Source organism: Stenella coeruleoalba, assembly GCF_951394435.1.
Source record: "Stenella coeruleoalba genome assembly, chromosome: 14".
Lineage (NCBI taxonomy): Eukaryota > Metazoa > Chordata > Mammalia > Artiodactyla > Delphinidae > Stenella > Stenella coeruleoalba.
The window spans coordinates 73,411,029-73,654,821 of record NC_137160.1 but is presented as its reverse complement, the minus strand read 5'-3'; the positions used below and the strand labels follow the sequence as shown (position 1 = coordinate 73,654,821).

The 243,793-nt window shown below is 48.0% G+C and overlaps 6 protein-coding genes, 1 long non-coding RNA gene and 1 pseudogene across 11 annotated transcripts; 3 read left to right on the top strand and 5 right to left on the bottom strand.

Moving 5' to 3' along the window:
• Positions 1 to 314: 314 nt before the first annotated feature.
• Positions 315 to 96,223, top strand: BICDL1 (BICD family like cargo adaptor 1). 2 transcript variants are annotated; one of them, XM_079942680.1, is made up of 10 exons: positions 315 to 764; positions 7,657 to 7,872; positions 69,837 to 69,953; positions 72,926 to 73,072; positions 78,548 to 78,727; positions 79,312 to 79,530; positions 80,644 to 80,787; positions 86,507 to 86,637; positions 92,359 to 92,479; positions 95,334 to 96,223. In XM_079942680.1, the coding sequence occupies exons 1-10, from the start codon at positions 330 to 332 to the stop codon at positions 95,493 to 95,495; spliced, it is 1,872 nt and encodes a 623-aa protein (XP_079798806.1). In that variant the 5' UTR covers positions 315 to 329; the 3' UTR covers positions 95,496 to 96,223. The 2 variants fall into 2 exon arrangements, with proteins under 2 accessions (XP_079798806.1, XP_079798807.1); XM_079942681.1 differs by lacking the exon at positions 80,644 to 80,787.
• On the bottom strand, positions 45,032 to 45,787 carry LOC307197163 (small ribosomal subunit protein mS38-like; the record flags this gene model as incomplete). The annotated part of the gene is made up of 1 exon (XM_079942878.1): positions 45,032 to 45,787. The coding sequence occupies exon 1, from the start codon at positions 45,629 to 45,631 to the stop codon at positions 45,032 to 45,034; it is 600 nt and encodes a 199-aa protein (XP_079799004.1). The 5' UTR covers positions 45,632 to 45,787.
• A 1,118-nt stretch (positions 96,224 to 97,341) lies between the features above and the next one.
• Positions 97,342 to 114,956, bottom strand: RAB35 (RAB35, member RAS oncogene family). The gene is made up of 6 exons (XM_079942590.1): positions 114,751 to 114,956; positions 109,293 to 109,343; positions 105,961 to 106,084; positions 101,334 to 101,458; positions 101,121 to 101,245; positions 97,342 to 99,836 (listed from the first exon to the last, which is right to left on the bottom strand). The coding sequence occupies exons 1-6, from the start codon at positions 114,800 to 114,802 to the stop codon at positions 99,708 to 99,710; spliced, it is 606 nt and encodes a 201-aa protein (XP_079798716.1). The 5' UTR covers positions 114,803 to 114,956; the 3' UTR covers positions 97,342 to 99,707.
• A 3-nt stretch (positions 114,957 to 114,959) lies between these two features.
• On the top strand, positions 114,960 to 119,805 carry LOC307197033. Its single transcript, XR_013831305.1, has 3 exons — positions 114,960 to 115,783; positions 116,032 to 116,118; positions 119,460 to 119,805. It is a non-coding gene; the product is annotated as an uncharacterized lncRNA (long non-coding RNA).
• A 1,797-nt stretch (positions 119,806 to 121,602) lies between these two features.
• GCN1 (GCN1 activator of EIF2AK4) lies at positions 121,603 to 180,758 on the bottom strand. 2 transcript variants are annotated; one of them, XM_079942588.1, is made up of 58 exons: positions 180,722 to 180,758; positions 175,932 to 176,034; positions 172,517 to 172,580; positions 171,851 to 171,982; positions 171,255 to 171,363; positions 168,294 to 168,392; positions 168,069 to 168,203; positions 167,179 to 167,247; positions 166,941 to 167,049; positions 166,268 to 166,342; positions 165,887 to 166,015; positions 165,339 to 165,389; positions 164,961 to 165,059; positions 164,566 to 164,739; positions 162,706 to 162,858; positions 161,340 to 161,432; positions 159,175 to 159,250; positions 158,864 to 159,023; positions 157,649 to 157,838; positions 157,433 to 157,557; positions 156,491 to 156,669; positions 155,788 to 155,881; positions 154,496 to 154,609; positions 154,183 to 154,381; positions 152,832 to 152,987; positions 152,182 to 152,363; positions 150,848 to 150,928; positions 150,371 to 150,514; positions 149,307 to 149,434; positions 148,948 to 149,137; positions 148,685 to 148,755; positions 147,860 to 148,025; positions 147,314 to 147,508; positions 145,989 to 146,235; positions 145,449 to 145,570; positions 145,022 to 145,136; positions 143,738 to 143,917; positions 141,197 to 141,417; positions 139,704 to 139,772; positions 139,364 to 139,502; positions 139,079 to 139,275; positions 138,736 to 138,878; positions 137,333 to 137,450; positions 137,004 to 137,219; positions 135,805 to 135,969; positions 133,896 to 134,057; positions 133,519 to 133,611; positions 133,176 to 133,319; positions 132,807 to 133,076; positions 132,452 to 132,565; positions 131,753 to 131,983; positions 129,748 to 129,941; positions 129,500 to 129,614; positions 127,584 to 127,680; positions 127,067 to 127,215; positions 126,569 to 126,676; positions 125,136 to 125,354; positions 121,603 to 124,607 (listed from the first exon to the last, which is right to left on the bottom strand). In XM_079942588.1, the coding sequence occupies exons 1-58, from the start codon at positions 180,737 to 180,739 to the stop codon at positions 124,482 to 124,484; spliced, it is 8,016 nt and encodes a 2,671-aa protein (XP_079798714.1). In that variant the 5' UTR covers positions 180,740 to 180,758; the 3' UTR covers positions 121,603 to 124,481. The 2 variants fall into 2 exon arrangements, with proteins under 2 accessions (XP_079798714.1, XP_079798715.1); XM_079942589.1 differs by lacking the exon at positions 147,314 to 147,508.
• A 1,147-nt stretch (positions 180,759 to 181,905) lies between these two features.
• Positions 181,906 to 186,096, bottom strand: RPLP0 (ribosomal protein lateral stalk subunit P0). Its single transcript, XM_079943225.1, has 8 exons — positions 186,059 to 186,096; positions 185,701 to 185,802; positions 184,561 to 184,736; positions 184,361 to 184,448; positions 184,085 to 184,231; positions 183,805 to 183,990; positions 182,808 to 182,948; positions 181,906 to 182,141 (listed from the first exon to the last, which is right to left on the bottom strand). Exons 2-8 carry the CDS (start codon positions 185,752 to 185,754, stop codon positions 181,977 to 181,979), a joined length of 957 nt encoding a protein of 318 aa, XP_079799351.1. The 5' UTR covers positions 185,755 to 185,802; positions 186,059 to 186,096; the 3' UTR covers positions 181,906 to 181,976.
• A 2,223-nt stretch (positions 186,097 to 188,319) lies between these two features.
• PXN (paxillin) lies at positions 188,320 to 233,530 on the bottom strand. Of its 2 annotated transcripts, XM_079943084.1 has the most exons (15): positions 233,385 to 233,530; positions 200,723 to 200,949; positions 200,316 to 200,431; positions 199,780 to 199,916; positions 199,484 to 199,685; positions 198,513 to 198,648; positions 196,230 to 197,093; positions 194,778 to 195,053; positions 194,232 to 194,546; positions 193,490 to 193,591; positions 193,061 to 193,231; positions 192,766 to 192,939; positions 192,124 to 192,205; positions 191,835 to 191,983; positions 188,320 to 191,056 (listed from the first exon to the last, which is right to left on the bottom strand). In XM_079943084.1, exons 1-15 carry the CDS (start codon positions 233,395 to 233,397, stop codon positions 190,790 to 190,792), a joined length of 3,231 nt encoding a protein of 1,076 aa, XP_079799210.1. In that variant the 5' UTR covers positions 233,398 to 233,530; the 3' UTR covers positions 188,320 to 190,789. The 2 variants fall into 2 exon arrangements, with proteins under 2 accessions (XP_079799210.1, XP_079799211.1); XM_079943085.1 differs by lacking the exons at positions 193,490 to 193,591; positions 194,232 to 194,546; positions 194,778 to 195,053; positions 196,230 to 197,093.
• Positions 233,531 to 236,872: 3,342 nt separating this feature from the next.
• On the top strand, positions 236,873 to 237,763 carry LOC307197294 (small ribosomal subunit protein uS2B-like; annotated as a pseudogene). The gene has a single exon. The product of its transcript is annotated as a small ribosomal subunit protein uS2B-like (transcript).
• The last annotated feature ends 6,030 nt before the right edge of the window (positions 237,764 to 243,793 follow it).

Below are 243,793 nucleotides of genomic sequence, written 5' to 3'. Positions count from 1 at the left end.
GAAAAGCCGGCGGCGGCGTTCCTCCTCGCAACCGCCCCTCCCGCTTCGCCTCCCTTCAGTCTTCGCTTTCTCAGCCTTCCCTTTGCCACCCCGTCCTCCTCCCCAGCGCTCGCGGAGCAGCTGAGCCCGGGGGCGGGGGAAGGGGGCGCGTGCCGCCGGAGCGGGGGAGGGGCGGGGCGGCGCGCGCCGCGCCCAGGGCTCTCGGAGACCCGGGGAGCGCGTGCCGCGGCGTGAGGAGAGGCGCGGGGCGGTGCGACGGGGCCCCTCCCCCTTGCAGCCTGGCGCGCGCCGGCCGGGCCGCACCGCTGCGGGCTCCGCGCGCGCGGGCCATGTCCGCCTTTTGCCTGGGCTTGGCTGGCCGCGCTTCAGCACCCGCAGAGCCGGACAGCGCCTGCTGCATGGAGCTGCCCGCCGCGGCCGCGGACGCAGTCGGGAATCCAGCCGCAGCCGCCGCCGCCCTTGTCTCCTTCCCCGGGGGCCCCGGGGAGCTGGAACTGGCGTTAGAGGAGGAGCTGGCGCTGCTGGCGGCCGGGGAACGGCCGTCCGACCCCGGAGAGCATCCTCAGGCCGAGCCCGGGCCTCCAGCCGAGGGGGCCGAACTGCAGCCGCCGCCCGCCCAGGATCCCGAGCTGCTGTCGGTGATCCGGCAGAAGGAGAAGGATCTGGTCTTGGCGGCCCGACTGGGCAAGGCACTGCTCGAGAGGAACCAGGACATGAGCCGGCAGTACGAGCAGATGCACAAGGAGCTGACAGATAAGCTGGAGGTGAGGACGTCCCTCCTGGGATGGGTGGGAAGCGGGGGGTGGGGGGGAGCCCAGGCACCCGCCTGCCGGCCCTCGGTAGCTTCGGGAGCCACTCACCCACCCCACCCCATCCCACCTTTCTTGCTCATCCTCCCTCACAGAAAACCACCTGGAAGCGGGGTAGCATGGAGGGTTTTGGATTATCAGACGAGGGCATTCATTGAACCCACCTGGCTTTCCCACCCTACTCACAGCAAACGGGTCTATGCACGGCTCCAAACACTGTGGGCCGTTCTGTATACGTACTGTACACAGCATCTAAAATAGAGTTTACAGTATGACATTTATTTGTACAGCACTGAGGTGATGTCCACACACAGAGAAATTAGAAAGTCGTGAAGCATTTAAAATATGCTCCATGTTTTCAGAGAAGTAGTTAATCGCTAATCAGGGTGTTAGCCTAAAGCGTTTCAGCTTTGGAGTTAAGGCCTCCAGATGCCCTTGTCTTAACTTCCCGGCAGCTCAGAGTTGTGGGAAACAAGTGCCCCTAAAGGAGCTTTATATAGCCTTCAAATAGTTAAGGATTAGGAAGTATGGTTCCATTGCAGAAATCAGGTGAGCCTGCGCTCCGCATGTGACCACTGGTTGTGGATTTGATTTGGACCTCAGTATTTATATGTATTTAAACAGTACTTTTCTGTTTCTGTTCTGGGTCTCACACATGCAGTTGGTTCGCCAAATGCAACCTGTGAGAACCATACAACTTTAACTATTGTTATAAATACCCCTTAAAGTGTCTGTAAGATTTCTGCCACTTCTCTGGACCAAAGTCTTTTGCAGCTATGCCTGTTTGTTTTCTTGACCTTAACTAGAAAAGGGCCTTGAAAGTGGTACAGGTTGCCACCATTTATAAAAATTAGATTTTTTTTTTTAAAGTGGGGGTAGGGGAGGTGCATCATGGCAGTGGGGATGAGCTTATCCTTTTCTGCCTGTGCATTTACTGTTGTTACCCAGTTTGGTTGCAACCAGTTCTTTTTATTCTTAGAAGAGAAAAGTACAGCCGTGAATGAGGTCCATATCACTGCTGCGGGTCAGACAGTCAGAATGTAGATTCAGAAACTTTTCTATAATAAGAAGTGTATCTGTATTCCAACAACATATCAAAAGTAAATCAGGGAAGAAAAAAAGGAAACCACTGTAACCCTGTAGTTCAGTTGGCCTCTTAACTAGGTCTGCCAGTCGATGAACTCCTGAGATACCTCTCTGAAAAGTGGTTTGTGAAACCTATAGGTAGACTGCCAAAAAGCAGCCCAGTGAATTGAATTGTTTAATTTTCACTTGAAGTAGAGGTCTAGGAATAAAAGGGTGTCTTTTTTTTTTTTAAGAGATTTGATTACAGGCTCTATATACAAGTACTACCGCAGAGATTTATGCTTGTGATTTGAAATTCCTTCAGTGAGGGACTTGATTAAAGAGACAGCTAACTTGAAAGAAACATCATATCAGTCGGTTTGATTAGTGATAGATTTCAGGGTAATCCTGAGTGTGCAGTTATACACATCCTGGTTTCCATTTGGAACCTTTATACATGTCTTCAGCAAAGGAAAAAGATATTCAAATTCTGTAACAAGAAAGTTTCTATTGTAAAAGAATAAATTACATTTGACTTTTTGCTGTTGACTTGATAGACAGTAATAAAATAGTTTAAAACCCTTATTAAACTTTAAAAAAATCTTCACTCCTCTCAGGTCAGCATATGAACTCTAGTGTTAAAAGTTTATTTTTAATTTCTGGAAGTTGGTTGCACAACAGTATGAATGTACTTAGCACTACTAAACCAACAGTACACTTAAAAATGGTTAATATGGTAAATTCTATGTTATGTATGCCTTACCACAATTTGAAAAATAACTTTTAAAAAGTGAAATATTGATCACTAATCAATATTAATGAGTGATGAAGGGGTTCAGTTGTACAGTTTCTTCTAGGTATATCTGAAAATTATCATTAAAAGTTTTTGTTGTTTTTTAAAAAGTACACTTAAAATTATCAAGGTATTGTCGTTAGTTTCTTGTTAATTCTTTTAGTATTAATATGAGAGTGACAAATCTCATTATAACGGGACTATTTCATTTGATACCTGCAAGTGAGTTTTCCCTTGCAAATTACACCTGTAAGTATATTTTTTAAGCAGCTTAGATTTTAGAATGTCTGCTTGAACAAATTCTTTCTAAAGTTTAATACAACCACTCTGCTAGATTTTCAATTAAATTCAACATTTAGGAGTAGAGAACCAGCCATTACTTTAAAAAACATTTGTAATTTTCTACAAACTATCAGACAGTGGAGTCAAACACATTTTCTCACGGGTTAGTTTGAAAGATAAACACGAGAGGACTCTGAGAGAATGTTGGTTTGACTATTAAATAATGAGACTGGTTTTGTTTTTGTCCCATCTGCTTACTTACTACTTCAAAATTGGCACCTTTCTAATTTCAGAACCAAGTCATTTTCAAGATCTTTTCTACTTATTCATTAGCTATTATTGAATACCTCTCCAGTTCTGTGCGCCAAACCCAAGATTGTGTTTTGTCATTTAAAACGTAAAGTACTTGATCTTACACTGCTCTCTCATTAAAGGCACACTCTTTAAAGTCTTTAAAGGTTAACATAGAAGTTTTTTAGTTAGGCATCTCTTAAAGATGAATGAAGATTCAATTTAATTTGAGAGATTGTAAGGTTTTGGTCATTTTTTTTCCACCCTTAAATTGACTATCCTGTATTTTATTCATTCCCTGAAATAGATTTTCACATGCTTAATTTTTTAATATAAATTTATTTGTTTATTTTTGGCTGCATCCTTTATTTCGTTGCCGCGCTCATGCTTTCTCTAGTTGCAGTGAGTGGGGGCTACTCTTCATTGTGGTGCGCAGGCTTCTCATTGCAGTGGCTTCTCTTGTTGCAGAGCACGAGCTAGTTGTGGCTCGCCGGCTCTAGAGCACAGGCTCAGTAGTTGTGGCGCACGGGCTTCGTTGCTCCGTGGCATGTGGGATCCTCCTGGACCAGGGGTCGAACCCATGTTGCCTGCATTGGCAGGTGGATTCTTAACCACTGCGCCACCAGGGAAGCCCCTCATATGCTTAATTTTTCTTTTTAATGCCTTTAGATATTTTATTTCTTCTGCATCTACAGTTAGCCCTTTTGCTTTTAAAACATATCCAGCCAGGTCCTTAGTAGTTTCTTTTTTTTCCCCCAGAATATGAACTAAGTAACTTGGGTTTATACACTTTTTTCTTCAGAGATTAAATTGTTGTTTAGTTTTTTAAAAATATGTTTTTACGGCTTCCCTGGTGGCGCAGTGGTTGAGAGTCTGCCTGCAGATGCAGGGGACACGGGTTCGTGCCCTGGTCCAGGAAGATCCCACATGCCGCGGAGCGGCTGGGCCTGTGAGCCATGGCCGCTGAGCCTGTGCGTCCGGAGCCTGTGCTCCGCAACACGAGAGGCCACAACAGTGAGAAGCCCGCATACGGCAAAAAAATATATATATATATATATATATATATATGTTTTTAAAGTCCAGGATTCCCTTTTTTTCCCATTCTAGCTGAGAGTGAATTATCTCTTACTGCAGAGGTAATCTTTTTCCTCAATTACATTTTCTTCCCCCTTCCCTAGGCCAATTCTAATGATTCTAGCACTGTTTTCTTTTTTAAGAAGCAAAACAAGTAAGGGGAAAATGATCCATAATTGGGTAGTACATTTAGATAAGCAAACGCAGGGGTCCTTATTTGCATTCAGTGCTTGGTCCACTTAAAAAATAGTATTTTTCTTTGTATTTTTTAAGAACCATATCCTGGACCTGGGAGAATAGCACTGCTTTTTTGGTTCTTTGCAGAAATCCATTTCTGTAACAACCAATTTTAGGTGGGCTAATGATATTAACTTTTGTTTTTTCAGCGTTTTAAATAAACTGTTTTTTAGAATGGTTTTAGATTTACAGAAATATTGGAAAGATGGTACAGCAGAGAGTTTCCATATGCCCTGCCCCCAGTTTCTCTATTATTAACATCTTACATTAGCATGGTATACTTGCCATAATTAATGAACCAATACTAATACATTATTGTTAGCTAATATCCTTAGTTTATTCAGATTTCTTTAGCCTTTGCCAAATGTCTTTTTCTGTTCCAGGATACCACCTTGCATTTAGTTTGTGTATCTTCTTAGTCTCCTCTTTCCTGTAACACTTTTAGACTTTCCTTGTTTTTGATGACCTTGATAGTTTTGACATTAACTTTTTTTTATTGAGGTATAATTGACATACATCATTATATTAGTTTCAGCTGTAGATATTACCTTTTAAAATACCATATAACCCCAAGAAGCAGGGAATAGCATGGGCAGAGCCTGACCTCCACACTTGCTGATACTCTGCCTAGAGTTTACTGGTTAATTTAGCACCTAATTGAAAGTATAATTCTAGAAGAAACCTTTCTTTTCTCAGAGTAGACAAAAGGCTAAATTCTGTATGTTCATTAATAGGAAAGTCTTGATTTTTTTAATTAAAGTATTGGGAAACCTGAATTAGGAAGTTTGTCACTTGTGCAAAGAAATGTAAGGACAAAATAGACTGATCAGCACCACCTGTCCTCATCCCTGCCCCACCCCCCTCAAGTGGATTAGATTGTTTTAGTTGCTTGCTTGGGCTGTTCACTAACAGCTGTTTGCTGAATATTTTTAAGTCTCTCTGTTCTTTTAGAACACAAACCTAATTTATCTGGCCTCTCAGTACCACTGTGATTACTGAGTTCTTGCTGTTTCCTTCTGCTCAATCTTTTCCATTTTGGAAAAACTCAGTAAAACCAAGTATCACAGTTTTAGGCTGGTAATTACCATTTACTTCTGCATTTCATCTTTCTGAAATTTGTATAGTGACTAAAACATTCTCATTTTTGGAAGTTTAGCAAAGTGAGGGAAGCGTAGAGCAGAAAATTTTCATGCTGAGGAGTACAAGTCCCTCTCTTGTCATTCCTTTTCCCCTGTGCTCAAAACTGAGGCTGAATAAAGTATAACTATAATGTGACTTTTTCAGCAAATATACCAGAGTGGCTATATCAAAATTAATTATTCCCTTGAAGTGGTCAACTTTGTAGGCTATATACACTTATTTCAGTGAAAACTGCCTTTTCTGATGTTCTCAGAATTTTAATTTTTCTGACTGCTCTGTCATGGTAAATTTGCATCTTTTGGGGGTAAATTAGACTTTCCGAAACATTTACAAGTCACTCAGAGAAAATTAGGGGAATAAAATGGCAAGATGAAATGAGATAATCTCTTTTTAGGCACATCTCAGATGTGAAGTAATGGGACTGATACTCTTGTATAACTATGCACTGGCCCTTAAAGCTTTCCAAAAGAGGCATTCCAAAAAACATTCGAAAGATGAGAACTTGGGTAGAATAAGAGTGTAGGTTCCCAAGGTGAAAAGATGTTTGAGTGCTCTGAAGGTGACGATTCAAATGCTCATCTTAGCTTTTTGAGACAATCTCAGTGCTTGATATCAACCTTCAGTGCATCAGAATTTCCAGTAGAACCTAGATAGTTAGATAGATAGATAGATGCCTGCCTAGGCCTCATCTCATTCTTAACTGAATCACATCTTTGGAATTAGTATTTAGGTGGATATATTTTGAAAAATTATACCAGAGATTTTCTGACAGCAACAAAAGTTGAGGACCATTGCTTTACATTTCATATATTCCCTGAGGTATAGCTTGGCTTTTTTGTACATACTAGGCTTTTTAAGTAGGAGAACATACTTTCCTCTGAAAAGACAAATTTGTATTTATCTCACAGAAATAAAAAGATGTTCTTATTTCCTTCAATCCAAAAGAGTTCTTTTCTGTCGAGCTGCTACTTCAAACCATCTGTACTTTTCCTGCATACCATTTGTCACGGTGTACAATTTAATACTTTTATCAACCTCTCCCACTAGAATGGAAACTCCATAAAGGTAAGGACCATTATGTCAGTGGCTAGCCTATAACAGGCACTCAAGAATGAATGAAAAGATCAGAAATAAATATGCAAGGCTAATAAGTCATGATTTAATAAAGTGGGCCTAAATCTGAACTTGCCTTAATGATTTTGAAATACAGTGCTATATATAGCAGGAAATATTGAGTTGTGATTTAGAGCATTAAACAAAGTCAAGTGACTAAGACACAAATCCCAGCTCTCCCTTGAGCTTGTTATTGAATTTCTTACCTTCTGCTGCTTCATTTGTAAGAAAAGGTGATTAATCTGAAGCATCTCTGGAGTTCTTTCTAGCTCTGAAAATTCTGTGGTTCTAAGTGCCTGCTATTATGCCAGGCATAACAGATGACAGCAAAAGAAATTTTCTTAACGACTCATTTTAAGTTGTTTAAATGTATATTTCACCAATTAACGGATGATTTACTAAATTTCAAGTGAGTTCCTAAGTCTAGAACCCCCATTCCTAAGGATAAGAGTAAACATTAAGTATTATCAGTAGGAATGGCATTCTGTTTGTGAAATCAGCCTTCCCTGCTCTGGAAGAAGGGAATATTTTTGCAGCTGTGTAATGGGCAACTTCTCCTATGTGGCGGAGTGTTTTGTTGTGCTGACTGACTAGGAAAAAGAAAAGTTAGAAGAGTGTGAAAAGAGAAAAAGGATGTGGATTTTTTTTTTTAATATTTATTCATTTATTTGGCTGCACCAGGTCTTCGGTGCCGTATGTGGGATCTTAGTTGCGGCATGTGGGGTGTTGTTGCCTGACCAGGGACTGAACCTGGGCCCCCTGCATTGGGAACGCAGAGTCTTAGCCACTGGACCACCAGGGAAGTCCCTGGAAATTTTAATGGTTTTAAAATCCTCTTCATTTTTCACCCAGCACTTAGAGCAAGAGAAACACGAACTAAGAAGACGATTTGAGAACCGAGAAGGGGAGTGGGAAGGGCGTGTGTCCGAGCTGGAGAGTGATGTGAAACAGCTTCAGGATGAGTTGGAGAGGCAGCAGGTTCATCTACGGGAAGCAGATCGAGAAAAAACACGGGCTGTCCAGGAATTATCAGAACAGAACCAAAGGTTATTGGATCAACTCAGCAGGGTGAGTCACAAGTTAAGAATTTATGGTATAAAATACTAAAAGTTGAAACAGAGTTTCTGTGTAATGTCAACCATATATAAGGTAAGAGTAGTTCTGATTTTTGTTGCCTTTGGTATTGATATCAACAAATGAAGTATTTTTCACCTATAAGAATTTCAGCTGTGGTGAACTAGGTGTCAGGAGCAAAGACCCTTGCCTGTCATTAGTCAGCTGTGGGACTTTGGCAGTCACTTAACTTGGGAGTTTTCTCATTTTTAAAATGTAAGAGTTTGCTTAGTGATTCGATGTTCCTTATATCTCTACAAGTCTGTGATTCTTTTACCTAGCGAAAGTCTGTCACTGGTAAAATTATGTTAATGCATTTAGTTCAAATGTTAAATGGTGCCACCTTTAAATTGAAAAGCTTAGGGAAATTTTCTAGAGCAAATGATTTTCATTGGTACTACATTTGCGAATGTACACTCCTTCTTATTCTTTAAATATGAAGGGAGGTATGTGTATCTGTATATAAAGTTTGTTCTCTTTATTTCCACATTAAGTAAAGGTTCTTTATTTGTACCTTTATAGGCTGGTGTCATGGATGTATTAATTAACCGAAGTCAAGGTTGTAGAATCATTGCAAAGAAGGAGTTTGAGGGCTGAGTAGGTGGAAATCTAATTTAAATACAGAACATACTTTTTAACAAATGCAGGAATGTTGTTTATGCCCTGGTCTCTAAAGCCACCTACTTTTGAAAATTAAGAGCTAGATTTACTATCATACCTCAAACCTTCTTACAAGTTGAAAATAAAACGAGTTCAGTTACCAGAGGAAAAAGAACTACTCTGATAAAATCCCTAAGCACAAACGTTCACAGGAGAGCACTGCCCTTGTCTGCATGGTTAGTGTTTGATGCTTAAGTCTCTGGGAAAGGCTTAGCTAGGGCAGCATGTGAAGTTATTTTACTAGTTTTTGTCATAGTTGCTTCCCATGCGAACCCTGAGACTGGTCAAAACCTTCATGCCTCACAGGGAAGTGTAAAGTAAATGCTACCACTAGAGAAACGGAGAGGAAGAAGGAGAGGTATGGAAGGAGTGAGTGGAACGGGGTATCTTGAGGGAGATTGGGGGGGGCAGGGGAGAGACAGAAGGAGAGAGATGCCTAATAACTTGGAAAATAGCTAGTTGCAGGAGCTATCAGAACGTGAAGGTGAGAATTCAGGTGGTAGGTGGAGCTGAAGATCTTGCCTGCAGGTTTCTCATCTAGGGAATCAAATCACCATTTGACTGGCTGGAAGGGAAGAGCTGGACAAGTTCTTCAAGAAGACATTATAGGGCCAGCTCAGTAGCCCTTCTGACTCAGTTCTAAAACCTTTTTTAGCAACCGGGAAGGGAATCTGTATCCTTGTAAGATTTTATAGGTTTTTTGGGGGGTTTTAAAATAAATTTATTTATTTTTGGCTGCGTTGGGTCTTCATTGCTGCACGCGGACTTTTCTCTAGTTGCAGCAAGCGGGGGCTACTTGGCGAGTGGGGGCTACTCTTGGTTGCGGTGCGCGGGCTTCTCATTGCGGTGGCTTCTCTTGTGGAGCACGGGCTTCAGTAGTGTGGCTCGCAGGCTCTAGAGTGCAGCCTCAGTAGTTGTGGCTCACGGGCTTAGTTGCTCCGCGGCATGTGGGATCTTCCCAGACCAGGGCTCGAACCTATGTCCCCTGCATTGGGAGGCGGATTCTTAGCCACTGCGCCACCAGGGAACTCCAAGATTTTATATGTTTTTGAGGCTTTATTCATTATTCATGAAAGATTAACCAAATAGGCCTGGCCAGATTGATTTATTTGTTAAAAAAAAATTCATAATTATTCTGAACTAGTGTTTCTTAATGGTGACTTACGAAAGGAATACAACAAACCAGAACAATTTAAGAGGAAATTATTTCTTGGGAGCTAAGTTCATGTTACAAAATAACGTGAGCAGAAGCTGACTCAACTCTGCTTTCTGATCTGGTGAAAGATAGGTGGCCAGAGAAAGCAAATATTAATATGACATAGCGAGAGCACTGAGCTTGGAATGTTGAATCTTGACTCTGCTTCTCATTAACTGGGTGACCTTGTTTGTGCTTCCCTTTCCTTATTTTTATTTTTTATTAAAAAAAAATTATTTGGCTGCACCAGGTCTTAGTTGCAGCATGTGGGATCTTTAGTTGCGGCACGCGGGATCTTTAGTTGTGGCATGCGAATTCTTAGTTGTGGCATGCGAATTCTTAGTTGCGGCATGTGGGATCTAGTTCCCTGACCAGGGATCAAACCTGGGCCCCCTGCACTGGGAGCGTGGAGTCTTAGCCACTGGACCACCAGGGAAGTCCCCCTTTCCTTATACTTATTTTTTTTAATTATTTTTTTAAATTTATTTTTGGCTGCGTTGGGTCTTCATTGCTGCGCACAGGCTTCCTCTAGTTGCGGTGAGTGGGGGCTACTCTTCGTTGCAGTGCAAGGGCTTCTTATTGCGGTGGCTTCTCTTGTTGTGGAGGCAGGGTGAGCCCCCTTCCCCACCAGGGAAGCCCCCTTTCTTTATCCTTAAAATGGAGGTTGGGGGGCTTCCCTGGTGGCGCAGTGGTTGAGAATCCGCCTGCCAATGCAGGGGACGCAGGTTCGTGCCCCGTTCCGGGAGGGTCCCACATGCCGCAGAGCGGCTGGGCCCGTGAGCCATGGCCGCTGAGCCTGTGTGTCCAGAGCCTGTGCTCCGCAACGGGAGAGGCCACAACAGTGAGAGGCCCGCGTACCACAAAAAAAAAAAAAAAAAAAAAGAATGTTGGGGACTTCCCTGGTGGCGCAGTGGTTAAGAATCCACCTGCCAATGCAGGGGACACAGGTTTGAGCGCTGGTCCGGGAAGATCCCACATGCCGTGGAGCAACTAAGCCCATGTGCCACAGCTATCAAGCCTGTGCTCTAGAGCCTGCACAGCAAAAAAGACCCAATGCAGCCAAAAATAAATAAATAATATAAATAAAATTTAAAAATAAATAAATAGAATGGAGGTAAAAATTTGTACCTCATGCAAGTACTGTTGAAATGAAAATGAGGTAATGTGTTTATGTTAAGCAGAATATGAAGTTAATATGTTTCCGTGTTGATGGTTATTTTACTAAGGGAGTATCTTTATAGTTGAGGTTCCTCTGCCTAATTTCTCTGTAGAAAATACTGATAAGCTGTTCCCAAAGGAATATAGGAGGATAACATTTCCACTAGATCTAGATTCTTGTTATCCTCTCTGGCCTTGAATGTAGGCCCTTGGTGAGTTTTGCGGCTTTTTTTCCCTTTCTCTTTTTAAGCAGGCCAAGCCCCTTGGGTTTCCATCAGCAGCCAGTTTAGATTGCATTTTATTATCATTTTATTAACTGGGTATTCAGGAACTAGAGGAACTGGGTACTTTGAAGTGAATTAAGATTCTCCTAGGACAAGTTAACAACCAGCAAAAGTAGTAGAAGGCCATGCTTTTCTAACAATGTATATAATGTGTTTTTATAAGCATGAAATGTATAATATCTAAAATGTAGTATATTTCTGTGATGCTTTTGTCCAAAGTATTTTTTATTGAAGTATAGTTGATTTATTTGTCCAAAGTATTTTTAAATGTATTTCTTTGCTGCCATGTTTTTTTGTTTTTGTTTTTAAATAACTGCTTTATCGAGATAGAATTCATGTACCATAACATTTACTTTTTAAAAGTGTACATCACCACTATCTAAGTATACAATAGAACATTTCACACCCCCCAAAAAAGGAAGCCTGTACCCATTAGCAGTCACTCCTCATTCCACCTAACACCCTATCTGACACCCTGACCCCCGGCAACCACTAATCTACTTTTTGTCTCTATGGATTTGTCTGTTCTGGACATTTCATATAAATAGAATCATACATATGTGACTTTTTGTGACTGACTTCTTTCCCTTAGCATAATGTTTTCAGGGTTCATCCACATTGTAGCATATATCAATACTTCATTTTTATGGTTGAAGAATATTCCATTGTATGGATATAACACATTTTGTTTATTGATTCATTAATTGATGGACATTTGGGTTGTTTCCACTTTTTGGCTTTTATGAATAAAACTGCCATACACATTCATGTTCAAGTGTTTGTGTGATCAGCGTTCTTTTCAGCTCTAAATTAGGATGCTGTGAGCATATGTATCCCATAAGCTTCTGGATCCTCATTATGATGAAGGAAGGGATGGGTACTGTTGTAATTTTATAGCTGAGAAAACTTGAGGGACAGAAAGATATGTGACTTAATTAAGGCTCCTCCGGTTCAAGACTGATGAAGGTTCCTGTGCCTCAATTTCAAATTTCTGAGGCAGCAATTAAGGTCACAGACTTTGGAGCCCAGACAGCCCTGGGACCAGACACCATCTCTGCTATTTACTAGCTGAGTGAGTTTGGGAAAGTTTTTCCACTTTTTAAAATCGTAGTTTCCTCCTCTGTATAATGGAAACAATTACACTATTACTATTGTCTGATGCTGTTAGGAGGACTAAATGAGTTAATGTTTGTAAAGCTCTAACCACAATGTCTAGCATACAGTGAGTGCTCAATAAATGGTAGCCATCATAATTATCATGTCCTCCTCATGTAGATGAGATTTCTGCATCTTGTCCAATGTTTATTCTCTAATTTGAGAGAGTGGAAGAATCTGAAATGTCCCCAGCACATATTGGCATGTAAAAATATTTTGTTTAGTAGTCAAATCTCTACTCAAAAATACTTGTGTAAAATTGACCCTCCTAGGAGTTGAGTCAGGTTTATTCTATAGCACCTAGAACCAACACTGCTGCATATATCCTGGGGATACCCTTATCCCAGTTCATTTGCTCATTTGGACAAAATGCCCTCTAAATTCTCTTCTAGCTCCTAAATTTCTGTGAGACTCATTTTTGTAAACCTCAGGTTGACATATCTGGAGAGAGTATAATTCACTTTTTAAGTTAGAAAGTCATACTATGATAGCGTTGACAGTGGGGATGTAGGACATGTTAAACACTTATCCTCCGAACTATATCAAAAGTAGAAAGAATACAGTGGGCCTTACTTTCAAGAGGAAAGGTGAGATATGGGCCATGCTTGTTGCCTAAGAAGAAGGAGATATAAATGCTTAACATGGAGGTTTTTTGAGAATCCTTCTGATACATAAATATAACAGCGTTTTTAGCAGAAACTTCCAGAGCCTGCAGATGATTTTCTCCCCAACAGCAGCAGCTAAGATATCAGAGTTCTGATCGGTATTAGAGTCCTGAAGTGGTTATTCACTAATTTAAGCTACTACAGTTTGTAACACAGTTTAGGCACTATAGAAAGTTCTGTTTATATCCTTCACCTATTATTGGTGTGTAAGAGTTTTTTTTTTTACACATTCTTGATGGTATTATATTTTCATTTTGTTTATGGACTCTTTTACCAAACAGAGGTGTGTTCTTTTAGTGAAGTCAAATTTATTAATCATTTCCTTTATGATTTGACTTTTATGTTTTGCTTAAGCCTGTCCTCCAGGTCATGACGATATTTTCCTGTATTAATTATAAAAATTTAAGACTTGTTTTTTACATTTAGATCTTTAATCTGTCTAGAATTTAGTTTTTACTATGATATGACATAGGAGTCCAGCTGTGTTTTCTGTGTGATTTATTGTCTCAGCACTGTCTATATCCCCATGAATTTCTAATGCTGTGTGGATTTTTTAATAAAAAATCGTAACATTTAGTCTTGACTGAAGAGCCAAGGTAACTTAAAATAAAAAATTTAGAGGGTTATATAAAACTGTATTATTTTGCTAGGGCTGTTGTAGCAAAGTACCACAGACTGAATGGCTTAAACAACAGGAAATTATTGTCTCACAGTTCTGGGGGCTGGAGGTTCAAAATCAAGGTGTTGTAAATATTGTTTCCTTTTGAGGGCTATGAGGGAAGGATCCACTCCAGGTTGCTCTCCTTGCCTTGTAATAGATGGCCGTCTTCCCCCTGTGTCTCCTCCCTCCTTGTATATCTGTCTCTGTTTCCAGATTTCTTCTCCTTATAAGAACACCAGTCATACTGGATTAGGGCCCAGCCTAATGACCTGTTTGTTTTTAAATTTTTAATTACATAGTTGTATAGTTGATTTACAATGTTGTGTTAGTTTCTTGTGTATAGCAAAGTGATTCAGTTATATATGCATATTCTTTTCATATTCTCTTTCATTATGGTTTATTATAGGATATTAAGTATAGTTCACTACGCTATGCAGTAGGACCTTGTTGTTTATCTATTTTATATACAGTAGTCTGCATCTGCTAATCCTAAACTCCTAATTTATCCCTCCCCCACCCCCCCCTTCCTCTTTGGTAACCGTTAGTTTGTTTCCATGTCTGTGAGTCTGTTTCTGTTTCATAAATAATTTCATTTGTCTCATATTTTAGATTTCACATATAAGTTATATAATATGGTCTTTCTCTTTCTGACTTCACTTAGTATGATAATCTCTAGGTTCATCCACGTTGCTACAAATGGCGTTATTTCATTCTTTTTTATGGCTGAGTAGTATTCCATCATGTATATACACCACATCTATTTTTTTTAATTGAAGTATAGTTGATTTACAACGTTGCTACAAATGGCGTTACTTCATTCTTTTTTTTTTTTTTTTTTTTTTTGGCAGTACGTGGGCCTCTCACTGTTGTGGCCTCTCCCGTTGCGGAGCACAGGCTCCGAACGCGCAGGCCCAGCAGCCATGGCTCACAGGCCTAGCCGCTCCGCGGCATGTGGGATCTTCCTGGACCGGGGCACAAACCCGTGTCCCCTGCATCAGCAGGCAGATCCTCAACCACTGCACCACCAGGGAAGCCCTATTTCATTCTTTTTTATGGCTGAGTAGTATTCCATCGTGTATATACACCACATCTATTTTTTTAAATTGAAGTATAGTTGATTTACAATTTTGTGTTAATTTCTGCTGTACAGCAAAGTGATTCAGTTATACATATATATACATTCTTTTTTTATATTCTTTTCCATTATGGTTTATCATAAGATATTGAATATAGTTCCCTGTGCTATACAGTAGGACCTTGTTGTTTATCCATTCTATGTATAAAAGCTTAACATTTGCTAACTCCAACCTCCCACTCCATCCCTTCCCCAACCCCATCCCTCTTGGCAGCCACCAATCTGTTCTCTATGTCCGTGATTCTGTTTCTTTTTCATAGATAGGTTCATTTGTGTCATATTTTAGATTCCATGTGTAAGTGATATCATATGGTGTTTGTCTTTCTGACTTACTTCACTTAGTATGATAATCTCTAGTTGCATCCATGTTGCTGCAAATGGCATTATTTTGTTCTTTTTTATGGCCAAGTAGTATTTCCTTGTATATATGTACCACATCTTCTTTATCCATTCATCTGTCAATGAACATTTAGGTTGTTACCATGTCTTGGCTATTGTGAACAGTGCTGCTATGAACAGAGGGGTGCATGTATCTTTTTGAATTATAGTTTTGTCTGGATATAGGCCCAGGAGTGGGATTGTTGGATCATATGGTAACTCTGTTTTTGGTTTTCTGAAGAATCTCCGTACTGTTTTCCACAGTGGCTGCACCAAATTACATTCCCACCAACAATGTAGGAGGGTTTCCCTTTTCTCCATACCCTCTCCAGCATTTGTTATTTGTAGGCTTTTTTGTCGTTATTTGTAGACTTTTTAATGATAACCATTCTGACTGGTGTGAGGTGGTACCTCATTGTAGTTTTGATGTGCATTTCTGTAATAATTAGGAATGTTGAGCATCTTTTCATGTGCCTATTGGCCATCTGTATATCTTCTTTGGAGAAGTGTCTATTTAGGTCCTCTGCCAGTTTTTCGATTGGGTTTTTTTGTTGTTGAATTGTATGAGCAGTTTGTATATTTTGGAAATTAAGCCCTTGTAATGACCTCTTTTTAATATGATTACCTCTGAAAAGGCTCTATCTACAAGTAAGGTCACATTCTGAGGTATTGAGGTTTGGAGTTCAACATATGAATTTCAACCCATAACAACCATTTTGGGGTGCTTTTTTGCCAACAGGTTCAACTCTTGGATCTTAGTACTGTCTGTGTTGGGGGTGTTCACAGTGGTGCCACTTTCTGTTTTTTTTGTGTGTGTGTGGCTGTGTTGGGTCTTCGTTGCTGCGTGTGGACTTTCTCTAGTTGTGGCAAGCAGGGGCTACTCTTCGTTGCGGTGCAAGGGCTTCTCATTGCGGTGGCTTCTCTTGTTGCGCAGCACGCGGCTTCAGTAGTTGCAGCACATGGGCTCAGTAGTTGTGACGTGCAGGCTCAGTAGTTGTGGCTCGCGGGACCTAGAGCGCAGGCTCAGTAGTTGTGGCGCACGGGCTTAGTTGCTCCACGGCATGTGGGATCTTCCCAGACCAGGGATCGACCCTGTGTCCCCTGCATTGGCAGGCGGATTCTTAACCACTGTGCCACCAGGGAAGTTCCTGGTGCCACTTTCTTTGTGGGTTGCATACACTCAATAACATATTTACTCACCAAAGATGATTATGCCTGTGACCATACAGCTAAGGTCTACCATGACCAATCCAATGGGGAGAGATTTAGAACCTTTAATTTTATTATTTGAAAAAGTCCCAGATTCACCTCCCTCCTACTTTTCCTCTCATGACTAACTGGCATTCAGATCTTCTGTGTAGACTAATGAAACCTTTATTATTATTTTTTTTTAGATTTTTTTTTTTTTCCTGGCCACACTGTGTAGCCTGTGGGATTCTAGTTCCCTGACCAGGGATTGAACCCATGCCCCCTGCATTGGAAGTGCAGCGTCTTAACCACTGGACTGCCAGGGAAGTCCCTAGATCTTCTTTAATTCAACATTTGGCAAATACTTAATTGAGCAAGGCACAGGGGATATAGTGGGAAACACAAGACTTCTGTTGTGTGAAGCTAGTAGGAAGAAAGATTTAAATAACTAAACAAATCCACAAGATAATTATAGATTGTAATAGGTACTATAAAGGGTGATGTGATGGCAAATGACCAGAAAGAAGAGCGTGACTTTAGAAAGGATAGGTAGGGAAGGCTTCTCTGAGGAGGTAACATTTGAGATGAGACCTGCAGGTTGAGGAATCAGCCATAGAAGAGTCAGGGGAACAGGGTTCTTTGATGGATCCTGTTAGATTGTACACTCTCTGAGTATAGAGATCACATCTGTATTGTTTATCGTTATAAACAGGCAACTAGTAGAGTGGGCATTCAATAAAAGATTGTTGGTTGTTATTTTTTTTCTTGACTAGGGTACCTAATAAAGAAATTAGAACTCTGTTTTTCTGAAGATTACACTACCCCTCCATGCACTCCATAGAAGAGCACTCTAGACTGTTTCAGACTCACTGTTATGCCACATGTGTGCTATGTGAAAACCAGTGGTCAAAGGAACCATGCATGTCAGCGCTGTGACGGGCAGGTTGTAGATAATGGTGACCCAGTTGCCTAGAAATCTAGTGTTGTCTTCATAGATACTCCTTCTGTAATTGTATGAAACCCCAAACTTCCATGAATTGAGACGAGTGACTATGGAATGGACAGAGCTTTTTTTGTGTATTGATGTAAAACCTGCAAGTACTTTGGCATTGTGCTGTGTCTCTCCGGTGGTCTGTAGATTGGTCAGTTACCGAGTGACTGACCCTGTAGTCCTCTGACCTTGCTGGTGGAGAGGGAAATGAGCAGCATTTTCGCTTTTACCAAAAAGTTCTCTTGGGGAGTTCCATGGTGGCGTAGTGGTTAGGGTTCTGGGCTTTCACTGCTGCAGACCAGGTTCAATCCCTGGTCAGGGACCTGAGATCCTGCAAGCTGTGCGGTGCAGCCAAAAAAAAAAAATAGTTTTCTTGTCTCATGGGATGGTTGGCCATTATTTGGGTATCATTATGGCTTTCCCTCCTTTGCTGGGTGCATATAATCTGGACAAAACTGTCTCCAACTGTCTGTCATCTTTTCTTAGAACCCCAAATTGTCCAAAGTATAAAGAAGGAGGCAGTCAGAGGTTTTCTTTGGAAAGCTGTATAGTGAGTGCTCTTGAACAGAGCCTCATTGAGGATGTATAGTTGCTCAGTGTACAGCCCTGGATGTAAACCTCTTGAGAATTCACCTTAAAGACCATTTTTCCCCTTCTTATTATTGTTTTAGTACTGTGCTATATTCTTTTACTTTTTATTTTCCCAGGGCCTTCCCTATGAGTTCCTTCCCCCTTCATTGCAGCTCTACAAGTGTCTCTAACAAACCTCTGCCTGGTTCCTTACATCCAGAATTGTGGTCATATGCCTAGTCACTATGGCTTTGGGTTACTATCTAATTGTGCCAATAGGAGAAGCAATATTTGGGGCAATATGCAAGAAGGACTGTTCCAAAGGCTGCGTGAAGCCAAAAGAAGGTTGTTACTGTAGAATCAGAGATAGGGAAGGAGATAAAAAGAATTCAACAGGAAGTTAGGCCTAGGTCCAAGGCCAGGAGAAACCAAAGCCTGCATTTTTAAACTTGAAGGGCTTAGGCCAAGAAATACCTGGAGGAATAGTCTGAAGATTGGTGATGGAGAAGTTGAAATGAAGGAACAAAGATTCACTTGCAGCTCAGGTGAAACCAGGCAGTTTGAAATCTATGTCTCTGAAAGCCTGGCACTCAGTAGGGTATTCTTTTTGTGAAACTTGGTTTTTCTGTCTAGGAGAGGGGTGGCTTCTTAAGAAGCTGAGCCTTATTGAATATCCCTTAGTAGATATTCAGGAATTTCAATTTTGCCTCCGCCTTAAATTTCCACTTACAGGTTTTTAAATTAAGAAAATATGTGTATACATTGTTTTTTCCAACGGCAAAAAGAATGCATGTTCATGGTAAAATGAAATTCAGACAATACAGAAATGTTTGATGTAAACAGTGAAAATTCTTGATTCTCCATCAAAGAAAGTGCTAATGACAGTTTGGTGTTAATTCTTTTGTATTTTTACATACACACACACACACACTCACGTGCATTATTTTTCTATTTATTTTTGCTTTTTTTCTCAAATAGAATGGTTTTGTTCATTTTTTTTTACTCAGTAGATCTTACTTTTTTTTATATTTTTAATGTTTGAATATAGTATTGCTTGTACATATGGATGTACCATAATTAGTGTAACCATTTCCTATTGAAGAGCATGTGCACTGGTTACAGTATTTTACTGTTACAAACACTGTTGCAGTGAACATCCTTGTTCATATATCTTTGCACTCATATTATCATTTGTCTATGATGGGTTCCTAGAAGTGGGATGTCTAGGTCAAAAGATACGTACATTTAAGATTTTAATAGATATTACCATATTGCCCACCAAAAATGTTTCAGTAGTCTGTACTCACCCTACCATTTATCTTTGTTAAGGCTGAAGAACCTATCATTCTGCGTGCATATGTAGTAAAACTATAAAGAAAACCGAGGTGTTTTTCATCACAAAATTCGGGATACTGGTTCCCTGAGGAGTGAGGTGGGGAGGAGGAGTGGGGCAGGGAGGAGCAGTGGAAGAGGATGCTTGTCATCATGGAATGGTGCTAGGGGAGGAGGCTTCTGGTATGTTCTACTTCTTGACCTTGGTGATAATTACATGGGTGTTTATTTTACAATTATTTGTTAAACAGTACATATGTGTTTTATGTATTTGTCTTTATATGTGTTATATTTTGCAATAAAAAGAAAAAACCAGGCTAAAATGTGAAGTGTTGACAAACTATGGCCCACAGACCAAATTTAGCTGCTGCCTATTTTTGTAAATAAAGTTTTATTGGAATGCAGCCACACCCATTTATTTTCATACTGTCTGTGGCTGCTTTCATGCTACGATGGCAGAGTTGAGAAGTTGTGACAGAGACTGTATGGCCCTTTAAGAACAAAGTTTGCCAACCTCTGCTCTATGTAATTGAGCTAGAATAAATTAAAAGTTAGATGGAGAGGAGCTTCCCTGGTGGCACAGTGGTTAAGAACCTGCCTGCCAACGCAGGGGACATGGGTTTGAGCCCTGGTCCAGGAAGATCCCACATGCTGTGGAGCAACTAAGCCCGTGTGCCACAACTACTGAGCCTGCACTCTAGAGCCCGTGAGCCACAACTACTGAGCCTGTGCACCTAGAGCCTGTGCTCCACAAGAGAAGCCACCACAAGAAGAAGCCCGCGCACCACAACGAAGAGTAGCCCCCACTCGCGGCAACTAGGGAAGGCCCACGTGCAGCAACAAAGACCCAATGCAACCAAAAATAAATTAAAAAAATAAAGTTAGATGGAGATATCCAATTATGCTATAATTTTTTTTTTTTTTTTTTTTGGTACGCGGGCCTCTCACTGCTGTGACCTCTCCCGTTGCGGAGCACAGGCTCCGGACGCGCAGGCTCCGGACGCGCAGGCTCAGCGGCCATGGCTCACGGGCCCAGCCGCTCCGCGGCATGTGGGATCTTCCCGGACCAGGGCACGAACCCGTGTCCCCTGAATCGGCAAGCGGACTCTCAACCACTGCGCCACCAGGGAAGCCCCTATAATTTATTTTTAATCAGAAAAAATACTCTAGGCAATTGTGTATTTATAATCATAATAGTTGCAATTATACCCTATAATTTGATAAATAAAAACTAAAACATCATATAAAAAAAGAAAAAATCACTTACTCATTTAACCAATATTAATAATGTGCATCTACTATGTATGATGGTACTCTACTGGGTAACAGAGATAATTCAGTGAAGAATATACAGGTCTGTATCCCCAGGGTGAGCACCAGTTGCCTCCTGCCTCTCCAGGAGACTCTTCCGTATCAGGGTTCAATGTGTGGACCAGAACCCAGTGTGTAGATCCAACATTCTCTGATGTTGAAAGAGAATTTGGTACAAGGCAGCTCTAACTCACTTTCACCCTAACTGAGTTAATTATTAAAGTTGATTCAGCTTTAAAAAACAAAAAAAAGGAAAGTACATAAAAACTGCAAATTAGGGCTTCCCTGGTGGCGCAGTGGTTGAGAGTCCGCCTGCTGATGCAGGGGACATGCGTTCGTGCCCCGGTCTGGGAAGATCCCATGTGCCGTGGAGCGGCTAGGCCCGTGAGCCGTGGCCGCTGAACCTGCCCGTCTGGAGCCTGTGCTCCGCAACGGGAGAGGCCACAACAGTGAGAGGCCCGTATACCGCAAAAAAAAAAAAAAAAAAAAACCTGCAAATCAGGTAGTGATAACTAGCTAGGAGTAAAATAAAGCCAGGTAAGGGGGAGAAAGTGGTGGCTGTGGGGACAGTTCAATTTTTGATAGAGTTGTCAGGAAAGAATCTTTGAAGAGGTGAAGTTTGAGGAGACACCTGATAGAAGAGCATTCCAAACAAAGAGAACAGCCTGTAAAAGCCTAGGAATGAATGGAAAGCAGGCTGATGTGACCAGGGTGCAGTCAGCTTAGGAAGAGTGTAGGAGGTGAGGTCAAAGGGAAGTAGTCAGTGGTCAGATGATGTAGGGCCTTTCCCGCCATGATACAGATTTGGGGTTTTATTTAGTGTGCTTCAAAGCCAGTGATGGGTTTTTGGCAGGGGAGCATCATGACCTGATTGTAACTGTTTTTAAAAGATTACTCTAGGGCTTCCCTGGTGGCACAGTGGTTGAGAGTCTGCCTGCCGATGCAGGGGACACGGGTTCGTGCCCCGGTCCGGGAAGATCCCACATGCCGTGGAGCAACTAAGCCCGTGCACCACAACCACTGAGCCTGCGCTCTAGAGCCCGTGAGCCACAACTACTGAGCCTATGTGCTACAACTACTGAAGCCCACGTGCCTAGAGCCTGTGCTCCGCGACAAGAGAAGCCACCTCAATGAGAAGCCCACACACCGCAATGAAGAGCAGCCCCTGCTTACTGCAACTAGAGAAAGCCCATGCGCAGCAACGAAGACCCAAGGCAGATTACTCTAGCTATCGCAGGAGAATGGATTATAGGGGCCAGGGGTGCAAGCATAGAGGTCAGGGAAGAAGCCACTCACCAGTGGAGATTTGGCAGTAGCTTTGATAATAGAGGTGGTGAGAAGGGTTCGATGGGTTGTATGTTTTGAAGGTATAATAGAACCAACCAGGACTTTTTTTTTTTTTTTTTGCGGTATGCGGGCCTCTCACTGTTGTGGCCTCTCCCGTTGTGGAGCACAGGCTCCGGACGCGCAGGCTCAGCGGCCATGGCTCACGGGCCTAGCCGCTCCGCAGCATGTGGGATCTTCCCGGACCGGGGCACGAACCTGTGTCCCCTGCATCGGCAGGTAGACTCTCAACCACTGCGCCACCAGGGAAGCCCAACCAGGACTTTTTAATGGAATGGATGGATGTGAGAAAGGGAATTAAGGAAAGAATAATAATAAATGACTCCTAGATTTTTGTCTTGAGCTACTGAAGGAATGGTGGCATCATTAACTTGAGAGACCAAAGACTAGAGGAGAGGGGTAGGTTGGCATCTAAAATCGAATAATTATTTTTGGACTAAGTTTGAGCTACCCTTTAAACATCCATGTTAGTTTCACATAAGTAGAACAATGAGAATTCTGTTGTATTGAGGTGAAATATTGAGTTAAATTTCCCACAGCCATATGAGCTCTCTCAGTGCCTGAGACTCTGTTTTACCATCTTCTGTTTGTTGTCAGCAGGAATTTATTCAGAGTGACTGAAGCTGTATTCAGATGAATACGCACTCCCCCAACCCCGACTTATACCCTCTGTGACCTGCCCTCCTTCTCATTTGTCCCCCACACTCTCAGCTCCTAGAAGAGCCCCTCTTCTGAGCTGGTGTCTGTGGGATGACATGAGTAGGAGGACATTGGTGCAAACAGGTGCTTTATTTCCTGCCTGTTCAGAGCTGTATTCCTCAGTCTGCCTCTAATGTCTTATCCACACACAAAGAAGATAGGATGCATACTGGCTGGAGCTAATCTTCCCTGAAAAGCTAATTTTCCCCTGAAGAGTAAACAGATCCCTGTTCTTTAAACAGCTCATTTGGGATTAGCAGCCTTGCATCCATATACTTCTTGAAGCAAATTTCTCCCAGATTTCTTTCTCAAAGTTAAAGGCTTTAAAATCATGACCATTAGTGTCATGGTTGCTCTGCCTGGTGACACACAACCATCCTTGTTTCTAGAACACTTTACAGTGAACAACAACAGCTGTTCATCAAAAGTAGTTTTAATTGCTGAATGGGCTTTTGTTGCTTTTGGGGGCATGGGGCTGTATTTTACTTCTTAAAGTCTGTTTCATTTTCAGGTGTTGTGTTGTAGAAAAAAGACATGGCAGTTTTTAGTCAGCTTATCCTTGAAAGAAGTTTTGAAGGCAAAATTATTTCCCAACCAAATAACAGTAATTTAAATTTCCAAAAGGACACATGGGACCTCCTCTAGTCTCATTACCACTGGAACTGGTAGTAATTATTCTTTATTTGACAGATGAGAAAACTGAGCATCAGAAGTTTAGTGACATTTGCTCAAGGCTTTGCACTTGTTACGGGTTTCAGGATTGGTTTTTGTACCTTTTCAAGGAGGGGTAGTCAGAAACAAAAACCTCCTCACATGTATTTCCATCTTATTGGCTTTCTTTTTAGTTCATATTTGCTGGATGTTATTGTGTTGGATGCCCCTTAACTTCAGAGTCACTGAGTAAAATGCATCCAAAGGCTTGGGGTCCACTTTTAGCAGCTTCTGTTATTATCACAGGTGTGCTGCAAGGATTGAGAAGGATTTGTTGAGAGGCTCACTTCAGCTAGAAGAGAAAACGGGTTTTTGCATATAGGAGCTCTCCTCTGTGAAGACAACATTTTCAGCTTTTTCCAGATTGGTACTAATGCTAATTAGTAGGTTAAACACATTAGGGTGGTAATTGCTTGTTCTTCAGCATATGGGTGTTTTTTTGGTAGATTCATGTCTTGATTATTTGAACCTGCTCTTCATTATTTTCCCAGAGAGGGAGCCATTCCTGATTCAGGAGTTTTCAAGTTGGTTCTGTTAGTTACAACTATATCATGTTCTGATTATCTTTTTCAAAATAGGAGAGCCTAAGGTTCTGGGATATTAAGTCTAAATTTGGGGGTTTGCAAGACCCAAGAGTCAGATAAATCACTTTGGGAGTAGATCTTCTCTCTTTTTAAAAAATATTTATTTGGCTGTGTCAGGTCTTAGTTGCAGCACATGGGATCTTTTGTTGCGGCGCGCAGGCTTCTGTAGTCGCGGGGCTTGGGCTCAGTAGTTGGAGTGCGTGGGCTTAGTTGCCGCGTGGCATGTGGGATCTTAGTTCCCCAACCAGGGATCGAACCTGCGTCCCCTGCATTGGAAGGTGGATTCTTAACCACTGGACCACCTGGGAAATCCTGGGAGTAGATCTTCTTAATGCTGCTAGATTTGACTTAATACATTGGCAGTCAGCTTTTTTTTTTTTTGACATTCAAATCTGGATTCCCTTGGTCTCTGTAGACAGCTTAGTGTATTGTGTTGGAGTGATGAAAAGAGTTAATTGAGCTGCCCCTGCCTGGTGTGAGATGAGGCCTCTATTTGGTACCAGGCAAATGAATTGCAGGTGGTAGTAAGGTTGGAGTTTACTGGCAAAAAAAAAAAAAATTGGCTGCAAATTATGTACTCTTTTGTTACTTGCTGTGACCCATAGTTCTGGTCCCTAAATATTGTTACCTTGAAAAATAAAGTATGTGTATTCAGTGAGTAAATTAATCAGCAGAAAAGCAGGTAGTGTTTCGACTCTGATAGCATCTTCCCCATTGCTCTTCATTTGAGTCCAGGACAATGATCCAATGCTATAATATAATTTTTAGAACTGAAAAAGAGCTTTTGGTCTAGCTGGACCAGACTAGAAAATGTTTGTAAAATGTTTTCTTTTCAGAGGTTCTACAAATTTGATTGCATTTTTAAAATTTTGTCACTTTGAAGAACTATTACCAGAATACGTATAATGTGCTCTCTTGAGATGAATGTCACATTAAACAGGTAAAAGACCGTTGGTACCTCAGGTTGTGCTGCCAGCTTACCTTGCCTTTGTGCCCTCTCCGTTAAGTAAACGGTATTATACTGTTGTAAGATGAGCAGTGTAAAAACTGGTGGCATTTGTAACTACTTCACTGGGTGAATTTAAAAATTTATTTCAGTACTTTAAAATCAAAGCTAAATCCACAAATTCATCGATATTGAGTAGAGCTACCACTATCATCCTTATCCTCCAATTTCAAATTGTTTTTTTTTAAATTAATTTATTTTTGGCTGTGTTGGGTCTTCGTTGCTGTGCGCAGGCTTTCTCAACTTGCGGCGAGCGGGGGCTACTCTTCGTTGTGGTGTGGGAGCTTCTCATTGCGGTGCCTTCTCATTGCAGAGCACAGGCTCTAGGCGCGCAGGCTTCAGTAGTTGTGGCTTGCAGGCTCAGTAGTTGTGGCCCATGGGCTTAGTTGCTCCGTGGCATGTGGGATCTTCCCGGACCAGAGCTCAAACCTGTGTCCCCTGCATTGGCAAGAGTATTCTTAACCACTGCACCACAAGGGAAGCCCTTCAGATTGTTTTTAAAAGACCTAATTATTTTTAATGAGCTTATAAATCGTAGACAGTTAAATTTATAACACATTTAATATTAATAAAAGGTAACCTTTATCTGTATCTGTTTATTGAGCCTTCTGATAAGATTATATATGGGAAAGCATATGGAGTGGGAAAAACCTCACCCCATATAACTTGGAAAGCCATTAGTTTAGGTCAGTGGTTCTCAAACTATGGTTTGAGGAGCCGTAGGTCTCCAAGAAGTGCCTCAGAATAGTTTCAAGGAAGGAAGAGCTGAAAGGGACATTTAGCTGGTGGATTCCTGTCCCCTTCCCCATTTCCATTTCAACCTGAGCATTTTTATGTTTCTTATATTGAAGTTCTGCTTAATTTTTATTTGGAAAAAATGGTTTTTCAGCTGTGTATTAAAACATGATTTGTAAATCACTAATCCATTAACAAATAGTTAAGAAAGCTGAGGCCCAGGGAAGTTAAGTGACTTGCCAGATCTGCAGTCCTAGTCCTTTGCTACTTCCAGTGGGGCTCTGACTGACAAATAAAAGAAGGCTCTCGTTGGGAGTAAATAATATACTGATTATTTGCAATAAAAAAATTATTATGATTATTTTTCACAAAAAAACCAAGGGAGTAGTGTTCACTATTTGCAGAGGGATAACCCTAGTTATAGTTTTATTAAATAACACTGAAGTTTCTGTAACAGATAATTCCCCAAATCTCAGTAGCTTAACTGGGAAGTTAAAAACTGGTATTCCAGATTGGTGGGTGGTTCTCATTTCAGGCAGTGATTCAGTAACCCAGCCATTTCCTTCCGTCTTGTGACTATGCCACCTTCAACAGGTGGCTTCCAAGGTCATAGAAGGAGGGAAAGAGCCTGGAACTTTTCTGGGGACCATGCCTGGAAATTGTGCACGTAGCTTCCACTTATTCACTGGTCACAATTCAGTCTCAGGGCTGCACTCAGTTACCAGAGAGGCTGGGAAGTGTAGGCCAGCTTTGTGCCCAGGGAGAAGTGGATGGGTGAACAGCTAGCCAGTCTTAGCCATAATGCCGTCAGTAGAAAGAACCCTGGACTTTCATTTTCTGTGCTTCAGTTTTCTAAGGAGTTGGAGTGGCTGATTACTAAGATTCTACCAGTTCTAAGTAGGATGGCAGATGTAGTTGTAACAGTACCACATGCACCATTTTGTTCCAAATAGAGAAGCTGTTGGTCTTTTTGTACTCAGGTGGTATCTCTAGAAATTGGGTAAATTCCTTTGAAGCTGTAACCTGATCCAGAATTTCCAAAAAAAAAAAAAGATCTGTTTTTCAGATTGCCCTGGGGTAGTATAGACACATTCATTTTTATATTAGGTAGGATAACACTAACTGCTGTAACAGATTAACCCTTAGATCTCAGTGGCTTTTGTTTCTCATTTCCGTAAAGTCCAAATAGTGTTCCTCTTTAGACATGAAGAAAAAAAATGGCATCCTGTTTTAATGGAAAGAATTGGCCTGGAAAGCGGAAGACCTCAGTTCTAGCCCATGCTCTGTCACTAACTTTCTGAACTTAAATAAATCCTCACTCTGGGTCTCAGTTTGTGTCAGTAAAACAAGGGGATTGAATTAGATGGTTCTTTCACTCTCTAAATGTCCACATATATATAGATATTTATGTGATCTCTATTAAAAAGAAAATTCTTAAGGGAAACATTCTCCCGTTATGTGGTATATTGGGAGTCTGGTTGTTTTGTAATGCTGCCTTCTTTACATATAGAACATACCCATCCTTCTCTGAGACCAGGGATGGTTTCTCATCTCACCAAAATTCATTGCCCCTGTATGAGAGACAGAGAGAGGTTGAGATGATTGGTGCCACTACAAAATTTATTTTCCATTCTGGTCATGACATACAAGGTACTTTCCCTGAACACAACTGATGATGTAGGCAGCGAGGAGGTGTGTACATGCTTTTCCTGTTTAAAATTATGCAGCATAGTATTAAGCTTTTACAAACCTGAGATTCCCAACTCTCTATGAGTAAGTCAGATTTTCCATATTACCCTAATTTTACTAGTCACATTCAGTGCTGTATGTCTAGCATTTGCAGAACTGGAAGAATTCCCCCTACGCACACCTGTCGTCATCAGTTGCTAGGTTACATCTTTTTACATGGTCCCAGTCTGGTGATGTTTCTATGGATACCAGTTATTCCTTCTCCTATGACACTGCTGTGGTCAGGGTCAGAGTACAGGCAAGACATAACCATGATGTCAGAGATGTTTTAGCATATGGCTTTCCATCTATATTAATGATAAGACCTAAGTAATAGATGTCAATTCCATGTTTTCTAATATTATATAAATTAAGGAAATGAGGTATTAACTGAACCTTGGATATACTTCATCACTTATCATCTTTATTCCATAATTATTTCACAGAAATAAACCTAACAAGTTATGAACTGTGAATAGGAGACCTGCTATACTGTGTCCAGCTCATGCACCACACAGACAGCATCTTTCCTTCTGTAGGGAGGGCTACCCAGGGAATATAAGCATTATCTTTGACCTTGTCCTTAAAGGTTAGGGACACTTGAGGATGCTCTTTGTCAAACTCAGTTTATCTAAATGATAAAGCCTGAGGTCTATATTTTATTGCCATTTAGTATCACACATAATGATGTTTGTTTTCCTCCTGAGTTTTAGACAATATGAAGGCAGGGACTGTGTCTTTAACTGGTTTTTATCCCAGCAATGCTTGGTATTATCCAGAAAAGGCTTATTGATCTGAAGACTGAAAGAGTAGTTAATTACCAATTTGACTTTAGATTTCTAGCATAAAGTTTTAAGATGGTGAGAACCCCTTCATATTACAATTTTGAGGGTCAAGCTTAACCCATGTTACTTAGCTTTTATTTTCTGACTCTTTTATCTCACACTTGAGGAAACAACTAGGCCCTTAAGAGGATGTGACTCATCTAAGGTCACAGAGCAAGAAAAGCTGTGTTTTATGCAAATGTGTGTTGTAAAAAGTCTGAAAAAAACAGAGTTTAAACTCTTTGCAAGGGGCTTCCCTGGTGGTGCAGTGGTTAAGAATCCGCCTGCCAATACAGGGGACACGGGTCCGAGCCCTGGTCCGGGAAGATCCCACATGCCGCAGAGCAACTAAGCCCGTGCGCCACAACTACTGAGCCTGCACTCTAGAGCCTGGGGGCCACAACTCCTGAAGCCCGTGTGCCTAGAGCCCGTGCTCCACAACAAGAGAAGTCCCTTTCCCCACCTATTTTAATCTCTCCTACTGACTACCAAGAGCACTTTAGTACTTTTCTTTTGTCATTTATGTTCTGTTATCTGTTAACGGTTAATTCATGTCCTTGATTCTGTTGAGTCAAGGGCTGTGCAGTCAGGGCACCTCCCACAGGGGGCTGAACACCTTGTTTGAAATAGAGTGAGTATAAGACAACATTCACGGGCTTCCCTGGTGGCGCAGTGGTTAAGAATCTGCCTGCCAATGCAGGGGACACGGGTTCAAGCCCTGGTCTGGGAAGATCCCACATGCCACGGAGCAACTAAGCCCATGCACCACAACTACTGAGCCTGTGCTCTAGAGCCCATGAGCCACAACTACTGAGTTCACGTGCCACAACTACTGAAGCCTGTGCACCTAGAGCCCATGCTCCACAACAAAGCAAAGCCACTGCAATGAGAAGCCTGCGCACCGCAACAGAGAGGAGCCCCCGCTGGCCACAACTAGAGAAAGCCTGCATGCAGCAACGAAGACCCAACGCAGCCATAAATAAAATAAATTTTTTTTAAAAAGATGACATTCACAAGTCAAATAGGCATATATTACTTAGTTCCATGGTTCAAGTGTATAGCAAATATAACTGTTTACTAAAAAATTTTACCCAGAGGATTTATATTTTACTTCCTTTAATGCACGCTCCCAGTTGCTGAATTCCTTCACTATTGTCTATATCACTGGTTCCCAGTCTTTCAGTATGCTGACCCTCCTCTTAAAAATCTAATCCAGTGACCTTCTACAATATATATATATATATATATATATATATATATTTTTTTTTTTTTTTTTTTTTTTTTTTTTTGCGGTACGTGGGCCTCTCACTGTTGTGGCCTCTCCCGCTGCGGAGCACAGGCTCCGGATGCGCAGGCTCAAGCGGACATGGCTTACGGGCCTAGCCGCTCCACGGCATGTGGGATCTTCCTGGACCGGGGCACGAACCCGTGTCCTCTGCATCGGCAGGCGAACTCTCAACCACTGCATCACCAGGGAAGCCCTACAATATTTTTGAACAGCCTTATTGAGGTATAATTTATATTTTATAAAATCCACCCATTGTAAGTGTACAATTGTTATTTTTAGCAGATTTATAGAATTGTGCCACCATCACTGTGATCCAGTTTTAGAACATTTCTGTACCCCTACCCCTGCAAAAGTTCTTCTGTGACCTTTTGCAGTCAGTTTCCACCCCCTGCCCCCTCTCTCACCCTTAACCCCATGCAAACGCTGATCTGCTTTTGATCTGTATTGATTTACCTTTCCTGGATATTTTGTATAAGTACAATCAGAAAACAGGTAGTTTTTTGTGTGTCTGGCTTCTTCAGCATAGTGTTTGTGAGGTTCATTTACATTGTAGCATATATCAGTAGTTCCTTTTTATTTCTGAATAGTATTCCCTTGCATGGATATAGTGTATTTTGTTTATCAGCTCACGGGTCAATAGACATTTGATTTGTTTATAGTTTTCAACTGCTATGAATAGTGCTGCTATGATCATGCATTTGATTCATGTACAAGTCTGTGTGTGGACGTTCGTTTAATTTCTCTTGAGTGGAATTGCTGTCTGGTATGTCTCTGTGTTACTTTTTAAGTAACTGCCAAACTGCTTTTCAAAGAGGCTTTATCATTTTATATTACCACCATCGATGTCTGAGAGTTCGTTTCAACACAAGAGGACCCCTTTTTAATATTAAAAAAAAATTGTATACTCTCACTTGATAGTAGATTTCATTTTAGTATCTGCAGGTTGATAAAAAAGAATAAAAAAGACATTAGGGAATTAGTAATACTTCTAGAAGGATTTATAGCCTGTAATCACAACAGCATTTAATGACATCATATATTTAGTCTACAGGCAGTGCTTTGTGTGCACTCTTTTAGCAGCAATTCAGGGTCCCCCAAGGATCCATGGTTGGGAGCTACTGGTCCAGATGACTTGTTTAGAAATAAATATAAGCTATCTTTTTATCCATCTTCTATAAAATAGAGACCTATCTGATAAAGTTGTTTAGAAACTAAAGCATTTGGCCCATAATAGGTGCTCAATTAGTGACAGCTATTACTACTAGGGATCAGTGTGACTTGACTATAGAGTGTAGGCTTTGGAGCCATACAGGTGAGAATTCTAACTTTCCTGAACCAGGCTAAAATAATAGCAGTCTCTCCTTTAGTCAAACTGCCTTGGAATGGAGACTGTATGGATTCTTGGAAACACTGCTTTTCATACTAGTTCCTTGCTAACTTCAAAATGCTGTTTGTATCTATCCATTTCATTTGGTCTCATCGTTTTCGGATTGGAACCTTCTTTTCCTCCCCACCCTTAATTTATCAGAGTCACTTAGCAAGTATTATTCCTGTATTCTAAAGCTAATTCTCATCCCTGATTACACCTAAGAATCACCTAGGTAGCTTTTTTTTTTTTTTTTTTTTGTGGTATGCGGGCCTCTCCCGTTGCGGAGCACAGGCTCCGGACGTGCAGGCTCAGCAGCCATGGCTCACGGGCCTAGCCACTCTGCGGCATGTGGCATCTTCCTGGACTGGGGCATGAACCCGTATCCCCTGCATCAGCAGGCGGACTCTCAGCCACTGCGCCACCAGGGAAGCCCACACCTGGGTAGCTTTTGCACTGAATACTGATTCCTGGGTCCCACCCCCAGAGATTCTCATTTCACTGCTCTGGGATGTGACCTGCACATCAGGTTTTTTTTTTTTTTAAAAGCAGGTGACTATAATGTGTGACCAAGGATGAGAATTACTATTCTAATGTGAAACCAGGATTAGTGACAGCCATTCTTGCCTACTTCAGTATCAGGAGTCAGAGTTACAAATATCTTAATTCCTTCATTAATAGAGGCATTAAGCAAAACAGAGTCTCTGGGATAGCCTGTTAGCATGACACCAAGCCGCAGGAGGAACCTCTCAGGTTCCACTTAAGTGGCCTAGTCAGTGTCTGAAAGGAGGTTGTGTGGAATGAAAGCAAGAACTTTAAGCCATGCTGAAGTAAGGGCATGTTTCATCCATCATCACTCCTTCTAGGAGGCAATGTGACATAGTGAGATGGATTCAGGTTTTGGCACTAGATGAATCTGGATTTATTTTGGTTCTGTTGATTACTAGCTGTGTTGATTGAGTTCAGAGTTTGCAACTACACATTTTTCTCATGTGGAAAAAAATAGAGATTATTAAAAACACAACCAGAGTCATACTATACACCTTACAGGGTTGTTAGCATTGTAGACTATATATAAAGTTCTTAGCGTACTTGCTGGCTTAGTAAATAGCAGTTGTATGTATACTACTACTCATGCTAAAGACTGTCTTTGACTTGTTTGTATCTCCGGTGCCATTCACAGTGCCCTAATGCTCAGAAGGTTATAAAATGTGATATAGAAAACAAAATTTGATTTTTTAAAATCAATCTGACTGTTCTCCTAGGTAAATAATTAATAGAGATGTGACACTATAAAATTAGTGCTTAGCAAGTGAATGTTGCTACACAGTATTGTAATGGCAGTATCCCTTCATTTTTGTTTAATGAGATTCATGGTCAAAGTCATGCAGTGTCATACAACTTAGGGACAGGAATAGTGGCACCTCAGTATTTAGCAAGAGATGCTTTAATAGTTAACAGCAGGTGTGATATAAACAAGAGAATGGGTATGAGGGACAGCTATGAAAAATAATCAGGCAAGAAGTCAATATCAGATAAATCAGAGTCAAAAAGCTTAGGACAGATAGATAAGTATAAATCAGAACATGTAAGACAAGTTTCATCATGGTTTTTTTTTTTTCCTAGCTGTGTCTGCAGAGGGCCTAGAAGCAGTGATATACTGGTAGTAATGAGTACCCCTAATGCACAGATTTCACTTCCTAAATATCATTGCCCACTAAAAGGAACCAGCGCTCCTTGGAGAAAAGAGTCATTCCAAGTCTGGAGTAAGAACTTAACAGGGTGAGCCTGAGACATCATTTTGTGCTAGAAGCAGGAAAGCTTTCAAAATCTAATGGAATAATTATATGTGTACTTCAAGTGAAAACAAGCTAATGGAGTTGTGTCAAAGGACACAGAAGGTAGTCTGAAAGGACCCCCACTGGCTAAAGTTGGGACAGTTGGAGCATTAGGCAGAATAATGGCTGCAGTTGATTTATACACATAAATATATAAAAATCCATGAGTCTATGATAAATCTCAGAAAAGAGAAGCTTCCCCCACCCCACAGTTTAAAAATTAATATCAACTCCTTACTCTAAACACCAGTGAAAGGACATAATTGACCATTTTTCTAGTAGCAACTGTTTTTTTTGTTTGTTTGTTTGTTTTTCTCTTGCGGTACGCGGGCCTCTCACTGTTGTGGCCTCTCCCATTGTGGAGCACAGGCTCGGGACGTGCAGGCTCAGCGGCCATGACTCACGGGCCCAGCCTCTCCTTAGCATGTGGGATCTTCCCGGACCGGGGCACGAACCTGTGTCCCCTGCATCGGCAGGGGGACTCTCAACCACTGCACCACCAGGGAAGCCCAGTAGCAACTGTTTTAACGTAACCAAATAACTCTAGGTAATGAGGGTATGTTCTTTTTTATGTAAGAATACCAGCTAATATTTGTAGAAGTAATGGTATAATTAGGAATCACCATTTCAGCTCCTAATAAAATACCTGATTCAGGCAAAAACCATCTACAGATGATAAAAATTATTAGGTGAGAGGCAGATGGAGAATTGGAAATATAACCCCACAGATTATTTGGTTATTTCAAGGGGAAAAACACAACTTTACAATAGAGGGATTACCTTAACCTAGTGGTCTATCTTGACATCACAGAAAGTGGAATAACCAGGCATTATGTGCTTCTTGTTGGGGTGCAGCTTGAGGTAAACAGCATCACCTGTGAAGGGTTTTGTAAAAATTGTTTAACCTGAATCTGTTCAAGGCTTTTAGATTGACTTTCAGTTTACAGAAAATGCAGAGGTTAGAGCAGGAACAAACTATGGCGCTTAGGCCAAAATCCAGCCTGTAGCCCTTGAGCTAAGAATGGTTTTTACATTTTTAAAGGATTGTTAGAATAAGACAAATAAACCAAGAAACAAAAAAGAATATGTGACAGAGATAGTATGTGGCCCACAAAGCCTAAAATATTTATTTTCTGGACTTTTAAGGAAAATTTGCCAACCCTATTTTAGAGGAACAAGTCTAATTGCTACAACGAAGCAATTAGACAAATCTGGAAAGTGGGCATCCCATAGGAAAACTGGCTGGGTCTATTCAATGTCATAGAAAACGAAAAGATAGGGGTGGGAATTTATTCAAGATTAGAAGAGACTTACAAATGTAGAAAACAAACTTATGGTTACCAGGGGATAAGGGGGTAGAGGGATAAATTGGGAGATTGGGATTGACATATACACACTACTATATATAAAATAGATAACTAGGGGCTTCCCTGGTGGCGCAGTGGTTGAGAGTCCCCCTGCTGATGCGGGGGACGTGGGTTTGTGCCCCAGTCTGGGAGGATCCCACATGCCGTGGAGCGGCTAGGCCCGTGAGCCATGGCCACTGGGCCTGCGCGTCCGGAGCCTGTGCTCCGCAACAGGAGAGGCCACAGCAGTGGGAGGCCCGCGTACTGCACACACACAAAAAAAAGATAACTAATAAGAACCTACTGTACAGCACAGGGAACTCTACTTACTACTCTGTAATGGCCTGTATGGGAAAAGAATCTAAAAAAAGGATATATGTATATCTGATTCACTTTGCTGTACACCTGAAACTAACACAACATTGTAAATCAACTATACCCCAATAAAAATTAAAAATAAAATAAAATAGCATGAGAAAAAAACAAATAAGATTAAAAGACTTGAGAATTAATATTGTTAAAATGACCATACTGCCCAAAGCAATCTACAGATTTATTGCAATTCCTATCAAAATACCCATGACATTTTTCACAGAACTAGAGCAAATAATCCTAAAATTCATTTGAAACCACAGAAGACCCTGAGTTGCCAAAGCAATCTTGGGAAAGAAGAGCAAAGCTGGAGGTATCACCCTCCAAGACTTTAGACTATACTACAAAGCTACAATAATCAAAATGGCCTGGTACTGGCAAAAACAACAAAACAAACCAGACACATAGATAAGTGGAACAGAATAGAGAGCTCAGGAATAAACCCAGGCACCTATGGTCAATTAATCTACAGCAGAGCAGGCAAGAATATACAATGAGGGAAAGATAGACTCTTCAATAAGTGGTGCTGGGAAAACTGGTCAGCTACATGTAAAACAGTGAAATTAGAACATTTTCTCACACCATATTAAAAAAAAAATGGATAAGACCTAAATGTAAGACCTGGAGCCTTAAAACTCCTGGAAGAGAACATAGGCAAAACATCCTTTGACATAAATTGTAACAATATATTTTGAGATCTGTCTGGTAAGGCAAAAGAAACAAAAGCAAAAATAAACAAAGGGACCTAATTAAACTTAAAAGCTTCTGCGCAGCAAAGGAAACCATTGACAGTCTACTGAATGGGAGAAAATGTTTGCAAACAATATTACTGATAAGGGGTTAATATCCAAAATATATAAACAGTCATACAACTCAGTATCAAAAAAAAAAAAACCTCACAGAGAACCCAATCAAAAAATGGGCAGAACACCTGAATAGACATTTTTCTAAAGAACACGTACAGATGGCGAATAGGCACATGAGAAGATACTCAACATTGCTAATTATTAGAGAAATGCAAATCAAAACAACAATGAGATATCACTTCACACCTGTCAGAATGGCTATCATCAAAAAGTCTACAAATAACATGGGACTGAGTGAACTGATGAGGATGATTATAATTTTTGTGACTTTGTTTGAATAAAAAAAAAATCCCACGAGAACTCAGAGGCAAAAAATATACAAATGAATTTTCACTGCAAAGTAAAGGAGCTGTTACAGTGGAGGATTACTGGACTGAATGTCAATATTATGACATAGTATGAGTGTGTTTTGTGTTTGGTAATTGCAATCATTGTTGCTTTTGTTGTGGTCATCCATTTACAATGCTTGGTGTCAGTCTATCTCTTGTAAAAAAAAAAAAAAGTCTACAAATAACAAATGTCGGCGGGGATGTGGAGAAAAGGGAATCCTCATACACTGTTGGTGGAAATGTAAATTGGTGCATCCACTATGGAAAGCAGTATGGAAATTCCTCAGAAAACTGAAATTAGAACTATCATATGATCTAGCAGTTCCACTCGTGGGTACATATTCAGAAAAAAATGAAAACATTAATTCAAAAAGATACATGGACTCCAATGTTTACAGCAGCACTATTTACAATATCCAAGACATGGGAACGGCCCAAGCGCCCATCAACAGACAATTGGCTTAAGAAGATGTGGTGTACACACACACACACACACACACACACACACACACACACACACACTGGAATACTACTCAGCCATAAAAAAGAGTGAAATTCTGCCATTTGTAGCAATGTGGATGGACCTAGAGAATATTATACTTAGTGAAATAAGTCAGACAAAGACAAATACTGTATGATATCATTATATGTGGATTCTAAAAAAATAAAACAAGTGAATGTAAATAGCAAAACAGAAACAGACTCCCAGATATAGAAGGCAAACTAAACTAGTGGTTACCACTGGGGAGAGGGAAGAGGGGAGGGGCAAGATATAGGGGTATGGAATTAAAAGATATAAACTACTGTGTATAAAATAGATAAGCAACAAGGATATATTGTATAGCCCAGTGAATTATAGCCATTATCTTGTAATAACTTTTTTTTATTTATTTATTTTTGGCTGTGTTGGGTCTTCGTTTCTGTGTGAGGGCTTTCTCTAGTTGTGGTAAGTGGGGGCCACTCTTCATCACGGTGCGTGGGCCTTTCACTGTCGCAGCCTCTCTTGTTGCGGGGCACAGGCTGCAGACGTGCAGGCTCAGTAGTTGTGGCTCATGGGCCAGTTGCTCCGTGGCATGTGGGATCTTCCCAGGCCAGGGCTCGAACCCGTGTTCCCTGCATCGGCAGGCAGATTCTCAACCACTGCGCCACCACGGAAGCCCTATCTTGTAATAACTTTTAATGGAGTATAATCTATAAAAATCATTGAATCACCTGAAAGTAATATAATGTTGTAAGTCAACTATACTTCAATAAAAAGTATATAAAAGTATATTGGGAACTTCTCCTTCCAGACAAGCTGGAATAATAGGAACCAGATTACCTTCCTACCTAAGGAAAACAAAAAAAAAAACTATATGAAACAATAGTTTTCAGGACACTGGGCATCAAACAATGAAGGATAGTGATCCCTGAGGGACGGCAAACAAAAGAGATGAGCCTTACAATTGTCCCATCCTGCCTTGAGTTTCCAGGCTCTGACATCAGGAGCAGGAACTGAGCAGAGCCCAGTAGATTCCCTGAGTTAACATGGAGCTGTGAGTCTAGGGAGACCAGTGCAGCAACAGTTCATAGGACAGAGTATCAGAAAGAAAAGACAGATGGAGAGAACCAGAGATCTGCGAAGTTCTTTCTTGAATACTCAGCAGAGACTGATTAGCACAAGACATGAGCAAACTAGTCAAGACTGGGAATTTGAAGAAATTAGAAGCAGTGTTGCCCAGTGCTCACACAGTGATGGCAACAGGTACTGTTACCACCAGCTAGAGAGGAAAATTTCATAATTCATTAGACATTCAGTAGAGTACTCAGGAAGGTCTTGCCTTTGTAGTAGGGAATAATTAGCTCTAGACTGAGCACTGCTCTGGACCTGCCTAACAAATCTTAAAAGCAAGATTCAAAAGGATCAAACCATGTCCAAGTAACTTAACTGTTTCCCAGAACAAAGCTCAAAAAGAATTATAGGAATAACAAAGAGGCAAGAAGACATGATCCATAAAGAGGAAAATCAATCCATTGAAACTGACCCAAAGCTGACACAGATATTAGAATTAGCAGAGAAGAACATTAAGAGAGTGATTATAACTTGTACTCTGTATGTTCAGAAGTTGAGTAGAGACACAGAATATATAAAATAGATCCAAATAGAACTTCTAGGAATGAAAACTACAATGTCTGAGATGAAAAGTACACTGACAAGATTCATTGCAGATTAGACATTGCAGAGGAAAAGATTAGGGAATTTGAAGGCATAGCAATAGAAATTCTCCACGATGAAACACAAAAAGGAAAAGAAAAGAGCATCAGTTAGCTGCAGGACAACTTCAAGTGGCCTAATACAAGTGTAATTGGATTCCCCAAAGAGAGGGAAGTACAGAAATAATATCTGAAGAAATTGCTGAAAATTACCCAAACTTGATGGAAAGTATAAACCCACAGATCTGAGAAGTTCAAGGAACACCAGACAAAGAAACATGAAGAAAACTACACTGTCAGTTAACAATTTACTGCCTTTCAGCGCCAGATGCACCCTCAGTACACACTCTGAGATAAACAAAGGAATTCTTTAAAGTTAGCGTGATGTTAAGCTTTCTTAATACAGGGCTCTGGTGCTAGAGGGACACTGTAGGAGAAAGAAGCTCTCCTGCTGTTTCTGGTGCCGGTTGGGGGTCAGAGGTGTCAGTGTGAGGACATCTGGTGTAGCCTTCCACAACATGGTCTTTTTGCAATGTTTGCACCCTTGTCCTTTCTTCAGCTCTTTGAACATATAAACTAGAACCTCCATGTGACCCTGTGCTCTGAAGGCTTCCTTCCCCCATCAACACTCAGACTCTCTCCTGCATGTCATTGGTTGCCAGTTACCTGCTCCCCACCTGCACTCCACAGTATAGCTTATTGTTTGCCTGGGAACTCCAGACCACCTCTGACCTGGTCAAACTAGCAGACTTCTCTGCTATCCAGTGGGGCTATACCATACCTCCTCCCAATGAGGTCTGAACCCTTCCACATCTGTCCTTTATGGATATTCTCATTCAGCTATAGTGTACCATATAGGGTTTCCTTATTTCTTTTAGTTACTCTTTTATCATGGTTAATAACCCTTTATATTAAATTCCCTCTTTTTTTTTTTACATCTTTATTGGAGTATAATTGCTTTACAATGGTGTGTTAGTTTCTGCTTTATAACAAAGTGAATCAGCTATACTTATACATATATCCTCATAGGTCTTCCCTCTTGCGTCTCCCTCCCTCCCACTCTCCCTATCCCACCACTCTAGGTGGTGGCAAAGCACTGAACTGATCTCCCTGTGCTATGCGGCTGCTTCCCACTAGCTATCTATTTTACATTTGGTAGTGTTTATATGTTCATATATATACACTACCACTCTCTCACTTTGTCCCAACTTACCATTCCCCCTCCCCATGTCCTCAAGTCCATTCTGTAGTAGGTCTGCATCTTTATTCCCGTCCTGCCCCTAGGTTCTTCATGACCTTTTTTTTTTTAGATTCCATATATATGTGTTAGCATATGGTATTTGTTTTTCTCTTTCTGACTTACTTCACTCTGTATGACAGACTCTAGGTCCATCCACCTCACTACAAATAACTCAATTTCGTTTCTTTTTATGGCTGAGTAATATTCCATTGTATGTATGTGCCACATCTTCTTTATCCATTCATCTTAAATGTCCCCTCTTAATCTACTATGTGATTTCTTTCTCCTGGTTGGACCCAACTGCTACATGCACTAAGGCACACAATAATCAAATTGCTTAAAACTGGTGATAGAGGGAAAATCTTAAAAGCAACCAGAGAAAAAGACACAGTACGTAAAGAGGAACAAAGAAATGAATGACATCATATTTCTCATCAAAAATAATGTAAGAGGGAATATAATGGAGCACATCTTTAAAGAACTGAAAAGAAATCTTTCAATCTAGAATTCTACACACAGTGAAAATATATTTTGTAAGTTAAGGTGAAAGACATTTTCAGATATACAAAATAATTTATCAGCAGATTTACACTGTAAAAAAAATGCTAAAAGAAGTTTTTCAGGCAAAAGGGAAAATGATACCAGGTGGAAATCTGGATCTACACGGAAGAACGGAGAGAGCTAGAAATGGTAATTATATGTAAATACAGTTTTTTTCTTATTATAGAAATGTCTTTAAATCATAATTGACTATTTAAACAAAAATGATAACAGTGTATTATGGGGTTTATAACATTTGTAAAAATAAAATGCATTACAACAATAGCCTAAAGGTCAGAAGGGGAGAAATGGAAGTATGCTATTATAAAATTATTATACTATATGTGAAGTGGAAGGATAACACTTAATGGTAGACTGTGGTAAGTTAAAATGAATATCATATACCCTAAAGCAATCACTAAAATAATAAAACAAAGAATTATAGCTAATAAGCCAACAAACAAGATAAAATGGAATCATAAAAATATTTCATTAATTTTTTAAAGGCAGAAAGAGAGGAAAAATAGAAGAACATACAGTACAAATAGAAAACAAATAGGAGGTGATAGACTCAAACCTAAACTTATCAATAGGTCACATTAAATGTAAATGGTTAAAACATCAGCAGTTAAAAAGCAGAATCTGTCTGATTGGATAAAAAAGTAAGGCACTAATAGGTTAAAAATAAAAGGATGGAAAAATTATACCATACTATTGCTAGTCAAAAGAAAGCTGAAGTGGCTACATTATTTAATATCAAATAATGTAATAAAATAAAGTACATTCCAGAGCAAAGAATATTACCAGCAATAGAGAAGCCCATTTCATAATGGTGAAGAGGTCACTCAAGAGAACATAACAGTCCTAAATGTTTATGCCTTTAATAACAGAGTTTCAAAATACATGAAGCAAAAAGTGATAGGACTGAAAGCAAAAATAGACAAATTCACAATTCAATTTATCTCTCTCAATTACTGATAGAACAAGTAAACAGAAAATAAGGATATAGGAGACTTGAACCAACTATCAACCAGGTCTGATTAGACCTAGACTTGATAGAATACTCCATCTAACAATAGCAGGATGTACATTATTTTCAAGTACACATCTTACCAAGATAGACCATATTATGGGCCGTAAAAGTCTAAATAAATTAAAAATAAGTGAGGTTTATCCTAGGAATTTAGGGTTGATTTAACCTTCAAATATTAATTAATATAATTCACCTATTAACATACTAAAAGAGAAAGACCATATGATTATCTCAGACACAAAGCATTTGACCAAATCCAACATCCATTCCTGATGAAAACTCTCAGCAGGCTAGGAATCAAAGAGAACTTTTTGATAAGGGTCATTTACAAAAAACCTACAGGTAATGTACTTAAATAGCAAAAGACTCCTGAGGTTAGGAACAAGGCAAGGATGTCTGCTCTCTCCACTTCACTTTTTTTTTTTTAATTGAGGTATAATTGACACATAACATTATATTAGTTTCAGTTGTACAACATAATAACTTGATACTTGTATATATTGTAAAATGATAGCCACAGTAAATCTGGTTAACATCTGTGACCATACATAGTTAGAAAATTTTTTCCTTATAAAAACTTTTATTAGCTATAGTCAACATGCTGTATATTACATCCCCATGACTTATTTTATAACTGGAAATTTGTACCTTTTGACCTCCACCTGTTTCACCCACCCTTGCCTCTGGCAACTACCAATCTGTTCTCTGTATCTGTGAGCTTGGGTATATTTTTGGTTTTGGTTTTGCTTTTTTTAGATTCCACATATAAGTGAGATCATATGGTATTTGTCTTTCTTTGACTTATTTCACTTAGCAGATTCCCTCTACGTCTATACATGTTGTTGCAGATGGCAAGACTTCATTATTTTTATGGCTGAATAATATCCCATTGTATATATGTACACCATATTTTCTTTATCTGCTTATTCATCAGTGGACACTTAGGTCGTTTCCATATCTTGGCTGTTGTAAATATGCTGCAGTGAACATGGAAGTGCTTACATCTTTTCGAGTGTCTTTTTTTTTTTAATTTATTTATTTTTGGCCGCATTGGGTCTTTGTTGCTGCATGCGGGCTTTCTCTAGTTGGGGCGAGCGGGAGCTACTCTTCGTTGTAGTGCACAGGCTTCTCATTGCAGTGGCTTGTCTTGTTGTGGAGCATGGGCTCTAGGGTGCGCAGGCTCTAGTTGTGGCTTGTGGGCTCTAGAGTGCAGGCTCAGTAGTTGTGGCGCACGGGCTTAGTTGCTCCGTGGCATGTGGGATCTTCCCGGACCAGGGATTGAACCCGTGTCCCCTGCATTGGCAGGAGAGTTCTTAACCACTACACCACCAGGGAAGTCCCATGAGTTCTTTTTTGCCTCTGCTGCTTCCCACAGCACCTGAGTGATCCACAGTCTGGACATAACAAATTCCAGTTTGTCTCTAGGTGTCCTATTTCCCAGAGGTTCAAAAACTTTAGACTTGAACAGATTTCAGATTTCTCAGATAGAATATGCTTCCAGATACGAACTTAGAATCTACTCTGTTTAAATTTTTCTAGTTTTGGTTTTCACAAATTCAGCAAACATTTATTGAGAACTGACTACCAGCTACAGGCAAGGCATCAAGTTATCCATCACTTTATCTTATTTTCTGATGCATTTCAAAGGAAGTTGGAGACATCAGTATACTTTACTCCTTAATACTTTAGGATGTATACCATTAACTAGAGTTCAGCGTTTGTTTACAGTTTCTTTTGTATTTGTGTCTGTAACTTTGTGTGCCAGGCACATGATAGGTGCTTATCAAACGTCTAGTGAATATATGAATGACTGAGTCAGATCAAAACACAAAAAGAAAGAAGACTGGAGTGTGTGCATTCATGAAAGTGGTAGAACCCTATGCAGTTTGCAAAGGGCATTTTGTATCTGCTGCCTTGACAGTCTCAAAATAAAATTCCTTCCACCATACTTTCCCTTCAATCCATTACATGTATACGAAGGCCCACACATACCTGTGTTAGAATATTCCTTCCTCAGAGGCAAAACATTCCATTCTCAGAAGCCAGGAAGAGGGAATCTTTTAGGAAAATGAGGACAGAATAAATCGATGCTCCTCTTCCTGGTGTGGCTCTGGGGTCACGCTGGGCATGAGCCATGACAAAAACGAGGAACAGCTGATTAGGGTTTAAAGGGAGGTTTGTTTGCTTGCTTGCTTATTTGGGGGGGCTTTTGGTCTCAGTATCTCATGGCCTAGCCAGGCTGTCCTCCATGTAGACCTGTCACTTTTAGGCGGACGGATGGGTTAAAGAATGGGCAGTTTCTGCTTATCCAAATTCTGCCCATTTTTCCAGGACCAGCTGGCAGTTCAGCTCCTTCGTGAAGACTTCCCTCACCATTCTAGCAGTGATTGCTTCATTTTCTGAGCTCATTATCACTGACTTAGCACTTACTATTCATTGCCTTGGAGATTTTGTTTTAACTTATTTTTTTATTGAGGTATAATTGATTTACAATATTACATTAGTTTTAAGTGTACACATAGTGATTCAAAATTTTTTAGATTATATTCCATTGAAAGTTATTATAAAATATTGGCTGTATTTCCTTGCTGTATAATATATCCTTATAGCTTATTTATTTATTTAACATAATTTTATTGATTGATTTATTTATTTTTGGCTGCGTTGGGTCTTTGTTGCTGCGCTCGGGCTTTCTCTAGTTGTGAGTGGGGGCTAGTCTTCGTTTCAGCGCGCGGGCTTCTCATTGTGGTGGCTTCTCTTGTTGCGGAGCACGGGCTCTAGGCGTGTGGGCTTTAGTAGTTGCGGCTCGTGGGCTCAGTAGTTGTGGCTCACGGGCTCTAGAGTGCAGGCTCAGTAGCTGTGGCGCACGGGCTTAGTTGCTCCACAGCATGTGGGATCATCCTGGACCAGGGCTCGAACCCGTGTCCCCTGCATTGGCAGGCGGATTCTTAACCACTGTGCCACCAGGGAAGGCCCGCTTATTTATTTTTTACATAGTAGATTGTACCTCTTTATCCCCTACCCCTAATCTGCCCCTCCCCCTTCCCTCTTCCCACTGGTAACCGCTAGTTTGTTCTCTATATCTGTGAGTCTGTTTCTGTTCTGTTATATTCATTAGTTTGTTTTATTTTTTTAATTCCATGTATAAGTGATAACATACAGTATCTGTCTTTCTCTGACTTTATTTCACTAAGCATAATACCCTCCAGGTTCATCTATGTTGTTGAAAATGGCAAAAGTTCATTTTTCTTTAATGGCTGAATAGTATTCCCGTGTGTGTGTGTGTGTGTGTGTGTGTGTGTGTGTGTATCACATCTTATTTTAAAAATTTTTTTAAAATTTTATTGGAGTGTAGTTGATTTACAATGGTGTGTTAATTTCAGATGTACAGAAAAATGGTTCAGTTATACATATACAGGAAAATAATCTGAAAAAGAATGAATATAGGTTATTACAGAATATTTAGTAGAGTTCCCTGTGCTATACATTACGTCCTTGTTGGTTATCTATTTTATATATAGTAGTGTGTGTATGTTAATCCCAAGCTCCTAATTTATCCCTCCCTCCCACGTTTCCCCTTTGGTAACCATGAGTTTGTTTTTGAAATCTGTGAGTCTGTTTCTGTTCTGTAAATAAGTTCATTTATATCATTTTTTAAAAATTAGATTCCACATATGAGTGATATCATATGATATTTGACTTTCTATGTCTGACTTACTTCACTTAGTATGATAATCTCTGGGTCCATCCATGTTGCTGCAAATGGCATTATTTTGTTCTTTTTTATGGCTGAGTAATATTCTATTGTATATATGTACCACATCTTTTTTATCCATTCCTCTGTTGATGGATATTTAGGTTGCATTCATGTCTTGGATATTGTAAATAGTGCTGTAGTAAACATTGGGGTGAATGTATCTTTTCAAATTATGATTTTGTCCAGATATATGCCCAGGAGTGGGATTGCTGGATCATATGGTAGTTCTATTTTTAGTTTTTTAAGGAACTTCCATACTGTTCTCCATAGTGGTTGTACCATTTTACATTCCCACCAGCAGTGTAGGAGGGTTCCCTTTTTTCCACACCCTCTCCAGCATTTATTGTTTGTAGAGTTTTTGATGATGGCCATTCTGACCAGTGTAAGGGGATACCTCATTGTAGTTTTGATTTGCATTTCTCGGATAATTAGTGATGTTGAGCATCTTTTCATGTGCCTTTTGGCCATCTGTGTGTCTTCTTTGGAGAAATGTCTATTTAGATCTTCTGCCCATTTTTTGATTGGGTTGTTTTGTTTGTTTTTTTGTTTGTTTTTTTGATGGCTAAGTTCTCCAAATATTTATTACAGTGGGTCATCAGCAGTAACAGGGCTGGGGGAGGGACACACGAGACTCATTTGCCCTTCAGGTAGAGCTTGGGGGTCTGCCAGCCTGCGGGGGCTTCCTTCAGGCCCGCCTTCCGCCAGATGTACCTCAGGTCTCTCTCGAACCTCACCTGCTTCCGTTTCAGGCGTCCCTCCCTGACTTTCTGCCGCAGGAACCAGGTCCTCTTGACCAGCTTGCGGTACTTGTGATGATTCATCTTCTGCCGGCAGATCCTGAGCACGTTTTTGGACTGTATCTGGGGTGCGTCCCAGACCTCCTTACCCCCCTGCTCGACCCCTTCCCCCACCTGGCTGGGCGGACACTCATAGACTTGGGCTGGAGACGCAGTCCCTGGGGCCCCAGCATCCAGTCTGGGCAGGAGGTAGCGAACGGTCAGCCAGCTCGCCAGGGGGCTGATAGACATCTTCCTGGGGACCAGCATCTCCTCAAGCTCCATGTGGACCCGCCTGTCAGGGAGGGAGGCAACCCCACTTGGGTCTATTGGTTGCATGCTGTAGCGAGGCCTGCAGGCATGCCTGCCCAACACCTCGCAGACAGACCAAGGCCCACTACAACCTGCCCGGGGAATAGCCCTGAGCAGCTGGGAAGTCAGGCGCACCATGAACATGGTCTGTGTTTGGCGGCAGCCCTAGGCACTCAGCGGAGCGCGCAGGTGGTGTCGACGCTCGGGTCTTAGGCCCCGAGCCCCAGCCAGCGGCGGTCGCCTCCGCCGTCCCTGGAGCCCGCACACCGCGGCCTCACGCCGGCTCTTCCCAGACGCAACCGGGAGACTCAGCTGACCATTCCACCGCGCTCGGGTTGTTTGTTTTTTTGACATAGAGTTGCATGAGCTGTTTGTATGTTTTGGAGATTAATCCCTTGTCAGTCACTTTGCAAATAATACCCTCCAGGTTCATCTGTGTTGTTGCAAATGGTGAAATTACATTCTTTTTTATGACTAATATTCCTGTTTGTGTGTGTGTGTGTGTGTGTGTGTGTGTCACATCTTCTTTATACATTCATCTGTTGATGGACAGAATGGTACTTGCTGACACCAGTGTCCACATGGTAGAGCAAGCTCCCAAAAATGGCTGCCACCAGTGTCTTTGTCCCTAGGGTGAGCTCCAGTTGCCTCCTGCTTCTTGGGGAGACTCTACAAGATCAGCAAGTGTGTCTGACCCAGGCTCCTTTCAAATTACTGCTTCTGCCCTGGGTCCTGGAGCAGGTGGGATTTTGTGTGCACCCTTTAAAAGTGGAGTCTCTATTTTCACTGCAGTAATTTTTCATTATCCTAATTTCAAGCTCATATTCACATTTTCCCAATTGACCTTCAAAGATGTACTTTACTCTTGGTTTGCAAACCAGAATCCAATCCAGGACTATGCATTATGTTTGTTGCATTATATCTGGTCCCTGAAGTATTATTTATTGTAGTACAATTCCTCTTTTTCATTGACATGTTGAAGAAGCTGGGCCAGTTGACCTGTAGAAAGTTCCAGCTTCTGTATTTGTCTGGCTGCTTCCTCATAGTGACATTTAGCTCATTCTTCTATTCCCTGGCATTTCCTATTAACTGGAGGTTATATATTAAAGCTTACTGGATTCAAATCAAACATTTTTGGCTAGAAGATGTACATTTATGATGATAATGTGAGATCCTCCATTATTCAGTTGTGTTTTCTCGCTTTTGACAAGACATGTAATCTGTGGTGTTTTCAGGCATTGATTTTGAAGGATTCTGCTTTCAGCACCACCAAATACTGGAACATAATTTCTCATCCTTTGTGGTCATTGAACGTTTTGATAAAAATAGCATATCACCAACTAAATTTTCGCACGTAACTTTCCTATGATTCCTATGGTCATATGGTTTTGGTTCATATAATTTAGTATTCATATATTGGAAAATGAAACAGTATTAGTTTTAGACTAACATAAATTATATTTTATCTGTAAAAATGAGATTAAGAAGATTTCAAATGGATAAGATTACCTGACAAACCAAGAATTGTGTTTTAATGAGTACAGGTTTGGGAACATGCGAAGTACAATCAAGGCATGACTGGACTTATTTTTAACTAAAATTATGATACTAAAGTTAACTAAACACAGAGGGGTTTGAGAGCTGCAGCCTGGTGGTGGGTCTCCTTCCCTGGAGTGGGAGTGCTGGGCTTGAACAGAAGTTTCTGGGCCATTGGTCCCTGGAGAGACCATAGCATGTGATTTTATGACTCTGATTGGCATATAAGATCATCCAGGAGACTCCCAAACTGGAATTTGGCTTCATATGCCAATTTCTTTGAAGGGATGCAGGGATCAGCAAACTTTTTATTTGTTATCTCACCATTGCTGGTGGGCAGGAGTCAGCCTGGCTTAACTGAGCCCCTATGCTCTAGGTCTTACAAGCACCTCCACAGGCACACCCCCTCCTTCCAGAGGAACCACTCTCCAGACTTTTATGGTAATCAATCCTTTCCTTTGTGGCTGGCAGGGGCTACTCTTCGTTGCGGTGTGCGGCCTTCTCATTGCGGTGGCTTCTCTTGTTGCGGAGCATGGGCTCTAGGCACGCAGGCTTCAGTAGTTGCAGCATATAGGCTCAGTAGTTGTGGCGCAGGCTCTAGAGTGCAAGCTCAGTAGTTGTGGCACACGGGCTTAGTTGCTCCGCAGCATGTGGGATCTTCCCAGACTAGGGCTTGAACCCATGTCCCCTGCATTGGTAGGTGGATTCTTAACTGCTGCAACACCAGTGAAGTCCCTTCTCTGATTATTCTTCAAGATAGATTCCTAGCAGTAAAATAAATGGGTCAGAAAGTGTAACCATGGAAGATAATTTCAGGACTTCTGTGGATTTACTCCATAATCAGAAGGATAGCCTTTATTCTAGTTTAATTCTTCTACAGTGTAAACTAGCTACACTTTGTTTAGTGTGGCAGCAAACTATAGAATCAGTAAGCAATTTCCTTGTATTGGATCATCAGACTCGTTTTCTTCCTCAGATTCATCTGGAAATGTATTTCTTTTCCTTTTTTTTTCTTTCTAATGTATCCCTCCCTCCCCCCTCCTCCACTTCCCCTTTGGTAACCATAAATTTGTTTTCTATGTCTGTGAGTCTGTTTTTGGTTTTTTTTGTTTTTGTTTTTTGGCTGCATTGGGTCTTAGTTGTGGCAGGTGAGACCTTCGTTGAGGCATACAGGATCTTTCATTGCAGCGCACAGGCTCTTTATGGTGTGCGGGCTTCTCTCTAGTTGTGGCATGCAGGTTTTCTCTTTCTAGTTGTGGTACACAGGCTCCAGAATGAGTGGGCTCTGTAGTTTGCGGCACACGGGCTCTATAGTTGAGGCGTTCAGGCTTAGTTGCCCTGCGGCATGTGGGATCTTAGTTCCCCAACCCGGGATCAAACCCATGTCCCCTGCATTGGGAGGCGGATTCTTTACCACTGGACCACCAGGGAGGTCCCTGTTTTTGTTTTATAAATAATTTCATTTGAACTGTTCTTTAGATTCAACGTATAAGTGATGTCATATAATATTTGTCTTTCTCTGTCTGACTTTTTTCACTTAGTATGATAAACTCTAGGTCCATCTGGAAATGTACTTCTTTCATGCTTCCTAATACCCATTCATTTGGGTTTATGTAGTAATTATGGCTGATTGGCGGGAAAGCTTAGAGCTTTTGATTCTCATTGTATAGAAATAGCAATTATCCATGATCAAATGTATAAATAAAGACATTGATTCAGTATGCTTTGAGGATTCACTTTCCAGAACTTAAGTTCTATCAATTGAATGTTTTAATATGCTTGCTTCTATGTTGTTGCTTTCACTTTAGCAGATGTAAAATGCGTGTGTTCATTTACCTGTTTCATGTCCTTCCTTGAAAGCAGGGCTGCGTCCTAGTCAGTGCCTAGCATCTTTCCTTGCCTGTGGTGGATGTTCAATAACTGTGTGTTGGAATAGTATTGGATTACCATGTTATTTGGAATTGTTGCTTTTTGCTCTTCCTCTTAATATGTTAGGTCTATTAATGAATGATCATTTTGATTTTTACAGCACCTTCTCCTCTACCTAGGAGCTCTGAGGTGGCAGGTTGTTTGGATTCTTTTTGGTTTGGAATAATTATTCTGACATTTAAATGAGCCTCTGTCTGAAAGTGCGGAAATTTTCATTTCTATCTTTTTAAGCTTCCTTGCTCCCGAGAAGTTTCAGGTTTATAAGACTGCAGTTAATTAATCTCCACCATCGCATCCCAGATAAGACGGGAGGTGACAGAAAGGAAGCAGAAACAAGTTTAAATAGAATAGTGCTTAGCAGTGAGATAGCGCTTTATACTTGAAAGCCTTCGCAGACATTAACTAATCAATTTTCCAACACATTGGAGAAGTCGGAAATGGGTTTTCATTATGTACTTAATTGCTGAGAAAGTGAGATATGCTTTTAATCTCTTAACTCTTCCTGAGAAGTGGACATTCACTTGGAACAACTTACTTTTTTTTTTTAAGTTTAGGTGTGTTTATTTATTTTTTAATTTATTTATTTTGATTATTTTTGGCTGCGTTGGGTCTTCGTTGCTGTGCACAGGCTTTCTCTAGTTGTGGCAAGCTGGAGCTTCTCTTCGTTGTGGTGCGCGGGCTTCTCATTGCAGTGGCTTCTCTTGTTGCGGACCACAGGCTCTAGAGTGCGCGGGCTTCAGTAGTTGTGGCTCACGGGCTCTAGAGTGCAGACTCAGTAGTTGTGGCACACGGGCTTAGTTGCTCTGCGGCATGTGGGATCTTCCCGGACCAGGGCTCGAACCCGTGTCCCCTGCATTGGCAGGCGGATTCTTAACCATTGCGCCACCAGGGAAGCCCCTCTGTTTTTCTTAATCTGAATTTTTAAAAAGAGACTCATCCTTTGACCTTCCATTTTTCTCAGGAGACAACTGAGTCAACTTCAAGGCTTATGGGTTTCGTCTTCACGAAGTCAACACACTAGGCAGTTTGCAGAAGCAGTAAGCTCCTCTTGCTCCCTCACCATTTTGGAGAAACAAGAAGATAGAACAGATGCCAACTCAGAACACAAAGTAACGTCTAATTGCCCCTGAAAGGTGGTTTGGCTGTGGGTAGAGTTAGTTTGTCCCACGTGTTTGAAGGTCTGAGGAAACCGAGGCCAGATTGCTTACATGAATTGCTTATGTTCACCCAGTTAGGAATGGAGTGCCGTGACAGGTGATCCCTGTCCCAATACTTTTTGGTTCTTAACCTTTTTTCCATCAAGACACATGTTTAATTTGCCCAGAGAGCTAGCTCTAACTATAATACAATACCTTTTCTCTTCTAGTCAAGAAAATATAGTGAGTGAACATTTTGAATTTGTGACTATTGAAATTTTCTGAAGAAATGAAATATTTACTTCATTACTCTGTTAGTAATAACAAATGACTTGCAACATATCTCACAACTGATCATGACCAAACAGTATGTTCATAGTTAGAGCTTTATATAATATCTTTTAATTAATATTTTTTTCAAAATAGTAAATGGACATCATTAGAAGTCTTTCAGTATGTTTGATTTCTTAAAACAAAAACAAACAAACAAAAGTCCTAGGAGTCTTTGCCTCCCCACTTGCTTATACCAAGCATAGTTCTTATTTTTTTCACTGTTGGTTTTCTTTAAGTCATTTTTTGTCAACTGATTGCCTGTTGTGAGCCAAGCCCTTTCTGAATCCTGGAGAAGTGGCAAGAGGTGAGCCACCCTTTCCTTGAGGAGCCTATAGTCAAACGCTAGTGATTGTTTTGAGGAAATAACTTGTTATACTGGGAAAGTAACTTAACCTCTCCAAAGTTCAGTTTCCTCATCTAAATAGTGTGTTACTAATACCTGCCTAACAGGTATCATTATGAGGACTTCAGGAAATAATTCACGTGACAGCACTTAGCACTGGTACCTGGTGCAGGATAGGCACTCAGGGATTGTTCATTCAGTTTGCATCTGGGGAACCATGTAAGATGCTATCATTAGATAATTAAATTATGATATGATGGCCATTTTAAAAATATGAATTGAGAGACAGAAGCAAGAACTGAGAGCTAGGGTTTATTAGGCTCTGTGGAGGATGTAGGGTTTAAAGAGGATCAGAACTTAGATGATGAAGTATAGGTATTATCAGGGTGAGGAATGGATTGGCTCTGATTTGGAGGAAGAGTTTGGGCTCCCCTACTTAAGTCTCACCAGCTTTAATCCCCACAGAGTATCTGTATTGCTTCCCCAGTGATGTCACAGAAAGTAATTCTGCACCCAGTGGTAAAACCCTATGGAGCCAAACCTTGTTAGCATTATTGCTATTTCCATGGCAACCATCAGATGATATATAATCTTAGTAAGGCAAGTTGTGAGAAGTATTTTCATCAACAAATGCCCAAATTTACTTGTAGGATGTCCCATAGGAGATCACCCAGCCACTTAGCTGCTGTCTCCAAAATCTAAACCCTGTTCTTCCACATTTCCATGTTTGAACATTTAGTGGGAAATTTTTTTTTTTTTTTTTGCGGTACGCGGGCCTCTCACTGTTGTGGCCTCTCCCGCTGCAGAGCACAGGCTCTGGACGCACAGGCTCAGTGGCCATGGCTCACGGGCCCAGCCGCTCCGCAGTATGTGGGATCTTCCCGGACCGGGGCATGAACCCGTGTCCCCTGCATCGGCAGGCGGACTCTCAACCACTGTGCCACCAGGGCAGCCCCTGTGGGAGACATTTTTAAGAAAAAAATCTTGCCATGGATTTTTTCCATAAGGGAATATCATTATGCTTGAATTCTGTTCGAATAGTTTTTGCAAAATGGACATAACCAATAAGGTAGATCTGAGGGGGAGAAAAGGCTTTTATATCCCAGTTATAGATATTTTTGTAACTATTGATAGAGTTTTGTGACTGCTGGTAAGTAATTAGGTACAAAGGTAAAACTGGCTTGACTCATCTTCTGTCAGTTTTACTCAAATGAAAGATTTAAAAATAAAATTCTTAATGTTTAAAAATAAAATTTTCCTACTGAAAACTGAACTCATCCTGTAATATGGGGTATTTTATAGAATTTGTTTTGTTCTCTGTGACATTTTAGGAGTATGTTATAGACAACTGTAAGTTGAAAATGAATGAATATATACACGTTTTCCCTGTATTCAACAAATTTGTCTACTATGTGCCTGGCACAGTTCTGAGTATTGGGGTTACGGTGACAAACGAAATAAAGGCCCTGCCCTTGCCCTTTTGGAACTGACGTCAGGGGCAGAAAGAGAAGCAATAACTCAATTAACAAGCTAAGTATCATGTGTGATAAGTGCTCTAGATTAAAATTAAACAGGGGGGTACTAGAGATTGACACATGTAGGGGTCAGGTGAACAAAGAAGGCCTCTCTGATGAGATGACATTTGGGAAGAGACACGAGTGAGTGAGGGAACAGGCCTTGTGAATATCTAAGGGAAGAGCGTTCCAGGCAGCGGGATAGCAAATGCACGGATGGTGATGAAGAGTATGCTCGACAGGGCTGAGGACAGCAGGGAGGCCAGGATGAGTGGAACAGAGAGAACACAGTGGATAAAAGAGCAGATCAGAGATGAGGGCGGGTGAGGGCAGGAATCTTTTAGAGTCTTATAAGCCATGCTAAGGACTTTGTTATATTTTATTCTGAGTAAGATGGAAAATCTCTACATTGTTTTGAGCAGTGACATGATATGACTTGGGTTTTTAAAGAATTGCTCTGCTGTTTGGAGAGTAGACTCTAGGAGGACACGCAAGGCTGGAAGCAGGGGGAGACCACTTAGGTGATGACTTACTGCAGTCAGTAGTCTAGGTGAACGATGATACTGGCCAGACCTAGGGTTTAAAAGTGGGGACAGAGAGTAGCGGTAGGATGATGGATATTTCTTTTGCTTCATAAATACTCATAATGCTTATGCCAAGCACTGTTTTAACAGCTTTATAAACATCAACTCATTCATGCTCATAACAACCCTCTGAGGTAAATTTCAAAGGTACAGCCCACAGGATTTGTAGATGGATTGGATGTGGTGGGTAGAAGGGGGAAAAAAAGGAATCTGTGATAATTCCTTTGTGTGGGCCTAAAACTTCTAAGAATGGAGTTGCCATCTCCTGAGAAAGGGAAGATGCAGGTAAAGCGTGTTGGGGTGGAGGGCCCTAGAATGAGGAGTTCGGTTTTCATATACATTGAGTTTGAGATGCACATCAGCTATCCAACTGGATGTGTTGAGTAGGCAGTTAGATAGAGGAGCCTGAAGTTAGGGAAGAGGTCAGGGCTGGAGATAAATTACAAAAGCTGTCTGAAAGCATTCAGGAAGAAGTGCCCACTGGAGGTCTGGTTGTTGCTGGTAAACCTAACCAGAGGTAGGTGTGAGGAGCCTTTTCCTGTGGGTGTGGTTGTAGAGTGGCATTTTCATTGGCTTTCAGATCAGACCAGCATTTGAATACTAGCTCTATCATTTACTGATTAAGTGACCTCAACTATGTGACTTAATCTCATTTAGCTGCACTTTCTTCATCCTTAAAACAGGTTAACAGGACATATCCTATAGCATTGTTAAGATAAAATGAAATAATGTGTTACCTAGAGCAGTGCTTGGAAATGGAAAGTGCTTAATAAATATTCATTATCTTTCTTTTCCTCAGATTTAGTTTGTTGCATTCAACCCAAACTAAAAGAACATGGGTTTCTCTTCAGGATAAAATACATGTGAATTTAAATATTTATTTATTTAGCTGCATCGGGTCTTAGTTGCGGCATGCGGGATCTTTCGTTGCAGCACGCAGGCTTCTCTCTAGTTGTGGCATGTGGGTTCCAGAGCGTGTGGGCTCAGTAGTTGTGGCATGAGGTCTCTCTGGTTGTGATGCATGGGCTCTAGAGTGTGGGCTTAGTTGCCCCGCGGTGGCATGTGGGATCTTTAGTTCCCTGACCAGGGATTGAACCCACATCCCCTGCATTGAAAGGCGGATTCTTAACCACTGGGCCACCAGGGAAGTCCCAAATAAATCTGAATTTAAAGCCTACTTCCATATATATACTTCCGGGGGTGCCTACTTAATGACAAGCTCCAAAAAGGATTTCATTCAAATCTATTTCCTATCAATCAGTAATGACCTTATAAAAGAAAGACTTCTGTGAGGTTTATAGAAGGCACAGGGGAAGAAGTTGTGGGTTCTGAGTATTAAAAGATTCCACATGCAAAAGCAGAGTGAAGGTATATGTAGAAGCACCAATCAGCAAATCAGCAGATCAGTCATAGGTAATTTACATCAAAGCAGTAAGTAAATCCGCCTGAGTCCTGGTGATGACCTATAGGAGGAAACAGTGCCCTTTCCTGGGGATGGGCTATTTAAATCAAAGGGAATTATCTCATTAATTACCTGATGATCCTGCTGGAAATTTGCTAAAGGGACACTCCTGTGGTTTAGCTTAATCCCACTTCTGTTTTCTCCAGTTTTAGCTTGACTATCTCAAAAAGTACTCACTTAAGGTGTTCAGATTTTATCTCATACAGTAAACATTTGAGCACCTACTATGTGCTGTATACGTTTTTAAGCAAACAAAGATTAATATGAGTTCCAGTTTCCTGTTCTTAAGTCATTCACAGTGTAAGAGAGAAAACACACATGTAAACAAATAAACAGAACAGACTGTGTAGTAAACAAATAAACAGAATAGAGTATGTAATACTCAAAATAGAGTATTATTACAGGACTGCAAATAATGTAGTCATTTTACCCTAGGAGATTATAAAAGCGATACAGGTGTCACCTCTGAACTGGGCCATTAAGGTTAAGAATTTATCAGGTGAAAATTTTCAGGGAAAGGTATTCCAAGAAGGGAGCACACCATAAGCAAAATCACAGAGGCTTGTACAGGGAAAAAAGAAAAAAGCATAATTTGATTAATAGTTTTGTTTTTATGGTGGTGGGAAGAAGAAAGTGACCACCAGTTTGGAAAGCAAATTTTCCTAAACCCTTTCCCACCTCCAAACAGGAATATTTGAACATTCCAACCTTTAAGGTCTAGATGAGTCCCCTGGTGAGCCATATGACCAAAAGAAATAAAAAACATTAATAATACTAGAATTTTCTTTCTTTATTAGGATTAGCTGTGACAGTTATTTTCTAAGGGAATCCTGAGTGTGTCCCTAGGACAACACCATTTGTTTTCTTGTGAAGGACTCCTAAGTGTCTACTTACCCCAGCCCATTCCCATCACTGACCTAAATTAAAATTTAAGTAGAATGTCATTCAAAGTATCTATCTTCCCCCTCAGCCTTCCTGTTTATTATGAAAAGGTTCTCAGTTTCTTTTCCAAGTATCTCCCTGTAATCTTTTGAAAGCATAAACATTTCGAATTCTGAGAAGTTTGCAGTGCTTATGGTATTTTCAACCCTGAGGGAACAGGGAGGCCTGTTCCAAGATAGACATGTTCTTGCAGACAATGCAGTTCCTCAGTTTAGCTGGATAGTAATTCTTTTAGCTTGGCTACCTTTCCATATCCACTCCCCTTTTTTTACCCCTGAGACCTTTCAAGGTTTCTCTATGGTCACCACACCACATCCATGGATAAAAGAGACTGCCTAGATTCTCCGCAACACGGCCTCAGTGAGGGCTGTCATTCTCTCCAATCAATCTCTATGCCAAATTTTGTTAGGCTTTTTAAGATCTGTCCTCTTTTGTATTTAATCTTTTAGACTTTCTGGGCCAATGACTTGAACATCAGGTCTTCAATTCAGTTGATCTTTGAGGGTATTAGAGCTATAATAGTGATGCAGACAATAGTAGCAACAGAACAGCTCGCACATGCAGTACTTACTGTGCACCAGGCACTCTACTCAGCACTTTACATAGATTAATTTATCTCATCCTCACAATGACCTTTTGAGGCAGCTACCACTTTATCCTCATTTTACAAGTGAGGAAACTAAGGCACAAAGAGTGCTGCAGTTTTGCCTGAGGTTACACAATGCAGTAACTGGTAGAGAAGAAAGACCGTGTTCTTTTCAGAGCCTGAATTTGGAAGACAGTTTTCCCACAAGAGTTGAGTTTTATTCATCTCTGTATCCTCAATTAAAAGCATAGAAAGCAAGTGTTTTATCCATGTTGGAGTTAGTGCAAAGTGCCAGACCATCGAGTGAACACAGTATTGTGTCATTTTGGTTTAAAAAAGAAAAAAATACTACATGAATCAAAAGTTTTGATTATGAATACAGTATATTGGCAATATCTAGGGCCTGTTTTATTATATGAGTCCTCATAGAACATTTAAAAATAAAAATTTAAAAATCTGTTCTGACTTCTTCTGAAATATATATTTTTTAACTAGCAGTAGGGATCTGACATTGAATAATGGCTCTCGTCCAGAAACAAAAGTGGATTAACATTTCTCCTTTTTTTCTTTTTCAATTAAGGTCTTTGATGCTGAGGGATTACGTTTGTGATAATGATGAAAAGGATGATAATAAAACCGTTATTGTGCTCTAATTTTAAAGTTCTTTCAAATAAAACAAAATTAGACATGGCCCCTATCTGGTGGGCGTACACTTTCTAAATGTCATAGAGCAGCTTTCCACATATCTCATATAAGCAGGCATTCCCTCCCATGAGTAATAAACATTGTTAGTGGCATCGGGCTTTCCTTATTCTAGGGGATGAGTTTTTGGCATCCCTGAAAATCATCCAATATGTGACTGTTTTTGTCTAAAAGAAAAATAATGGTATTGAAATGGAAAGAAACTGAAAATAGTAGTCAAGCGCCAACTAGCTGTGTGATCTTAGGCAGGACCTTACTTTCGCTCACTCAAATCATATCAAAGGCCTCACTTTGTTGACCCATGCCTCAGTTTCATCAGCCACCAAATTAGTGGTTAGAGCCAGATAGTCTCGGAGGTTTCAACTTTCAAATTGCATGTTTTCCTTTGAGCAAATGTCAGTATTCTATTTGGAGTTTTCACTTTATCATAAATAATAGTAATAGCTATAACATATTACATATTTAGTCAGTGCTAAACATTTTATCTACATTATTGTTACCAGAGAGGGACCCCTTCAAGGGCCCAAGAGGGGCTCTTGTCTAACACTCAGAAATGAATTGTCCGAGGAGCCATACGTGCTGATGAAGCAAAAGACTTTATTGAAAAGCGGCGCTCAAGCGGAGAGCAGCAGCAGGGTGAGGAACCCAGGAGAACTGCTCTGCATCGTCGTGGCTCGAAGTCTCGGGTTTTGTGGAGATGGGGGTTAATTTCCGGGTTGTCTGTGCCCGGTCGTTTTGCTCATGCCCATGTTTGGTCTGACTCAGGGCTTTTCCTGGTGGCATGCACATCTCTCAGTCAATATGGATTCCAGCGTGAGTGTTTCTGGGAGGTTGGCAGGATATATTATGGGCTGGCATCTCCTCCCTCTTTTCGGCCCCTCCTCATTCTTCTGGTTGGCGGCAGTTTGTCAGTTCCTTGTTCCCTATTGGGACCTTCTCTTGTGAGACAACTTATGCAAGCAGTTATTTTCATGCCTGGCCGGGGCAGATGGTTCCGGTCCACGGTTCCCTAACATTATTTCATTTTAACGCTGGCATAACTGTTAAGGTAGATCTTTTAATCACCATTTTTCGATGAGGAAACTGAGGTATAGTGATTGTATAGTTTTCTCAAGATCACACAGCTGTATTCTTTGTTGTTCCTTCTCTTAAGACATCTACGATATTTTGTCTTGAGCTATTTGTGCATTTCTCTTACTACCTGTCAGTATGTACAAATATTTATTCTGTACCTTATATTGGCTTCTTCACGAGTGTTCATCTCATTCCCCATCAGCTACTTGAGGATGGAGATTGTGTCTTGTATTTTTTATATACCTCATAGGGACATGAAGCTATAAGTTTTAGAACTTTAAAAGTTTAAAAGTAATAATAATAACTTCTCTTCCTCCTCAATCTTTCTAAGCTTATGCTGAGGTTTGTTGTGATTGTTGTATCACTCTCCCAAGCCTCATTATTACTAAAATTTCTGATCTTTATTTGATGTTAATTTTTTTTTTTTTTTTTTTTTGCGGTACGCGGGCCTCTCAATGTTGTGGCCTCTCCCGTTGCAGAGCACAGGCTCCAGACGCTCAGGCCCAGCGGCCATGGCTCACGGGCCCAGCCGCCCCGTGGCACGCGGGATCCTCCCGGACCGGGGCACGAACCCGCGTCCCCTGCATCGGCAGGCGGACTCCCAACCACTGAGCCACCAGGGAAGCCCTACCTATTTTTAAATAAAATAACTTTATTTTCTCTAATTATTAAGATAATACACACTACAATAGAATATTCAAAATTTATGACAAATTTTTTTCCGAAATGAACATCACTAGGAATCTCATCCTCTAGAGATAATCACTGATAGCATTTTGATGAACAGCCTTCCAGGCCTTCTATGCATGTGTGCACTTAAATAAACATATACACATAATCTTAGGTAAATAGGATCAAATATGCTGGGGTTTTTTTCACTTTATATTACATTGTTGAAATCTTTCCATATTAATGCAAGTAATCAGTGCGTGGGTGATTCAGTGGTAGAGTTCTCACCTGTCATATTAGTGCAGGTAGATGTATATAGCATTCCATTGCACTGATACATCCAATCTGCTAACAGTGAACACTTGGGTTGCCTCCAGTCTTTTACTATTGCAAACAATTATGCAGTGAACATCCTTCTACATAAATCTTGGGTACAAAGTGAGTTTCATCTGTCTGCATCACATATCTGAACTAAGATAGTATTAATTAGTAAAGTAGTACAGCAGATGTCCATAGCCACACCATTATCATGTAACAGCATAAACTTACAAGAACCCAGTAACCCAACATGGATTAGACGGGCAAATGTCTACCTGTAACAGGCATGGAACTTCGGGTTGTTCAGAAAAACATAACCCCATTAAGCTAAAATAAAATGAAAAGCTTGATCAATATGAAACTTATCTTCATTTTGTTAAAATCTTAAATTTTTCACTTGAAAGAATTGTTAGGTGTTTGTTTCTGTGTTTACTTTGGCTTGGTAGTAAAGTAGTACTTTGCAAAGTCTAGAGAGGATACTCTGTATTCTAAAGTGAAAAATAGAACTTGATAGGAAAACAGACTTTCTGATAAAACATAAACCATTCATTCTCCAAATATGTTTTAAGCACCAGTGATGTACTAAATGTGGATACTAGGGCTCAAAGTCTAGCAGGAGAGAGATTAAAATAGTTAATCTAGTTGAAACCCAAGATGAGAGACCAGGAAAAGAAAATGTTTTTCTTTGAATATTTGCAAACATCAGTACTCTACTTACTATGTCTCAGGTTTGGTTTTGTTTTCTCATTCTCTAACCTTTCTCTATCAACTGCATTGCTATTAAAATTTTAAGTCCCTGTTTTTTGTGATTTGGTTTTCCATTCTTTTCAGTCATTCTCCCTAAATTGGTATCTCATTTGTTTACCTTTCAGTTACTTGTTATGTGACCCTTATGCATCCCTTCTGGGCCTCAGTTTCCTTATCTGTGCAATGAGGGAGTTCAAATAACTGGTTTGTTTTTTCTAGTAAGTTCCAGCTCTGACATTTTTAGAACCTAAAGTAGAGACCAGATCTGTCTTCCTCACTATCGTATCCCTAGTTCATAGCATAAATCTGGCCACACAGTAAAAGCTTAATAAACTTTTGTTAACATTTTGACTTAAATTTGGGGGTCTGTGTGTCTACTCTAGTTCTTTGGAGATTTTTACTTTTGTTTTTTTCATCCTATAGTAGCTATACTACTATACATTTAGACTTGATTCTTTTAATTGCTCAAGGGCAGTTTCTGTCAGCCATGAAAGATATTTAGTTCAGTTCAGTTCAGACATTTTTTGCATACTTATCATATGCCAGGCATTGTGCTATCCACTGGGAATACAAAAATGAATTAGACTCAGTCACCCCTCACCTTAAAAAGCATAAAATGTGGTGAGGGAGAAGGAATGCAAATGGATAACTGTAATAAAATGTAATATGTGCTCTGCTAGAGGTGTGTGTCCATGGTGCTATGTGAACTCAAAGGATTGTTTTTTATTGCTAGACATCTTGTGTCATTTTCAGTCTGGTCAGTTGTATTTTATATTTTCCTGTTCCACAGAGATATTTTTAATCATGTCTTTTATTTATCTAAACATAATCACAGTTGTCTTACAATCTATATCTGATAATTCTAGTATCTGAAGTCATTATGAATGTTTCTGTTGTTGTTTGTGGTGATTCTTGCTCATGAGTATTTGTTTCTATGGGTATTTTTGGTTTTGTTTTACTATAATCTGCTTTTTTTTTTTTTTTTGCGGTACGCGGGCCTCTCACTGTTGTGGCCTGTCCCGTTGCGGACCACAGGCTCTGGACGCGCAGGCTCAGCGGCCATGGCTCACAGGCCTAGCCACTCCGTGGCACGTGGGATCTTCCCAGACCGGGGCACGAACCCGTGTCCCCTGCATCGGCAGGCGGACTCTCAACCACTGCACCACCAGGGAAGCCCAATCTGCTTATTTTTATTAGAAAATTATTTATGGAAATTATTTGATCTTTGGATGAAGTTACCATCCTTCAGAGATGACTTGTTTTCTCCTGCCAAGTGTCTAGTGGCACTACCAATGTGGTATTTTTTTTTTTTTTAATAATGTTAGCCTTATAAGGAAGTTACGGAAAAAAATAGAGATTCTCATATACCCTTCTTCTATTTTCCCCTAATACTAACATCTTACATAACCATAGTACAGTTATCAAAACCAGTAAATTAACATTGAGGCAATATTAACTAATCTACATACCTACTGGAATTTTGCCAATTTTCCCACCAGCATCCTTTTTTTGGCCCAGGTTTCAGCTCAACCTCCCATATTGTATTTAGCTGTCATGTTTATTTTGTCTCCTGCAATCTCTGACAGTTCTTCAGTGTTGGTTTGTTTTTCCTGAAGTTGGTACTTTTGAAGAGTAATGATGAATTGTTTTATAGAAGGTCCCTCAATTTGGGTTTGTCTAGTGTTTTGTCATGATTAAATTAGGTTATGCAATTTTGCAGCAATAGCACAGAAATGCAGTTGTGCCCTTTTCAGTGTTTCATATTGAGGACATGAGGTGTTGATATATATATTTTTTTACTGGTGATATTAACTTCTACCACTCGGCTAAGGTAGTATCTGCCAGGCTTCTCCACTGAGAAGTTACTCTTTTCCTCTTTGTAATTAATAAGTCTTACAGGGAGATATAAATATCCTGTTTCTTGTCAGACTTTTGCCCACCAGTTATTAGCATTCATCCTCTAGCTCTTTTTTTGTGTATTTACTCATTTATTTATTTGGCTGAGCCGGGTCTCTGTTGCAGCATGCGAACTCTTAGTTGCGGCATGTGAGATCTAGTTTCCTGACTAGGGATTGAACCTGGGCCCCCAGCATTGGGAGCATGGAGTCTTAGCCACTGAACCACCAGGGAAGTCCCCATCCTCTAGCTCTTGCCTGGAACAGTTATTATTGTGATGCTTGCCTAATGGTGATTTTCTGTCTCTAGTGGTCCTTCTACATTTATTAATTGGAATTCTTCTGTAAGAAAGAGCTGCCTCTCTTCCTTTATTAATTAATTTATCCAATTATTTACTTATCATTGTGGACTCATGAATATTTATCTTATTCTACACATTATAATCCATTGCTGTCATTATTTGTTTTATTGATCATATGGTCCCAGCCTTAGGCATTGGGAGCTCCTTCGAGTTGACTCCTATGTCCATTCAGTGTACCTCCATCATTTTTTGAGCACTTCCTTTCTTTCTGGCATCACAAGATGTTCCAGGCTCATGTTGTATTTTTCCTTCCCCAACGCTGGAACAAGCCATTTCTCCAAGGAGCTTTAGTTCATTTATTAGAGATTGGTATATAGAAACCAATGAGAGCAGTAGAATGTCATTACTTTTAGGCCCTCTCAGAAGACAGAATTAGGAAATAAGTGTGGAAATGCTAACACATTCATAAACAGATATCTATAATCCTTTCTCAGTCTCTCCATTTATATATGTATTAAAAACCGTAAGTTCATTCTGATGTCTCCAGTTCTAATCCAGTACCACAGAGTTCATGTTAGCCTTCCCTCTTTCTTTATTTGTTACTTTTTGTTTCCACAAGAGAATCCAGTTCTCATTATCCATGGTACATTTACTTATTTGTTCAATTCTATTAAACACATACAGTAATGTTAGAATTGCTAAACCATACATCTGTGAGAAACAAGTTTATTAACTACAGTTCAGTAGCTCTGTAGAGTTCTTTTTTCCCTGAACCTTACAGTATACAGTCAAAAGACTGTTTTCCAAAGCTATTTAAGTAAGTTATTTTCTTCTTGGCCCCCTACAGTTGTGGTTATGCTATTTATTTGTGGTGTAGTTAGGCTTATTTGTTACTGTTTGTGTTCCATTGGTTGGTTGTAATAATTTGCATATGTGAAATATTAATATGACTCCGTTACTATCTTGTCAGCTCTTTGATGCTTTTAAGAAATCTTTTCCACTTTATCCAGTATTTTTAGCTGTTTTCAGTAGGAAGGTCAGTCCAAACAACCTATCCCACTGTATTACCAGAAATGAAACCTCCTCTTTGGAAAGGTATTGGTGAAAATCTTACTATCTTTATATATTAAGTAAAATATAAATACAAAACAAACTTAACTTCTGAGTTTTATTTTTGAAAGGCTTTGGGAGGGATTGGCATACTAAAGCCTAGTGAGAACAAAAGGCTATCATACATTTTTGCATTTACTTACCATCTAGTAGATGGCTATTGCTTTTATTACTATAAATAATCAAGATAGCATATTACATGATAAGCCTCCTTTTTACTATCAGTAGGCTCATGGCACCTATTACCAAATTTGAAAGTTTTTAACTATAAGACCTTGAAAGTAAGAAAATACAGACTTCAGGTTAATTGGATTTTCCAGTTAAGCAAAGGCTAATCATAAACCCATTTTCGGTTCAAATTGGTGTAGATTTTCCATTCTAAAGTATAATCATCTACTTTTCTGACTCAGTTTTTCCATTCTACTGGAAAACTTAGGTTTTCTATTCCACTTCTACTAGTAGTAAAGTTCTGCTACCACCACCAGGGTGACACGTATTCATTATAATTGCAAAATATGGGGAAATCCCAGATGCCTAACAATAAGGGAGTGGTAAAGGAAATCATAACATATCTACTTGATGGAATATTATGCAGTCACTTAAAGTGACAATTAAGAAGTGTAATAATAAATAACATGGAAATGTTTCTGAAACCAGGCTAAATGAAAAATGAAAAAATCTATATGAGTAATATGATCATGGGTAATTGTACATACACACGTAGAAAGATTGGGGGAAAATCAACAAAATGTATTTTCAAAACAAACCCATATTCTGGGGTTCTGTTACAGAAACTGAAAATTGAAAAATAGGGACTTCCCTGGCAGTCCAGTGATTAGGACTATGTGCTTCCATTGCAGGGGGTGCGGGAGGTTCGATCCCTGGTCGGGCAGCTAAGATCCTGTGTGCCGCGTGCTGCGACCCAAAAAGAAACAAAAAACAAAAAGGATAACCTACGAACTGGGAGAAAATATTTGCAAATTATGCAACTAACAGGGCTTAATTTCCAAGATATACAAACAGCTCATACAGCTCAATATCAAAAAAAAAAAAAAAAAGCAAACAACCTAATCAAAAAATGGGCGGAAGACCTAAATAAACATTTCTCCAAGAAGACATACAAATGGGCAACAGGCACTTGAAAATATGTGCAACATCACTAATTATTAGAGAAATGCAAATCAAAACTATAATGAAGTACCACCAAACACCAATCAGAATGGCCATCATCAAAATGTCTACAAATAGTAAATGCTGGAGAGGGTGTGGAGAAAAGGGAACCCTCCTATACTGATGGTGGGAATGTAAATTGGGACAGCCACTATGGAGAACAATATGGAGCTTCCATAAAAAACTAAAAATAGAGTTATCATATGATCCAGCAATCCCACTCCTGGACTTATATTCGGAAAAGATGAAAACTCTAATTCAAAAAGATACATGCACCCCAGTGTTCAAAGCAGCACTATTTACAATAGCCAAGTCATAGAAGCAACCCTAAATGTCCATCAACAGCTGAATGGATAAAGAAGGTGTGCAATACACAAACACACACACACACACACACACACACATAAATGGAATATTACTCAACCATAAAAATGAATGGAATATTGTCATTTGCAGCAACATGGATGGACCTAGAGATTATCTTACTAAGTGAAGTCAGAGGAAAACAAATACTATATGATATCACTTATATGTGCAATCTAAAGAAATAATACAAATGAACTTATTTACAAAAATAGAAACAAATTCACAGACATAGAAAACAAACTTATGGGATTAATAGATTATATTAATCTCTATTATATATAATCTCTATTATATATAAAATAAACAAGGACATACTGCATAGCACAGGAAACTATATTCAATATCTTGTAATAACCTGTAGTGGAAAAGAATCTGAAAAAGCGTGTGTGTGTGTGTGTGTATAACTGAATCTCTTTGCTATACAACTGAATAACACATACTGTAAATCAATCATACTTCAATTAAAAAATAAAAATAAAATGGTAGATCTCTCCTACTATAATTTCTAAGTTAATTGGCTCATTTTTTTTCTTTTCACAAATAAGTTAAATGGATGCTCATGTGTAACTAATGCAACTTCCTTGCCTCCATTTAACAAGAAAGTATATAATTGGTACTCCTCTGGTGGCGCAGTGGTTAAGAATCTGCCTGCCAATGCAGGGGACACAGGTTCGATCCCTGCTCCGGGAAGATCCCACGTGCCACGTAGCAAATAAGCTTATGCACCACAACTGCTGAAGCCCACGTGCTCCCGCATCTACTGAGCCCGTGTGCTGCAACTAATGAGCCCACATGCTGCAACTACTGAAGCCCACGCACCTAGAGCCCGTGCTCTGTAGCAAGAGAAGCCAACGCAATGAGAAGCCCGCGCACCACAACGAAGAGTAGCCCCCGCTTGCTGCAACTGGAGAAAGCCCACACACAGCAATGAAGACCCAAAGCAGCCAAAAATAAAAATTTAAAAAAAAGTTTAAAAAAGTATATAGTTAACAGTTCTACTTTGGCCAGTTTAAACAAATTTAAAATGTTACAGTTTAGTGAAATATTCTTATATTGCTAATCATGTCAATTGGAAAAGTAATCATGGAACAGCTCTGCTCAGTGGAGAGAAAGTTATCTGGCCTAGATGGTACTTGACCAAATCAAGCATATCGGGCAGAAGGAACACACTGTCAGTTTTTTTTTGCCAATTTGAGGATTAATTAAGTAATAAATAATTACCTGAGCACTCAGATTATAAAAGTAGTTCATTTCAGATAGTTCAAGAAATGTATGTGTTAAACTTTTCAGCATTCTTTAACAGAACTAGAGTTATTTCTTGAATGTCTTGTTTTCTTTATTCAATCTTTATGCAATGAAAGTAAAAGAGATGTTTTTGAGAACATTAGAAATAAGTATCTAAAGATTAAAACATTTCATAATACCCAGTGGTGGCAAGGTATTAGGAAGCAGGCATATTTGCACTCTGTCAGTAGGGGTACAGTAAATTGATCCAACATTTTTGGAGGACAGTTTGGCAGTTCCTATAAAAATGAATATGCATTCCTTTTATCTAGTAATTCCACTTATAGGAATTTATTCACTTATAGGGTATTCTCCTACAAGTACAAAGATTGATTAGCAAGGATATTTTTTGAAAGCACTGTTTATAATAGCAAACAATTGAAATACTCTATAAATGCTCATAAGCAAGGACTAGTTAAATAAATTATGGTATATTCATATAACTAAATGCCAGACAACTGTTAAAAAGAATAAGGTAGATTTACATATTGACATAGAAAGATGTTAAAACACTATATGTATTTTTAAAGCCAAAATTTTAGTAATGTTTTAGATAGATAGATAGATATGAATAGAAAATTTCTACAAAGACTCACAAGAAGTATCTCTAATATGGATGATATTAGATATATCACTGGAGAGTGGTACTACTAATTAGGAATAAGTGAGGACTTAAACTTTCATTTCAATCCTTCAGTTCGTCTTAATTTTTTTTCTCTAAACATTTGTTGCTCTTTCTTTTTTTCTAATATTTATTTATTTAGGCTGCGCCACGTCTTAGTTGCAGCATGTGGACTTCTTCTTAGTTGCGGACTGGGCTCTTAGTTGCGGCATGCAAACTCTTTAGTTGTGGCATGCATGTGGGATCTAGTTCCCCGACCAGGGATCGAACCCAGGCCCCCTGCACTGGCAGCGTGGAGTCTTAGCCACTGGACCACCAGGGAAGTCACCTGTTACTCTTATTATTAAAAAAATTTAAGAGTTTAAGAATAAAAGAATATCTGAGCTAAAAGCATACCATCTTTTCTTATATTCACCTATGATTATAGATGTCATTCTCTGCCACAGTTTTGCCACAGCTGTTACTGGCTGCTTAATCAGGTACAGTAGTCAAAACTCATCATTTTGAGAAGTAAACTGTAAGTCCCATGCCTGTCATTTTCTGCTTTCAAAATGAATTATCCTAATATAACCCCACGACCACCAAAAAAGGTCCCAGGGCCATGACTAGCTGCCCTAAACCTAGAAGGAGAAAGTTTTTTATCTCCAAGAGAGGTATGGCTCCTGGATATTAAATAGCTTATCTTTGCAAGGCCACCAGGAGAACAGAACTGAAAGGTATGGCTGCCGAATATTTCTGTATTTCCCTGTATTTTTTATCTTGACCTTCATGATGTTGGCCAAGTCACCAAACAGGCTGTTCTCAGTGGACTTATGCATATGACAGCTCCTTATAATATACACATGGTGTTCTCAGTACTTGAGTTTTTTTAAAAAGCAAACAACTGATCCTAGTTGCCCTAAACTTGTAGCAGTGCGATATTTCTTTCCTTCCTTTATTTCCCTACACTTCAGTGATTAGACTCAATCCCACAAAGCCCTGAATTACAAATAGGGAAATGGGCATACCTTCCAACCTGCCTTTTTTGTGTTACAGTGTAAAGGACGAATATGTCTATAAATTGGGAAAGTGAGACTCCAAGAGGTTAAATGACTCATATAACTCATACCCATATCTATGGTAGGACAGGAACTCTTAACCCTGACCATCTGACCCTTAACTTGTTTTTCCTTTCATCATACATCCCTCCTCTCAGGAGCAGGGCAGATCTCTTCAGAAAGACCACTGTTATTCTGGCTTACTCTCCTACTGGAAGAACTTCAAAGAAGCTCTGAAATCCACTATGGAACTAAAATTGGCTTTGTAACCTTTCTGATACTTTGTTCAGAAAGCATTTAGAACATTAGAGTTATGTCAAACTTCAGAGATTATTATTTAATTTATGTGCAGAAATAGCTAATATTCATTCTGGTAGTCAGGTCTAAGTATCTGAGCCAGTTTCCATCTCTGAAAAAGAAGAAAATAATATACTTTGGAAGGTGCATTAGCTCCTTACAGATGGTACTTATATGTCTGATTGATCCGTTCCCCTCCATCACCATCACAGACAAATGACTGGCCACCTGACTGGAGGTGGCCATGGTGTGGTGGGAGAGCACAGAACCAGGAGGCTGAAGACCAGGGCAGTGCCACTCCTCTCAGCCTCCACCTCCTTGTCTGCAAAATGAGGCCATCAATTCCTGCTTCTTAGGGCTATTGGAGATTCATATGAGAGCTGTAGGTTAGAAGTCTTTGTGAACAGTATATCCTTGGGCACATCTGAGGAGTCAGACAATTAAAGGAAACATTGTAACATAGTGGTTAGGAGCTGAGACTTTGGTGTCATGCTTCCTGGAGGGAAGAGACAAATTTTATTTCTAGGAAGATCACTTTGAGAGGAGACTGTCTACAGGAGCATTTCTGATACCACCTGGGCTAGATTTGTAGCCCTCAGTGCATCTCTGTGGTTGTCTCATGATTCATGTCAAGGCAGTGATGCTCAGAATGAGGTCAGCTGCCTGAATTACCCAGTGCTTTGTAATCTGAACATATTTGAAACCCTGATAGTCAACTGAATTCAGTATAGGCAATCGAACTGCAGCATTTATAAGAGGAAATTTTCCTTATGGGCCCTAAATTCTATTTGAAGAAATTTCAAGAGTCAAATAAAATTGCTTAGTATTAAAAAAAAGAGAAGAAGAAGAAAAGAAAGAAAACAAGCCTTTCTAAATTGGACTCATGAAGTTAGTTTCAATAGTGAGTGATAGAAATAGGAAAAACTATTTCAAGATACTGTGTAAAAAGGCAGTGTTGCAGTCCTAATTTCGGAGTAAGACAGCCCAAAGTTTACCATTCTGATGCTGTCATTCACTAAAATGTGGGGCAAGTTCCCTCACTTCCCTGAGCCTGTTGCCTTGGAAGTGAATTGAGGGTGACAGGCCCTACTTTGGTTGTGACAATTGAGGTAAAGCATTTAGCACAGTTCTTGCACATAGTGAAGTACTCAGTAAATAATACTAATTTTATTTTTAGGCAAGGATGACTAATGTGTTTCTAAGTGATTAAGAAACAAGCTGGTAGTGTCTAAAATTAAATTTAGAATAAGGAAGAAAAAGAGATGGTTTAATTTTCTTTTGTTGTATGTTTTGTAATTGTTTAAAAATCAGCAGTATAGGTTGATTCTTGTGGCGCTGTAGTCTGGGGCAGGGGGCACGTTTGTTGAATCTATGGAACCAAAAAAAGATGGACAATTGGTTATACAGCACTTGAAGATAAAAGGAACTGTTGAACCTATAACCATTACTGTAAGAGCCTCATTGAACAGCTAGCCTACCATTTCAACATTATTACCATCCCACCTCCTCTGAAAGCCTTTCCCAACCATTTCTGCACACCGTGATCTTTCCTGAGAATGCATAAAGCTTACTGACCCTATTTGGCCTCAGAAAAGCACTGAGGCAGTTACTTAACCTGTCCTGTGGCTCTCCTCCACAGGGCAGGGTTCAGGGCTTTCCTCAGTGGGGGCTTGGCTGGGCCCTCCGGAGGATGACTGAGTTCATATCTTTCCAAGGGTGCATTCTTTCAAAGTACTCTCCTGCATATTCAAGAGAAGGTGCTGACGCACCAAATGGTATTTGGTGTTTGCTGTGTTTCAGCATTAGAGAATAAATGGATTAGGGTGGGAAACGAGCACCTCAGCCAGCACTCCCCAGAGAATCGAAAGTTCCTTGAGGAATGAACAGAAAAGATCTTAACAGACATGACAGGGTATTTTAAATAGTACCCATGTTGACTGGAAGTAAGAAATACAGACAGAGATGATTTGCCTGGGCCCCACTAAGGAAATGCATGGGAGAAATAAAGGAATTTCTAAGGTATTAGGTATATTGGTCTTATTCTTCCATGTAAAATACTGAGAATGTCTCAGTTTAGATGTTTGCTGAGCTTCTGCTGTGTGCAGAATCATAATGATGATAACTAACATTTGAGAACTTACAATTTTCTAGGCCTGTTTCCTCTGATCAGCAAAGTGGTCTTAGACCTAGACAGAGTCATTCATGGTGGAGGTAGGGATAGGGGTTAGTCTTGTTTGGGTGTGAGGGAACAAAGGGACCAGGGATGGGAGACCAGTTTCTCATCATGTACTTGTAGAATAGAGTTGCAAAGAGATGCTTGAGAAATGAAAGGTAAATCAGTCCTCTTTTGTACAACCTCTAAATCAGCTCTATGGTCTCTTCTGCTTACAGGCATCAGAAGTTGAGAGACAGCTATCTATGCAAGTCCATGCCCTCAGAGAAGACTTTCGGGAGAAAAACTCATCAACCAACCAGCACATCATCCGACTCGAAAGCCTTCAGGCCGAGGTGAGCCTCCCCGTGCAGCAGTGCTTGGATGGAAGTGCTTTTCTCATTGGAGGTGCCGTGCCAGGTCTTTTAGACAAGGAGCCCTCTGAACAAAAACCTGCTCTATCTAAAATCTCTAGGGAGACATATCTGTGAGAAACTAAATGGGGAACACTTGACCATGTTCCTCCAGGTAGCCTGTTGTCTAGAAAAATAAGGTTGCTCAGAGTTACTGCTGAGTGTGCTGAAATTATGAATGCCCTACTTTTTACTGAATATGTTGATCCCTCAAAGAACATCCATGCCAATCCTAAATAGAAGATTGGAAAGGAAATCCTCCCTTCCTCCATTCCATTTGGGTCCAGTTCAGTCCATCTTAATAGGGCCTATTATTCTCACTTATAAACTGAGAGTAATAGAAGTGTCTACTTCATAGGGTTGTTGTGAGGACCTGATGAGTTAATACGTGGAAAGCACTGTGTGTGGTGTTTGGAAGAAAGTAATGTTATTGAAAGTATATGAGAGGGCAGGCAGGGTCTATGGCCTGAGAGGGCCAGAGGGGGAAAAAATGTAGCACTCAGGGGACAATATTTTGAGAATCCAGTTGTGGGGAGGAGAGGGGAGGAGTCCTATCACCAGTCCAAATGGGGGCTGTCTCCTGAGGAGGCTTCCACCTAATCTGCTCCCAGGACCCCTCAGCCAAGTGTCCAAACAGTAGCCCTTTGGCTGAGTCACACTTTGAGGGACGGTCTAGCGCCACATGATCGTGCACCCCTGAAGGAACCAGCCAGCGTGGTCAGGCCCAAGAGGCCCAGACGGCTGCTCTCCTGCTTCATAAATGACATGAAGATGTTTTTCCTAAAGTCTGTCCATATCTTCTCTTTTCTCCTGGCTCTCCCTTCCTTCTTCCCTTCCCTTGGAATTCCTACTGGTATTGAGCAGCAGGTTCTTGAAGTAAGTAGTTTGTGCTGGTGGGTTTGGCATGCCTGTCTGTGACGGTCTGTGTGCATGATGTGCTGTTCTACCACCTCTGCCGAAGTCTGACTCCATCGAGTTGCCTGTTTTCCTTTCCCCACCGCCCCCAATTCACTGTTTCTAGACCCTCATGACACAGGGTCTTTCCCAGGAATATTTATGGCCAGATTTGGTCCCAGGTTTCAGGGTGTGTAGGATGGGGTGAGGGAGTTGGCTGCCTAATGCCAATTCCTTGCTTCATCCAGTAACACTGCTACTTTTAAAAGCCAAGCTATGAAATTGTTTATTTCAAATAAGTTACTTCACATAGAGCTGAATTGCTAAGTTTTTTTAAGGGGTGGGGCTGTGTATCAGAACCATATTTACCTCATGACTTCACTAAGTGGAACTTGGGAAACAAAGGTGATCCATGGGAAGGAAAATGTAAAGGTCAGAGGGTATTTAAATGAAAACCAACTAGAGTAAGAATTCCCTTCATGTGGGTAACGCTGCTTCAGTGTGGGGAATAGTGGACCCATTCACAAAAGGGCCTGCTCCTTTCGGTCCCTTACCCAGGTGCACACTTGAGAGACAGTGTTTCTTTGTTTGGCCAGATACCTGATCCCTCTGGACAAAGGCCACATACTTCATTTCCCCAGGACAGCATCCTATCTGATAGGTGGGTGGCCAGGGAAGATCTGTGCCCTATGAACAGAATTCAGAGAGTGAGAACAGCCAAAAAGCAGGGGGAAGGTAAAGATTTCAGAGGACTTGGGACAAGTTAGACATTCATTTCCAAATCTCCCCTGGAAACAGTCTGAGGTTGGTCCTTTTAGTGAATTGTTGTCATGCTAGACTAGAGAGTGTGGAGAACATCTTAAACACAACAGGAGACTATTCACAAGAAACTGGTTGAGAGATCATTCTAGCAGAAAACTGATAAATGGGAGGAGCTGGGGGACCTGCAGGACTCCGAAAGTTCCCAAGGCCACTAGCAATTGAAGGGATTTGGGAAGGCTTCACATAGCCCCTGAGCAGGGCAGTGTTCTTGGGCTGAAGCATCGCTGGCCTTGGGGAGTGCTGGGCGGCTTCTTACCCAGCATCTCTTTCCTCTTTTCCTCTGCTTTCTCAGTGAAACGGAAGAGACAAGACAGGCCTTTCTAAAAGAAGGTCTGTATCTTTCTTGAGACTAGCTAGATACTCAGTGTACAAACATATCAACCTGTTTAATAAAAAGAGAAAAATTGCTTCTATTCACAAACTTCTTGCTCAAGCAAAAGATACTTTAAGTAAAATCAGTTATTTACTTGTGTGCATGTCATGTTCCTTCCCAGGACACGGGCTGATGCAGGCACTGCTCTGTTTTCTGTATCCTTCTGGCTCCCCCATTAACCCGGGGTCTGGACCATGACTCAAGAGCCAGACCTGCCAGCAGTGGGGGAAGGACAAAGGAGAGACATAGAATATGAGAATACAGCAGCTCCAGAGACTGTCTTGGGCATTTTCTTGTGCTCAGGACTTGAGAAAGAAGAATGGTCCCACAGATTAGGTTCCACTGCCCCATAAACTGTGGGGTTGAAGTAAAGTTGTAGGCAGGGGACTTCCCTGGTGGTCCGGCGGTTAAGACTCCGCGCTTCCACTGCAGGGGGCACGGGTTTGATCCCTGATCAGGGAACTAAGATCCCACATGCCGTGCGGCAGGGCCAAAAAAAAGTTATAGGCAGCAAGGTGGGGCCCTCCTCTGTCTTATCTGTGGAATTTCCAGAGAGCACTAACCTTCCTTGCCTCTGCCTGGCACCCCACATTCCAGCTTCCCCAAAGTTCAACTCCTACCCCTTCCCAGACAGGTTTCCAAAGGGGAGGGGTTTTCTCCTCAGCTTAAGAGTTCACAGCTGTTCCTTCAGAGGTAGAGGCACCAGGCCCCTGCGCAGAGCACTTGGAGAGACACCTGCCTTCATGTTCCGGGGCTGGTCCCTCCCTCCCTACTCATCAGCCCGGGTGTAACTCCACACCACCCTTGTGGCTCTCCACCCTTTCAGATCAAGATGCTGTCGGATCGGAAACGGGAGCTGGAGCACCGTCTCAGTGCCACCTTAGAGGAGAATGACCTGCTCCAAGGGACTGTGGAGGAGCTACAGGACCGGGTGCTGATCCTGGAGAGGCAGGGCCATGACAAAGACCTCCAGGTACTGGGGCAGAGAAGCAGTCATGTAGGACCAGGGTCAGATCAAAGGAGTGCTTAGCTGCCCAGCCAAAGGGAAAGGCTGGGAGGCCAGTGCCACCACCGGGGTCAGGAGTGGGTAAAGCTGAGAGGTCTCTCCTTGGGCCCGGTTATGGTTCTCCTCAGGCTCTGCTAACTGGGCTGGTCTTTCTCTGCCGAGAACAAGCACATTGCTACCACAGGTCATCCTTCCAATTTGTTCTGAGCCACTGGCCCCAGGAGCAGTTTCACTGAGTTCTTTCTGGGCTGTTAACATGACTAGAACACCAGGAGTGCTGTCCTGCCTCCTGGGGTTTGTGAAACCTGCCGGAGATTTCAGAGGGATCCTGTGACTCTGTGCTTGGCTCACAGTGCTCTCTGCTGCTGCTTCCCCAGGCTGATGCATTTAGTTGGCTGGCACTGAACAGAAACCAAGAAGCTGCCCACTGAACACAGCAAGACTTATATCCTGATTCTGCCAGTTGTTAACAAAGGCACAGGCTGACCCCTCTATGAGCCTAATTAGCCTCTTCTTTCTTCCTAAAGGAAATTGCTTCATGGCTATATTTGTACTTATTTGGGAACTGCCACCAGGCCTCAGCTGAATCCCAAAGCTCACACTTGACAGGAAACAACCCCCTAAACAAAACGATAATCACTCAGCCTCCCCAGAAATAGAGTGTAGCATCTGCTGCCGAGAAAGCTTTGCTGTGCTAGCCTAGGACCACTGGGGCCAGTGGCTAAGAATGCGCTGCTTCCCCTTGGGCGTCCTCTGAGTGTGCCAGGGAGCGGAGTAGATTGCAATGGTGCCATTCGTGTGGAAGTGGTCAGCCAAGTATACTCAAGTGCCAGGTGTGTCCCCACCCAAAGACCAGGCCTCAGAAGGCCCCACTGGGCTCAGCAGTTGGCTGTTGAGGAAAGCCCTCGGTTGGGGAGACCTCTTAGGCTAAGGTCACTTGACACCATCAGTTAAATGACCATCTGAGTAATTAACCTCTTTTAGGGCAAATTAACAGTTTTTCTCTCTCCATGCTTTTATACCTTCAGCTCAGAACTTTGTATGAGTGGGGCCTCAGTAAATGTTGAACAGAAAATGATGCTGACTAAAGCCTCACAGCAGTTTTCAAAATGGGAAGGAGTTTGTTCATATTTTAAGGTTGACGACGATAATAGCATGAACATCTGTATGCCGCTTTACAGAGAACAGAGTGGTTTTGCATATATTCTAAAACTGAGGCTTAGAAAGATGAATCCTTTATCCTAAGAAGTGCAGTAAGTCCTTGGTAGAATCCAGAAGAGGACCCTCCTACCTGCTTTACCTGGTGCTCAATGATAGCTTCCAGTGTATCACTTGCCTCTGGAAGTCAGTGTTTCAGCATTTATTACCCCATCAGGCACTCTCCTGAGGGTTGCTGAGGTAGAGTATGGAGAGGAGAAGGAAAAGAAGTACAGAAAAATGGGAAAATGGCCCTGCCTAAAACAAACTTCTAGTTCAGCATGAATTCACAAATGAGAAGTCCTTATTTCATATCAAGAATGGGAGACCTGGAGATGGGGAAGAGCCAGGACCAGTGTGGACCATGTGGTGCCTGGCTGGCACAGTGGGCTGTATGTTCTCTAGCAGCCAGAGTCCCCAGTCACACCATGTTCACATCCTCACCATCTGCACACTCGCTGTCTTCCAATTGGGCTTCTTCAAGAGTAAGAGTTAGTGCAGGGCCTACATCAAGTCAGGGAGTTCCCACCTTGATTTGGAAAATCTGCATTTATGGGCTGAAGTCTCATCTTTCCGAACTATTTGTAATTTTTTTCCTTTTATTCATATAAAAATCTCCTTAAGGTGTTGCTAATTAGTTCTATGGATGAAATGGCCTGTACTGATACAGAAATAAAAATTTCAGCTCACTCAGGGAGTAGGTGAATGGTCCTAAATCAGACTTGTAAAATGTAGAGCTAGTGGCCTTGGAATGTATCTAATCCCATGATTTTAATCCTTTTCCTCAGACAAGGGATGAGAAGAAGGCTGAGCAGGCAGGGCAACAGGGCTGCCACAGGCAGAGTAGCCCCCTTTAATCTGGTTTACTGTGTAACTGGGGTTCTACTGTCAAACACAGATTTTTAAACCACTGATCAAATCCAACTCTGATTTTTTTTTTTCAGGCTGAGCAGGGATAAAAATTATTACTTATTGAGCACCCAGTAAATTTAAAAATCAGGCATTTTGCTGAACTCTTAATACCCAGTAAAGGATTTGTCCCTCTGAGGGCAACTTAACTGCCCTATTTCATACCAAGCTGAGCATCTTATAAATGTGTGCAGGGGCCTTGTCCCACTCAGTGGGTGGCTTTCATCAGCAGAGAATACAGGCCCTGCTTACTGTAGGGACCCAGGAAGCAAATGAACTGGAGTCTAGACCTCGCCCTGAGTCTGGGTGTGTACCATTAGGGAAATCACTTAGCATCACACCATCTCAGTTCCTGCAACGTAAAACGGAGAGAGTGCCCCCACTTCTGCCAGCTTTAAGGGCATGAGTATTGAACTTAGTATACTCTCCAATCACAAGACATTTGGTGTCTTCCTTGTTCATACATATAAATACATTTGGTTTCATCTTTGTTTTATAAAGGGTGATATTTCTTATGTTAGAGGGTTCTTATATTTAATAGACTCTTCCTTGCTTTGGTTTGGTTTTTCTGAATTTGGATCAATTATTGACCAGAGAGGGCAGACCTGTCCTGGTCTTTGTTCTTTTGCTGTTATAATTAATTAAGCACCTTTGAGTGTGCATGAGTAATTGAACTAATGTTGTCCAGTGACTAAGAACTTGTACTTGTCTGTGCTGAACGTCTCCTGCTGAGATGTATGTGGAGTTGTCTAGAAAATAATTGCAAAGCATTTTGTCAATTTAGTAAATGCCGTTTGTAATTGTGCCAAATGCTTCCTAGGCATATCTTAAAAAAAAAAACCAAAGCCTAATTTCTTCTTTCTGAGTTTCCTCAAAACCAAGGCTGGAGGAGTTCCCACTGGACCAGCAGGTATTGCTGATCCACTGGAACCATGCAGAGCAGGCTTGCCAATTCCTTTTTCATTCTCCAAGCAGCCAGGCTCCAAACTCTTCCTAGTTAAGGCACATCCAGACCACTGGTGCCATTAGCAAATGTTCTCTGATACTGGACCAGCAGAAGAGAGGCTCCCAGGGCACCAAAATGATTGGCTGCGGGCTCTGCAAGGCAGCTTGCCCCATTCATGAGAACCACAGAGCTCTGAGTTGCCCACTGCCCCTACGTCTCTGCATCTCTACAGGAGCCATAAGCCCACCTGGATGACAGTCTGGAAAAGACAATACAGTGTTCACTCTTTTTAATGAACAGGGATGACCCAGAAATGCCATTTTATAAAAGGATAAAATAATTAAATTTAAATCCCCAGAAGTTCTTCTCCCATCCTCACCCCCAAAAATATATTTTAAAAGGAGGGTGGGCAGTCCACAAATACAAGAGTAGGAAACATTGCTCCTGTGCACGTGTAGTATATGGACATGTGCATAGCAGTTAGCAAACAGATTGATTCTGCAATTAGGGTCTGTTGTGCTAAAAGTAAGTGTAGTGATGGAGTATATTAGTAAGAGTGTGGCATTTAGCAGCCACAGTAGGGTCTCCCCTTACATTCAGCAGTAACAACCTCACCAGGTAGCAGTGCCCTGTTTGGACTCCACAGGGAAGGAGCCACAGAGAATGTAGAGAAGGGTGAAGTAGTGGCAACAAAAGAGAGGGAAGGAGCCCTGGCCCGTAGGTCGTGATGCCTGCGTTGCTGTCCCCTCTCTACCACTGGTGTCGCTCTCCTCCTCTGAGCTTCTAATGCTATGTAAGGCCCCTCCCAGGCCTAGGGCCTTATCTGTAAACCATGAGGTATGACACAAAGTAGGGAGAGACTGCTTTTCCCATGGGTTTGGGAACTCTTGGTATTACTGCCCAGATGTTATTCCAGATCCCACCCCTAGCTCCTTTCCAAACAACCCTTTTCCTCTTAATTTTTTCATTAAAGTACAACATGCATATAGTAAAGCATACAGATCATAAGTGGATAGCCCATTGAAGTTTTATATATACCTGTGTGAACACCATCCACATCAAGACATAGCCCATTATCAGCACCCACAAGTCTTCCTCCTGCCCCCTCCCAGTCAATACGCTAACACTTCCTCAAAAGCAAACTTCTATTCTGACTTTCATCTCTTTTATCTCAATGAAGTTTTGGAACTTTTTATAAATAGAATCATACATTATATATTGTTTTGTGTCTGGTTTTTGCTGAACATCATGTCTAAGAAATTCATCCATGTTGTGGCATATAGTAGCAGTATGTTCTTTTTTTCACTGCTGTGTAGTATTCCAGCATGTGACTATATCCATTCTATCTTTATTGGTGTTCAGATTGTTTCCCATCTGTGGCTTTTATGAATAATGCTGCTGTGAACATCCTGTTTGTCTTTCATCTGCATTTTCAGTCATTTATTACTGGGTTTGCACCTAAGAGTGGAACAGCTGGATCATAGGATAGAACAGCTGGATCATAGAATAGTAGGACAGATCTGCATTTCACTCATTAGAAACTGCCGAACAGTTTTCCACAGTGGTGGTTCATCTTCCATTTCCACCAGAAATGAGAGTCCCAGTTATTTTACATCCTCATCAGAGCTTGATATTATTATTCTGTTACTATTATTTATTTTAGCCATTCTGGTGAGAGTCTAATGGTGCCTTACTTTGTATGCCTGTATGTTTGCGTGTTGAACATTTTATTCTGGAGAATTTCAGATGAACTCAAAAACAGAATAAGACAGTGACATCCCACGTAACCCATTGTCCAGCTCTACAAATCGTCCATTCCTGGCCAGTCCCGCCCTATCTTCATTACATCCATTTGCTCCCCTCTCATTTTGAAGTAAATCCCAGAATTTTTATAATTTCATCTGTAAATAAAGAATACCTCTAAATAAGAACATAAAAAAATATAACCACAGGACTAGTATACCTAGAAACTTCAGCAATATTTCCTTTAATATCATCAAATATCTAGTCAGTGTTCAAATTTTCAGTTGTCTTATAAATGTCATTGTTTTTCACATTTTTCATTTGAATCAAGATACAAATTAAAATATGCCCACATGTGGCAGTTGGCTGATATGTTTCTTAAGTCTCTTAATCTATAGTTTCCCCCTTTATCTTTCTTTTTTTTTTTTTGAAATTTATTTGTTGAAGAAACTGAGCTATTTGTCCTATAGAATTTCCCAAATCTGGATTTTGCTGACTGCCTCCCCTTAACATAGTCTAGCCAGTTCTTCCCTCCTCTGTATTTTTCTGTAAACTGGTAGCAGGATCTAAAAGCATGACTGGGTTCAGGGTCAGTTTTTCTGTTTGGGTTCAGCCCGCCTCACCACCGTTTGCTGTCTCTCTGAAAGCTGCATCAGAGCCAGCTGGAGCTCCAGGAGGTACGGCTCTCCTACCGACAGCTGCAGGTGAAGGTGGAGGAGCTCACTGAGGAGAGGAGTCTGCAGAGCTCTGCAGCCACCAGCACGTCCCTCCTGTCTGAAATAGAGCAGAGCATGGAGGCCGAGGAGCTGGAGCAGGAGAGAGAGCAGGTGCTGGCATCGCCACCGCTGTGGCACGTGAGGTTGCCCAGGGATCCTGGGGCAGACCCTGGCCTTTGAGAGCCCGTCGGCCATCCCTGTCACCCCGTGCCTGCTGTTTAGTTTCAGCCTGGCAGGGGCCCGTGGTCTGCACTTGTGCAAGCCCCTAGGCCTGCTGGCTGGAGCTGTCACGAAGCAGTGCCTCTTAGGAAATGCTTGTTGACTAATATCAGCCGCATACCTCTTGTATTGACAGGGTTTTAGAACATTCGTGATCCATCCAATTAGCTTCTTTTCATTCTACTCATAACCACTCATTCCCCCAATCATGCGCTGACTTCCACCAAAGTAACAGACTGTATAAAGGTGTGCTTTACGTGCAAATGGGAGGGGCTTGAGGACAGGGAAAATAAGAATTGGGACTCTGTATAGGTGTACTGGGCCCAGAATAAGTATCAGTATTTATTGGGACAGGTGATTAAAAAAAAAAAAAAACTTTCCCTATAACTAGTATCTTGGATTCATACACTAGAAGAAGATGGCTGGTGGCAGTCTTCTCTAGAATCCATAATCAGGAATAATTCTTTGTGGGGCAGCTGAGACTGCAGCTCTGGGAAGCCTACTGCCAGGTTCGCTATCTCTGCTCACACCTTCGAGGAAATGACAGCGCTGACTCGGCCGTCTCCACGGACTCCTCAATGGACGAGTCTTCAGAAACGTCGTCTGCCAAGGATGTACCCGCAGGCAGCTTGCGCACTGCTCTCAGCGAGCTCAAGAGACTGATACAGAGCATTGTGGATGGCATGGAGCCCACGGTAAGAGGCCAAGCTGAGAGCTCCTTGCTCCACAGAACCTGGCTGGTGGGAGGTTGAAACCAAATGCAGAGGGTGAGGTTAACCCTAGAACTGGAACCTTATAACGTCTGCAAGAATTTCTTCTGAGCCCTCGTCTGAGAGCACTGAACACTGGGGAGCAGGCAGAGGGCCCGATGCTGGGGATGGAAGACTCCAGAGTCCCTGCAGGCACAGGATGCAGAGGAGGCCTCCCTCCATGCAGTTACGTGCAGGCCATGGGGACCTCGAGTGTGAGGGCTTTCCTGGGAGGCCTTTGACTGTAGAAATTTGCATCCCGGTAAAAACTGCAAGTTACTTTTCTGTAGTCCCTTGGTCCTGGTGGTGGAGTTAGCTGTGAACAGGCAAACTTAAAAGATCTGAAGCTTCTCTGCTCGAAGGCTAGAAGTGAGCACGGAAAGTTGGGATGATCAACAACAAGGGCCTTTTAGAATTCCAGATGTGGCTCCTCTTGTGGAGGAGAGGAACATTCCCACAGGCTTCCCAGGCACACGGGCATTTCTTCCAGCTTCATGTCAGATTTCTGCCAGACTTACTCTCCATTCACCACCCCAGCTCTCGGGTTGTTGTTTTTCTTCAGGTTTCCTCCTCCTACAGAATGGTTGCATCTCTCTACCCATATGAGGTGAAGTAAGGTGAAAGGGTGGTTGTCCTTACCTGAACATGCTGTGTTGATTTGTGGAACGTACTGTAGTGTGGAGGCCGGGTCAGTGTGGGAAAGGGAGCTGTCAGAGTGAGGTGTGCTGTTGGCTCCACACAATTTCCCTTCCCCGAAACCTGAAACAAAATAAATGTCTAGTTGTTGTTTGCACGTTGAAATTGAGCAAGAGAATCTCTCTCCTCTAACCCTCTATTTCTTCCCTCCTCTGCCTCTCTTTTTCTCCTCTCTCTCCCTCTCCTCCTCATCCCCCCACTATCTTGTGTTTCCCCAAACCGAACCATCTCTCTGCTCCCCTCCCCATTGCTCCCCTTTCCTCTTTCTCTCTCCCTTCTGCATCTCTCCCACTAACCATCTCTCCACTCCCCTCCACTCTCACCACCTCTCTGGTTGGCCGGCTCTCTCTCTCTTGCTGTCAGAGCTCCCGGAGAATTGATGATGACTCCTTAGAAGAACAGATAAGGCAGACCAGTGAGGATTCGAGAGCCCTAAGGGAACTCATGGAGGGAGAGAGGGGTAAACTGAGGCAAAGCCTAGAAGAGCTGCAGCGGCTCCACAGTCAGGTGAGCACCCCCATCCTCACCCCAGCGCAGGATGTGCACGTGTCCCCAGCTCCCTCAGGACCCCTGTGAGTTTCCCTCTCCCACGTCTCTTTGAGAAGCAGCTCTCCTCTGACAGATCTCAGGGGCGGTGACCTAAAGTTGAGGTGAACTGGGTGTCTTCAAGAAAAGAAGCCTGGGACTTCCCTGGTGGTCCAGTGGTTAAGACTCCGCACTCCCATTGCAGGGGGCCCGGGTTCGATCCCTGGTCAGGGAACTAAGATCCCACATGCTGCGTGGCCACGGAGAAGACAGTCCTCTGGTTTAGGCCAAAGTGAAATTGTCAGGGATAAGAATAGCTTGACCCTCCATTTCCTCCAGCGACACACTGCCCTCTGCAGAGCCCAAATAATTGGGTGGATTCTGACAGTTTAAAGTGCCATAGCTCCCAGGACGCTTATTGATGGTTTTCCAGCAGCTTCTGAGCAGGGAAGTTTGCAAACCGAGGAACAATTGATCTTTGCAGGCCTGTTCTCCCTTTGTAAGTGCCGTCACCTCTGCCAGCCTGTTTTTCAGCTTTAGAGGCACTTACTGCTGCTCTCAGTGTTCCTCTCCTGTTTGATCATGATCTCATCTCTTAAGAACACTGGAGAAGGACATCTATATTCTGATCTGAAAAGTTTTAAAGGGCTTAGGAGCAGCCCCACCCAAAAAGGAGCTTCTAAAATCTGTCCTAGGAGATAAATAAACGCTCTTCCCTTTGACTGGGGTCACGTGTGGAGGTTCTGTCCCACTTGTGGGGGACACCAGACAGGTACCATTTTAAATCCTACCCCCTTCTTTCCTTGTCCAAAGCTAGTCATCCCTTCCTGCTACAGGAAGAGATTGCTGAGAGATGGAATTTAAGCCTGGCTTTCACTTCAGTCAGTATTTCTTAAATTTAAAGGAACTTACAGAAATAAACTCCTGCCTTTTTTTGGTTGTACCTATTAGACTTTCTAGTATTATTCTCTTGGAAGATATTGCACCCCCAGCCATTACTGCTTTCTTCTTCTTGTGAATGACCAGATAAGGAGGACAGGAAGATGCTCCTGAAAGCTGTATTTTGTTCCAGGCCAACCCCTGGGAAGTAGGGTTGGGCAGCCAAAGACATTCTTGTGCCTAAAACCTAAGACCCTCAGGTGGTCGTTCGTTTGGCTGGGGCGGGGTGGGGGAGTGTCACACCTTCCAAACTCGAAGAATAAAGTGCAAGAGAAAGCAGATATAAGAGTTCTTCGGATTAATAAAAGTCGCTTTGTTGCTTCTCTGAATTAGAAAACTGGAAACCCAAGAGGGCATTATTGGGTTCAGAAGCATTAGCAAGGTGGAGGTTGCTGAGAGTCTGCTATGGAACTATTTAGGAGACCATCTCTACCAGGGAATTTTCCTTAAAAGTTCAACTGATAACTGGTTTAGGTCAATTCCTGTGGATTCCCTTTCAAAAAACCTCATCAAGCAGATGGTTACGCTTGGTCCCAAATAGGATATAGAATTGGGCCTCTGCCAGGGGTCATCTCTTCCTTAGTCAAAGCTGCAAACCTCTTACCCAAGCCGTCCCTTGGGAGTAACATTGACCTCCCAGGGCAGTGGATGGGATGCGGGTTGAATTACCAGGACAGTGGAAATGGCAGCCATCATGGCGGGCAGAGGTGCCTAGTGCAGTTAGCTCAGCGCAAGCCTGTGCTGCCCGAGACCTCGAGAGGCGCTGGGTGGATGTGACAAGGCCTCTGCACTCCAGGGCCTCTCGCTATCATGAGGGGAGTCAGGCCAATTTTGTACCCTTTGGGGAGCAGGGCCCAGACAAGGTGGCGTGTGATGGAGGTTCCAGCAAACGGATCCTAGACCATGGTCTGACCTCGCCCATGATCCAGCCTCCACTCCCACTGCTTTCTTTTCTCTCCTGGAAACTAGGCCAGAGGTAAAAGGTATGGGGCCTGGAAGGTGAAGTGCCTGCAGTACTCCACCCCTCAGAGGCCTAACCAAATTTTAAAATAAAAGAGAGCCCAGGTTTAATTTAATTGATAATTACTTGTTCGAGGCAGAAACCCATAGCCAGACCTGAAGACTTGCCTCCTGCCCTCGTGATGGCCGTGGAGAGCTCCCTGCCCACCCATTCAGCCTTTTCTCCCCCATCCCTGCAGCTCTCCAGTGAGCGCTGCCCGTGGGGTCTGGAGCTGCTGCCGGGAGCCAGGGAGGACCTGCAGAGCAATATGAAAAGTAGTTATTCTTGGCTCCTCGCCAATTCCCAGGCCTATAAGCCAGGTCGTGGGAGGCACAGTAAGAAACACAGTCCCCAACCCGGTCACTTGGCTCCTTTATGCTTGACTGAAGCACATGCCAGTTACTGCAGGGACATGAAAACTCTGGGGAGTGTGTGCTGGGAGCAGTTGAGGCCCTTACTAATGAGATCTCGGTGACCCCTCCTCTAAAATCTCAGCAGGTTCTCTCTCCTCCATCCTCCTAGCCACTGTCCCATTTCAGACCTTCATTCTTTCACACCCTGCCTTTGGTCCTCACTTCCCAGCTGATTGCCTTCCCCCAGCCCAGTCACCCTTCCATATGATATGGATCCATCTTTCTGAAGCACAACTTGAACATGGGACACCGCTTGCACGTTCTAGATTGACTTCCCATCATCGAGTAATGGGAAGCCTCCAGCCCTCTTGGCACCACGGTCTGGCTGCATCCAGCCATCCAGCCTCCATTCCTGTTGTTTCCATCTCACCTCCTTAGCTTTAGCAGAACTGAATGTAGGCTACAGATGGGCGTGGCACAGGCTGCCCTTGTGTTCCCACATCTGGGTCTTTTCTTCTGCTCTCTCTGCCTGGAAGACTCTCCCCCATCACCTGCACATACAGCCCAGCCCTATCCTTCAAGTTCCTGATCAGGTTTCACTTCCTCCTCAAAACTCTCTTGCTTCCCTTCCTCAGGGAGCCCCCTGGCCCTGCCTTGTCATGGTTACGCTCACTCCCATCTCATCCTCCCAGTCCAGCCTTAGACCCCCCGCAAGAACAAGCTCAAGGTCTGACGTACTTTTGTCTTCTCCTAAAGCGTCTAGTGCAGCACCTTTCTTAGAGCAGGCATGCAAATGATTGTCAGCCCTGGATATATGACTTCAGGATGTTTCCTTTGATGCTATTCAATCTCGAGGACACCCACCTTAATGGGGAAAAGTGGATTTAGGGGTGGCTGTAACGTAAGTCAGCAGATAAACAAACCCAGTGGGTCCTCATGACAGCGGGAAGGTCTATATGGGGGGAGGAGGGGGAGGCACTTACACCCTGAGCGGGGCCCTTGATGTTATTTATTTTGTTTGATCCTCACAACAACTTGATGGTGGGGAATAGTTCTTTTTTTTTTTTTTTTTTTTTGCAGTACGCGGGCCTCTGACTGTTGTGGCCTCTCCCATTGCGGAGCACAGGCTCCGGACGCGCAGGCTCAGCGGCCATGGCTTACGGGCCTAGCCTCTCTGTGGCATGTGGGATCTTCCCGGACCGGGGCACGAACCCGTGTCCCCTGCATCGGCAGGCGGACTCAACCACTGCGCCACCAGGGAACCCCAGAATAGTTCTTTTTATTCCTGCTTTTTATGGAACTTATGTGCAGCTCAGAGAGGATAAGTCCTTTGTCACTCCTAAGCTGGCAGTCTCTACCTTGATCAGGTTTTCCAGGCCAAAGCAAAAAGTTCTTGTGGAGTTTTGTCTGGAGCACATGAAATGTTGGCATTTCCTGCCTAGCATGTAGTTCTATCTGTCACTCACTCAGCTGGCAGAACACCTGGCTGTCCCACAGCTGGCCTGAGGCCACATCAGGGCTCATTTGGTCTGAGGAGGGCTGGCTGTTTCTGCCAGGTGCTTTCTGGGTCTTGAGTTCTGGCCTACCAGGCTGCGGAACCTGCTAAGAATACGGTGAGGCTGGGCTTCTCACCTGTTGCCTCATCTGCCTCAAGGCTCATTGCACCTGCATGCCCTGGCCTGTGCAGTTGCCCAGCCTGTTCTTCCCTAAGGCTTCTCACCCAGCTCACTGGAGCTGTCCCTGCCATGAAAGCACAGAGCACCAGGTACATTCCCTACCACGCACCTGAGAGTACAAAATCCATTGCCCATAGCGACAACAAATTGTCCTGTATACCTCTTCATTATTGGGTGTCCTCTGATTTGCTCCTCAGTGGCTGCTACCCCAGGAGCTGGCAACTGTGTTGCCTCAGCTTGGGGGGGTCCAGAGTACCTCCAGGGAAACTTGCTCTTCAGCCTTAGTCCTGGGGCCTTTGCTCAGCTTCATTGTCTAAAGGTGATTAGACCTGGGCCTTGAAGAGCAGAGGAGTGTACAGAAGGTGATGTCTGTCCCCTTGTGGGAGGGAAAGACCTGTATGGATGGATCTCCCCTTGGAAAGATGTAAAAGTATGTGTAATATTTAATAAGAGGGCATGGTCAGGCATCCTGACTCTAGTCTGATCCTATCAACTGAGACGAAGGGCTCCCCGCCTTCCATTCATTCAACAAATATTTATTGAAAGCTCTACCAGGCAGGGTTTCTGGTTGCAGACAACTGAAACTCGCTCTGCTTAACTTAAGCAGAAAGAGAATATATTGGAATTAAATCTGAAATCTTACAGAATCAACAGGAAGGCTGAGAACTGAGCTCCAAAACAGGAAGCCATGGGGAGTGGGGCAACAAATCCATTTGTTGTCCATGTACTAACTTCCTAGTGGCCGATGGCTTTGCTGTACCCTCAAGAGCTGCAGCCCCAGGTGGGGGACCAAGGCACCTAGGAAAGGATGTCTCTTCTTTTGGCTTCCTTAGTGGGAGGGCATGCTCTGCCTCCTACCAAGGTCCATGCAGCCAGGAATGCCCCAGATAGGAAGGGATTTTGGATGCTGACTAGCCCAAAAATGACAACTGTCTACTGCACAAGCATTTGGGATTAAGCATTGTATGCACTCAGGCTCTGAGACACACAGATAGATAGGGCACACTTCTCGCATGGCAGAGCTCAAGGTATTCAAGGGGTTACTCTGTACAGTGGGTGGGTTAAGCTGTGGTCACTGAGGGAGCCCCTAGGAGGGGCATCTCACCACCAAAGGTTGACTGCCAGTGAATGGGCTCTAGTGCCATTCACTGAGGCATGGACGGCAGAAAAAGTAACAGGCTTGAAGTGAAAGGTGATGACATCATTTTTCTGTCTAAATTCCATGTAGCTTTGACCTGGGGAGCTGAAGGAAGAAGGTGAAAGAGCCAGGCTGCGTCAAGTGCTGTCCCAGAAATGGGAGCCAGGTTCCAGGCTTTGGGACCAGCCAGGGGCCTGTGAAACACAGGGCAGTGTTCCATGTTGAGTGGAAGATGGCTAGAAACAAAACTTGAGTCCCTACCCCCAAAAATGTGTTTCAGTGCCCTGATGCGTGTGTGGCCTTCACGCATTAGGTCCCTGAGAGTGCCTTGAAATGAAGGAGGTGCTGTGCTCTGTACAACAGGGATCTGGCCCCAGGGCTGCAGTCCAGGGCTGAGCTCTTCCCTGGCCACTGAGCTCCAGCCTAGCATGAAGCCTCCTCTCTCCTGGAGCAGGAGGCAGCAGGAAGTCACCAGCCTGCCCTGCACATAGGCCCTGAGCCTGCCTGGCCCTTGTTCTTTCCTCCCTCTTGGAGGGAAACACCCCAGGCCGGCAGCAGTGGTATCATCACGTTTATCCCCTTCGTCTCTCATTAGGTGACACTGCTAAGTGTGGAGATGACTGCATTGAAGGAGGAGAGAGACCGACTCAGAATGACATCTGAGGACAAGGAACCAAAGGAGCAGCTTCAGAAGGCCATCAGGGACCGGGATGAGGCCATCGCAAAGTGAGTGGGCACCACTTGTTTAACTGAAAGTAACATGAGTATGTGCTCAATTTTAAAAGTTAAATCATACAGAAGAATACAAAACTGAAAGCGAGAGTTTCCCCGCTACCCGCCCTCACTCCTAATCCCATTCTTCTTCACAGACACTACTGGTAAAAGTCAGGTATGCATTTTTTGCAGCTTTTTTCCCTATGCATATACAGGTGTACAATATAGTTTTTGCAGATTTCTTTAAAAACATCAGTAAGATGTTGCTCCACATGTCTTGTGTTTTTGTTTCCACTTATATCTTAGAGAGCTTTCCAATATCATTATATACCTCAACTTTTTAATTTTTAGGTTTTTTGGTTGTTTTTGTTTGTTTTATTTATCATTATAGACATCTTCAAGCATACACAGAAGTGAAAAATGTAAGATGAATTCCGACCTATGTACCTCTGAGTTTCAACACTAACCAGCATATGGCCAGTGTTGTTTCATCTATAGCCACCCACTTCTTCCACCTCCCCTCTGGACCACGTTAAGGCAGATCACAAGACATTGTGTCATCTCACCCATAAACACTTTCACATAAATCTCTATCAGAAAAAGATTCTTTTTGTAAAACACACACCAGAATTATCATACGTAAAAAAGCTTAAAACAATTTCTTAATATCATCTAGTATCCAGTGTTCAAATTTCCCCAGTTGTCCCATAAATGTATTTTTAAAAAAATATTTATTTGGCTGTGCCGGGTCTTAGTTGTGGCACTAGTGATCTTCGTTGCCATGTGCAGGATCTTTAGTTGCGGCATGTGGGATCTTTAGTTGCAGCATGTGGAATCTAGTTCCCTGACCAGGGATCAAATCCAGGCCCCCTGCATTGGGAACGTGGAGTCTTAGCCACTGGACCACCAGGGAAGTCCCATAAATGTCTTTTTATAATTGATAAGTATCAGACTCCAAAGTCCACATACTCTGTTTACTTGTTATGTCTCAAAACACTTCCCCTTCCGTCTTTTTTTTTTCCAATTTGCATTTATTGAAGAAACTGGATCTTTTATCTCATAGTTTTTCTGCATTCTAAGTTCGATTGCATCCCCAGAGTGTCATTTAACATTTTTCTCTGTCCTTTATATTTGTAGTAAACTGGGTCATTTTTTTTTTAACATTGTAATTTCACTGTTTCTTTTTGTTTTTAATTATTTATTTTTGGCTGTGGTGGGTCTTCATTGCTGTACGTGGGCTTTCTCTAGTTGCGGTGAGCGGGGGCTGCTCTTTGTTGCAGTGCACGGGCTTCTCATTGCAGTGGCTTCTCTTATTGCAGAGCACAGGCTCTAGGCACGTGGGCTTCAGTAGTTGTGGCACGCGGGCTCAGTAGTTGTGGCTCTCGAGCTCTAGAGCGCAGACTCAGTAGTTGTAGCGCACGGGCTTAGTTGCTCCATGGTACGTGGGATCTTCCCAGACCAGGGCTCGAACCCGTGTCCCCTGCATTGGCAGGCGGATTCTTAACCACTGCGCCACCAGGGAAGTCCCTGGGTCATTTTTAAATAATGTTTTGGGCTTTCTCCGGCAGAGAAGAAATGCATAAATGCATTCTTTTACATTCAAAATATGTGGCGGTACATAGGCAAAAAACATTTACATATTCCCCATTCCCCTGAAAATTATTTATCACACACTCAATCTGCCGTATACGCTGAGTGTGAGGAGGTAAAAGGCACTAAAAATGCGCCTGCTTTGGGGGCTTTACAACACATTAATAACAACATTTGTGCATCACTTTACTACTTACAAAACACTTCATCCTTTCATCATCCCAGCCACAGCAAGAAGTAAAATTTTTAATCCCAGTTTTACAGATGAGGAAGTTTCCCGGGATCACAGCCAGTGCTGATCACTGGCCTCCACCTCAGGTCTCTGACTCCTGTTCCACATCCTTTCCCCTTACCTCAAGGCTGCTTGTCAGGAAGCTAAAATGAATTTATTTAAAACAATTTGTAAATAGATACTATTTGCCTTTTTAAAAAGTAATATGACACATTTTAATTTCTGACTTTAAAATTCACACCTTCCCACTTTTCACTTCCATATACAATTGTCCCCTCCCCTCCCTTCTGTTCTCTTTAATCATTTCCATCATCTCCGTTTCATAGTTTTACCTTTGGGTCCCCTTGTCTATCTGGTCAGAATCTCGTATCAGGTTGTCTTTCAATTTCCAGTTCATTTTGGAATTATCCTTAGTGAGGCTCACAAACCTGTGTTATCTTTGCCATTCCTGGTGGATTTAGTTACTGAATACTTGAATAGCAGTGTGATACTTTGGAGTGAGACCGTACTTTTATGAATAACAAAGGATGAGATTGTGCCAAACAATTAGGGAATAAAATGGTAAAATTAGGGTACTAATTGTCGAAGCCCAACGGGAATAAGAAGCAGAATAAGTTAGAAGTAGAGTCTAGTTGGTCACCTTCTCTCAGCTAGACAAGCGGAGGAGAGCTGACCATCAAGCTCTGACCATACTCTGTCATCAGCATGGGAGGTGGGAGATACAGCCAGAGAAAGTTCCAGGATGCAGGAGAGCAGAGAAAACAGTTGTCCAGTCCCCTCCCTTAAAATAAGTGCACCTAGGTCTGACACTTGGGTGACAGAGGAAATCACCAAATCTACCTTGAAATGCATGTCCTTTCCTGCTGCCAAAGAAGGCCCAGTTAACCTCCTGGGGTCTGACTGAACAGATTTGCACACTCTTCTCCCTGAGTAGGGAGAATTCTGGAGTGAAGCCCCTGTCCTTCCTGGACCCTGTAAAACAGGGCTGGCCCTTAGGGAGGTAGATCACTCCAGGATAGTTCTTTTTCTGTCCCTTAGAAATGAAATTCTGGGTATACAAAAATTCAGACAAGAGACCTAAGGAATCATTCAATGTGGGGGAATCACATATATGTATAGGACCATTAAGAATTTTACAAGATTCTTTCATATACCTCATCTCTGATCCTGGCTGTGCTTTAGCATCATCTGGGGAAGTCTCCCCCTGCCAGAGCCCTCTCCAGAACAATTCAGTCTGAATCTCTGAGTTTGGGGCAACTTCTTAAAAGCGTCCCCTTACGCCCACCCCATTATTCTAATGTGCAGACAGGGGTGAGAACCCCCCAAGAAAAATAACTTCCCTCTCTTCACTGGACAGCAACAACCTTAAGGTGTTCCTTATCCTATATAATAGGTGAGTTTCAGCTAAGTTAAGTAACAATTTTATCTCCTTGCAGGTGAAAGGTCCTCAGTGAAAAAAATCCAGGGCTAGCAGTCTGCCTTACAAAAACAAAAAGGAGTCAGTTGCTAGTGGTTTCATTTAAATAAGGAATTCTTCTAGCCCTTTGAAATATTCCTTTTTAAAACTGATTTAGGGACTTCCTTGGTGGTCCAGTGGGTAAGACTCCGTGCTCCCAATGCAGGGGGCCCGGGTTGGATCCCTGGTCGTGGGAACTAGATCCTGCATGCATGCTGCAACTAAGAGCCTGCATGACGTAACTGTGCTCCCAATGCAGGGGGCCCGGGTTGGATCCCTGGTCGTGGGAACTAGATCCTGCATGCATGCTGCAACTAAGAGCCTGCATGACGTAACTGGGACGCGGTGAAATAAAAATGTTTTTTAAAAAAACATTAATGTATTGATCAGGGAGTTCTGCAGCATTGCTTTCCTTGTCTGGGGTTTCCCATGAACGAGAAGCACCAAGATTCCCTGGTGAGCAAACGTTCCGGAGGGTGCAGTCCAAGGCTGTGACACCTAGGTCTGCAAGGTGGGCCCAGCTCGGGGGGCTTTCAGGAAGGAAGGGGACCCCTCGGTGCGTGGCGGGCCGCAGCTGCTGCTGGACCTCTGCCCCTCTGCCAGCAGCATTACTCAGCACATTCTGGGGTCTTCAGGCTGTTCGTGGCGACACCTGCCGGGAGACGCCTGTAAGCTCAAGAGGCTGCCCTGCCGCGGGGCGCTAGGGGTTTGCGTTGACGTTCCAGGACCGTGGGGTTGGCCAGCCGGGCGTCCATGACAACCCGCGCCTTGCAAGGATTTCCGCAGTTTGCGGCCAGCCAATGGCAGCGGGCGTGACGGGAGCAGCGTGCGGCATTTGAGATGCCGGAGCTGATTGGACAGGCTCGGCTCCTGTCCCTGCAGCTGCAGTGCGGGTGGGCGGTCCTGGTGTGAGAGGTCTGGAGCGGCTTCTCTAGGAAGAGTGGGCGGGGAGCCGTTCTGGGGACCTTGGAGTGTCGGGGGAAGTGACCGATTGCTCGGTGGACTTGAGGCCAGAGACGAAGTGCTGGTCGCGCGGTGGCCCGAGCAGGTTAACCCAACTGCTCTGGCTTCCGGCCGCGCTTAGCTTTGATGTGAGCTGGGCAGCTTCTGCGGTGGGTCCTCTCAAGGCCATGCACATTGGTCGCTGGTCCTGTGCGACGAGGAGTTTTGTTAGTTTTGCCCTTTTGAATGTGAAAGGTAACGGTTGATGGGCTTCCCTGGTGGCACAGTCGTTAAGAATCCGCCTGCCAATGCAGGGGCCACGGGTTCGAGCCCTGGTCTGGGAAGATCCCACATTGCGGAGCAACTAAGCCCATGCGCCACAACTACTGAGCCTGCGCTCTAGAGCCCATGAGCCGCAACTACTGAGCCCGTTCACCTAGAGCCGGTGCTCTGCAACAACAGAGCGAAGCTCGCGCTCCACAACGAAGAGGAGCCCCCACTCGCCGCAACTAGAGAAAGCCCGCACACAGCAACAAAGACCCGACGCAGCCAAATAAATAAATTTATTTAAAAAAAAAAAAAGGTAACGGTTGATGAAGATAAGGGCTAAATAATGCTCATTTTGGCAGCTGGGCAACCAGTGCCACCTAGCAGAAGCTGCCCAGCTAGTCTCTTGCATTTTTTATTCCCATTCCCTGCCTCCCCAAAAATTGTCCTTTGCGTGGAACAACCATGATTTAGGAATGTTGGGAAAGGTGAACAAAATAATATGTAAAACATGAAAATGTGAAAATACAAAATGCAAAAGTGTGGGAGCAATTACCCATCAGTGATCCTCACCCAGAGATAACCAAGTAGACATTTTTGTGTATGACCTTCAAATACAGGCAATTTTTCTTTTACAAAGCTTGTATCATATGTGACCTTGTTTCTTTTTTTTTTCTCCGCTCAGCATGCATCAGGAGTATTGCCCCACTGTCAGTAAATATTCAATGTCGTGGTTATTACTGGTGACTGTATTCCATCATATAATTTACCCTAACTGTTGGCTACAACAATTAGCTAAGCTGTGATGATCACCGTGTGGCTGCCTTTGCGCACACCCTTAAAGGGGGGATTGCTAGTGAGAAGGAGAGCACTAGGAGGTTAAGTCCAACTTCCAAGGGCACTGGCCTTTTGGGGGAAAATTAGCAGTTCCTTAGTGCTGTGAGGCCTTTGATCTCTGGGTTCTAGTCCTGATTTAAGTGTCATTCTTTTTTAATCACTTCTTGTTTGAGATGGGATGACAGATTATTCCTTCACCTACAGGTTGGTTATGAAAACTGAGAAAATGTATATGAAAGCATATTGCAAAACTTTCCAACCCTCCACAAGTAACATCATAGTTACTGTTTGTTGTGAGTTTGGGGTCAGAGGCTGTTTCCTCATCCTGAGGACTCCAGGTGCCCCAGGCAAAGAACCTGATGCCTCTGGCACAAGGTGTCCGCGCTCACCCTGGCTTGTCTGTTTTCAGGAAGAACGCTGTGGAGCTGGAACTCGCCAAGTGCAAGATGGACATGATGTCTCTGAACAGCCAGCTACTGGATGCCATTCAGCAGAAACTGAACCTCTCGCAGCAGCTTGAGGCTTGGCAGGTAAGGGAGAGTCTCTGAACCCAGGCTGAGAGCTTGTTACTGGAGGGTCCCATGCGTGTGGGGTGAGCAGTAATCCCAGTCTTCACCTGATGAAATTCAGGGCTCGCGGTCCCCCAGCCCCTGGGGAAGAATGCCTAAAGGAAGATGCTCTCGAGAGCAAGGAACCCCAGGCTGTGCCGACCTCTAGGCTTGGAACAGGGGCCTCCTTCAGCTAGTTGTCCTGGCTTTGTTTAAATTAGCTAGAAAGAAACGGCTGTTAACGTGGAGGGCCCAGGAAGCCCTGTATGACTGACTGAAAATTCACAACTGGATGTTTGTAGTTCAGCCATCCTTGGGTTGCCAGCAGCTGATGCTCTTCCCTTTCTCAAAGGCCAGCTTCCTTTTTTCCAAAGAGCACTGTCCTGGCACAGGTCTGGGGAAAATGAGTCAGTGTGTCCGTCTCTAGGGCCACAGTTGTCAGAGTCCACTCAGCCAACGTGGCTGCCCACTGGGCCAGGGTCATACTTGCTTTTTGTTAATGAGGTTAGGGTAGTACAACTTCAGAATGTGGGTGTAACCATTCTTGTTTCTCCCGAAGAAATCCTAACCAGATAGATGAAAAGTCCCCTTGGGCTTTCCCAGGCAAGCCCCACATGGAGGGCAGGTTAGAAGTGACTGTCCCTCCAGGGCCCTGCCGGGCTGGCCGCAGGAGCACTGGCTTCCCCCCTAGAGAGCTGCTCCCTGGCTCCCTGCCTCCTGCCCCAAAGCCAGCTGCTGTTTCCTGGCTCACCGCCCCTGTTCTTCTCTCTTTTCTCTCGGCTACAGTTTGCTTCCTCAGGGCTTTTTACTATCTGGCTCCTTTGGTTTCTGATCTAGTGGCCTTTCTCAGTTCCCGTATCAACAGCTTTAGTTGTACACCCCTCCTGCCTTTGAGGTGAGATTGAGCCCTCATCCCCCCACCCTCTTCCCTGCCACCATCGCAGTCCCGCCCCTGCCGCCTCCCTTGTGGTCCACCGTGTTGTGTGTCGGTGCCGGCGTCATCTCCGTACAGCGTGCCATGCCATCGATCGAGCCCTGGCCTCCCTCCTCCTTCCACTGTCACATCCGGTGAGCGCGGCAGCAGGTGGCCCAGTACTGACAGGCTGACCCGTCTGGCCCTGGTTTCTTGGTTCCACCTCCTCATAAATGGGTTGTTTTATAGAAGTAACGGCCGGCATGGAATTATGAGCAGCTCATGCATGTGTGTGTACGAAGTTTTGAACTGATATATTTCACGGAATTATCTTGATAAATCTTAAAGTATAAAAAAAATGCAGTTTGCAATGTACCAGAGAACACTTAACAACATAGATTTTTATGGAGCACTTCCCAAGTACAGGGCACTGTGCTGAGGATTTGACACGACACGGGGACCTTCAAAGTAGGGACTATATCTCATTTTTGTGAGGAGGAGGAGGAGAGGTGTAGGTAGGAAGTTGAATATGAAGAGGGGAGGAAGGCAGGAGAGCAGGACGTGAGCGAGGGGTCCACACCCGCCGCCACCTGGTGACCTGGTCAGGACAGTCCCTTTGTTTCACACTGAAACTTGCAAAGACATTTGAGTGACTGGTGAGAGCTTAGGTGAGTGTGTAGGAGTGGTGGACAAGCTGGTCAAGCTGGGAGTGGGGCCCAGCCAGCCCACTTCCTGTGCTCACCAAGTGAGCAGCTGCTCTGGGCCGCTGAGGTCATCTTCCCCGACCTCAGGAAACGCCCAGCCCGAAAGCAGGCCTCACAGTCCTGTGCACGAACAGACACGAGCAGCTGATTCACTCCAGCATTCGGCCCAAGGCTCGGTCTTTTCACCAGGACATCCCAGAGCCCATCGGGTTCAGGGTGAAGGAATCAGGCAGATGCTTGTGTTTCCGGCTGATGTTACTAGACAGGGCTGCTTTTGATTCTAAACCGATAGTTTTCATGTGTTAGTGGTGGAACGCCTTTATCAAATGGAATCTTGCACAGACTCAGAATCTAGCAAGTAGAATGGAGAGTGGAGCTGCTCCGTCCGTTAGCCACTCCGTGGCGTAAAAGCTGATGTTCCGTAAGGCGAAGTCAGGGAGAAGGGGGAGTTTTCTATGCAACTTTAACACACCGGAGGGGAAAGGTGCTACCCCATTGAAGAAGCCAAGGAAGTGGGCGTAAGTTGGAGCAAGACAAGCCCCGAAGATGGTGATGGCCCCTGGCCTCTGCCAGTGGGGGCCGAGCGCGTGGTTGGTGGTCAGCGAGGACGGCACCAGGGAGCCTGTGACCTCACACGTGGGCCTGCCAGGAGTGCATGGGCATCAGCAGTTCAGGCTGGTAATAATTTGAAGGGGATGAAGGGGCAGGAAAAGCCCCCTGTGGCCAGGATGTTAGGCTGGAGAGCTGGCAAGCTGAGGCCACCCCAGGGTTTGGTGGGGGGTGGGTACCAAGTGAGAGGTGCCCACCCAGACCCAAGGGGACACAGGAAGCAGGACAGAGAGGGCCGGTCACAGGCAAGGCTGAGCACTGGTGTGGGCTGGCAGGCTGGGTGGAGAGGCAGACAGGCAAGTATCAGCTGCGGCCATCCTCTGGGCCCACAGAGACACACCTGGTCTGCGGGGTCAGCCGAGGGAGTAATACTAGTGAGAAGCCAGCCCAAGCCCTGAGGAGACTGGAGGTGCCGCGTGGCTACTGTTGTGTCCCCGCACTGCATCCACACTTGCTGCTTGCTTGGTCGCATCGGGGCAGCCGTGGCTGCAGCCGCTCACTCATCTCATCCCTCATCCTCATCTCTCGTGCTTCCTACATTTGCCACCTCCCCGCCCACCCGCAGCGCCGGGTCAGAGCTGCTCAGCCCCCTCCGCTCTGCCCTCTGCAGGATGACATGCACAGGGTCATTGACCGACAGCTGATGGACACGCACCTGAAGGAACAGAGCCGGCCTGCTGCTGCCCTCTCCAGGGCCCACGGCTCGGGGCGTGGCGATGAGCCCAGCACCGCTGAAGGCAAACGGCTCTTCTCATTCTTCAGGAAAATTTAAACTGGGAGGAGTCAGGCCAGCAAGGATGGGTGCACTGGAGGCGACTGAAAAGGGGGCATGTGAGCAGTGCACCATGTGTGCACACCAGACCCCACCCCCAGGCCAGGCTCAGCAGCCGCGCTGCCCACCCACACAGGGGCCAAGTCGTCCAGGAGGGCCCACTTGGCCTCAGAAGGCTGCTCTCAACAGAGGGATGGGCAGGAGCCTTGTCCCCACTGCCTGGCCACACCCAGCCTGGGCTTCCCTGGGATCCGCTGCTGTTGAGCAGGGCTCGGACTGCCTCCAGAGTGGCCCCTTGGTTGGGCTTTGCTGCTCAGACCTGATGGATCACAACCCACCCCGCCTACCCCTCAATGACTCCCGTGCCCAACCCCAAGCACCGTTGCCCTTCTGCTTTGGAATACGGGGAACGGAAGAAATGGAGGCCCTTTCTGCATGCCTCAGGAGGCCCTGGCTGCCCCCAGCTGGTCTGAGCCATGGGGGCCTAGTCCTGCAGGGCACCAGGCCCCAGCCTGAACCCCACCCTCCAGCAACGCCTGGCCCAGGGAGGAAGCGGCCCCTCACCCGCGTGCATGCACCTCTGCTGGAGCACCTACGGGCCAGGAGCCCCAGCCTGTGGGGCCTGACGGCTAGGGCTACGCTCGCACTCGGCCACAGCGGGCCCTGCCGGGGCTTGGCTGAGGCCACCCCGAGCCTAAGAGGGAGAAGGGCCTGCCCCAGCCCCTGCCACTGCTGCCCTCCCTCCCCCACCCCCTCCAGTGCAGGCTTTCCTCCTCAACAGGGCCCGCTGGAGGCTTAGCCCTCAGCCCTCTCCCCTTCCTGGCGCCAGGGCTGAGAGGGGTCTGCTCCTCCCACAGGCCCCTGGCACCCCTTACCTAGTACAAGTTCTTGGCTCGGCCAAGCAAGTCCAGGCCACAGAATGGCTCCAGAGGGGTCTGTGGTCAGCCATTCCACCTCAAGGGCAGTGTTGGCACCACGGGGTGGACGCCTCCACATGCTGCCCACCAGGCCCACAGAAGGACCAACCCGGCGACCCGACTCCTGATCCTTCCTCAGCGACCACTTCACCTTCTCTGCTGAGGCCCTGACTCAGAGGCGCCCGGACTGAGCCAGCCCGCAAGCCGCTTTACAAAGGCTCGTCTCCCTCACAAGGGAAAAGCACAGCAGGGATGAGTGGAAAGAATGTACCTATAGATATGTACATACCACAGTGCTGTAATTTTGTATGTAGCAATCATGTAAATACATGTATGGATTTTATAATATACATATTATATATGAATCTATAAAGGCATATTTTTAGAAAAACAGCACACCACTGCTTCTTTTGAAAATAGTCTCAAGAATAAAATGAATTTCTACAGAGCTTCTCGCCTCAGTCACTGGGTACCTAGAGGGGGTGTTTGGGCAGAATGCAGCTTTACGTTTTCGAACCGCTGGCTGGCTGGCTGTGAAAAGGCAGTGATAGTGAGTCACCCATGCACCTGGGAGGTCACCTCATACGTTGGTGCAAAATCAGTGGATTCAGCCAGGAAAAGGCACCTCCCCTGGAGAGTGGAGGCAGCCCATCAGTGACAGTTGTTTTGTGAGCAGTGACCCAAGGCACCATGTCTACGCCCACCCTGGCCCCGGGCTCCCTGCCAGCGCCGCAGCTGCCCAGCTACAGGCAGGCCCTGCCAGCACCGCTTACCAAGCCGTGAGCAGATCCAACAGCTTGGCAGAAACTCTGAGGCAGAAAGAAATCACTGTAGGCAAAGCTTCCGCTGCATCCTTCTGGGCACACGGAGAATAAACATGGCATTTCCCCTGGCATCTTACCACATGTGCTCCCGGCCAGAGGGGAAGCTCAACCTGGACCCACCTTTCATGGAGAAAACAAACTTGGCTTCTGAAAGCATCCCTGAGCCTTGATGGGCACCTGTGCAGGACTCAGACCAGAACAAACAAGAGCTGGACACAATGGGTGGGAAGCAGCCAGGCCCACCCAGAGCACAGCTGGAGGAGAGGAAACAGACCCTGGAAGAAAATCTGGCAGCTTGAACCTTTATTTTTAGTATTTTTTTAAAAAGCATAATTAGAAACTTTCAATACAGAAATAATCCTAGCAAACCATTTAAAAGTTTTGTTGTTCAACAGGAATTTCACATCAGGTCCACCAGGATGCCGGTCCAGCCCTGAATTCCCCCTCCCCCACCCCCCATTCATGTGTGTGACACTCAGCGGGACAGGCACACTGTCATCACCAAATCACCCCACCACCTGGGTCTGGATGTCCAGTTGCCAGAAGCCACGGTGGCTTCTAGCCTGGGCTGGAAACTTCCAGGACCCCCTCCTCTTGCCGCTTGAATTTGCAAGCACTGCCACACCAGTGTCACCTCAGAGCCGAGCTGTGGCCCACCCAGGAGGCCTGAGCTCTCCACACCCTCCACGGGACCTGTGGTCACCAGGACGGTCCTGAGGATGGAGACCATGCTGTGGCTCTCAGCACCCCAACCAGACAGGGCTACCTGCTGTCACCCCCACAGCACCGCCTTCCCAGGCCCAGCGCTCCCACCTCATCCTGTGGCTCCAAAGTGAAGGCCTGTCACACAGAACTATGGGCTTTTGGCAGTTTGGGGAAGTGGAGAGACAGGACACAAGAAACCCCCAGTTTTTTACTGATTGAAAACCCATCAACAGTGACATGGAAAATGTGCAGTGAGATCTGTGATGTGATTGTCCAATCAGGGCTTGGCCTGGAAATCACCTAGGAAAAGAAATCTCGTAAAACACATCATGGTGTTGAAATAAATTATTCCCAGGTTACGTGATCCTTTTAGAGGAAAGGTGAATGAAGCGTCTCGAGGGGGTGGCGGTGACAGTCATCAAGTGCAGACGACCCTGGTTTCTCCTCCAGGGCACCACGGTGGGTCAGAGCTGGCTCCCAGCCCCAGCGGCCATTCCTTCCCATTCACTAAGAAATCCTCATGCTACCTTTGTACTAAAACAGTCCTGTCAGTGATCCAAGGCTACCTGCGTGCAGCTCAGAGACATTGTCCCCACAGCCCAGCGGCCCCTGGCACCCACTCCCCACACTCAAAGGTGCCTGGGGCTGCATCGGAGACCCACGACTCAGCGGGAGGCCCTGGGCCGACAGAGACCGGGGTGGAAGGCCCCTCCTTTCCCACCAGCAAACCACCGGGAAGGCAGAGCCGCTCAGCCAAGAGCCCGGCTCCATGATGACAGGAAGCCATTCAGTTTTTCTAAAAACACTGGACCCAAAGTTGGGCGGCCACAACTTTTGATGCTGTGCCAACCAAACCTCAGTAAGAGAAAAAGAGTATGAGGAACTTAATTCATTTGATTTGGCTTCATTTTTCTTTATCTGTTAAAATGATGCTCCTTAGTCCCCCTGCAAGCCCATCCCTGCACAAACACACCCCTACCTTTCTGTTGGAACCAAAACAGGTTGGTATATAAATTAGAAGCCACGGCTCCCTTGGGTTTGTAGCTCAGAGGCATCTGGAAGGCAGGACAAGAAATCCGTTGGCCAAAGGGCAGGAGTGACTCCTTCTGTGGAAATGAAGGGCCAGGCCTCTGATGGGAACCCCAGGCCCACTTCAAGGCCAGGTTTCCTCAGCTGCCAGAATGGTTACAGGATGGGATGGAGAGGGGAGGGAGCTGGGCCGGCAGAGGCCCTGAACAGGGGTGAGCCCCTACATGCCAGGGACAGACACCGACAGCCTGCAGGAGAGAACGAGTCACGTGGAGCCCACTTCACCAGCCCAGGTTGGCAAAAGGTATGTCTAGCATGTAATCCTGTCCCCTCAGGAAGCTGCTGGCAGTAAGTTGGGGTTGGGTGGGGAGGGGGTGTCGCAGCAGGCTGGCATTAGGGAGGCAAGAGCCAGAGCAGGACAAGGGTGATGCGCTGGTTAAAGCAATATACATTATGTACAAACTCCGGTTAATCAGTCCGCTTGGCTGGCAGCGTCCTCGCCGGGCCCAGGCGCCTTGGCCGGGGGGCAGGGGCGCCAGAAGGGAAGGGCAGGCTGTCCAACACCTTCTTGGCACTCGATGGGGGAGGGGAGGAAGTGCCGATGGCGCCTCCCGGTACAAAAACGTGGAGAGAATTCTTTAAATAACGGCACGAAACAGTGTCCCCCAGGAGAGGAGCCCCCTGGCCTGGGGCAGGGGGAGTGGCCGCAGTGCAGTCTCTGCAGTGGGCTGGGGGCATTAGCAGCAGCGTTTCTTTCGTTTACTGTTCTTCGTGAGCTTCACCACATCGTTCTGTTGTTGCTGCTGCTGTTTCGCTAAGTTGTCTTTCTTTGCTCGGAGGACCAGCTCTGTGATGCAGTTGAACATCTGTGAGGGTGAAGGAGGCAGGGCAGGCCTCAGACCAGCGTGGAGGCCCCATCACAGCGTGGCCAACTCCCTGCCTCCCCAGGCCCAGCTTTCTAGTTCTACAGGTGAGTTTTTTTTGTATGTGTATCTTCAAACCCTATCTAGAAGGAGGTGGTGAATTATAAAGGTCAAAGAGGAACAACATCAAAGACCTTTGAGCTACGTCTCAGGGAAGGGGTTTTCCAGTCTTTCTCTTAAAGGAGAAAGAACTCCTTTCCTTCAGTTGGACTCCAGACAACACAGATAAAGGTGCCCCTGCGATGGACCAGAAGCACCCAGAGCCTGCCCGCTCCACGCTACCTCCCTGCACACCCTGCCTAGAACCTTCCCCGGACCACCCCACAGCTCTCCTCCACTTCTGGGAAAGGTAGCAAGTATGTGACATAATTTGCTTCACTCATTCCCGCAACCCGGGAGGCAGAGGCTCTCACCCCACCCCAATCTACACAAGCAACAGTGAAGCGTGGAGAGGACTCAGGGCCCCGCCACAGGCCCCTAAGTGGAAAAGCCCACACTGTGACCCTAGCCTGACGCAGGTGCCCGGGGTCCCTGCAATCAGGCAGCCCGAGCCCAGGATGCAGTGGGATCTGGCGCCCCTGGGCTCCACACCCCACAGGCAGGACCCTCCTGAAGCCATGAGGGCAGCCAGCCTGGGCTTGTGGCAAAAGGTCCTGCTTTTCTCCAAAGACTCACAAGCGCTTTCCAGCAGCTGCAGCATTAAGTGACAGGAGGCTGCGCCGGTCTAGAGGCCCAGCCAGTCTGAGGGGATGTGCCTCCCCAGATGCCTTTGGGGGCTCGCCCGGACACCCACCCAAGCAAGCTCTGGAGGCCACAGGAAAGCTAGCTGGTCTCTACAGGAGGCCAAGGCCCCAAGGAAAGCCAGAGAGCAGGAAGAGGTGACAGTGGGGAGGGACGGGGAGGCAGAGGACTGAGTGGACACTGTGCACGGCTGTGGTGTGGAGCACGTCATAGTTTGACTCAGCTTCTCACGAGCTGGAACCTGTTTCCCATTTGAAACATGGGACTAATTTACCTCAGAGGACTGGTGAGATATGAGGTGGCACCTGTAAAGAGCCTAGCACAAGGCCTGGCACACACAGGAGGCACTCATTCAACGGCCGTTAGTGTGATGTTTTCTGTCGGCCACCTGGATGCCCCGGGCAGGCCAGGGTGGGGCAAGGAGGCCATGGTGGTGGAGCAGAGCTGGGCCGTGCTCACCCCCTGCCCCTCCGGCGCAGGCCTCACCTCTTCCACGTTGACATTCTCCTTGGCGCTGGTCTCAAACAACTGGATCCCCATCTGCCCGGCGAATTTGTAGGCGTCTTCTGTCTCCACCACCTTCCGCTCAGGGTCGTCATTCTTATTCCCCACTTCAAGGCAAAGCAGGGTCAGCCCAGCCCCGTGGGAACGCCCTGCCACCCTCCATCCCACTGTCTACCCTGCTGGGTCCAGCCTCACCTAGTATCCGGCACACGTCATCACAGTTCTGGTTGATTTCGTGAAGCCACCGCTTGACGTTGACAAAGGATTCGGCGCTGGTGACGTCATAGACCACGATCACCCCGTGAGTCCCCCGATAATATCTGTAGGGCCAGGGTCTGCGTCAGAGCTTCAGCCTAAACAAGAGTAGCCCCTTCGCAGGACCCGCCTGCCCGCATCCAGACAGCGGCTGGGAAACGGCGAGGGGGCGAGTGCTTTCCCCCAGCACGCCTGGTGTCTCCTCTCCCTCCGGCCTCGGCTGGACATCCAGAGCCCAGCCAGCAGGTAGGCCGCCGGCAGCACTGCTGCTCATGCTGCTCCCCAGGCACGGTAAATGGGGAGCGCTCGGCCCTGCGGTGGCCAACCAAATCGTTCAGAGGCTGCCAACAGCTTGAAACTTCTTTGAAGTTGTTTTATTTTTAAAATTCAGGCGATGTTTGCATTTGACATCATATTACCACTGTCCTCTTTTTAACATTCAAAACTTTTTTCTGTCCTCAAATCTGTCATAGTAAAATGCCATTCCAAGAACACGCACCACTTGTGAAGCCTGCCAAGGTCTGTTCTCACTCCCCTGGGGGCAGGTGGGCACCTCCCCTCCTGCCACTCCAGGCTCATCCAGGCCGGGGGGCAGGTAGGGCATGGAAATGACCTGGGCATCAGGACGCATCCAAAAGCACAGACCCCGGCGCCTACGGTCAGCTGGAAGGTCTGCAAGGCAGGAGGATGTGAACATTCCTCTCCAGACGCCACATCCCCCTTCACTCACATGGTTCAGGAGGACAGATGGAGGACATCAACCCTGGAAGGAAGAGGAGGACAGAGCCTCACACTTCTCCAGAGAGCCTTCACTGACCCAGTGGCCAGGTGACACCCCTTACCCTGACACGTCACATCACCCAGCGCTGCAGAGATTCTCACTCACCAGGGGTTTCTGAGAACAATGAGGGTAAGAACCACTGCCTGCAACAGGCCGTGCTCACGGGTAGACGGGGACTCCCCCCCGACCCAGCCCATAGCGCCTCTGCCCTCCCGGGGCTCATCAGGGCCCCAAGCCCGTAGGAAAGCAGCCCCTCCCAGGTGGCGGTTCTGAGGCACCACAGGCTGCACGAGGATGGGGCCGGCCAGGCTGGCAGGTGCAGCTGTGCTCTCACCTGCCTGCCCGTCAGCACTCTGGCTGACCCCTCACAGTCGAGGCCCGATCACAGGACACAGGTCAGAAGAGCTCCATCTATGAAAGGCTGTGGGGCCCTGGGAAGGTTACTGCATGCACCTCATGGCACCTCGGTTTCCTCAACTGTAAAATGGGGGTACTAGGACTCTTGGGGTGGTTGTGAGGACTAAGGAGATAATACATATTTCCACAAGGGCCAGCTCTTTATTATCACTATTACTATTCCTTCAGTGACAATCTGGGCCCCCGACACAGATGGAAGAAAACCAAGGGACAGCATGGCAGGCAGCAGCAATAGCAGCTTCCCCAGGCCGGCCACCAAGGCAGTGAGAAAAGCCCAGCCTCTCTCACGACCCTGGCTCTCCACCCTCAGACACCCGCTGACATCCCCCAGGAGCTTCATCTGCCCGCAGCTCTGCCTTCCTGGGGACACAGCGCCCTGCCCTGGGGAGCCCGAACAATCAAGCCATCCAGGCCCTGCCCCTCCCTGCCCCCTAGAGCACCAGGTCATCACCTGGGTCCACCTGGTGGACACCCACCTGAGCAGGTGCAGGAGAGCATGCCGGGAACCAGTGAGGACAGATGATTGTCCCCCTCCAACAAAGGACATGCGAGCAGTGGACTGTGTTTCCAGACCCTCCTTTGCTGAAGACAGTTGAAGATGCCAAGAAATACCTACAGCCGCGGCCCCAGCACAAGCCCCCACTGCTTCCCGGGACCCTCCGCCTTCTCTGGGACCCAGGCAAGGGGGTGTCACCCGAGAGAACCAGTCCGGAGCTCAGAGCTCGGGCGAGGAGGGCACCGGTGTGCTGGGCTTCCACCTCCTCCTCCATCAGTCATCACGTCCACGCGCCACAACTTGGCTCTATGCCAGCACAGCGCCGGTGCTTCACACCCACGACCTTACTGATCTTTGCCACACCTGGTACAAGACAGGAGGGTCACCACGTCACCAGTGAGGATGTAAGGCTGAGTGGAGTGAACTGCTGCAAGCCACAGCCTGGGTCTGAGCCCAGGGCCAGGTACGGAAGGGGCTTCCCTGCCTCCGCCTCGCCCTCTGCCCTCAGCACCCCACCCCAGCCCGTGCCCCCAGCCACAGCTCAGGGTCAGTGAACCCCAGCCACCAGGAGGCAAGAAACAGTGAGGGGGACAACAGGGTGTTCTCAGCAGGCTAACAGGATGCAATTTTAGTTTCTCTTTTAATGCCCTGAATCAGAAAAGGCCACGTTATTGCCCCCTGATTGCCCCAATCCTTGGAAGAGAACAAACTCCTGAAACAAACTCCAGACTCCTTCCCTCAGCCCGCAGGCAGGCCGACTGGCGTGCGGCACTCCCCCTTCCCGTGCAAACCCAGATTGCCTGCAGGCAGCGGAGTTCTCCCCCAGAGGATGAGTGAGGCAGTTCACCCTCTTCCCGATGCCCTGGAAGGAGCTGACCTCAGGATGGCCGGCCGGGCAGGGCCGTGCTTCTCTGCTGAAAGGGCTCAGGCTCCCCCGCCCCACTGCCCTGCCTGGAGCATTTCTTGTGGCCACAGGCCCAGTATCCTCAGATGCCCTGAATTCCCTGACTGGTTTTAACCCACAGGAGGCACCAGAGCATCTGCCGTCTGCCTCAGCCCCGGCCCCAGTCCCGTGGCGGTGGAGGGCCAGCAGAGAGCAGAGCTGTGGACCAGTTAAAGGCAAGAGCTTCGGCATCAGCCAGACCCTCAGTTCAACTCCTAACCAAGCAAGCTAGGTTACTTCACCCTCTCTGGGCCTCAGTTTTCTTGTCTGTAAACTGGAGATAATCACAGGACTTTTTATCAGGATTAAATGAAATGAAGCAGGTAAGGTCCTTGGCGACAGTCCCAGCCCAGAGTAAGGATATCTGGGGGTCAGTGCCCGTTCCTCCCGACCCCGACAAGAGGTCTTGGTCTTATTCAGGCCTAGATGCTTGGGCTGCCCAAAGCTCATGATGTCTGTCCTACCCCAAGGACCCCCTGACCCCAGCTGCCCTCCTTAGCTGAGGCCTCATTGGCAGCTACCAAGACACAAGGGGGCTCAGGCAGCTCATCGGGAAGTAGTTGCAGAGACCTGCCTTGGGCAGCCCCCAGGACTGGGGACCCCCGGGGTCTCAGGGAGTCACAGATCCTGGCTCGTGTGCTCACCACAGGGCTGGCCCAGTGACAGAAGGCCGCCCCCGGCCTGCTCAGGCTCTGGCCCCTTGAAGCCCCTTGACCAGGGCCACCCATCCACCCAGCTGGCACCCCTGGACACCCCGACACTCCCAGCCACCACCGTGGGGGCTCTTCGACCCTCACACTTCCCACCCCTCAGATCCTGAGCCACCTCTTAGATGGGTGGCCAGCCGGGGGTCTGCCCCATTTTCACCCTGCCGGGAGGAGACGACACTCCCTCGTGCCTTCCCAAGAGCCCCACTCACACAGGCTCTGCTGGGGGAGGCAAAGGAGAGGCCGATGGAAGAAGCGACTACTCCAGGCCAGGCGCTGGCTCCTGCTCTGCACACACCCCAGTGTGGAGCGCAGGCGCTGCCCATCACAGGGAGCAGGACCCCCTCGGAAGCTCCCTCGTTTGTAAAACAGGGATGATGAGAGTACCAGCTGCAGGGAGCTCAATGGCATCATCCATGTTCACACGTGGATGTCCCCAAGCACACTGGACTTGGCATTAAAGCAAATCCCAAAGACAAGCCCCCTGGGAAACTGAAGCATAGGGTTTAGGCAACTTGCCCAAGGTCACACAGCAGAGCAAAAATGTAAATTCCCAAGTGTCTGCCTTCATAGCCCTGCTCTTTCCTGGAACCTGTTCCATTAACCAACAGCCACTCCACAGGACCCCTGCTGTCTGGCGCTCCAGCTAGGTTTTCCTCCTGTTTACAGCTAAGAATTACAAAGGTACTGCAGCAGCAAAGGAGGACAGCCCTCAGCATGAGCTGGGTTCCCAGTAGACAGCTTTGGGGAGGAGGGGCCACCCAACGGCCTCCTACCTACCAGTGCTCCTTCCAGGCCTCCCAGCAGAGGGAAGCCCCCTCTCGGAAGTCAGGGTGGTGACGGGAGCCTGCACAGCTGACCTCACGACCCCGCCTGTCACAGCTGACACCTAACAAGAGCACTGTCATTGCCTAAGTGTTTCACCACCTGGCAAAGCCAACATCACCACTGCTACCCCATTTTAAAGACAAAGGAACCACAGGCCAGAGGGTCAGCGGACTGGCGCACGCTGTCCCACCACGCCCCCTCCTCTTCTTGCAGCCTCAGGAAGAGGAAGGACCCCACTTGACGCCACCCACTGCAGCCGGCAAGGAGCTCACCTCCCAACAGTCGCGGGGGCCCGCCCCAGTGGCATTTCTATCGTGACCCGGCACTAGTGGCTCAACTGTGTCTGAATGTCGGTGGCAAGGGGTCTGAGCAGGAGCGGGGCTGGCCTGACTCACGTGGAGGTGATGGTGCGGAAGCGCTCCTGCCCGGCCGTGTCCCAGATCTGCAGCTTCACTTTCTCCCCGTTGATCTCCACAGTCCGAATCTTAAAATCCACTCCGATCGTGGTGATGTAACTGCCTGCACACACACAGATGTTAGCAGGGCCCACAGGCCGCCCTGGTCAGACCACGCCCTAAATGGCACAGGTGACCCTGGGCTCCACTGTCCCGCCCCGCTCACTCCAAGTGCCTGGAGGACACAGCCCTGAACAAAAAAGACAAAGTCCGAGCCCCAAGGTGAGGGCAACAGACAGGATACAATGAAACAGTGATAAAGAAGACAATTTCAAGAGCAACGAGTGCCACAGAGAAAATAAAACAGGGGACGTGACTGGGGGGAGGGGACATGCCCCTCTACTAGAGTGGCCGTGGCATGGACGCATTCACTGTGGCCTGGGAACGGTGGGAGCCTATGATGCATTCCGGGCTTCTCTTTTCTAGTCCAAACATTTTAAATGACCCACAAAATTAACTTCCTGAAACATAAGTCATATGCACACTACTATATGTAAAATATATATATCTATATACAAATAAAACAGATCACTAATAAGAACCTATTATATATATATAACAGGAAACTACTCTGTAATACTCTGTATGGGAAAAGAATCCAAAAAAGAGTGGATATATGTATTTGTATAACTGATTCACTTTGCTGTACAGCAGAAAATAACACAACAGTGTAAATCAGCTATACTCCAATAAAAACTAGAAAAATAAAACTAAGTCCCACCCTGCAATTTGAAAAACACTGCTCCAGGCAGAGGAGATGGCAGCAAACGTAGCAGTGGTGTGTGGGGGGGTGGGGGGTAGTGGCCTGAGGTCAAGCACACGGAGGGAGGCAGGTTCGGGGTGGAGGTGAGCAAGGCCAGATCTTGGCCTTTGTGCCATTTTCAAGAGCTTGGACTTTCTCTTTTGTGTGTGACAGGGAGGCACTGAAGGGTTTAATCCAAGCATGAGAGCTGCATTGTAAATAGCTCTCTTGGGGCATCTGTGTGAAAGATGGAGTTAAAGAGAATTTTTGGCAACAGAATAGTCCTGTCCAGGCTTACAAAGGCCGAATGCTAGAAGAGCCCATGTTCTCACTCCATTTGGAGCTGACAGTGTGACCCGGTGCCGCAGACAAGACACACACACAACTGACTCTATCAAGTGTGTAGAGTGGATAGGAAAGGTCAAAGTTCAAAGTGGGGTGGAGATCAAGGAAGGCTCTCGGGCGCAAGTCACATTTAGACCTGGCTTGAAAGAATAGGTATGATTTCAAAGGCTGAGATTAGCTGGGGGAAAGACATCCCACCCAGAAGAAAAGAACTGAGGCAGCACAGAGGACAAGGCGGCATCTGGCTCTCTGCGGGGACTGGATTACACCAAGGAGAGCAGCCCAGCACCTAGTGCTGTGGGCACCTGATACACAGCTGATGGCTGAATAAGTGAGCGAGCTAGTGAAAACACAGAAAAGCATGAACAGACAGCATGAGGTAGGAAGCTGGAAAGGTGAACTGAAGATAGATTATGAAGGCCAGTGGTTTTCAACAGAGGATTGTTGAGTCACCCCCCAGAAGACACTTGGAAATGTCTGGAGACATTTTCGGCTGTCACAACTGGGAGGGGGAAGGGTGCTGGCATCTAGTGGGTGGAGCCCAGGGATGCTGCTCAGCATCCTTCAATGCACAGGACAGTCGCCACAGCAAAGAGCTACAGGGCCCAGAGCATCAGTGGTGCTACAGTGGAGAAACCTTGCTGTGAACTCTGCTCACTTGAGAGGACCGCTGAGGTTTTTAAACAGAGGAAACCCTGCCAGAGACATGCATTAGCAAGATAAACTCAGCAGTCTGGTACGGGATGGGCAGGAGCTGCTGTAATGCTTCGGGCTAGAATCAACAGCAGTCTGAACTGGTAGTAGAAATGGAAAGGAGGAGAGAGGTTGCAAAAGAGAACCGTCCAAGAGTTGAGAGCTGACAGGAGGGGGAGTCAGAAGGACATAAGGAGGAAGAGGAATGTTTTCCAGCACAGTGAGAAGTGCCCACTAGTCACCATTCTCGAACAGGAGACAACGACAAACCCCTGGTGTTTACTGAGAGATTACTTAGTCCTGGGGAATCCTCGCAGTAACCCTACGTGGGAGGGATGGGGATTGGTCCCACTTTTAAAGATGAGCTGAGACTCAGTCACACTCACGGTCACATAGAGAAGACAACTCTTTCCAATGTCATGCCACCAGGGGTGTGCAGGGCCACTGTGAGGAGAAACCCACCTCTCCCTTCCTCAAGAGAGAGGCATCCACCACGTAATCACTTCCTAAGTGAAGCTCGCCCCTCAATTGCATCACGGGAATTCCCAGAGGTAGTCACACATCAGTCCTCGATCAGAGAGGCCAAGACAGCCCAAAGCCTCTGCACGGAACCTGATGTGCTCGACCAATGAAAATGTGCCCCACTTCACCAGTGATCAGGGAAACACAAGACTGAACGAGCAGCACTTTTTGCCTATCAGCTGAGCAAAAATGAACACCACTAAGACCTAGTACCTACCAGCATTGACAAGGGGCTCTTTAGACCCCTTCAACTTAGTACAGTTTCTGTGAAAGGCGAACTGGCAGTACCTGTGAAAACTTTAAAAGCACATACCCCCTGACCTAGTAACTCCACTTTCATGCAAGAATAAACACACAGTGTGTCCCAAGAAATACAGCACCACTTAAAATAGAGGCAACTAGAAAGCATGCACGCATCAAGAACACTGTTACGAACAATGTGCATCCCTGAACAGCCCAGGAAGCTGCACAGCCATTCAAAAGTACCACAGGTCTGCATGTAGACGTGCAAGGATGATCCTTGATATGCCGAGGGGAAGGCAAGTGACCGGCCCACAGCGTGTGGAGTCGAGTGAGAGACACATCACACTGAGCAGAGGCTACCAGGGTACCCAGGACGGGGGTGGGGCAGGGGGTGGGGAGCAGTGCTCCTTTTTCACTGTATTGAGCCTTCCTGTTTGACACTTTATACAGGCATGTCCTAACTTGTCTTTTTCTTTCTTTTTTAAATGTTAGGACACAAAAAAGACCCTGAGTAGAAAAAGGATGGGCCTGCAGGAGGATTTTTTTGAACAAGATAGATGAAGACCGACCACAGAGACTTCTAACCTACGCCCCCTCCTCCTCCTCCCCTGTCTGGCAATCAGAATGAGGAACTTTTCTGACGTTAGGCAGAGGCCAGGGTGTTCTGGCGCCAGGGGAAGGGATGTTAAAACCAAAACACCCGGCAGCATCCCAGCGGCACACTCACCTGAGAAAGTGTTGTCTGCAAAACGTAACAGTAAACTGCTCTTGCCGACACCTGCAGGGGAGAAAGCAGGAAATGAGAGGAGGCCCGGGTCCCCACTCCAACCCCTACCCCTCTTCAGGGAGATGGTCCCGAGTCCTAACTCTTCAGAGGCAGAGCAGCACCCATCTTCCTCCCCAACCAGCCTGCACCAGAACACCTCTCCCCTTGGATCTCTGACCTCTTCCTCCATCTCAGTGTAAGACACGAGCTGGGCCCGTGTGAGGGCCAGGCCCAGCAACCCCAAGGAAGAGACCCAACGACGGACACGAAGCAGGGGAAGGCCGACCAAGGGATACTGGCCCCAAGGTGTGTCTAGAATGCAGTCCCTGGAAAATGCACATCACATGTGGAGCTTCGGTTTGGTGAGAGACAAGGGGCTGCATGGCTGCAAAGCACCCTGGAGATCCTCAGGGCTATTCTGCACATGAAGAAAGTGAGGCGCAGACAACTTGAACCGACTGTCGGCCACCTTCACCCCGGCTGATGCCACGGGTGGCTACATGGGCGGCGAGGGGGGCGCCCGCCTGACACCCCTCAGCTCAGGGGTGCTCAGGGTGCTCAGACCATTTCACTTCCCACAGTCTCTCCTGTTCCAAGAACAGGCAGAACCGTCATAGGGGTGGCTTCCCTTCACTTCAACACACGGCAGCTTTAGCCTCCAAGTGCACCTGTCCTGTGCCCTGTGTCCTCCTGTCTCCGCCCTTGCCCTCCCCCCAAGCCAGCTGGGTCAACCGAGCACAGAAGGAAAGCACTAGCACATGCAGGGCACTGCGTGTGGCTGGCACTCGGATGTTCCTGCAAGTCCAGCTGCATCTATTAAGATGAGGTATCAGAGGCTCCAAGAAGCTACACGGCTTGTCTAGGGGCCTCGGCAGGGGCGTGGAGCTGGATCTGAATCCAGGGCTGTCCACCCTGGAGCTCCACAGCTCTTGCCAATACATGCTGCTTGGGAGGTCTTCTTGCATCTGCTTCGGGAAGTGGAACAAAAAAACCCATAGTGGCTCCTGTGTCCCATGCCTGTCAGAGTCTTAGCAGCAGTGCTATCAAAGCTAGACAAGAGAAGATCTTAACCCAGGGTCTCAGACCCCAGGCCTACGCCCCCAGCTAAGAGCGAACTTTGAGTGTGTGTGCCTGGCTGTGGGGAAGAACCCGTGCGCTCACCAGATACTCAGAGGGAGCTGCCGTTGCCCCATTCCCAGCTGACCCAGGCGTCCTCTCTGGGCAGTCCTCTCTGACGATCTCCTCTGGGGACCTCTCCAAGTGGGTGAGTCGCCCAGCGATGCCCAGAAGAACTTGTCTCATGGAGTGAACCGGAGTCTGACCATCCTGAAGACAGGCTGGGCGCAGCTCTGAGCAGACAGGTGCCGCAGCCCTGGTCCCCGCCGCTCAGCCACAGCCTGCCGCGCTGGGGCCACTTCCTCTGCAAGGCTTCCTGCCCAGCCTGAGGAGAGCCCCAGTCCTGGGCTAGTCCCTCACGGCGCTCTGACCAGCGCCAACATCCCATCGGCCCTGCCGGCTCCTTGCTTCCTCCTGGAGCCTCCTGGCCCGCTTACTCAGCAAAAACCTTGTGTCTGAGCCACTGGGCCATGAGTTCCTCTAGGAAGGAGGTCTCGCTCCACTTGCCCTGCACGTTCACGGGGCTGGAAGCTGGGCCCAGCACTCAGTAGGGGCCAACAAAACACTGTTTAGTGAATTTATGACTAAGCCAATGCCAATCACAGACAGCCATGCTACCCAACGCTACAGCTGCAGCAGTAAAAGGAGCCCAAGCAGAGGTGGTCAAACTTTCGGGGGGCGGCAGCATCCTTTTTTTAAGTTAAATGGTATCTGACTCACATACGTCTAAGGGCGGGGGGTACTCTCTGCGTGAAGCAGCAGCGTCCCCCCAGCTTGGCCTCTCCGGGTGCTCTTCATTCACCCCAAGTTCATCTGCAGAGCTGCTCAAAACCACTACAGTCACCACGTCAATGGCTTCTTCAGGCCAGCACCCACCTCTGGCCTTGCTCTCCCCCCTGAAAGGAAGGGAAACCCATGCAGAGAAACACCGTTTCCTAAATACCCCTGAAGAAGCCACCTTAGGAACACACGCTGCTACCATCCACCCTGCAGCACCCGCCCAGGGGAGGAAGTGACGGGTACCAATCTGCCTTCACCACAGCCGAAGTCAGCAGCTTTCCAAGGGCCATGTCCAGCACGCACCCCGACAGGCCAGCCCCATCACCCTCAACCCTGCAGAGAGCACAGGCCCTGGCCCTTGATGCCTCTTGGTAGCAGGGAGACAGATTCTCTCTGCAAAAACCTTACCCCCCACTCTCAGTCACCACTGCTCTCCCTGCATCAAACTCCTTCTTGCCCCTGCCTTCTGCCTCTTGCCCTACACAGATGCTCTGGTCCTCAAAATGCCTCCATAGAAGCCCCCACCCTTGGCTGTGCTCCTCCCTTGCGCTCTAGTTCCCTCATCCCTCTTTGCTTCGGTTCTAGACTGTTGGAAACTCTTAGACCTTTGAGTAACGTGTTCTCAGGTTTAATCCTGGCTCAGGAACTAATTCCCTGTATAGGATCAGACAGGTCACACACACACCGCACCCCCGAGCCTCAGTTCACTCATCTGTGAGGTCGAAAGCTTCAATTAGACCTTCAACAGCCACTGCGGCCTCCAGGTTCTAAGGATGAGTCTGGCTGGCCCCATGGATCGGACGAAATGCTGTTACAAATCAGAGCCAATGTCAGAAGAGCATAAGAGAGAGTATACAATCTTAGGCACAAACAAGAGCTGCAAAAGCTGAGGGGTTGTATTCCAGAAGCGTGTACAATGTGGCAGAGTGGGAAGAAGAGCTCTAGATTTATACAGAAAGAAACTTACACTCATTGAGGGCCTACTGTGTGCCAGGCCCCACACCAGCTGCTCACAAAGCGTCATGTGCATTAACTCCTGGCTTTGCCTCTGAAGAGCTGTGTGACTTGGGGCAAGACAGTCAGCTACCCTGAGCCTTAGTTTCCTTATTTGACAAACCACACAGGCAACGTGTAAGGATCAAATGAGAGAGTGTCTATAAAATCGTTTGAAAAACCTTAAGGAAGCATCACATAAGGAGCCAGGTTCAGGGGAGGGCGTGATGTTAGTCTCCTTGCTCAGTTGCCAAAGCTTAGTTTGAACTTCCATGGCTACCATCTCCCAGCCTCATAAGCATCGGGCTTTGAGTATCAGCTCACTGTCAGGAGAAATTAAACTGTAAAACATCCATCTCCTCTACACAACGTAGTCCTATACGCTCGGACTGAACAAGGAACCAGGTCACATAAATCTTGACCCAGCGAGTCTTCTCCCACACCTAACTTCTGAGTGAAAAATCAATACACCATGCAAAATGTACAGTGAGAAAGGGGCCAAAACCATCCCCTGGGTTTCACCAGGGAGAAAAGCCAATAGGGTGCATCTTCTGGCTAAGCTTATGCTTTTCATTTTTGTATATCAATACACAGGCCCCAGATGTCTTGCAGAGGGATAGGGACCTTGACCATGGTAGCCTGACTTTAACTCCAAAAGGAGAGAAATCACCCTGGTGCCAGCCCCTCAGAACCAAGGTGAGGGCTGAAATCAAAACCTGAAAGGCATAAGCCTCAGGACCCCGTGAAATGCCCGAGGCCATCTCCAAGAGCGAGGCTACATAGCTTGTCTGGTTTTCTTTCATTCAAACCACAAGGAATCCATCCTCCACCTTTCTAACTCCTCCCCCAGCCACAGCTACTCTTCATCTCCCTAGTTAGCCCTAACTTTTCTCCCTTCCACCAGCAGCCTCAGAAGCCTCAGCCACCCTTCACCTGATCCAAACCACCAGCCACGTCCCAACCCGGCTCCACGGTGAGACCACGACCCACCCACCTTCCTGGTCCAGCTATGACACCGTCACAGCACTCCCACATCAGGGTCTGACAACCCCTTTGATTTGGTCCCCTTTTCTTAACAATCCATGGGTTCCACCACCAACCTGGCCCCTGCCTCCAGTAACATGACACCGCTGCCAACACTCAACTCAGGTCTGGTCTATAAGTCTGGCATGTTCCCAAGCCTCCCTCCCCATCATAAAATCCCAGCAACTCAGCTATGCTCCCATAAACCTCCTGGGGCCTGCCTCCCTGACCCCTTGGTCACCCCATAAACCTGCTTACCTGCCACACTCCAAACACTTCTAAAACCCTCCACCCTGGGACTTCCCTGGTGGTCCAGTGGGTAAGACTCCGCGCTCCCAATGCAGGGGGCCAGGGTTCGATCCCTGGTCGGGGAACTAGAGCCCACACACATGCCACAACTAAGAGTTCCCATGCTGCAACTAAGGAGCCCACCTGCCGCAACTAAGAATTGGCACAGACTAAATAAGTAAATAAATGTTAAAAAAAAAAAACTTCCACTCTTTCTCAGAAACCAGCCTATCTTTTCTTAAGACACTTGATATTCATTCATTCATTCAATAAGTATACATTAGGCATCTACTGAGTGTGAGGCACTGCACTAGGCACTGGAGAGGGAGCTAGGAACTCTACAGGAGTGTATAAATGGTCAAAGCACTTTTGTAATGTTGGCCAACCCACCTCCAACACCCGTCTAGCAGCAGACAGTATGTAACAGCAAACACACACTGAGCACTCACTATGTGCCCGGATCTGTTTTGAACACTGTGTGTGCATTATCTCATTGAATACTCAATCAGCCCAGTGAGGTAGATCCTATTACTATTCCATTTTACAGATGAGGAAATGGAACCATACAGAGGTAATAATGCAGCAGGAATGTACCAGGCCCTGCACAAAGTGCTTTACCTGTCTTACCTCATTTAAACCTCACAGGAATCCCATGAGGCAGGTTCTGGGAATATGCCCATTTTACAGAGGAAGAAACCGAGGCTTACAAAGGCTACTGATAACACATCAACAGCTAACATCTAACTGGAGCTCACTTTCTGCCAGGTCGAGTACTAAGCACTTTTCCAGCTGTATCTCATCCAATACTCACACCACCCACCGAGGCAAGTCCCCACTTCTCAGATGAGGGAACTGAGGCTCGGAAAGGCGAAACAACTCGCCCAAGGTCAGAGTGAGGAAGCTGGTAGCCCCAGGACTAGAACCCAGGTCTCTCCAACTCCAGAGATCGCGCGACTTGACCAAGGTCATACGTGAGGCAGGGACCGGCGCGGCGAGTGGACCGGGCGCCCAGCCCCAAGCCTCGCGCACCCTGCTCCGCAGCCCGGCACCCCAGCCTCACCTCGGCGCGGCCCGGAGCCTCTCCGCGCGCCCCTGGGGCCGCCGGCCGCCCCGCCCGCCCCGCGCGGGCCGGCACCTCCCCGACTGCCTGTCCTCCCCGAGGCTCCTGCGGGCCGCGCCCGGCAGGGCCCACGCCGCCTCCGGCCGCTGCGGCCCTTACCGCTGTCGCCGATAATGAGCAGCTTGAAGAGGTGGTCGTAGTCCCGGGCCATGGCGGGCGGGGGAGGCGAGCGCTAGCGGGCGCGGTCGGTGCTGGCCTCGCGATCCGCAGCTCCCTCCGGGGTGCTCCGGCAGCGGCGGATCCACTTCCCGAACAAACAGCCGGAACTGACAGAAACACCTCCCTCCGCTCCCCCTCCTCCTCCTCCTCTTCAGCAGCCGCCGCCGCTGCCACCACCTCCCTCCTTCCCGCCCCGCCCCGCCACTGCGCAGGCGCAGCGCCTGGCACCGCCTCTGCGCAGCCGCGGTCGCGGCCAGCCGCGCCCTCTCCGCGCTCACGCACTGCGCATGCGCTCTGGAAGGGTCTCGCGGGCGCTGACTGGTCTTCCCTGCGTCCCGTCTGTGAACGCCGCCGCCGCCAGCCCTCCGCGCCCCCCTGCCCGGAAGTCTCGGAGAGCGGAGCTGCGGTCGAAACCTAACTGTAAGAAGCCGAGAGTGCCGGAGAAGCCGGGCCGTGGTCCGGGACGGACTCGCTTCTTCATCTTCAAGACTCGCAAGCGCTGCGGAGAGAGAAAGACTGGCAGGCAGTGGCCGGCGGGGCGGCTCTTAGGCCGAGCTCCCGGTTTCTCGGGACTGGGGACTCGGACACTTCGCTCCCTTCTGTCTGGACGCTGCCTCCGGGGTGCTGGCACCGGGCCCTCCACCGTGTCCCGGGGCTGTGGACAGGACGCCTAGGCGGCTGGAGGCTGCGGAGTTTTACAGGACAGGAGCCGGGACGTAGTGTGTTAGGAGTGTGGCCTTTGACGTCAGCGCTGGGGCGAAGTCACATCCCAGCCCTGTGACCTCTTGAAGCCTAAGTTGCCCCGTTGGTAAAGCTGGGTGGGTGGTTCCAGATTCAGCGTCTCTTCCAGCTTGACACAGAACTTGGGAGATGAATGACCCGGCGTGTAAGATGCACCCCTGGGATCGACAGCAGCAGCTCCCGCGGCTTCAGTTGCACACCATCTACAGATAATACTTCTCCAGATCGCGTGGTAGGAAGACCTGGGCCGCAGAGGTTAAGCGGTATTCGGTTTATCATCAGCCCTAGGGTTTTTTTTTTTCCCGTTTTAGAGTAAGTTCCTGCACTAAAAGTAGGACGCGCCTACCGCCATCCTCATTTGTAGAAGGGAAAAAAATTGTTACTTATAAGTTCTGTACAGCCCTGTCCCTTTCTAGTCAAGTACCTGTTGGATATTTCTACTTGTTTTCTCAAACTTCTTTTTATCTTGACTTTATACAGAATACTGCTTGTGGAGTTTTTTTAAATGTACAGAAGATTACCAAAAAGCACAAGTTACTGTTTTTCCCTCAGACCCACTCCTCACAGGTAACCCCTGTTAATAAGTTTCTTGGATACCTTAAAATGCTTAACAAATATTTTCTGAATGCATAAATGTCCTTCAATGAATTTTCTTTGCCTGTGCAATCACATGTGTATGTAAGTTGCCTTTTCTCTTTAACAACATACTTAAACCTTCTGTCATTTCACAGCAGCGGGGTACTGGCACTCCATCATATGGTGGTATTTAACCACTCTGCTGTTGATAGGCATTCATGTTTATAATTTCTTGTTATTATAAACAGTGTTGCAGGGAAGATCCTTGAACAGCACATGGAGTGTCTGACTCAAACTTTGAGTTGTTTTTCCAGGAGCTGAGAATCAGCCTGGTGATGACAAAAGAACATGGACTTGGGATCCAAAAGTACTAGCTGGGAGGGGAACTATTCATATGATCACTGAAAAAAATGCTTCTTGGTCTGGGAAAGGTTAGTGGGATCGCCTTTGATCCAACAGTTTTAGGAAATATAAGGGAAGAAAGAAGCCTCAGAGTATTCCCCAGGCAAGCACATCCTCCCCTGACCAGCCAGTGAGGCAGGTCACTCTAGATCATCTTCTCAACCTGCTCTGGAATCAGAGACTTTGGTTCAGATGCTTTAGAATCCTGGCTCCATCTCTTAAAAGCTTCGAGATTTGGAAAAGTCACATCACAATGTCTCAGAGCCCCAGTTTCCTCAGAATAGTTGTAAAGATTAGAGATATGTTTGCAAATTACCTGGCTCATATAGGCATGTGATAAACAGTAACTAATGCTGTTAAACCAAGGTCATTTTCCACTGACTCATTCATGCTTTCGGCCATTTCCTGTTGCAGACTCAAGCACACATGCCCAAGGCAGCCTCCTGATATCAGGACTGTAGGATACTTTGAAGAAGTAGAACAGAATTGGCCATTATCCAGACTCCTGACTTGCCTGCCTTCTGGAAAGCAATAGGCATTAATTCCTTCATTTATTCAAGTAGCCATTTAATGAGTACTCACTATTTATTATGTGCCACAGACTATAGGGTAGAGCTTTTCCATTCCAGGAGCTTTCAGTCTCATTAGAGATAAGACACACTCATGAGAAATAAAATATACAAGACAATGCAAGAGAGGAAATAGCTGTCAAGCAGTCTAGACTTCAGAGGAGAGCTATCACTTTCAGCTAGAATGATGGGGAAAGGATTTCATCATAAAGATTTCATGATGGAATTGGAATTTAGAGAGCTGTGAATGGCGGGTGTATTTAGATAGCTGCTGTCACAGCCGTAAGGATCATCTATTTTAGCTTTGAGGGAGAATCCCCTGCAGGCCAGGATGTGTGCCTGGCTCCCAAAAATGAAACTGTGAGCACATTTTTCTCTAGAAACATTGTTTTAAATTATCTAAACTACAATTCAATGACTGGAGCTATGTTATGGTAGCTAGATTATAAAGTCTATATTTAGAAATAGACATAAACTTTTGTGATCTGAGGTAAGTAGCAGTTATGTGCCACTGATGGGAAACTTTGTTCCACTGTTCTGAACAGCCAGCTTACAGATGAGCTTTGCAGTACCACCTGTTCATACATTAGAAACTACAATAGGGAAGCATTGAAAGTTCTTGAGCAGAGGAGCAATATCAAAATCTCTGGGGAAAGTTATCTGGTGCAAGCATGCAGGACGGATTTCAGCTGCAGAGCTATAAAGGTTACTGCCGAAGCCCAGGTGTGAGGTAACAGAAGGAAGGGACAGATGCAAAAGATAGTATGCAAACGATATCTACCAAATTAGTGTTTTTTAAAAAATCACATAGGGAATTCCTTGGTGGTCCAGTGGTTAGGACTCTGCACTTCCACTGCAGGGGCCCGGGTTTGATCCCTGGTCAGGGAACTAAGATCCCACAAGCCACGTGGCACAGCCAAAAAAAAAATAATAAGATAAAAATCACAAAATTTACCTGACAACTGGATTCCTTTGCTAATTCAGTAAGTATTGTGTGCCTACTAGGTGCCAGGCACTGAAGATGTAACAGGAACAAAACAAAGCCCCACCCTTGGGGAGCTTATGGTACAATTGGGGAAGATGAGTCAACGTACATTTGAGGGCTCACTGTGTGCCAGGCACTGATGGAGGAGCTGGAGATGTAGCAGTAAATAAAGCTTTAAAATCCCTGCTTCTGTGGAGCTTACATTCTGAGAATGCAAATATGTGTTAAAAGGAAAAACCAAGGAGTAAGGGGGACAGGAGTGTACACAGGTTTACAGAACAGAAAGTGATGCCGTGGAGGGGTGGGTATATACTGTTCATTCAATAAGTTTGGTTGTGAATGAAAAGAGAAATGGAGTGGCTGGTGAGAACAGTGGGGTGAATAAAGTATTTTTCAGGATAGCGTAGGTAGAGGATTGGCAGCCAGTGAACAGTAAGGACTGAGCAGTAAGGGTAGAAGGAAGATGGGTTAAGAGCACTTTAAAAAGCTCAACTGGCAAAGAGGAGCGTAAAGAAGTGTGGTGTCAGAGGCTGAGGGTAAAGGAGAGGGACCCTCATGCCTGAGGTGCCTCAGGGTAGCAGTAGGAGAGATGAGGGCCAGTGTGGCGGAGGCCTGGAGGGAACCTGTGAAATCCACAATTCAGACTGGTCAGCAATGGATTCTAAAGTTGCTGAAATAGGTATCGAAGGAGGAAGCATATGCTGCGATCATGTAATGGGGGAATTCGGTGTAAACAAGAATTGAGAGGGCAGGTACGCTGAATGTCGGACTTCAAATGAGTGGGATGGGGCACCGTCCAACATGCCGGTCCAAGAGGGAAGGACTAAAGGGAACCATCTGGTCTCTCCCTTGATGGGACTGGGAATTGGCCCTTTACCCCCTCACCTGCATGCCTGAGGCCATATCAAGAGACTTGGCAATCGCTTTGCCCTGCGCTTCGGCAGCCCCCTCAAATCAAGTGACCATGAAGTTCCTTGACTGCAGGATGATCCTTGACCATCCTGATATCCGCTGGGGACTAGCACATGGTAGGCACTTGGTTTCTGTTCAGTTAAAGTGAAGCCACACACAGAATTTAAAGAGTTAGAAGGAACATCAGAAATAATCCAGTTTAAAAAAAAGAATCTGGTTGAACTCTCTTGGAATTTGCTTTCTGTGAGGAGTGGGCCAAATTTGGGGTCTGTCACGTTATCAGGGTCAAACCCCCTCCCACTAAACCCTTCAGTAGGATTTTTCTCCCATCTTCGAGATTACGGTTTTCAAAGTATGGGCTGGGGACACCAGGACTCCCTATGACCCTTTCAAAGGATCTGTGAAGTTGAAACATTTTCACAATACTGAGATGTCATTTGCCTTTTCCACTCATTCCTTACAAGTGTACAGTGGAGTTTTCCAGCGCCTGCATGATATGTGACATTGCAGCAGACTGAATGCAGAAGGAGACATGAGAATCCAGAAGTGAAGAGGCTTGCAAAAATGCAGAGCAATGCCACTCTCCTCATTAAAATGGCTTTTGGGAGATGCAAGAGGGAAGACATATGGGAACATATGTATATGTATAACTGATTCACTTTGTTATAAAGCAGAAACTGACACACCATTGTAAAGCAATTATACTCTAATAAAGATGTTAAAAAAAAAAAGACCCAACACAGCCAAAATAAATTTTAAAAATTTTAAATATAAATAAATAAAATGGCTTGTTTTGGAAAAAATATCTGTTATGGTTATTTATGCTAATATGTAATGGATTTATTCTTTTTAAACGAATTAATAAAGCTTTTATAGTTGACCAGTTTTGCTGTCTAAGATGGTAAGTATCAGTAGGCAAATTACATATAAGCCAGAGCTCTTTGGGTCCTCTATCATCTTTCACAGTGTGAAGGAGTCTTGAAGCAAAATGTTTGAGCAACTCTGGGTTAGATACTGCTGCACCCAGCTTCCCACCTCCCTTTTCCATGGGAACCAAAATGGTAAGAAAGATCTAACGTAGCTTATGACCAGGCTGCCATCTCAACCAGAGAGCTCAGAGCAGCATCACAAAGTGACCGGTGTTTCCATGCAGACACACTCAGGAGTCTCACCCAGAAATCCCACTGAGCTAATAATCCTTGGACCAGTTTTTCTAGTTTCCTAAGCTTTGTTAATATCAACACTACCCTTCCACCAGGGAGGCCTGCAGGGAACCCTCCTAGCAGCTGAGAACCACCCAGTGAAATAACTGCGCTCCACCTCTTCTGAAAGGTGAAACCTAGTCACTCCAGAGAGCCACACGCCAAGAACTTGACTGTTTCCTTTGTTAAATTCACCTTCCAAAAGTATTTTTATAGTATGGCCCTGGGACGTGGTGACCAGAGTTATCAAGAAATGTGGGTTTTTTCCAGTTCTGCAGCCAACTGGCCACACAACCTCAGAGACGCTCCTTTCCTTCCATACCTCAACTGTACTCATAAAACAGGGACAGGCTCCTGGCCTCTCCTGTCGGAAGCACTGCTCCAGCAATGACAGGGGAGTGCTTTCCAGCCCAGGCACAGTGAAGCCCCAACCATGTGCTTACACACCTCTTTTTCAGTGTTTTAGATATTCAAATGCAGTAATCACTCTGCAAGAAAAATCTGATTTTAAGTTAATAGCTTTTCAAACTTCAGGCTCAAAACATTAACATCTGTAAATTCTGGGTCCAGCAATTACCCCCTGGATAAGAGCACTGCACTTGCGACGCACCTTAAATGGTACTAGGTGCCCACTGTTCAGTCCATTTTTGTCAGTATACCTCACTTTAATCACATCTTCCACATATGCAGCACCTCCCGCGTGCCCAGCCATGTATGGAGGGCATTACCTCATTCACTCCAGACAAGCCTGTGAGGCTTGTCACTGTACTGTCACTGTACAGATGAGGACATGGGCTCAGAGAGGTTAGGGGACATGCTCTGGCTTAATATGTAGTGGTCATGGTTTAAACCTGACTTCCAAGTCTGTGCAGCTCCACTAGGGCGCTCTGTACTAGACTTTTTTTTTTTTTTTTTTACTTATTTTTGGCTGCGTTGGGTCTTCGTCGCTGCATGCTGTCTTTCTCTAGTTGGGGCAAGCAGGCTCCAGAGCGCAGGCTCAGTAGTTGTGGCGCACAGGCTTAGGTGCTCCGCGTCATGGGGGATCTTCCCGGACCAGGGCTCGAACCTGTGTCCCCTGCACTGGCAGGCGGGTTCTTAACCACTGCGCCACCAGGGAAGTCCCTGTACTAGACTTCTAAAGCAATAGCTGCGTTTCCTTAAAAATATTTTAGAACCTAGATCTTTAAGTTAGGCTGGCTCCTGTTTTTCTTATTGTTCTTATTTAGAAAGAATAAGAACATGTAGCAGTTAAAGACCAGTCTGCACAGAACTGTACTCAGAAGAAAAACATTCCCAACTGTCTGTCTTGTTTTGAGATCAGCTCTCAGTAAAATAACGTCCCCAAATCCCTGCCAATAAAATAGTGTTGACCCTGCAGGTCCCTTGCCCTTCTCCCAAGCCCTCCGGCATCACAGCAGTGGGACCAAGGGAACTCACCTTTGGTTCCTAGAAGGGACATGAACCATGTCACACTCCCCAACATTTTAAAATAGTCTTGACGCCCATGATTCCAGAGGCTCCTAGAGTTAAGGGTTGAGAATGCTGTTTAGTTGTCCCTGGATTAGCTAAAGGCACACCATTTTGTCACTGCCTTTCAAACACATGGCAGAGAAAGATGGGAGTCCCCTCTCTAGAGGATCATGGAAGTCTTAGAAATGTCTTTTCTAAAGACAGCAAGGGTCCTGTACGTGGGGTTAGGTATGGCTCAGCCCACAGAGCTGCCGGGGGAGGCCTGGGGTGGCTCAGGCCCCGGGCCAGTCACCTGGAGCCGCCTCAGCACTTTACCTCATGTGCTGCAGGATGTGAGAGGCCTCCAGGCCCCGGCCTAAAGAGTGGCAGGTGCTTGTGCCCAACTAGCCAGTTCAGTAGGAATAAGAGAAAGGCTAAGGATATGCATGACTCTGGGGACAGACCGCCACTTATTAGCCTTGTGACTTCTCTGTGCCTCAATTTCCTCCTCAGGAAAACAATAAGAGAAACTACTCCGTAGGTTGAGTGGATTAAGTGAAAAAAATGCCAAATGTCATCTAATTACTATTAACCCCCAAAAGATAACTTTAAGACATATGGAGAGCTTCCACTCCAAATTCCTCATTATACAGATGAGAAAATTGGCCTAGAAACGTTGGGTGACTCGTCCAAGGCTAAACCAACCACCAGGGCAAATAGCTTTGGTCTCTGCAGCTAAGCTCCATTTCCTCCAGGATGTTCCTTCAGTCTGGGCAGCTGTTTTCAGGACTGCTATGACTCTGGCCTGATGGGGTGCCCTTTGCCTGCTCCATCATCATGGCTGTGACAGCCCTTCACAGCTCGTTTCCTGGGAGCTCACACCCTCCTTCCAGACTCAGGAAATACAATTCAGTATGTTCGGGGAGCCTCTGAGTCATCTCCGTCTGTAAATCAACCTTTATCCGTCTATCCTGAACAGAGAGATCTCATCCTCCTCCAGTTTCTGGAACTGGAACTGGTGTTTTTCCTTTGGATTTTGCTTACTGAGTCTCTTCCACCTCTAAGTACATCAGGCTCCCCTCCCAACTTCAGACTGGGGACTGAACACCAGAGGTAGACATAAGCCTCTAACATTCTAGAGGAAACACTGAAGACTTACCTCAGGGGCTTAAAAGAGGTCTCCCAGCCCACACCCCCTCACATAGGAACTTCATCTGCCTCCCCACAGCTAACTGGCAGAGGTGACTGCATATGCAGACGGCTTGCTGGACATATGCCCCAGGCAGCTGGGAGGATGCTGATGACCATCTGAATCCCAGAAGCAGAGAACAGTTACCATGGCTACCAAGAGCTGTAACTATTGGCTGCCTTGGCTATGGGGATCAGCTCAGCTGACCTCTCAAGGTCCCTTCCAGCCCTGGGATTCTACATTTACAGTGAGCCTGATGAGACCGTGTCTGCTGCAAGAAAATAGGAAGTCCTGTGACATATACGGCTCAGGCATACAAAGCAATTATCTCAGAGGTCACCTTGTCTTATTCATCAGAAGTGCTGAGTCACAAGGCTACTTTCTATCTCTGCTGCATCATTAATAAGCAAAGCCTTGCTTTTTTTGGTATAGCACTTCAGGCCCTTTATAAAGTGAGTCTGCGACCACCATGTTCAATTTTTCTTCCTTTTACAGCTCTGACCAGAAATTTTGATAGAAGTTTGTCCCATATCGTGACCAGGGAAACAGCCCAGAAACACTTGCGTCTCTGGGCCCGGAGGAGCGTGCTCCATCAGACAGGACGTTTGGATCACGAGCCTTCCAAGAACTAGGAGGAAGGAAGTCATTCATAAAGGAGGCAGATGCTGAACTGCAACTTTGGTTTCCTCTGGCAATTCTGATTACAGGAATGTGGTTTGTTCTTATTCCACAGAGGGGAAGAGTTTCTCTTTAAAACTTGACTCCCAGAAGCTCCCTACCGGTCTGAGTCAGGACAGAGCAGGGAGGTGGCTAATTCGACCCCTGTAACCTCCACAGCAGGTGAGAACACAGGCCTGGCTGCACCCCCCTTGATACCCGACCTCAGGACAGAGAAGTCTGTAGATATCTACAAGACTTCCAAGAGCAGGAGAGAGATGCCCAGAAATCAGACTGCTGACTGTGCTTATGAAAACAGCTGCAAGTCTTGCCTTGTTCCTGACGCAGGAAGCTTCATGTTTAGTGGATGTTTGGAGATTTTTTAAAATCTGCTTATCAAGATTAAATCAAAGCCTTTATTAAACATCCCTCCTTCAAACCACCTGCATTTAAACCTATACCCCTCTCCTGACTTGCGAACTGCTAGGGCTATGTGTGTGTCATTGTCACCTGGAGGGTCAGATCCAGTTGGGCTACACAATGCTGAAAAGCCACACCAAGGCACACCACACTGGACACACCTCCACGGTTCTGTGCCCCTCAGGATCTAGGCAAAGGTTGGCAGCACTGGCCCTGGGACCAGAGCTCAAGCACAGGAGACCAGGAAGCTGAAGTCTGAGCCTCCTTGTTCCAGACCTACATGCAGAACGGACAAGCAGCTCTTGGTTACCACTGGGTGAGGCTCACCAATGTGCTTTTCCTTCTCGTCTCCAAAGAAAAGGGTGAGAGATGGAGGAGGCAATTTTCAGTTGTGTGTGGGTTTGATTTAAGGCTTTGGCTGTGGTCTGCTGATAATATTAAAATACTTTCTGGGAACGCCATCTCCTAAGCTCCCCATCAGAACAAACGTATTTCCAAAAATGAAAACATTGAACAAAGAGGTGGAGCTGAAATGCTGATGCAGAGCCCAGTGGACAGGCCCAGGTCTGTCAGGTCAGGATGGTGTCGTCCACCTGCTCCGTGGAGTCGGCCTGGCTGGCCAGCTTCTTCAGAGACCTTCGGTTGCATTCATTCAGCACCTCCAAGCTGGTCACGTCCAGGATCTTGCAGAGGGACTGGGGGGAAGATGGAAACAAGGAGACGAAGTCAGAAAATATGGCTTCAGATTTCTCCAATCAAAGACAAAAATGAATGTTAACCCAGGACTAGAACCACTGAGGTGGAATCTGGCAAAATAAGGGAATCAGATGGATCCAGGGAAAGCCAAGACAACCACTCATCACGCCTTTCACGTGGTGAGGTATTGTTCAGTGCTTTAAAGGTTGCTCAGCGGGCAGGGGACTGAGTGACAGGACTCTGGGCCTCAATGGGCAGCACTGTGGGATCTGTTGTAGGGCTGTGTGCCACGTGAAAGTCTATTTGAAGAAGGGACTCTGCTGCTGAAAGACGTCTGAACACCTCAGGAGTAGAGGAGTGTGTTTTTAGGCACCAGACCCGTCACTCGACTACAATCTGCCTGTCAACACTCATGCATACGGATGGGGTGGCAGTGAAGAGTGATGCTTAAACACTGTCATGCAGAAGGCCTGCAAGGCCAGTGCCCACAGACGCCCAGGGGAGGCACGCCAGTCCCAGATTCCCACCTGAAACACCTCTTCTCCCTGCCTCATCTTGAGGAGGTTGACGATTGCCTGGTCGCTGTAGGCCCTGACGACGGTGTTTTTATCCTTGGTGTTGTCAAGAAGAGCCTTCAGGATGGGCTTGATGGCCTGGGGGTCCAGGGCAGGCAGTGGGTCCCTGTTTGCCCACCAGATCATCTTCTCAGCCACCAGCCTGATGTCACTGGATGGGTTCTGCAAACACTATGAATAGGAGCGCAAGGCTTTCAGCCAGGCACATCCAGTCTGTTTCTCAAAGCAGCCCAGACTCTGCCCTGACACTCTCTTCATCGTGGAAACTGACCCCACTGCTCCCCTCCGATGCCATCCCCACTGTGGGAGGGTAACAACCAGGTGTGATTCGGACCCTATTCTCTTCCACTTCATCTCATGCCAGTCTCTCCTTTGCTCACCACTCTCGGCCCACGTGGGCGTTCAGCTTCTGCAAACACACCATGCTGCTTCCTGCCTCGGGCCTCTGCACTGGCTGGTCCCACTGCCTGGGACGTGCTTGGCCCAGATCCTCGTTTGGTTGGTTCCTTCTCATCCTTCAGGGCTCAGCTCAAACGTCAGCCTTTAGAGGTCTCCCCGACAGCCCCATCTAAATCAGAGCCTTCCCACAGGCTTTTTGTGTACCTCCACCTCCAGAGATCCTGTCTGCCCTGTTCACCTCTACACCTTCAGGGTCTAGCCCGGCTGGGCACACAGCAGGTCATCAGTAATAAACGCTGATAAAAGCTGCATGCAGGGTGATGCCATCATACAGGCTCAATCTAATCAGGGCCCTGTAAACTCTCCACTGTGGGTGCCTGCAGGGTGGTGCAGTCAGCCTTGGGAACCTCACTACTCAGAGCGAGGTCAGCGCACCAGCAGCACTGACATTGCCTGGGAGCTGGTTACAAAGGCAGGGTCTCAGGCTCGGCCGCATCTCTTAGCATGCAGACTCTGGTTCTGTCTTGTGTGCACACAACCGTTTGAGAAGTGTGCTCTATTACACAGGGGCTGGGGCCTCGCCATCAGGCTCCCCAGCTTTCCTCCTTGGGTCTCACAGCCACCACAACAGCCACCACGACAGCCATACTAGTAAGTGTCATGCCTGCTAAAGGCAGGCAGGGAAGAGGAGGTTTATTAAGATTTGAACCCAGGTCTGCCCCAAAGTTTGCAAAATTGGTGTGCCTAGAAAGAATGCCTAAAATGGAGGTTCTTAGCGTGATTTGGGGTCATAGGTCTATTTGACATCCTGACAAAAAGTTGGGCACTCCTCCAGAGAAAAGCTCACACACGACTCTTTTGCATTCCAGCCCTATGGGCTCAGAGATGCCGCAGGCTATCCATGGAGAGCTCCTAGAATACAGAGGACACAGCTCTAGTGTTTTTTGGTCACGGGTCCTTCTCACAAGCCTGGCTGCCCTGCTCACCTTAATGAACAGGCTGGAGAGTTTGGCTGGCAGCTGTCCTCCTCCTGTCTCGATGTGATGCTTCATCAGGAAGCCCATGCCCCGGACCCCGCTCACAGCAATGGGGATCTGTGGAGAGAGGAGAGAGCTAGATGGGGTGGCCTCCGGCTCCGTCCCCGGGGCAGCAGGGCCAGGCACCAGCCCTTCCCCAGGACTTTCCAGGGACCCTGCCTCTTCCCCACCAGTCCCCACCCCCCGGCAGCTCTCATGGAGAGGGTCTGCCGTGGCTGTGAGGCAGATGAACCAAACCCGAGTCACTAGTTCCCAGGTCAGGAATCAGAGACCTTCTGACCTAGAAGGGACCTCTAGATGCTCCAACCCAAACTCCTCACTGTTCAGATGATGAAACTGGGGCCCAGAGAGATCAAGTACTAGTCCAAGGGCACAGTAAGTTACTGGCAAAGGTAAAATTTGAACCCAGGTCTCTGAGCACCAAGTCTGGCTGCCCCAAAGCCTTACCCTGTCTGCCATGGCATTGCTGAGGATCATGTCCTGAACTTCACTGCTGTATCTGCCTGCACAGAGTCTGCTGGGAGCCACATTCACAGCCACGGAGAGAGCCAGGCTCCGCCCGTGCCGAACCATCCAGTCGATGCCAGACACGTCCGCTGGGTGCAAGGACACACTGGGGTCAACCTGTACCTCACAGCATGGCCCACCACCCACGAAGCCCACCTCGCCAACCTGAGACTCATGTGGCAGCTCAGAGCCTGGCAGAAACCCCAGTCCACGCTGCACACAGGCCTCCCTGCCCCGAGTGGATGTCAAGCAGCCATCCCTCACAAACTGCTCCAGACTGTGGCTTGTGTTCTTGGAGCCGAAACACTCGGGGCTGCAGAACCCCCAGAAACTCCATTTTGTTTTAACAGCTGAATTTCCAAGGAGAGGGTGGTCCCACTGTCAGAAGACCCTCTGAGGGGAAGGGGAGACAGAGAGGCCCTGAAAAGAAAGCCCCCCGTGGACACAAGAGGCCTACCCAGCAAGTACTGCTGAAGAACAGTGTTGAGCTCCTCTTCCGTCAGAAAGGCACACAGTTCCCCCAGGCACCCAGCTGAGGAGATGCGAGTGTTGTCCTGACGGAGCAGAGAAGGCAGTGAATGGGGATGCAAGCCCACACGGGCTCCGCGGGAACAACATTGGAAGGAAGGCGGACCCTAAGTCCAGTCCTCCCTCCAGGCACTCCACGCTCCCACCGCCAGAGCGGGACTGCCACTCACTGCAGCTGCCACTTGGTGCCGTGTTAAAAATTACACACCCAGCACTTAATTTTAGAAAACTCCAGCCTGTGTGCATACATTAATCATCATCGTAATAGCAAGAATAACTATATTTACATAGCACCTTTCTTCTTACAAGCCTGAATGCTTCATATTTATTATCTCAGTTACTATCAACAGCCCTGTGAGGCGGGGAGGGGCGCGAGCTCCCGCCCACAGTGCCCAGGAAAGGCGGTCAGAGAACCACTTGGAGCTCCACCCCCAACCCCACACCCACCACCGAACCGCTCATGTGGCCGCCTATGTCCAGAGAGACTCCCTGCTGCCCCGACATTACTCAGGTTTGTCCCGGGAAGTTAAACTGAAGAGCTGATCAACCCAAGGCAATAGGTAAAGGCCGAGTGTTTTGTGTCAAAACCAAAGCCACGTACATAACAAGCCCTGCTGCTCTCCCTGCCAGCTAACTACGGGACACCACACAGTGGATTCAGGTTATGTGCTACAGTATTAGGAAGTGCCAACTTGGCGTGCCTCCCCCAAAACAAAACAAACAACCAGAGCCTCAAGGGCCCATGGGGAGGCATCAGCTGGGCTGGCACTCTGGATTGCCACCTTCGATCCAGCGCAAGTTCTGAGCGAGAGGGTGGTTGGCCAGCACCTTGGGCCTCTGAGCTCCCTGCCCAGGTGCCAAGCAAGGCTAAAGCTGGCTCTCTCTGACACGACAGCCACTCTCTCCACTCTGGATCTATTTTAAGCTCCATTGTGGTGAAATGCAAATTGGTTTACATACTAACTTTTGCTTGCACTGTGCATGGCCCTATAAAAACCGTGACAGACTGTGACCAAAAGAAGGTGGAGTCTCCCATCTGTACCCCAGAGAAGGCTAGAGGGCCGTGATAGTCGGCCCCATGCATGGGCAGACGACGGGGTGTAGCTCCATGTGAACCCAGGGGCCTCTCTCCAGAGATCAGCCCCACAGTGTACATCTGGCCACGCAGCAGAGGGCTGTCAGAGGGCAAAGAGAAAATTCTTCTCAGAGGCTCAAGCCCTCCTGGGCCCGCTACAGCACTGGGCTGTCAAGGGGTACTTCACAAATGCTTCTAGACGGGGTCAGGAAGGGCTACAGTAACGGCATCAGAACAGAACCAGGAGTCACGCGGCTCAGGTGCTGGTTTTGACTCTACCACTTGCTAGGGTGCAGCCCCAAGTGAGTCTCACCCTCTCAAACAGTGCTAAGCCCTCCCACCTGGACAGACACCAGACAGTTTCCTGAGGGCTGTGCCCATGCTTCATTTACCTCTGGGCTAGGCCCTTCAGCTCAGCAAATGTTTTCTAAACCAATAAACGAAACTCTTCACTTTACAACTGGGGAAATGAGGGGCAGAGAGGGAAAATGACTTGTTTAAGACTAGAGGACAAATGAATGAGAGACCTGGGACTTTAAAAACCTTACTTTCCTTATCTATACAACACATCATCGATATCAATATTGATATCAAGACGCGCCTTGTCTCCCTCACTACCAGAGGCGTGGTAAACCACAGAGTGATACGAATATCGGGAGTGATTATCACTACTGACCAAGTTCTTCTAACACAAAGCAGAGATGCTAACCAAAGGAAAGAGAAGGGAAACCAGCCGAGCCCCCCAGCCCCACGTCCACCTGCCACTGTACCTCGTCATGTCCCAGCGTGCTCAGCAGGAGTGAGACGATGCTTTTCCGGATAACCACGTCCACTTTGGCCCCTGCTCCCTGAATCACAAACCTCAGGGCCTGAAGCATGGTGTCCCTACAGAACCAGTACACCCAACTTAAAACCTGGCTCTGCTTCACCTATGCTCCCGCCGCACAGGCAGGGCCCGGGCTGCTTCAGGAGCTGCCCGGCCTCCCCACGGCCACAGCTCTCCCCACCAGGGCCTTACCTGACACCCGGGTCCTCCATGACCCGGATTCCGTTCAGCAACTCTGTGAAGAGAGGATCCACCTTGATATGGATGGAGATGAGCTTCCCTAGTGCATCAGCAGCCTTCAGGCGCACGCCCCGGTTAGAGTCCTGCAGGGCTTTGGTGAAAGTGGTCTGCAGCTGGGGCAGGAAGGGCTTCAGGGCAATCCCAACCTGTTTGAGAGACCCACACCCAAAAGCACAGCTGAGGTGGAGTCCAGGGCCACAGTGCACTATAGGCACAAAAACAAATGATCACAAACCACCATAAGCTGCCCTGGCTCCCACACATAGGCCAGGAATAGATGTCCCGTTAAGGCAGGGGCGCCCAGCACAGAGAGGTCACACTCAGTCTCCTCTTCCGTTTTCAGCATCCTGCGCTGCACTGGGAGGATGACACCACCAGCACCACCACCACTACCACCACTACCATCCCCCCACCAGCGCCACCAGCAGCACCACCACCAGCAGCACCAGCACCAGCACCACCACCACCACCAGCACCACCAGCAGCACCAGCACCACCACCACCACCAAGGGAGCCGTGGACTTGGCTTAGTGAAGCCCTGTCCACGTGGACAAGTGACTCGAAACCCTTGTCTCCAAATACACTAGAGCAGGCTGGGAGACGCTGTCAGTACCATGGAAGAACATTTTAGTGCAAAGACAGGGAAATGGACCAGGTGTGTAAGGGCAGGTACCATCTACTGAGCATTTAACATTCAGCCTTCAGAACAATCCTATGAAACAGCCTCAGAAGGTCATCCTTGTACACATGTGCGCCCCCTCATTAACAATCCATTCTAATCCCCGACCACACATAGAAAAACAGGCACATTTGTGACAAAATACAGATGAGTCCAAGATGAAAGATTTACTTATTGCTAAATGGGAAAATCAAAGTAGCTGTTTGGAGGTTCAATGCCAATTAAAGTTTGGAGATACTGGGGTCGGGGTTTTGCAGGCAGCTGGGAGGCAGACCACAGAGTGAAGCTGGCAAACCTGCGGCGGGAACCACCTGCCTATGGGTGGCACCTGGCTTGTGGCCTAAGGGACAAATTCCAGGAGGGAAGGGCTCCATTTGTATACAGAGTTTAAAAAAACAAAACAAAACACAGAAAAGAACAGCACAGAATGTAAAGATGATACTTAATTTAAAAGAAAAAAAAAAAGACTCAATTTCCTACAGAATGAGGCTGATGCCCACGATCCCATTTTTTATCTGGGAAGATGCTCCCCACACTTTTCTCCCAAAAGGAAAAAGCTACAAATCTTAAGCTTTTGTTCCCAAACCTCAAGTAAGAAATTTTTTTTTTTTTAACAACAACAAATCCTGGCTGTTTATGCTTTTTTAAATCCAAAGGGCTTAATTATTACACTATAAAACATCAGAAACAGTTAATGTGTTCAATCTTTGCTTCTGACACTTTGGGCAAAAACTGAAGTTAACTGCAGTTGATCTCAGATTTCCTTTTCATTCTCTCCTCAGATTCTTTTCACCTCATTTATGAGGTGGTCATAAAGAAGGGAAATGTTTTTGAACAAGGTTTTAATTGTATTTACATGGCCCTGGATTTTGTCCTTTGACCCATTTATAAATAATAGCAATTAACATGCACTGGTGTGTCGAGTGCTTAGAATGTGTCAGGCCTCGTGCCTGATGTTATTTTATCTGAGCCCTGTGTCACACCGCCCTTCGAGAGGCAAGCAGTCTTAGTACTCTCAAAACACAGGTGAGGAAACAGGCTCAGAGGCTGCGTAACTTTCCCAAGGTCATTCTGGCCATACAGCTACCAAGTGGCGGACCTGGAATTGACCATGTGCAGTGCGTCTTGACTCCAAAGTCTTAACTCCCTCTGCTCTGCCGATTCCCCAAGATAAGCTGTCACCCCGCCTCTACGGGACACCGCGTGCCAGCATCCTACACACAAATCCATTCTTTAAGGCCTGAATGGACTGAGAGTGTGAACTCATCAGTCACTCACCTTGGCCAGCAAAAGGCTGAGTGTCTCAAGCAGAGCCGCCTTCACGTTCCAGCTGAACCGGTCCCCCAGGATGCGAATCAGAGGGCCAGTGATGCTGACCACGGAGGGTCTCAGGGCGTCCGCTGAGGTCAGGCGGATCACCAGGCCTAAAGCTTTGGCTGCTTCCTCTTTCTGTTCTGGGCTGCCAGTCAGGACGCCCTCCCGCAACACTGGAAGGATGGAGGTTACTCCCTGACAAGAGAACCACACCTGAGAGTCAAATCTCAAAGGTTCTGGGCCCAGGTGTCTCCCACCCGAAGCAAGGAGCTCCTGTTAGCCAATCTCTCCTCAACTCCATGAGAGATCGATTCAGGCCGCCAGGGTCGCAGCCTGAGATGGTGCTGGCTGGGGAACAGTCTTGACAGTGACAAGAAGAGCAGAGTCCCAGCAGGCCTACCACACAGGGTACCTGCACTGCTGTCACTCACTCACTCTGTCTGAGGTGGCTTCCACCACTTAAACCGAAGATGATGAACGCTGTCCCCAAGGGGTCACCACAGGGAAGAAGCACGCTGCCTGTGAAGGTGCAGAATGGCACCTAGAGCAAGCACTAAGCCAGATTAACACACGGGCTGCTCCAGCGGCCCGACCTCCTGGGACCCAAGGGGAAGGCGGAGGAAGACCGCATGCCTGCCGCACCCTGCACGGGCCCTGGCTTACCTTCTTTGGAAGGCAGAACCCTGGCACGTGTTCGCCTTTGCTCTCATTCCCTATGAGCCGGATTTCTTTGTGTAGTTCCTCAATTAGTGCCAGCTGGTTGCCAGCATCCAGTTTCTGTGGGAAGCCGGGAAAAAGCAGAGAGGATGTCAGAGTTCTAGGTAAAACCCTCTCAAGGCTGTTTCAAAATAATATAGCAGGTGGAAAGGTGTGGGTGGGAGTATAGATAAGACTGCCCACGAATCGACAGATGCTGAAGCTAGGTGACAGGTACATGGGGTGCCTTAGGAGTCTAGTCTTATAAGCGCCTGGAATTGTCCACAACCAGAAGCTGGCTGTGGGGTCCACAGCTCCTCACCTTGGTGATGGCATTCAGGGCATCCCAGCTCTCCTCCAGAACCACAGGGCTGGAGTCGTTGAAGAGGCGGATCAGGCCTGAGACCAGGCTCCGCAGGTGGCTAGTGTAGTCCACCTTTGAGCGGGAACAATAGATGTTGAGGATGATGGCAGCAGCCTGCCTCATGCCCACTTCAGGGCTGCGGGTGGCTTCCAACAGATCCTCGATGATGATCCGGTGCCCGGTGTCATCTTCTACCGAGAGGATCACAGCCTGACAGTTGGCCATCTCCTAAAACCACAGGGGATGCCTCGGCTGAGCACAGCTCCTCCAGGACAGGACAGGATGGGGCAGGGTTAGAGAGCCTGCAGGAGTGACTGTGACACTCACCAGCTGCTCAGCTGGAGTCCCCAGCTTCTCCTTCAGGGCCAACATGACCGCCGGGAGGATCACGCCAAGATGACGGGTCAGGGCGTCGCCTGCCACAGACGAAAGGAAAGCCAGCACCCGGGTATTGACAGGTGGGGTCGTCAGCTGCGGAATGATTAACAGCAACTCAATGGGTGCTGCCCTGTGCTGGCCGCGGCGCTAAGCTCTGGGAGATCCCATCCCACTACAAGAGTCACCAGCCTCTCCCAGCATCTGAGTTCAGAGTTGGCCTTCACGCAGGCCCGGGGAACAGTGATGTGGCTGTGGCTTCTGGGCCAGAGGGTTGCCACGTGTTGGGACTTACCTTGGGCACGAGGTAGGGCAACACCACACGGCTCTTGATGGCCATCACTTGCTTCAGACCATCCAAGGCAAATTCTGACACCTCCTCATCATCCTGCAGAGGGGCAATGGGGGCAATGTTCAGAAGCCGGCTCTTGTCTCCACCTCCACTGTCTTGGACCGGCCGGCGCCAACGTCCTTCTCCAGTCTCCTCCCCTCCTCCCTCTGCACCCACATGGACTGACTGTCAAAGGAGAAACACAGAGCCAAATCCCATCCTGTGCACCCACTCCCTCTGGGGCCCACACTGCGGCTGCCTTGGCAGAATCAGCCCCCCGCGTGTTGCCTCTACAGAGATGGTAAAAGCCCGATTGGTAGGTGTGGGGCAGAGCCACTCACCAGCTGCTTCAGTAAAAACGGGAGGATGTCCTCCAGAGCCTGGTGGCCGATGGTGGAGTGCAGCTGCTCAAAGGTCTTGGCCGCCGCCTCTCTGACCTCCTCCAGCGGATCACACAAGGCCTTCCTTGCCGTGGGCACAAGGGACTCGGAGAAATACAGCACCTGCAACGGTACAGGTGTACTGAACCCGACGTGGCAGAGGGAGAGGAAATCAGCAGGGGGGCGGTGAGGACCTCTGGCCCAGCCAGGCCACCGCTGCTCCCTGGGCTTGACTTTTTTTTTTTTTTAACTTAGATGGTTTCTGTGGAAATGCACAAGTATGAAAAAGCAGAGAGGCTGTGTAATCTACTCCCAAGGAGCCTTCACCAGACTTAATAATTAATAGCCTGATTTTTTCCGGCAAGTTCTCCAAATACTCTGGTCTCCTACAGGAACTTCAAACTCGTTCTCATGTCAAGGACCCTAGTGATGTGGCCTCCACTCCCCAGACTCTTTTGCTCATCTTCATAGGAAACTCCGAGTCCTTCTTCAAGTCTCAACTCAAATACTTGCTCCCTGGGACTTCCCTGGTGGCACAGTGGTTAAGAATCCACCTGCCAATGCAGGGGACACGGGTTTGAGCCCTGGTCCAGGAAGATCCCACATGCTGCAGAGCAGCTAAGCCCACGTGCCACAACTACTGAGCCTGCGCTCTAGAGCCCGCGAGCCACAACTGCTGAGCCAGCGTGCCACAACTACTGAAGCCCGCATGCCTAGAGCCTGTGCTCCACAACAAGAGAAGCTTCTTACTGCAGTGAGAAGCCTGCGCACCGCAACGAAGAGTAGCCCCCACTCGACGCAGCTAGAGAAAGCCCTGGCGCAGCAACAAAGACCCAGCACAACCATAAATAAATAAATAAATAAAAATAAAATAAAAATTGAAATTGAAAAAACCTTGCTTCCTTATGAAGTCTTTGCGTCTGCAACGGGGCCAATGACAGCTCTGTTTCCTCTGCAACCAATTCCACCAAAGCAACGCCCCCTATGAATCTAAGGACTGAATATGAATATGGCCACCAGCAAGGCCTCAGCCTTTGGGGCACTGACTATTTAATGAATCACAGCTCTTTTGGTGACAGAATTTACCTTTATTCTTTGAAAAATGCAAATATAAAACCCCAAATGTAATACGTATACTGATACACACAGGAGGAGAAGAATCCTGTAAATCAGACGAGGCTTTTCAGGCTGAGCAATTGGCTACGTGCTCGAATTTCTGACCCGCCACCCATTCATTGCTTTGGTGCTTTCATCCCAATCGAGAGCTCTATGCCTACTCTCAACCTACTCCCCACGTTGGGGAGGATCAATGTTTGGAGGATCAATTACCGTAGAAAAGTAGGGTCAGTGAAAAGGACTCCAACCCTCTTGAATGTAGCTGCTATGGAAACAGTCTCATTGCTGGAGACAATGCGTTTCCACCCACTGGGTACTCACTCTCATCTACTCCGCTCCCTCTGAGAACGAGCACACCCTCCTGCTCTCTGCCGCCCTCCACCACTCACACACGTGCACCTCCTTTCTCCGCTAAGTGCACCAAACGTGTTAACTGAACTGATGTAGTGACACAAAAGGATTACTCTTGGAGCAACCTCAGGAGTGGTGAGGGAAAGACTATCTCCAATCTCCAAAAGCTACTCCAGGCCTCTAAATCGCTTAGGTCTTATAGCCTGTAAAACTGATGGGAAAGCTGAGAGGGAAATTCCAATGCACTGCGGCCCTGCCGGCACCCCGCTGCCAGCAATGCCCTCTGGAGCGAGGTTCGCATGTCCCTGAGGGTGAAGTGTCGCTAGTGGTGCAGTTTGTCCTGTAACCTCCCTGGCCCTCTGAGTCAGGTGCAGGACCCGCAGGGCCCTGCGGAGATACTCACGGCGTCCCGGCTGGTGGACTTCATGATCTCGCTCAGCCCAATGCACACTCCCTGCCTCTCGTCACTCTTCCGAGACCTCAGGCCTTCCTCAAGGATAGGGATGATCTCAGGTAGGATTTTCTCCCCTAACTTCCGGACGAGATCTCCCAGTGTCCTGGCTGCAATCTGTCGGCAGAGCTCAAGTCAGGACATCGACTCCCTGCAAACCCCAGGGCACCCCATGCACAACTCCAGAATGAGGGCCCTGGAACCTCCCAGACTTTATCCAAGCCAGACTTAACTTTCCCAAACGCTCTTACCCCTGGAGAGCCCCCACGGTGCTTGCAAAACATGACAAAATAAAATGATCTCTCTGCGTCACACACACCTACACAACCTAAAGCAAAAGCTGGCACCTTATATACGACCAAGAAACTCATCATGTGCTGCCCAGTCAAGGGCCGATTTCCCTGGATCAAAAACTGGGGCCTAGAAGTCACTTAACCCTCATGCTCTTGCCCAGGAAAGCGGACCCTGAATTTGGGATAAACACTTTAAGGAAAAAAACTCATCTCCTCTGAGGCCTCATGCAAACCCTTCTTCAGAGCCAAATACACATCTGCTTGCCAGGGATGGGGGTTGGGGGTGGGCCAAAGAGGACTGGCAGGAGCGATCATCAGCCCTGGTGGGCCTCTCCTCCAGCTGCACCGGCCTTCGTTCAGCCCCTGCTGTTGGCCGCATTCCTGCCCACCTCATGGCTTGTGCACATCCCATCCTGGTATCTCAAGCACTAGTCCCTTGGTCTGGAACAGTCTTTCATCACCTCCCCACCCATTAATGCTCACTCATCGTTCATCTTCAAGCATCACTTCTTCTGAGAAGGCTTCCCTGACCCCCAGCTGGTTGACCTGTTATAAGCATTAGCAGTGCCACATAGCACTTGCCATAGTTGCATTTTCCATCTGTTTTTGTGATTATTTGATTAACATTCATCTCCTCTACCAGACTGTAGCTCCACGAGGCTGCCTTTCTTCTCCACTATCTCCCCAGGTCTTGGGCCGCTGCTTAGCACATAGTAGATGATAAATATTTGTTGAATAACTAAGTAAATAAATAAATGCTCCCGTGTTAGATAGGGGACCCTAGGGACTCTCCCATCCTCTGCAGGCATCAGAGGCATCAGGGGCTACTTGGTCAGAAGCAAGGCCTGCGAAACTTACCGTTCTCTTATCTGCACACGTGCTGGCCAGGAAACCCAACAGGAGCCCAAAGAGGGTGGGCAGGATCTCACGCAAGGTGCGGGGGGTATTGGAGACCACAATCTTCCAGACGTGCAGGGATGCTTGCCGCACAACCAGCTGGGTGTCAGAGCGGCCCATGTACAGGCCTGCTAACACCCGGTTCCGCCGATCTACCCCCAGGGCAGTGATGATTGCCTGCAACAGTGGAAAGAAGCAGAGAACACGAGGTGGTGAAGCCTCCACAGTGTGAGTGCCAGGGAGTCTCCCTACCATCAGCAGAGGGAGGAAAATCAAAATAAGGCACACACCTTGTTGGACTGGGCAGTTCCGAAGTTATCATCTTCAGAGGCAGTTTCTGTGGTCATCTTCCCTGTGACTCCTGAGATGTGGAACAGGAGATCCCCAAGGAGCTGAACAGAGCTGAACCTGAGGAGGCCAAGAACAGAGTCACACAGTCACAGGAGGCTGTCTCAGTGCACAACCAAGCCACTGGACAGAAAAGAGAATAGAAGGAAATGTACCCAAAACACTCATGGCGGTTCTCTTAGAACAGGAGAGGTCACAGACGATACTCATTTCTTTATAGTCTCCCACATATGTTCCTTCCAAGTTATCTACTAATGAACATTACTTTAATAATAAAAAAGGACATTTTTTAAAAGCAGATACAAAAATTTCTATAATAAAGTTATTAAAAAGACAGAAGAGAGCACAGAGGGAAGTATTAACAAGAAACCAGGAATGTGGATCATCAGAACTACAGACATAAGGAGAGGCCTAGAAGGATAAACTTTTGTTTCTCTTCAAATTAAATTAGATTTATTGTTGTTGTTTTTTTGGCGGTACGCGGGCCTCTCACTGCTGTGGCCTCTCCCGTTGCGGAGCACAGGCTCCGGACGCGCAGGCTCAGCGGCCATGGCTCACGGGCCCAGCCACCCCGCGGCATGTGGGATCTTCCTGGACCGGGGCACGAACCCATGTCCTCTGCATTGGCAGGCGGACTCTCAACCACTACGCCACCAGGGAAGCCCAGATTTATTGTTTTTAATGATTACAGAAATACCATATTGAAATTGAAAATTCAAACAATACAAAAAAAATATAAAGAGAGTGTAAACAATCACCCAGACTCCCAGCACCCAGGCAACCACTCTGACACTCCAGTGACACCCTTGTACACATCACCCTCCCACACACACCATGTGTGAAGTGGGCCTGCACCACATACACCGGGCCATGGCCCGCACCTTTCCATCAACAATAGGTCGAGGAGCTTTCTGTGTCAGCTGACATAGTCCTTATGCCATTCTTTGTAATGGCCAAATCAAAGTTCATGGTGTGGATGTGCGATGACTTTTGTAAACCTACCTTCAGTTTTTCAAATGATAAACAATACCGCAACAAACATCCTTCTAAATACATCTTTAAGCACTTGACTAAATATGTCCTTGCAATAAAATCCTAGAAGTAGAATTTTCAGATTAAAAAGCATTTGCATTTAAAATTTTGACACAAACTGAAGGACTGAATAGAGAAAACTTTTTAGAAGAGAATTAGAATTGAAGACACTGCTATGGGATACTGGAGTTACAAAATGGTTAAAAGTGAGGGTCTGGAAAAATTGAGAGTTTTTCGCAGCATTTTGCTTTTCATTTCTCAGTTCCCCAAACACAGAACTATGGCCACTGGCTCTTTCCGCCTGAGTTCTCACCTTATTCTCCAGAGGTCGTCAAAGAGGCCTTGCTCCAGCTGGGGCAGCAGCAGGGCTATGGCCGTCTCGGCGTACATGGAGATGACCCGCTGGCCCGCACGCAGAGCGGTATCACGCACAAACTCGTTCTCATCAGCAAGAGCCTGTGCACACAGAGGGTGGGTCAGCCAGAACTGCCTCCCCCTAGGCACCCAAACCTAAGAGGAAATGGGACTCCCTGAAGAGCAGGATGAGGACTCCTGCCACCCAGCCCCAATTGGCGGGGAGCCCTAGCTCTCTGGGAGAGCGCATGTGTCCTGCCCTCCTCAGTAATTCTATCCTCAGCATTTTCGCTGGTGCCTACTTTGAGGATACAGGGGATGATGGGTCCCACATAAGGAGTGAACTTGTCCCCGAAGGTGATGGGCAGGTAGTTGAACATCATGATATAGCCATCTCGGACGTGGGGTGCAATGTCCACTTTGCTGGCTGTAGCCACAATTTCTGGCATCAGCTTCTCCAACTTCTCCACCCCCAAGCCAGCCATGACCTCGGCCAACCCTGCAAGAAAAGGACAGAATGAGCCCATCAGATCTAAGGGTTCCCAGAGGGCACTGCCGGTCTGGCCCCTGGGCCCGCCCTGCCTCACCCTGCGCAGCGCCTGAGCGATCCACAGAGCTCTGCTCATAGGTCAGTGTCTCCATCAGCCACGGCAGCAAGTCCTCAAAGCATGACTCCCCCATGCCCTTCACCATGGCTCCAAGAGCCTTTGCAGACACCGTCCGCACCTGTCAGGTAACCAAGAGCAGGGATGGTGAGGAGATGTGGCTCAAGACCAGGTGACCATGCAGGAGCAAGGCGGGGTGCCCTAGGGTCTCCTTCCCTTTACCAGACAGACGCAAATGCAGCTTATAGGGAATTCTTAGGAGTCAATTTTCTGGGACTGGGCTAAAATAACGAGCTCCTGCCCCCTCTCCTCCCAGACTCACCTCAGGTACAGGATCCAAAAGAGAAGCTTTCAGACCAGGCGTCACGCTTGGCAGGTAAGGAGCCAAGTCCTGCAATAACAGAAGAGGTGGCTCAGGGGAGGCCCAATTCCGGCTTTCTCCAGCCCTGCTTCATGGTGGACCCTGACCACACCATTCTGTTGGCTAGGAGCGCTCACAGGGGTGCTTGTCACTGGCAAAGAACCCCCATCACTCCCACTGGTTCCTTGAAGGCCCATGTGATTGCTCAGGGAAACCTACAAGGGACCCCAGGCCCACCCTCAAGAGGTCGAGTGAGCCCCCAGATGCAGTTCAATGCTCTTCCTCCTCCTGGGACCAAGGGCTGCCCAGACTCAGGAATCTAGGAAATTCTTTTGGCACTCCTTTCAGAATTGCATTATCATCTTTTCACTCTCTTCACCTTAAAAGGTTTATGTCTCTTGATACGGCATTCAGCTTTCAGAAACAGTTTTAAATATAGAAAATGCCTTATGTTCACTGCAGCATCATTTAAAATAGCAAAAAACCTTGGACACTGTATGACCAACAATAGAATTATATAAGTTATGATATATAAACTCGTTGGAATATTACATAACTATTAAAAACTCAGTTTTATGAATAACTTGCTATAACTTAGAAATACATTTATGTTTGGAAATATCTTTTTTTTTTGCGGTACGCGGGCCTCTCACTGTTGTGGCCTCTCCCATTGCGGAGCACAGGCTCCGGATGCGCAGGCTCAGCGGCCATGGTTCACGGGCCCACCCGCTCCGCGGCATGTGGGATCTTCCCGGACCGGGGCACGAACCCGTGTCCCCTGCATCGGCAGGCGGACTCTCAACCACTGCGCCACCAGGGAAGCCCGGAAATATCATTTTTTTACATGTAATTTAAAAACATTAACAATAATTATTTTAGCTTTTGGAGGGCTATGGATAAAATTTTTTGGTTTTCCAACTATCCCAAATTTCCTAGGATTGACTAACTTTCCCACTTTATCTCTTGTGCCCATAGCCTCAGCAAGCAAAGCAGATCTGTGGTAGTGAGATCACACATCCAAGCCCCTAGGAGCAAGTAAACAAACAAAGTCAATCTCCCAAACTAGGCTAATTTCCTCTGAGAGGCTTACAGAAGCAAATGCTTTCAACAAGAAAACACCGCAAGCAGTCAAAGCAGCAGCCGGTTTCCCAACACTCCTGAAAGGTCGTCAAAGGCAAGGCTGGACCTTTCCTCCCTGTCAATCTATAAAAGGAGCCCAGTGGGACAGGCCTCACCTGGGGTCTGAGCTAGTAAGGACTTGTATCGCTATGTTCTGGAAGATGCCCAGAGAGCCTAGATTTCTACCCTCCACCCCCAAATGGTCCATTTCTCCCCACAAATATAATCAGGGGCCAAATGCTCATAGCTCTCCTGTGTCTACTGTCAGTAGGGACTCTGTGCCCTAAACCAGCATCCATTAGTCTGTCCTGTACGAGCCCCAGATAGGCTGATACCTTCTGGTCTGTCAGGGAGTACATGTTGCCAATGATCTGGGCTGCCATCTTCCGTGTGTCCGTGGAACGGTCCTGGAAGGCTCTCTGGACAATGGGCATGATGAGGGCCAGGGACGGGGCATCAATGAAGTGGACAAACTTGGTATCCAGCAAGGTCTGCAAGCACTTCTGGGTCTTCCGAGAGGGGTCCGTCAGGGCATCCAGCAGGACTGGGGCAATGGCTGCATGTCCAAACAAGAGAGAGGCTGCTTTGTACAAGTCTATGGTGTGGCAAATCTGCTGGATCCCCAGCACTAGAGGGAGCCAAAAGAGAAGGGAGTCCAAGGTCACCCCTCCCTAGAGCCCCGCGAATCGCCAACTGAGGAAGCCAGCCTGTCTGCAAAGAGCAACTCTATTCTTGCTCCCCAAGAGGAAGCGGTGTGGGGACAGCAGCCATCACCCCTTTGCACTGCACAGTTGTGGTCTGGTGGGGCACCTGTGGGCTAGCTTCAATGGCACTGAGCTGCAGCCTCAGTGCTGGGCCTCCGTGGGAGAGCTACTTGGACAACATGGATCTTATTATTCTGGAAGCAGCAACCCAAAGTGGTCTTGCGAAAAAACTGTTTGGAGACACCAAAGGCCCCTGAACCAGTGGTGGGAGTGAAGCACACAATACTCAGAGCAGCTAAGCCCAGGTACAACAAGCTCTCAAAAGTTCAGCACCATCAGCCCAGCAGAAGGAATTCCAAGAGGAATACCTGGCTTATCTTTTCCACAAACCCAGGGAATTCAACAACTACAAAGACACATGCTGGTCAAGACTTTTAAGGGAATTCCCTGGCAGTCCAGTGGTTAGGACTTGGTGCTTTCACTGCCAGGACCCATGTTCAATCCCTGGTCAGGCGACTAAGATCACGCAAGCCAAGCACGCAGACCAAAAAAAACAACAACAGAAAACAACAACAACAAAAAACTAATAACTCAGTTAAAAAATGGGCAAAGGATTTGAACAGACAGTTTTCCAAAGAAGATATGCAAATGAAAAATAAGCACATGAAAACATGTTCCACATCATTAGTCATTAGGGAAATGCAAATCAAAACCACAATGAAATGCCACTTCACACCCACGAGGATGACTGTAACCAAAAAGACAGACAATAACAGAGGTGGCAACTGGAACTCGCATACACTGCTGCCGGGAATGTCAAATGGTACAGCTGCGTGGGGTAACAGTCTAGCACTTCCTCAAAAAGGTAAACAGTTACCACATGACCCAGCGATTCCATTCCTAGGTATCTAACCAAGAGAACTGAAATCATGCCTACAGGGAAAAAAAAAAAAACCTTGGATACAGACGTTCATAGCAATATTAACAGCCAAAAAGTGGAAACGACCCAAACATCTACCAATTGATGAATGGATAAACAAAATGTGGTATACTCATTCATTGGAATACATTATTGGGCCATAAAAGGAAAGAAGTACTGATACATGCTACAGTGTGGATGAACCTTGAAAACATAATGCTAAATGCAAGAAGCTAGACATAAAAGGCCACACACTGTATGATGCCATTTACGTGAAGTGTCCAGAATAGGCAAACTCAGAGACAGAAAATAGATTAGTGGTTGTCAGAGGCTAGAGGTAGGAGGGGAAATGAGGAGTGAATGCTAATGGGTGGGTGTGGGGTTCCTTTCTGAGATGATGAAAATGCCCCGGAACTAAACAGCAGTGATACTTACATAATTTTGTGAAAATGCTAAAAACCACTAAGTTGTACATTTTTGAGAAGTGAATTTTACATTATACAAACTAGTCAATTAAAAAAAAAAAAAGGCCCCAGGCTGGATTCTGAAAATGAAGGCATTCATTTGATAGAGATGAGACTATTCTGGGCCTGAGAAATCCCCAGGGGTGTTGGACATTGTAAACAACAACAAAATCCACATCTACCTATTCATCCCTTAAAAAACAAAAACAAAAACCCATCATTTTCTGAATGAAAACAAGTCTGGAAATAGGCTGAAAGGCACTGAATGGGTACCGATGTTCTATGCTGAAGCTTAAAAATTAACAAGTACAGTACTGGTCAAGGTAGCTGGCTGGGGTTTGTTTCTAGAAATCAATCTTTCCCTAATTACTCAAGAAATAACCACAGTAAAAAGTAAGCTCCCTAACCCCTCTATCACAGGCCTCCTGGAATGAGAGAGAATAGAAAAGTTCCCCAAAACCTAACACTTTGGATGATGCAGATGTGGTCCAGAGCTTGTCATTTATCTGTTGACCTCAAGGCTCCCTTAGAGTCAAGCTATTTCTGGGCCAACAACTCAGTTTCCCTACCTGAGCAGTCAATGACTGCTCCAGACCAACAGGAAAACAGACCACTTCCAAACTACTTTCCACTTATTATCGTAGGAAAAGGGCTCCCCCAAATTTAGAGGTTACCTCAATGTGAACATATCTGTCCTCAGAGGGCCTAAGCTGAATGGGTGCATGTTCCCTGCAGTGTCCAGGGATAGGAGGAGGAACCGGGGCCAGTGCCCTCGTGGGAGAGGCGTACCCAGGATCTCCGGGTTCCTGATGACGGAGCCAATTTGCCTGAGCGCCTGCTGTCCGGCCTTCTGCACTTTGACGTGGGAGTCGGTGAGCACCTCTGTGAGCTTGGGCACGATGTTGGGTAGGCAGGACGACAGCTGCTTAGGAGCACAGTACGCCATCGCCCCAAGCAATTCCACCGACCCTGCAGACGGCAGACACACGCCCAGCATGAAATCACTGAGCACAGGTTGGCAAGTCGCCTGGGCTGGCTGCCCGGGCAAGGGACACACGGCCTGCTCCTCTGCAGACTGCTCCAGCAGTCCCGGGAAGAGGGCACAGGGCCGGGCTCCAGCCAAGCGAGCAAAATGCTCCTGAGGCCTGCTGAGCCTGGGCAAGAGGCTGGGCAGTATTGGGGAGAGTGGCCAGACCTGGCTTAGAGCTGACAGTGATCCAAGGTCAATTCACTGAATTTCTCTGGCCTCAGTCTCCTCATCCACAAATGAGGAGACTGATTAAGATTGTGATTTTTCAAGATGTAGGGGGAAGCCTGAAGGACTGAGGAGGAAGCCCCGATGCTGACCCTCCCCAAACCTGAGCAACTCTGTTTTACAAATTAGGATTCCAAACAAGATTACATTTTTTAAAAAGGGGTTTCGGGACTTCCCTGGTGGCGCAGTGGTTAAGAATCTGCCTGCCAACGCAGGGGACACAGGTTCAACCCCTGGTCCGGGAAGGTCCCACATGCCGCAGAGCAACTAAGCCCGCCCCGTGTGCCATGACTACTGAGCCTGCGCTCTAGAGCCCGCGCGCCACAACTACTGAGCCCGCGTGCCACAACTACTGAAGCCCACGCACCTAGAGCCCGTGCTCCACAACAAGAGAAGCCACTGCGTGAGAAGCCCACGCACTGCAATGAAGAATAGCCCCCGCTTGCCGCAACTAGAGAAAGCCCACGCGCAGCAACAAAGACCCAACACCACCAAAAATAAAATAAAAATTGATTCATTAAAAAAAAAAAAAAAAAGGCGGTTTAATGGGGTGGGGAGAAAGGCTTTAAAATCACAGACCTAGCCACAGACAAGCCTTAAAGCTCTGCGATTTCCTGACTTAGGTCTGTGGCTCCTGTGAGAGGCCTGTTCTTTGCAAGAAAGCAACAAACTAATAAAGGAATGAGCTGCCTAACCAGAGTCTTGGCCTCATCCCTGGGCTGGGGAGCACACACAGCACAAGAGCTGTGGCTCTGGACCCCTGTAAGGGCAGTTTTCAGAACAGGAAGTTGAGGGAGGGAGGGAGGGAGTGGCCTTACCGGCTTTGGTCCTCCAGGATTCCTCCTCCAGGGCAGCCAATAAGGAGGGGAGCACCAGCTTCACCCCATGAGCACTCAGGTTGCTCATCACAGCCTTGGCACAGTCATCTGCAGCCTCAAGGGAGGAGAAAAGATGTTCAGGGGCCTCCTCGGCTACGCAAGGGTCAAGGCCTGATGCTGGACCGAGGGTTCTCCTGGTGACCAATGCTCACTGGGGGGGTCTACTGCGTCAGACCCTGTGCCCAGGCCCGCAGAGACAGCTGAGCAGGAGAAACATGGTTTCTCACCTCACAGGGCTTCAGTACTTCACTGGGAACCAGAGGAGTCCGTACCAGTAACCAGTGTCCAAGATGCGGGCAGAGGGCTTGCCAGCAGCAGGGGCCTCGAACCACTGCCAGCCATTCCCAAGTGCAGCCTCAGGACTTACCTCACGCACGTACTGGTTCCCATCCCCGAAGCACAGCAGCAGATGGGGCAGCACATGAACCACATACGGCTCGAAGAGCTTCCCCAGCATGGTGCAGAGCATCTCGAAGGCAAAGAGCGCTCCTGGGGGAGAAGGCAGGACGGCTGGGAACAGGATGTCCTCTCGGGGCAGCCACAGGACAAGCTCCCCACCACCTCCTCATCCTCTGGAAACACTCAGGGCAGCTGTGGGACTAAAGTGGCTGCCCCGTGAGGGAGCAGCCCCTCTGCCTCCCCTGAGCAGAAAGGAGGTGAGAACAGGGAGCACTAACAGCTAGAATGGCAAGTCTCTCTCAGCTGAGGGTGTTGCTGAGTTAGAAAAAAGGGAAGTCCGGGCCGCATCAGCAAGGATGGGATGGAATGGCTCACAGACAGCTGCCCCCCCTGCAGCACACACACAAACGCCAGCCTTCAGCAGGGGAGGAAAAGCCAGATTCCCTCCTCTGGCAGCCATGGGGACTGACCTCCCACGCTGGGCTGCACCGAGCTTGGAGACACTCACCCTCTCGGCGGCGGAAGTTCTTCTTGTCCTGGATGGCATCAGTCAGCGCAGCCATCATCTCCTGCTGCTTCAGCGACAGGATGCCCAGGCCCTTTACCAGGCCCGCCAGCCCGTAAGCAGCCCCTTTGCGCTCAGCGTACTTGTCTGACTCCAGCAGCTGCTGCATCAGCCTCTGGATCATCCCTCCAGCGTCCTCCTTGATGGCGGGGACGAGGGGCGGCAAGCAGCTGGCCACGGATTCCTGGACCTGGGGGAGGGGCCCACCACGTCAGTGCTGCAGCTCAACCACAGCCAGGCCCTGGCAGCCGATGCAGTCTTCTGCAGCACCTCACCCCTAGACGTCCCCCAGCCCCATCTCAGCCACCGCCTGTCAGACCACACAGAGCATCGGAAAGGCAGATGGTGGTACAAGCTCATGCCTGACCCGCATTCCGTCAGGGTGCACGCTACATCTGTTAGCCAGGAGAGCATCAGCCATTACGGTGCTATTTCTGGTCTGAAGAGAGAACCTAGGCCTGGGCAGGTGGGGTAAAACCTCAGGAAGATTAAACCCGCTCACAGAGGAAGATCCAGAGAGAAACATGCTACTGTGCCTCCTTAAAAACAACCCAAGTCTCTCAGTTTTCAAATTTGTCAGTCAGGGAAATGGGGCTGGGCCTTACAGGGCCAGGTCCAAATCAAGCAGTCCCAAAAGATGCTGTCAATCGTCTTCCAGCCACAGCTCATGAAGCCCGACCAGGGCAGCGAGGCAGTCTGCAGCCAGGGGCCTGGGCAGGAAGCTTGGGAGGCCAGGTACTCTGACAGACTATTTGACCACAATTCAGTAAACCTGTGGTTTTCAACTGTGCCTTTGAGGAGGACACTCTGGATTGTCCGAAATGCAAATAACAGAAAATACATGTAAATGTGTTTTTTAAATAAGAGAAAAAAAAAAATCCTTTGCACTGTGGCTTGGAGGCTGCATCACAAGGCCCCCAAAACATATAACTAACGCAGGGAGAGGATCAGGAAAAGGCTAACACAACAAGAACGATTCATTTTTTTTTTTAAACCTCTGTATCCCCAGGGACAGGTTTACTCTAAATGCAAAAAATGACTCTTAGAAAATGAGTAGAAAAAAATGAAAACATCTAAGAGGTCTACTAGAACAAAGTAACAAACTAACTCCCCCTCCAGAGGTGAGTATTCCTGACTATAAACCAGGCTGTCCCGAGACGAGATGACTCCTCGCAGAGAACTGGGCCTTCTGCACCCTGATACCCAACTCTGTCCCTAGCGTCCCACTGCCCACCCACAGTTGGGGCCCCAGGCCAGGGGGCAGGTACCTGTTGGGAGGGGGTGGAGAGAGCGGCGATGAGCTTGGCGACAATAGGCTTTACTTTGGGGTCGCTCTTTTCCAGGTGCTTTGCTAGAGAGCCCATCAGGACCACCACGCTCTGCCGCACAGCGTCATAGCTGGCATCATTGGGTGCGTTCTTCAGGAACTCCTCAAACACCGGCAGCAGCGAGTTGACGTTCTCCTGGAAAGCCAAGAGCTCCTGGAGCCTCACATCAGCCCATAGGCTGTGCCTGGGGATGACGGTCTCTGCCCCAGGACCAAGCCCAAGTCTGGCTCTGGGACAGGCATCCTAACAAGCTAGCCAGCAGTGCCAGCGGGTTTCCCAGTCTTCTGGCAGGACTGCAGCAGACTTACAAGAATTTAACACCCTTTTGGGGGGGTCTTTATGACTCAAAAGAAATACAAATGGAATTTTCCACAGGGGCTAGTGCCCTGCCAGGATTTCGAGCACTCAGCATCCCTGTGGCACCACTGCTCAGCCCACCTTGGCCCAGCCTTCTCCCCACCTCCTCAGCTAGCTGAAATCTTTTACCTTCCCATGCGTGTTGAGCGTCTCAAGGGCTGCATCTAACATGCACTTCCGGACATCTGGGTTTCGGTCGTTGAGGGCATCAGGGACAAAAAATTGAAAGAGTGGCTTCACCTGAGAACTGTCCAAACACTGGGAGAGCTTGTTCAGGGCCAAAGCCAAGCCACACCTAGGAAAGAAGGGGGAGCATGTCAGGGGGGCAAGGGCAAGCCAGAGGCCTCCTCCCCTGCTGGTGGCACCTATCCCAGTATGTCACTAGGAGAGTGAGCCTGCCAACAGCAAACACTGCTTCAGGGGCAGAGCACAACACAGAGCCCAATGCCCTGTGCTTACCCACTGCTGTGCCCACTGGTGTGGCAACGGCCCACTTGTAAAACAGAGAGCTCCTATCTGTCCAGAGTTTACCTCCTACAGGGTGACCTTGGGGAGGGGACCAGCTCTGCCTCTGTTTCCCCATGTGTGAGTGCATCGCCTACCCCTCTCCCTCCAGGGGAGGAGGAAAGGGAGGTGAAGGAACCAGATGTGAAGGCATTCAGAAGTGGACATACTCTACAAAGGCTAAGTACTATTATTCTTTCAGCTACAGCAGTAAGGAGGGGCCTAGGGACCTCTACAGAAACAGAGTCCCTCGGAGGAAAGGAGAAACATGTCGTCTAGCTAGCCAGGAAGAGCCAGAACTTGAACTCAGGTCTCTGACTCAGAGGGAGGTCTTGCTGTTTCCCTCCGCTGATCCATTATCCCATGCTGCCTCTTCACAGCACCCAGCCCAGCCAACCTGCCACACCTCAGAAAGCACTGAGTGGTACAAGGCTGAAGCAACTGTTATACCTGGCTTCCCACTGATCTGGAGGAGATTCTGAGATAACTCGTCCCAAAGCATCCAGCACCGGGGGCGGCCGCTGCAACAGACAGGTTGATCAATGCACTGCAGTGCTCTCTCCAATAAAGCCAATGACCCAGGTGAGACGGGAGATTAGGCACAAGCCACCCTGAGCCACAGTATGGCTCCTGTTTGGAGCAGGTGGGAGGTTGAAAATGGTCCAACCCACCCTTACACACCCAGACTGCATCGCGGTGCACAGACGACTCACATAGAGCTTCTCCTGGTAAATCTCCATAAGCCTGCCCATAACCTCCGCCGCCTGCCGCTGGTAACGCGCCACTGCTTGGGAGAGGGCTTCAGCCCCGGCCTGCCTCACAGCTGCCTCGTGATAGATGACGTCGTCGATGAGCAAGGAGCAGAGGTCTGGCTGCAGATCTAGGCCCATGGTTGACCAGAGCCTGTAGCAGACCAAAGGCGGAGCTGGTCAGACAAGGATCTGCAGCACAGGCCCTGCCAAACCCGACCACCCGACCCTTTTTCCCTCTGTAGGCTGAGCACGCTGGGTCCAGTTATTTCATGAGGGGAAAGAGAACAGAGCAGGAAAACCAGCCTTCCGACGGCTCTCACCTCTCTGCCAGCTTCCGGATCTCCTCCTCCTTGTCAAACTTGACCACCCAGAGCCTCCGCAGAAGGTTCAGGCCATTCTTCTCATCAGTATCAGGCGCTGGCAATACCATGTGGAGTTCCAACAGCCCCTGAGAGGGGGTGGGACCACACCGTGTAAGGCATGACCTTTGGGAAGAGCCTCTGACCTGTCCCCCACCACCCTGCCTCCCGCTAGGGCTGAACCGTCCAAGACGTAGCCACTAGCCGCACGTGGGTCTCCACAGTGAAATCATTTAAAACGAACTCTAACTTTTTCAGCTGCACCAGCCACATTTCAAGTGCTCAACAGCCATATGCTGGCTGGTGGCTACCACACTGGACAGCACAGATGTATATTTCCAGCCCTGCAGAACATTGCACTGGACAGCACTGGTTAGGGAATGCCATGAGTCAGTTCAGCTCATTAGCTGCTCTTCAAAGAGCTTTTCTTTCATGAAATGATGGCATATAGCGGTAGAATCTTTTCTAACATAAAATTTAAAAATTTAACTCTAAACACGCAAGTCAGACAAAACCTCAGAAAAAGGACATTCCCTTTGTTTTAGGAACTATCTGCCACATTGCCATTGTTTTTCAAATTTTTACCAAGGACCAGTGCAAACTCTGTCACAGAGCAATAGCAGGAGCCTGCAGTCTGGCATCTGGGAATCAATGTCTCATACTCCAAGGGGATCCTTTAGCTTTGGGTCCCAAAGCACCAAGAGAAAGCAAGTATAAGGTAGTAGGTTGAAGAAATGAACCAATCCTGTGAGTTATATCTGTCTATAAAAGTACCAAGATCCACATTCCGTTTTAGAAATTAGGTGAAGTCTTCCGAGGTGAAGAAAAAAATAGGCAGTGATACATGACAACTGCTTAGCTGTTCCAATTCCTAGAATGACCCCAAACCACACTCTGTGACCTCTTCTCTTTGCCTCCAGGACACGCTGGTGCATATGTGCGGCATCTCCCATCAGGGCAGCTCGAACAGGGACGCTGAGGGACAAGGGATGCCAAGGTAGCCCCAAGAGGGAGTGGGCACGCACCCGGAGCGCAGTGTCCCGCACACTAGCACAGGGGGACAGCAAGGCGCAGAGCAGCACGTCCACCTCCTCCTGCTCTGCAAAGGCACAGCCATCCTCGCCACTGCTGCTGGCACACAGGGTGGTCAGGGCGTCTGAAGCCAGAACCTGAGGAAGACATCCATCCGCTGGGCTCAGTTCCCCAATTTTTTTTTCCTACTATGGGGCCAGGCAGGGGAGCCAGGTGATGGGCTGAGGAGCCCAGGGAGGAATCTGAACTGAGAACACCCACCCCACAGCCGTACTAGGGCTCAGACCCCAGCGCCAGGCCAAGGCCAGTGGCAGGACCCAAGCAAAACCCCTCACCAGCTGAGAACAGTCAGGCTGGCTCTCAAAAGCAGCCCTTCTGCCCAAGGCCAGAACTGAGGGCTGAGAGAACTAGAACCTGAGGTTGGGGTCATGAACTGAGTCACAGCAAAAGTCAACTGGGAACCAGATCACCTGCAGTTGGGGAGAGCCTGTGCCGATCACCCAAGTCAGAAGGCGCAGCATGGCCACACGAGGCAGCAACTCTGGGCCATTCTAAGAGAGAACAGAAGGTAAGTCAGGGTGAAGCTCCAGGGAAGGTATGTAACCAAGTCCGGTGGCACATGAAGCAGCACCCTCTCACCCACAGGGGAACATTCTGGGTCATACTGCTGACTCCACTGTAGAAACCCTGTCAGGTTTACAACTCAATCCACAGGAGCCAACCCCAGTCAACCAGATCTTCAGGGACTAAAAATAAATAAACTCTTAACCTTGGTTGAAACTCACAGAATATGAAATACAGGTGGCCCATAAACATATGAAGAGATACTGAACTTTACAAGTACAGTAAAAAAATGTGAAATAAAACATTACACCATTCTTTCACCCATCGTTGGCAAGATTACCACTACGTGAGGTTGTATTAGGACTGGAGAAAAGAAAACACTCAGTGAGGGTATAGCTCAGAACATGTCACAGAACCTAACAATTCCATGCCCAAGAATCTGTCCTATAGAAATGTTCACACAGTGTGCAAGGGACATAAATGTACAAGGGGGCACACCACAGCGATGTTCAAAATATGGAAACGTTAGAAACAACCTAAAAATATCAATCAACAAGTAAAAAGTTAACTAAACCATGGTGAACCCACAGCATAGAACCCCACGCAGCCTGTGAAATTAGATCCATGTGACGTGGATCACATGGATCCGGACACCGGAGGAGACCCACAGAATATCGTCCCATGAAAGAAGGAGTGCAATCCATTTTTGCTTTACTGTGTTTGTGGGTATGAGTTTTGAATGTGCTTAAAAAAAAAAAAGTCCACAAGGGTATAGGCCAAACTGTTAGCAACAGTTACCTCTAGGGAGTGGCATTTCTCTTTTTGCTTCTGTACTGTTGGAATTTTACACATGCATTACTTTGGCAAATTTTTAGAACATAATCTATTAAAAAGAAAACTCCTCAATGAATGAGCTCCAGTCTCACAATCATAAGCAAGTCAAAGGGAGACAGAGTGATCAGAACTATCTTCTGAGTTAGAAACAAAACAATAAATTAATACAAAATCCTTCAACTTCTTTGGGTCAGAAACTATCAGACACAAGAGACCCATAAGCTTCTGTGAGGTCTTGACAACCACACTGAATAGAACATTTGGGTTCTCCTCACCAGTGGTTGCTGCTATAGGTATATGTATATGCTGCACGACCCCCCCCCCAGAATTGTTCATGGGAAGCGTCAGAAGCCCCTGCCTCCCCAACGCCCTCAAACCGAGAGGGAGCCGAGCTCCCCGGGCCAACCTCGTCCACACGCCCTGGCGGGCTGCTGGGTGAGGCCCTCAGCTGGGCGTGGACGGTGAGGATCTGAAGAATCTGGGCCACGCGCTCCTCCTCCTCCTTGCTGTGGTGGGGCATCTCGGTCAGCACCATCTTCAGAAACGGGAAGACTAAGGAGAAGGCTGGCGCGGACAGGGGCGCGGCGTCTGTGAGAGCAAGAAGCAGATGGATCCTGTAGGTTGGGCAGGATCCCGAGCACGGCTGCCTCAGTGTCCATCCTCAGGGCAAGTGGGTGGGGGGAAGGCTGGAGGCCCTGACACCCTGAAGCATGTGGCATGACAAGAGGGATGACAGGCAGTAGCCCAGTTCTAAAGCCAATCCTGCTCCTACCCCAGACACTGCCCAGTTCCACAATGTGAGAGTTAAAACAGACAAGTAGCTTCCAATGGCAAGAACTAAACCCTCAGTGGGGGTCACAGTGATTCAGAATACCAGGGACCAGACTCAAAAATCGTCCATCCCCCCTTTTTCAGATGAGGAAATTAAGGCCAGGGAGGGAAGAGACTCACTGGAGGCTACAGCCTCAGGAAGCCCCGGGGTACGGAGCGCCATAGCTCGTGCAATCCCTGCACGGTTCACACTGCCTCGTGCCCTTTGTCCGTCCTGTCCCTTACCTGGTTCTCCCTTGCCTGCCCTGCTGGTGATGGTGTGACTGTGCAGCAGGGTCACCGCCCTCTTCACGGCCACCGACAGCTCTTCCTGGCACCATGACTTATCCAGGGCACATTCTGGCTTCAGCAGGCGCAGAGTCACGTGGCTCACCAAAGTTCCTGTGTCCAAGAGAAGGGACCCAGCAGGGGATGACCCTCGCAAAGACACAGAATCTGGCCCAGGTGCAAACCAGGGACCCAGGGCAGAGATGCCATGTCCCTCTGACTTAATAGTAATCAATTCTGCTCTGCCTAAGTATCCTCAACCTAATTTCTCATTTCATCTCCAGGACAGTGCCAAAGGGTAGGCAGGCCGGCAAGGAGATACCCTTCTGACACTAAGGAATTAAAAGTGCGCTGAGAGGAGGCATAAGCCACCCAAGGGTCATTCAGTTGGGAGTTATTCAGCTCTATCCATGTGGTCCTCCCACCTTCCATGCAACAGCACAGCCAGCCAGGTAATACTTCTGGCAGGTTCTATGTGTACTGCCTGACTCCAGCCTCACCCTGAAGGGAACATACCCCTCAGGCTCAAGGTATGTTCATCCTCAAGGTCATTAAACAACCCATAAAGCGAGGCCTCCACAATTCCCAGCCACCCCACTTGGTCTTTGTTTCTCCACAGCCAACAGAAAGCTAAAGGCCACAGAGACCTCTGGTCATCCACATGTGGCTGCTCAGGAGCTCTGGGCTACAGACAGGCCACGTGGCACCAAACCATCCCACTGCCACTGAATTTCAAACTGCTACAGGGCTTCCCTGGTGGCACAGTGGTTAAAAATCCTCCTGCCAATGCAGGGGACAGGGGTTCGAGCCCTGGTCTAGGGAGATCCCACATGCTGCGGAGCAAATAAGCCCATGCGCCACAACTACTGAAGCCCGCGCGTCTGAAGCCCTTGCTCTGCAACAAGAGAAAACACTACAATGAGAAGCCTGAGCACCGCAAAGAACAGTAGACCCCACTTGCCACAACTAGAGAAAGCCCACGCACAGCAACGAAGACCCAACGCAGCCAAAAATAAATAAATAAATAAAATAAATTTATTAAAAAAAAAACACTGCTACAGAAAGATCACCGACTAGCATCTAAAAGTTGGCCCTCAGAATGAAGACTCAGCAGACATAAAATGGGAGAGAGGAGGCGGCACTGTGTGCTCCCAAGGATACGCTGCTTGAGATACCTGAGGCTGTATCCATAGGAAAACAAGTCAGTAGCCTAGGTCACTGCGTGCCTCCCCACGAGCACTCGGGGGCATCTCTGTCCACCCCCATCCTGCCCCGGGGTCATGCCCACAGCCAGCCAACGAGGACTAACCCAAAGTCTTGAGCCTAGGGGTCATGACACAGGCAGCTAAGGACAGGAAAGGGTTCTTGATCCTGGGAGCAGCGAGGGGAGATTTCAACAAGGGCAGGAAAGAGTCGACCAGGACAGGGATGTACTGGGTCAGGCCGGACGGGTTCTTGGCCAGGATGGTGTCCAGCAGTCCTAGCGCCGCCTCCAGCTCATTGTCCAGCTGTAAGCAGAGTCACCCCAGAAGGCCAGTCAGCGGGGCCCTGCCCCAGGACAGCGAGGAGCAGGCGACCCAGCACTCTCGTGGCACAGGCGTGTGGTGGCAGCGACTGCTTACCTCCTGCAGCCGCCTCCGGATCTGCGCCTCCTTGTCCAGCTGGGCCTGCAGCATCTCCTTCTGTTTGCTGGTCAGCTGCACCTCCTCTTTTATGCCTTTCTTCTTCTTTATCTCCTGAAGGGAACAAGCAAAGCAAATCCATCTCCAGGGAAAGGAACTCCCTCCCTCCCACCAAGCAGGGCACGCTCAGCTCCCCAGTCAGCACCAGGACAGCTCTATGTCTGTGACCTGGCCCCCCAACCTGCCATGTGGCCTCCCCTACTCCCACAAGTCCACAGCCACCTGGTATCTACAGAACAGAGAGAGCAGTAGAGAGGGGATTTCTTGCTGGATTCTCTACTAACAAACACAAGAAGGGCCTTTATACGTTAGAGAAAAGAAAAGTCCCTCCAGGTGCTGAAAAGGGTATTCTGGTAGCCATGCAGCTTCAGCCTCCCCTCCTGCCAGCCCGCCCTACAGACACTCTCTTCCAGTATAAGCTAAGGTCCTGCAAAGACCGAGAGCACTCATTCATTTGATAAGTCTTTACTTAGCACCTACATGGTGCCAGGCACTGTTCTAGATGCTGGGGAGACCGTGAGAAGAAGACCAAGTCTCTATCCTCACAGAGCTGACAATCTAGTGGGTGCAGGTAGACCACGAACAGGGAAACAGATACATAAACAAGGTGACTTCAGATCATGACCAATGTTATGAAAGGAATAAATATGATGCATAGCAAATGAGAAAAGGCGCGGGGTCTACTCTGGATAGGGCGGGCAGAGGGGTCACCTCTCCGCGAAGGGGATATGTGGGCAGAGACGTGAAAGACAAGAAGAACCCAGCCTTGTAAAGACTGAGGGAGGACAAAAAACAAAAAACAAAAAACCGAGGGAGGAGCAAACAAAGGCTCTGAGACAGGAAAGAGCCCTGTGTGCTTTGCTCCTGTCAGAACCAGTTCTGTCACTGCCGAATAGAGCAATAAACCACGATGCCCCAGCGGCTACACTGTGCCAGGCCCTATGCCTACTATCAAGAGGACAGATAGGTCCCGGCCTTCCAGGAGCTGCGGGGACAGGCATGGAATCAAGCAACACCACTTAGCAGAGGAAATACATGAACTACTGCCAGCAGAGAGAAAAATTTGTTTTCCTTGAGTTGGGCGTAGAGAAAGCTACCTGAGAAAGGGCAGATAAAGAGTGTGGCAGTAGGACCCAGGATCAGTGGGGAGGTCGGAGGAGTGTGCCATGGGTCAGGATGACCCAAGAGACCCGCCTGAGGCCACCCCGTGTGTGAGGCCTCCACGTACCCACCTCCTTCAGCTCCAGCTCGATGATCTGCTCCTTGAAGGAGTAAGCTTTGTTCTCTCGCTTCATGTTGGCCTTTTTTATGCTGTCCTGCTGGGCACTGAAACACCAGAGCAGGTGATCAGCCAGGTTCAAAACAGCCACCAGGCCCTTCAGCCTCCCACCAGCCATAAAACCCCAGCTAGTTTTTAAGTCATATGCACCAGGAAAGTGCTGGATACTCTACATGCTCTTGTATCCCAGGCCTAAGTACTGTGCCTAGAACACAGCAAGCACTCCTCCAATCAACAGATAGATTGTTTCATTTACTCCTCACAAGACCCTACAAAGGACACATAGTCTCCATCTGACAGGCACTTCTCTGGTGGTCCAGTGGTTAAGAATCCACCTTCCAATGCAGGGGACACAAATTCAATCCCTGGTTGGGGAACTAAGATCTCACATGCCACGGGGCAACTGAGCCCAAGCACTACAACTACTGAGCCCGCGCGCTCTAGAGCCCACGTGCCACAGCTAGAGAGAAGCCCGTGCGAGGCAACCAAGAGGGCGCGTGCTGCAGGGAAAGATCCCGCATGCTGCCACGAAAGATCCCGCGTGCTGCAACTAAGACCCGACGCAGCCAAATAAATTAATTAATTAAAAAAAAAAGGAAAGAGAAAAAAAAGAAAACTAAGGCTTGGGGCTATTGAGCCCATGAGTGGGGGCTCACCTCTGGATGATGGATTTGTCGTACAGCTCCCCGGCAGGGGTCTGCATAATAGCAAACTCCTCCCGTGTCACCTGGCACAGCGCTGGGTTCTGCACGGAAGCGGTGATGGTGCTGATGAGCTGAGGGAGGACCCGGTCTGGGGACAGGATGGAGAGGGAGCCCATGGCATTCATGGAAGACTGCCAGACAAACACAGACATGGTCAGTGAGCGCCACAGCTGGCACTGGAGAGGGGTCCTGCCAGGCCTAAATGCCCCAGGCAATGGCTCCCCTTCTTCTTGCCACTGCCTGCTCTTTCTGAGCACTGCCTACTGGAGTGGACAAGCATAGTGTGTGTCTGCCTTCTCAGCGAGCTGTACCTACCCGGTACTAGCACCCTGATTTGGGGGACACATTCCTCTCCCAATCTCATCTCCGTGGTTCAGGTGGAGCTGACCCCACCCTCTCCAGAGGTGGGCACGTGACCCAGACCAGGATGGGCCTCAGGATAAGCACAAGACCCAAGTCAGGTCAAGCAGGGCAGTAAGACCCCATGCCAGCTGAAATGACTGGAAAACGCAAGCTTTTCCCACTGGAGCTGATGGGGGACAAGAAGCCTGGAATAGCTATCCTGCTACTAAAAAGGGGAGACTGAGAATGGAGCCCATACCGTGGAAAGCAGAGATGGGACACAGATGGATGAGACAGAGAGATGGACAGAGAGCAAGAGATACACCACCTACAAGGTCCTGAAGACACCTGAGTCCCTGTCCAGTCACATCCTGGGTCTTACCAGTTAGATGAGGGAACAAGCAAGTTCCCTATTGTGCTCAAACTAGTTTGCACTTTCTGCCACATGAAACCCAAGGGTTCAACCCATTTTTCATCACACCTTCACCTGTTTCTCTGAATCTCCCGTCTGGACTCTGACCTGAGACCAAAACCAGCTCACATGCCAATTACCTGGTTCAGGGGGCTCTGTGTGGTGATCCTGGGAATGATCTGATCCAGGTGCCTAGTAATGAAGGCTTCCGGATCGATCTTCATCCTGGCAAGAAGTGCTGGCCACAGGCCAGATTGCACAGCGACTGAAGGGAAGGGGAGCTCTTTGAGGCCTTCTGCCCGGCCTGCTCCTACAACACAGTCCCCGCCCCTCCAATACCCGCCCCAGGCACGCACCTAAGGACGGGTGGTGGGAGATGATCAGCATCTCCTGGGCCAGCTGCTCTGTGTTGGTGACATCACCTTCCAGCCCTGGCACCCCAGAGATGATGCACAGAGCCTCCTGCAGGACCCGCGGAGGCACGTAGGCCTTGCCCGCCTCAGTCACCTCCCCAGCATCGGTCACAAGAGCCTCTAAGGGCAGCACCTGTGGGGAGACAACACATGAGCCCCACTGCTCAGAGCCCCGTGCAGGCCTGGCACACAGGAGATGAAGATGCCAGGGAGGCAGCTGCCTCTCATTCATGTTGTTCTCTGGGCTCCCTGCTGGTGTGGATACTGACACCCAGTGCCCGGCACTGGGACCCACAGGTTATGAGATGGGCCTGGAAGGAAGCACCTAAAACAGCCCACAGGGGGAAAGAAGGCAACAGACACTGGTCCAGGGGACCTACCCTGAGACTGCAAGTCTGTCACTGGCCCACATCCCTCAAGCAGGCTTAGGGAAGGAGGGAAGCAGTGAAACAGGGCACAAAGAGCACTGAAACTAGGAGCCGGGTCTTGCGGGTCAACTCCCAGTTCTGCCACCCACTGGCTGGGGGACCCTGAGCAAGTCATTTCAGCTACCGGAACCCTGGACAACTCATACAAAATAAGCATAGTAAGCCTGTCAGCCTTTTAAAGGCATTGTGAAAAACTGAAAGGGACAATGGGTAGAAAACACTTTAAAAATTATAAAGTGCTTTAAAAATGAAGTGTTTTTTGGGCTTCCCTAGTGGTGCAGTGGTTGAGAGTCCGCTTGCCGATGCAGGGGACGCGGGCTCGTGCCCCGGTCCAGGAGGATCCCACATGACGCGGAGCGGCTGGGCCCGTGAGCCACGGCCGCTGGGCCTGCGCGTCCGGAGCCTGTGCTCCACAACGGGAGAGGCCACAGCAGTGAGAGGTCCGCATACCGCAAGAAAAAAAAAAAAAAGAAGCGTTTTTCCATTACTCAAGAATAAAAAGGTTGAGCTACATGTCATAAAACATGGGAAGAAAGAAAAGCATCTGAAAAGGAAAAGGAATTATATGAAACAAGGTGTTACCCAAACTCCAGGGCAGAAGATTCTGGCATCACACAGAGTCTGAGTGAGTGAGAACAGCCCAGGAGCAGTCTAGTTAAAATCCCACAGCATAAGCAGGGTCAGCTAAGGGGGTCTGAGAGCCCCAGTTCTGCAGCCCAGATGCCCTGACCTTGTGAGAACTGAGGACAGTCTTCAGCTCCTCCAGGAGTCCATAGGCCAGCTTGAAGCCCCCGAGAGCAGAGAGCAGCTTCCGAACCGTCTGCTGGGCCTGCCTGCGCACGTGCCAGGTGCGGCTCAGGAGCACCGCCACCAGAGCCCGGTGGTACTGCCTGCAGCAGAGGGACAGGGCGTCCTGGGGTAAGGCCAGGTGTGGGGGTCTCCACAGCCAGCCTTCCACCCCTCACACACCGCCACGTCTCAGGCTCCTGTCAGGGTTTGTGTCATTTGGCCAAAGGGGAAAAGTAAACAAGCCCCACGTACTGAACTTTGTTGCCTGTGAGTCTGTGCGGATGGTCAAGGAAGAGTCTCTCTGTCAGATGCAGCACGGTACAGAGGGCTGGCGGGGGGGACAGAAACAGCACAAGTGTTTTTAAAATAGAGAACACATCCAGAAAGAACTGGGAAGAGCTGGAAAATGAACACCAAAATGTAAAGGGAAAGTTACAGTTCACTAGAATTTTTTTTAAGTTTTTATTTTATATTGGAGTATAGCTGATTAACAATGTTGTGTTAGTTTCAGGTGTACAGCAAAGTGATTCAGTTATACATATACATGTATCTAATGAATTTTCTTTTTTGCTAACTACACACGTGTATTCTTTTTTTAACATCTTTATTGGAGTATAATTTCTTTACAATGGTGCACTAGTTTCTGCTTTATAACAAAGTGAATCAGCTGTACATATATATATATCCCCGTATCTCCTCCCTCTTGTGTCTCCTCCCATACTCCCTATCCCACTGCTCTAGGTGGTCACAAAGCACCAAGCTGATCTCCCTGTGCTATGCGGCTGCCTCCCACTAGCTATCTATTTTTTACATTTGGTAGTGTATATTAAGTCCATGCCACTCTCTCACTTTGTCCCAGCTTACCCTTCCCCCTCCCCACTTCCTCAAGTCCATTCTCTACATCTGCGCCTTTATTCTTGTCCTGCCCCTAGGTTCTTCAGAACCTTTTTTTTTTTTTTTTTACATTCCATATATATGTGTTAGCATACGGTATTTGTTTTTCTCTGCCTGACTTACTTTACTCCGTATGACAGACTCTAGGTCCATCTACCTCACTGCAAATAACTCAATTTCGTTTCTGGTTATGGCTGAGTAACATTCCATCGTATATAATGTGCCACATCTTCTTTATCCATTCATCTGTCGATGGACACTTAGGTTGCTTCCATGTCCTGGCTATTGTAAACAGAGCTGCAATGAACATTGTGGTACATGACTCTTTTTTTTTTTTTTTTTTTTTTTTTTTTTTTTTACATGACTCTTTTTGAATTATGGTTTTCTCAGGGTATATGCCCAGTAGTGGGATTGCTGGGTCGTGTGGTAGTTCTATCTTTAGTTTTTTAAGCAACCTCCATATTGTTCTCCATAGGCACACGTGTATTTTGGAACAAGCAAAAGTATATTCAATGTCCTGTGATAAACCATAACAGAATATGAAAAAGAATGTATATATACGTGTAACTGAATCACTTTGCTGTACAGTAGAAATTAACACATTGTAAATCCAACTATACTTCAATAAAATAATTTTTTTTTTTAATTACTATGCAGTTCTAAAAAAGAATGAGAGTGCTCATTATATACTGACGTGAAATTATTTCCAAATCTAGACAGCACAATGCATACAGTAGGAATATTAACACTTGTGTAAAAAAGGCAGAGAACTGATACATAAGGTTATTTATTGGTATAAATATAAAATATCAAAGATACACAAGAAGCTGATAAAATTGGTTCTCCATGGCCAGGGACACTGTGTGGCTAGAGATCAAAGCAAGGGTATAACTTTCAGTGTAGACTCTCTTGGGTCTTTTTTTTTTTTTGTATTATGTGAATATATCTCCTATTCAAAAATTAGCGAAACATTTTTTAAACATCAGGAAGTGACTAACAGTTGTAGCTCATTAAGAGAATGTTGTGATTTGTCAGTAAAAAGGCTTTTCCAATCACCAATTAGCGGCAGATACTTCTAAGGCAACCTAGAATTTTAAACATACATTTAAAGATCAACTGTTCCTTCTCTGCCAAGATAGAAACCAGTAGTTCTTCTATCTCCTGGTGTGGGTGGAGCCAGCCACACTTCGCCAGAGCTTCTCAGCTGCCTCTCAGTGCACGAAAACCTCTACGACAGCACCAATTACCCAGTCAACTATAATTACACCTAATATCACAGCTCCACAACTATTAGAGTGCTGTCTCCACAAATCTCCCACTTCCCTCCCATTTCCCTAGCCTTCCACATCCCACAGGAGTACATTCATTCCCACAAAAGCTGAGCTGTTGGCCAGATCACTCTGCTCCAGGTTTTTGCTGAGCTGTCTGGTCAAAACAACAGGCAGTCAGAGAAGGATCCTCTCTGAAGACCCACCAGAGACTCAGCCCCAAACTCGACTTCAACTAAGGGGGTAGTGACTCACCATCCTCTGAAGCCATGAGCAGGAATTTGTCAGAAGTGAAAACCTGCTTCTTCTCATCCAAAATTAGCTGCCAGAAACTGCTCAGTTTGGCCTCTGCAAGAAACAAAAGGTCACTCTACCACACAGCCCCCCACATGCCAGGGCTAGTCCCCGCCATGCTGAAGCTGCGGGGGCTGGCTTTGCTGACAGACTCTCCGCTGTTGCAGCAGGCAGGAGTTCTCCCTCAGCGGGGGCGGGTCACTCCCAGGCTCACTGTCCTCCGGTTCCGAGAACTAACCGGTTCTTCTGGTGGCATTGCCTATATGAAAAGCTTTGGTGGTTCTCTGCAGCCCACAGGAGCCCAGATGAGCTGCTTCCCACCTGGAATTCCCACCTGTTCCAGGTGCCAGGCTGAACTACTTGAGGTCCACATGTGGTGCTTTCCCCGCCCTTCCCTCATTTGAACTCACGCTGGGCCAGCTAGTGAAAACCCTTCTAGCCCTCAGGGCCCTAGTTCAAATGCTCCCTCCTTCATGAAGCTTTTCCTGACACCCAACCCCTAAACTAAAAGAAATCCCTCCTTCAAAACTGCTCTTATGCCACATTTTGCCTTAAACAACAGATAACTTTTGCATATCCTCTCTCCCAGTAGAGTAAAGCAGCTTAAAATTTGCTGAAACAGGGTCATGTTCTGCCTCCCCGCCACAGAAGTAGCCCAGTGCCTTGGTATATAGTCAGATGGCACACAATAATATATATGAAAAGAGCTGAACTCCATTTCTAACCACAGGAATAAGTTCAGCTATGTCCCCATGCAGAGTAGGATGTAGACTAAATAAGCACAGAATACCGTGTAGCCACAAAAAAAGGAAAGCTCTTTTTGTTGTACTGATTTTGGAATCTTTTCCAAGATGTGTTCAGTACGCAATATGGCATGTATAGTATGTCACCCAGCATGTTTCGGCAATTACACATTCATCATCTCTAGACACGAAACTGGATAATACTATCCAAGGAGGGAAACTTAGTGGCTGGAAGACAGGATGGCTAAGGGGAAGCTTTTAATGTTATACCCTATAAATGTATAACCAATTAAAAACAACGTCCCACTTATCATCTGCAGGGATGAGCCTCAGCGTTGCACTGTGCAGCGGGAGTGCAGCCAGGGGACTCTGTCACTGTCCTCCTTTGCCATGTTGCTCCAATGCTCCAGGACAGGGGCTTGTAGATAAAATTCATCCCTGCAGGTGACAAGTGGCCCTACGACTGCCCAGTGTGGTAAGTGGCCAAGCTAATCCTGTAAAATCCTAAATATCAAGGCACTCCTCCCAAGGACTCTGAAAGAGGCCCTTGTCTGCTAGCATCCTGGACATCTCTGGACTCTTACCAGCCTGTGAGTCAGCCATCGAAAGCTTTGAGAGCAGCAAGGCAGCAGCGACCCCTTCGGTGACTACGGGAACCTGAGTGCTTTGGGAGGCTGCCTTCTCCACTGCCTGGATGAGCAAGGGCAACAAGTCCAGGGCCTGCAACAGTGTGTCACCTGTGGAGATAGGACCAGCACCTTACAGAACACCCCAATCGCAAGGAGGCAAGATTACTTGAGAAAGGAGTTATTCACCCATGTCTGAATGGTTAACACCCTTCAGTTACCTTTCAAATATCTCAAATAAGTGGAAGTAAAATCTAGGACTTAAATCAAACTCTACAACCATAAAGCCAGAGCTAGAAGGGTCCTTACTAGTCCAATAGTCCAGGTATTCACTTGATGGATAAGGAAACAGACCAAGAGAGGTGAAGTGAGTTGCCCAAGGCCACACAGCTGGTTGAGGGAGAGCCAGGGCAAACCTCAAGTTGACTAATTTCTCTCTGGGGCTCTTCTCCCACACCAGACAACCTCCAGACCCAAATCCCAAAACCAGAACCAATCTGCTGACCCATGAACTAAACTCTGTTCAAATAAAAAAAAAGTAGAGGGCTTCCCTGGTGGCACAGTGGTTGAGAGTCCGCCTGCCGATGCAGGGGGCATGGATTCGTGCCCCGGTCCGGGAAGATCCCACATGCGGCGGAGCGGCTGGGCTCGTGAGCCATGACCACTGAGCCTGAGCGTCTGGAGACTGTGCTCCGCACGGGAGAGGCCACAACAGTGAGAGGCCTGTGCACCGCGCAAAAAAAAAAAAAAAAAAAGTAGAAACCTACTAAAACTATAGCTAAACCCACGTATGTGTGTGTATGTATGTATGTATGTATAATTTATTTAGGCTGCACGGGGTCTTCATTGCAGTGCACAGGCTTAGTTGCAGTATGTGGGATCTTAGTTCCTCGACCAGGGATCAAATCCGGGCCCCCTGCATTGGGAGCATGGCGTCTTAACCACTGAACCACCAGGGAAGTCCCAACCCACGTTTTCTTAATTACTAAATTGGTATATAGAGTATTTCACAGTGAAACAAGTATTTCATTTGGATGATGCCATGGATTTGAATCCAAGAAATGTATATTTTAAAGGTTTATTTTATGATTGTTTTTAAAGTATTAAGCAGAAGCAGCTCAAGCTAAAGAGACTAGGTTAAACCAAGACTTGGCTATTTAGAACTCAATCTAAAATCAAGTTCAATCAGTGCAGCAAAACTGCAAACTGATACACAAGTACAGACACTGTACAGAAGGGGGTCACCTCTCTAGGGGCAGCTCTGAAGTCTCCTAAACATTTTTTTAAACCCAGTCATCATAAGTTTAAACTTTAAGTGAAATATGAGCCCATCTCAGAGGTGGACATCAATATTAGAGATTTTTACTTTGGGGATCAAGCTCCTACAGATTTGAAGTTTCCCCTTGCTGTGCTTGGGAAGGAGGTAGATGCTCAGGCCCAAATGACAGGTTTGTTAGCACTGAAGCGAGGGCAGTTGTTGTTTCTAATAGGTCCAGTGTAAAGATTATATAATTTACACCTTATAAATCAGTCTTATCAGAATCATTTCTCCATGATTTCAGAAAACAGAGTGACAGGTTCTGGTTGTGGCTCCTCTCTGAATAAAGCTTTGTATTCTGAAGGTCTGATAAGGAGGAGAAGCCAGAAACTGTTGTGAAGACTGGGCTCTGATTCTAGGCTTTATGGATGACTAAGCTAGATGCTCCCAGTGGCTCAGGAGGAAATGATGCAAAAAAAGCTGGACCGAAAGGGAAAGCCTGGAACGGTGATGACGCCCTGAAGATCACCTCGATCACCTCTGTGAGGGAAGCATCTCACCTCGGAAGCAGACCAACATGCACTGCAGATAGGCGTGCCTCACTGCAGAGGTGGAGGTTTTAAGGCTGAAGGCTTTCTTGAACCATTCAGTGAGCTTCTTGGGCACTTCTGTGCAGAACCGGTTACACCAGAGAGCCAGGACAGAGGTGGCGTGCACCAAGGTGCCTTCGTGAACTAGGGCAAGAAGCAGAAGTCCAGTCAGCCCTATGTCTTAGACCCACATCACATCACTGCCAGTTGCATGCGAAAGCAAGTAGGAGTAAAGGGAGAGGAAGCAGTGATGCTTCAGGGAGAGGAAGCAGGGCCCTCAGAAGGGGTTCATGGCAGGCTCCAACTGTGAAAACCGGGGGTCAAGGATGGGTCCAGGCTGCACCCTCACCATGGTGCACAATTACCTTCTTGCTGGAGGAAGGGGATGAACAGCTCAGCCACGGTCCCACTCAGGACTTGACTGGAAGGCCCGGCCACCACGTGATGACTGACACTCCCGATCCCTGGAAGGCAGGGGATTCCCTGCTCAGCCCCTCATCAGCACAAAACTGCCAACACACCAGTCCTCCTGTCACTGCCCACCTCCCCAGCAGCCATGCCTCTCCTCTGGCCATGACTGACCCCCCACTCAATCCCCCATCAGACGTCCTGCCTTTTACGGAAGCCAGACTGGGATGTCCAAAACTGTCAGAGGTGTCAAGATCCGACGGACTCACCTTCCCTAACAGTTACGTTACACTACTACTACTACACTTCCTACTACCCGTAGAGAAATTCTGTACCTGAGAGGACGCTCATCTTCTGGGCTACAATAGTTAGTTTTCCTTCCGAGCCTGAGAGGAGAGATAGCAAAGATTCAAAATTCACATCTGCCACATTTCCCAAGGGGGTGAATAAGGTAGTCATGTGTGTGACATCAAGATACAGTTTCTGATTCCAGAAGCAGCCTTTCTATCATGTAGCTGGGCTTAACATCACATGTACTGGCTTTTTTTTTTTCTAACTAAAGAAATAAATAATATGTTCTTGCAGAAAATGTGACAAATAGAAAAAATATAAAAGCAACATCTAAAAATCACCCAGGTTCCCACTACCTAAAATATTATTAACATTTTGGTGTATTTCCCTCTATTTTTTCCCCCTATGCAAACGATAATGCCTATGCTTAAAACTGAGATCACCCCCATCCACACTGATCTGCACATGCTTCTTTCTGTTCATTCTTGACACAAGCAAACTCAGAGCACCAAGCCCCCAACAGGTCCCGGTGCCCAAGGAATGCCAGAGGCCACACCTTGGCCATCCGCATGCCCGGGAAGGACTTGCCCACCTCCGAGGATAGCAAACAGGTGCCTGGCCAGGGCTTCCATCGCCGAGGAGTCACTGCACTGGCGGACCAGGTTCTGCAGCGCCAGCACGGCTTCATCCATCAGGCGGGGGCTGTTGGACTTCAGCTGGCCTGGACACGGAGAGCCGCAACTCAGAAGCTGCTGAGAGCTGGGTAGCCAGGCTCTCATCTTTGTCTTCCCTGCTCCCAACTCTTCAATCCTGGCTCTGTGTTCCCATTATAAAGGATCTCAGGAAAGAAACTACACAACTGTAGTTTATTTCTAAACTGAGCTGTCTCCTACCCCTTTTTGTACAATAGGGATAAGTACAACCGAAGCCCAAGGTGCCATTCCAGGGGCTGGAGAGGGGTTGGGACACTCACCAGCCAGTCCTTTCACGATGTCCAGGGCATAATGGCTGAGATCGAGAGTCACTGATGCCAACAGACTGGAGATAGCTGAGGGGGACAGAAAGCACGCATCATGCTGGCCTCCAGGGGAAATGCCCGTTTCTGCCTGACTCCCCAGCCAGTGCTCAGGCCTGCTGTGTAGACACATAGGACATGACCACTCTTCATCTCTGTATGGTCACATGGTGGTCACACCTTTGTCCCACAGCTCTGCTGTAAAGCTGTATACTGCCCCATCCCAATCAGCAAAAAACTGCCCCTCCGACATTCCACCCACACCTCTTACCAAGATAAAAAGAGACAGAGACTCAACTCTCATATCCTATGGTTTCAAGTGCCACCTCCACACCAAGGTCAAACTGTCTAGAGCAGAGGTTCTTAACCTGGTTTCCGGAAGGTTCTTAGACCTCTAAAAATGTATGCAGTATTTTAAGTGGGTATACTTTTGTGCATTCTTCCAGCAAGAGGGCCCATTACTTTCAACATACTCTCAAAAGGGTCCCTGATCTCTCTCCCAAGGGCCCAATGAGGTAAACAGTGAATACATCTCCCCCCGCCCCAAGCACTTCCTGCTGCCAAGTAGTGGGGACCCGGCTTATCAGGCAACTTCATCTCCCTCCCACCATCCTGTTTGGCAGGAACCTACTTTCAAGAACATTCTCTGGACTCCTCAGTAAGGACTTCTGTATGGTGGGCAATATCAGATCCTTAAACTCCGAGTGGGACATGTATCGGAGCAGAGGGGCACAGTTATCCTACAAAGAGAAAGGGGTCAGGCACCCAGCCTTCGTGGGAACAGACCAAGAATAAAGGATGGTTCTGAATCACAGAATTTAAAATGGGATTTAGCTTGCCCAGGTGAGTAAGGGCCACCTCACACTCACCAACAGATACTTCTGAGGCTTTACTTTGCTCATCAAGATGTTCTTCACATAAAAATCCAGCAGGGCACTCTAGGGAATACAGAGACCTGGTTAGACCCTGACGTTCTGAGATCCCTCTTGTGGGACTGCTTCTAAAAAATACCAATCAGTGCCCCAAATGTCATGGTGTCAAGCATGAAGATCCCAGTGATCACTCCATTCCCCATCTAAAAGCCTTCCACAGCTTTCCATGGCTCCTAGGAGCAAGTCCAAGTCCTTGGCATGGCTCACAGGCCTACCTGCTACCCTCTTTCACCCAGACACCCACGTGCCCCTCCAACCGCACTTTGCCTCCTCTACATTCCTGCCCACATGCTGCTTTCTCTGCCCAAAATGCCCTTCCTCCCCTCTTGACCTTGTTAACGCCTATTCACCCTTTAAGGTCCTTCATCAGAGATGTGTTCCCTGACCCACAGCCTAAGACAAGTCCCAACCAGAGTATCACAGCCTCTTGCGCTTTTCCTTTGCAGCATGTCTCACAGAGATAATGAGATGACGATTATGTCTAACGGCAGCCTCCTCAGATTCAGTCCCGCCCGGGAAGGGATCACAGCTCCCTCACGCACTGCTGCATACCCAACACCTGGCACAGAGCTTGGCACAAGGCAGATGCTCAGTGTGGGTGAATAAATGACTGCATGAACAGGCAAATCATCATCCCGTTAACTATGGCAGGATCCATCCCAAGCCACAACTGGAGGGGAAACTTTCCAGCTCCTCAAAGTTCATATATCACCATGAAAGGCCGGGGTCTCAGGTGAGAAAACCAACAAACTCCAGATAAGGCCAGCAGCTGGGGGCCACCAGGGCAAAACAAGCTCCCCCTCCTTCCCTCCAGAGAGTCCACTTGCCTTGTGCCGATTGACCACGTCCATCTCCTTGTGTCTCGTGCAGAACTGCACCAGCAGCCCCAGCATAGCTGCATAGTTCTGGTTGGGTTCTAGGCTGAGAATGGCTGACAAGTATTGTTCCACCAGTCCCGGGTTCTGAAGAGGAACGGGTAAAGCAGGTGTATCAGACGGCAGTGGAGGTGGTAAGGAAGAAGAAATGACCGCCACCCTGCTGCCTCCTGTCACCTCTTTCCATAGTTTGGTGAGCTTCTTCACAGCACCATCCACGGCGTGCTTGTGGGAGCCGCCTAGCACCTCCAGCAGGAGCAGGCACTGCACCTCTACCTGCAGGGACAGGGAGGCTCAGGTCCGGACGTAAAATGGGAGCGGAGATCCCATGGCCCTCATAGCCTGCCCAAGACCTTCGTCAGGCCCGCCAGAACCTGAGGTCATCTCCGCCAGGCCTCTCCCACTCAATTCCAGCCAGATCCTCTTCCCTCCACCCCCTGCCCCCCGCCACTTAACCCTGTCCCGGATTTACATCTGTTCACTCAAGCACTTCTTAATAAGTATTTGTTGAGCACCTACTATGAGTCAGACAATGAAAACACCTGGAGAATAAGACAGACACGGTCCTTGCTTTCATGCACCTCATAGTCCAGAGGGAGAAAAAGATACTAAACAAATAAACACACAAATGAATACATAATTCCAGGAAGGTTAAGTGCCATGTGGGAAAAGGATAAGCATTCTGTTTCATATATTTCTTCATCTGCCTTGACTATTCCTTCATTAATTCTACAAGCAATGAACGCTGATGAAGTGGCAGGCACTATGCTAGGCACTGTGGATACAGAAGTGAACACTGATATGCTGATCCTGCCTGCAGGGGGGCCCACTATCCAACCCAGAGTGAAGCACCTAATAGGTGCTCAATTAAAAAGCCTCACAGGGCTTCCCTGGTGGCGCAGTGGTTGAGAGTCCGCCTGCCGATGCAGGGGACACAGGTCCGTGCCCTGGTCCGGGAAGATCCTACATGCCGCGGAGCGGCTGGGCCCGTGAGCCATGGCCGCTGAGCCTGCACATCCGGAGCCTGTTCCCCGCAACGGGAGAGGCCACAACAGTGAGAGGCCCGAGTACCGCAAAAAAAAAAAAAAAAAAAAAAGCGTCACAGAGACTGTATGTGCCACGAACACCCAAGGTCACTGGTGAGCAGTGGACTGCCACCCTGAGAAAAAAGGCATGCTTAAGAAGTCTGCCAAATTCCATTTGCATGTGTACAAAATGGCAGATGTACAAAGTTATTCATGGCAACAATTTTTTATAACAAAAGACTATAACAACATAAGTGGTCATAAACAGGGAACTAGTTATATCTAAACCGTGGTACATCCACTCAAAGGATTAGTAAATAGTCATAAAGAATGAGAAACTCTATATAATACTCTGGAACAAATCTAAATCCAGTTAAGGAAAAAAACACAAGGCGAAAGAAAAAAGTTTGTATGTATGCTACCACTTGTATAAAAAGGTCTATTTAGTCATATACACAGAGAATACCTCTACTACATAAGAAACTAGTAATAGAGGGGGACCGAGATGGCTAGGGAAGGGGTGGGAAGGAAACTGGTATATCATTCTACACCTGTTGAATACTGAACCTTTTTTAAAAAATTATTATTAAAATAGCTTTTTAAGCTTGCTGATATCACATTCAGAACTATATTGCTGTTCTTTCTTCCTGGAACGTTCTAACCCATAATCTGGGCATGGTTTTTTCTTTCATATCCTTCAGGTCCCTGCTCAAATGGTACCTCCTCCAAAGGCCTTCCTCCCACCATCACCGTCCACCCACTCTCTCTAGCCTCCTGCCTGCTTTTCTGCTGCACGACTCCACACCTTGTCATTTATATGTGGACCTGTTTGTGTCCACCCTCTCCCCACAACTGAAAGCTATGAGAAAGTAAGGTCCTCTCACCTGTCCCCTGTTTCAGCCTCAGCTCCTCGAACAGCACCTGACACGCAGGGGGCCCTCAACAAATACTTAAGGGACTGAATGAACTACTCCTATGTGTATAGTCAACATCAGCAATGAGCAAAGGAAAAACCCAGATTCAAGACACAGAAACCACCACCACGGTTTCAAGCTCCTGATGCATCCTGTCCCATAAACACAACTCCGGGGTTGACCCCTCCCCCTCACTAACCCACACTGACTTACCTTGGATAACGGTTATAAGAATTCATTGGAGACATGCTAGTGAGGGAGCCCATGATAAACCATCTTACAAGAAGGCCTTTTGGTAACAATGGAACCCACACTCTGAAGGTGGTTTTCCAGCATATCCACTACCTGTGAGGTTTCAGTGTTCTTATCCTTCCATCAACTGCTGATGGTCAATCTATGGTCATCCCCAGAAGTATGCTGGATAAGCTCCCAGGGATGAGGCCTCAATAAGTCTTACAAGCTGGCTGTGTCAGGCAGAGGCGCTCACTCCTCATTTACCTGCACAGCCCTCTGTAAGTTTCTACAGCCCTTTCACACCTCTTCTGAGCCCATCTTCATGGCAACTCTTTGAGGCGGATGGGTGAGTGGTACTTTTCCCCATTTTTGCAGCAATGGGAAATGGGCTCCGAAATTAGGTATCTGGCCAAATCTCATGGCCAAGAGTCAAATCCATACCAAGATCCTCAGACTCCTTTTTTGTTAAACCGTAAGACCATCCCTCTTGCCCTCCACTAAGCATATCTAGACATTCAAAAGAATCTCCCAACCTGGCCTATTGGGCCATCTCTGGTTAGCAGACATGCTGAAAGGCAAGATAGGGAATGTGGAAGGAGCAGGCACAGAACGGGAGGAAAGAATTGGTATTTTCTGGGTTACTTGTTTTCTGCCTATCTTCCCCATTCTGGCCTGTCACGTCTTTCTCACATGCCATGAAGGCAGGGACCACGTTTCTCTTGCTCATCACTGTATTCCCAGGGCCTAGCACCATGCCTGACCCAGGAAAGCTCAAAGATATTTGATAAATAGACGAATGTTATTATGCTGCACTCATGCCCATCCACCAAAGTCACACACCTCAGGGTAACTCAAAGTGCCTGGTCACCCAGCACTAAGAGCACTGGCCAGGGAAGGTGCTTAAACATGTCCCAACTCTGTGCAAAGAGCTGACCGGCACGACTGCAAAGACCCGGGGAACCTACCAGTTTGCTCCAGATGTCTCCTTGCCGCTTGGCTCTCGAGGGAAAGACAATGCGCACCAGTAGGCAGGTCCAGGACAGGGCCAGCAAGGCAGCCGAGCCACTGCTCTTACTGAAAGGGGAGGGGAGGGGAGGGGAGGGATGAGGTCAGAGCAGCAGCCTCCATCTTGAGGACGAATGCTCACCGCAAGGCCTTGCCTGCTATGCAAGACCCTCCACTGACCTAACTGGAACTGGAAACTTGTTCCCCACAAATCATCTGTGACAACTCAGGACAAGGAGTGCCAAACTCCCACCTCTTAGCACTCACAACTATAAATCAAAAGGATGGTTTCCTCCATTCAGTGCCTAGTGGGCATTTGGTTTCTCCTTAAAATGGCCTTACTTCCACTGGTTTCCCAACCCTGTTCCTCAGGAAAGTGGTTTCTCCGCTGGGCCTGACATCTTGGCTTCTCCGTCCATACAGAAGGCAGACTGCCGGCACCCCTCAGAGTTTCAAAGGGGAAAGGGGCAGGCATGTTCACGCCTGCTCACCTGCACCGGCTTCTCACGAGTAGGACTCCACCAACCCCCAGTGGGCCACCACCTTTACCTCTTACCTGGGGACACCTGCTTTGGAGCCAATGCCTGAAGACTGCAGAGAGTGCAGAAGGTTCCTAGCAGTGGCTTCTGGCTGGGCCTCAGCCAACTGCTGGATTGCTGCCTGCAGAGCCCTGCGTGAGGCTGCATCTCTAGGAGGAGGAAAGAAGGGGAAGGTGAACATGTGGACTCGAGGCAGGGGTGGGGGGCTTAGGCCAAGCCTGGTCTTTCTCAGGAAAATTAGACTGCACTGTATTCCAGTGGGTCATAGATGATGGGATTAGGAAGTAACTGGATAAATCTACCTCATCTGAGAGTTCTGGAAGCATCTAATAAGGGCAAATGAGCCTTAAGGCTGTAAGCACAACATCTACCTTTAGGGAACACTTACTATAGGCCTCAAACTAGGCCAAGTGCTTTTACACACATGACCGGTGCCAGCATAGAGACTGAGCACTCAACGTGGCAAGCAACGTTCCAAGAACTTGACTCTTACTGACAACCACCTATGAGGTAGGTAAAAGCAACATCCCTGTTCTGCAGATGAGGAAACTGAGGCACAGAGAGGTTCAGTAACTTGTGCAGGACCCAGGCAGTCTGGCTCCAAAGCCTGGGCTCTAACCACTACCCTATACCACATTTCTGCACAAACTGCTCTGGACACTGGGCCTTTGATCGGGACTCACCTGTATCGATGCAGAGTCAAGCAGAATAATTTGCAGAGGCCTTTCACTGCTCCCTCTGGCAGATCTAAAACCAAAGATTACACAGGGGTTAATAAAATAAAATCTACTCAATAAAATCTACTTCCTGGGCATCTGCTCGAGCCAGGCATTCTGCTGACATGACCTCTGCCCACTGGACACTCCCCGGGCGTTTGAGATAGAATTCCCAACAGGAAAAAGTAATGACAAAATAGGACTCTAAAGAAACATCTAGCACGGGAAGGCTCTCGGACAAACATCTGTTAAATGAATGAAACTAAGGCAAGACAAGTGCCCTCGAAATTTAACATGCTTTCGAGTGGAGGTGCTAGAGTACAGGAAATGTTCTGCTTCTTGATCCGGGTGCTGGTTACACGGCTGTGTTTAGTTTGTGATAATTCAGCGACCTGTTCACTTATGATATGTGTACTTTTCTTTATGTACGTTCTAATAATTGGTTTTAAAACATAGGACAAAACTTAAGTACTATGAGGGATCAGAAAAGAGAAGAACACCTATAACAGAGAGGTTTCTGAAGATTTTAAGGACACAGAAGCTTGGCCTAACAGATGAGTAGGCTGTGGACAAACGGAAAGAGGGGCCTGCATGCAGAGTGGTGTTAACAACATGAGCAGAAGTGCACAGGATAAGAAGGCACAATGCCTGTGCAGGGCGCGTGAGGAGGAGGAGGAATAACAACACCCGACACTTAACCAGTGCTCATGAGGCACCAGGCCCTGCTCTAAGCATTTTATATACATTAACTCAATTCCTGTAAGGTGGGTACTGCAATTGAGCTCATTTTTAAGATGAAGAAACCAAGGCATGGAAAACCAAGCACGCCAGCTGAGTGAAAGAGAAACTAGTGAAACAATAGTGCTCAATAACGGAGAGCCAACCTGTGACAGGTTCTGCATGCCAGACTGAAGCCCGCAGACAAAGAGGGGAGGGTCTGACGGGGGAAATGTACGCTGAGTGTCAGACTGACCAGCGTGGGAGGCACCGAGAGCAGGAGGCCCACAAAGGGCTTGCACAGGGCCTCACATTTCAGGCACCCGAACGATGGGGGCATGGGGAATGAAGGAGGGGCAGGCACCCAGCTCCCCCAGGGTCCTGAGCCTGGTATTGGTCCATCTGATTTGAGGCTACCTCAGTAACGGAGGAAAAGAGTGACTGGAGCCGGGAACAGGTTGTGGCTAAGAGAACAGTGGTAATAACAGCTAACAGACACTGGGCGTTGACCATAGCCAGGCACCGAGTCAAGCACCGTCCCCATGTGTTCTCATTCACTCCTCACTCCCAGGAGACAGGCTCACAGGTTAAGTAACCTGAACCGGGTCCCACAGCCTGTAAGTGGCAGAGCCATGGCTAGAACGCAGAGCCCTTCACCTCTGACTCTGCACTAGACGCCTGTGACTGGAAAGAACAGGCACAGCAGACACCGCCTCAGAGTCTCAGGCTTCAAGTACAGTGAGGCAGAACTGCGGAGAGCATCAGAGGCCTCAGGGCCAGACTGGGCTGAGCCAGGCCGACCATCCGCATCGACAGCTCTGAGGAAGACTTCAACTCCTCGCCCTGGCAGAAAACACCTTGCACCACTGCACCACCTCTGATGAACTCTCCTGGTGACCTGCTTGCTACCCTAACAAAAGGAGAGGCCAGAAGAGTTACCACTATGCAATGACTCCTCCTTAGACTCAAAATCAGGAAATTGAGAATTAACAATTTCATATGGGAGGTTAACTTCCCCAATCAACTTGTATATCAAAGACTACTAAACATTTTACAAACGTAATTCACCCTGAATTGTAGAATTTCAGGGTGACTGAAGAGTAGAATCACCCTGAAAAGGCCCTGAGTAGTTCATAAACTTCACCCACACATGTCGAACTCCTTACTCCACAAAATGGGGAAAAGTGTAGTATTCAGCTGTTACTTAGCATGCAGTCAGCCATTATGGTTCAGGGAGTCCAGCTAGCATCTATCACATGGCAGCCTTTTCTAACTAGAACTCTGTTCAGAAGTGACCAGAAAGACTTTTGAAGGTGCCATAACACTCATATGCTAAAGTTCTGATCCACAGGAGAATCTCTCAGAAGCTCACAAACAGCAATTTACTTAATTTACACACTACTTTAACAAGCTTGGGTATGTAACCAGGCAACAGTAGATCAGAAGCAGCGAATGAGAATGGGGGTGAGAGGGTGGTAGGAAGTAGGCTTTTTCCTAACAACAAGTGAAAGCTGACAGAAACGGAGACCCAATTCTATACCGCCATGGTTCTCAAACTGCAGCAAACACAGGAATCACCTGCGGCTTGTTAAAACACAGACTCTGGGTTCCACCTGCAGGGTTTTGGGGAATCTGAGTCTCTGGGGTGGAGCTGAGAATTTGTATCTCAAACAAGTTTTGAGATGATGCTGATACTGCTGGTCTAGGGACCACATTCTGAGAACCAATGCTGTATAGTAAAAACACACCAAAAGGAAACTCAAAACTAATGAGCATTTATTGGTTGAAGGCACACTAGTCTTATACATGCCCCATAATTTGCAGCAAGAGCCCTCGGGTTATGGTACAGAATCAGGGTAACTACATGTGCTCAGCATTTCCCAAAATGTGGTGCCCAGACCCTGAACAGGTTTTTGGCAAAAATGAGGTTCAAGGAAACACTGGATTAAAATGTGACATCTGGGCTTCCCTGGCGGCGCAGTGGTTAAGAATCCACCTGCCAGTGCAGGGGACAAGGGTTCGAGCCCTGGTTTGGGAAGATCCCACATGCTGTGGAGCAACTACTGAGCCTGCGCTCTAGAGCCCGCTAGCCACAACTACTGAAGACTGTGCGCCTAGAGCCCGCGCTGCGTGACAAAAGATGCCACCGCAATGAGAAGCCCACGCACCGCAACGAAAAGTAGCCCCTACTAGCCGCAACTAGAGAAAGCCCACGCGCGGCAACGATGACCCAACACAGCCAAAAATAAATAAAATAAATTAAAAAATAAAAGAAATAAAATGTGACATCTCACAAACTTACATGATCTTGGAATCCTTTACTAGCCAATCACTTGATACCATCTTGCTTGTTTTCACGGAACACTGACTGGGAAAAATGGTGCCCCCGGTCATAAAGAAAATGTTTTTCCATCCAATAAATCACTTAAGAAAGACTGCTGGTATCTTTTAGAACTATTTCCAATCAAAATGGTTAAAACTGGTAAAAAGGTTTGGCGCCTAGAAGGATAAACTCTCCACCAACCCAACTGCTTCAGTGCAGATTATAACAAGCAAATACTGACAGTGAAGACAGAAGTTGCTGTGAGGGGAAAAGAAGGCCATGGTTCTAAGCAGAGAACCCCATTTAGTTTGAAATGAAATCAATGAAATGAAAAAAAAATACCTTTTCCAGCAATACATTTCCCCAGCTCACTGAGGATCTCTCTCCGTTCCTTCACACTGGCTGTTGTCACCTTCCCTGCAAAACGCTTTAGTGTCTCAGAAACCTGTGAAGACCAAGCCCACAGAGAAAAATTTCAGCAGTCAAACTACAAAACATTGCCCGGGCAGGGGGGGCGGAAACAGAGAGAGCGAGCAAGCTGTGGGAGGTGCAGAACTCAGTGAAGCTCTCTCTAACCAAAGGTTTCTCAACCTCCACACTCCTGACTTTGGGGGCTGCCTTTATACATCGTAGGATTTTGAGCAGCGTTTCTGGCCTCTACCCAATGGACACCAGTAGCAGCACCCCATCCTCCCACCACAGCTGCGGCAACCCCAACTGTTTCCAGACATTGTCAAACATCTCCTGGGGGACACAATCACCCCCAGTTGAGTGAGATGTACTGCTTTTAACCCAACCAGTCAGCCACTCAGTATACCTCATTTAAACGTCGACAAAAAGAGGCAAGGTCAAAGGCAAAGACCTCAGGACAGAAAATATCCCTTCCAAACTATGCAAAATCTAGGAAGGGCCTACTAAATGCCAGGTATGTTCCCTTTATATTATCTCTTGTAAACCTCCCATAAGAAGGAGTATCCTGGCAACTCATAAACACAGTTGGCTAGCAGGTAAAAGGTCAAGAAATTGAATCCCAGCTCTGCCTCCTACCAGCTGTGGAAACTCAGTCAAATTATGTCATTTCCTTGATCCTCTGATTCCCCATCTATACAGGCAACAGCACCTACCTCATGACTGTTAAACAGAGACTAAATGAGACAGTGTATGTAGAGCATTTACCTCTCATCCTGAGCACAAAATCAGCTACTACTACCAGCAAGCCTTCCAGACAGGCACCATATCCCCATTTCACAGGTGATGAAGAAACCAACTCCCAGAGAGGAAGCCACTGCTCAGACTGGACCTGTGGGCCACAGCACCTGCATTTCCGAAACTAAACCTGAAACCAACAGGTCTAAAAACTGATGCTAACAAGTCCTTAGCTTTCAACCACCATCCATGTTACCACAACTGCATCCCCTGCACAGGAACATAAGCATAAGACCTAGAAAGAGGGGCAGTTTGCAAATATTCCTGAAAATCTGGCTCCTGAACAATATTCTACAGGCTACAAAGCAGGCAGGTTGTAGATACATGAGCAGTTGAGCAGGGCATAATAAGACCCAAGTGGGTAACACCCGCCCTCTTTTTCTTTTGAGGGTATTTCACGGACAGGCCTTATTAGTAGAATAAGACTCAAGGGTGCATGGAGAGAAAAAGTAATACTGAGTTCTTCTTACAGATAAATCCCTGCTATAATTCTATTAGCAATGAATAAAATCATGTCCAAAACTGTCTTCTACACAAATTATTTGTTTTAATATTGTCTCTTGTTTTTATAGTCATTCATGTATATAATTAAAGAGTCAAAAAGTTCTGGGAGGTTTGCTCTAAAAATCAGTCGCATGCCCTCACACACAAGGACAATCTCTTTCACCAATATTGGCTGATTATTTCGGTAGTTATCACCATATCTCTAAATAATTTGCTTGTGCTGCTACTTCTGCCTTTCTACCAAAGACCTCTCTCCCTCTTCAACCCCACCAGAGACCCTCCCCATATCCCTGACACAATTCCTTTGTTTCATAATATGGGTTAGCCCAGTAATTCAGTGTTTACATTATATGCAAATGGTATTCAATTTCCATTTAATAAACTGTTTACTCTCTTGCACAGCTTTTTTAAAATTAACCCTGGAGTTAAATAAAGGCTCCCAATGCCCATTCCCTCCTCACCTCAGTTTGCCTTGTTTTATCTGTTCTAATTAATAATTCAATCTCAAACTTTCTGCCACTTGTCTAAATCTCAATACATTTAGGCAGACCAGGTATTCTACCAAATTCCATTTTCCTGAAGAAGCCTCTCCCAGTGCTTTCCTACCTGCCCCAATTTGGTGGGTGATCTCCTACAGCTGGGACTCTATCACCCTGAAAATGTACTCTTTCTTGTGTTTGGGTAAAGTACATCCTCCATCTCGTGAAGTCCTTGCAAGTTTGAAAATGTTTTGGCCTCCTACCTGAAGTTTGTCTGGGTACAGAATTCTAGGTTGAAGTTTTCCTAGAATACTGAAGACCTTTCTTCACTGAGTTCTAGCTTTCATTACTGCTGGGAAACCCAACGCCATTCTGGTTCTTGATCCTTTGTCTGAGACCTGATTTTCCCCCCTGGAAGTTTCTAAGATCTTCTTTTTGTGTCCAAGGTTCTAAAATTTCACATTAATGTGCTTTGTTGTGAGTCTGTTTTCATCCATTGTACTGAGCATTTTTGATCTGAAAACACATGCTTCCGTTCGCAGAAAGTATGTTGAATTATTTTGTTGATGATTTCCGTGGATACTGGACCTCCCACACTTTTGTGTGGTCCTGTTTTACACAGAACAAGTTTTCTCCAGAGAGAAAACTTTCAGGCTTTTACCAAGATGGAGAAAGGAAGCTGGGGCTCTGACTGCATCTGAAAAGGGCTTTCAACCAATCCTCCTAACTTAGCCCCTCCCCACTCACCCTCACTTCCAGAGGTTAGCTGATACCACCAATTCCCAGCTGTCAGAGATTCTGCAACGTAAATCAGGTTGATTCTCAGCTTTCTTAACTTGGCTTAGGATTCATTTCCCTTGGGTCTGCTGAACCCTTTACCACTTATCACTTTCTAGCTTCCAAAAGTTTGCTGCTATTGTCTGCTCCCCATTCTTCCAATTCTCTTTTTTTTTCCCAACTCTTTACTAGTTTTAGTGACGCTGGAGGAGACAGCAAAAATAGATGCATATATATAATCCACCCTTTACCTAAAATTCTCACATAGCTGTTTTTCCATGCTAATATTAAATTCCTGGCTATAGTTTCTCCCCCAAAGATGAAAGAGCCTTTCAGGTTCAAGGCTCTTCTTTTTCTTAATCAGAAAATGAATGTTACCCACTTGGGATCCTGTCAGAATAAAACTGAGGAAGATCCTCCAGAGAAGTCATTTGCTGGTGAGATCAGATGCAAAGAGCTTAAATGTTCACAGGTTTCTCTCTAGAGGAGCACCGTCCAGTAGAACTTTCTGTGTTGATGGAAATGTTCTTTTGCACTGTACAATGCAGTAGTCACCAGCCACATATGGCTACCGGTGCACTGAAATGTGGCTAGTGCAACCGAATAACTAAATTTTTAATTTCATTTAATTTTAGCTAACTTAAGTAGCCGCTTGCCTATTAATAGCTACCATAGTGAACAACACAGCACTGGAGAGATTTTTTTTTTTGCATTTGAGTTTTAATGTTACACAGTCAGCGTGTATTCTCCCAACCCTTTTCAAAATACCCAGGAGACTATGCTTTTCTTTCCAGGATTCACTATAACAAACTTGGAACAAATTACCAGCCCCTGGGACTTCCCTGGTGGTCCAGTGAGTAAGACTACGCTCCCAATGCAGGGGGCCCGGGTTCGTTCCCTGGTCGGGAACTAGGTCCCCACATGCGAGCCTCAACTAAGAAGTCCATATGCCGAAACTAAAACCCTGCGCCGCCTAAATAAATAAATATTTAAAAAAAAACTACCAGCCCCTCCCTTGCACAGGAAACTCGCAATTCGCATCTTTTTTTTGTTTTGTTTTGTTTGCGGTACGCGAGCCTCTCACCGTCACGGCCCCTCCCGCTGCGGAGCACAGGCTCCGGACGCGCAGGCTCAGCGGCCATGGCTCACGGGCCCAGCCGCTCCGCGGCATGTAAGATCTTCCCGGACCGGGGCACGAACCCGTGTCCCCTGCATCGGCAAGCAGATTCGCAACCACTGTGCCACCAGGGAAGCCCAATTCGCATCTTTTGAATGCTCAGGTTGAGGAGCCACTCTCTGGCCTCAGGGCCTCCCTATCAAAATCAATTAATCTCCTCACCCTGATACCCAAGTAAGCCATGCTGTCCTTTAGAGACCCATTTCCTTTTCCCATAATATTGTCTTTTCACCCTAAAACACGGCTAAAAGGAGGATGGGGTGGAGGAAAAAGGTCTTCCCCAGCTCCTCCCTTAACTATGAGGCACTTCACAGGTAATAACACTCAAGGTGACAAGACTCTTCCTGAATTGTGACAGTTCTTTTATCTAACGCTGCACCTAATAACAACCATCAACATGGAGTCCTACTTTCTTTCACTGACTCCTCACAACAACCCTACACGACAGGTACTAGTTTAGCCCCATTTTATGTATGAAAAGACTGAGAATTGGCAGGGTTAAGAAACTTGCCCAGCGTCTCAGAGAAACTGAAACTGACCAAGACTCCAACTCAGATCTGTATGAATCCAAAGAATATGCTATAAATCCCTGCACATAGTAGGTGCTTGAGAAATATTTGCTGAACACAAAGTTTAAGAGGGAGTTGGCGTTGGCCGGGGCTCACTGCTGGAGGGCTTCGGAGAAATGGAGCAGAGACTCCTTGAAAGAGGAACTTCGGCAACTCCGGAACCGGGGAGGGCCCGACGGGTTCCAGTCGCCGAGGCCGGAGTCCCTGATTCCTCGAGCCCGCGGCCGGTCCGCACCACCCGGGCCGGGAGCCGGGACGAAGCCGGGTCCGGGAGGGACCGGCCCAAAGCGGCCCCCGGACCGCGCCCTCCGCAGCCGCCGGCCCCCGGCCCCCTACGCCAGCGGCACTAGCGGTCCTGCCCGACCGCCGCCGTCCGCGCCCCGTCGCTGGCCGCGCTGGCCTCGCAGCCGCCCGCCTCACCTGCGTGTCCGCCGCCATCCTGCCGGCGCTGACTCCGGAACCGCTTCCGGAGCGCTTCCGGGTCACAGCGCGGGCCCACACCGCAGAGCGAGGCCGGGATAGTGTTGGGGCCCGGGGCCTGGCGCCCCCGGGCGGGATGGCGGCCGCGGCAGCCTGGGCTTCGAGGCGGGAAACTGGACTGGGTACCGGGGTGAGCGCCGGGGACTATCAAGGCCTCCTCCCCAGGGCCTTTCTCAGCCCGGCCTCGTGGGAGACGGGGGTCCCTGAGGGTTTGTAACGCGTCGCGACCGCCCTGCAGACATCGACCCACGAGTGCGCAGGTCCGGCCCAGACACCCCCGTGTGAGCCTCTCCTGCGTGAAGACCATTTTACAGAAGTGTGTCCTAGATGCTTCCTAGAGGAGTTCCCTTGATAACAGGAACTGAGCTCGCTAAAAGGCAGGCAGCCAACTCGTGTCTTATCCTATTAAGAGTTTGTACCCCAGCGGTGGACAATGTGAGGGTTTAAAAACAGGGGTATACCTGGCAGTCAGGGGAGGACTCTGGAGCTGAGAGAAAAGCCTGCCCGGGGACAGCTCCTTAAGACAAGGTCACAGGGTGGGAGGCTGCAGGTAGTGGGCCTCATGGTCCAGAGTTGCTTAAGTTTTATTCAGCATGCAGACCTGCCAACTCTGTGACTAGTTCAAATACGGTCTGCACAGCTCAGTTGTCGTCCCTGTTAGCAACGGCTTTCAAAACTTTTGAGTCCTGGTTACAACTAGCACATTACTGGGTGACCCAGTGCAAATCGATAAGTGAAACCTAAGATTCACAACACCTACAGCATCAGCTGTTCTATCTCCTTAAATAACGGCCACCACTAAACTCATCATTAATCACATCACCACCCAGTTTGAAAAACTCTGGCAGCACTCATCCAGTGCTTATCTCAATATGACACCTACTCAAAGTATCTTGGAGTGACCCAGGATAGTGGCCTGATGGTCATGGAATCAATTCCATTTAATAAGAATTCAGTTAAAGCTGGGTCCACAAAAAGTACAGGATGCTAGGAGAGCAGTCCTTCACTTACAAAGAGGACACCAAATGTCAACTCCAAATAAAGCTCTATGATTTTACCATGGCTTCAGTTTCTAGCACACAGAACTATAACCTCAAAATGCACAAAATGAAAAATCCAGAGACTTGTAAGAGAAGTAAGCCTTTATTTCCTTGTTTCACAAATAAAGCCGGCTGAGTTGGCTGCTTTTTGGTGATTAGTCAAAGAGACCAAATCCCATGTCCTCATCCGACTCCTCCGACTCTTCCTTTGCTTCAACCTTGGCTGGGGCTGCGGCAGCAGCAGCAGGAGCAGCAGTGCTGGCAGCTGCCACAGGGGCAGCAGCCACAAATGCAGATGGATCAGCCAAGAAGGCCTTGACCTAAAGCAAGGGGAAAAGTTCATGGTCAAATAGTCCGTCTACACCCCCTACTACCCACAACCCTTCAGCCTCTGCAGAGCTCAAAAGTTTTAAGGACCAATTTCCGTATCAGTGAAATCTTATTCTCGAAGTGACCAGACAGGACAGCTTGGGTATAGCCTGGTGATCTTAGGCCCAGCTCTTACCTGTTAACTAAGCCCCCTTTAAGTCTCTTGTAATTTCTAAAGTCGCGAACACGCCTCCCCTGCCTCCCAACCTCAAGTATACAGTTGGCCCTCTGTATCCAGAGGTTTCACATTCACAGATTGAACCAACTGCTGATCAAAAAAAGGAAAAAATTTCCGAAAAGCAAAACCTGAATTTTCTGCACGGGGGCAGTTATTTACATTGTATTTACAACCATTTACATAGCATTCACATTGTATTAGGTATTGTAAGTAACCTAGAAATATTATTTAACATAACACCATTTTATACAAGGGACTTGAGCACCCATGGATTTGGTGTCCGTGGGGAGCCCTGGAACGAGTCCCCCTAGGGTTTCTATACTCTTAAAAATGTATCTGCTACATAAAACACTATTATAAAAACACTAACGGGCAGCTATTTATCCTCCTGCTAATAACTGTCAGGTCTGCTGTGGTCCTGGTGGATTTTTTTTTATACCTTTTCAGCAAGTGGGAAGGTGTAATCAGTCTCCACAGACAAAGCCAGGACCCGCTTGTACCCACTGATGATAGAATGGGGTACAGATGCAACAGTTGGGTAACCAATCTGCAGACATATGCTGGCAACATTGCGGACACCCTGTGGAAGGAAGGAAAAAAAAAGAAGAAAAAAATCACACTTCAGGTGTGATGTCTTTGCTGTTGAGTCCAAGCAAAGCCCGACAGCAAACAAGACTTGCTAGATTAGTATATTAGTCTCACGCAGGACAATTCACCTCACACCAAATGCTTCTGGCAGGGAAATTCAGACCCAATAATTTATAAATGCTTCTTGCTGTTATTCTCAACATGGGCGTTCCCTATACCATGATGGTGGCATTTACGTCAAAACCCACCATCTCGTGAAAATATAAACTATTAACATAACCATTGCATTCCAAGAGAGAAAAACATTAAATTAGTTCCAGATGTGAATTTCATTCACTAGTGAGATTTCCAAAAGTAACTGGAGTTAAGAGTATGTATAATTGCAATGTTCCGTTCATCCAATAAAAAAGGAATTATATCTCCTACCACCTTATTTGTTAACTAGAGGATATATTAGTGGCAAAAACTAAGCAATAACAGTCCCTGAAAGAGTCCATCTTCCCAAGACAGGGTACTTGGCAACACTGATGTATTAACTATCTCATCTTCTCATTCCTCTTTTGACTCACTGACACTACTCAAAATCTCACATCTTACTGCACACCCTAGAATAACAGCCCTTACCATGTGCCCAGCACTGTTCTAAGGCTTTACATTCATAAATTCATTAGATCCTTCAACAATCTTATATTGTTATTGCCATTTACAGACAAGGAAACTGAGGTACAGATTAAACAACCGTCCCTGGTTATTACACTGCTAGTCAGCTGCATGGCCAGGATTCAGTCTGAAGCTAGACACGCTCTCAACTATTAATGCAAGAAGAGCCTGGAATGGACAGCGTGTACCTCCAGGAAGCGAGAATGCAGAGTTTCCTCTGTGATGTCAAGTACTTCAGGGTTATAGATGCTGCCACTGTCAAACACCTGCTGGATGACCAGCCCAAAGGAGAAGGGGGAGATATTCAGCATGTTCAGCAACGTGGCTTCACTGGCTCCCACTTTGTCTCCAGTCTTAATCAGCTGCACATCACTCTGAAGAACAAGGGAGCTGGCAGTTAACACCTGGACATCCAGCAGGTTGGCAGCAACCGAGCCTGGCTAGCACTGGCAAGCCAGGTCCACTCACCAGGATTTCGATGGTGCCCCTGGAGATTTTAGTGGTGATGCCTAAAGCCTGGAAGAAGGAGGTCTTCTCAGGCCCCAGACCAGTGTTCTGGGCAGGCACAGTGACTTCGCATGGGGCTATGGCACCAGCACGGGCGGCAGCTGGCACCTGAACAAAAAAATGAGAAACAGTGAGAAGTCTTCTCTCCACAGACACAACCTGAGAACGGTCAGTTTTGTTGCTTTTAAGGAGCCAAAATTAATAAGGTCTCTCCAACCAACCTGATTCTCCCCTTACCTTATTGGCCAGCAGCATGTCCCTGATCTCAGTGAGGTCCTCCTTGGTGAACACAAAGCCCACGTTCCCCCGGATGTGAGGCAACAGTCTGCAAAGAGAAGTTTATGGGAGACAGTCACTTTTCAGTACCGTTCTTCTCCAGGAAAAGGGAGGAGGACACTGAGAAGGGCGGATAAAGATGCCCAGGAGGATGAACTGACTTCTCCAAAGCTGGGTTGTTTTCCAGATGCCCTCGGATGGCCTTGCGCATCATTGTATTTTTGCCCATCAGTACCACGGCCTTCCCTCGGAGAGACATGCGGATCTGCTGCATCTGCTTGGAGCCCACATTGTCTGCTCCCACAATGAAGCATTTCGGATAATCATCCAGAAGTTGCTACAGAAACAAGCCACAAACAAGCAACGTTTCACAGGACAAAAGAGGGAAGAGATTAATAGAAACCAAATCCCACAATAACTGCTTTCCATCTCACTCCCTTTCTTCTATGCTTTTGAAATGTCTCAAAGACTGGGACAATTCCTTTTACTGCCAGCTGCCCGAGTTAAAACGCTACATTTTCAAAGATTTGCTTGCTGAGTATGAATGGTAAAAATTATGTTTCTACATTCAATCAAAAAATTTTGCGTGTAACTTTCATTTTTAATTTTTCCCAACCATGAAGCATGTTTGTTTCACCAAATCAGCTGCATTAATACAAAAAAAATACTTTTCCAAGTAAGATTAGATTTAAATTATTCAAAATACAACATAAAGCAAATACAGTAAAATATTGCTTATAGGACCTAAGTTGCGGGTATATGATTTTACAATTCTTTTAAGTTTTTTGTGAGTCTGAAACCCTGAATGAATGGGGAAGAATACAATGGACTAAACTCTACAATGCATCCTAATGCCTGAAGAGCAGCATGGTTAGCATTTCTAGGCAGGGGAAGACCCAACTCAAGGCCATCCAAGAGAAAGCATTCACTTAAAGTTTAGTTTCTTGACTAATAGGACCTGAATATGCAACAACTTGACTTTATAATGAGTCACTCATTGCCTCACACCTTCCCAAACAAGGAGGCAGGGGAGTAAAAGTACGATGAGCGCTGTTTGGAAGCCGACAGACCTGGGCGTTAATGCTGTTACCCTAGGAGCCACTTAACGTGCCTGAGCCTATTTACCTGCAACAAAGGGAGGAGAAAGGGCGCGCATCTCGGGAAACTGGGAAGATTAAATGAGATTTGCCTAAAACGACCTAATGTGGTAGTAGGCACTCAGCACATGGCTGCTGATTGTCTCCGTTAGTGCCCGGGGCCGAAGCAGCACGGTGGGCGGCTGGGACCCACCCCGCACTTACGATGATCTTAAGGAAGTAATTGGACTTCCAGGTCGCCCTGTCTTCCCTGGGCATCACTGCGGTGCGTCAGGGATTGCCACGCAGGGTTTAAAGACGATGTCACTGAAGAGAAAAAGGGAGCTCAAGACACCCCGACACAAGTCCCCAAGACATGGCGGGCTCCAAGCCCAAGGCACATGTGGAGCAGACCACGCGCGGGCGCCCGCCGCCCCGGCCCGGCCCGGCCCGGGGCTGCATTTGCCGCCGCCGCGGCCCAGACCAAACAGGCCCAGACCCTGCAGTCCCGAAGCGTCCCTCCCCAAAGAACCGCATCCTCCCCGCCGCCAGTCCCGGGCGAGACTGCAGGTCACGAACGAACCTCACTCCAGGACGCCTGACGAGAGAAAGGCCTCGCGCCGGCTTGCATATTTTATAGGTGAACGAAGCAGCCAATTAGAAGCTGCGGACAGCGCCCCCATCTATTGGCTGGGGTCAACGTCTGTCTGGAGGAGCCGGATTGATACAGACAACCATTGGATGATATCGGTGCCATTCCATCCAACAGGAAGCTTCCTTTAAACGAGGTAGTTAAAGGAGGGCACTGCTGTGTGTTGGAGGACCTTTCTCAGAGTTGCTTCCCTCTGCTGGGCTGGAGCCGCTCTCGTGTAGGCGCTAGAGTTTGCGAGCTGAGTCCACGTTTCTTCCGGTCAAGTCGCAACTAAAGAGTATGACGTGGAGCTGAGAAATAATTGCTCATGAAAAAAAAAAAGGAAAAAAAAATTGCTCACGGTTTAGAAACAGAATGGTCTCTTGTCTCCTCTGCAGTTTGTTCTTCTCCCTATCGAAACAAAGGAATTCTTTAAAACCTAAGTCGGATCATTTCCTCATCTGCTCAGAACTGTTTAAAGGCTCCCCATTTTCCCCTCGGTAAAAAGCCTAAAACTTAAATAGCCTGCAAGGCTCTACATGATCTGTTCCCCACCTCCACACCTATAATCTAATCTCCGATTTGCTTACTGATTCATTTCCTTCCAGCCGGATGATGTTGCACTAGCTATTACCTCTTCCCGGAAGCCTTCTTGCCGATATCCACACCTCCATCGAGTCTTCGCTCAAATATCACCTGCTGGAGGCCTACCCTGATTGCCCTATTCAAAATTACCCCATAACCACTCCCACTCCCCCCCTTCCTCTGTTCTTTTTGGCAGCACTTACACCTTGTAACACAGTATATAATTTATTTGTTCCATTGTTGTCTCTCTCCAGATATTTTTGCCTTGTGCCTGGCACATAGTGAGCTTATAATAAATATTTTTTGAATAAATGGATGCAGGGTTTGCAGACAGATAACCTTGGATTCATATCCTTGTTCTGCCACTTGCTAGCTGTGTCATCTTAGGAAGTGATTTCACCTTGCTGACCCTCTGTTTCCCTTTCCTTATCGGTAAAATGGGGATAATAGTATTCACATTCTAGAGCGATATGTCTTAAGACAACACAGTTCCTGGAATATAGGAGGAAATCACTAGATGTCAACTTATTTTATTACACCTTCATTCAACACTTATTTGAACAATTGTGCTACATCAGTAAATATCTTTTGGGACTTCCCTGGTGGCACAGTGGATAAGACTCCATGCTCCCAATGTGGGGGGCCCGGGTTCAATCTCTGGTCAGGGGACGAGATCCCACACACATGCCACAACTAAGGAGCCCTGGAGACACAACTAAGGAGCCCACCTGCCACAACTAAGACCCAGCGCAACCAAATAAATAGAATAAAATAAATATGTTTTTAATGAATGAGCTTAGATCCTAGGTCGGAAGTGGGGAGGGGTTCTCCTTATCTCCACCCTTTTCACTTGACCAAGTTAGAAACCTTGGTATGTTGTTTTCAAGCCTCCTGGTGCCTCTGATGATGAGCCTGTATAGAGAACTGCTGGAATCCATTACTGCTAAGATCTCTTTTTAGTGACAATGTATTGATATAACTGCATGCTCAGCATTGTGCTAAGTACTTTGTGCACATTACCACTGTTAATCTTTGCAACAATCCCCCAAGGAGGTACAGTATTAGTATTTCACTTTTATTGATAAGAAAATTCACAGAGGTTAAATAATACACCCAAGTCCATCAGCTGATAAGTGGTGGCTTCAGAACCGAAATCTGGGAGCAAGTTCAAAGCCCATGGGCCTCACTATGCTATACAGTCCCTTCCAAACCTTAAGGCTGTTTCCCTCCAAATGCACTTTTCCAAGTATATACGTTTTCACATAGTAACTTCCCAAGGACATCCTGGCTCTAATGATATAAATATAAATATGTCTCTAATTATAGTACATCAATATAATGGAATACCATGAAGCCATTAAAAATGATGCACATATTTATTTATTGACATGGTTAAATACAAAGTATAATTGAGTGAAAAAACAAATTACAATGAAGTGTACTGTGTTCATTTATAGAAATAAATCCAACATGGGCTGGAAATATTATCTTTGGGTGAGGGGTGAAGGTGATTTTCACTTCTGAGCTTACTGTGAAAGGGTCAGGGTTCAGACTAGAAGTCAACAAGCAGCTTTTGGAGGACCATTCCAAACAACAGGAAAACTATGAAGTTACAAAGCTGTCCAGGAAGCTCTCAAGGGCCCAGGACTGGAGTTCTGGCTCTGACAAGAGCGAGGGAGCATGCAAATACAGACATGACCACCAGGGGGAAGTCGAGAACCATCCTCAACTGTAAGTGAAGCCACTTTCAACTGGAAGGTTTTACACCCGAGGTGTGGTGCCGGAACGTGGGAGTGGTGGTGTCTGGTCAATGTAGGAACACAGACAGAGACAAGCCCTGGGTTCACACCCTGTCTCTGTGCTCATTCACAGGATACCTTGTGCATGTCGGTTCTATCTGAACCTCTTTCCCCATCCATGAGTGTAAGGCCACCCCGAGGCCCATGTAAGGATGCCCTTGGCGAATCCATGGCAAATTGCAGTGGGCAGGGCCTGACCCATGCAGGAAGCCAGGAGGACCACAAGTGCCCTGTGGGACAGGGATCCCATCCCCAGGGCTTTGGCCTCAAGTAAGTGAACTTCAATGATTTACCCCCAAACTGTGGTCCTTGTGAGCCTGGGGAGGGTTTGGTATCTTTTCTGGGACTAAGCTGTTAATCCCAGACCACAGAGAAACGGCACTAGCACAGGTGAAAATAATGGCAAACTTTATTGGCATAAATCACAGGAATTGAAATGGGGAAAAGCCAGGTTATAAGTTTACAGAGAAAAAAAATTAAAATCAAATCATCAAATAACCATTGACCCAGAGGGTGGACCTCTGAAACCCCAGGTCCTCTAGGGGAGGGGTCACTGTAAACAGAGCAATAAGGCCTGTGGGTAGACGTGGAGACATCAGACCCGTGGCGGGGCCTGGCTGACCTCCCCAGACCCGGGCTGCTCTCAGCCCTGCCACCAAGGAGGGACCCTCTTCCCTCCCTGGGAAGCCTCCTTGAGAGGCTCAGCACACCCAGCCTCTGCTAGGAGGCTAGCGAAGTGGTCTGGCTCTTCCTCACTTTAGACCACACTGGGACCCCGTTCCACTAACCCAGAACCCCAGCCCTACCTATCTCATCCTTGGGGGAGAACACTCTGGGGGCTTCCTGTTGCTTCAGTGAGATCTTGTCCTTTTGCCGAGAATCCTAGCAGGCCCCCAGCCAACGACCTGGGCTCTTTTCCCCAGGACACCAGTCTCCAGGGAGGGCAGGAAATTTGGGGAAGGGATGCACCCAGTGGAATCAACAAGACTAATGGTCAAAATCAGACACCAGCTTTCCTGAGGAGGCAGAAGAGCCCCAGAGAAGCAGTGAGAAGGCCGAGAATGTTCTCTTTGTTGCCAGAAAGTTCACAGGGGAGTGGACACTCCTAATGGCTAACTTAGGAAACAGCACCCCCAAAGTGTACTTCCCCCTTCTCCTCCCTCAGGAACAGGACGGATGAGGTTCGGAATTCTAGGCCCCAAAGGGCAAGACACCCTTAAGGCCGGTTTCAGTGAAGAGCTTGCTGGCCTGGATAGTAAGGAAGGGGTTTCAAAATACAGCAGTTTATAAAAAACAGTCCTTGTGAGCTGTGAAGTTAAAGAAGGGCAGTCACAGAGCTGCTCCCAGTTCACCTGCTTGTGCTAAGAAAAAATAAAATACAAATTGCTTCACCCCCTCCAAGCCCTCAGTACAAGGCAAACCCCATATACCAGAGCCACCGTGGCATACACAGGACAGTGGCAGTGCACACGGGGGAAAGGTACAAAAGGAGACGTCTTTAAAATCTCTTCAAAATCATTTTTGTATAGAGAAGTAAAAGCAACTCAGACGATATGAATTCAAACCTCAGTGTAGAAATCTATCAAAGTTGGTACAGTGTCCAGGCACGGGGTGAAACCCCGCCTCACACCATCCCGGGAGAAGGAGGAAGTGATTATAAAACATTATTGCTGGAGAGGCCATTCTCAGTAGAACCAGAGAAGTTACAGGGGTCGGAGGGCAGCTGCCCAGGCCTGGGGAGACTGGAAGGGCAGGAGGCGCACAAGGAATCTTCCGTGGCCCCTTGGACACTTCCGCCCTTGGATGGATGGATGGGTGGATGCTGGCATTGTCTGGAAGGAGCTGCTGTCCCCCCAATACTCTCAAAACAAGGATAATTAGGTTGTGGGGGGGGATATGGATGAAAAGAGGCCCCCATGTGACCCTGCCTGCCCTCCCCACCCCCACCCCCAGCTCCACTGCCGAAATATGAGTGAGATGGCTCCAGTGTGGGGTGCTGGACTGGCCAGGCGGGTTCGTGGGGACACAAGTGGAGCCCTCCAGCCTCTGCCTCTGGGGAGGGTGAAGAGCTGGCAGCCTGGGGGGAGCTGCAGGAGGAGGAAGGAGGCCCAGAGGCTCTGGCAGGGGGTAAGAAAAGCAGGCAGGACCCCTCAGGACCCTCTTGCCATCCTGCACCAGCCAAGGACGTGGTTCCAGTTTCAGTCGGGTTTGCCCCTTCACCCCTAAGCGAGGCCTCTGGGTCACAGTAGCAGTTGGGAGCCTGGGCCGGGAAGCGGGGCAGAGGAAGGGATGAGCGCGCCTAGCAGAAGAGCTTGACGAAGCAGTTCTGACAGTAAGGCTTGTCGTTCTGCTCCTTGAAGGTGCCCTTGTTGAGCTGCTTGAGGCAGAAGGCACAGACAAAGTGCTCCGGGTGGAACTTCTTGGCCATGGCGGTGATGCAGCGGCCCGTGATGGGCTTCTGGCAGCCGGAGCACAGCGAGCCCCGCCGCTCGTGGTAGTGCACCTCACAGTAGGGCTGCCCGTCGTGCTCGAAGAAGCTGCCGTTGACAAATGGTGTGAAGCATTCCTGGAGACAGAAGAGGGGTGGGGCGGGGGGGCAGGGGGCTCAGGCTGGGGCTGGGGGCTGAGGCAGCTCCCAGGTGATGGGCAGGTGACAGTCAGGGTGATCACACTCGAAATGATTCTCCCTTGCTGAGCATCCTCTACGTGCCAAGTGTGGGGCTAAACGCTTATTGAAGTCTCCCAATGGCCTTGACTTGCCACTGCCTGAATTCAGACACGGATCTTACGCCTGGGCACTTCAGCAGGTGGCTTAATGGTGTGCCCAGAAACCCTGGTGTCGAGAAAAGGTTCCAGGGTCAAACTCTGCATCCTAGATTCCCATTTGGAGATCCAAAGGCACGCTTAGGTATTAAAGGCTCTGAGAAGTCTGGCAATGAACAGTTTCCCAAACTTATTTGATCAGGGGACACTTACTGGATCTCTAATAACATCTGGGGGACATTACCCCCCAGAATGCAGTCTGGAAACCATTGCCCATTTCCGCTGAGGCTGCTAAATGCTTGCATTATCTCATTTCACTCTCACACACCCTTCTCCCAAACATGACCCGTCTCAGGGCTGCTGCACAGGACCACCTTGCTCTTGGTTTCTGCCAGCCTCAGTACGAGCCCTGGCCCAGGACCTACTGGACTTGAAGGAGTGTACCCCCCCCCGCCTTCTCACCTCATTAATACCCCCAAACAGGGCCTGTAAATCGGATTCAGAAAGCACAGTGAGGTAGGCCCTTCTCTCCCCACTGCCCGCTCTCGGCCCCCTCCAGAGGAGGGCTGGGGGCCCCTTACCCGACACACAAAGCACTCAGGATGCCACAGGGTGTTAAGGGCCGAGATGTAGTTCTCCAGGATGGCTCGGGCACAGCCGCCACACTTGGGGGCGAACATGTCAAAGTAATCCTTCCGGCAGTAGGCCTTGCCGTCTTTCTCGTGGAACCCTGAGGAGGGGGGGTGTGGGGGGCAGATGAGGCCTCCAGAGGAGGAGCCACCCTGACTCCAGCCTCAGCAAGGTCTCCCACCATGCCCCCGCCTCCCCAGTGCTCCGGGCGACAGCGAGTGAGAAGGTACCGGTCAGTACCTTCAGGCCCAAAGAAGGCTCCACACTGGGCACAGAAGAAGTGCTCGGGGTGCCACGTCCGGTCAAGGGCTGTCACCACTTTCTGTGAAAGCAAAGTGTGGGACCAGAGCTGAGCGCTGCCCCACTGGACAGATCCCACAGTTGAGACCCACAGGCAAGGCCGTCCTTCCACCCTGCCCCCAGCCCCAGCAAAGGAAAGAGTATAACACTCCCAAGATGGGGGTCTCTCCCAACTGTGCTCTGAAGACCACTGAGAATTCTGACTTATTGAATGATGTGATATGTCAGGCACACTCTGTCTCCTCTAATCCTCATGTGCAGTTGAGATCATAGGTTCTATTGTGACTCCCATTTTATAAGGGAAGAAACTCAGGCTCAGAGAGGCTAGACGTTTCCCTAACATCACACAGCAGGAGAGTGAGGGAGCCCTCACTTCACTCCATTTACCTGGGCAGGGCTCCTAACCTCTGGGAGTCTCAGCAGAAGGGAATCGGGGATGAGAGGTAGCGCTGCTTAATGTGCATTAGGACGGGCCGTGCATCCGGCCTGAGTGTGAATCCCAGTTTCCAAGCTGTGTGAGCTCGGCCACGTAATGTGACCTCTCTGAGCCTCAGGTGGCACCACCTGCACCCAGGAACTCACATCCAGGATGGGCCCGTTGCAATAGTAGCAGCGTGGAGAGAAGAGGTTGTGATAGTCCTTTTCACAGTAGGGCTGTCCATCCCGCTCAAAGAAGTTCCGGGATCCGATCTCCTCCTGGCAGTGGGTGCAGACAAAGTGCTCTGGGTGCCACGTCTTCCCCATGGCGGTCACGACCTGAGGAGAGAGGCAGGATACGGTTCAGGACGCAGGTCTGCCACAAAGCACCCTCCCAGAGAAGCCAAGGTCCCGTGCCCACCTACCGCTCCCTCCCCTGCCCCACCCACCCCATCATCACCTGCCCCGCGATGGGTTTCTTGCAGGCCCCGCAGACCCCCTTGGCGACTGTGGCGACGCCCAGTTTGTTCAGGTCAGACTGCAGGCTCCCCAGCATGCTGTCAAGCTGGCTCCCAGGCTTTGGGGGCCCTCCCGGGGGAGAGCTGCTCCCTGTCTTCCCCTGGGCCATGAACTGTGGAGAGAGGGGAGAAGGCAGGTGAGGACATCTGGGCCTTGGGGGATGAGGTTCGCAGCACCAGGGGCTCTCCCCTCTCCTGGACAGATGGGCTGAAGGAGGCAGGAAGTGCAGCCCCTCCAGGGGCTTCAGAAGCCCTCAAGGTGGGAGTGGCATCTGCAAGACATTCTGGTGTCAGAGGGGCTCACGGTGGGCCTGACCGAGCCCTGGGAACACATGGCAAGCAGGACATTAAGCCCCAGCCTTGGCACTGACCCCTCCCTCGTCCTGCCCTTCAGGGCTGCTCTGGCTGCCGTTCGGAGGCCAGCCGGCCGCCCAGCACAGCTCTCCGTCCGCTCTTTGTTCCAGGCCCTGGATCTTAGACAGGGGAGGAAACAAGAATAAGAATTTCTTTTTTCTTAATTAAGGAAGAAAGAATAGGAGACCCTGTCATAGGACCATTTCACAAAAAGGACTTTAGGATGAAATGTAAGGATGGATTTTTTTTTCCCCTACTAGCAGTACCAACGTCAGGAGAAAAAGTCTAGAGAAAAACAACCACGAGAGAGAGGCCCAGGGAGAGATGAAGAGGGAGAGAGAGGTAAGCCAACCAAAAGGTGCAGGACTTAGGGAGGGGAGGTGATGGGGCCGGAGAGCAAGGAGGCCTCGCCAGGTACTGGGTCTGGGGCTGAAGGGGGGGATAGGTTTTGGTTTTCCTTCTGGGAATGGCTTCCTCAGATGGAGCCTGGGGCAGGACCGAGGGGCGGCAGGAAGGGGCAGGCAGAGGGGAGGCCCCACGGGGAAGAAAGAGGGCGGCTGATGTCTCGGGGGTGAGAGCATGGACATCAGGTTAAGCGAGGGTCCAGGGTCAAGGCCAGGTCTCAGGAAGGACCATGGTACCATGCAGGGCTTGTGGATGGAGGAACAGAGGGGATGTGTATGTGTGCAGAGTGGGAATACCACTCGAGCATAAGGACAGGGACAGGTAGGGCTGGTGTCAGGGCCCCGGGAGGCCTGCCTGCATCGGGGGGAAGAGTGGGTCCTCATCGGTCTGGCAGCCCATGGACCTCACAGAGTGGGGCGCAGGAGTGGGCGGGGTGGGGCCCTGCACACCGTCTTCCCGTGGCCCCGCCCCAGCACTCTGGACCCCGGGGGGACCTCGAGGAAGAGCCGAGGGCCCCAGGGTGGAGGAGGTGGGCGGGCTGGGCCGGGGAGAAGAGCTGCTGGCCGAGGCGTCTTTGCGATGCTGGAGCAAAGGGCTGGGAGGAGAAGGAGAAGGCAGAACAGAGAAGGTTCTTCTCAGGGGAATGGGAGAGCCAGGAGGGAAGACAACCTGGGAGGAAGAAGAGAGGGAGAGAGATGAAGGCAACGGCGGAGGAAACATCAGCTCAGCAAGTAGGGGCTCCCTGGGGCCCTCCCACTCTGACACCAAGAGTGAGGCTGGCCTCGCAAGGCCACGGGATGCAGAACCCCCCCGCCACATGCCAAACTTCCCCTCTGGCCGCTGCTGGGGAAGAACTGGAGGACCTCCGCCCTGGCCCAGCCCTGGGCAGCTACTCACTACCTTCTCTACCAGCTGCCCCCTAGCCCGCCTCCCACACGGCTGCACAGTGATGACGACGCCCTCGGTCAGCCAGTCCTGGGCAGAGGCCCCCGCGGCCCCCTCGGCCTCCTCCACCTCCGGCTGGATGCCCAGCCGACCCTGCAGCTCCGCGATGAGCCGCTCCTGGGACGGGGTCCTGCTCAGGGTGGCGGGGTCCAGCCGGCGACGAGGGGAGGGCTCCCGGGACATGGGGTGAGCGTGGCCGGTCTCCCGGCTCCTTCTGATCATGGAGCGGATCTGGGGAGGGGGGGGGAGGGAAGCTGTCACAGGCCACTCTGGGCTCAGCAGATGCTGCTCAGTCCACACTCGAGAGCCCCCAGGAGGGGTGGGCAGGACCAAACCACCAGAGAAGAGCCAAGCTGAGCTAGGGTGGAGGCAGGGGGCAGAGCAGACACCCTCCAAGTCAGCCCTGACCTTGGGTAAGACACTTCACTTCCAGGGCCTCAGCTTCTCCATCCTTGAAATGGGGTAACAGTATTTTCTCAGCTGCCTTACAGGGTTATTACAAGAATTATTTGAAAGAATGTAAGTGGACATTCTTGAAAGGGCTTAAGAATTTCCCTTCTTCCCTCCCTCCCTTCCTTTTTTTAATTTGTAGTAGAAAAAATGTGGTCTTTCCTTACAGTAAATCCTTCAACCAGGTTTTTTTTTCCTTGTTTACATTATAACCTACTTGTTTCTAGCACTTTGGTTATTATTATTTATTTTTGGCCGCGCTGCGTGTCATGCGGTATCTTAGTTTCCTGACCAGGGATCAAACCCGTGCCCCCTGCACTGGGAGCGTGCAGTCTTAACCACTGGACTGCCAGGGAAGTCCTGGTTTGGTTATATTTGTTGTTGTTTTATTTTACTTTGTTTTTGAAAAGGGCCTAACATTTTAATCAAGAAGCGAATAACAACCGTTAACGTCAGCCACGGCTTATTGGGGACCGTGTGCTATGTTCTTTCTAAGCACCTTCCAGGCATTACTTCATTTAATCCTCTGGACAGCTCTGGGGGAAATGGTCTATTACCCTCATTTTAAAGAAAACTGAGGCTGGTGCGGGCGTTGCCCAAGGTCACCCAGGGAGCAAGTGTTGGAGGCGTGGTTTGTATTCAGTTCTATCTGGTTCCCAAGCCCATGCTTTTCACCATTCCACACACATCCCATCAGGATGTCAGGGGAAGCTCATCTGAAGGAAAAAGCCTTAATCAAGCAAGAGGCAGGGTGCCACTAAGAGAAATTCCAGGGCCCAGGGAGCTCCGCTGGCCCCACAGAGCCCACTGCCCAGGGCTGGTTGTCAGGGTCTCAGGCCACGGCATCTCGGAATCGGCTGCCCAAGCAAACATGCGCAGAGTGGGAGGCTGCATGCAATTAGCCAGGCGTGGTCCACGTGGGGGCCATGCCTAGCAGCCGTGCGAGCTCACGCCTGCCTGGCCAGAGGTGGAAATCCTCTCCGTGGTGTTGGGTGTGTCCATGACCACAGCCTGTGGAAGTTCTGGCCGTTCCCTCCTGGCCTCTGCAGCGGCTTCGGTGGTGCCCTCTGGCCTCCTGGGGGTCTCGGGTCTCTGGGCTCGCCTGACCAGGCTGCCCCCCGTGGCCGTCTCTCCACCTAACTGCTCCTCCTCAACTGGGGCATGGCATCTGCTCTCTGGCTCCCCTGGCTCTGGCCTTGCCCTCTCCTTCTGCTGTCCACGTGCCTTCGTGAGACTCCAGGTATCCGGTAAGATAGCCTGACGGTCCACGGCCATGGCAGCTGGCTCGATTACTTCCTGGAAGCTGGGCGTAGCTCCCCGGGGGCACTCAGGCCTAAGCGCCTCCAGAGCCCATGGCCACTCCCATGTGGCAGCCACAGCCTCTCCTGGGCACAAAGGGTTGGCTGACAGCACTTGGGGTTCCCCAGCCTCCTGGGAACCTGTGCACCCAGCGTGGGGTAGAGTGTGGCCAGGAGGCACCCTGGAGAGCTCACTCACCAGGCTCGCGTTTGGTGGGTCCCTCCAAACACGAGCCTGGCTCTCTGCACCCGGTGGCCCCAGAGAACTCTCCGTGGAGGGAGACCTTGAGTTGGGGGTGTCAGGCATCTCCCCAAGGCCAGTCAAATCAAGCCAGCTGGGGGTCACATTGCCCTCAGGGCAGAGGACCTCCAGGGTGTGGCCGTGGCCTCGAGGGGAGGGTTTCCTAGGGGGTGGCAGAAATACATAGGGCCCAGGAGGAGGAGGAGAAAGTATGTGGTGTGGGGATGGAGCTGAGCTGGGCAGCAGCCTTGGGGAGCTCAAGGCCACAGCAGAGGAGCTGGTCTAGAGGAGAAAGACAAAAGACAGAGGGGAGAGGAGAGACAGTTGGGAGAGATGAGGAAGGAAGCCCACTGCAAGGGGCAGGCTGGGCCTCAGGGCTCTGAGAGTCCCCGTCTACACTGACAAGACAGTCTACACTGACAAGACCAAGGTGGTGGCGAAGCTGAGGCATGAGGACTGGCCCTGGAAGAAGACCCAGCCCCCAGAAAGGTTTTCCTGGGCTTCATATCCCTGGCTCCCATCAAACCCAGGCGCAGAAAGCAGCCTCTGAGCCATGCCTGTCAGGCACTGCCCCCCCGCCAACCCCAAGTACAGACGAGGGAGAAAAAGCTAAGGTGAGGTGGGTCTCGGGGAGGTCAGCCCAGGCACCAATCAAGGGACAGACAGCCACAGGCAGCTCTCAGCTCTGTCTCTCCCAGACAATCCCAGCTCTCCTACATCCCCCGAGACCTTGCTCCAGGGGCACAGTGAGAACCAGCGCAGCTTCCCAAGGGATCTCAGAAAAGCAGCACAGCCTAAAGGGTGCTGGGGCAGGGCTCCCTCGGGCCAACTCCTGAGTCCAGTGTACTTGCTCCTGACGGTGGCCACTCAGAACCACTGGCACATGAGGGCCACAAGCCCAGGCCGCACCCATCCCCCCCGCCCCGTGAAACCCCAGCCGAAGGGAGGCTTGGAGGCACCAATGGGGCCAAGAGCCGGCTCCCCTCCTCCGATTCCCTAAGTCATGCCCCCGTGGAAGGGTGGAGTCAGCAACTGTTGGCGAGTTCAGTCCCCATCAGTCCCCATCAAAGCACTGCATCCTCTAAATAAAACATCTCGGGTCTGGCAGGCCCGGGGAGGAGATGGGGCGCCTCATGCAGGACTGGCCCAGTAGCCTGACGGGTGAGGTTTCCCAGAGAGAACTTGTGGGGACTCAGAGGCCCGTGGAGGATGGAAGGCGGATGGCAAAAGAGGCCTGTGGATTCAGGAGCCAGAGGCAGAAAGAAAGGATGTGTTGAGGACAGCCAGCCAGCGTGGGAGATGGGGCTCCAGGGCAAATGACCTCTCGGAACAGGATCCCACAAGGCCCAGCAGAGCACCCCCTCCCCTACCAAGAGCAGCCATCGACACAGGGTCCTTTGTCCCAGCCTCCTGATCCCTCGCCTGGGTGGCTGGGAGCTGAGAGCACCCAGGGAGGAAGGAATGTCCTGCTGAGCACGTCCTGCCTTCACAGGCTGAGAGGCAGCTCAGTCCCCATGTGGCCATCCTGGCCCTCCCTCCCCCATATCCTGGCAAGGCCAGGGCACTGCCTGCGGGGTCCCAGGCTCAGGGCGAGGCACCCAAACACGCAGGGGCCAAGGTCCAGCTACTCATGCTGAGGTACAGGAAGGGAAGGATGGGGGTTCTGAGAGGCCAGGGCAGGGAAGAGGGACCTCAGGGCACCTTAAAATCCGACAGCGAGGCCATCAGCTCATCCAGCTCCCTGGTGGCAGAAGAGGCGGAGATGCGTGTCTGCTGCTGGCTGGAGGTGACTCGCTGGGGGCTGCTCATCTCGCCCTGGTTCACAGTGATGGCGGGGCTGCACGCAGGCATGGCATCAGCGGGGACCCCAGAGGCCAGCCCGTGCACCCCCAGCATGTCCCTCCCCTCCCCAGGGGATCAACAACTCAGCTCTGACACTGGGGTCCTGCCACTCCCAACCCCAGGAAAGCCCACCAGCTCCCAGTCTCTCCTGGGGACCCATTGTTGGGAGGGGCTGCTGTCAGCCAGCAAGACAGAGCACTGAGGTGAGCTGATGGCAGAGAGGCAAGGTCAGCTCAAACGGCACTTCTTTCCAAGAAGACCAAGTCCAAGCCTGCCCGTTCAACAAGCCCCAGCATCCTGTGTATCCTCCACAACACTGCACGTACATGTGAAGTTGTTCCAACAACACAGTAACACCAAGGAGAGCTAAGACTCGGTAGACACTTACCATGGGTCCTGCGTGCACGTGCTTTACGTGTGTTATTGGGTCTCACCCCTACTGAGGTAGGTGGTCTTATCCCCCTTATCCCATTTCCCCTTATCCCATTCTACAGATGGGAAAACAAAGGCTTGAGAGACAACACTTAGTAAGTGCACAGCCAAGATGTGAACCCTATTGTGTGGCTCCAAAGCCTGTGCTGACAGCTGCTGGGCTATGGGTGCCCTCAGCGTGCACAGTGTCTGTCCTTCCTGATGGATAGTGGCTCGTTGAAGGCAGGCATGGTGTCTGCGTGACTCGTCACCATCCCCCAAGGCCTGGTGCAGGGCCTGGCAAACAACAGGCACTTCAGAGGGAACGGGTGACACTGGGGATGAGACGGCAGACCCTGGAGCATGGGACGGGCTGGGCGAGACCTTCCCCTGCCTGGGAGGGCCCAGTGGAGACTCACACGGGGCTGGGCACGGAGCTCTCCAGCTCATCCAAGAGACTCTCCACGCTGGGCCGCACGTCCTCCAGGCCCCGGCCTCCGTTCCGCTTGGGCTTCTCTTTGGTCAGTGGCCCAGCTTTGCCCCCCAACGGGCTGTTATTCTCCGGGATGCCGTAGTGGGGGCTCAGAGCCCCAGGCAGTGGGGGGCTTGAGTTGGCCTCATCTTGGGATAAGGGAAGAGAAAAGGTGCTCAGCCCTGAGCCCTGCAGGGATCCAGAGGCCAGCAGGTGGGCCTGGTGGGCCTGACCTAGTCCTACCTGCAGGGTAGCCTGGGGGGTTATGCTGCACGGCGTTCAGCTCCAGCAGCAGGCGGTCGAGTTCAGAAAGGTTGCTGCCCAAGGAGGAGCTCATGACGGTGGGTGAAGGCTCGGCCGACTTCTGCTTGTTGGGGAAGCTTTGAGAGGCAAAGGGAAGACCTTGGTGAGAGACGCTCCCCAGCTCTGGCGGCCCCCAAATCCTCAAGGAGAATAAGGCAGAGGGGATACAGCGTCTCCACCGGCCAGAGGACGGAGAGCGGGGAAGTGATGTGGCAAGAAGAGGGGAGGAAGGAAGTCTTGCTTCAGTTCTTGAACCTTCCTCAACGCAGGGCAATGTGAGAGCCAGCCCAGCTGCTGCACGGTGATGGCAGATAAGGCCACCGGGCCAGGTGAGAGGCCTTCTGCCGTCTAACCCAGTGACCCTTGAGGCAGAATCCCCCTCCCATCCAGTGCTGTGCCGTGCCTGTCCCTGGCCTCAGTGGCCTCTGCCCGTCAATGCGCAGGATTCCCAAGCAGGGGGAGGAGCTGGGCAGTACCTGTACACGTGCTCTTCCTCGCCAGCTCGGGGACACGGAAGGCCGACGCCGTCCTGGGGGTTGGAGGCACTGGAAGTTTTAGCACTGGAGCCGTACACGGGGGACGGGGATGGAGGCTGCAGGAAGGACAGTGCTCAGAGCCTCCCCGGGGAGGAAAAGGAACAGCCCGAGTCACCCCCGGAAGGCTCCTGCTCACAGCCAGTCTCACCAGGGAGTTTCCACACTCTGACCAGGAGACAGGTGATTAACACTTGGTCACTGCCCCCTCACGTGGCGGCGGCGGGTGGGGAGAGCCAGACGCTTCCCGCCTCTTCTCCCTACTTCCCTGATCGCTGGCTCCCCGAGCCACTGCCAGACAAGCTCCTTGTGCCCTGAAGCTGACTTCCGAGGCCCTGTCCCCACCTTACCTGCTGGTGGATGAATCGGGAGGTGCTGGGCTGCCACTGGTCTAAGGGGTCAAGGACCGTGCCATTGAGGGCCTCGCTGGACGGGGGTGGAGGGACAGGGGGTGGCACGGCAATCTCCTGGTATGTGTGGTTTCCTGTTGGGTACGAGTAGGGGGTCTCCTCAGACAAGAACACAGGCCGTTTGGAGATGTGGGAGGTCGTGGACTCCAAGTCTGCCAGCAGGGCGTCTGCAGAGAGAAGGCGTGGGGAGCGGGTAAGAAAATGGATCCTGGGAACGAAGTCTCCAGTGGCAGCGCCCTCCCTGCCTACACCCAAGAGTTAATGACTTCTGAGCACCTGCCCCGCCCATGGGAGAAATGACTAGCCTCAGGTCAGGAAGGTACCAGCCCAGACCAGCCTGGCTAAGAACAGCTCCCAAAGCTCTTCTCCCCAGCCACGAAGAAGGTGCTCTGGAGGTTCCTGGGGCCGCCCTGAGGGCTCTCCTACCTCTGGGAGCCGGGCATCTGCGTTCCCTTCCAACAGGGCTGTGCAGCTGGCTGGCTGGCCAGCCGGGAGTCAGAAGTACCTGCCTGGAACCCGCACTCTGACTCCGCAGGGCAAGGCGGAGAGAATGGGTGGGAGGGGCCCCACGTCATGGGGAGGGGCCTGGGCACTGCCAGGTCCCACTTAATTTCCAAGAGCTTAAGCCCGCTCAGCCCCCAGCCTGGAGGGGCCCCTGGGGTGGTACCCGTCCTCCTGACCAGGTAGAAGTCGAACCTCAGGCTCCAAGCTCCTCCTGAGAGCCTCGGGGCTGCTGTGAGAAGTGTGAGGGACAAGGCTGGTGCAGCGTTCCCGCCCCCACCCCCCGCCCCCGTCAGCAGAGAGGGGCAGGACTGCTCTGTAGGCTGTTTCTGCGGAAGCCTGGCAAGCAGCCTGGCCCCAGAGGCTCCAGGGCCCCACTATTCTGCTTTTAACAGCAGCAAGGGAGCCGAATCAGCCCTCAAGTGCAAGCTTCCATTACCCTGGCACTAGGCAGCCCGCAGGGGGCCCTGCATCTCCCCAGTCCCCAGACAAGAAGGGTACAGCTGGAGGGGTGGGGGCAGGAGCTGCTGATCCTGCCCTCCTGGGACCCTCAACAGCCCCACAGCCTGGCCCCACATGCCATGCCCTCGTTCCTGCTGTGTCACCGACTAGTTCACTCTCCCCCCGCTGCTGGCCTGCTGCAGTGGGGTAACTCGGTCCCTGGCCCTTGTGATAATAACCACCAGAAAGCAATGGCTGGATCATGGCCGTTTACTAGTAACAGGCACTGTGTTGGGCACGTTGCATATGTGATCTCAGTTAATCCTCCTAATACCCCATGAAGTTGGAATTCTCACCCTCCCTTTACAGACGGGGAAACCGGCTTCAAGAGGTGGTGGGACTGGCCCCAAATAACAAAGCCGGTAAGTGACAGGACTGACTCCTCAGAGGCCCCAAACCCCAAAAATCTGCCCTGCAAGAGGCTGCTGTGGTCACAAGATGGTGCCAGATTTAAACAGTACAACTTCCTGAATGACGGGGCCCAAGCTCCGAGAGCTGCCAGTCTGATCCTTCCTGGTGGCCCTGTCCCCAACCCCACCCCTGCTCAAAGGAAGTAAGAAAGAAGCAAGGGCCTCACCCAGCGCCTGGGTCTGTGGGCCCACACCTCCCAGCTACGTGCCCTGATGTCCTACCCCCAAGGCTGGCAGCACCTACCCCAGGCTCCTACCCAGCTGATCAGAAGCTTGTTCCAAGGCCTGGGATGTCTCTGACTTCCAAGGAAGGTCAGTTCCTGCAGCCCCCGACTCCTCCAGGTCCTTTGGAAGAAGCCTGACTTCCTATCTCTAGCAAACCGGAACTAGAGGGAGTCTGTGTCTAGGTAACAGTGGAAAAGGAACCAGTGTCCAGGGCCAATCCCAGTGGCCTCTCCACGGCCACACCTGCTGCCTTGGCTTCACAAGGCGTCCTGGCTTCCTCTGGGCCCAAGCCAGCAGGAGGGGTGGGGTCCCTCCTTCTCCATCATGGGCAGAGCCAGCCCCCAACAAGTGCAAGTCCAGTAGGGGTAACAAGGGCAGCTGCCATGCCTGAATGCCCACCACGTGCTAGGAGTTTCACCTGTGTCACCTCTCTTTCTCCTCACGATACCACTAGCACAGATGGCAAAACTGAGGTTCAGAGAGGCAGAGGCACATCTCCACACTGCCTGAGCTGGCTGAAGTGACACCGCTGGGACCTGAACTCGGGTCTCTCGGGCTCCACTCAATAGAAGACAGATGGTTAAGCTTCCTTGTCAAACCTTCTGAGCCAGGGACACCACCAGCCTCTGCACCAAACACCTTCTCCCACCTCACTCATGACCTGACTGCAAGCCTGGCTTATTGGTTCACGGATGGATTCTGGTTTATGATTTAAACAGGCTCTTTTCAACACAGATACATCTGTTGGTCAAAAGGACCAGTCCTGGGGGATGGAGAAAAAAGATCTGTGGAGTCAAGCCAGACCTGAGTTCAGTCCCAGCTCCTCTATCTACACTACCCACAGCCACAGAGCAAATCACTTAGCTCCCCACCTCACAGCACTGGCGTGAGCTTTATATGGGATAGCAGATGCTATAGTACACGGGAAGCTGCAAACACCACACCTCAGGTGCTTTGTGTAATTCAGAAAAAGATTTTCCTCCAAGGAGGTCAGGTTGGGTTGCAAAGTGCTGACTTCTCCTAAGTCCTCTATGGGTAGGATCTGGGCAAGACAAGAAAAGGGCAACCTTGAAGAGAAAAGCAAAAGCAAAGTAATAAAGTAACATTCAAAGGAAAACATTTGGGGACTTCCCTGGTGGTCCAGTGGTAGAGAATCCACCTTACAATGCAGGGGACGTGGGTTCAATCCCTGGTCAGGGAACTAAGATCCCACATGCCGCAGGGCAATTAAGCCCACGTGCCACAACTACTCAGTTTGTGCGCCTCAACTAGAGAGCCCACGTGCCGCAAACTACAGAGCCCACGCGCCCTGGAGTCTGCGCGCCACAACTAGAGAGAGAAAACCCGCGTGCCGCAACTAGAGAGAAGCCCGCGCGCCACAACGAAAGATCCCGCATGCCTCAACTAAGATCCGACACAGCCAAAAATGAATAAAATAAATAATAAATCTTTTTTAAAACACCCCAAAAACAGAGTGAAACATTTGTGGATGTCAGAGAGCAGAGGCACACCACTGTCCAAACTTGTGTCTGAGTGAGAGTTAGGACGTGCACAGCCACCAGTTCTGCGGTGTAGCTTCCTCCTCTCTCTCCATCCTTGGTCTTTGCTCTGTGATAGACAGGACTTGGTGCCACTGTCCCACCAAACCCCTCACAAGCGCCTCAGGGGAGAGCCAGGAATACAGGAGGCACGGAGGAGTACTCGCTGGCCTCTACTTTGGATTCCTATGGGTGCCGAGGCCTGCTCTCTCCCCAAAGGCTGCAAAATGGTGATGGGCCAAAGTCTCCTTGCAAGCTCAGCAAACTCCTCCCCGGCCTGAGTGAACAGAGGTGGCAGATGGAGTCCACTTGCAGTCCACAGTGGGGGCGGGGGTGGGGGGAAGGTCCTCAGTTTTCAGCTACAGTTACTGCCTGGTGCCAGCTCTGAATACCCTAGGGGCAGGCTCAGGATTCCTTCTACACATATCGCGAAGAAGGTGTCAGAGAAAATGGTGCCGCTGGAACACACCCTCTCTCCCACATGTTTGGAGGATGGCTTCCATACACACAGAAGGAGTAAGCAGTCAGGGCTCACTCATTCAGCCTAAGGAAGGCCTCAGACTTCCTCAGCGTCACTCCACTAAGCTTCTGGGTCCAGGCCTGAGACCACCGGAACAAGTCAGAGCAACTAGGACCACCCTAGTCACCCTGGGGAAAGAGCTCTCTCTGGGGCTTCCCAGCCCCTTGCTGGAGGAAATCACCCTAGATTCTGCAGGCGTTTTGCCTCTCCAGACCAGTGGATGCAGGCTCTGTTACTTCCATCCAAGAAGAGGGAAAGCCCAGGTCTCTGGGAGCCTATCCAGTGTATGTGTGGAGAGGGAGAGTTCTCCTTTCGAAACTGGGAATGGGGGAGTTAATGCAAAGTTTCCAGTCCACCAGAGGCAACCAGCTTGTTGCGCCCTGGCAGCGAAGGGGTGCAGACCGTCCTCCGCTGCCCGCCAGAGGGAGCTATTGGCCCGTCGGCTCTCCGCCACGGGGAGTAACCGAAGGTAACCTCGCGCAATCACGGAATTTTAGAGCCGGGGAAGACCGGGGAGCCCCCAGCCGGCCATGGGTGCACCGGGAAAGTTTCAGTGCCAGGGAATGCCTGACTGAGCTGGAGGGACGGAGCAGGCTGTGAGGAGGCGCACAACGACGCCGGGGGGCCAAGCCTCTGGGCCGTGCCTGCAGCACACATCATCTGAAGGCGTGACTCAAGAGTGACACAAGAGACAGACACATGCCCTAGCTTCTAGTGCCCAGCGGCTGCACCTAAGGAGCCACTCAGAGGGGTTATGGCTTCCACTGAGAGGCTGCCCAGGAGCAAACGGGCGGGTGGGCACAGCGCACGGGGCCAGGACAAGGTGAAAGGCCCTTCCCTGGGCCCCAGCAACCATCGGCCGAGCACAATCCTGAAGACAGGGTCGGGGGTGGGGGGTAGCCGCTGGCTCTGCAGCCCTGAGGGGGTTAAGACTCAGGTGCCCAGGCTCTCTGCGCTGGGAGGGAGGAGACTCGGGGGCCAGTTGGGCTGCATTCCAGGGCAAATGCTGCAGCTGCTCCCCTCATATTCCCAGACCAGCTCAAGCGCCCAGGATGGAGGGCGCCCCAGGCCCCCTCACGTCCCCAACATAGGGGATCTCCGCCAGACTGAGGCCTGGGGGCCTGGGTTGACCCACAGACACACGGCGCCCAATAATAAGTTAAAGAGACTCAACTAACCACCTCCACCTCCACCCCCAACTGGAATATAAAGACAAGTCAAGCCTCTTTCACAAGCCTGGCTTCCTCCTACCCAAGCCCAGCAACTTCTTAGTATGTGATAAAGACTATCAAGATCACAAACCTAGAGCTGGATGGACGCCAAAGAGAGTGAGATAAAGGGCCATCCAGGATCCCTCAAATGTGGCGGGGGGGCGGTTACCAGAGCGATTTCATTCTCCCTCCCAGGCTCTGAGGACATGAGATGTTAGAACTCACACAGGGGAATTCTGAGTCACACAAACTCTGCTCTGTGGCCAAGCTGCTCGTCCAGCTGCTTAACTGCTCTCGTACCTCGGTTTTCCTGTCCGTCCAATGGGAATTCCACCACCTTACTCACAGGAGTAAGGATTACATGAGAGAGTGGATATAAAGTGCCTGCTTTAGCACAGTCCCTGGAATAGAGCACATGCTCAGTAGATGGAGTTCCCTCCCAGAGAGGTGGTTAGCCCTGGAGGGGAAGGAGAAAAGCGCTTCAACATCCTGAAGGCAAAGGATGTTGCAATCCTAGATCGTCAGTTAGGGGCTCCATTCTGGGGAAAACAAGGTCACCATGGAGAAGCCTGCCCAGCAGATCTTCATGATGGGGCAGGTACATGTGGGGCATCATCCCATCCCAGAGTTCACAGGCTCCCCTGCCACACCAGCGCTAGGCCGATCTAAAAGAGGTGGGGTCCTTTGGCCACCAGGAAGACCCCAGCTTGACATGCCTTATATTCTTGATACCTAGCCTAGAAGAGGCCCACAATAAGAACAAGGCTCAGCTCACCCACCTTCTTTCTGCAGGCCAATGTAACTCAGCTTTCGCAGCTCAGGCAGGTGTTTCCTTGGAAGCTGAGAAGCAGAAGGAAGGTGTAGCAAACACTGCCCTGAGAGCTCCAGCACAGCCATAAGGGACTGCCATTGCACAAGGCCTTCCCAGGCCAGGGCCAACTGTCCATTCCCTCCATTTATGGTGAGACCCAGACTCTAACAAAGACAGCAGCAGTTTGGTGAGTCCCTTCCCCACCGGACCTGGAGAAACCCAGCCTTTCAGCCTGCCTACCTTGCTGGGCTCAGAACTTTGGGCAAGAGAGGTTTCGGCCCCCCTGCTGACCACCTGCGCAGGCTTGGTGGCCTCAAGTGTCAGAGCAGAAGCTGCCCAGCCTCCTTACAGCTGCCCAAGCTCAGTACATAAGCAGTGAGCGGGGCTCGGCCCTTCCTAAGGAAGGAGCTGTGTAAACAGCAGGACCGGCTCCCCTCTACGGGGATGGTCTCATCTCGGCCCCTTTGCTGAGACTCTTCCAGATTAGGAAGGAGAGCAGGACGAGAAGACGTGTCTCCCCCTCCCCCAGCCCTGAGCACATGAGCAGTTAGAGCAGAGGTAATCTAATCCAGGGCAGCAGGGCACTTTTACATGGTGAGTAACTCCCCAGGAATGGGGAGCTGGGTATATTTATCCTGATAACTGTCCTGGGAGGAAAGACAGATCTGTGACCAGTAAGGGCCAATCTACAATTTAGGCCAGATCTGCTCTGCACTACCCAGCCCGGGGACCCAGGGCCTGGACACCGACTAGGAACTCAATCTCCTGAAGGGCCTCCCCTGCCAGTTTGGGTTCTTGTCAACCGACTGCCTCCTCTCCAAGAATTAAGGGGCCCTGTCTATCTTGCTTGATGCCATATCCCCTGCAGGTAGAATGAATGGCTGAATGACAGCGGGACTGTGAGGACGAGGAAGATGGGGAAGGAGCCATGAACAGAGAAAGTTGCCAGTGCCAGGATGCTGTGATTCCAGGCCCAGCCTGCTGGGTGCCTGTCATCGGGTCGGGCATCTTCCCTAGCTGTAAAACGGGCAGAACCCAATTTGTTCCCATGCCTGATAGCAAGCTCTGAGGAGGAGATAACATAATTTCGGGTGAAATTTACACAGAACCTTTCTGGAGCTCTTTGGAGTTTGTCTAAATCCAAGATACTGCTATTATCTGAATCCCAGACAGCGAACTGCTCTCCCTAAGGGGATGGAGGAGAAACAATCGATACTGGAGTGTCATTTAAATATTTAATAGCAGTGCCTGGAGGTTATGAAGATGCAGCCACCATTCTCCTTCGCTGACTCATGCCTCACTCAACAGGAACTGCAATTTTACTCTCAGCCCTGAAGGAAGTGTGGGCTGGGGGTGACACAAAGGAAACCAGGGGAGACGGCCAGGAGTCTTCCAAGCTGCTGCTCCGAGAGGTGGGAGGCGGCCCTTTGGAGGAGGCGTTTCTTGCCTGGGCTTCCCACATGCCTTAGGAGGGCGGTTTCCTGTCTGCCCTTCCTTGCAGGGGCTGACACAACATGAGTGTGTAGGCAGGTTGGCTCTCTTCACTGGGTGCCTGGCTGGCGCCCAAGGTCACAGAGCACAGGTAACCAGAGACACGAGAGAATAAAGGCGGAAAGGCAACTCCAGAGGTCACCCCGAGCTCCAGGCAGAAGCCCAACTGTGCCAGGCCCCATCTGCACTGGGCACCCACACAGGACCCCCCAGTGACCAGGCCCTGGGCCACGGCGGCTACCCCATCTGATGGGGCTCCAGCAGGTTAAGCAGCAACAGGTGGGAGAAGCCGCCCAGGTATACTTTGCACACCTCCACCCCCCCAAGATGGGCCCAGCAGCAGGTCCAGGCTGACTGGACAGCGGAGTCTCATTTCTGTTGTAAATAACTCATCTCTGGGTCCGGGATCAGCGGGCCCCACCCTCCTCCAGAGGGCCCAGAACCCAGTGGACGCATTTCATTGGTCAGATTTCATCACCTCCTCGGGTCACCCAGAGACTCTGGACTTTTTTAAGGTCGTGTCTAGGGTCCAACTCCAGGCCCACCCCGCTGGTTCCTTCAAAGGGTAAAACGTGGATTTACATACAAGATAGACAGCATTGAACCCAGGCGGCTCAGGGGCTGGAATTTTTCTCAGCTATTCCGAATCCACCCAATCCATTCCTGCAATCTGGGCTTTGTGGCAAGTCAGTCTGTTGCAGAGCAGGGCGGCTCCGGGGGCCTCTCACCCTGCTAATCATCAACAGAGGTTAGGAGGGGCTTAGAAGTGAGTCATCCGCCCTACAGAGACCCAAACAGAAAGTTCAAAAGTTGGCCTGTTCCAGGAATGAGCTGTAGTCTTTTCCCGATGTTTCTGGATTTCATAGCACTACTTATTACCCCCTCTTGACCAGTCAAGCTCTGACTAATGAACACGGCTCACGGTGGCCACAGGACAGGTCCGTTCTTCCCCATCTCCGGCAGCTAGGCCATTTCCTGACCGCACTCTCTCTTGCCGGCCTTCCCCGGTTCTCCTACAGCACCTGTGATATCCTGCGGCCCTCTTCCAGCTCCCCACATGTCACTGTCACCAAGTACCATCCGTTCTTCCTTCACGGGGCCTCTCCCCTTTACTTGCCTCCCTTTCTGTCACAGGAAGCCAACAACTTAGACCGGCATCCGAATCCACGCTCGGCCCCTTCTCGAACTCGCCGGCAGCGCCTGCCCTGCGCTCCCCCATTCTAACCCTTGCAGCAGACGACAGCAGTGTGAACTTGAAACCTCACCCCTTCTGTGCGCGTCCACTAGACCGCTTGCCCTCTGAGGGCAGGAACCTCCTCCCCCCTTGCTAGATCCACAGCGCGAATACCCTCATGAGCCTCTCGGACAGTGACTGGACGTTTGCCAAGCCAAAGAGAGTCAGAATACTCAAGCCACCATGACCCTCTCTGCCTACAGAACGAGATTGGAACCCCTGGGGTTGGCATTCTGGTCTTGAGCATCTCAGAATACAGCCCCAACTGGCCTTTACCTTCTCGGCCCGCTCACTGCAACCTGCCTTGCTGGCCAAATTGGGCCCCCTCTTCCCTTTCCCCAGCAAAGTGCCTTTATTCACAGCACTGAACATACCTCCCACCCCCATCATCTACAGGGATATCCACACCCCCAGGGGGAGCGTGGAGGCCAGGGGCACAGGTAAACCCAGAACACCTTCTGAGGATCAAACTGACTCAGAAGCAAAAACAAAAAACAAAAAAAAAGCTGACTCAGAAGCAAGAAATTGAAATCACTGCCTTAAATTAAAAGTCTACTTTATGGAGTCAGGTGCAAAATGCAAATGAATTGTAAGATAAGAACTGAGGCTTCAGAGAGACCTTTTTTGTACATGCACATGGGGGCTTAGGTGACATTTAAACAGCCCCACAAAGCCATCCTGTCCATACCATAGATCTGTCTTCCCATGTGACGCTGGGAGCTGGGACAATCACATAGCTCTCTCTATACCCCTCCTGGCATCCCAGCCTGCATGGCAGCGTGGCTGAGTGGAAAGAACGGGCCTTCAAGTAGAGAGGGGGACAGGTTCAAATCCACACCACTCACCAGCCTGGGTGGCAATTCTGGGCTTTAGTTACTCAGATAGCTCATAGAGCACAGGGTGAGTAATCAATGAAAAAGTGTGCGAAAACCACCATGGCTGGGGAGAGCCTCCCAGGCCTCCCGCTGTGACACAAGGAGACACTAGGGGAAAGAAACCCACATCATCGCATCATGGCATCATTGCCGACTTTCATCTCCCTAAGGATGGGAGGGGGAGGAGGCGGAGCCAGGGACTGCGGCCAGGAATCTTGGGAGCTGTGACAGGTCTGTCACTAACTCGGGCCTCCTTGCTGAGCAAACCACTGACCTCATCCCTCTGTTCCTTGGGTTCATTCCAAGTCCTCCTCAGAGAACATCAGCTGAGCCCAGAAGCCTCCAACTCACTCCCTAGCAAGGACAGAGGCGAGAGCGAGAAGTTACAGGGCTCCAACACCCCCCAGCCCCATGCCAGCTCTGCCACCTGCTGGGAAGTCACTGCAGTCTGAGAGCTCTGTGGCATTGAACCTGGCATCTCGGCAATAGAAGGAGCTCAGTCTCTGACCTCCCAGAGCAAGCCCAGGGCAGAGCAGCCTTTGCTCCTGCCACTGAGGCTCCGAGCCCTGCAGAGTGCCACAAAGGAACGTAAAGACAGGGTCGCGTGACCAGAAAGAAGCTCAGACAAGGGGGCATGGGGAGAAACGTGCAGGCCTCACAACCCCATTTTATAGATCAGGACGAAGAGGCTCAGAGATGTCTGATGAGTACGCTCTGCAGCCTGGCAGAGTCCCCCACCCCGACGAGGACAGCTCTGCCTGACTGCAGAGCTCACCCATGTTCTTTCCATGACACCCCACTGGGAGAGGAACATCGCTGTCAGCAGCTGTCCCTCATTCTGCCTGTCACCACTCTCCACACTCTCCATTTCCAAAGCACCAGTCTCCAGAGCCCCTCGAGCAATCCAAGAAGGCTGGCCACTGGGGTGCCCCTCCACCCTGGCCTCTGTTGGGGCCCTTGCTCTGGGCCTCCCTTCTTGTCTTTGCCCCTCAGGCAGGGCCCTGTGCCACAGATGAGCCCCTAGTGGTGGCACGGGGAGCTCCATGTTCTAGGCTAACTTGCTGCCTGGTAGAGTGTTTTCTACCCTGTTGCCCATCCAAACAGCATGATGTAAGATGGGGCTGCCCCAGGCGCTGACCTCCGCCCTCTTCTTATCTGCACAGATTGAGGAGCCAGGGCCATCGTTCTGGGGCACAGTGGCTCCCCAGCCTCACCAGAATCAGGCAGAGGTGGCAAGAGAATCATCAGGAGACAGACTGGCAGTCAAGGCTCCACTGAAGGCACCAAACAGCCAACTGAGGGAGGGACAAAGAATCTCTCGTACGATGTACGATCAATCAGCCTGAGGTGTGCCACCACCTGTCCTTAGCTAAGGATCATAAAGTATGGACATCTGCTATTTATTTGCTTTCGCTGTTTTTTCTTTGTGTGTGTGTGTGTGTGTGTGTGTGTGTGTGTGTGTGTTATGCGGGCCTCTCACTGTTGTGGCCTCTCCCGTTGTGGAGCACAGGTTCCGGACGCGCAGGCTCAGCGGTCATGGCTCACGGGCCCAGCCGCTCCGTGGCATGTGGGATCTTCCCAGACTGGGGCATGAACCCGCGTCCCCTGCATCGGCAGGCGGACTCTCAACCACTGCACCACCAGGGAAGCCCTGCTTTCGCTGTTTGAAAATAAGCTTAAGTGGGTTCATGCCTGTCAGCCCACCCACATGTGTTCCAATATGCTTTCCTGAGGGAGAGAAAGAGCTGGAAAGTGCTCAGAACCCCAGGCAGCACCCTCCAGAAGAAGGATGGGCAGCTCATGATCCTTATCTGTCACGAGTATCATCTGGAGGGTATGACACTAGAACACAGTTGGAACCACTATCTGAGATACTCAAGAGCAGAGAAGAAGGGGCAGAGGGGGCCAGAAAGCCAGGGCCAGTGGCCCCCAGTTGACCCTCAATTACACTTTCACTTCCCTAGAAGTATCTATGCCATCCAGCCCTGGTCTTCCCAGTTTCACAAGTTTGGAAGCCATCTGCTTGGTTTGGGGCAAGACAAAATTCTCGGGCTGCCTGACTGACTGTTGGTACCTCCTGAGTAAGGGAGGAGCCCCAAGTCTTGGCCCAGTCTTTCCCAAGCTCCCCACACAGGCCCTGGTGGGATGGTGTCGCTGATCTACAAAGGAGAGATGATTCCAGCCATTTCCTGAGGAGGTCAAGACAAATTTCTCTGGAAGCCCATATCCTTGCTGACTCTCTGCACTGGGAATTCGGCCTCTTCCTGGACAGGGAGGGAGCAGATGGAGGCCACAGTCCTCACGACTTTGGCTAACAAGAGTCACACTGGGAAACCACAAGAGAAAAAAAGGAGGGAAAGACCTGCCTGAAAGTAAAAGCATCCAAGGACTGTCAGTCTCGCTGGCAGGGCTCACATGTAGGGACATCAAGGTACAGAGGAGGAGGACGGGGTGGGAAGAGAACCAAAATAAGCCCCTGTAGTCCATCACCTAGAAGCCTACCAGCCCCAGAACTGAAGCAGAGAGCCAAGCAGATGCCAAGCCTCACGGAAGAACCGAACAGGGTGGTCTGTGCCCCGGGGCTCACGTGGCAGAAAAGGTCCCAGGGCTCAGCTTGGCTTGGCATGGCTGGCCTCCCTCCACCATGCCCAGCTGGTTACATCAGGAGATTGGCCAGGGTGGTGGGGGAAGTATCCATCTCAGCCCTACTTTGGGTTTTATTGGAGGAGACATCTGGGGCTCTCGGGAATCCAACCCAGCAGAGCCAGGACAGATGGCAAGAGCGGTACCCCCCCAAGCCCCCCCTCACCACAACTGAAGAAAGCCCACGTGCAGCAACGAAGACCCAACACAGCCATAAATAAATAAATAAATAAATAAATGTATTTATTTATTTTTTTAAAAAAGTGCAAGTCTCCTTATGGTTACCACAGGAGAAAGCAGGGGAGGATAAATTTGGGATTAACAGATCCACACTACTATATATAAAAGAGATAAACAAGGACACACTGTACAGCACAGGGAACTATATTCAATATCTTATAATAACCTATAATGGAAAAGAATCTGAAAAAGAAGATATATATAACTGAAGCACTTTGCTATACACCTGAAACATTGTAAAGCAACTATACTTCAATAAAAAAATAAAACTTAAAAAAAAAAGTGCAAGTCTCTGTCCCCATCCACCCCTCCCTGTTGTACCCCGAACTGTGAGGTCTCCCTCCGTGGGCACCGTCCCTTGCAGGGAGTCAGGGGCGGGGGGCGGGGGTGCCTGGTCCCCCCACTCCACTGTCCTACCCCACACGTAGTTGAGGTAGGAGCTGGGACAAGAGGAGTCAAGTCTCACTGGCTGTGAACAAAGACTCCTGTTTCCACGTGAGAGGGACAAACTTCAAAACCCAGGCTCAAAGCGCAGCCATGGCGCTCTGGCCTGGCGTCCAGGTCCTCTGAGGGAAGATCCCAGGGGTGGTGCCACCCTTAGAGCCAAGGGCAGTTCAGTGTGCAGTGGCCGACAGCAGGAAGTGCCAGCAGCCACTGGGGGTGGGGCTGAGCCCAGCCACTCAGGCCAGGAGCACAGACTCCCGGCGAGGGCAGATTTTACAGTTCCTTACTTGCCCACGCCTACCTACCCTTTTGGTGAAATAGGAACCACACATGGCTAAGGGTTGGCCCAGATAATCTTCCAAGAGCTCTTTCAAGTAATGAACTCTGATTCTTCTTCCAGAGGGGATTCTAGAGGCAGCAGGACCCGGGGAAGGGGGGTTAAAGGAGGCAACAGAGAATATGGCAGATGCCACCAGCCCTAGGCCTGCAGGCTGCATCCCACCACACAACTCCCTGGATGTGTTTGTGGGGTTTTTATTGGCTGCAGGATCTTAGTTCCCCGACCAGGGATCGAACCCATACCCCCTGGCCCCCTGCAGTGGAGGTCCCTGTTTGTGCTTTTAAAAGAAATCTGAGTTAGTCTTAATAAATCGAGAGATTTCACATGAAAGCCAGATTGTCTGGCTTCCCAGGAGCAGTCAGAAGAGCTACCAGTAGGGGTCTACTTACCTGCAGGGCCACCACTGGCTGTAGCATGAAATCTAACGCCCTTTCTTTTTGGCCCACTCCAACCATTCACAACACCCACCGGCCTCAGCAAGTACGTGAGTTTGCAAGGAAATGCAGTGTGGGTTTTGTAGTTGGAAAACTTCTAAGTCCCAGCTCTGCCACTTGCTGGCACTGCACCTCTTTGAGCTCAGTTCCTACATCTGTAGACTGGGTATGATAACAGCCTCTGACATCATAGGGATGGGGGAATTCCCCAGGACCTGCCTCCTCCTGTCCTTCCATCCCTCTCCCTGGGTGCCGCCTCACCTTTACCTGCGGTGGCCCCGATAATGTCTACAAACACCATGCTGGGCACAGAGGTGGCAAAAATACAATGTCTGGGGACTCCCCTGGTGGTCCAGTGGTTAAGACTCCATGCTTCCACTGCAGGGGCATGGGTTCAATCCCTGGTCAGGGAACTAAGATTCCTCATGCCACACGGCGTAGCCAAAAAAAAAGTGACAAAACAAAACAGTGTCTGTCCCCACAGAGCGCTAACTAGTGGAAGATTGTCATAATCTGGGCCAGGGGGAGAGAGCAGAGGTTTTTTCCAGGCACAGGAAGGAACAGAGGCAGAGGTGAGACACAGCCTGGCAGACAGAGGGGGCTGGAGCTCAGAGCACAAGTCCCAGCTTGGGGGAAGAGGAGCGCAGGAGCTGTGGAGTCTGGACTTACAAGGGCAAACCGTGGGGGGGAGGGAAGGCAGGACCAGGCTTGCGTTTTACATCAGTGTGTGCAGGGGAGCGGGGAGGGAGGCGGGGCTTGACCAGAGGCGGCCCAAGAGTCACAATGCTCTAAATAAAACTAGGCGAAATCAAGGAGACCTGGTAATTGAGTGGCTATGAAGACAGAGGAGTACAGGATGCCTCCCACGTTTGTTTCCTGCGGGAGGACGGAACATCCACCAGATGAGATAGGGCAGGTGGGAGGAGAAGCAGGGCCTCGGGGAAGAAGGCGCACAGGAGAGTCAGGGTGACAAGGGCAGCGATCCAGGACAGGCAGAGCCACGGGGCTACCCAAGCCCAAGGACCTTTCTTTTCCCCTGGCCAAGCCACCTCTGAATCTCTCCGGGGCCCAGGAAGCAGAGGTTTGGGGAACGATACAGTGCTGCCACTCCTGTGTGCTCTGGCCCGGGTGTGGGGAAGCTGTGAACTACATGTAGCCGGCTCTGGAATTCTCAGAGTGCTCACCCCTCCCTCAGCCCACTCCCGTGGTGCCCAAGTCCAGCCCTGAAATCCAAATACAAAGCTGCCTCCATCCCCTGACAGCCCCCCTCCGGAAGAGGGGTAAAGTCAAGCGTGTTATCACAGGAACCAGGTCCTTCCTGTCACACAAGCATACAGGCTCACCACTGGGGCCAGCGGGCCCAGGACACAATCTCAGGCCCCAAACTCTTGTGGAAATGCCCTTCAGAACTGGCCCAGGGCTCCACCGCAGCTAAGCCGAGGAAGAATTTGCACTGACAGAGCTCAACACCTAAGTGGAGGATAACAGAAGCCCCAGAGGCTGGCCCCACCTCAACTGCCATACCAAGGCCACCCAAAAAGGTCATTCCACTGGGGAAACAAAGGCTAGCGACTGTCCGTGGCCTTGTTGCTCAGGCTAAGTTTGATGAGTCTGTAAGATCCTGTTGGGACAACACACGGTGCCACAGCAGAGCCCATGAACTTATTAGCACATACACACAAAAGCCTCCTCCCTCCAGGCCTTTGCACATGCTGTGCCGTCCACTCTCCTGTCTTCTCTTCCAGGCTAAATCCTTTCTTATCCCTTGAGACTCATCACAGTTCAGTTTCCTTTTCTGCAACACGAGTATAAAAAGGATCCGTTCTACCTACCAAAATAAATAGGAACGCGTGGTTTCTATGCTGTGGGGGGGGTCTCTTCTGTAAGAGATTTCCAAATCTTATTATGGAAAATAAACATTTTGGAGGGGGCGGGGATTCCAGCTTTTTTATTTTTCTCCTTTTACACAAAACAAAGGAGAAATAATACAGGATTAAAACTGCAAAAGTAGCTAATTGGTAGAACACATATACACAAAAAAAATCAAAAAAAAAAAAAAAATCCAGATAGGAAGAAAAGCCTGCTTACAATGAGGAAACACACATAAATTAAGGTAGTTTGGGGACTTCCCTGGCACTCCAGTGGTTAGGACTCCACGTTCCCGATGCAGGGGGTACGGGTTCGAGCCCTGGTTGGGGAACTAAGATCCCTCATGCTGCATGGTGTGGCCAAAAAAAAAAAAAAGGCAAACATATGCTACATGGGTGACACTGTTTATAGCAACATTGAAAGGGAGAAGACAACACTTATTTAGGGACAGATACACCACAATGTACAGGTTTTACAGCATTTTCTGTAAGAGATTCCCAAATCTTATTATGGAAATCCTTATGATCTATATAAAGGATGAAAGTGTGGGGCTTTTCTAAATGTCAAGACTCCAGTTAAAATAAGCACACATCAAAGAGTCAGCTTAGGGTACCATTTCCTCCAGGAAGCCCTCCCTGACCACATTCCTGGCACAGGGCTCCAGGTCCCTTTCCTTTGAGTTCCCAAAGCACTGTGCACATCCCCTATGACAGCACATATCAAACCAGTAGGAACTGTCTGCCTGAGTGCCTCTGTCCCACCAGCTTGTGACAGCTCATTAAGGGCAGGGAGTCTGTCTCCATCCATCTTTACCTCCTTGCATCGAGCAGAGCCCAGCCCCACCAAGCCCATCTGTTGCTGAGACCTGCTCACCACTGCAGTCCATGCCATTCCGGGCTTCTGTGAGCGCTCAGTACATGCCAAGCACCATGTGGGCGAGCAACACATAAGCACAGGGCCCCAGCCCTCCCTCCTCTTCTATCCCAGGAAATTTCCCTCTACTGTGATCTAGTTACCTCTCCAACCGGCACCACTCCTGCCCTTTAAAGAAAAAAAAAAATCAAAGGAACACTGCACAAGACTTTGTGGCCTGAGCAGAGCAGCCCCTGGTGGTACATAAGGTTTCAACTCACTGTGTGGCCTGTCTGGCGTCCTCTGTGGGTGGGGGAGGGGAGGTCAGGGAAGGGGGCTGGCTCACAAGAGTGAGGCAGCTGGCGGGAATCTGGTACCCGGGCAGCCAGGCCCTGGGGCTGGTGGCACTTTCACTTGGACCTGGAGGGGGAGGAGGAGGGCAAGGAGGAACAGGGAGAAATGCAGCCCCAGCATCCTGCAGATTGGATCCTGTCACACCTCTCCCTGTGGGGCAGAGGAGCAGGAGATGGGAGCTGGAATGTGTGGATTTTCTGAACCCTGGACCACTGGAATGTGTTAGCAACACCAGCCATGGGGCTCTGTAGTTGAAGCAGCTGGTAGCATCATTGATTATCACCACCAAGCCACAGATGAGACAGCCAAAAAGCACGCACGGATTAGCGATGCAGAGGGAAGCTCCACAGGCAGGGGAAACTCGCCAGGAAAAGAAAGAGGACGACAAGTTTTTGGATGAGAAGCTGAAAGAGAGAGGAAGGGAAAAAAATAATGTTTTGCAAACATTTTTGTTAATTTCTTCAGACTTAAAAAAAGCCCTTTTTACAAAGGAACAAAGAGTTCCAGAAATAGTAAATTTGCGGGTAAATGTAAAAGCCTAGCAACATAGTGTGGGTTTTATAATATAAGTAGAAGTAAGATTTATGACAACAATAACACAAAAGACGGGAGGGGAGAATGGGAATATCTGCACCGTTGTAAGGTTCTTACATTATATGTGAAGTGGTTTATGATTTGAAGGTAGACTGTGTTAAGTTAAACCTGTAAACCATACAGCAACCGTGAAAAAAAAATAAACCAATGAAGTATAGCCAAATAAGCCAACAGTGGAGATAAAATGGAATCTTAAAAGATACACCATGAATCCAAAAGAAGGCAGGAAAAGAAGAAAGAATAAAGAACAAATGGTAGAAACAGAAAACAAGTGGCAAGATGGTAAACTTACACCCAATTGTGTTGATAATTACTTTAAATCTTAGAAGGTCTATACACTCCAATTAAAAGGTAGAGATTGTCAGACTGGATAAAAATGCAAGATTCAAAATAAGCTGTCTAAGAAAAACACTTTAAATATAAAGACACAGATAAACAGTTCCTACCAGTTTGATAGGTATAAAACGATGGAGAAAAATATACCACACTCACACTAATATCAAGAAAGCTGGAGTGGTTCTGTGAAAATCAGACGATGTGGACTTCCAGACAGGAATATTATTAGAGATAAAGAAAGACACTTCATAATGATAAGAAGTCAATTCGTCATGAACATGTAATAGTCCTAAAGTCATACACATCCAATAACTGAGCTTCAAACCAGATAAAGCTAAAATCGACAGAAATGAAAGGAAAGAAAGACAAATCCACAATCGTAGCTGGAGAGTTCAACTCTCTAATTGACAAAGCTCAGTAACTGAGAAAAAAAAACTTTCAAAAGGAAGCCGAAGGAAGATATAATCAAATAACCCGAAAGTTGTAGAGCAGCAGGACAGAGAACCCACAGAGGGCTGAAGCAGAAGTCGCTGGGGGACACCAAGGAGTAGGAAAGGCTCCTCTCTTTTTTCGGGGCCCACAGACCTCTCCCAGAGGGGAGAGAGACATACCAACTGACACTATACTTCCCAGTGGTTTTCACTCCCTGACAAATCTGGGTGGGAGGGCAGTGTTCACACCTGCCATGCATCTGTTTGATTCGTTTCCTCAATCACTACACTCCCAAGCACACTGTGATACACACACACACGAAATACACACATGCACACATACCAGCCTGTCTCCCTCACCTCCTCCCTCCCCAGTGGCATCTCTGAGTGGGAATCAGAACAGTCTACAGGAATCAAAGGGGGCTGTATGGGACAGTGGCTTACAGCAGTCTCCGGATTCCAATCCCAGCTCAGCCACTTACCAGCGATTCACTTCAGGCAAGTCACTTACCCTCTTCATGCTTTAGCATCTGCACCTATAAGAATACCTACTTCAAAGGGTTGTTGTGAGGAAAAAAAATACATGGTAACGCAAGTCAGGCACTTAGATCTGTGCCCGGCACAGGGTAAATGTTATATTAATGCTGGCAACTGGTATCCCAATTATGTAAATACATATGCATTGAAGAGATTATACAGAAATGTATAAAAACAGTTACTGTGGTTATCTCTGGACGATTATCTCCCTGAGTTTTCATTATTTCCTTCTTTGTGCATCTCTGTACTTTTTGAGTTTTCTGCAATGAATGTGTATAACACTGATAATCAGTATTAAAGAAAAGTTAAATATTAAAAGGAACATGAATATAATTAGTCCTTTTCATAGGCATTTACAACAACATAGTAAAATAAACTTTAAAAACAATGAGGAAAACTACTATACATAAAATAGATAAGCACAAGGATTTACTGTGTAGCACAGGGAATTATACCCAAAATCTTGTAATAACCTATATTGGAATATAATCTGCAAAAGAAACCCCAAAGAACAAAAAACTGAATCACTATGCTGTACACCTGAAACTAACACAATATTGTAAATAAACTTGAATTAAAAAAAGAGAGGAAAGGAATTCCCTGGTGTTCCAGTGGTTAAGACCCCATGCTCCCAATGCAGGGGGCCCAGGTTTGATCCCTGGTCAGGGAACTAGATCCCACATACCACATCTAAGAGCCCACATGCCACAACTAAAGATCTCGAATGCTGCAACTAAAGAACCAAGTGCTGCAACTAAAGAACCAAGTGCTGCAACTAAGGAAACGGCATGCCACAACTAAAGAACCCACATGCCCCTGTGAAGATCCCAAATGCTACACGGAAGATCCCGCACATGGCAACAAAGATCCCACATGCCGCAACTAAGACCCGGCGCAGCCAAATAAATAAATTAATTAAGTAATTTAAAAAAAAAACGAGAGAAAAATAAACAATGAAGGGATATAAACGTAAAAGATTTGAAAACAGGTATTCAGATAAATACTTGAATGAGAATGTTCATAGCAGCACTATTCACAATAGCCAAATTCTGGAAATAACCCAAATGTCCATCAACAAATGAATGGGTAAACAAAATGTGGTCTATCTATACAATGGAATATTATTCAGCCATAAAAAGGGATGAAGTACCGATACATGCTACGACATGAATGAACCTCAAAAACATTATGCTAAGTGAAATAAGCCAATCACAAAAGGCCAGGTATGGGGCTTCCCTGGTGGTGCAGTGGTTGAGAGTCCGCCTGCCAGGGACATGGGTTCGTGCCCTGGTCCGGGAAGATCCCACATGCCATGGAGCGGCTGGGCCCGTGAGCCATGGCCACTGAGCCTGTGCATCCGGAGCCTGTGCTCCGCGACGGGAGAGGCCACAACAGTGAGAGGCCCGCGTACCACAAAAAAAAACCAAAAAACAAAAACTCTACACAAAAGGCCAGGTATTGTATCATTCCACTTATACGAAATGTCCAAAATAGGCAAATCCATCGAGACAGAAAGCAGATTAGTAGCTGCCAGGGATTATGGGGAGGGAGTAAAGGGAAGTGACTGCTTAACGGATACAGGGACTCCTTTGGTGGTGATGAAAATGTTCCGAACTAGACAGAAGTGATGGTTGCACAAATTGTGAATGTCCTAAATGCCACTGAATTGTATACTTTAGAGTGGCTAATTTTATGTTATGTGAATTTCATCTTAGTTTAAAAAAAGTGAAGGGTATGTATATCACATGCATGCTTATGTATTTACAAATGTGCAGAAGATGAGTGAGTAAGATACACGGCAAACTGTTAACTACAGTTACCCCTGGTGGGGGAAGGAAGGAAGGACTTTCACTCTGTACCTTTTTCTTTTTTGTTTTTACAATAGGTATGTATCTTCTTTGACATAAAAACTTTTACAAAGTAAGCAACAATACTGGATACAAAATGGCATGAGATGGGCTTCCCTGGTGGCGCAGTGGTTGAGAGTCTGCCTGCAGATGCAGGGGACACGGGTTCGTGCCCTGGTCCAGGAAGATCCCACATGCCGCGGAGCGGCTGGGCCCGTGAGCCATGGCCGCTGAGCCTGCGCGCTCCGCAATGGGAGAGGCCACAACAGTGAGAGGCCCCGCGTACCGCAAAAACAAAAACAAAAACAAAAAAATGGCATGAGAAAGGTCTCTAGAAGAAAACAAGGCTTGAGGATACACTGTGGCAAGTGCGTGGTTCTAGAAATGAAGAAAACTAGGAAGCCGGATATTCCCAAGAAGGGCTAGAAAGAGGGAAAAAAGCACAGGCTTGTTCTGCTATGAAGTGTCCCAGGCAAGTACTTTCTCCTCAGAGGGTCTCAGTTTGTCCCTCTGTAAAACAGGTGGGTTGAACCTCATAAGTGATTTTCAAATGATTTTACATTTTTAATTTCAAGTTTTTGAAAAACCACAAAACCCCTTTTGCAATTGCAGTCTTCAGTGGAAGCCCAATATATAAACAGATATGAAGTGAGCAGCTCTGACTGAAGAGGTGATCGGCAGAGACCCCAACCACAGGAGTGGGTGACATCCTAAGGCCCCTTCCACTCTAAGAAAGACTGAAGTCCAGAACCACAGAGAAGGGAGGGCTGACTGGTCACACGCAACAGAACATTTGGAGGAAAAATCTCACAGGCAGTAGAAGCAGGGAGAAGAGAATGGGCAGAGCTGGGATGAAGCCCAAGCCAGTGACGAGGAAAGGAGCTGCTACCGGCAATGCCATCAACAGCCAGCAACCAGCAAGCCCAGGGTCCCCCGGGGCAGATGAGCTGTGACACCCCTGGCCCCATGCCTCTGTCCAAGATCAGGCAGATAATAGCTGTCTCCAGGTCAGAATTCCTGCTGCACTAAGGGTGAAAACAGGATGTTTTGGAACAGATAATCACAAGTGACCACAGGAAGCATGACAACCACCTCCAGGTGACACTCCTCTTCTTCCCCAGCTTGTTTCTGGCGTGGCTGCCTCAGCAGACCAGGCAAAAAGACTTCCAGTGCGGCTCTCCAAAGACAGAGAAGAGGCGGGAATTCTTGGAAATTTTAGGACAGGGCAGAAGAGACCATCTTAGGGGTTCAGACAGGGAGAAAACAAGGCCACCGAGCTATCTCAACAGCTCCCTCACCCCAAAGATGCAGCTAGGCTGACGCTCCTAAGGACGGTGAGGAAACCACACATCCACTTGTGAGGACATAGGACTTTCCAAGATGGGCAGCATGTAACCAAGCGAGCCCAGGAGGGAACCAGGTCAGGTCTCCGACGAGGCACGAGTGTAGTGTGCCAGGCGCCGTGTCCGCTCCTTCATCCCCGCCCCAGAGGAGCCAGCCCCATGCGGCTGTCCTGCAGCTCACCAGTGATGAGAACCCACCCCAGTCGGTCAGCAGAGTCTGGAGGGAGTCCACGGGGCAAATGGTAAATCCGGAGGAAACCAAGTGCAGGCTGTGGGACACTCCCATTTCCACCCAAGGAAGAGGAATATTCCTGGAAACAGAGAGCAAGGAAAAGCCTGGCCACGACTCTCTGAACCACTTCAAACCTGAATGGGGTCTGGGACTGACCCAACAGATCGGCTGCCCCTAAATGGGTACAGAGGCAGACAGGGGGCAGCCTAGGTACTGGGTCCACTCAGCTGACAAAAGCCACAGTTCACGGCCCAGAAAACCAAACTCTCCCTTGTTCTACTGCTACTAGGAACCTCACTGGCCTAGACCCATCCTGGGAGGTTTTGTAGATGTCACAGACCATCCTTTACAGCTTGCCTTGGCCAGAGGAAGGCCTGCGAGTTCTGGGAGAAGCCCTGCACTGATCCAAGAGCAGCTCTCTGGCCACTCTCAAATTTTAGTCTTAGATGAGCAATCAGTATAAACCAAGCCACCAAACAACGTCCTCCTCCACCGCTTCCTCCTCAAAGCCACGGAAGAGGCTCAGGGGAAGCGAGATGTCACACAATCAAAATCCAACTTAACACCACCAGCACCAGAACATGACTATTTCACCTGCAGAGCAGAGCCCCAAACACTCGTCCTCACCCCACAGGGACACGAAGGGTCCCAAATCACATTCTCCGGGGAGCTAACAGAGCTCAGAATCCTCCCCCAGGCCCAGCTAAATGGCCATCCAGGTACGTGTGCTCTAAATGCCCGCCACCAAGGCCACAGCAGACACAGGCAGCAGAGTTGTCAGGTGGAAAGGTGACAGAGAAAGCCAACCCCCCCCCCCAGAGCAATGTCTAGATTATTCCAGGGAATAATAATGATAATCGTTACCGTTTATTGAGTACTTTATAGCATTTCAGGAAATGCGCCTGTTTCACAGATGAGGGGGCTGAGGCTCAGGGTATAAGGTGACCTGTCAAGGTCACACAGTTGGCAAGTGGCAGCACGGATACAGACCCAGGAGAGGAGGGGCTGATAGGCGAGCCTGTGTTCTTTCTGTGGCACTACGCTGCCTCCCCACCTGCCTGGAACCCAGAGGGTTTCTGGCTCAGATTCTCCAATGGAGGAAGTAGTTTGCTGGAGGTTCAGCATCATGATGGGTGTCTGCAGTTCATACTCATTTAATCATCAGCCACCTTCAAATATTTATTAAGCAACTGCAGAGAAAACCAAGCCATACTCGGAGGTTAGAGACACTTGAACAGCAGGTAAGATCCCTGTCTTCAATGGGCTTACAGGGCAGAGAGGGAGACAAAAGGAAAAAAGCCCAGTGTACACAGATCTGTGAAGTTACAGTGAAGCGGGAGGGTCAAGAGGTTGGCTAGTTTTAACCGGAAAAAAAAACCTTCTCAAGAAGGTGACTGCAGCTGAGACCTTAAGGGCTGAGAGTGAAAGGAGACGGACAGGTCAGGAGGCTATTTTCTGCAACATGGACAAGGGTCCAGACTTCGGGCAGAGCTAAGTGCTTGGAGTGGTCAGAAGTCAAATCTAACTCAGAGAATGCAGTTCAAGAAGCCCCCTAGACTTGGCAACTGTGTGTTTGCCGTAAATGCAGGGCAGAAAGAAAGCATTTTTACAACCTTCCAAAGTGGGCCCGCTGCAGGCAACAGAGAGGGCCGATGCAAGGGCGGGAGCTGTCGAATTCAACAAACCAGTGCCATGAAGGATGGGCGTCCAGTGTAGCTGACTCTGATTTTTCGAAAGAAATAACATACGGATTTTTGGGTGCAATCTCCTGATACTTTAAATACTGGCAACTAATTCGGAAGTTTTGTTTTGTTTTTTTTGTTTTTTGGGGTTTTTTTGTGGTACGTGGGCCTCTCACTGCTGTGGCCTCTCCTGTTGCAGAGCACAGGCTCTGGACGCGCAGGCTCAGCGGCCATGGCTCACGGCCCCAGCCGCTCCACGGCATGTGGGATCTTCCCAGACCGGGACACAAACCCGTGTCCCCTGCATCGGCAGGCGGACTCTCAACCACTGCACCACCAGGGAAGTCCCGGAATATTTTTAAATACCACGCAGGCCAAGTAACACGGGTCTGCAGGCCAAATCCAACCTGCAAATTCCCATCTCTGCATTAACGTTTCCAACATGAAGAACGAAAAAGAGAAGGGGGTTGGGCACTCAAAGACCTAAGATCAAGTTTTTACTACATTATCTGTGGTGACACTGGGTGTGACCCTTTCCTCTATGTGCCCTGAGCTGCAGTTTAGCTTCCTCATCTGTAAAATGGAGGAAGCTACCACATACTCCAAAGGGCTGTTGTCAGAATCACGAACAATGACGAAGCATGTGAACATGTTTCCTAAACCTTAAAATGTTGCAGAAATGGGGCTTCCCTGGTGGCGCAGTGGTTAAGAATCCCCCTGCCAATGCAGGGACACAGGTTTGAGCCGCGGTCCAGGAAGATCCCACATGCTGCGGAGCAACTAAGCCCGCGAGCCACAACTACTGAGCCTGTGCTCTAGAGCCTGCGAGCCACAACTACTGAGCCTGTGTGCCACAACTACTGAAGCCCGTGAGCCTAGAGCCCATGCTCCGCATAGAGAAAAGCCACCACAATGAGAAGTCTGCACACCGCAATGAAGAGTAGCCCCTGTTCACCGCAACTAGAGAAAGCCCGGCACAGCAATGAAGACCCAATGTAGCCGAAAATAAATAAATAAAATAAATAAATTTTAAACTGTTGCAGAAATGGTTTAACACAGGCCAAGAGAAGGGAAGGGGCAATAACAGAGAGAGCAGACAACAAATGAGGCTGTGAAGAGAGAGTGAGAAGGAAATGAGCTGGGTCTTTGCTGGCGTGCAGACCGGAAGAATCTGGACAATAGAATCCACGTCAGGGGTGGAAATATAAATTTAGGAGTTGCCAACACACCAGTGATAAAAGAGGTCACGCAAGTAGATAAATTTACCTGGGTACCTAGGAGAGAAACAGGGAGCCCAGAAAAAACCTTTGGGAAAATGCAATGTTGCGCCCCACAAAGGGATCAGAGAAGGAGGAGGGGAAGGAAGCAGGGGGTTCTGCGGAGAAGCAGGTTTTAAGGAAGGGAGGGGAAATATGGCTGCTACAGACTGAGATGCATTCTTAGCAAAAAAGAAAACGTGGAAGAACGGCCCAGGCTGCATTCAAAACAGAAAAAGGAGCAGGCTAAAGAAGTCAGCAGGGGCAGACGGGGTGGAAAGGAAACCAGAAGGAAAGGGGATCCAGGTGTATCTGCGGATGGGTCACATTAGACCACGGATGTCGACACTGATGGGAGATGCTGGCGGGGTAAGGGGGGGCGCGCGGGGAGTTACAGGAGGTGTTGAGGTGGAAAAAAGGGGACACAGCAAATAGCAGACCGTCCTGGAGGGTCTGTCTGCTGTGTGCTGAGCGCTCCCACGTCCACATCACGAGGCCTCCTGACAACGAGGGAGGCAGCAGCTCCAGGCTCAGTTCACAGCCCACTTGCAGCAGGGTCTTTCTGTTGTTGCAAGAGGCCTGAGTGTCCATGGCTCATTCAAAAAGGCTCCCAGACTGGCGTCCAGGAGAGTCGAGCCGAGCCGTCTGAGGATCCTTGCGCTGAACCGAGAGGAGATCCCCGGAGGCCTCTGCCTACCTTACTCATGCTAGCTCACCCTGGGTTCCACTCTTTCAAACGGCTGCAAGTGTGTGACTCGTTCTCTCCAACAAGAAAACAGAACAGAACATGGCTGTTTCTGCCAAGAGAGTTCTGAATAAGCTGCATTCCATTTCATTAAAACAATTACCTGAGTCCCAGCCAAGAATTACATAAAGCTTCCTCCGAGCACCACCCCTCCCCACCCCCACCCCCATAAAGCACACATCATCCTGCTCCTCAAACAGGCAGTCAGGCTGGACACGGCTCTGAGACCTCCCTAGGACGACCCCATGATCATGACCCAGCGTCCAGCCTCTGTATCCTTGCTTGCTGACAGACAGAAGTGAAGCTCACAGAAAACCCTCGGGCGAAGCACTCCCCTTACGAGGGCCGACTGGCTGCCCAAAATGCTTCTAGTAGGCACCAGGGCCCTCAAAGCCAAGGGGGCCACTGGTGCCGGAACCCAGCTATTTCTCCCAAACAGATGGGAGGCCTGGTGGACAGGATTTGAGTCTGCACAAACCAAGACAAGAGAGACCTGGGAGTGGGGATTCCAGTAGAGGGAGCCTCAAGTCTGGAGAACTGGACAGCCAGCGGAGCTGCCAGCAAGAGCCTAGGGCCACTCCGGCCTCCACTGCCCACAGGCTAATGGTGTTCCTTTGGCCACAGATAGGAGGTTCGTGATGTGAAGCGAATGGCATTTCGTCCCCTCCCCCAGTCTCCAGCTGCCCAGAGGCTGCTCTCTGCCTTTTGTAAAGCATTGCTCTGCATCCCACCCAGGCAACCCCTTCCAAACTCCAACCAGAGCCCATCCCTTGCCCTGACACTGGTCCGGTTAACATCACCATACCCAAAATAACTCCAGAGGCTCCCTCCACACCAGGGAAGCTCACTGTCTCTGCCTGGCCCTGTCCTTTTTTCTGCATGGGTCACCACATGCCCCCAACCCCAGCTGAGAGTCACCAGTCACCACCATCCCAGAACCACTTGGCTCCTGTCTCTGCCCACCCAGGGAGGCCGAGAGTCACTCAGGTCAACCACAGGTAGTCACTTATGAGCACCCCTGACCGAAAAACTCCAAGCCCACTATGGAAAAGCAAGGTTTTCTTACTTTTTTCCCAGCTTTTTACCATGAAAATGTCTAAACATACAGAGAAGTTGAAAGGCCATTGCAATGAGCACCCATATACCCTCTACCTAGATTCAGTCACAGTTAATGTTTTTGCCACTTTTTTGTACACACTTGTACAAATTCTCTCTCCTTCTCTCTCTCGACATATATACACAGTATATACACATATACCCCTTTTTTTTTTTTTTACTACATCATTTAAAACTAAGTTGCAGACATCATGATATTTCACTCCCAAATACTTTCACATGCACCTAAGTAACAATGTTCTCCCGTAAAACCACAATACCACAATCACACAAGAAATAAGCATTAAAAGGCCATCTTTAAGGGAAAATTTGGCCACTGGGGCTCTGCTGGGCCTGGCCAACCACATATTCTGCCTGTCACTGGCCTAGCATCCAAGGCCTCCCTAGAGAGGCCAGCCCTGGGCCCCACTGGTTAGGCAATCAATCCATTAGTTGGAAGACTTATCTGGATGTGAATGGACGCTTGAGGCCGGATGTGTGACTCCAACTGAAAAGGCAACGTGGACCTGGGAGGCCGTGGTGGCTCCAGGCCTATCCCAGGTCAGGAGACCATCTCTGGACAGCCCACCCCCCCTTTATTTTTTGGCCGCACTGCCCAGCATGTGGGATCCTGATTCCGTGACCAGCAATCGAACCCAGGCCCCCTGCAGTGGAAGCGCAGAGTCCCAACCAATGGACCGCCAGGGAACTCCCCTGGATACCCCTATGAATCTGCTGGTTTGTCAAGATTTCTGGGAAAATTCAACTTCCTAATGCTTTCTCTCCCTCTCTCCCTCCCACAGGACATCCTCAATTCTCCACCTCAAAAGATTCCTAGGACTTCCTCTTCTGGAAATGGGCTGGCTCCCAATGGCAGCCATGTGCAAACACCTGAACAAAGAAAGGAGAGTGTATGGGGTGGGGGGCACAGAGGGCTCTGATTCCAACCACAAGGAGTGAAAAGGGAGCTCAGAACCCGCCCCAGGTGCTCCGCAGCAGCTGTGCTGTAAGCTCTCAACCCTGTCTTGAGGCTAACAGGTGACTGAAGAGGTAACAGGTAAGAGAGGAATGAGGTCCTCCACTGAGCAGGAGACACTGCCACAAGTGCCCAGCATCCCATCCTCAGCATGGCATCCCCAAGAAAGAACAAATGAGAGGGAAGAAGTCACAGAGAACAGGAAAAAGACAGATGTGAGACACTGAACAGAGAATGTGTGTGTGGGAAGGGGCAGAGAAGATTTTTAGCATCCTAGAAATGGAAAGCAATCAAACCAACAGGCAACCCAAGGGCTTCCCAGGTGGCACAGTGGTTAAGAATCCACCTGCCAATGCAGGGGACACGGGTTCGAGCCCTGGTCTGGGAAGATCCCACATGCCGTGGAGCAACTAGGCCCGTGCGCCACAACTACTGAGCCTGCGCTCTGGAGCCCACGAGCCACAACTACTGAGCCCATGCGCTGCAACTACTGAAGCCCACGCACCTACAGCCCGTGCTCCGCGACAAGAGAGGCCACTGCAATGAGAAGCCTGCGCACCACAACGAAAAGTAGCCCCCGCTCACCATAACTAGAGAAAGCCCGCGTGCAGCAACGAAGACCCAATGCAGCCAAAAATAAAAATAAAGTTTTTAAAAAAACAGGCAACTGAGATCGATCCAGTATCATGAACAGACATGTAAAAACGGTTACAAGCCCAATCTGCATTTAAATCCCAGCTCTGCCACTCACTAGTTATAGAACTTGGGCAAGTGGGCACACCCTTTCTGTGCCTCCATTTTACCATCTGTAAAATGGGTAGTAGTAATAATAACGGAACCTGCACCTCATAGGGCCAACATGATTCAATGAAACAATGTATGTAAGGTACCCAGCACAGGGCCTGCACATAGTAAGTGCTCAATAAACATTACAGTAAGAGTTCTGCAAACACTGTAAAAAAGAAAAAGTGTTCTACGGATGGCTGTTATTATTAATGAAGGCACTGAGACCAGGACAACCCAGTGGAGGGCTGGAACGAGAGTGAAGCTGGGAGGAAGTTTTTTCAACATCTCTGGCCTTGGAACAAGGTAAAGGCCTAAGGGAAGCTTTGGAGAGTTGGCACACTCAGGAATAATGAATAAACGGGGGAGGAGGGCTGGTCAGCACATCCACAGTTAATCTGGCCTTCCACTGGCCAATGCACAGCCACCCCTGGGCAAACTGGAAGAAAAGAATACTGAGATGTTCCCTCGGGGGACTTCAAACCCACAACGGCAGGGCTCTGGCCCCCAGCGGCCTGAACATTTCCACACTAAGCTATGGCTGCCCAGCAGAAAGGGCACCTGCTTAAGAATCCAGCACTCCAGGGTCTGAATTCCAGCTCTGCACCTCACTAGCACACAGCCCCGGAGAAGATCTGGTCCTGATGCAGAGCCCCACTAGGAACTCACCATCACCCCACGGACCGCGCCTGTCACAGGCCCAGCAGCTGGGTGCCCTGACCCTAGCCTAACACACAGAGGCACCACAGATGGGTGAGCCCAAAGTCCAGACTTTCCATGGAACAGAGAGGCTCCGTAGCCCAGAATGCCCCAGGCAACTCCCCTGCTCCCCAGTACTCCCCCCAAGGACAATGAGGCACTGTGTTCCAGAGGGTCAAGACTGCTGAGAAGCTGCACGAAGACAGGTCCAGATTCCAGCAGCAACTGGGCATTGCCAACAGCTGGCTATTCCCCCTGCAAGGGATGGGAAAGGCAAAGCTATCAAGGCCTGAACCAGACCACCCTTTGCCACCACGACCATATGGGACGGCCCCCAGGGCAGAAATGTAAAAGGTACCTAGCAATTACTCAGGAGGTCCCATGGCTCATCCCCCTGGTTAATTACCGAGCATTTACTACCTTATTATGATGAAGATGACCAAATCTGGAATTGGATCAATCTGGGTTACAATCCCAGCGCCCCCCACTGAATTTCCCTGACTCAGATTTCTGCATCTGTAAAGCGGAGATTAAACACCTCCCTCTCGGAATGGCTGGGAAGATACCAAGGAATGCTGAGTAGGATGCCTGGCTCCCATCAAGCGCACGTGATCATTATTAGCCCCCAGCTGTGGTCACTGCCCCTACCCCCACCCCAAAGTGCACTAGACACGTGAAGGAGGGGAGAGAGAGGAGTCAGGTCCGAAAACATAATCAGAGTGCATCTCAGTGTTATGAGAACTCTGTCCAGGACACTCCAGCCAGAACTCGAACAGGGAGAACTCCCAGCCAAACCAGCATCTAAACAGTAATGAGAAAAGCCACCAGCAGCCACCCCGCAGCACAAAGCAGAGAGAACACACACGGAAGGGCAGGACATGCTGTGTTTATGTTTTTCTGCCCAGAGAGCTATAAATTTGTAACTTATTAAACAACACACGGTGAGTTTGTCACTAACAGCTCCAGGAAGGGGAGAGTTCCCCAATTTTTTTTAAGACCAAAAAAAGTCACAGCAGAGACTCTGACCCCTCTAGACTTGCTACATGTCAAACGCCCCTGTTTCAGGGACCAAGAGGCTCACAGCTGAGAGCACTCTCAGGAGAAAAATAAAAACAAGAGGCCTGGCCTATGTGTCCAGCCTAACTAGGAAAACAGCTGACGGGCAGGGTGCTGAGCAGCCATCCAGACAGCTGATGGGGCCTGAGCCTGAGCGCAGAGGCAAATTCCTCTCTCCTCCTGCACAGCCCATTCCTCCCACCCCAGGCTCCGCTCAGCCAGGCGTGGCTGGCCCCCTGGGAGCTTAGGCCAAGGAAGCTGGGCAGCCCAGATTCAGACAACTGAGGAGCCTATGGTGGAAAGCAGCAGAAGTTACAAGTGGCAGCCATACCCCACTGCGACCCCTCCTCAAGCAGAAAGGCCTCGGGGTACACAGAGCTGCAGACCTAGGAGCTAGGGATTAGGCTTATAGCCATGATTTTGTCATTCTGTGGCTGTGCAGCCCTCGGCAAGTGAATCAACCTTTCTCAGCCTCAGTTTTCTCAATTTGTAAAAGACAGGTAGTAATGATAGCAGTGGCCCTAAGGGGTTCTCAAAAAGGGCTGCTGTGAGGACAAGATGAGTTGAGGTACGGGGAAGTACTCCTCGAACAGCAAATTTAAATTCCTACAATCCACTCTGCCAGGGCACTCTCTTTCCTTTCAGAGACGAACTCAGTTTCCTGGCCCTAAATGGAAGACTGTCAGAGGACAGGAATTCCGGGCTTCAACTGCGAACTCTAAAAAGCCTTTCTCAGTCCTTCAAACAGCAAGGGGACTGTCTAGAAGCAACAGAACCCCCATCAGCATTTCAGAAACAGTAACTCTGCTCGCAAATTCCCGCTGGGAAAGCATTGAGACTTTCAGATTCTGATTGAAAAAATATCCCCTCAGACTCCTTTCAGCTCAGTTATTTTTATGTGAAAAAAAAAAAAATACCTGCCTGAAAGCCATGCCAACCTTGAGTGTGTTGGAAAAATGGGTGCCAAGCCAGACCCAAAGGCCGAACTATGCTTGGCAACCATCTCACTCTGCAAAACAGGCAGGACCGGACACCATACCCAGCTCCAGGATCTCGGGGCCAGTGGGGTGGGGAGGCACCCTGATCCCAAAAGGAAGCCTCCGGGAAGCAGTCAAGTCCCAATCCTCCTCCCTGTCCCCTTGGAAATTCAGTGCCTACAAATAGCCAGTCTTAATTTAGTGCCCTGTGTGCTCAGGGGAGGCCCATCAGTCCTGTCTGATGAATCCACCCCTCAGAGCCTGAGACAGAGAAAGCATCAGCGGTCACACAAGCCACCCACAGTCCATAGAGGGAAGACAAGGCTCCTACAGAGAAGAAACTTTTCCCCCCTCCTCAACTCCCCGGCTCAGAGGCCCTCCAGCTACAGGCGTGAAGGGGAGGGCGGGAGAGTGAATCCTCCCACTCCGGAGTTCACACCACTCAAGGCATTCCTAGAACCCTGGCACCAAGCTCCCTGGGTTTAGTGTCTGGTTCCAGGAGATACTTTCCCCTTCCCTAACACCAGATCAAGACTAGACTGAGAAGAGTAATTTGGGAGCTCCACTAACAACAAAAACAGTAAAACTCTGTTCTGGGCATCTTAACTTCCTTACCTGCGTGGCTTCCCGCAAGTTATGCTGCGGTGGGGGTGGAGGGAACGTTACCAGCCTGGACAAGTTCAAAGATGGCCATACCTTGGGGCCCACTTCCCACCTCATTCCTCTGGCATTTCACCAGAGTCTGTCTCCCCAGCTTACTCTTCTAGGACGAGGCTGATCTGTGATATAAAAGGGGAGGGGCTGGTCCACAGAGTGGCCAGGGCAGTCAGTGAAATGGACTGGGGGGATCAGTGGGACAGGAGGGAAACTTGTCTTTGTGGCAGCTCAGAAGCTCATCAGAGGCTGTGTCATCAGAGGCTTATCTCTAACTTGTGAATCTGACCTGTAAAATGAAAGGCGTCGGCTCGGTGGGGCTACCCCTGAAGTGGGGATGTCTGCCTGTGAAGGGGTGGTCCTCGAGGGGGTGGGAGCGGATCCTGGAATTGAGGGCCCAGCCTGTGAGATTAGGCAGCTGATCCCCAAGTTGGGTGTTCTATCTATGCGACCGGGGTGAGGGAAAGGTCTGTGAAGTGAGGGTCCCACAGCTGGGGAGGTGGTCAGGTCCGGGCAGTGGGGGCCCGTCCCTGAGGCGGACGGGGCGGGTCCTTGACATGGGTCCCTGAAGAGGGTCCCTGAAGCTGCTCTGGGAGATGGGGGTGGCACCCCGAGGTCGAGGGTCCGGAGGTGGGGCTGTCCTCGAAGCGAGGGGGTGGCAGCTGTGAGGACGGTGCGGGGCTGGCCTTGGCCTGGGACTCAGGCCCAGCGCGGGATCCCGGCCCCGCAGAGCCCCGGCCGGCCGAAACCAGAGCCGGGACCCGGGCCGCCGCGGGTGGGATTCCGCCTGCCGCTCGCTCGCGCCCGCACCGGCCCGGGGCCGCGCACCCCTCGCTGCCTACTCTCTCGGCCTCCCGCTCACTCACCGAGGTCGTCCATGGCGGGGCCGCGGGCGCCGGAGGCCGGCTCAGCGTCGCGCTCGCTGCCCGTCCCGGGGCCGCTCGTCACCGCCGCGCAACTTTTCCGCCGCGAGCCTCGGCCCGGAACGGAACGCGCCGCTGCCGCGCGCGCCCGCGCCCGCCGCGCGTCCCGCCCCCAGCCGCCCCCGCGAGCACGCGCGCCCCGCCCCCGCCGCGCGCTCCGCCCGTGGTCGCCCCCGCGAGGCTGCTGGACCCGCCCCGTGAGCACACTAGACCCGCCCCCGCCGCCGGCCCACGAGAGCGCGCGCAGCCTGGACGGTGGGCGCCGCTGGGCGAGGCGGCAGCGCCGCCTTGTGGCCGAGCTGGCAGGTGGGACGCTGCCAGGCCTTCAGGCCCTCTGTCAGTCTTTCTCTGTCTGAGAGTCACATGCCTGACTGGCTAACAGATCCATCTTCCTGTCTTGACATCTCACAATCCATCAGTCACTCATTCATCACATGTCTGTCCACTGGAGAGTCAGATTTATCCGTCTGTCTATCTCCCAGTAAGTCGCCTCCCAAGGGGACTCTAAATCAGTACCAGGCGAAGCGAGGAACATTTGGAGGACCTTTCCTCGGGGCGCCCTCTGGATCGATGGCAGTGAAGCTCGCAGCCCAGGCTTTGGGGCCAGATTCAATATTTTCGAGGTTATATATCCTTTAATCTTCCACATATCCATCCTCTATAGACGGAGATTTTTCCGAAACTCTGCATGGAGCAGAAAGGACCCCACCTTAGACAGTAAAGGAAAAGTTACAGGGAAGTTACACCCAGCGCTGGGCATAGTTTCCTGAAACACCCCACTGCCATCCCAAACTCCAGAGGGGTTTTGCTCCCACAGAGTCAGAAATCGGGTAATAGGGGCTTCCCTGGTGGCACAGTGGTTAAGAATCCACCTGCCAATGCAGGGAACACGGGTTCAAGCCCTGTCCAGGAAGTCCCACATGCCGCAGAGCAACTAAGCCCATGTACCGCAACTACTGAGCATGCGCTCTAGAACCCATGAGCCACAACTACTGAAGCCTGTGCACCTAGAGCCTGTGCTCCACAACGAAGAGTAGCCCCCACTGGCCGCAACTAGAGAAAGCCCACGCGCAGCAACAAAGACCCAACACAGCCAAAAAAGAAAAAAGAAAAGTTCCCCTTCCCACAGAAATCCAGCCCTCAAGACCCTCTTTGTCGGGTTAGGTCCTCCAGGAAGCAGATGTTGAGATAGACTTGGAGGAATGCCTGTGAGAGAGAAAGAGGAAGAGGCAGGACTGGCAAGGAGAAACTTGGATATGACAAAGATAAGCCAACTCAATTGAGAGCCCTGGAACAAAATTTCATTAGAGGAGTCCCCAGTGGGCAGAAATGTCCAGGCCCCAATTCCCCCACCATGTTCAGCCATCAGCTGGGGATGCCCATGAAGTGTGTGGCCTTGTCCTGAAGGCCCTGCATCTGGAAGCTGTCATTTCTCAAGCTGGATGACAAGCTCTTTTTTGAAGGCAGAACCAAGTGGCTCTCCTCTGTGGATGTCACATTCTCCTCCATTAAAATTCAAGAGCTAAGACTGCTTCCCAGCTAGGCAGTCTATTACATGCCCTTCCAACACCTTCCATGTACTTCTGTGTTGTAGGCACTTCTCTCTGCTGTAATTTACATTTAGTGGTACGATTGTTTGATAAATGTCTCTCTCCCTTTCAGACTAAAAGTGCACAAGGGCAGAAACCATGTCCATTTTTGCTCATATCTGTACTTAGTCTGTGTGTTTCATGTAGTAAGCACTCAATATATATTTGCTGAATGGCTGGCAGATGTTGTGCTTGACACTTGGAACAAAGCAAATTGTAGTCCCTTTCCTCAGAAAGTTCACAGTTTAATGGAAGATTAAGATAGTGAGATCACCCATTCATTCACTCAATGATGAGATATTTATTGGCACTCCCTTCGAACAGGTCCTGTGTTGGGGCTGGTGATACAACGATGAATAAGACTGATATGGTGCCTGCCTTCTTGGGATTTAGTCCAAAAGGGCAGACAGAAGAGCAAACAGGCCTGTATGAAGGATGAATAACCTCACACCATTCCCAGCTGCCTGGAACAGTATATGCAAAGGCCTTTAGGCAAGACAGAGACCATGGTGCATTGGAAGAACTAGAAGGAAATTGCAGCATGGAATACAAGGTGAAGACTGATAATGGGGGTACAGAGGGGTTAGCAAGGGTGCCTATCCTGCATCAGACACTGGGCTAAACCTGGGAGAGGCATAAAGAAGAACCCACAGTTAGTCTAATTAACAGTCTAAGCCCTGGAGTTTCTGATTAACAGTCTAAGCCCTGGAGTTTCTGGGGTGAACAGTATGCTAAAACTGTAATAGGGGATATTACAACGGGGATGTAATGTCACATTTCCTCTAGAGGAGGTCAAATGCATTCTCTTCAGAACAATAGTAACAATTATAATTGTACTATCAATATAATGAACAGGCTGTGGGCTGGGTGCTTTCCATGCTTTTTTGCATTTAATTCTGACCACAAGCCTAGGAGATGACCACTATTATCCCCTTTTTCAGTTGGAAAAGTTAAGAACAGAGAGATTGAGTTACCCAAGGTCACAGAGCTAGTAAGTGGGAAGTCTGGGATCTGAACCTGGGAATTCTTTGCTAAGGCCTGTGTGGGAAACCTGCTACTGTGCCAAGTGAAACCATTATCCTTAGACCAATCCCAGGACATACACTTGTCCCTGTCTCAAAGGTCTCAAAACCTTTTTCAAAGCAATATTCCCTGGAGAGGAAGAACAAGACATCAATTGAGCCGTCAATTTTGCCCTTGGTGGGTGGAATTCTAAGGAGAACTCAGTCTTTGGAGTTCAGTGCTGGTGACCTTGGACACTCAGACCCCTGCTTGGGATTTCCTAATGTAAACAGCCCCAAAATACCTTTTCCTGGGACTTCCCTGGTGGTCCAGTGCTTAAGAATCCGTCTTCCAATGCAGGGGACACGGGTTCGATCCCTGGTTGGGGAACTAAGATCCCACATGCCACAGGGCAACTAAGCCTGTGTGCCACAACTACTGAGCCCGTGCTCTCTGGAGCCTGCAAGCCACAACTAGAGAGAAGCCCACAGGCCGCAACTAGAGAGAAGCCCACATGCCACAACTGGAGAGAAGCCCACGTGCCGCAACGAAGAGCCCATGTGCTGCAACAAAAGATACCGTGTGCCGCAACTAAGACCTGATGCAGCCAAAAATAATCAATAAATAAAAATTTTTTAAAAAAGGATCTTAAAAAAAAATAACACAACTTTTCCTCCCCTCGGGGACTCCCATCCCCCAGCCATCAGACTTGGTTAACTCAAACCAGGTTTTCTCATACTTCCTAAGGATGAACTGGCATTGCCTTTCCGCGCTACCCAGACAGGGGTCCATACGGCGTTGCTCTGGATTCCCATCGTAACTTAAAGGGAAATTTTCACAATGTCCGGAGCCCTTGATGTCCAGCAAATGAAGGAGGAGGATATCCTCAAATTCCTTGCATCAGGAACCCACTTAGGTGGCACCAGCCTTGACTTCCAAATGGAACAGTACATCTACAAAGGAAAAGTGAGTGGCATCTACATCATACAATCTGAAGAGAACCTGGGAGAAGCTTCTGTTGGCAGCTCGTGCCATTGTTGCCATTGAAAACCCAGCTGATGTCAGTGTCATATCCTCCAGGAATACTGGCCAGCGAGCTGGGCTGAACTTTGCTGCTGTCACTGGAGCCACTCCTATATCTGGCCGCTTCACTCCTGGAACCTTCACTAACCAGATCCAGGCAGCCTTCTGGGAGCCAAGACTTCTGGTGGTTACTGATCCCAGGGCTGACCACCTGCCTCTCACAGAGGCCTCTTACATGAACCTGCCTACCATTGGTCTGTGTAACAGATTCTCCTCTGCACTGTGTGGACATTGTCATCCCGTGCAATAAGGGAGCTCGCTCAGTGGGTCTGATGTGGTGGATACTCGCCCGGGGAAGTTCTGCACATGCGTGACACCATCTACTGTGAATACCCATGGGAGGTCATGCCTGATCTCTACTTCCACAGAGATCCTTAAGAGATTGAAAAGGAATAGCAGGCAGCAGCTGAGAAGGCTGTGACCAAGGAGGAATTTCAGGGTGAATGGACCGCCCCACCTCCTGAGTTCATTGCTACTCAACCTGAGGTGGCAGACTGGTCCGAAGGTGTGCAAGTGCCCTCTGTGCCTATTCAGCAGTCCCCCACTGAAGGCTGGTCTGCAGCTCCCACTGCTCAGGCCACTGAATGGGCAGAACAACCACTGAGTGGTCTTCAGCTGTTCTTCTACAGACTCTTAAAGTGGAAATAGGTTGACGGAAAATAGTCTCAAAAAGAAAAAAAAAAGAACTGACATTGACAGGACATTGTTGGACAGCCCTGCCAAAACTGCATTCAGGATCCTCATGGTGAGAAAACAGCCTCCAAGAAAGTAGATCCTCCATGGGATCACTCCACGGCCGAATGTTCTGAGCCCTCTAGTCCATGGAATGTCAGTGTTTTCAGACATGTGCTGTTCCTTCCACCTGGATGGCTCTTGATGCCTCTTCCTGTCCCAGCCCACAGGCCCCTCTACTTAGCAGTGTGGGGTAGAGGTTAAGTGCACAGCTCATTGGACTGACTCCACCCAGGTTCTAATGCCAGCTTTGTCCCTTGCTGGTGGTGAATCTCAGACCATTCACTCTTTGTGCCAGTTTCCTCCTCTGTAGAAAGAAGATAAATAATACCTACCTGTCAGAGTCATCATAGGATTAAACAAGATACTACACCTTTACTTCTTAGCATAATCCTTGTCACTAACAAGCACTCTCTAACTCAGCGCTATCCCCTAGAAACAAAATGCAAGCCACATATTAAAATTTTTTAATTTTAAAATTAGTAATTAAATTTTTTTAAATTAGTAATTGAAAATTTTCTAGGAGCCACATTAAAAAAGATAAAAAGAAACAGTTAAAATTAATCTTAGTAGGGCTTCCCTGGTGGCGCAGTGGTTGAGAGTCCACCTGCCGATGCGGGGGTCACGGGTTCGTGCCCCGGTCCGGGAGGATCCCACGTGCCGCGGAGCGTCTGGGCCAGTGGGCCATGGCCACTGAGCCTGTGCGTCCGGAGCCTGTGTTCCGCGGTGGGGGGGGCCACAGCGGTGAGAGGCCCGCGTACCGCAAAAAAAAAAAAAGATCCAATGGGGGTTTTATGCCTATTTTCCAGGCCAGGAAACTGAGGCTCATAAATGAAGTCACGTGCCCAAGGCCACACAAGTAAGAAGTGGCAAAGTTGGGATCCAAACCCAGGACTGTCTGACTTTACAGTCTAGGACATGGCTCCTGAAGGGGAGCTTGGGGACTGTGTCACACACCCCTTGGCAAGTTCAATTTCCCCAGAGGGCTTGGACACAATGCCTTAGGAGGCCCTGCTGTTTCTGAATTTGGGGGGAGGGCACCCCCCCACACAGTCATTGTCCTGCTTAAAATCTTCCTGACACCAGAATAGAGCCCAGTGATTTTCCACCAACTCTCTTTTCTCCTTTCTCAGCTCCAGTCACAGGGAAAGACTTCAATTTTTTTGGCCACACCATGCAGCTTGCCAGATCTTAGGTCCCTGACCAGGGATTGAACCCAGGCCCTCAGCAGTGAAAGCATGGAGTCCTAACCACTGGACTGCCAGGGAATTTCTGGGAATGACTTTCAATTCCTCCAAGAGGCCACATCCTCCTGGCTCCAGAACCCTGCAGGTACTGATACCCCGGCTAAAAGGCATCCTGTCCTCTTTCTCTTGGTTAACTTCTCTCCTCCTTCAGTTCACAGCTCAACACCCCCTCCTCCAGGAGGCCTTCCCTGACCACCACCCAGGCTTGGATAATTGGTCCCACAACCTCCACCAAAGCATATAACTCTGTGTCAGGCACCATGGGGAGCCTTTTTCCTATATTATCTCATTTAATACCCACAAAATCTCTACAGCACTGGCACATTGGAATGACCTGGGAAGCTTTTATTTTATTTTATTTTTTTGGCTGCGTTGGGTCATCGTTGTTGCTCGGGCTTTCTCTATTTGTATTGAGCGGTTGCTACCCTTCATTGCCGTGCACAGTCTTCTCATCGTGGTAACTTCTCTTGTTGCGGAGCACGGGCTCTAGGCATGCGGGCTTCAGTAGTTGTGGTGCACGGGCTTAATTGCTCTGCGGCATGTGGGATCTTCCCAGACCAGGGATTGAACCCGTGTTCCCTGCATTGGCAGGTGGATTCTTTTTTTTTTTTTAACATCTTTATTGGAGTATAATTGCTTTACAATGGTGTGTTAGTTTCTGCTGTATAACAAAGTGAATCAGCTATACATATATCCCCATATCTCCTCCCTCTTGCGTCTCCATCCTCCCTATCCCACCCCTCTAGGTGATCACAAAGCACCGAGCTGATCTCCCTGTGCTATGCGCTGCTTCCCACTAGCTATCTATTTTACATTTGGTAGTGTATATATGTCCATGCCACTCTCTCACTTCGTCCCAGCTTACCCTTCCCCCTCCCCGTGTCCTCATGTCCATTCTCTACGTCTGCATCTTTATTCCTGTCCTGCCCCTAGGTTCTTCAGAACCTTTTTTTTTTTAGATTCCATATATGTGTTAGCATATGGTATTTCTTTTTCTCTTTCTAACTTCACTCTGTATGACAGACTCTAGGTCCATCTACCTCACTACAAATAACTCAATTTTGTTTCTTTTTATGGCTGAGTAATATTCCATTGTATATATGTGCCACATCTTCTTTATCCATTCATCTGTTGTTGGAAACTTAGGTTGCTTCCACGTCCCGGTTATTGTAAATAGAGCTGCAATGAACATTGTGGTACATGTTTCTTTTTGAATTATGGTTTTCTCCGGGTATATGCTCAATAGTGGGATTGCTGGGTCATATGGTAGTTCTATTTTTAGTTTTTTAAGGAATCTCCATACTGTTCTCCATAGTGGCTGTATCAATTTTCATTCCCACCAACAGTGCAAGAGGGTTCCCTTTTCTCCAGACCCTCTCCAGCATTTATTGTTTGTAGATTTTTTTTAAATAAATTTATTTATTTTTGGCTGTGTTGGGTCTTCGTTTCTGTGTGAGGGCTTTCTCTAGTTGTGGCAAGCGGGGGCCACTCTTCATCACGGTGTGCGGGCCTCTCACTGTCGCGGCCTCTCTTGTTGCGGAGAACAGGCTCCAGACGCGCAGGCTCAGTAGTTGTGGCTCACAGGCCTAGTTGCTCCGCGGCATGTGGGATCCTCCCAGACCAGGGCTCAAACCCATATCCCCTGCATTGGCAGGCAGATTCTCAACGACTGCGCCACCAGGGAAGCCCTGTTTGTAGATTTTTTGATGATGGCCATTCTGACTGGTGTGAGATGATACCTCATTATAGTTTTGATTTGCATTTCTCTAATGATTAGTGATGTTGAGCATCCTTTCATGTGTTTGTTGGCAATCTGTATATCTTCTGTGGGGAAATGTCTATTTAGGTCTTCTGACCATTTTTGGATTGGGTTGTTTGTTTTTTCGATATTGAGCTGCATGAACTGCTTGTAAATTTTAGAGATTAATCCTTTGTCAGTTGCTTCATTATCAAATATTTTCTCCCATCCTGAGGGTTGCCTTTTCATCTTGTTTATGGTTTCCTTTGCTGTGCAAAAGCTTTTAAGTTTCATTAGGTCCCATTTGTTTATTTTTGTTTTTATTTCCATTTGTCTAGGAGGTGGGTCAAAAAGGATCTTGCTGTGATTTATGTCATAGAGTGTTCTGCCTATGTTTTCCTCTAAGAGTTTTATAGTGTCTGGCCTTACATTTAGGTCTTTAATCCATTTTGAGTTTATTTTTGTGTATGGTGTTAGGGAGTGCTCTAATTTCAGTCTTTTACATGTAGCTGTCCAGTTTTCCTAGCACCACTTATTAAACAGGCTTTCTTTTCTCCATTGTATATTCTTGCCTCCTTTATCAAAAATAAGGTGACCATATGTGTGTGGGTTTATCTCTGGGCTTTCTATCCTGTTCCATTTATCTATATTTCTGTGTTTGTGCCAGTACCATACTGTCTTGATTACTGCAGCTTTGTAGTATAGTCTGAAGTCCAGGAGCCTGATTCCTCCAGCTCTGTTTTTCTTTCTCAAGATTGCTTTGGCTATTTTGTGTTTCCATACAAATTGTGAAATTTTTTATTCTAGTTCTGTGAAAAATGTCATTGGTAGTTTGATAGGGATTGCATTGAATCTGTAGATTGCTTTGGGTAGTATAGTCATTTTCACAATGTTGATTTTCAATACAAAAACATGGTTTATCTCTCCATTTGTTTGTATCATCTTTAATTTCTTTCATCAGTGTCATAGTTTTCTGGCAGGTGGATTCTTAACTACTGTGCCACCAGGGAAGTTCCTGGGAAGTTTTTTTTTTTTTAATTGATTTTTATTTATTTATTTATTGTTTGCGGTTCGCGGGCCTCTCACTGTTGTGGCCTTTCCTGTTGCGGAGCACAGGCTCCGGACGCGCAGGCTCAGCGGCCACGGCTCCCGGGCGCAGCCGCTCCGCGGCATGTGGGATCCTCCCAGACCGGGGCCCGAACCCGCGTCCCCTGCATCGGCAGGCGGACTCTCAACCACGGCGCCACCAGGGAAGCCCCCTGGGAAGTTTTAAAATATATTTTTTGCCCAGAACTAATGCTCAGAAATTCTGATTGAATTGACCCAGAATGCACCTGGGCAAGAGGATTTTTAAAAGCTCACCAGGTGATTTTAAGTGCTCAGCCAGGGTGGAGACCCACTGGCTTCTGAGATAGATGTGATGATCCTGACACTCCTTTTACAGCCAGAGAACTGAGGTACAGAGAAATTAAGTAAGTAGCCTAGGGTCACGCAGTTAGTGAATAGTGGAGCAAAGATTTGAACCCAGAAAGTCTGGTTTCAAAGCTTCATGGAAAAAAAAAAATCAATTGGTCTCAGTTCATTTCCCCAGTGATGGAGAGTATAAGCCAGCTCTCTTCTGAGACATACACTGAAGGCCCCTTGGGCACAGGATATTTTTAACCTAGAGAAGCCAGTGATTCTTGCAGACAGCCTGCAGGGACTTACACTGGGAAGATTGTTTGGGGGCTGGTGGACCCGTTCCCTGATGAGATACTCCTCAGAGTCCAGCTTTTCTGTCCTCTGGAGCCAGTAGGTCCAGGCTGGCTTGGGCGACAGGGTGGGAGGGGGTGGGGTGGGGGTTGGCTCCATCTGGAACTGATGTTTCCAAGGATATTTCCATACATGGTGGAAGGGGAGAGGGTCAGGATTACCTCACCCAAGCCAGCCCCTTCTCTCTGCTTTCTGCCTGGAAAGGAGCTAGAGAACAACTAATTGTTGGAACTGGATATGAATTCACCCTCCTCCTTCTTCCCCTCCCTAACCCAGAAGAGTCCTGTGAAAGCTTCAGCGTTTCAAACGTACACATCGAATATTCTCCAGACGCTCTCCTATGTGGCTTTGTGGGAGAATACACAGTACAGTCTTGGGGGACCCAACTTGGGGGCATCTTTTAAAATACAAAATATGGGGAAATCCCTGGTGGTCCAGTGGTTAGGACTCCACTTTCACTGCCGAGGCTGCAGGTTCAATCCCTGGTTGGGGAACTAAGATTCCACAAGCTGCACGGTACAGCCAAAAAAAAAAAATTAAAATGCAAAATGTGAACGGTTTTTGTGCAAGCAATCTCACCTACAGAAATTTCCCCTAGAAACAGCACACTAGTAGGCAAAATTCCCCCCAAAAAACCCTATGAGTAGGCAAAGATGCACATCCAAGGATGCTCATCATAGCATTGCTTATAATTGGGAAAAACTGGGAACAACCCAAATGTCCATCCATAGGGATTGGTTAGCTGAAGTGAGGTATATCCATATGGGAAGAGGGGAGCTATATGCTGACATGGAAAATAGGTCCACCATATATTAGTTTAGCAGAAAGAAAAAGGAAATAGTAGAACTGAATGTAGAATATAATCCAATGTTTGTTAATAATTAGGGTGACACGTAAATAGAACAATTTGGAGGAATAATCTCACATATCTGTGGCTATTTTCTCTAGCCATGGAGGTGGGATTACGGTGATCTTTGACTGTCACTGCTGCATATATACAATGTTTGGATTTTATATACCAACATGCAGTAATTTTACAACCAGAAAAAAATTAGGTTGTGAAACTGAAACCAATAATATGTAAAAATCACATGGATCCACTTGAAGATGGTTAATTTTACATTCTGTGAATTTTACTTCAATTAAAAAAAAAAAAAGTCATTGTAACTCAAACTACCCAAAGAAAGATTCCAGTAGAGCTGAGAGCAA

Coding starts and splice junctions, on each gene's coding strand:
- RPLP0 (XM_079943225.1), bottom strand. CDS start 185,754: ATGCCCAGGGAAGACAGGGCGACCTGGAAGTCCAATTACTTCCTTAAG. Junction 184,737..185,700: donor ATTACTTCCTTAAGATCATC/GTAAGTGCGGGG, acceptor TTGTTTCTGTAG/CAACTTCTGGATGATTATCC. Junction 182,142..182,807: donor CCTTCCCACTTGCTGAAAAG/GTATAAAAAAAA, acceptor CCCTTGCTTTAG/GTCAAGGCCTTCTTGGCTGA.
- RAB35 (XM_079942590.1), bottom strand. CDS start 114,802: ATGGCCCGGGACTACGACCACCTCTTCAAGCTGCTCATTATCGGCGAC. Junction 109,344..114,750: donor GCTCATTATCGGCGACAGCG/GTAAGGGCCGCA, acceptor TCTCCCCTGCAG/GTGTCGGCAAGAGCAGTTTA. Junction 99,837..101,120: donor AGAATGTCAACGTGGAAGAG/GTGAGGCCTGCG, acceptor TCACCCTCACAG/ATGTTCAACTGCATCACAGA.
- PXN (XM_079943084.1), bottom strand. Junction 199,686..199,779: donor CCCCCCAGGCTACCCTGCAG/GTAGGACTAGGT, acceptor CCTTATCCCAAG/ATGAGGCCAACTCAAGCCCC. Junction 198,649..199,483: donor AGCTCCGTGCCCAGCCCCGT/GTGAGTCTCCAC, acceptor GCCTGCGTGCAG/CCCCGCCATCACTGTGAACC.
- GCN1 (XM_079942588.1), bottom strand. Junction 159,024..159,174: donor CTCACAGGCAACAAAGTTCA/GTACGTGGGGCT, acceptor CCTCTGCTGCAG/GCAGTACCACCGGGCTCTGG. Junction 137,220..137,332: donor GAACTGCCCAGTCCAACAAG/GTGTGTGCCTTA, acceptor CCACTGTTGCAG/GCAATCATCACTGCCCTGGG.
- BICDL1 (XM_079942680.1), top strand. CDS start 330: ATGTCCGCCTTTTGCCTGGGCTTGGCTGGCCGCGCTTCAGCACCCGCA. Junction 86,638..92,358: donor CGGGATGAGGCCATCGCAAA/GTGAGTGGGCAC, acceptor GTCTGTTTTCAG/GAAGAACGCTGTGGAGCTGG. Junction 92,480..95,333: donor AGCAGCTTGAGGCTTGGCAG/GTAAGGGAGAGT, acceptor TGCCCTCTGCAG/GATGACATGCACAGGGTCAT.